The 284759-nt window shown below is 46.9% G+C and overlaps 7 protein-coding genes and 1 long non-coding RNA gene across 26 annotated transcripts; 5 read left to right on the top strand and 3 right to left on the bottom strand.

The window, feature by feature from the left end:
- Positions 1-24543: 24543 nt before the first annotated feature.
- Positions 24544-27564, bottom strand: LOC128825107 (uncharacterized). The gene is made up of 2 exons (XR_008442605.1): positions 27476-27564; positions 24544-25399 (listed from the first exon to the last, which is right to left on the bottom strand). It is a non-coding gene; the product is annotated as an uncharacterized LOC128825107 (long non-coding RNA).
- On the top strand, positions 25396-30855 carry RNF183 (ring finger protein 183). Its single transcript, XM_054007194.1, has 2 exons — positions 25396-26356; positions 27630-30855. Exon 2 carries the CDS (start codon positions 27698-27700, stop codon positions 28283-28285), a length of 588 nt encoding a protein of 195 aa, XP_053863169.1. The 5' UTR covers positions 25396-26356; positions 27630-27697; the 3' UTR covers positions 28286-30855.
- A 1863-nt stretch (positions 30856-32718) lies between these two features.
- Positions 32719-64952, bottom strand: PRPF4 (pre-mRNA processing factor 4). The gene is made up of 14 exons (XM_054007193.1): positions 64803-64952; positions 45933-46110; positions 43104-43290; positions 42777-42864; positions 41804-41883; positions 41416-41509; positions 39765-39859; positions 37893-37951; positions 37328-37451; positions 36176-36265; positions 33686-33808; positions 33444-33551; positions 33235-33353; positions 32719-32992 (listed from the first exon to the last, which is right to left on the bottom strand). The coding sequence occupies exons 1-14, from the start codon at positions 64884-64886 to the stop codon at positions 32799-32801; spliced, it is 1623 nt and encodes a 540-aa protein (XP_053863168.1). The 5' UTR covers positions 64887-64952; the 3' UTR covers positions 32719-32798.
- An 86-nt stretch (positions 64953-65038) lies between these two features.
- CDC26 (cell division cycle 26) lies at positions 65039-69291 on the top strand. The gene is made up of 3 exons (XM_054007195.1): positions 65039-65139; positions 66515-66623; positions 68833-69291. Exons 2-3 carry the CDS (start codon positions 66543-66545, stop codon positions 69007-69009), a joined length of 258 nt encoding a protein of 85 aa, XP_053863170.1. The 5' UTR covers positions 65039-65139; positions 66515-66542; the 3' UTR covers positions 69010-69291.
- A 4750-nt stretch (positions 69292-74041) lies between these two features.
- SLC31A1 (solute carrier family 31 member 1) lies at positions 74042-139505 on the bottom strand. 4 transcript variants are annotated; one of them, XM_054007190.1, is made up of 5 exons: positions 139412-139505; positions 84490-84659; positions 76573-76645; positions 76013-76181; positions 74042-74342 (listed from the first exon to the last, which is right to left on the bottom strand). In XM_054007190.1, exons 2-5 carry the CDS (start codon positions 84610-84612, stop codon positions 74141-74143), a joined length of 567 nt encoding a protein of 188 aa, XP_053863165.1. In that variant the 5' UTR covers positions 84613-84659; positions 139412-139505; the 3' UTR covers positions 74042-74140. The 4 variants fall into 4 exon arrangements, with proteins under 4 accessions (XP_053863165.1, XP_053863163.1, XP_053863166.1 ...); XM_054007188.1 differs by lacking the exon at positions 139412-139505 and adding an exon at positions 116930-117026; XM_054007191.1 differs by lacking the exon at positions 139412-139505 and adding an exon at positions 112933-113011.
- An 88-nt stretch (positions 139506-139593) lies between these two features.
- On the top strand, positions 139594-212053 carry LOC128825101 (FK506-binding protein 15-like). Of its 12 annotated transcripts, none has more exons than XM_054007180.1 (30): positions 139594-139797; positions 148358-148467; positions 160299-160386; positions 161048-161117; positions 163025-163099; positions 165679-165777; positions 166344-166493; positions 168164-168232; positions 170076-170219; positions 170665-170807; positions 171460-171508; positions 177970-178089; positions 178436-178538; positions 179590-179693; positions 186334-186424; positions 187739-187848; positions 188666-188776; positions 189518-189612; positions 192342-192444; positions 194993-195025; positions 197114-197285; positions 199837-199973; positions 200284-200439; positions 201260-201412; positions 204120-204212; positions 204800-204925; positions 205454-205561; positions 205891-206639; positions 207279-207372; positions 209507-212053. In XM_054007180.1, exons 1-30 carry the CDS (start codon positions 139745-139747, stop codon positions 209582-209584), a joined length of 3786 nt encoding a protein of 1261 aa, XP_053863155.1. In that variant the 5' UTR covers positions 139594-139744; the 3' UTR covers positions 209585-212053. The 12 variants fall into 12 exon arrangements, with proteins under 12 accessions (XP_053863155.1, XP_053863152.1, XP_053863153.1 ...); XM_054007177.1 differs by having other exon boundaries at positions 160296-160386; XM_054007178.1 differs by having other exon boundaries at positions 148355-148467.
- A 7263-nt stretch (positions 212054-219316) lies between these two features.
- LOC128825274 (FK506-binding protein 15-like) lies at positions 219317-245405 on the top strand. 3 transcript variants are annotated; one of them, XM_054007618.1, is made up of 16 exons: positions 219317-219776; positions 221091-221200; positions 222018-222128; positions 222870-222964; positions 225694-225796; positions 228345-228377; positions 230466-230637; positions 233189-233325; positions 233636-233791; positions 234615-234764; positions 237472-237564; positions 238152-238277; positions 238806-238913; positions 239243-239991; positions 240631-240724; positions 242859-245405. In XM_054007618.1, the coding sequence occupies exons 1-16, from the start codon at positions 219698-219700 to the stop codon at positions 242934-242936; spliced, it is 2394 nt and encodes a 797-aa protein (XP_053863593.1). In that variant the 5' UTR covers positions 219317-219697; the 3' UTR covers positions 242937-245405. The 3 variants fall into 3 exon arrangements, with proteins under 3 accessions (XP_053863593.1, XP_053863592.1, XP_053863594.1); XM_054007617.1 differs by having other exon boundaries at positions 234612-234764; XM_054007619.1 differs by lacking the exon at positions 228345-228377 and having other exon boundaries at positions 219318-219776; positions 234612-234764.
- Positions 245406-256601: 11196 nt separating this feature from the next.
- On the top strand, positions 256602-282691 carry LOC128825069 (FK506-binding protein 15-like). Of its 3 annotated transcripts, none has more exons than XM_054007108.1 (16): positions 256602-257062; positions 258377-258486; positions 259304-259414; positions 260156-260250; positions 262980-263082; positions 265631-265663; positions 267752-267923; positions 270475-270611; positions 270922-271077; positions 271901-272050; positions 274758-274850; positions 275438-275563; positions 276092-276199; positions 276529-277277; positions 277917-278010; positions 280145-282691. In XM_054007108.1, exons 1-16 carry the CDS (start codon positions 256984-256986, stop codon positions 280220-280222), a joined length of 2394 nt encoding a protein of 797 aa, XP_053863083.1. In that variant the 5' UTR covers positions 256602-256983; the 3' UTR covers positions 280223-282691. The 3 variants fall into 3 exon arrangements, with proteins under 3 accessions (XP_053863083.1, XP_053863082.1, XP_053863084.1); XM_054007107.1 differs by having other exon boundaries at positions 256603-257062; positions 271898-272050; XM_054007109.1 differs by lacking the exon at positions 265631-265663 and having other exon boundaries at positions 256604-257062; positions 271898-272050.
- The last annotated feature ends 2068 nt before the right edge of the window (positions 282692-284759 follow it).

Genomic DNA, 284759 nt, shown 5'->3' with positions numbered 1-284759 from the left:
TTGAGAATGCTTGGTGAAGATCTTGTAGGTGTTGGCCTCTGTCTGAGGGGTTGGAGCAGATGCGATTGTACCTCAGTGCTTGGCTATAGACGATGAATCGTGTGGTGTGACCGGGGTGGAAGCTAGAGGCATGAAGGTAGGCGTAGCGGTCAGTGGTTTTTTGGTATAGGGTGGTGTTAATGTGGATTACCAAGCAAACAGAACAAAGTGGATTGCCAAGCAAAATAAAATAAAACACGTAAGTCTAAGCCTAATACAGCAAGAAAACTGAATAGAGATAAATCTCACCCTCAGAGGGAGAGATTCCCACCACAGTGAGGGAATCTGCCACAGGCAGCTGCATGGGTTGGTTTACAGCAGTTCGTGCAGCTCCAGAGTCTATTAAAAAGTCTATGTCTGAATCTCCCACCCGCATTTTTACTCGGGGTTCCGGGGGCAGGATAGTCTGTCTCCCCTGACACCCCTATTCTTGATCCTCTGCTGCCATCATAGGGGTACCTTCCATTTCGGGACACTCATTTTTCCAATGTCCCTCCTTTCGGCACATGGCACACTGGTTGTGACCCAGATGCCTTTCCTGTGTGCCAGGGCGCCCACGTCCACGTCCTCTCATTCCCCGGCCCCTTCCGCCTTCCTGAAATCTTCCCCTGCCACCAGCCTGTACTGCTGCAGCCATCATTTTCACTTGCCTCTTTTCCTTCTCTCCCTCCCTAAGGCTGTAAGCCCTGTTTGCAGTTTCCAAAATCTGTGCCATTGTCATGCCCATCAAATCCTCCTTTTTCTGCAGTTTCCTTTTAATATCAGGGGCGGCACAGCTGGTAAAGATGCCCTTTATAATTGCCTCAGTAGCCTGATCATCAGGGTTTGCATTAGTAGTTTGCCTGATAGTATCCCGAATACGCTGCAGAAAAGCAACCGGACTCTCTTTTGGCTCCTGTACTAGCTCATACGGCTTAGCCCAATTGTTATGTCGGACAGCTGAGTGTCGGAGACCATGTAATAGGAGCTCCTTGTATACAGTGAGACAGGTGAGATCTGCCGGCACGTTGGGATTCCACCGGGGGTCTGCTGTAGGGACCTGAACTGCAGCAACAGGAACGTTTGCTGCGTTTGCCTCATGTCTAAGCTGTGCCTCCTCCCGTGCCTTAGACACAACCTGATTACGCTCCACCTCAGACAGCAGGGTCCGCATAAGGACATTACAGTCATCCCAGTCAGGCTTACGGCTAGCCAGACACCCTTCAAAGACCGAGATAAACTTGCTTGGATTCGTAGAGAATTCCCCTGCCTGTGCCTTAAAAGCTGCTAGGTCCACTGGGTTAAAAGGCACCTGGGTATAAACCTGCATTGTAGTGGCTGGGCGATTGTCTGTTCCAGGACGGGCTATCCGAGTCTCAGTAATCAATGGATAGAATCCCACCGAGGGGGCAATCTCTGGGACCTGAGGCACCCTATCTTTATACGGTGGGGGTGTTGGAGCCGAAGGGGACACCGACTCTGCCATTACAACCGGGGGGGGGGGGGTTCTGAGGACTAACAATAATTACTACCGAACCTGTCGGAGTCAAATTACACTTTTGCAAAAGATCTGATCTATCTCTTAACAACATAAACAACTGTGCATACATATGTTCATTCCATTTACCCGTACGCTGACAAAACAAAAGCAATTGAAGGATCGTATTATAATTAAGTGATCCCTCTGGTGGCCACCTTTCCTGGTCCTCTAGCTGATATTGAGGCCAGTCTACTGTACAGAATCTTTTTAATTTACTTTTAATCAACGGATCCGATCCAAACACTTTCCAGTTCACCAGAATGCATTCTAAGGGCGTACACCTTGCCCTGCCTGCAGTACTGTGTCCCTGCCCCATACTCTAGGGAGACACTGGGCGTCCCCAGGTCAAAACAGGTAAAGTCCCCACTGGACTGTTCCTACCTTATCCAAGGGTCCGGTTCTGCACCGTCGCCCACAGCTGTTTCTCCACTAATCAAGCGCGTTGCACCGTTGTGCCCTCTGGGGTCGACCAAATCACGTCTCCGCCGAGGCCCCCGATGAAGTCACCGGTGCGCGCTGGGCGTCGGTCGTCGCCGTAATCCGTTGGTCGCCAGGAGGGATCCGGGCAAGGCTAAATTTCAGCCTCGAGCCCACCCAGGGACGCCAAGACTGTTGCCCGCACAGGGGCCCGAGGACAGCAACAGTGGGGTTCGGTGCCCGGAGTGCTTCACGCCAATAAACATACCGGGGTGGAGAAACAATCAAAGTTTATTTGAGATCTCAAAGTGGTGCAAGGAGACAGGCAAGTCTCAAATCGAGCACACCAGCAAAAACAGTTTCTGTCTTCTTTATACATTTTACAACTAAGCCCCCCCTCTCCTCCTCTCTACCACCCCTCCTCTACTCCCCCTCCCCTCTCTACCGAAGGCATGTTTATACATTTAAGCAACTAAATCATTCTAGGGCTATAAATCTAGCTTGTTAGTAACTTCTCCCTAAACAGTTATTTGGTCCTGTTTACCCTTAGTTTATTACCCCTTCCCCAGCTAGAAACATGCAAACCTCATCATTATTGTTTGGTACCTAGTATGAGCAAGGTCGTAATTGCTAACTAGCTATTTACACATTCCAATTCCTGTCCTTGGTTGTTAAGGTCGATTAGAGTTAAACATGGAAGGACAAAGTTTAAACATGGAAGAACTCTGGCTCAGGCAGGCATAGTAACCCAAACACCACTGGCATGCCTGATTGCCACCCCGCCCATCCCGTCGCCACCTCCCTTTCACCCTGCGCTGGGAGCACAGGTGTCACAGATCCACAAAAAGAACAGGAGTACTTGTGGCACCTTAGAGACTAACGAATTTATTTAAGCATAAGCTTTCGTGGGCTAAAACCCACTTCATCGGATGCATAGAATGGAACATATAGTAGGATCCACAGAATCAGTGCAACGTCCACAGCACTGGGACAGCTCTAGGAGGAACCCCTTCGGTGTGCCAGACCCCCAGCCGGGCTCACTCTCCCTCCATGGCAGGCCACACAGACTCATCGCCTCCTGAGACTGAATCTCTGGGGCCCCAGCCCTCCTGCTTCACCCTGTGAGTTCTGCCCAGCGATTCCAGTGACTCCGAAATAGAGACATGTTCACTCTCCAGAGACTGATGCACTTCACCCAGCATTTGCAGTGACACTCAGACAGCGCTGTCCATAGGTGCCGACTCCGTGGATGCTCCGGGGCTGGAGCACCCACGGGAAAAAATTGGTGAGTGCTCTGTACCCACCGGCAGCTCCCCACCCCAGCTCACCTCCGCTCCGCCTCCTCCCCTGAGCGTGCTGCCGCCGCTCCGCTTCTCCCCCCTCCCAGGCTTGCCGCGAAATAGCTGTTTCACACAGCAAGCCTGGGAGGGAGGAGGGAGAAGCGGAGTGGCAGCCTGCTCAGGGGAGGAGGCGAAGGCGGAGCTGAGATGAGCTGGGGCGGGGAGCGGTTCCTCTGCACCCCACCTCCAGGTTACTTTCTGTGGCCCTCCCTGCACACTCCCTCTCTGCCCCAGCTCGCCTCCGCTTCGCCTCCTCCCCCGGGAAATGTGGCGCGCCTGGGGGAGGAGGCGGGGCTGGGGATTTGGGAAAGGGGTTGGAATGGGGCAGGGAAGGAGCGGGGCCGGGGGGCATGAGCACCCACTGGCACCGGGTAAAGTCAGCGCCTATGGCGGGTGGGTTTATTAGTCAGCTGGAACACAGAATGGGAAGTCCTTAGGTTGGCAGAGAGAACTGAAGGTTAAAGCACAGACCATTCTGGTCAGCCCAGAGTCCAGCCAAGTCGTAGTGAACTGTTCAAGCTCCCACTCTCTCTCTCCGTCTGACCTCCTGGGTTGGTTCCTGGGTGAGAGCCCTGACGCCTTCCAGCAGCCAACGCTTATCCCCCATCTCACACCTCCCCACCCCTTTGTTCTCCAGCTGGGGACTGTGCTCAGTTTCCCTGCTAAGAGGTGGGGAAATCCATCTCCCCCGGGCCTTGCTTGCTAGATGTCAATGTGCTGGTGATTGGCTTTGCTGTTGTCTTTCAGATTCTCCATTGAGATGGGGTTGGCCTCGTCCAGTCCTTTTTAATGATGATGCCTGGCTCAGGTCATCTAGGCACCATTCACACCCATGTCTCCCAGCCTGCACCGAAAGCAAACAGTCCTTTTCTACCCACTGGGTAACAATACAGCAGATAGGGGAAACTGAGGCACACATCAGGGTCATAAAAATATTACTGAAAATTCCCACTTTGTGAAGCAGCTTCACAATGTCCAGGGTAGTCCTGGTCTGTCTGTGTGGCCCGGCTGTGCCTGTGCAGGCTGCCCATGTACATGTGCTGGTTTGCATGGCTAACTTCCTGTAGCAAAGCATTCCCCTCTTATTTCCTGGCACACCTAGCTTGCTCTCAGTAAAGCTTGCTAGCTTTAGTCAGTTCAGAGAAGGTAGGGTTGATCCTTTGGGGAGGGCTGAACTTCTGCTGGCTCCCCAGCCTGAGGACGCTCTGCTTGGACACTGCAGCCTGCTTGGCACCCTATGGGTAAGAAGTTACTGAGTCTGTCATTGGTCTTCAGAACAAAATCCAGGGAAAGAAAAAAGCTGAAATAAGAAATCAGAAGCTGCCCAGGGTTGTTACTCACCTTGCTGATATCAAGGTGAAATACGCTGAAGTAGTGACTCTCTGGGAGAAGTTAGAGGGTTCCTAGCATGGTGCTTCACCTGCTTTCTCCCCTTACAGCTGTTTGCAAAGTTCATGTGACTGCGTTAGTGTATAGCAATCCAGGAGGAGTGTGCTCAGCATCCAAGCACACCCCTGCCATAATGCAGTGTGCAGTGCGCACCGGGCAGCCTTCCTGATCATTGGCTATTTAACAAACAGCATTTTCCAAAAGCCACTCCTGCATTGGTTTAGTTGTTGTTAGTGGTGTTACTGGAGCATCCAGGAGTCCCAGCCATTGAGCAACCTCCTCCCCCCCACAGCGTGCTAGGTGCTGGACAAACCCAAACCAGAAAGCTGGGCCCTGCCCCGAGGAGCTCTCAATCCGAATTAAAGCAGCTCTGTAAGTGTAACCCTTCCAGAGTACGATGGTCTGTTCCTGATTAACAGCTAGAACTCCCAGGCATAACGCCTTGCTATAGCCTAATTGTTCCTATACATATTCAGCACCAGAGCTGGTTGAATAAGGACCAAATAGACTCATGAAGAAATTATACGGTGGCAATGTCTGTTCTGTGCCAATGTTCCCCTAGCCAGGTACTCAAGTACCATGGTGATGGGCCCGGTGTAAGAACCAGATGGAAAGAGAATGAAATACTGAAAGGTTCATGCAGTAGTATCAAAGAACAAGCTGTTCCTGGGTCATCCTTTGCTGTTCACCCAGTGCTTTGTCCTCTTAAAAGGGCTGCTCGATTCAGAACTGGACCCTGGGGCTGATCACACATGTGAAGAGTCAGAGCGAATGGTTCAGCTAAGCACGTTGGTGGCGCCTAACAGAGAGCACAGACAGTGGCAGATGTAGGGGGGAGGGGTTTAAATTAGCCAGGTTTCAACTAGCCAATGGTGGGTCACTGACTCCTGGACAACTATGGGATGGATGGGCTGTAGCTAGTGCTGTGGGGTGGATGGGCTGTAGCCAGCGCTGTGGGGTAGATGGGCTGTAGCCAGCGCCGGGAGATAGATGGACTCTAGCCAGCACTATGGGGTAGATGGGCTGTAGCCAGTGCTGTGGGGTTGGATGGGCTGTAGCAAGCACTGTGGGGTTGGATAGGCTGTAGCCAGCGCTGTGGGGTAGATGGGCTGTAGCCAGCGCCGGGAGATAGATGGACTCTAGCCAGCACTATGGGGTAGATGGGCTGTAGCCAGTGCTGTGGGGTTGGATGGGCTGTAGCCAGCACTGTGGGGTGGAGGGCTGTAGCCAGCACCATGGGGTGGATGGGCTGTAGCCGGGGCAGTGGGGGGGATGGGTTGTAGCCTGTGCTGTGAGGCACATGGGCTGTAGCCAGCGCCATGGGGTGGATGACAGGGGGTAATTCCCAGAGTGACCTGCCCGTGCGCAGCACAGCATGCAGTAAGCAACCCTAGTGCAGCCACACAAGGAGGGAAGAGGCTGGGAGAGTCTGCACTGGGCCCCTCACTATGGGTTCCCGGGGCTGGGTGTCTCATGGGCCATGCTAATCTCACAGCTGTTCTTGGCAGGGGCTGCTTGGAGCCTGTGTTAATGCATCTTCTGGCTGCCTGTGCCGCAGGCAGGACCAGCTGCCATGGGCTCCTTGGAGGAGCCAGCCCCTGAGGCGGAATGTGCAGCCTGCTTTAATCATTACAACAATGCCTCACACCCCCCCAAGGTGCTGCCGTGCCGCCACACCTTCTGCCTGGAGTGCCTGGTCTGCCTTAGCTTCAAGTCCCAGCCTTAGGGAGGGAGAAAAGGAAAGGAGGCAAGCGAAAATGATGGTTGCAGCAGTACAGGCTGGTGGCAGGGGAAGATTTCAGGAAGGTGGAAGGGGCCGGGGAATGAGAGGACGTGGGCGTGGGTACCCTGGCTCACAGGAAAGGCATCTGGGTCGCAACCAGTGTGCCAGATGCCGAAAGGAGGGACATTGGAAAAATGAGTGCCCCGAAAGGGAAGGTACCCCTATGATGGCAGCGGAGGATCAAGAATAGGGGTGTCAGGGGAGACGGACTGTCCTGCCCCCGGAACCCCGAGTAAAAATGCGGGTGGGAGATTCAGACATAGACTTTTTAATAGACTCTGGAGCTGCACGAACCGCTGTAAACCAAGCCCTGCAGCTGCCTGTGGCAGATTCCCTCACTGTGGTGGGTGCCACAGGGAAAGGAACCAAGTGCCCAGTATATGCCCCAGCAGAATGTGCTTTGGAAACAGAACTCTATCTCACAAACGGGTTTATCTCCCCGATTGTCCAACACCTCTATTAGGACGGGACCTGCTTTGTCGCTTAGGTGCCACCCTGCATTTCACCCAATATGAAATAACCCCCCCTTACCCCCAGAGAATGCCTGGATAATGTCTCTTGCAACTGAGCCCTCAGCCATGCAAGCCCCAGAATGGAGCCAGTGGGAAAGGCGGGTTTTTCCTTTGGTATGGGCATCAGGGATCCCAGGGAAGGCAACCGTCAGACCCCTGTTCATATTCAGCTTCTCCCAGGAAAAAGCCCAGTGCGAATCAAACAGTATCCGATCAAGAGGGAAGCCAGAGAGGGACTGCAGGAGACTATAGACCAGTTCCTAAAGTGCGGGGTACTTCGAGAATGCCAGTCAGCCTGGAACACTCCCATCTTGCCTGTACGAAAGCCCAATGGCACATACCGGCTGGTCCAGGACCTGAGGGCGGTTAATGAGTGGGTTAAGACTCTGCACCCCCTCGTTCCAAACCCGTATACGCTGTTGGCCTCTATAGGGGGCAGTACACCCATTTTTCTGTCCTATATTTGAAGGATGCTTTCTTCACGATTCCGGTTGACACCCAGTCTCAGGAGATTTTCTCCTTCGAGTGGGAGGACAACAGAAGGGTTAAAAAGCAGCTTTGTTGGACAGTGCTGGCCCAGGGATTTAAAAATTCCCCCACTCTGTTCGGCCAGGCTTTGGCCAGAGACTTGGAGGAGTGGGACAATGAGGACAGGGTCCTCCTCCTGCAATATGTAAATGACTTGTTGATTGCTGCTATGGGTCTAATCCCTTGCCTTAAAGCCACTGTGAGCCTCCTGAACTTTGTTGGACTCAGAGGATACAGGGTAGCTAAAAGCAAGACTCAGATTGCTCTCTCAGAAGTACGGTATTTAGGATTTTACATCAGGCAGGGGGAACCTCAGCTTTCAAGTGAAAGAAAGGAAGCTATCTGTCAAATTCCTATTCCAAGCAATCATAAACAACTCAGGGCGTTTCTGGGGACGGCAGGCTTCTGCAGAATATGGATCCCAGAGTTTGGACTGTGGGAATGTGTGAATGTGTTAAGGGAGCGGATCATGACCCCTTTCACTGGTCCCCAGAAGCGGACAGGGCATTTAAAATCTTAAAAAGGAAACCGATGGAAGCCCCAGCTCTAGGACTGCCGGACCTAGCTAAGCCATTCCAACTGTATGTGCATGAACGGAGAGGGGTGGCTCTGGGAGTGCTTACTCAGTTACTAGGCTCCTGGAAACATCCCGTGGCATATTTCTCTAAACAACTGGATCAAGTTGCTAAGGGGTGGCCGGCATGCTTGTGGGCAGTCGCAGCAACTGCACTAGTGCTTGGGGAAGCTGAGAAACTGACACTGGGGGGAATTGTGCAAGTGTATACTCCCCATATGGTTCAAGCCCTGCTGGATACTAAGGGTGGTCTCTGGCTTACACAGGCTCGGGTTGCTCGGTATCAGGCAAAACTTGTAGAAAATCCTGAAGTTACCCTACAAACCTGTCCCTCCCTTAACCCAGCCACCCTGTTACCGGAGACAGAGGAGCAGGAACACGACTGTCTGGAAATCATAGATGTCCAATATTCCAGCCGCCCAGACTTAAAAGATCAACCCCTCCCTAATGCTGATTCTGAGTGGTATACTGACGGCAGTAGCACAGTTGTAAACGGACAAAGGAGGGCTGGCTATGCTATTGTATCGCTCCGTGAAACTGTGGAAGCAGAGGGTTTACCTGCTGGGACATCAGCCCAGCTGGCTGAATTGGTAGCCTTAACCCGTGCACTTGAACTGTCAAAAGGGAAAAGAGTTAACATTTTTACTGATTCCAGATATGCCTTTGGAGTACTACACGCTCATGCCGGTCTGTGGAAGCAAAGAGGAATGCTGACAGCCCAAGGTTCTCCAGTCAAACATGGGCTTCAAATTCTCCGGCTTTTAGAAGCGGTACAGATCCCCTCAGCGGTAGCAGTGATGCACTGCAAGGCTCATCAAAGAGAAGATCAAGATGTGGCTAAGGGTAATGCCAGGGTGGACAGAGAGGCCAAGCGAGCTGCTACCCTGGAACCACAGGAAGCTGAAGATGCCCATATGCATGCCCTCATCCCATCAGTGGGGGAGCTCCCGACCCCTCAGTACTCTCACGAAGAAAGGAACCTAGCCAACACACTTAGGCTACGGGAAAAGGAGGGATGGCTCCACTCCACGGAAGGAAAAATCCTCCTACCAAGGAATCTACTAGGACCAGTACTACAAAAACTACATCAGTCTACCCACGCAGGCAGGGAGGCTCTTTCCCAGCTTATGAATAAATATTTTCTAACCTCTGGACTTAGGCCTCTGGCCTCCCAGGTGCAGGCTGAATGCCTAGTCTGCCAAAAGAACAACCCTCGACCAGGAGTGTCAGTGCCACCAGCCACTCTGGAGCCTACCCCATGTAAGCGGGGGAATGGTCCCGCTATTGTGGGGAACTTTCCTGGCTTCTGCACTACCCCGGTGAAGTGGGCTAGCGAAAGGATCCGAGTCCTCGCTCCCACTTCCTTTACCCAGAGGCCTCCCTGCCCTTGAGGACGCCCCTTCCACTCTCCTGTCTGGCAGTGTCCTCGTAAACCCCGACAAGGCTGGGCCCAGGATTCCTGGGGGGCTCGACCCCCAACCCTGCTGTGGTCACCCAGGACAGGGGCTAGGGTGTCCCCACTCTGGGGTACTCTGTTTGCACTGGGCACCTCCCTGACCCACTGATCATTTCATACAATTTAAAGCAAATACAAGTTGTTTAATTAACAATTAATTTTAAAAAAGAATAAGGAAAAATGGGAAAGGTTAAAGGAAAACATCACCCCACTCTGTGGCAGGGAACATCACAAACAGTGTCTCTGGAACGTCAGGGCAGTTCAGTCTGTTCCTTGTAGGTCCCAGGCTCGTTCTCAGGCCCTGTCTGTGCTGCAGGGACGCTGTGGGTTGGACACTTGCTCTGGCGGTGGCCACACGCTCTCAGGCTCTAGGTGGCAGGACCCTTCTTCCCAGCGTCGCCCCTGCCCGGTCGGGGTTATGATCCCCCTGCAAGTCTGGCCTGCAGAGCCTCTTGGCTGAGGCGTCTCCTTGTGCTGGGCCCACTGCCCAGGGTCCCCCTCGCACTCCCCAGCTGCTCACCACACTCGGACTGCACACGGCTCCGGACTGCTCCAGCCCCAGCTCCGGACTGCTCCAGCCCCGGCTCCAGCTCCACTCAGCCTCAGCACGGCTGCTGCTGCTGCTCTGCCTTCAGCTCCCTGGGCTGCTTGTCTGGCCTCTCTGGCTCTGGTTGCTGCAGCTCTGCTCCCAGTACAAGTCGGCTCTGCAGGCTGCTTCTGTGACTCTGCTCCCAGCTCTGACCTGCTTCCTGGCTGCTTGTCTGGCCCCCCTGGCTCTGGTGGCTGCAGCTCTGCTCCCAGGGCAGCTCTGCTCTCTCTGGGCCGTGCTCTGGCTTTGGGGCTGCAGCTCTGCTCCCAGCAGCTCAGCTCGGACCCCTGCTCTCTCCTTAGCTCGGCCCCACTCTGTCTGACTCAGGCCATTCCAGTTCACACGGAGGATGGGACCCCCCCGGCCTCCTGACTCTCTGATTAGCTGCCCGCCCTGTCAATCAGGCTGATCTGGAGCATTGGCCTCTCCCCATTGTTCCTGGGGACTGTCAGTTCCTGGGGACGGTGGCTCTTAAGTTTGTTAAGGAGATCATTCCTCGCTTCGGACTCCCCCAGTGGATGGAATCTGACAATGGAACACACTTCACATCCCAAGTTGTTCAGAAGATATTGGATGCCCTGCAAATCCCCTGGAAGCTCCACACTCCATGGCGACCGCAGGCCAGTGGGGTAGTGGAGCGCACAAATCAGACACTTCAGCGGCACCTCTCAAAGGTCTGCCAAGAGGCTTCCCTTAAGTGGCCTGATGCTCTACCCCTTGTTTTGCTCCGCATTCGTGCTCTCCCAAAGGGCAGGTTAGGGCTCAGTCCCTTCAAGATTATGTTTGGAAGGGCATGGCCTATGAACGGTACACCGGTTCTGGCAGGGGAGTGGGAGGTAGGCTGTGGTTTCTTATCTCAGTACATGTGCTCTCTGTCTGCTGTTCTTTGTTCTCTCCACAGGTATACCAAAGATTTGCAGCCTCTCCCGCTGGATGCCCTGATCCACTCCTTGCAGCCAGGTGACTCCGTACTCATTCGGACCTGGAAGGACGAGCCTCTCCAAGAGAAGTGGAAGGGACCCCACACCGTCCTGCTGGTCTCCCATTCAGCAGCAAAGGTTGAGGGACACAAGAACTGGATCCATCACTCTTGTCTAAAAGCAGTGCCCGCTCCTGAACGGTGGACCGTCCAGCCTGCAGAGAAGACTGCCAGTGACGATCTGGGACTAAAACTGTTGTTCAAAAGACAATAAGGCCTGCTAGGGATGCCCTGTGATCTCTTTGGACAGTCACAGCGCTCTCCCCACGAGACTCTGAGTGTTGGCTGTATTTATTTTCACAGGGCCGGCCTAACCTGGTGGCCTGGTCCCTTTTGCTTTCAGTTTGTCTGCTATTGGTAATTGTTATTTTGTGGGTATTTGGGGAATTGTAATTGTTAGGCCCTAGGGTCACCTGCCCAGCATGGAAACAGGTCCAGGGTCTGCCACAGTGGTACTCTTTGCCATAGGGACACTCCTCTCGTTACCTCCCGTTTCCCCCCAACCACATGCGGGATGGAAAGGGATCCCTACTAACTTGGAAACAAACACGTATGAATCCTTGAAGGTTTGCTTTGCCCAAGAGTTCAACCTCTCTAACTGCTGGGTATGCTCCCAAGTCCCGCACCACGCAGCAGGGTTACCCTGGAGGGCAGTTCCCCAGAATTGGTCAGATATCTGTTGGGGATGGTTCAGTAGGGGAAGAAACACCTCGGGTACCCGCTTGTCGCAGAACTGTACCATTGAATCCCAGTATGCATTAAGGGACGACCCTTGGGAGCCGCGGGCCAACTCAACGCAGATCCCTTCCCATATTAGGCTGCGGTCAGTGGCCCCCGGGTTGGTGTGCTATAGACAGTTCAAGTCCAGCAATCACACCTTGTCCGCTGGGAATAGCACCTGTCAGTATTATTTATCCCCTGACAGTGATGCTTCTGTCCCTGTCTATGTTAATGGCAAATCCAACTCTGCAGTCCGGTTCGCAACGTTTAGTGACAAAGAAACAAACAGGTGGCACAGCGGTTATAATGGCTTGGTAGGGAATGGCCACTCCTTTTACATTTGCAGAATTTCTGCCTATAAGTGGCTACCGCATCGGTGGTATGGGAGCTGCTATCTAGGATATCTTGCCCCTCCCCTTCGTGTTCTCCCTAGTCTACCCCCTGGCCGCCCCAGACAGCGTAGATCTTTGTATGCCACCCCAGAGCCCATTACAGAAGGAGACAGGTTGGGTATGATCCTCCTCCCATCCTATGGGGTAGGACGACTAACCCAATTTTATCGCAGGCTCTCTGTGTTTCTCACCAAGTTCGCCAATAAAACCTTGGCCATAGAGAAAAGCCTTAACTCAGAGCTTTACCAGCTCCGGCTGCTGTCCCTGCAAAACAGACAGGCCTTAGATTATGTTTTAGCCTCCCAGGGCCGGGTGTGTGCCCTTATTGGGAGTGAATGTTGTACTTATGTCCCAGAAAACTCACAGGACATTAACAAACACATCCTGTCAGCCGAACAGGCTTTTGAGCAGTGGAAGGCCCAGGAAAGGTAACCCACAGGTTTCGATTCCCTTTGGAGTTGGTTGCCCAACCTAGGAGGACTGGGAAATGGTCTTGTGCGTCTCCTCCTCACAGGTGTGGTACTGTGCTTGGTCACCCTCCTCCTGATTGCTTGTTTTAAGATGCTCCTCCGTAAGCTTTGTGCCCCCCGTTCCCCAGAAATCCCAGCATACTCTCTCATTGAAAACCCCAGCTTCATAGCACTTAATCATATCTTGTCCACAGAATATGAAAAAACTCAGCCAAAAGCTTGTTGAGTATTCTCAAAGGAGGGAGTTGTTGACGTCACCAGGCATTACCATCACCCTAGGTGACTCAGGAAGGTGGAAAATCACAAGTGTCAATGAAGCCTTCCTGCACTAGGCCTGAACCAAACTCCTTCCATGTTTAAACTCTAATCAACCTCAAAAGCCAGGTGCAAGTGGAATGTGTAAGCAGCCTGCTATCAGTGGTAACCCCCCTTACCAGTACCAAGCGGTAATAATGAGGCCTGCATACCACTGGCTGAAGGAAAGATAGTAAATCAAAGGAAAGGGACAAGATAGTAATTCAAGGAGACTTACTAACGAGCTGAATTTATAGCTGCCAACCTAATCTAACTGCTTAAATGTAATGCTATTTGCCTAGTAATTGTTACCAGGGATGGGAGGGGTAGAGAGAGAGGGGAATGGGTGGGGGGGGAGAAGGGGAGGGGTAGTGGGGGGGGTATGAGGCATGACTGCAAAATGTATAAAAGAAGAAAAGCTGTTTCTGTTAATGTGCTTGATTTGAGACGTGCCAGTCTCCTTGCACCGCTTTGAGATCTCAAATAAACTTTGCTTGCTTCACCACCTGGTGTGTTCATTGACACGAAGCACACCGGGCAACGAACCCACTGTTGCTGTCCTCGAGCACACCTGTGCTGGCAACACATGGCTCAGAAGCGGAAATCCTCCTACATTCCTGGTACTGTATCTAAAGCTGCCCAGGTCCTCTAGTAGAGCCTCCCCTCCCTTACTTTTCATTTTAAATTCTAGTGGGATTCATGTACCTCCTTTGCTAGGCTTCAGAGAGAGAGGTGCACTGTCCATTTAGTCCACCCAATTCTTTTTTGAGGGGCTGCAAGGTGAGGTCACACCAGTATCCCTAATCCAGTCTGGGGATGTCTTCTGAAGGGGATATCTGGGCCAAAGCCTTCTACTCCTTGGACATACTTGTTCCCTGTTCTACGGTTACCTACCATAGATCTGTATTTTCACAGACATGTCTGGCTTTTTGGGTTTTAAATAGCCGCCGGGGAGGAATTTGTAAAACTCTCAAAAGGTCTGGGATTTCCCTCCCAATGCAGAGCGCGGCGCGGCTGACATGGCAGCCCGGACGGATTGAGCTGCTTGCATTGGGGCCTCCAGCAACCAGGCCTCCTCCTCTGCTCCCCCCTCCCCTGCAGCCTCAGTGCGCCACGCCGGCAGCACTCTGGGGGGACGGGGCTGTGTGGTCCACGTGGGAGCGCAGCAGCGTGTCTGGCTCCACGTGGAGCCAGACACGCTGGTCTGAGTGGCACGGAAAGGAGGCCAAGGGGTTGGAGAAGGGGCAAGGGATCCCGGGATCAACATGTCAAGGGACAGGGAGCAGGGGGGGTTGGATGGGTCGGGGGGTTGGCGGGGGTGTGGAGAGGGGTCGGGGCAGTCAGGGGACAGGGAGCAGGAGGGGTTGGATGGGGTGGAGGTTCGGGGGGGGCAGTCAGGGGCAGGGAGCTGGGGGGTTAGATGGGTCAGGGGTTCTGGGGGGGGCAGTCAGGGATCCCGGGGGGCAGTTAGGGGCAGGAGTCCTGGGAGGGGGCGATGAGGGGACAAGGAGCAGGGGGGGAGGGGGGTTGGATGGGTTGGAGGTTCTGTGGGAGGTGGGAAGTGGGAGGGAGTAGATAGGGGGCAGAGGGTGGAGTGTCCTCTTTTTTGAATGTTAAAATATGGTAACTCTACCATTCACAGTGCCACCCCTTTCTAGCAGTGATCTCTCCATTCACAGCAAGCTGCAGCATGAGGTCTCAGCTACCTCACTCCCTCCTCTCCCTTTCCTGTTGATAGCTGCCAAGGGAATGCTGGGAAATGTAGTTCTTTCCCTGCTCCAGGGCTGGCTCTATAGGCAGGGAGCTAACCAAGGAACTACAGCTCCCAGGGCCCCCTGTTGGTTCTCAGCTCCCATGGTGGATCCCTGCTGCCCCTGCAAATGTACCACCCCAAGCAGCTGCATGCTTTGCTGGTGCCTAGAGCCGGCCCTGGGTTGCAGGGCCGGCTTTAGCAAGAGCGGGGCCTGATTCCTGGGGGCGGGGCTTGCAGCAAGCCCCGCCCCCAGGACCCGAGCCGCGCCGCGGGGGGGAGGGGGGTCGGGACAGGGGGACCCGAGCCGCGCCGCAGGGGGGGGTGACGGGGGGACCCGAGCCGCGCCGCGGGGGGGGGGGAACCCGAGCCGCGCCGCGGGGGGGGGGAACCCGAGCCGCGGGGGGGACGGAGGGACCCACCCGCCACGCCGTGGGGGGGACGGGGACGGGGGGACCCCCGCCGCGCCGCGGGGGGGGACGGGGACGGGGGGACCCCCGCGCCGCCGCGCCGCAGGGGGGAACGGGGGGACCCGCGCCGCGCCGCGGGGGGGACCCGCGCCATGGGGGCTGCACGGGGGGTGGGGGGGGATCCAAGCCGCACCGCGGAAGCCACGCCGGGGGGGCGGGGGGGGGGACCCGAGCTGCGGGGACCAGGCCGGGCCAGAGCCGGGCTGCGGGGGTCGGGCCAGCGCCGCTGGGGCCTGCAGGAACGGGCCGCGCCTCCCCGGAGCCCTTCTCCCGCCCCCACCCCAGCTTACCTCGTGCTGCTGGCCCGCCCCTGCTTCGTCTCAGACTTCCTGCGAATCTCTGATTCGCGGGAAGCAGGGGAGGGGGCGGAGCGTTCAGGGGAGGGGAGGAGGGGCCGGGGAAGTGAGCTGGGGGCGGGGCGGACAGCTGCAGCGCGGGGCCCTCTTGGCGCGGGGCCCAATTCAGCCGAATCGGCTGAATCGGCCTAAAGCCGGCCCTGCTGGGTTGATCCCTGCCTGCAAGTCAGCAAAGCGAGATTGTGTCTCTTTCCCTTTCACCTGATCTCTTCCCAGACTGCCTCTCTCGCTTTCCTTCCCTCCACGCTCCCCACCCTCCGGCCACTCCCTCTCTGGACTGTCATTTGTCTTTTGGCCGCTCTCCGCCAGTGCTTCATGTTTGGGGGTAGCTCCTGAAGCCCAGGGCTCTTCCAGCCAGATGGTTTCTCCCTGCAGCCAAGCTATTCCCAAAGTCATGGTCTCTTTAGTGGTCTCTTTCACAGTCTTTGGCCAAAGCGTCCCCCGGGGTTTCCTGACAGGCAGGCCAAGATCAGGAAGATGTTGCTCAGACTAACCCACCAGTCCCCTCCCCTGTAGCTGATGGAGCACACACACGCTGCCCCGTAGCTCTTGGGGTGCCCTATGGGAAAGGAACGAGGTATCTCAGGGTGGTTCCCAGGACTCATGAATATATCACAGACCAGCCATCCCCCCTAAGTGGTACTAATGGCCGACAGTGTTGCCCATGGAGCCTGCCCTCTCCCTCACTCCTGGGAGTGCTGCCTTCAGCTCAGCCTGAGGGACACTGGCAGGGCAGTGCTGGGAAGCTCGTGGTACCAGGGCAGGTCCTGTACTGTGCCTAAACCAAGGCTGTTCATCTCCAGAGATGCCAGGCTGGCACCTTCTCCATGCTTAAGGCATACAAGAAACCAAACAAGCCTCACATCTGTTGAAATGACAAGTTTGGCCGATAAAGGCAGTAGTGGTGACATATGAGACAGACTTCTGTCAGGCGTTTGACTTGGTGCTGCACAACATTGCGATTAAAAAAACTAGAAAGATATCAAATCAACATGGCACATGTTACATGGATTAAAAGCTGGCTAACTGATAGATCTCCACATGTCATTTGCAAGGTGGGGAATCATCATCAAGAGGAGGTGTTTCTAGTGGGGTCGTGCCGTGATCAGTTCTTGGCCTTACCCTATTTAACGTTTTATCAATGACCTGTAAGAAAACATAAAATCATTACTGATAAAGTTTGCCGATGACACCAAAATTGGGGGGTGGTATATAATGAAGAGGACAGGTCAGTGATACAGAGCGATCAGGATCACTCGGTAAGTTCGGCACAAGCAAACAACATGTGTTTTAATGTGACTAAATGTAAAGTCACACATCTAGGAACCAACATAGGCCACACTGACAGGATGTGGGGGCTCCATCCTGGGAAACAGTGACTCTAAGAAGGAGTTGGGGGTCATGGCGGAAAATCAGCTGCATATGTGATGCTGTGGGCAAAAGGGCTAATGCCATCCTAGGATGCATAAACAGGAATAATCTCAATTAGGAGTAAAGAGGTTATTTTACTTCTGTATTTGGGGCACTGGTGCGTGCGACCAGTGGTGAGCTGGAGCTGGTTCGCACTGGTTCGCGGGAACTGGTTGTTAAATTTAGAAGCCCTTTTAGAACTGGTTGTCCCGCTGGGCAACTGGTTCTAAAAGGGCTTTTAAATTTAACAACAGGTAAAGCTCTGGCAGCTCCCCGCCCCCAGCCCCAGCTCACCTTTGCTCCGCCTCCTCCCCTGAACGCTCTGCCCTGCTTCTCCTCCCCACCCTGCTTCCTGTGAATCAGCTGTTCATGCGGGAAGCCTGGGAGGGCTGAGAAGCAAGCACTGCCCGGCTCCAGGCGCTGCGCCGCCCGGCTCGGCTCCAGCCGCGCGGCCTGGGCCCGGCCCTGCCCCGGCTCCAGCCGCACCAGCCACCTCCAGGCAGCGCAGTAAGGGGACAGGGAGCGGGTGTTGGATAGAGGGTAGGGGAGTTCAGGGTGGTGGGGGAGGTTAGATAGGGGTCGGGGCAGTCAGAGGGCAGGGAACAGGGGGATTGAATGGGGGCAAGGGTCCCGGGGGGGCAGTCAGGAAGGAGCAGGGGTTGGATGGGGTGGTGGGAGGCAGTCAGGGGCAGGGGTTCCTGGAACAGTCAGGGGACAGAGAGAAGGGGTGGTTGGATGGGACAGGGGTCCCGGGGGAGGGAGGGGCATCAAGGAACGTGGGAGGATGGATGAGGCAGGAGTCCCTGGGGGTGGGCCACACGACCCCCTCGTGGGGTGAGGAGGGAACCGGTTGTTAAATTTTTGGCAGCTTATCACTGCGTGCGACCCGGAGCGAGTGAAGGACCCACTGCCGACGTGCCGATGAAGACCCGGACTGCCACCAGGTGAGTAAAAAAGTTTAAAAGACGCTTAGGTTAGGCACTCTTCTTTAGGGCACGAGGCCCTCTTAGGCGCGGGGCCCGATTTGGGGGAATAGGGGGAATCGGCCTAAATGCGGCCCTGCTCAGGCTTGTGCAGCTGTTGGTTTATTACGGCACCACTGACCCTGCATGGCAAAAGAGTCATGCTGACGGGCCTTATCCCAGCTCTGCAATGAGCAGTGAGCGCTTGCAAGGCTGGGGCTGACGCTGGCTGTCTGGAATCACCTCCAGGTCCGTGCTTTCATGGGGGTACAGATCTGGGCTACAGTCTGCACCCACCTTTCCTTCCTTTCAGACTGAGCTCCCCTCTGCTGAGGGCGGCAGCGCACAAGGTGCCACCCGAGGCACCGGCAGCCTGGGGTGTTGGGTCCGGCTGTGGCAGTGAATTACTGAGTAAGCTGTTCGCTTTGCCTCTGCTTCTCCAGGTATAACATGATCCAGCCTATGAATGGTGCAGTGGGGATGTTCTCAGTGAGGTGCCATCATGAGTTCAGCCCCCAGCACAATTCACCAGCTGGTGTGTTTGCATCAGATCAGTATTTTTGCCTGCTAAGGGCACTCTGACATTGAGCTGCACCTGCACCGCCCCCTCCAGACAGATGATCTCACATTGGCCTCTCTTTGGGTGTAATTGCCGTGGTTACTGTTGCTTTGTCACAGGCCTTGGCTACACTCAGGACTTCCCAGCGCTGCCACGGCAGCGCTGTGAAGCGCGAGTGTAGTCACGCTGCCAGCGCTGCAAGAGCTCTCGCAGCGCTGTATGTACTCCACCTCTCCGAGGGGAATAGCTCGCAGCGCTGTACGTACTCCACCTCTCCGAGGGGAATAGCTCGCAGCACTGTATGTACTCCACCTCTCCGAGGGGAATAGCTCGCAGCGCTGTAATACTCCACCTCTCCGAGGGGAATAGCTCGCAGCGCTGTAATACTCCACCTCTCCGAGGGGAATAGCTCGCAGCGCTGTATGTACTCCACCTCTCCGAGGGGAATAGCTCGCAGCGCTGTATGTACTCCACCTCTCCGAGGGGAATAGCTCGCAGCGCTGTATGTACTCCACCTCTCCGAGGGGAATAGCTCGCAGCGCTGTATGTACTCCACCTCTCCGAGGGGAATAGCTCGCAGCGCTGTACGTACTCCACCTCTCCGAGGGGAATAGCTCGCAGCGCTGTACGTACTCCGCCTCTCCGAGGGGAATAGCTCGCAGCGCTGTATGTACTCCGCCTCTCCGAGGGGAATAGCTCGCAGCGCTGTATGTACTCCGCCTCTCCGAGGGGAATAGCTCGCAGCGCTGTATGTACTCCGCCTCTCCGAGGGGAATAGCTCGCAGCGCTGTATGTACTCCGCCTCTCCGAGGGGAATAGCTCGCAGCGCTGTATGTACTCCGCCTCTCCGAGGGGAATAGCTCGCAGCGCTGTATGTACTCCGCCTCTCCGAGGGGAATAGCTCGCAGCGCTGTATGTACTCCGCCTCTCCGAGGGGAATAGCTCGCAGCGCTGTATGTACTCCGCCTCTCCGAGGGGAATAGCTCGCAGCGCTGTATGTACTCCGCCTCTCCGAGGGGAATAGCTCGCAGCGCTGTATGTACTCCGCCTCTCCGAGGGGAATAGCTCGCAGCGCTGTATGTACTCCGCCTCTCCGAGGGGAATAGCTCGCAGCGCTGTATGTACTCCGCCTCTCCGAGGGGAATAGCTCGCAGCGCTGTATGTACTCCGCCTCTCCGAGGGGAATAGCTCGCAGCGCTGTATGTACTCCGCCTCTCCGAGGGGAATAGCTCGCAGCGCTGTATGTACTCCGCCTCTCCGAGGGGAATAGCTCGCAGCGCTGTATGTACTCCGCCTCTCCGAGGGGAATAGCTCGCAGCGCTGTATGTACTCCGCCTCTCCGAGGGGAATAGCTCGCAGCGCTGTATGTACTCCGCCTCTCCGAGGGGAATAGCTCGCAGCGCTGTATGTACTCCGCCTCTCCGAGGGGAATAGCTCGCAGCGCTGTATGTACTCCGCCTCTCCGAGGGGAATAGCTCGCAGCGCTGTATGTACTCCGCCTCTCCGAGGGGAATAGCTCGCAGCGCTGTATGTACTCCGCCTCTCCGAGGGGAATAGCTCGCAGCGCTGTATGTACTCCGCCTCTCCGAGGGGAATAGCTCGCAGCGCTGTATGTACTCCGCCTCTCCGAGGGGAATAGCTCGCAGCGCTGTATGTACTCCGCCTCTCCGAGGGGAATAGCTCGCAGCGCTGTATGTACTCCGCCTCTCCGAGGGGAATAGCTCGCAGCGCTGTATGTACTCCGCCTCTCCGAGGGGAATAGCTCGCAGCGCTGTATGTACTCCGCCTCTCCGAGGGGAATAGCTCGCAGCGCTGTATGTACTCCGCCTCTCCGAGGGGAATAGCTCGCAGCGCTGTATGTACTCCGCCTCTCCGAGGGGAATAGCTCGCAGCGCTGTATGTACTCCGCCTCTCCGAGGGGAATAGCTCGCAGCGCTGTATGTACTCCGCCTCTCCGAGGGGAATAGCTCGCAGCGCTGTATGTACTCCGCCTCTCCGAGGGGAATAGCTCGCAGCGCTGTATGTACTCCGCCTCTCCGAGGGGAATAGCTCGCAGCGCTGTATGTACTCCGCCTCTCCGAGGGGAATAGCTCGCAGCGCTGTATGTACTCCGCCTCTCCGAGGGGAATAGCTCGCAGCGCTGTATGTACTCCGCCTCTCCGAGGGGAATAGCTCGCAGCGCTGTATGTACTCCGCCTCTCCGAGGGGAATAGCTCGCAGCGCTGTATGTACTCCGCCTCTCCGAGGGGAATAGCTCGCAGCGCTGTATGTACTCCACCTCTCCGAGGGGAATAGCTCGCAGCGCTGTATGTACTCCACCTCTCCGAGGGGAATAGCTCGCAGCGCTGCAGGCTCTGATTACACTGGAGCTTTACGGAGCTGCACTCGCTGCGCTCGGGGGGGGGGGGGGGGGGGCGTTTTCACACCCCTGAGCGCAGCAAGTTGCAGCGCTGTACTGCGCCAGTGTAGCCAAGGCCACAGTGACAGGGGCACAGCTTTAGCTGGGACAGGTGAGCAGTGAAGGGCAAGTGACCTTAGGAGCCAGAAATGTAAAAAACTGGCATGAGAGCCAGCCAGGCCTGACCCAAACCACAGGCTCTGTGCCCTGGGAAACTCTGGAGCCAGCACCGAGGCATGCAGCTCGCCTCAGGCCCAACCGAGTGGGGCCAGGGGCTGCCACACAGCTCCAGTAAGTGTCCAGAAGTGCGTTTCCTGCAGAGGTATTGCTGAAAGAAGCCAGCAGGAAGGAGGGGACCTGAGGTTTGATTCTAGCCACCAGCTGGAAGCAGGAGGACGGTGGTGTTGGCTCACTGCCGAGGGCAAGTGAAAGCCAGCACAGGCCTGGAGACTGCTGCCCTCAGCCACAGCCCTGCAGCTCCCTGGGAATTGTGCTTACACCCCAGAGGGTCATCCATGGGCTTGTCCTAACTGGCCACTAGGTGTCACCATGATGCCACAGAAATCAGCCTGCAGGGAGCACTCTGCGGTGTGAGCATTGCTTTGGGCAGCAGCAGGAACTCCCCACATGTTGCACCATCCACAAGGCACTGACCCCCAGGAGAGCCGCTGGGAGCTGTTGGCAATACGGGAACACGGGACCCCACGCATGGTGACGAGAGAGAGAGCAGAGGGGTGCTGCCTGTCACTTGGGAAGGGAGGAGGGAAGGGGTGACACTTGTCACTGAGGGGGAGGAAGATGAGGGTGCAGCTGGCTGAGAGGAAGATGCTCAAGGTGTGGGTGGCTTGGAGGCTGAGTCCAGGTGGTTGCTGCTGACAGTTCTGGGACCCTGAAATGTGCGCCTGGTTTAGCCTGCCCATGCAGGCCTGGCAGGTGCCCCAAACCCCCAAGCCTGACACCCAGTGACACTTGAAGGCCATTTTCCCCACCAACAGCACCATTGTCCCTTCCTCCCCCATCACAGCTGCACTTCAGCAGCACGAAACCCCTCACCACCTGCTCACAGCCCTGCCAGCTGACAATAGGGAGACAAGGCTCCCACCTGGGCCCAGAGGACACTAAGCACTGGGCTGTGGAGCTCCGTACCTGGAAGATGTTCCAGCTGGACTCGCCAGGAGCTGGGTACACCTTCGGGAGGGGTATCTGCTGCAGCTGGCACTTCTAAATTTTGGAACAGGGGGGCTGGCACTCCTGACAAACAGGCCCTGGGGACTGGGCACCCAAAAGCAGAAGGACCCAAACGTAGTGGCCATGTTTGTACATTTAGGCCTAAGTGACTCAGGCCCAATCTGCAGGGGAACATTGTTCCAGTTTAGCTAAAGGAGCTACTGGGCCATTTCTGATTACTGTTGAACCTGGGCTTAGTCTGGTTTAGCATAAGTCACTAGGAACTGTTGATGCTAAACTGAAATAAGCTGCTCTAAACCAAAAACTGAGCAGCCCCACGGGTTTGCAGCCATTAAACTAAAGGGTTTAAAAACCCCTTTATGTTAAACCCAGGACCATCTCTAGGCACCAGCAAAGCAAGCATGTGCTTGGGGTGGCACATTTCTTAGGGCGGCAAAAAAACCTAGAGCCGGCCCTGGCAGCAAAGATGGCTGCAACTGAATGCAGCAACGCTGTGGATTTGCTCTCCTCATGTCACGTCTTTCAAGGTGTTTTGCAAGGCAGCTGTGGGGTTAGGTTGCTGCTGCGGGAGGGAGGTAGACGCGGACCTCGCTGCGTAACCTGGGGCGGGTGTGCCATGAAGTGCACAGGGGTGGCTGTTTCTGGGGATGGTGGGAAGTGACTACCCGGAGAGGAGTATGTATAAAACCCCCAGAGCGCCGCCTCGAGGAACTCCTCTGCCCTGGAAGTGCCACTGCCCCTGCGAACCCTCTGTGTTTTCAGCTGAGATCAACTGTACTTCATGAGGCTGTCAATGTTTTAATCTCTGTCACTGGGTAGAAAATCCCACCTGTCCCCCAAGGGACCTGGGCTAGCTACCCAGGGGGAGCCAGGGCGCAAGGGGGAAGCCTTGGCCTTTCCCCTTGACCAGCTCTTAGAGGAGACCCCTCTGCTTCCCGGCCCAGGAGCTATTGGGGCAGCCCCAGGCCGGAGTCCCAGGAGGGGGAGGGGGCGCTCCCCGAGCCCCCAGGCCAGGCAGCAGTGCTGCCCGCCGTGCACCAAGCCGAGCCCTGCCCCCAGAGTACCCCGCCATCCATGTCTCCTCCGCCCTGGGACAGGCCCCCTACTGGAGAGGGGGGCCTGTCCCTCGGCCCCCTCATTAGGAAAATTCCGGTTGCGCCCCTGCGGGGGTGGGGGGGAGCAAACAGTGGAACTTACTGTACCTAGGCAATGTCAAAATGCACCAAGGAAAAACTGGGGTAATGGGAGGGTGCGGAGGACACAAGTTGCTTTGATTCTATAGAAATGTCAGCCAGTATTTCAACCACAGACGTGATGCCGGGGAGAGGGTGGGGGTGTCTTTCTCTAAATAGCTGTAGGAAGACTTTTGCCATGGAGTTAAAAGAACTGCATTGTTACCATGTGTTCAGAGGCTCTTCCTGTAGCCAGGAGGTGAGGGAAGGGAAGGGCAGGGCTGCTGTTGAACTACCATTCAGTGGGATGGGGGGGGTCTTTAATTCAATATTAAAACCCCGCTCCCTACATTGCAGCAGTCTTCCCTCGAGCCAGGCTGGGGTGTGGGAGTGGGGCGCAGGGGTGGAAAGGCGCATTGCCCAGTGCTCTTGCATTTCCTGATGGATGCTTAACCCATGCAGCGCTGCGGCAGGGGGTGTCTCACCCTTCAGAACAGGGGGTCAGCAAAGCCCCTGCTGGCTGGTGGGCGTGCCCCGGGTAGCACAGAGCAAAACAAAACAAACAAAAAAACATTGCAAAGTACAAATGTGTAAAAGCCAAAAAGGGGACGGGGGTGTTGCCGAGGGTTACCATACATTCGGTTTTTCCCGGACATGTCCAGCTTTTCGGCAATCAAATCCCCATCCAGGGGGAATTGCCAAAAAGCCGAACATGTCCGGGAAAATCTGGCTGGGCACTTCCCCTCCCGCAGAGGCTCTGCTCCTCCCCTGACTCTTCGGCTCTGTTTAAGAGCCGAGCTGCCCGAGCGCTACGGGCTTTGGGCAGCCCCCATGCTTCCGGACCCTGCGCTGCCGGAGCCTGGGAGGGGAAGTGCCCGGCCGGGGGCGCAGGATCTGGAGGCATAGGGGCTGCCCGAAGCCCAAGCGCTACCGGCTTCACGGTTTGCCGGGCAGCCTCCGGACCCTGCGCCCCCGGCTGGGAGCTTACACTCCCGGGCTCCAGCTGCGCTGCGGAAGCGCCAGCCGGGGGCGCAGGGTCTGGGGGCTGCCCTTTTCGCATGGCTGGGAGTGGGAGGGAGGAGGGGGCGGAGTTAGGGCGGGGTTGGGGTTGGGAAGGGGCGGAGTTGGGGTGGGGCTGGGGTGGGAAATGGGCAGGGCCAGGCCCCGTGGAGGGTCCTCTTTTTTTATTTGCTAAATATGGTAACCCTAGTTTGCCGGCCTAGAGAAGGCCCAAGGGGGCAACAGGGTCCGTTTGCACCAATGAAGACACCAAGGTGGAGAAACAAAGCAAATTTATTCGAGATCTCTGAATAGGCACCAGGAGACCAGCATGTCTCAAATCAAGCCCAGCACATGCAAATTTCCTTTTTTATATTCCAAGCTGTTTCTGTGTAAGCCTTTGTCTATTTCACCCCTACCCCTCCCTTCCAAACAACATTTACAGCAGGTACACATTGTGCATGTTAGAAACTTTCCCTTCGCCTGCTTATCTTTTGGCCTTGTAGATTCATGCGCACGCAGTCGTTCCCCCTCCTACTTTCCCCCCTTACACTTATCACTACAGCATTTGTGAGCGAGCAAAACAGCAGCTGTCTGCTAGAAAAGTTGACCATTACATATTCTGCTTTTTAGGCTGTCAGCACTCTAGGCTGGGTATTGTTCACAAGATGGAGTTACTGTGGCTCACCTAGACCCAGAGCAGAAGAGCTTCATCGGTACTTCTGGCCTTCCACTCTCCCGAGTTACCTGGTAGCTATGTCTAGTGACACCAACAGGGGGGGCGGGGGCAGCCAAAATTTTTTTTGCTTGGGGCGGCAAAAAACCTAGAGCCGGCCCTGGTTAAACCAGCACAACTCTCTCAAGCAGCCCAGGCCTAGGCAGGTCTGGTGCTCACAGGGGGAGGACGCAGACCTCTAGCTTCAGCTGCCCTCTCGTAGGACCCTGCTCGAGGGCTTTGAGGCCATTGTCAGGAACACATTTTTTGTTTGTTTGTTTGTTGCTCTGTCTGTTGGCCGAGTACCCACCCCAGCGCTTTGGCTCTGGGGGAGCCCACAGCAAACGAAGCGCAGTAGTAGTTAGCAGGCAGTTCCCTTTCTGCAATCAGGGTGCACTCCAGTGGGGCGAATACTGGGGCTGGGGCAAGAAGAGAGAGGCAGGTTAAATCAGATAGGCACAACAGAGCCTGGAAGGGATGGGGATGGGGGCAGGTAGTGGTGCCCTGTTGCCCCAAGAAATCCAGTGTGTTTATGTTGCTCTGTTAGGTGGTTTTGCCTCTTTTGAATGGGAAGGTGCTGGAGCAGAGGCAGAGCCTGGGGTGAAAGGAGGCTGAGGTTGGCGTATTGGAGGAGAGGCCGGAGTGGGGGACAAGGGCGATGGGGATCAGTGCAGTTCAGTGAGCTGGGGTAAGGGAGACGGACTAGGATGGTTACTGACACAAAGGGGAGGCAGGATGGCACAGTGCTTAGGGCTCTAGCTTAGGATTCAGGAAGAGCCATGTTCAGTGTCCTGGTCTGCCACTGGCATCCCCTGTGACCTGTGTGATCCCAGGCTGCCACATCCCGTGTCATCCTGGTCTGCTGCATAGAAGCTGATGCACATGACCTAATTCCCTCCTGTTGGTATTTTTATTCCCTCCCCTGCCTGCGCCTCTCTCCGGTGCCAGGTGCATGCTGTAAACAACAGTCACTAACAGCCCTTTGGAGCTCAGTGCCTTGTGTGCTGCTCCATGGAAATCAGTTGCAGCTTGCACAGTGAGAAGGCACCAACCCCCAACTGGCCAGCACAGCTTCTCTGGAGCAGCTAGCTCATGGCCATCTATCTTTCCCTCCCTCTTCTCTCCAATAGAAACCTGTTTGTCAAGGCCACCGCTAGTCCTGCCCGCTGCTAAGCCATGGTGTGTGGCTGCAAGTGAGGAGCAGGCAAATACAGACTGCAAAGGAGGATGAAGGGCGAGGATCATTGCACAGGATGTGTTCGCTAGCCTCTCTGAGGAGCAGGAGGACAGCTCCGCCACCCTGTGCCCCCTGCCAGGGGCTCCTGCTTAGCAATGTTGCCGGCGCTCAGCTGTGATACCGGGCCCCCTTTGTGAAAGTAAGTGTCCCCTGCAGCCCTTGGTTCCCCAAGGGCAGCTGGGAGGGAGCTTTCTGTAACACAGCCAGGCATGTTTCCTTGCTGTGCAGTTGCTGTTTGTCTGTCCAGGGGCAGGGGGTGGGGGGTAGCATCTTGGCAATCAGTCAGGAGCCCTCCTGAGTGGTGCTTTTGTGCTAGTGCCAGGCTCTGCTCTCTGGGCTCCCCTCTGCACTGTCACCATTCAGCAGACCATGCCCAGACTGCCCTGGCTGGGGCGTCTCTCCAACACCCAGGTTGAGAACAACACACTGACTCCCAACAGACCCTCAATTTGGGTGCTGCATGCATTGGACAGATGTGGCTAGCTGGATCCAAGTGTTTGTCAAGCAGAACTAGTAGCCTGGTGCCCCATTGTGCTCTTGATCTGAGCCCCTCCCCCAGCAGGAAGGGCCCAGGGCATTATGCTGAGCCTGCATTGGTGGTAGGGTTGGTAACCAGAGCATGCTTCTACTTCTCCAACAAGAGGCTGAGACCTCTATGCAATGAAAAAGATTTGGCTTTGCTTTGAAATGTGTTTGTTGCTCTGGCTTGAAGGCACAAGCTCTTTGGGGGAAGGCCAGACCTGCTTCTGGGTATATTTGCACAGGTCCCAATCCCGACAGGAGCCTCTGCTGCTATTGGGGTAGAGCTTGGGCATGCTCCTGCCTGGCCTTTGCCCGTGTTCTCCGGTTTCCTGGGCTAATTGAACACATTAAGGGGTCCCCAGCACATTCTGTATCAGAGTCAGCTGCATTCCCCACTGCTAAGGCCCATGATGGCTGTGAGCCATCTGCACCAGAGACAGCTTTAACGCCACCTGGACGGGCCAGACCTCCGAGTTCACAATTACCCGAGGATTTGTCTGAGTTCCAAGCTGAAGTCGCTGGGAGGAAGGGCCTGGCCTAACAGCTTCATGGCTTCTCCTGTTTGAAAGCCCATCAGATCACATTGGAGCTAGCGCAACAGCTCTCATGCTGTCACTTTTATCAGGCCATTGAGAGCATGTTTTTTATGTCCAGTTCCCTGTAGCACCCACCCAGCTCCCTGCCTAGGGTCAGGTTCCTCACTCCCTCAAGGGACTTTGCTGCTGGTTGGACTGACCTGTTACCTGCACCGATTCTCCCCTTCCTGGGGTCCTTGCAGTGTGTGGCTGGATCAGCCCCCGTCCTGAGCAGGGTATATGTGCCTGGGGAGATTAGCAGCTCACTGGGGTGCAGACGGATGCATTGTTACTGGGCCTTTTGTGTTGCTCCAGGCAGCTGGTGGGATCATCTTTCCTGCAGCCCTCACAGCAAATGGGCTTCATAGGCGCAGCAGCTGGGGATGGCGCCTTGCCCCACTGAGACCATGTCAGAAGGGCTGCGCAGGGAGCCAGAGCCAGACTGTCCTGTTTGCTGGAACCCCTACAACAACACCTTCCGTACCCCAAAGCTCCTGGAGTGCCAGCACTCTTTTTGCATCGAGTGCCTGGCACACCTGAGCCTGGTGTCCCCTGCCCGCAACCGGCTGCAATGCCCACTCTGCCGCCACCCCACAGTGCTCCCCTTCAACCAGCCCATCACTGAGCTGCCCACCAACTCAGATGTCCTGCGGCTGCTCAAACTGGAGCCCAACCATATCATCCTGGAGGGCCGGCAGCTGTGCCTAAAGGACGAGCGGAAATCACGGTACTTCCTGCGCCAGCCCAGGGTTTATACCCTCAACCTGGGAACAGATCCAGGGCCCAGGCTAGGTAGCTCCCAAGCTTCCCCTAGGCCGACCTCCAGCCCCAGCCGCTCTTCCCTTCGGCAGTGCATCCGCCACCCCCAGTTCCGCATCTTCGCCTACCTGATGGCCATCATCCTCAGCGTGACACTGCTGCTCATCTTCTCCATCTTCTGGACCAAGCAGTTCCTGTGGGGCATAGGCTGAGGGCTTGGCAAACCCCACAACTGGAGCTCAGAGTTCAACATCTTCTCAGACAGCAAAAGGTGCCAGGTGACATCAGCTACTTGGCATCTGCTCTGGGCAGGGGAGCCCTCTCTGCACCCTCCAGGACCATCTCTGCAGGCTCTGGCTAATGAGCTCTGTTCCTGATCTCTTCTCAGTGATACACCCAGCCATACTAGTGGTCTGGCTGCATCCCAAGAGCTGGGAGCTCCCCGGCAGCACTGAGCATTGTGCACCAACAGCAGCAGAACCTGTATGATGTTCTAGAACTGCCCCATCAGCTGAAGCTCTTTGCTGCCTGTCATGGGGTCTGGGGCCCCAACATGAGCTCCAGGGCACTATGGGAATACAGATGCTCATAGTAGTGGGCAACAGGGCCATTATACTGAATGGCCATGACTCAAGAGGAGGGGATGCTGCAAACCCCAGCCCAGGAGGAATGAGCCAGAACCTTATGGAAAGTGAAGATTTCTACAGCCTCGCCTGTGACTCATCTTCTTGTCTCTCCTGGGATAATACCACGGATCTGGGTGCCACCAAGGACAACATGCAGGCCAGGACATTCATGTCCACAGACTGACACCATCTGTTGTGCCAAAGGTCTTCATGGGGGGCTGCCCTTTTTCCATCTGCTGGATAAGCAGACCCCTGGCCCACAGCAAAGACCTGCAAGAAATTTAATCTTTTGTCTTTTTGAGCTAATTGTTGCACTTTTTGTTGTGTTGTTTACAATCAAACACATTCAGCTCCTGTGCCAGGGTCCCAGCTCCTCTGCTCTCACCCCTCAACCCCACTTTCTTTTCCAGAGGCAAGAAAATAAATGTGAACGGTTTCCATTTCCATGGGGCAGACACGGATTGCCTGAACAGAGAAAGCACCAGTGTCTGTCCTATTTCCTTGTCCTGCCTCTGGATTAAGGCCAGTGGGTTCAGATTGCAGCAGCTCTGTTTGAAGGGCAGCATGGGGAAGGCTGTTCCAACTCCTCAGGTTTGCACGGACATGTGATTCCTTGGCTGTGCCTGTTCTACACCAAGATGGGCTCAGTAGCAGTGACAGTGTTCCCCATTGTGTACCTGGCTGACAGCTGGCAGGAACTGCATGGTACTCTCACTGTGGGTAACTACTTTAGTCCCCAGGAGTGCTCAGTATCTACACAGCCTGAGCAGCTTTGTTTCTTTAACATTTACTCCATCAGCCCATCATAAGTTGTGCTTTAGTCATACTGAGCAACCCTGGGCCTCGCTAATGTGGATGGGAGACCTTTAAGGAAGCAATAGCCATGAGCCAGTCAGGGGTCTCTTCCCTTTGCCTCAGCACTCAACCAGTGGTCTGGAGGTGCTGTCTTTACCAGGTGAGACCTCAGGTCCCAGGCAGTCAATAAAGAGCAGGTGTGGCAGCCACTGGCCATATGCCAGGTGGGATAATTACATTCTGTTTCCTGCAGTAAGAGTTATGGAAGTTTGGCCTCATGTCCTTCCCCAGACTGTTGGGGAAGTTTACTGTGTGCTGTCATGCAGTAGGTGTGTTTCACCTCAGAATTGGCTGCATTTCAGGGGTGGGAGCTGCAATCCAAGAGGTAGGAACATAGTTGCAGCAATGCTGGAATTCAACTGCCACAACTGGGGAAGGAAAGGGCCCCACTTTTAACAGTTTGTTCGGCCATCAGAAAAGGCCTTGGCCTGCAGACAGTGTCATGGGGAAGAGGGTGGAGCTTCCTTCTTGCTGCAGGCTGTACCCCACCACCCCATTGGTGGCTCAAGTCTCCATCATAGCAGGCAATTCCTGTTGATGTGAGAAAGGGGGCAGGTAACATGAAGATGGAACCCATCGCTCCTCTTGGCATATTAACCCATCCCTTCTGCTGCAGAGACTGACAAGTCTGGACTCCCATGTGGGGAACGACAGCCTGATGGATGGGGTGAGGCCAGGAGGAGAAGAGAAAATAGAAGCTGGAGTCACTAAGGAAACTATAAGGGACTGGATGGCTTCGGAGTGGAGGCTGCTGGTTTGGATCCAGTTGTTACTATCTGAGAGCTGGCATGGGCCTCTCTACAATGAATTCCATGATCAGCAGGCAGGTGGCTACATTTATTTAATAAAGCAAGTCCTGCTAGGTCAGAGTCCAGCTAGACCTCAGCCTGTTCCAGCAGCAGCTCCTTCTGCTAGCACCTCTGTCTAAGGTCACTGTAGCTGATGCAACCCAGAGGAGGGACAGGGCGGGGTAGCTGAAGGGAACTCAAATGATGTATTGCTGCTCAATCAAGTGATTTCTATTTGCCTGTAAACTACAGTGTAACCTTGTTTAAGGTACTGTCCAGAAGACCAAACATCGGTTGCTTAGTAAAGATGGATCTTAAAAGAGCAAATAAATTGCACTGGATAGCTCAGGGGATATTTTAAGTGGTGTCTCCAGGCCAGGGCTGACTAGAAGTGGTAGGACTTGTTTTAGGTTTATATGCAATGTCTGTGCTGCACTTTGGCCGTATGTTGCCACTACAACCCCTGGGCCCGAAAGATGGCCACTCCTAGCAGAGTACGCACCAGGCAGAGAACATGAAAAGGTGGTAGTAGCTAGACCAACTGTAAGAGGCCAATCAATTGAGATGAGCTATCATCAGCAGGAGAGTCGAGAGACTGCTGAACTTGAATTAATATGCAAATTAGATACAATTAACTTAGGTTTCAACAGAGACTGGGAATGATTGGGTCATTACACTAATTGAATCTGTTTCCCCATGTTAAGTATCCTCACACCTTCTATCTGTCACCTCGATTATCACTTCAAAAGTTTTTTCTCTCCTGCTGATGATAGCTCATCTCAATTGATTGGCCTCTTACAGCTGGTATGGCTACTACCACTTTTTCATGTTCTCTGTATGTATAAATATCTTCTTGCTGGGTGTTCCATTCTATGCATCCGATGAAGTGGGCTGTAGTCCACGAAAGCTTATGCTGAAATAAATTTGTTAGTCTCTAAGGTGCCACAAGTACTCCTGTTCCTCTCAATAATGAATCAGAGGTGATGGGGCAAAGAGCAGGTGAGACCAGATGCTTCATGTAGTCAGCTAGAGAGGCAAGGAGTAACCCCACTTCCTCAGCCAAAAGGGGCCCATTTCATTCCTTTTCACTAACCACAGTACTTAGGGAATTGGTGGTGGAGAAGAACTACGCTGCGGTGGGCATGCACTGCTACTCTCAAGAGGAATGGGAGAAGATGAAGCTACTTCTCCCTTGCTGGGGGCACTTTTCAGAGAGCCCCACAAAGAGATCAGCTTTTCCACACTCCATGGCTATCTCCCTCACTCTGTTTAATGCACTGGTTAGTGCATACAAACAAAACACAGGGAAGCGTGCAACTGAGAACGAGCAATCCTGTATCACCCATCCGCTCTCACAAGTACACACGCTGCTGCATGCAAGGTTCTTATATTGCTGATTGAAGTGTAGGGAGAGAAGAGAGACAACAGCTGGCCTGATGCCTCCCCCTGTAATGGGACTGCTTCCTGGGTACACAGCTGTGGCTGGTAACAGATGCTGCAGGCCCCTCCCCCACACAGCTCCAGCACAACCAAAGTGCACAGACACTGAGGTCACAACAGGTTTCTTAGAAACAGGCACCTGCAAAACTTCACTGGGAAGATTTGAGAAAGTGAATGTTCTCTACAGTGGGTGGCTAGAGCAAGAACCTTAAAGTGAAACAAACTAGCAACAAAGCTGTAACCGACACCTCTGTATGCACCTCCCGGCAGAGACTTGCAGACAGCTTAAGCTGGAGAAGTCCATGTGATTTGAAAGTGTTTGTGTTTTAATACTCTGAAGTATCACAGAAGCAGAAGGGGATCTAGGGCAGTGGGCAGTTCAAGCTTGATTTTGCATGAAGAGAAACTCCCTCCTCTCCCGCCGCTTAAAATTCACCCACAGCAGATGCCTAACGGGGCATGGGCTTCCACGTTCTGCAGAAATCCAATCTCTGTGCTGGGAGAACCAATGTGCCATATTTAAATAACTGAAGGAGCTGGCTCTTTGCCAAAAGCAAGATCATTCAGGCTCCATGGCTGGGGAAAGTCTCCTACACAACTGATCTTGAGGGTGATGCCAACCGATGGGTTTTATGGCACAGTGCATCTGAAGGGAGGAGGGGGGGTATTTACAAACATGTATAAAAAGAGAGTAAAGCCCATGATGAAGGGGAGGTAGAGCAGATGGCTCACACCAGAATTTCTCCCCAGAGGCAGGGGGTAGAGATTATATAAAGCAAATCATACAAGGTGAGGTTACTGCATCACTCCAGGAGCTCAGATCAACTCTGACTTTGGCCAACTCCCAGCACAGGGGATGCACCAGCACCATGGGGAAGCCGACACCAACCAGTAACTCCAGCCACCATCGTAATTAATGCAACAGTTGATTTTTTTTTTTTTTTTTTTTTAATATAAAAATGCAGGGACAGCCCAGTCTGTGATATTCCCCATCCTGAGTCACTGGCAGCTCAGAGCTACTCTGCCATCCACAACTTGAAGGTCCTGTCATATGAGCATGTTGCTATTAGCTGCCCATCTGAGGAGATATCCAATCCCATTACTTTTCCCTCGTGGCCAGCCAGCGTTTTCAGAGGGGACCAGCCTGGGTGAGTCCAGATCTTGGCTGTGTTATCATAAGCACCGGTGAGCAGGAAGTTACCATGCGTAGCTGCAGTGAAGGAGAGGGGAAGAGGTGAGGTTCGCATGTAGAAACAGCAGACAACAATAGAATACCAACACCAGATTGCAGATTCTGGAGAGGAGTCTGCTGAGTTCTGGGATTTCTGGCTATTACCAGCACAGATTGTTCTGCAGTTTTGTTGCACATACAGCTATCCCAGCCACATCAGCCCAGGGAATTAGGAGAAAGTGTTGCTAAGCAAACCAAAGTGTGGGAAGGGAAATACTTACGTTCAAACTTCACTCCCGTCACCAGGTTCTGGTGGGCAGGTATGGTGTAGACACACTTCCTCTGGCGGAGGTCCCACACTTTGCATGTGTTGTCCCCGCTCCCAGTTGCTATGTGATATCTGCCATGAGGAGAAAGAAGAGCACACTGGTCTCAGCTGGAGTTCATGCTCTCAGAACCCCTAGCTGCACTATTCCAGCTCCCTCCTTACCCATTTGGGGAGAAGTTAATCCCATAGATTTCCTTCAGGTGGCCCTCCAGGAACATGATACAGCGCCCAGTACGTAGATCCCACACCCGACCAAAGGCATCCATGCCACTGGGGAAAGAAAACTCAGCACTGACACTTCTTAAACACACAAGAGCGGTCACTAGCTCAAACAAACACACCAGCCCAGCAAAGGGCATCTGATCCTGAGCGACAACCTTGCTAAGGTTCAATGTAAATCTTACCCAGTCCCAGCAAGAGAGCCATCAATGTGGAAGGCGATGTCATAGACCCCCTTGCTGTGCCCCTCCTGATGGAGAATCTCCTCTTGAGCTTGCAGGTCCCAGAGGCGCCAGGAGTGATCATAGCTGGAAAAACAAAGCCATGTGTCCAACTCAATGTATTTTTCAGAATTCTAACCTTGGCTCAGACTAGAAGGTATGTGGGTGCTCAGACACCGTTAGAAACACAAACAGATAATAACTGCTTCATCAGCACATCACTGCTGGTCAACCCAGAACTTCATCTGCTGCACAGCATGGGATGACTAGGAACAAGCCTTGTCGCCCTGATGACACTGAGAAGACGTTAGTGTTCTGCAGTATCCTTGCAATGTGCTGGGGAAAAGGACGCTTCTCCAGTGCCACATGACAATGGCAGCCAGTTGGCCAGCCACCAAAGGGAGCACAGATCCTGCCAATAAAATGAACATTTCACCCACTGAGTGCCCTGCATGGTATAAACGCAATAGCACATGCACGCCTGTGGTAGTGCTGCTGGGATAAGTCAGCCCTGTGGTCAGCTGTTTGGCTGCATGTGTATTCTTTCTGTGTGCTGTACTGATTCTGGCCAGAAAGCCCGTACAGGAGGTTCAAATCAAACTGCCCAATAAATCCACAGACTTGGTTCATAGTGAAGGCACTTGGTCAGGTTTATTGTCAACGAAACACAGTCCCAGTGCCCTGGCTCAATGGTTATAGGTACACTAACACATGGATGACTGTTGCAATGGACTAGCTCAGTTAATGGCGGGACTTTCCATTATCCCCAGGCCAGCCAAACACACACTCTCAGAGATATCTTTTATACATCAATACAAACATCCTGTTACACACTGCCCCTCTGACATAGTCAGTTACCACCCATCACCTTGCACATCTCTATGCATCACACTGTCATACTGACCTTATCTTTAGGATGGGTCAGTGTGTTCCTGTTATCTTTAGGGAATATGTTGGTATCAAGGTGTTCTGGTACCACCCTTCTGGAATATGTTCGTGGGAATGCTCTGTTCCTAGCCTCACACTCTTAGGAGTGTGTGTTTTTGCAACATCAGCCCTGTTCTTGCCAGATTCTGTGAGCAAGGCCTGCCCCTAGTTCACAGCCCGATTTTGCTTTATATCAGCAAAGTTTTGACTGCTAATTTAGCCCAGGCCTCAGGCTTCATACCAGGCCTCTGACATAAAAGACTTATGTTTCAGGCCCTCTTCCTACTACAAGCCTCAAAGAGCAGAGCAAAGATGTGTATTCACTGGCCACACATGGAGAATTGCATTTGCCCCACACTGTCAGATGCTCTCCTACAGCTCACTATGCCCAGCTTTCACTCCGCAGGCATGTTTCCTAGCAGGGGGCTGAAAGATGCAAGTGACGGCACCTGAGTGAGAATTTGTTTCTCCAGGTAAGTCAGTCAGTCATAGTGACAAGTTGCCAGTTTGCATCATTTTGGTTCCAAAGGGAACTGACTGGCAGATTTCCGAACAGCATGTGAGCTTTGGCACCCAATACTCTGGGAAGATTGGCAGATATTTACTTAAGGGGCGGTTGAGAGAGAGGCATTATTTTTAATACCTGTGCATAGTTGGAGGGGAGGGGAGGGTGAGTCCCCATTTAAACAAAGAGTCAAGTGATGGTTTAAAGACCCAGGAAAAGTACATTATAACCTGCCATTTACAGATGAAAGACACAGCAGGGAATAGAGTCTGGAGATCCCCTGGAACTGGAATGGAGGGAAGAGAAGCAAAGAGTGGGGTCACTGACTCATAAGGGTTATTACTGTTCTCCGTGGGACCATTTCAAAGAGATTCTACTAAGCAGCAGGGTCTGTGGCTCCTTCTGGAGCCAGCATTTCAGATATATTCAGGCTATGTGTACGGCTGGGTTTCAGGATAGATCAGACCCTCTGCCCTCAGGGTATCTGGGTCTTAACAATGACTCAATAGGATCTGCTCCACTCTTTGCCCAAGCCCATTCGCAGGAGAACCTCCATTCCCAGACTTATTTGCTCATGCTTTCTACTGATCAAAATCAGTGTTAACCACGGGCAGTGAGCTGATGGTATGGCTCGACAACAGGGCTTTGATAGTTGGCACATCCCAAAAGGCAGGAAATGGTTATTCCACTAGTCAGTGTTTCCACAGGGATAAATATTATTCTGACCGCTTGTACTTTATACCCACTTGGAGACCAACAGGGTCTCACTTGAAGGGAAGAGAATGGAGGTCTGTACAGGGTCCTGCCCTTTTAAGGCCCCAGCCTGCGGTAACTTGTGGCTTATTGCCAAAAAAATGGCTGGGTGTGACCCCTGTTGGACGATTTGAGATGAGATGTGCCCCCTTACTTTGGCAATCAGTTTGCCAACCCCGCTCTGCAGACATACACCAGCTCCTATTTGTTTGTTATAATTTAAGAGCTAAAGCTTAGTACCCTCAGTACGGTAAATCAACGCCACATACCAAGTGGTGCCCAGGAACCTCCCAGAAGGATGCCACATCACTCGTGCCACTCTCATTGTATGGCCCTCGATATCTGCCACCGGTTCATCACTGAAAGAAACAAACCAACTCTGTTACACATTCTCTCCAGGGAGGACAGGCCTACTGCACTACTGCAGCCACTAGGGTCACACAGCAACATGACTGACAAAAACTTGTATGCACATGGATGTGTGTCCAGAGCTAGAAACACCCAAGAGAAGGGTCGCCCCAAGAGAGAATTAATTAGAATGTTAGAAGCTCCTATTGTTTTCAGGTGCTTTGTAATTAAAATAGCAGCAGCAGCAACAAACAATAACACTATTAAATGCCTGAGCACCCTAGGGCAGGGCCTATCTTGTCTGTGGCTGTATAGCACCTCCTAGATGCTACAGTAATACAGAGAATAATAAACAGTGGACACGAAATCTGAACATGACCGAGGGGAGCAGCAGTTATCACCATCCCAGTTGCCCAGAACAAGTACAGTGATGGGAAGACACGACACCAGCCATGCGGAAGGAGTCACATGGTGGTCACGAATGGGCTGATATCCGTTCTGCCAAAATTACATGCATCAGCCCAGCAGCCACTAAGAGGTTTGAAAGAGTATCAGAAAGAAAAACATTCATCCAAACAGGCCAATTAAAGAGATAACCGTCTCCATGTCCACATGGGACAAATAACTAAATCCCCTGGTGCAAATTTACTGCTGCCATGCCAAAGACAATTAAAAACCATCCCTCAAAGCTACCTGTGTCTCATGCAGAGAGACACTGCAGGGCTTTGCTTTTAAAACAAGCCAGATGTCAATATCCTGCACCCCTCGTTGTTTTATTCTTGCCAGACTAAGGGCTGGACATGGCTTTTGATGACAGCCACTTCTGCTCCTGATCCCAACAAATGACTCTTCGGTAGCAAGGTGTTACATTTGGTCCATCCCTCTTTGGATACTGGTGTTAACTGAGAGCCCAGACAATGTAAAAAGTTAACTCCTTAGCTCCCGTGGCTGGGAATTTTCTCCTGGCAGAAGACTATGGTGAAACACTGAACTCCTAATGCAGGGTTTTAAGACCTCAGCAGCACTTAGTCCATCACCCAGAACTTGGCTCCACTGTCCAGTGTCATTCTGACCTTTCAAGGTTCCAGAGTTTGACAGAGCCATCAGCTGCACAAGAGGCCAGGTTGATGTCCTTCTTGTCCAGGGAGACAGTAGCCTGGGGATGGAACACTATTGCTCCTACGTTGGTGTTGTGCCCTTGGCGAGGGTGAGAATGAGAGAGAGAAAGTCAAAAGACTGCATGCTCTGCTGGGTGATCTCTGCTTCCCCCCCCACCAGCTCTTCTGACAACAGGTTTTATCAGGTCAGAATTGTGCAACCAAGTTCTGGCTTATTGGACATGGAACCACAGGATTCTTCCTCACTGTGGACTAACCAGGGACTTGGACATCTGGCTAAAGTATGTCAGCACAAACTAGGAAAAACCCCCACCAATTTCAAATGACCAGTGACAAACAATGAGCTCATGGCCCCCTCTCCTCCCCTCTCCAGCACTGGTGAAAGTTGCAGAGAGTCACCCACAAAGAATCCAGTTCCCAAAGCATCTTTAGCCAAATAGCAATGGTTTACATTATAACCAGACTCTGAGGGGAATAAGGGTACTTAGCAAAGAGCTTGCATCAGCAAAAGCACCTCTACCTCGTAAAGTATGAACAAGATTGCAGTCAGGCACAGACCAGAGTTTGCACAGGCCACTCCTGTTGAACACAAGAAACATGGTTGGAGTCACAGTCACAACACAGGAGGGATTGCGAACCCCAAAAGCACAGCTCAAAAAACAACTAAGAAAACAGAGTGTGGGGTTACTGCAGTGACTAAAATACTGGTAAACACTGACCTAACTCCCACAAGACTGATCCCTGAAGGGTTAGAGGGGGCGTTGGCAGGTAGTCCACTGAACAGATGAGAAGTCTCCTCCCTTGAGGAGTGATTATGGGTGAAGGGCTCAACCAGTAGGAGAAGGGACAGTTCTCACTGCTCTTAGTCAATTCAAGAAGAGCCACCTCCAATGCAGAGGTGGAATGTGCCACTCGTGTGTGTGTGTGTGTGTGTGTGTGTGTGTGTACGCGCTAGCTGCAGGCTCAGATCCTCTTTGTGGTGCAGACACTAGAGCATGACATGATCCCACAAACCACACACTGAAGGGCTGGGCACAGGGCTTGAGGTACAGAAGTGAAAAGTGAGGGCATGAAATGCCGGGAATGCTTTGTGACCTTGCTATAAGGGGAACAGATGCTTCAAACCCTTGCTAGGAAGTAAAATGGAGTGAAGGCATGGTTTAGAAAAGCAGGCATAACCCTTACTTGAGATCCCAAAACTCTACTCCTAGAGGAATTTTGAACCACTGTGCAAAGGCAGAATTAATGTCCTCCGCAGTCTTTTCCCCCCTGCAGAATAAAGTATTCTGACGAGGTGTCCAAGGGAAGCCGTGAGAGGGGTCACACTGCAATTACACCTTTCACCCACTAGAGGCTGATGTGGTGCCAGAAGACAGGGCCCCTGACTCAACGGCCATGGAGAGGGAGGGGCCAGAGGCTGCCTTCCTCATAGTGCCCTGTCGGTCCAGGTGAGAAGGCACGGGATATATTGGGGAGGGGGTGGGGGGAGAGATGGACAGAGCAGCAGGGCACATGGGGATGCTAGGGGCAGTCTCACACAATGGGGTTCAGAAGAGCTAGTGGGGGAGGCAGACTGGGGCAGGGGCACAGGAGCTAGTGGGGTGACATTGAGCCAGGGGCTGAATAGGCCTGGGGGTGAAGGAATACATGGAGACAGGGGCAGCTATGGCTGGCTGAGTGAAGGTGCAGGGCCACACAGGGACAAGGGGGTACAGGACCACAAGGGGACATGTGCAGACATACCTGGCTGATTGGAACGTTGGGGTGCAGGGACACATGGGAACAGGGCAGATGTACTTGACTAAATGGGAGAGGCTAGGGGTCAGCCAGGGTCTGCATGGGGGATGCTCCCCAACTCCCTAACAATCCCTGCCTCCTCAGTCCCCCCCCCCCCCCCCCCCCCCCCAATCCTATTCCACAGTTCTCCCACCAACACCCAACAACCCTCTGGGTTCACTCCCAGGCTGCTTCCCAGCAATTACTTCCCTCTCCCTAAGTTCCTCCATTACCCCTGACTCCCCCCAAGCCTTCTCACTGCTTCTGAGGGCTGCAGAAAATACACACCTGTATTGTAGTTTAAATGAATCATTACTCAAAGTTCTGTATTAATATGCATAGTAAGGGATCTATTTGTCAAAAAACATTTCCTGAATCTTTTCTGGTCTATATTGTTACAGACACTTGTTAATGGGTATTTTGAAATAAATTACCAAAATAATTGAAACGGGTGTGATTATATTTGACAAAAAATATGCAGAATATTGCAGAATTTTAAAATATTGTGCACAATCTTTAAAAAAATTTGGCACAGAATTCCCCCAAGAATAAATCTCCCAGGACTCTGCCACATCCTTCTCACCCCTCCCAAAAGGTACTGTAAAAGGAAACTGACCAGCAGGCTGTAGCAAGGAGTTTGGAATTGGGACTGAAATGGCAGTAAGATATCGGGCGGTCATCTCCAATCTGACTGCAGAAATTATTCAAGGACTGCAAAGACATAGAGACAACTCTGACTCAAAACAGCACAAACCAGCAAGAGCATCCCCTTTTTAAGGAGGCCATTGAAGTGACACACCCAAGCAAAGAGAACGGAGACCTTCACCAAGTCACTCTGCAAAGAGGTGAACTGCCCCAGCACCATGCCAATTCCATGGAGCAGACACATTGTACTGTAGGGCAGGTCTTACACGACAAAATTAAGTTGACTTAAATCAATGTACAGCCACTGCAGTAATTAAAGCAGTGGTTCCCATCCACACTATGTTCCTTCTGTCTGCGCTGTGCTTCCTCACCAGGAGCACTTCCACCAAGACATTGTGGGGCACTGACAGCTGTGAGTCCTACACAGGATAGGGCTGACAGCTGAAAGGTGATGTAAGTAATGCAGTGTCTATATGAACACCTTGTCACCCTAACTACATTGATCTAAGTGCTACGCCTCTCACAGAGGTGGAGTTATTAAATCAATGTAGTAGGTGACTTACATCGGTGGGATTTTTAGTGTAGACGCTTAGAGTTAGATCAGCATAAGCTCTCAGCTTGCTGGGCCCTGCACTACTGGATATGTTTGAAGGTGCACTTCCAAGTGTTGGTTCTGATCCAGAGAGCCCTATGTGGTCTGGGTCCCTCTTTTCCTACATACCAGGTGCAATCACCATTGATTTTGCCAGGGCTAGAGGCAGGGTGTTCTCAGGAAAGAGTCCACCCATCTAAAGCTGCCCCCCTCTGGAGGTATTAGGTAGAATATTACTGGCTTTAGAGCACAGTGTGAGAACGCTCTGTTAATTGGCTTCTAGTTCCATTTTTACAGAAAGGGGAGGGGGGGGATTCATTGACTCATTCTGAAACAATTGTTACTATGTTGGTTTTTTCCATTGGTTTAAGGCTCCCAGGTGCCAAGGAAGCAGGTGAGAGAACAATCTTTAAAAAAAAAACCATGATCCCTCTTCCCTGCTGAAAAAAGCCAGTGACCAGCCCAGGCAGTTTCTTTATCACCATAGGCTACTTGTGCAAAAGTGCACAGATGTGTCTCCATCCCTTTGCCCTGCAGGGAGAGGATTAATAGAGCTGCGCGGATACCAATTTATATCCATGTATGCGGATATCTGCAGGTATAAATCGGCATCGGTGGAACTGGAGGGCTCTCCCGGGAACTGCGGTGGGGAAAGGAGCAGAATGTGGGGCCGCTGCTCCCAGGAGCCAATGCCCCATGCTGGCAGGTCCTCTGGCACGGCTATAATGCCTCCGCCCTGCCCCCGTCCCTTCCATGCAGTTGACTGTGTCTCCTGTTTGGGATATAAATTTGTATCCGTGCGGGGCTATAAGGATTAAACCCAAACCCTGTCCTCTGAATCACTGACGGGACAGGACCATTTTAGGTTCAAGGCCCAGCCTGGTCACACAATCAGAGAAGGGGCAGAGCATGCTAGGCAGGGCTTGGAGAATAACATGCAGCTGGAAAGTCACTCTAGGCCTGGGAGCTTTGCTCTGGTAGAGCCATCTCTTGCTGATCACTTATGCTTAGAGATAAAACCACCCCTTACCCTCAAGGATTTGTGCAGTTCTTGCTTCTGGGATGTCCTGGTCGCCTCTGGAATCTCTTTGTACAGACGGGCTTCTTCCAGCCGCTTTGTTGCCCTGTGGCATGAGCAAAATTAGAGTGATTATACCTCACATCCCCCTGCCCTAGGGCTGGCATAGGTCCTGTCCTCTCCTTCCTGGCCTCAAAGCTGGGCTATTGCCAGCGCTAGTCATGTGTACAACCCCATAGTCCTTTATGCTTGGCTCCAACCACAGCTATGAGTCCCCTGTTCTCAAGTTCCCAGCTTTGCCCACCAAGGGCAATCATTAGCTTGGTTTAACAAGTCTGCTGCTCCTTATAACAGCTCATGTCTTCTCCCACTGTTTTCAATTGGTAACCTGGTTCCTTACCTGGGGAGCGAGTAGTTGGCGATCCACAGCCTAGCTATTTTCAGGCTGTTGGGCCCTTCATGGTACCAAGTTTGCTGATACTAAAAAACAAAAAAACCCCAGAAAAAGTCTGAGTGATGCCACTGCAGCATCTGCTGTTAAATCTGTGCTGAGAGTGGGAAGCAGCTATTTTCGGGGGTTTATAAAGTGTGTGGATTAGTGTGGCTCTACTATCCCTAGAGAAGGGTTTAAGGCAGATGTGTCACACATATGGTCTCATGGACCAGATTTGGCTTGTCTGAGATGTTTACATAGCTCACATGCCATGCTCAGATTGCGCAGTCTCAGCTTTTCATTTAATCACTGCATAGTTAATTATTTTAGCAGATGGAAGGGAGAAGGAAGTCCAGGGAGTGGGAAATGAGAGTTGCTGCAAGGAAGAAAACGTAGAGAGAAGAATAAAGGAAAAACAAAATGAAGAGGGAGAGAAAGGAGGGTAGAGAAGGGCAGAAAAAGTGGTGTAGTAGCTCAAAGTGGGTGGCAAAGACAATGAATGTGGCAATAAAGTACTTAATAATAGTAATTAAAAGGTTAATTACTCTAAAAGGACACATTCTGGCCTTGCTCTTCATGCAGTCCTCTCATTGCCAGCAGCAAGTTTTCTGCTGTGGAAGGAGAGGGGCATGGAGCCCTACATCTACACTTCTGGCTCATGGACAATAACTAAATGTGGAATGCAGCCCTTTCTACACAATACATTTGACACCCCCGATTCAATAGGTTATAAAAGTGGAAGCAACAGGCTTTTTCAAATGGGTAGCAGTGGCAGGAAGGGATGATGTGTGGAGTGAATTCATACTATCAGACCCTCTGTTGAAACAAGAATCCACCAGGACAGAGGCCTGGAAATAATACAGGCTGCCAAACAGGCTGTCAAGCAGCCTCCTCCTCTCTGCATTAACAGCCAGCAGACACTAAGAATGGGAGATTTTACCTCTTCTTTGGATTTCTTAGATTTTTCATCATCTTTCTTGGTCTTTTTTAAGGCATCTGTGCCAACCACCGAGAGGATATTTCTCAATCTGTAATGAGATGCATCAAAAGTTAACCCTATTCACTCAGTGAGTTCTAGATAATCTTGGCCAGGAGAGATGGTCAGTTTCTTTCACTGTCGCCTCCCCTCAACTCCTTCTACATCACCATGAAGACTCACTGGTCAACAATACTCACTGCACTCAACATCTCAAGGAATTTGACAGGAGATTTGAATGGGGTGGGGGTGGTTACCACTATCAGCCACACAGAGGACTAGCTACAGCACCTTTCTCTCCGTTCTGCAGGCCCCTCTCCAAAGAGCGTGATGGGCTCCCCAAGTGCTCGTAGGCACGCCTTGACTTCAGAGTCATCTGTGGAAACGTTGATCTGCCTGGCACGCTTCCTGCGCTCAAACTCAGCCAACACTTCTGCCTGACGCTCACTTATGTGGTCTTCAAGATCAAAGACCTCACCTACGCCAGAAACAGAGCCATCAGATTAAAACAACAAATGAAATTAAAGCAGCAAAGGTTTGGACAATTCTAACCACTAAAAGATATATATAATTTAAAAATGATTCTCACAATCATTTAAAGCAGGGATATTTGGTACCAGCAATGGCATGTTCCTCCAGACACCCTGCTCAAATCAAGATGGTGCACTGGATATTAGGACTTGTAGTCTCAGCAGCCCCAACCTCTGTATTGAAGTTCAGCAGCTGATTAAGTACAGCCCTCAGGCTTCTGGCAAGCTGCCAGCATGCCTAGGGTCCTATGAAATCCATTTTATTTTTGTGGATTTTTAGATTTATTTTTTAAAAATGAATTCACTCTTCTCCAGCCCTGGAGCCACAGCAGGAGCGAGAAAAGGAATTCCGTGTTATTGTTTTGCTTCCATGATTCCATCTGTGTTCTTGTTAACGTAGATTTCAGAGGCCCTACATGCCTTTCAGCTGGGCGAAGTTTGTGCATCTACAATTTTGGCCAATAGTCAAACCTAATCAAAGACTCATTTTCCTTATAAACGTCTCTAAGTCAGTTAAAAATTAATTCCATTTTTTGGGTTGGGTGGGTGTTTAAATCAAGACTGTTTGATACACGGACAATAATTAAGTAGCCTTACTATAAATGCAAAAAAATGTTCATAACTGAATTGCAATGGGAAAAGCTGATTTTAAAAAAATGCCTACAATTTAAACAAAAGATCCTGCAAATATACAGTATATGGTAAAAGTGACACATTTTAAATCACCTTTTAAAGTAGCACTCAGTAATATGACTGTCATAACTATAAAGGGAAGGGTAACAGCTGTCCTGTGTACAGTACTATAAAATCCCTCCTGGCCAGAGACTCCAAAATCCTTTTCCCTGTAAAGGGTTAAGAAGCTCAGATAACCTGGCTGGCATCTGACCTAAAGGAACAATAAGGGGACAAGATACTTTCAAATCTTGGGGGGGGAGGGGAGAAGAGAGAAGGCTTTTGTTTGTGTTCTTTGTTTGGGAGTGTGTTCGCTCTCGGGACTGAGAGGGACCAGACATCAATCCAGGTTCTCCACATCTTTCTAAACAAGTCTCTCCTATTTCAAACTTGTAAGTAAATAGCCAGGCAAGGCGTCTTAGTTTTCCTTTGTTTTCTCAACTTGTAAATGTATCTTTTACTAGAGTGTTTATCTTTGTTTGCTGTACTTTGAACCTAAGACTAGAGGGGAGTCCTCTGAGCTCTTTTAGTTTGATTACCCTGTAAGGTTAATTTCCATACTGATTTTACAGAGATGATTTTTACTTTTGTCTTTAATTAAAAGCCTTCTTTTGAAGAACCTGATTGATTTTTTCCTTGTTTTAAGATCCCAGGGGTTTGGATCTTGATTCACCAGGAGTTGGTGAGAGGAAGGAGGGGAATGGTTAATTTCTCCTTGTTTTAGATCCAAGGGGGTTGGATCTGTATTCACCAGGAGTTGGTGGGAGGAAGGAGGGGAATGGTTAATGTCGGAGAAAAACAGTGTTCTCACTATTTGTTTAGGTATAGCAAGTCAGATGCTTTATTAACTCTCACAATTGCACAGAGGGAGAGAGCTAAGCAGGTCTCTTAACAGGTAAACAATTACAGCAAGCATTTATACCTTTTGTTACAGACAATAATGAGCAACAGTTGCATTTTGTTTATACATAGGTCATTCTGATATCTTGTTTTGCTCACTCATGTAGACTCTTAGTCTACATTCCATATTATTTACACAAGGTCGCAACAACTTCTCACACAGTTTTTTCTCACTCGCCTCACACATTCCTCGCTTCTACAAATCTCGCGTTATTAGGGTTACAGTTAGCCTAACTCTTGCTAACGAACTGTCATGCATTGCATCCCCTTCCTGTCAGTTCTGCTTCCACATTAATTTCTCCTTGTTTTAAGATCCAAGGGGTTTGGATCTGTATTCACCAGGGAATTGGTGAAAGGTTTCTCAAGGCTACCCAGGGAAGGAAATTAGCCTTGGGATGGTGGCAGCGGAACCAGAGCTAAGCTGGTAGTAAGCTTAGAAGTTTTCATGCAGGCCCCTACATTTGTACCCTAAAGTTCAAAGTGGGGATCCAGCCTTGACAATGACCAATGACCAATCTGACATTGCTGAACAGTAACACAAGAAGTCCACAGTAGTAAGTGTGTGTGTGTGTGTGTTAGGGGAGTTAGTGAGACAGCGTGTGTGTTAGGGGAGTATATCTGCATGCTGTCTCTTTAAGCAGTGCACTCACCAGTCTGAACACTTGTTCAGACAGCAGCCAGGCTGAGCCAGAAGCTGGTGCAGACAGGTGCCCCTTTGTCCCCCCACCCAAGCTGAGACTGGGTATACCAGCAGGGGGAGGGGGACAACCTGACATCTGTGCCCCTCTCCCACCCCACAAACCACAGCAGATCGGGGGCTCCCAATCGAGAGCAGCTTGACTAAGTGCGGCTGTACTTAGCTCAGCCATGCAGCCCTCCCTGACAGTGGCAGCAGCTCTAGAGGCGGGAGAGCAGGATTCCACGTTAATGTTTTGATTCTGTGATTCCGCCTGTGTTCTCATTAATGCAGATTTCACAGGGCCCAAACAAGAGGGTGGTACACAGAGTGCACTCTTACCGCTGGTTATGTTAATATTGCCTGCTTCAATTGCAGCTTTCACTCTCTCTCTTCCCAGCAGCCCTGATTCTCCTTTGGCAAGACGTTCCCTTTCCTTCTCCTCCAAACTGCCGTAGAAGATATGGGATCTCTTGGGTGGGGGAGCATCACTGTCCTCTGAGAGCTTGTTTTTTGTTGCCTGGAGAATAAAGGCAGGATTTCAAGAGACTTGTTAGATATTTATCTGGCTACAAAGCAGCAATTCAGCAATCTCTTCAGCTGTGTGAGACAGCATCCCCCAGGGAGAAAGAGTTAATGAGGTCATCCAGGTGAGAAGCCCTGAAATTATATAGAAAAGTTCATTTGAACATCGAGACTATTCCCCAGCAAAACTATGTTAAAGAAGAGTTAGCAGCAAAGGAGTTTTTAAAAAACTGGACATGTGATCTTTTCTGTTTCTTTATGATGTTAACAAAAATCCTCTCAGGCTCTCCTTAACTTTTTTTTCCCTGCTAGTTTCTTCCTTTGGGGCTACACTTGAAAGTTAATTTTGATTAAGGTAGGTACAAATTTAAACGGCATCAGCTATTTCTGATTAACTCCCTGCGAGGACGCTCTTATTCTGAAATAAGAGTGCCGCCTTGCTTCTCTCGATTCAGCTAAACCAGAACACCACACTCATGCTCCAGAATATGAGCATGCACACAGAGATATTCCTGAATAACTCCACGTAGAGACAAGCCCTTAAAATGTAGAATCTGCTCTTCCCTAGCTTTTCTGGAGGACGTCTGGGTGATATAAGGCATGTCTTAACACTCTAACCGAAAGGAGGAAGGATCTGAATCTTTCACAAGGAATTTCATTATTCAAAACATTACTTAGGCCTTGGCTACACTTGCAGATGTACAGCGCTGTGAGTTAAACCTGACTTCGTGCTGCAGTCTGTCCACACTGACAGCTGCCCAGCGCACTGTCGTGGCCACATTTGCGGCAATTGCAGCGCTATTGGGAGCGGTGCATTATGGGAAGCTATCCCACAGAGCACCTTTTCCCATTCTGGTGCCGTGGGTTGTGGGAAGGGGGTGTGGGTGCGGGGGATTCTGGGTCCTGTCCCAATGCCCCGTGATGCATCGCTTCACATCCCAGAAAACTCTTTTGTTTCCGTCCACCTTTGGCGCCATCTTTCAACGGTTTCTTTGCAGCGTGATCTGTCTGCAGGAAATGGAGTCCGAACTGCTGAGGCGTATGCTGACGAGTCTCACCAGCACGTCACATTTGGCTGTCAAACTATTCCTTAAGATCCAAAGTGACAGTGAGAGTGAGGGTGTGGAGTCCGACGATGCTATCGAGCCGCGTAACGCGTACGACACGAAATTGCTTGTGGCATTCACGGACATGCTCAGCAGCGTGGAACGCCACTTTTGGGCTCGAGAAACAAGCACCGAGTGGTGGGATCACATCATCATGGAAGTCTGGGATGACGAGCAGTGGCTGCAGAACTTTCGGATGAGAAAAGCCACTTTCATGGGACTGTGTGAGGAGCTTGCCCCCACCCTGCGGTGCAAGGACACGAGATTGAGTGCTGCCCGGCCAGTGGAGAAGCGGGTGGCTATTGCAAACTGGCAACTCCAGACAGCTACTGGTCGGTCGCAAACCAGTTTGGAGTGGGAAAGTCGACCGTTGGAATCGTGTTGATGCAAGTTTGCAAGGCCATTAATTGCATCCTACTCAGAAGAACCGTCACTCTGGGTAACGTGCAGGAAATAGTGGATGGCTTTGCACAAATGGGGTTCCCTAACTGTGGAGGGGCCATAGATGGGACGCACATTCCTATTCTGGCACCACCCCACCTAGGATACCGAGGGGTATTTCTCTATGGTTCTCCAGGCGCTTGTGGATCACCGTGGGCGTTTTATTGACACTAACACAGGCTGGCCTGGAAAGGTGCATGACGCACGCATCTTTCGGAACACTTGGCTGTTCAGGAAGATGCAGGCCGGGACTTTTTTCCCAGAGCGGAAGATCACGGTAGGGGAAGCTTAAATGCCCATTGTGATCCTTGGAGATCCTGCTTACCCGTTAATGGCATGGCTCATGAAACGCTACACAGGGAGCCTTGACAGCAGCAAGAAACGGTTCAACTACAGGCTGAGCCAATGCCGAATGACTGTGGAGCGTGCCTTTGGCTGTTTAAGGGGCCGCTGGCGATCTCTGTATGGGAAGCTGGACTTGGCCGAAAACAGCATCCCCGCAGTTATATCCGCGTGCTGTGCCCTCCATAATATTTGTGAAGGGAAGGGTGAAAGCTTCCCTCAGGCATGGACCTCCGAGGTTGAACACCTGGAGGCTGAATTTGCACAGCCAGAGAGCAGGGCTATTACAGGGGCCCAGCGCGGGGCTGCAAGGATTAGGGATGCCTTAAGGGAGCAATTTGAGGCTGAAAACCAGCAGTGATATCTGGTGCCCTGCATGGGAGTGAAGTGCAGTAGTTCCAATCTTTAGGAATCAGTGTTTGCTAAGCAGACTTGCAGTGCCTGTTTCTTTCCTGGGCGAAGGAGTCTTCTACTTTATGCAATAATAAAGAATGTTTTCAAAGCCAAAGAATCCATTTATTGAAAAGAAACAAGGGGGTGGAGTGGGGAACAGTACAATCACAGATTCGCGTATGTCTTGTCTGGTGTGCTGGGCAGGGAATGCTGCACTTCAGGACAGCTATACTACATAGTGATGGGGGTTGAGTGCAGAGGATAAGGGTTGTGGTTTTCAGGGCTGGGTGGTGAAGGTACTGGTGTTGGAGGCAGCGGGTGGCGTGAAGAACACGGAAGTTGGGTAAAGTGGGTTGGAGGTGACAGTGGGGCACAATGGAAAGAGTTTTGGGACAAGGGCTGTAGGGGGGGTGGCGTTTGTGGTACTGCTCCTCTTTCTGCATGGCTACCAGCTCCTGGATAGCGTCTGCTTGGCGCTCCAGGATGCTTATGAGCCTATCAGTGCTTTGCTGCCAATGCGCGGTGCTTTGCTGCCAGTGCGCTGCGTTTTCCTGGCGGATCCTGCTTTCTCTCTCCTTCCAGTCCTGTGCTTTCTCATTCTCTTTAATAGATTGCCGCATCACTTCTTGCAGTATGTCTTCTTTGCTTTTTCGCGGTCTCTTCCTGAGTCTTTGCAGTCTCTGAGCAGGCGATAAGAGGGATGGCTGAGGTCTCAAGGTTGATGCAGCTGTATAGGCAAAAAATGCAACATTTAACAGAGGCAGCATTGTTTATATCAGACAGAGTAATGATTCCCCCCGCACTTAAGGAGTAGAAAACACACAGGGTCTACACAATAACATAATTTTCCCGTCCGAAACAATGCACACATATCCCACGGGAGCCTCAAAATGGTGAGTAAGGGGGACGGATTGTTTCAGGGTTGCACTGTCCTCTGGGTTTCTGTGCCTTGGGGAGAGCCAACAGCTTCAGGGGGCACCTACACTGAACACTGTCCCAACATTTTCCACAGGAGTTCGTCCTGGACGATATCTTGCTGCTGAGAGTGACCTGGGAAGCAAGGGATGGTCTTCTACTGCAATGCGGCTTCTGCCCAGGCCCATATGCAGCTTGCCTGCGTGCAGCAATGGTACTCCCACCCCTCGCGGCACAGTGGCGCGGACACGTTAGCCTGGCTGGGACAAGGACCACGGTGGCTCTCCCGATAAACCTGCGCAAGCACATTGCACACGTTTTGAATGAGACATTTGAGATTACCGAGGCCGATTACCGCGATGTGATAAACCACATCAATGCACTATTCTGCATCTAGGCATGCATGCCTAACCCTCCTCTCCCAAAGAGCCCGCACCGAAAAAATTTCTTCCCGAAAAAAAAAAACCACACTTACCGGGAACCTGCTCTTCTCTTTGTCCTCCACAGAGTACCGGCCGCTGCGACTGGTTACCATCCTCCTGGCTCGAGAAGAGCTCCTGGCTGCATGGCTCCAGGGATTCCGGGGTGTCTCCATCTGGGCCACCACCATCACTCCCGTTTTCCTCCTCCCCCCCGGCTATGAAGTGTCCATGGTGGTGCTAGGAATGGAGGTGGGGTTAACCCCAAGTATCGCAGCCAGCTCTTTGTAGAATCGGCAGATCGCGGGGGGGAGTACCCGAGCGGCCATTTGCGTTGCGGGCTTTGCGGTAGGCACTCCGCAGCTCCTTCACTTTAATCCTGCACTGCAGGGTGTCCCGGTCATGGCCCCTTTCCATCATGTCCTTTGATACCTTCCCAAAGGTATCGTAATTCCTACGGCTGGAGTGCAGCTGGGACTGGACAGCTTCCTCCCCCCAAACACTGATGAGGTCCAGCAACTCGCCATTGCTCCATGCTGGGGCTCGCTTGGCGCGTGGAGGCATGGTCACCTGGAAAGATTCGCTGATAGCACTCCACACCACGCCGGGCTGAGCAAACAGGAAGGGGATTTTTAAGATTCCCGGGGAATGTAAAGGGTCGGTCACATGGTTGGTACCTGAGGCCAGGGCAGTAGAGTTTGAACTGATGACCAGAGTGGCTAGAACAGGCATTGTGGGATAATGCCGAATAATTCTGGAGGCCATTCACAGCGCATTGGGCGGCCACACTGGTGCTGCAGCACTGCAGCAGCAGCGCTGCACTCGCTATTCCTCTTGGAGAGGTGGAGTACATGCAGCGCTGCAACCAAGGAGATACAGCGCTGCAAATGCCTTGCCAGTGTGGATGGGGAGTGAGTTACAGCGCTGGGGGCAGCTTTACAGTGCTGTAACTCGCAAGTGTAGCCACGCCCTTAGCCTTAGAAGCTAAACAGGTTTTAAAAGTAAACAGAAAAATGTTAACCAGTAATCCCTTCTCCACTTTAAACCTCAACCTTCTCTGATCTTCAGATAAGAACATAATAATGGCCATATTGGGTCAGACCAAACATCCATCCAGCCCAGTATCCAGTCTGCCGACAGTGGCCAATGCCAGGTGCCCCAGAGGGAGTGAACCTAACAGGTAATGATCAAGTGATCTCTCTCCTGCCATCCATCTCCACCCTCTGACAAACAGAGGCTAGGGACACCATTCCTTACCCATCCTCGCTAATAGCCATTAATGGACTTAACCGCCATGAATTTATCTACTTCTCTTTTAAACCCTGTCATAGTCCTAGACTTCACAACCTGCTCAGGCAAGAAATTCCACAGGTTGACTGTGCGCTGTGTGAAGAACAACTTCCTTTTATTTGTTTTAAACCTGCTGCTCATTAATTTCATTTGGTGGCCCCTAGTTCTTGTATTATGGGAAGAAGTAAATAACTTTTCCCTATTCACTTTCTCCTCACCACTCATGATTTTATAGACCTTTATCATATCCTCCCTTAGTCTTCTCTTTTCCAAGCTGAAAAGTCCTAGCCTCTTTAGTCTCTCCTCATATGGGACCTGTTCCAAACCGCTAATCATTTTGGTTGCCCTTCTCTGAACCTTTTCTAATGCCAGTACATCTTTTTTGAGATGAAGAGACCACATCTGTACATAGTATTCAAGATGTGGGCGTACCATGGCTTTATATAAGGTCTGGTCTATACTACCCGCCTGAATCGGCGGGTAGAAATCGACCTCTCGGGGATCGATTTATCGCGTCCCGTTGGGACGCGACAATCAATCCCCAAATCGGCGCTCTAACTCCACCAGCGGAGGTGGTAGTAAGCGCCGCCGACAAAAAGCGGCAGAAGTCGATTTTGCCGCCGTCCTCACAACGGGGTAAGTCGGCTGCAATACGTCGAATTCAGCTACGCTATTCACGTAGCTGAATTTGCGTATCTTAAATCGACTCCCCGCTGTAGTGTAGATGTACCCTTAGTGCAATATAAAGAGATAGAGCGAAAGCTGTCTTACTCTCAATCCCTTTTTAAACGATTCCTAACATCCTGTTTGCTTTTTTGACTGCCGCTGCACACTGCGTGGACGTCTTCAGAGAACTATCCACAATGACTCCAAGAACGAGCGGCGAACAGCAGAGGCTAACAGCGGGAGTTTGCCTGGGAGCTGTCCAAGAGGAGGTACGCTAAGTGCTGCATTAGGGGGGCTGTGTTGGTGAGTATCTGAGTGTCTGCTGCTGGGACAGTTGGTCAGTTTGACCGTGTGCTTGATTGCTTGTTTGTTTGTTTGAAAAGTGTGAATTGGGAGTGCTTTGTTCCAGGTGGGCCTTGAGTGGGCCTGACTGGTATATAAGGGCAGTCAGCAGCGAACCAGCTGAGCGGTGAACAGCAGAGGCTAACAGCGGGAGTTCGCCTGGGGAGAGCTCACTGAGGCTTTCATCTGCAAGTTTCTCTGAGTAGTTCCTGCAACAGTTGAGGAAGCTCTTAAGAGGACGGTGATGTGGAAGGTGAGCGATCAGCTGTTGTAACCTGCACAGGTTGTGCCATGTTTGTCTTTCTTCCACAGGACAGAAGCGACTTTGTCTGTACAAAGTGCAAGCTGGTCTCCATATTGGAAGAGAAGGTTCGAGGGCTGGAGAAATGAGTGTCGACTCTGCGTTGCATAAGGGAAAATGAAGATTTCCTGGACAGACGTCAGGAGATGCTTCTACGGCCACAATGTTCTGAAAATTCAGAGCAGGCGCAGCAGGAACAGAAGGATTGTGAAGAGGTTTGGCAGCATGTGACCTCCAGAAGGAGAAAGAGGAGCGTCCATGCACCAGCAATGGAGATACAGGTGAGCAATCGTTTCCATGTTCTCTCTACAGGTACTAATGCGGAGAGTGGACTAGATGACCCATCTGAGGGAAGGGAGCAGAAGGAGACTCCACCGATTGGAAGGCAAAAGATGCACTGTCCTAGGGATGGGGGTTCCACGACCACCACTCCCAAGAGGAGGAGGAGGGTGGTGGTGGTTGGGGACTCCCTTCTCAGGGGGACTGAGTCATCTATCTGCCGCTCCGACCGGGAAAACCGAGAGGTCTGCTGCTTGCCAGGAGCTAGGATACACGATGTGACGGAGAGACTGCCGAGACTCATCAAGCCCTCGGATCGCTACCCCTTCCTGCTTCTCCACGTGGGCACCAATGATACTGCTAAGAATGACCTTGAGCAGATCACTGCAGACTACGTGGCTCTGGGAAGAAGGGTAAAGGAGTTTGAAGCGCAAGTGGTGTTCTCGTCCATCCTCCCTGTGCAAGGAAAAGGCCAGGGTAGAGACCGTCGAATCGTGGAAGTCAACGAATGGCTACACAGGTGGTGTCTGAGAGAAGGATTAGGCTTCTTCGACCATGGGATGTTGTTCCAAGAAGGAGGACGGGCTCCACCTAACGAAGAGAGGGAAGAGCATCTTCGCCAGCAGGCTGGCTAACCTAGTGAGGAGGGCTTTAAACTAGGTTCAACGGGGGAAGGGGACCAAAGCCCTGAGGTAAGTGGGAAAATGGGATCCTGGGAGGAAGCACAAGCAGGAGAGCGCAAGGGGGGAGGACTCCTGTCTCATGCTGAGAAAGAGGGACGATCGAGGAGTTATCTTAAGTGCCTATACACAAATGCAAGAAGCCTGGGAAACAAGCAGGGGGAACTGGAAGTCCTGGCACAGTCAGGGAACTATGATGCGATTGGAATAACAGAGACTTGGTGGGATAACTCACATGACTGGAGTACTGTCATGGATGGATATAAACTGTTCAGGAAGGACAGGCAGGGCAGAAAAGGTGGGGGAGTTGCGTTGTATGTAAGAGAGGAGTATGACTGCTCAGAGCTCCGGTATGAAACTGCAGAAAAACCTGAGAGTCTCTGGATAAAGTTGAGAAGTGTGAGCAACAAGGGTGATGTCGTGGTTGGAGTCTGCTATAGACCACCAGAGCAGAGGGATGAGGTGGACGAGGCTTTCTTCTGGCAACTAGCAGAAGTTGCCTGCATCCGAAGAAGTGAGGTTTTAACTCACGAAAGCTTATGCCCAAATAAATCTGTTAGTCTTTAAGGTGCCACCAGACTCCTTGTTGTTTTAATCACACTGATATCTGCTGGGAGAGCAATACAGCGGTGCACAGGCAATCAAGGAAATTTTTGGAAAGTGTAGGGGACAATTTCCTGGTGCAAGTGCTGGAGGAACCAACTAGGGGCAGAGCTTTTCTTGACCTGCTACTCACAAACAGGGAAGAACTAGTAGGGGAAGCAAAAGTGGATGGGAACCTGGGAGGCAGTGACCATGAGATGGTCGAGTTCAGGATCCTGACACAAGGAAGAAAGGAGAGCAGCAGAATATGGACCCTGGACTTCAGAAAAGCAGACTGACTCCCTCAGGGAACAGATGGGCAGGATCCCCTGGGAGAATAACATGAAGGGCAAAGGGGTCCAGGAGAGCTGGCTGTATTTTAAAGAATCCTTATTGAGGTTGCAGGAACAAACCATCCCGATGTGTAGAAAGAATAGTAAATATGGCAGGCGACCAGCTTGGCTAAACAGTGAAATCCTTGCTGATCTTAAACACAAAAAAGAAGCTTACAAGAAGTGGAAGATTGGACAAATGACCAGGGAGGAGTATAAAAATATTGCTCAGGCGTGCAGGAGTGAAATCAGGAAGGCCAAATCACACTTGGAGTTGCAGTTAGCAAGAGATGTTAAGAGTAACAAGAAGGGTTTCTTCAGGTATGTTAGCAACAAGAAGAAAATCAAGGAAAGTGTGGGCCCCTTACTGAATGAGGGAGGCAACCTAGTGACAGAGGATGTGGAAAAAGCTAATGTACTCAATGATTTTTTGCCTCTGTCTTCACGCACAAGGTCAGCTCCCAGATTGCTGCACTGGGCAGTACAGCATGGGGAGAAGGTGACCAGCCCTCTGTGGAGAAAGAAGTGGTTCGGGACTATTTAGAAAAACTGGACGTGCACAAGTCCATGGGGCCGGATGCGCTGCATCCGAGGGTGCTAAAGGAGTTGGCGGGTGAGATTGCAGAGCCATTAGCCATTATTTTTGAAAACTCATGGCGATCGGGGGAGGTCCCAGATGACTGGAAAAAGGCTAATGTAGTGCCCATCTTTAAAAAAGGGAAGAAGGAGGATCCGGGGAACTACAGGCCAGTCAGCCTCACCTCAGTCCCTGGAAAAATCATGGAGCAGGTCCTCAAGGAATCAATTATGAAACATTTAGAGGAGAGGAAAGTGATCAGGAACAGTTAGCATGGATTCACCAAGGGGAAGTCGTGCCTGACTAACCTAATTGCCTTCTATGATGAGATAACTGGCTCTGTGGATGAGGGGAAAGCAGTGGATACCCTGTTTCCCCGAAAATAAGACATCCTCCGAAAATAAGGCCTACTTACAGTTTTGCCTCTCGTTGTAATATAAGGCATCCCCCCGATAATAAGACCTCCCCGATAATAAGGCATCCACCGATAATAAGGCATTTTTCATTTCTGAAAAATAAAACATCCCCTGAAAATAAGACCTAGCGCATCTTTGGGAGCAAAAATTAATATAAGACACTGTCTTATTTTCGGGGAAACAGGGTATGTTATTCCTTGACTTTAGCAAAGCTTTTGATACGGTCTCCCACAGTATTCTTGCTGCCAAGTTAAAGAAGTATGGGCTGGATGGACTGCAAGGTGGATAGAAAGCTGGCTAGATCGTCGGGCTCAACGGGTAGTGATCAATGGCTCCATGTCTAGTTGGCAGCCGGTTTCAAGCGGAGTGCCCCAAGGGTCGGTCCTGGGGCCGGTTTTGTTTAATATCTTTATTAATGATCTGGAGGATGGTGTGGACTGCACTCTCAGCAAGTTTGCGGATGACACTAAACTAGGAGGCATGGTAGATACACTAGAGGGTAGGGATCGGATACAGAGGGACCTAGACAAATTAGAGGATTGGGCCGAAAAAAACCTGATGAGGTTCAACAAGGACAAGTGCAGAGTCCTGCACTTAGGACGGAAGAATCCCATGCACTGCTACAGACTAGGGACCGAATGGCTAGGTAGCAGTTCTGCAGAAAAGGACCTAGGGGTCACAGTGGACGAGAAGCTGGATATGAGTCAACAGTGTGCTCTTGTTGGCAAGAAGGCTAACGGCATTTTGGGCTGTATAAGTAGGGGCATTGCCAGCAGATCGAGGAACGTGATCGTTCCCCTTTATTCGACATTGGTGAGGCCTCATCTGGAATACTGTGTCCAGTTTTGGGCCCCACACTACAAGAAGGATGTGGAAAAATTGGAAAGAGTCCAGCGGAGGGCAACAAAAATGATTAGGGGTCTGGAGCACATGACTTATGAGGAGAGGTTGAGGGAACTGGGATTGTTTAGTCTCCAGAAGAGAAGAATGAGGGGGGATTTGATAGCAGCCTTCAACTACCTGAAGGGGGGTTCCAAAGAGGATGGATCTCGGCTGTTCTCAGTGGTGGCAGATGACAGAACAAGGAGCAATGGTCTCAAGTTGCAGTGGGGGAGGTCCAGGTTGGATATCAGGAAAAACTATTTCACTAGGAGGGTGGTGAAACACTGGAATGCGTTACCTAGAGAGGTGGTGGAGTCTCCTCCCTTGGAGGTTTTTAAGGCCCGGCTTGACAAAGCCCTGGCTGGGATGATTTAGCTGGGAATTGGTCCTGCTTTGAGCAGGGGGTTGGACTAGATGACCTCTTGAGGTCTCTTCCAACTCTGATATTCTATGATTCTATGAACTCTTTCCTGATTAGTTGTAGCTAAATTAGCCCCATTATATTCTATGTATAGTTGGTGTTATTTTTCCAATGTGCATTACTTTACATTTATCCACAGTAAATTTCATTTGCCATTTTGTTGCCCAATCATTTAGTTTTGTGAGATCTTTTTGAAGTTCTTCACAGTCTGCTTCGGTCTTAACTATCTTGAGCAGTTTAGTATCATATGCAAACTTTGCCACCTCACTGTTTACCCCTTTCTCCAGATCATTTATGAATAAGTTGAATAGGATTCGTCCTAGGACTGACTCTTGGGGAACACCACTAGTTACCCCTCTTCATTCTGAAAATTTACCATTTATTCCTACCCTTTGTTCCCTGTCTTTTAACCAGTTCTCTTATCCCCTGACAACTTAATTTACGCAAGAGCCTTTGGTGAGGGACCTTGTCAAAGGCTTTCTGGAAATGTAAGCACACTACGTCCACTGGATCCCCCTTGTCCACATGTTCGTTGACCCCTTCAAAGAACACTAATAGATTAGTAAGACATGATTTCCCTTTACAGAAACCATGTTGACTTTTGCCCAACAATTTATGTTCTTCTAGGTGTCTGAATTTTATTCTTTACTATTGTTTCAACTAATTTGCCCAGTACTGATGTTAGATTTACCGGTCTGTAATTGCTGGGATCACCTCTAGAGCCCTTTTTAAATACTGGTGTTACATTAGCTATCTTCCAGTCATTGGGTACAGAAGCTCATTTAAAGGATAGGTTTTACCATAGTTAATAATTCCGCAATTTCACGAGTTGAGTTCTTTCAGAACTCTTGGGTGAATGCCATCTGGTCCTGGTGACTTGTTACTGTTAAGTTTATCAATTAATTCCAAAACCCTCCTCTAATGACACTTCAATCTGTGACAATTCCTCAGATTTGTCACCTACAAAGGATGGCTCAGGTTTGGGAATCTCCCTAACATCCTCAACCGTGAAGACTGAAGCAAAGAATTCATTCAGTTTCTCTGCAATGACTTTATCGTCTTTAAGTGCTCATTTTGTATCTCAATCGTCCAGGGGCCCCACTGGTTGTTTAGCAGGCTTCCTGCTTCTGATACACTTAAAAAACATTTTGTTATTACCTTTTAAGTTTTTGGCTAGCTGTTCTTCAAACTCCTTTTTGGCTTATTACATGTTTACACTTAATTTGGCAGTGTTTATGCTCCTTTCTATTTACCTCACTAGGAACTGACTTCTGCTTTTAAAAAGATGCCTTTTTATCTCTCACTGCTTCTTTTACATGGTTGTTAAGCCACGGTGGCTCTTTTTTAGTTCTTTTACTGTGTTTTTTAATTTGGGGTATACGTTTAAGTTGGGCCTCTATTATGGTGTCTTTGAAAAGCGTCCATGCAGCTTGCAGGGATTTCACTCTAGTCACTGTACCTTTTAATTTCTGTTTACCTAACCTCCTCATTTTTGCATAGTTCCCCTTTCTGAAATTAAATGCCACAGTTGGGCTGCTGAGGTGTTCTTCCCACCACAGGATTGTTAAATGTTATATTATGGTCACTATTTCCTGTTATAGTTACCTCTTGGACCAGATCCTGTGCTCCACTCAGGACTAAATCGAGAATTGCCTCTCCCCTTGTGGGTTCCTATACAGCTGCTCCAAGAAGCTGTCATTTAAAGTATCAAGAAATTTTGTATCTGTATTTTGTCCTAAGGTGACATGTACCCAGTCAATCTGGGGATAATTGAAATCCCCCACTATTATTGAGTTCTTTATTTTGATAGCCTCTCTAATCTCCCTCAGCATTTCATAGTCACTATCACTGTCCTGGTGAGGTGGTTGCTAATAGATCCCCACTGTTATATTCTTATTAGAGCATGGAATTACTATCCATAGAGATTCTATGGAACATGTGGATTCATTTAAGATTTTTACTTCATTTGATTCTACATTCTTTCACATATAGTGCCACTCCCCGGCCCTGCACGACCTGTTCTGTCTTTCTGATATATTTTGTACCCCAGAATGATTGTGTCCCATTGATCGTCCTCACTCCACCAGGTTTCTGTGATGCCTTTATATCAATATCCTCCTTTAACACAAGACACTAGTTCACACATCTTATTATTTAGACTTCCAGCATTTGTGTACAATCACTTAAAAAAGAATCTGATACATCAGAAAAGGGCAGACAAATAGAGTGACAAGTTTTTTATGTGAATGTTTCTCGTCTGATCTGACCCATTCTTTATACTCTTCCATCCTCTCCTCCTGACTAAAACCTAGAGAATCTCCATCAATAGACTCTCCTCCAAGAGAAGTCTCTGTCCGATGTACTTGCTCCTCCGCAGCAATCAGCTTCCCCCCCATCTCTTAGTTTAAAAGCTGCTCTGCAACCTTTTTAATGTTAAGTGCCAGCAGTTTGGAGCCACTTTGGTTTAGGTGGAGCCCATCCTTCCTGAATACGTTCCCCCATGCCAAAAGTTTCCCAGTTCCTAATAAATCTAAACCCCTCCTCCCTACACCATCATCTCATCCATGCATGGAGACTCTGAAGCTCTGCCTGCCTACCTGGCCCTGCGCATGGAACTGGAAGCATTTCTGAGAATGCCACCATAGAGGTCCTGGATTTCAGTCTCTTTCCTAGCAGCCTAAATTTGGCCTCCAGAATGTCACTCCTATCCTTCCCTATGTCATTGGTACCTAGATGTACCACAACCACAGGCTCCTCCCCAGCACTACACAAGTCTATCTAGATGCCTCGAGAGATCCGCAACCTTCGCACCAGGCAGGCAAGTCACCATACGGTTCTCCCGGTCATCACAAACCCTGCTATCTATGTTTCTAATGATTGAATCTCCCTTTACTAGCACCTGCCTTTTCCTAACCCCTGGAGTTCCCTCCCCCGGAGAGGTAACCTCAGTGCAAGAGGATACCCCAACATCATCTGAAAGGAGGGTCCCAACTATGGGAAGGTTTCCCTCTGCTCCTTCCTTCTGATCACAATTGTCACCATTTCACAAGTTCTCCATCACAGAATCTTTTAATATAGACATTTCCTTAATTTCTCCTGTAGAAAACAAGTGGGAAAAACAAACTTTAAAAACCCACACTTTCTTCCCTTCTTTATCCATCAGATAGAAGCAAAAAGGGTACAAGACTATTTGCAGGTCACCTTTAAGACTGACAATGTTTTTCAGTCCAGCTAATATGCACAACAAAATTACACTCCCTACAAATTATTAAGACCTCCAAAAGCAAAAAGACCCCAAACTGTTGGAAAACGTAGCTGTGAAGCTGAGGGATTCAGTGAGTTCCTTCCCGTTTATAACACATTTCACTGACACCCTACCCCCCTACACTCTCCCATTTTTCCAAAATAAAAACAAAGGTCAAACCAACCTGTTACTAGATTATAGAATCATAGAATATCAGGGATGGAAGGTCATCTAGTCCAACCCCCTGCTCAAAGCAGGACCAATTCCCAACTAAATCATCCCAGCCAGGGCTTTGTCAAGCCAGACCTTAAAAACCCTCTAAGAAAGGAGATTCCACCACCTCCCTAGGTAACCCATTCCAGTGCTTCACCACCCTCCTAGTGAAAAAGTTTTTCCTAATATATAACCTAAGCCTCCCCCAATGCAACTTAGACCATTACTCCTTGTTCTGTCATCTGGTACCACTGAGAACAGTCTAGATCCATCCTCTTTGGAACCCCCTTTCAGGTAGTTGAAAGCAGCTATCAAATCCCCCCTCATTCTTCTCTTCTGCAGACTAAACAATCCCAGTTCCCTCAGCCGCTCCTCATAAGTCATGTGCTCCAGCCCCCTAATCATTTTTGTTGCCCTCCGCTGGACTCTCTTCAATTTTTCCACATCCTTCTTGTAATGTGGGGCCCAAAACTGGACACAGTACTCCAGATGAGGCTTCACCAATGCAGAATAGAGGGGAATGATCACGTCCCTCGATCTGTTGGCAATGCCCCTACTTATACAGCCCAAAATGCTGTTAGCCTTCTTGGCAACAAGGGCACACTGTTGACTCATCTCCAGCTTCTCATCCACTGTAACCCCTTTACTGCAGAACTGCTGCCTAGCCATTCGGTCCCTAGTCTGTAACAGTGAATGGGATTCTTCTGTCCTAAGTGCAGGACTCTGCACTTGTCCTTGTTGAACCTCATCAGGTTTCTTTTGGCCCAATCCTCTAATTTGTCTAGGTCCCTCTGTATCCTATCCCTACCCTCCTCCCAGTTTAGTGTCATCTGCAAACTTGCTGAGAGTGCAGTCCACACCATCCTCCAGATCATTAATGAAGATATTGAACAAAACCGGTCCCAGGACCGACCCTTGGGGCATTCCGCTTGAAACTGGCTGCCAACTAGACATGGAGCCATTGATCACTACCCGTTGAGCCCGACGATCTAGCCAGCTTTCTATCCATCTTATAGTCCATTCATCCAGCCCATACTTCTTTTACTTGCTGACAAGAATACTGTGGGAGACCGTATCAAAAGCTTTGCTAAAGTCAAGGAATTAACACATCCACTGCTTTTCCCTCATGCACAGAGCCAGTTATCTCATCATAGAAGGCAATTAGGTTAGTCAGCCATGACTTGCCCTTGGTGAATCCATGCTGACTGTTCCTGATCACTTTCCTCTGCTCTAAGTGCTTCAGAATTGATTCCTTGAGGACCTGCTCCATGATTTTTCCAGGGACTGAGGTGAGGCTGACTGGCCTGTAGTTCCCCGATCCTCCTTCTTCCCTTCTTTTAAAGATGGGCACTACAGTATCCTTTTTCCAGTCATCTGGGACCTCCCCCGATCGCCATGAGTTTTCAAAAATAATGGCTAATGGCTCTGCAATCTCACCCACCAACTCCTTTAGCACCCTCGGATGCAGCGCATCTGGCCCCATGGACTTGTGCTTGTCCAGTTTTTCTAAATGGTCCCGAACTTCTTTCTCCACAGAGGGCTGGTCACCTCCTCCTCATACTGTGCTGCCCAGTGCAGCAGTCTGGGAGCTGACCTTGTTTGTGGAGACAGGGGCAAAAAAAGCATTGAGTACATTAGCTTTTTCCACATCCTCTGTCACTAGGTTGTGTCCCTCATTCAGTAAGGGGCCCACACTTTCCTTGACTTTCTTCTTGTTGCCAACATACCTGAAGAAACCCTTCTTGTTACTCTTAACATCTCTTGCTAACTGCAACTCCAAGTGTGATTTGGCCTTCCTGATTTCACTCCTGCACGCCTGAGCAATATTTTTATACTCCTCCCTGGTCATTTATCCAATCTTCCACTTCTTGTAAGCTTCTTTTTTGCGTTTAAGATCAGCAAGGATTTCACTGTTAAACCAAGCTGGTTGCCTGCCATATTTACTATTCTTTCTACACATCGGGATATAATATTCTATTCCCTATGTAAAAGATCCATTTCCAATGATTTCATAACATCTTTGGGTACAACTCCATGTTTAGATGCTCTTATTCTGGACTAAGAGTGTCCTAAATGGTCCCAGTTACTTGACATTTTCCCTAGTTAGTGGATTTTTCACACCCTTGAGCAACGTAGTTATGACTTAATGCCCTAGTGTAGACCAGGCTTCAGATGAAGAGCAGTTACACATCTCAGAGCTATTGTTTCAGGCTCTATACATCTCCATGGGGCATTCCTCTTCACAGGAATACATCACAGTGAGCTCAACTGGCCTCTCCATACACCTCTCTGAACCTCCTATGCTGAAGATGGATATGTAGAACCCCTTCCAAGGGCTTGTCTACACCACGCAGCTTTTAGCAACAAGGCTTGTTTGTCGCTAAAAGTCAGTGTGTGTAAATGCTGTTTTTTGGTACTTTGTCGGCACTTTTGCTGACAAAATACTTCCAGCCCTGCAAGCGGCATTAGCTTTGTCAACAAAGCCACGCTCACACTGCCACTTGCATCGACAAAACTTTTGTCTTTCGGGGGGGTGGGGGGAAGCTTTTTTAAGTACTTGTGAAAGACAGAAGTTTTGTCGACAACTTCACGGTGTAGACAAGCCCCAAGTCACTACAACTCTTTATCCTTCCGTTTCCCCATCTGTACAATGAGGATAAAGTGTTTTGAGATCTACTGATGAAAAGCATTACAAAATATCTAGGTATTATCATAGTTACCTAGCCACAGTAGTGTCCCAACTACCAACCTACTACTTCCAAAATGATCACTAAGGCTGTGTCTACACTGCCACTTTCAGTGCTAAAACTTCTGTCGTTCATTTTTTTTTGTTGTGGAAAAAAACAACACCCCTCTGAGTGACAAAAGTTTTAGTGCTTAAAAGCACCAGTATAGACAGTGCTTTATCGCTGGGAGCATAAAGCGACCACTGCTTGTTTGGTTTTTTTTTTTTTTTTTTTAATCACTGGAAGAGTTCTCCCCTGGCAATAAAGCATGACTACACTGCGCATGTCACAGTTCTGCCGCAGTCATGCTGTAATGTGGGCAGTGTAGACATACCCTTACTCGAACACCAACATTTCTCTTTATGTTCAAAAAAGTTAGGGTTACCATATGTCCAGGTTTTCCCGGACATGTCCGGCTTTTAGGTCTTTAAATAGCGTCCAGGGGGAATTTGTAAAAAGCTAAAAATGTCTGGGATTTCCCCCCGGACGGCTATTTAAAGATCCAAAAGCAGCTGACAGGGCAGCCGTGCCAGATTGAGCCGCTCACTTGGGGCCTCTCCAGCAGCAAAAGCTCCTCCCCCACTTCCCCCCCTCCCTGCAGTTTCAGCACGCCAGCAGCGCTGCGTGGGGCATAGGCACCGACTTTAGCCAGCGCCGGTGGGTGCTCGGGCCCCCCCTCCCGCTCCTTCCCCGCCCCCATTCCAACCCCTTCCCCAAATCCCAGGCCCTGCCTCCTCCCCCGGGTGCGTCGCTTTTCCCCTCCACCCCCCTCCCTCCCAGACTTTTGCGCGGAAAGCCTGGGAGGGAGGGAGGAAGAAGGGGAGGGCTGCCCGCAGCAGGTAACGGGGGGCGCAGGGGAACTGCTCCCCGCCCCAGCTCATTTCCGTTTCGCCTTTGCCTGCTGCCTTGAGCGCACAGCCACGCTGCTCCGCTTCTCGCCCCCTCCCTCCCAGGCTTGCTGCGCAGACAGCTGATTCGAGGCAAGTCTGGGGGTGAGGGGGGCTGAGAAGCGGAGTGGCTGCGCGCTCAGGGGAGCAGGCACAGCCAGAACAGGGGGGTTGGATGGGGCAGGGATTCTGGGGGGGGCCTGTCAGGGGGCGGGGGTGTGGAGAGGGATCGGGGCAGTCAGGGGACAGGGAGAGGGTTGGATAGGTCAGGGGGTTCTGGGGGGGGGGGGGCGGCCTGGCAGGGGTGTGGAGAGGGATTAGGGAAGTCAGGGGACAGGGAGGATTAGATGGGTTGGGGGGGCACTCAGGGGACAGGCAGCGGTTACATAGGCACGGGAGTCCCAGGGATCTGGCGAGGGCGGGGGTGTGGATAGGAGTCAGAACAGTCAGGGACAGGTAGGAAGTGGGGTCCTAGGTGGGCAGTTAGGGTGGGAGGGTCTCAGGAGGGGGCAGTCGGGAACAAAGATAAGGGAGGCTTAGATAGGGGGTGGGGTCCCAGGGGGTGGTTAGGGGCAGGGGTCCCAGGAGGGGGCAATCAGGGGACAAGGAACGGGGGGGTGGGTTGGAGGTTCTGGGGGGGCAGTCAGGGGGCAGGAGGTGGGAGGGAGTGGCTAGGCAGCGGGGCTACCCCGCCCCTTGAGCATCCTCTTTCTTGACACTTCAAATATGGTAACCCTAAAAAAAGTAATACATTCACTGCCAAAGAACTTCGTTCACACAGAGTTACGGTTGCCCAGTTGAATCTCATGTTTGGTAGGAAAGCAGATTGATCAAAACTCAGACTTTTGAAAACCAGGAAAAGCAGTTAATTACCTTAACTTTGCCCCAAGGCGCCCAGCACACACCCTTGCTCTCTGCCTTGGCCCTGTGGTGCACCGGAGCTCCCTGCTCCTGCCTAGCCCAGACACCCTCTCAGCCTCCCCGTCAAAAGCTACATTATAGCCCCTTCCCCGGCATCAGACGCGCCCATCTCCCCCACGTTATGGGCGGCCCCTGCGGCTCTCCCAGAGCCTGGCCTCCGACTCGGGAGGGGCTTCTCCCCACAACACCGCACACCAGGCACGGCCCGCTCGGGGGGCGGGCACCTCAGCGCTGCGGCCTCCGGAGCGACACAGGCGGGAAGGTGCGCAACGGCCCCCCGACGCCCTCGGAGCGCCCCGAGCAAGACCCTACCCGCGGGGATGGAGCCGGGCCCGGCTGAGGAAGCGGTGCCCGCCCCGGGGCGACACGCATCGCGGAGGCCCGCGAGGAAGCCATGCTGCTCAAGAAGGGAGGGAGACCTGTGCGTCGGGCCGGGCCGGGCCTCACATCCACTTCCGGGTCACAGGGTGGAGGGGAGTGTGCGTGTGCTTCCGGGTTACATGGGCATGGAGGGAGGGGCTGGCCGGCCCGGAACGTGGCGCGGGGCATGCCGGGAGGTGTGGTCCCACGGGGCGGCAGGGCCGGTCGGATTAGGGGCCCGTTTGCTTTTGGCGGGGCCGGGGCCGGGCCAGGGCGGGTGCGGCCGGCGGTGAGTGCTGGGGGCCGGGGCGTTTGGGGTGGCAGGGGTCTGGGGGTCTCCTGGGGCCGGGGAGGAGTGAGGGAGTGTAGGACCCGTTGGGGTCCTCTGTAGACAAAGGGCTGGGGATCCCTATGCCCAGGGCTGCAAGCCCCTCCCCGCCCTCACCCACTGGTGCCATTGTAAACTGTCCGGGCAGGGGCCATTCTGTGCGCAATACCCAGCACGTGGGCCTGGCCTGAGGGCAACTTCTAGTTACTAGGGGATTGCAAATGATAACTGGTCAATTGCAGCAGGAGGTAGTTAATCTACTTGCCCAATCCACACACCATTCCATCAGAGGCGGCCAGGCCCTGTTCTGAGACCTCCCCTTACTTGCAGCAGTAGCCAGCAGGCCCTTGTTGTCACGCTGTGGAGCATTCTAGCTAATTAAAACTAAACTGCAGTTTTCAGAGTCACAAGCCAAGTAGTCTGTGCTACAGTATACTTAGTCACTGGCTAATTTACAACGTTCAGACATTTGTCTGGTTCTCCCTTGTACTAGTGCAGGGTTGGGCAAACTACGGCCCGTGAGCCGCATCTGGTCTGCCAGTCCTTTTAATCCGGCCCTTGAGCTCCCACTGTGGAACGAGGTCTGGGGCTTGCCCCACTCCAGCTGGGGCACAGGGTCGGGAGCTGCTCTGCATGGCTCCCAAAAGCAGCGGCATGTTCCCCCTCTGGCTTCTACGCGTAGGGGCAGCTAGGAGGCTCTGCTCTGCATGCTGCCCCCAGCCCAAATGCTGCCCCTGCAGCTCATATTGGCTATGAACCATAGCCAATGAGAGTTGCAGGGGCGGCACCTGTGGACAAGGCAGCACACAGCAGAGCCACCTGGCCAGGCTTCTGTGTAGGAGCTGGAGGGGGGACATGCCGCTGCTTCCGGGAGCCACTTAAGGTAAGTGCTGCCCCAAGCCTGCATGCCAGAGCCACCCTCTCCTGCCCCAGCCCTGATCCCCCTCCTGCTCTCCAAACCCCTTGGTCCCACCCCAGAGTACCTATCTACACCCAAAGCCCTCATCCACAGCCCCACCCCAGAGCCCGCACCCCCAGCTAGAGCCCTCACCCCCTTGTACACCCCAACCCCAATGTTGTGAGCATTCATGGCCCGCCATACAATTTCTATACCCAGATTAGGGTGACCAGATACCAAGTGTGAAAAATCGGGACGGGGTGGGGAGTAATAGGAGCCTATATAAGAAAAAGATCCACAAATCGGGACTGTCCCTATAAAATCGGGACATCTGGTCACCCTAACCCAGATGTGGTCCTCGGGTCAAAAAGTTTGCCCACCATTGTACTAGTGCAAGATAGCCAGGTTCTGCTGACCCTCTATTAAAAATTCAAACAGGAACCAGTTTGTCTGAGAAGCATTCGAAATGCTGCGTCGGAAACCAACCCGCCTGGAGCTGAAACTAGATGATATAGAAGAGTTTGAGAGCATTAGAAAGGATCTTGAGGTGAGAGTAAACCTTCTGGAGACACTCCTGTATGGAAACCAGGTGATTGAACCCTGGTAATTCGGACTTGTGCATAACGGGGCTTGTCTGAGAATAGAACCTCACTCTGCAGCAGTGTACGAGCATGTACAAAAACCAATAGAAAATTTCAGCTAGTGCAGAGCAGCAGCCTTTTCATTTAGTGATGGTTCATGTACCGAGCATCTTACTTCTCTGCTCTACAGTCTCTGCAGCCTCTGCCATGCACCTGTGTGACTGTAGCATCACCCCTATTAATTGATAGCCATTTGTATACATGCGGGGTGTGAGATGTCTTAATTCTGTGACTCGTGTATTAACACTTATGGGACAACATATTTTCATTAGGGCTGTCAATCACAGTTAACTCACGCGATTAACTCAAATTAATTGCGATTAAAAATTAATCAGTTTTAATTGCATTGTTAAACAATAGAATACCAATTTAAATATATTCAATATTTTTGATTTTCTACATTTTCATATATATTGTGTTGTAATTGAAATCAAAGTGTATATTTTTATTACAAATATTTGCACTGTAAAAATCATAAATAGTATTTTTCAATTCACCTCATACAAAAATACTGTAGTGCAATCTCTTTGTTTTGAAAGTGCAACTTACAAATGTACATATTTTTTTGTTACATAACTGCACTCAAAAACAAAACTGTAAAACTTCAGAGCCTACAGGTCCTACTTCTTGTTCAGCCAATCACTAAGACAAACAAGTGTGTTTACATCTACAGGAGATAATGCTGCCCTCTTCTTATTTACAATGTTACTAGAAAGTGAGAACAGGCATTTGCATTGCACTTTTGTAGCTGGCATTGCAAGATATTTGCGTACGAGATATGCTAAACATCCGTATGTCCCTTCATGCTTCGGCCACCACTCCAGAGGACATGCTTCCATGCTGATGACGCTTGTTAAAAAAAATGTGTTAATTAAATTTGTGACTGAACTCCTTGGGGGAGAATTACAATTGTCGTCGGCTCTGTTTTATCCGCATTCTGCCATATATTTCATGTTATAGGAGTCTTGGATGATGATCCAGCACATGTTCATTTTAAGAACACTTTCACAGCAGATTTGACAAAAAGCAAAGAAGGTACCAATGTGAGATTTCTAAAGATAGCTACAGCACTCAACCCAAAGTTTAAGAATCTGAAGTGCCTTCCAAAATCTGAGAGGGACGAGAGGTGTGGCACTTGTTTTCAGAAGTCTTAAAAGAGCAACTCTCCGATGTGGCGCCTACACAACCCGAATAACCAAAAAAGAAAATCAACTTTCTGCTAGTGGCATCTTTCTCAGATTATGAAAATGAACAAGTGTCGGTCCACACTGCTTTGGATTGTTATCAAGCAGAACCCATTATCAGCATGGACGCATGTCCCCTTGAATGGTAGTTAAAGCATGAAGAGACCTATGAATCTTTAGCGCATCTGGCACATAAATATCTTGTGATATCGGCTACAACAGTGTCATGAGAACGCTTGTTCTCACTTTCAGATAACATTGTAAACAAGACGTGGGCAGCGTTATTTCCTGCAAATGTAAAAAAACTTGTTTGAGCAATTAGCTGAACAAAAAGGACTGAGTGGACTGGCAGGCTCCAAAATTTTACATAGTTTTACTTTTGAATGCAGATTTTTTTTGTACATAATTGTACATTTTCAACATTGATAAAGAGATTGCACTACAGTACTTGTATTAGGTGAACTGAAAAATACTATTTCTCTTACAGTGAAAATACTTGTAATCAAAAATAAATATAAAGTGAGCACTATACTTTGTATTCTGTGTTGTAATTGAAATCAATATATGAAAATGTAAAAAACATCCAAAAATATTTAAATAAATGCTATTCTATTATTAACACATAATATATGTGTTAATATAATTAATCACAATTAATTTTTTTAATTGCTTGACAGCCCTAATTTTCATCGTTACGGCTATCCAAAAACATCCAATGAACTTGTTCAGTCTGTAAGCAGTTTCTCTGTAATGAAATCAGCTTACCTAACATTTTTCATACCTTCACAGTTTGAAGGCTCTCCCTGTGGTCAGTTGTCAGAGCTGAAATGGACATCTCCTTGACAGTGCTAACATTCCATCCATTGAAGAGTTTCTCTAGTTTTCCATTGTCCTTATTTTTAGTTGATCACTTTTCCTCCCCACCCCCCAGAGTTGTAAGAAGCAGCGTGAAGATGTGGATGAAGTGGGAGCCGGTGATGGAGAAGGAGCTATTGGTCTGAGCAATGACCACAAGAGTCGAGAACAAATGATAAATGACCGAATTGGTTACAAACCTCAGCCCAAACCCAACAACCGTTCCTCCCAGTTTGGAAGTTTTGAATTCTAGAGATTTGATGGCCTGCCACCTTCCACGGGCAATTGAGTATTGGACCATGATGGGGTGTTCATCCCAGACAGTGCTGGCAGAGATGTTCAAAGGCCATTTGGGTAGTTCTAGAGTTGGCTGGGACTGGCCTGTGTCTGCCAATGAGTCTTGGGCTTCAATAGGAGAAAGTGTTTGCCTTTTCCAAGGCTGGTGGGATGTGTTTTTAACTTGACTTGTTACTGTACCTCCAGAAACCCCTCTGCCCAGCCACTTTGTTTTAAATAAATATTTTTTTTTAAATGAGAGGCTCTTAACGTATCAGAAAACACACACAGGGGCAGGTAAAGATTAATGGAAAATGTTAACAGCAGAGTTGGCCTCCTGTGGGGTAGAAAAACAGGAATCAACCGAGGCCACTGCCCCCATAGGTGTTTGCACAGAGGCAAAGCTCTGCCTCCCTGGAGCAATCTTTTTGATGTTCTTAAAAACCCAGCTCCAAGTGGTGCAGGTGTTTGAGCCCAGGGGAGTAATTCAGAGGTGTCACTCACATTTTTATGGATTGGGTAGCTGAGTGAAAGCCTCAGTTTCTCTGCACACCAGGGGGAGGCAGGGCAAACTTCCCTAGATACTGCGCTCGCACAACTGCCTTCCTGTTTACTCCCAAGTTGTCAAATCCTTGGCCTCCCCTGAGCGTGCCACGAAGGAAGCCAAGTACGATGGCTGCTATGTGGATTGCTGGTTTACCAGGAAATGGACCAGGCTTCAACTCATTTCACAGAAGTCATTTCATAGCTGCATTCGGACAGCTACTGCCAAGCTGAGGTGGATTTGAGCTGGTGCCTCACAGATGAAAGGCTCAAATCCTTTTCACAATCCAATCTCCCTCTCTAAATACATCCAAGAGTGCAAGTGTATAAATGGGAGGCGACTCACTTTGTGGGTTTTCTGATAAATAAGTTTGACTGGGACAATGGAAGTAGTAAATAATTAAAAGTCGGTCCGTGTGACTAGGCTGTAGCTATTTGGAGAGGATTTTTAGAGTGCTGAGGGGCATTGGCTATAAAGAGCAAAGGCCACTAATCATAGCTGTATAGCTTAATGTCACAGACAAAAAATACGCCTAAATAGATTGTTTTCTGGCAGAGGCTGATCAGCAAAATACACAGATCTGAGATGAAAGTTAGCAGTGCTAGGGTTAACTGGCTGCATGGCCAGCACCTGTACCTGAGTGAGGTCATGGTCAGCTAAAGAGATGGAGTTCAGGCCACACAAGTAAATGACTGAGAGAAAGCTAGGTTACAAAAACTGAGGGAACTGAGTCTTGGTGTACAAGACTGACACTCCACTCCCTACTGGCTGAGCCTGGGGACAGAAGGCAGGACATGGACCCTCAGAGTGGATGACTAAGTTAACATCTCTTTATCACCTTCTGTCCAAGGTTGTTTTCCACCAGTTTTTGATGCATTGGCCATTCTTGTTCCAAGTAGCCCAAGTGATGGAGTAACCACCATTTTTTGAGGGAGACCAGTACTACACAGGGGCAGATTTTCCTTGTCTTAGTTTTGTCCTGCTACTCCTAGTTATAAACTCATCTATCATACTAAATTCCTCTCCAGCATTGCTATTCACCCACTTGAAACAACTGTAGGTTTATGGCCCCTCTGCGCAGGATGTATATAGAAAACACAACCTCTTCCAAAATCTGCTCACTACTGTTCCTCTCCTTGATTTTTCCTATCCCTTGTAAGCTTACATGAGCAGAAAAGTTACCCTTGCTGGTCATGCATCAGTGAGCTCCAGCACTACTATCCCAAGAGCTTTGAAGGCTGTTTTTCATGGGCTGGTATTGGTACTCAAGTGCCCCAGCAGATGCTGTTTCTTTTCTCCATTCTTAAACACAGCAAGCCTGGTACTCAAAGCCTCTGCAGTGTACTTGTCCTGTGAAGGTGGGTCGGCTGGAAAGGAACTCGGGATAAGGCCATGTTGAGCAGTCTAGGTGCTGACTGCATCAGCCACTTACAGCTGGGTAGTTACTCTTCGTGGAGGCTGGTGGTGTCTGCTCTGGCTCAGTGCCCAGCTTTACCTTTTCCATGTTGGAGGTAGCTTCCAAGACACTTCCACCCCAATAAAATGCAGTCTACTTTATTAACTAATTATATACAGGAAGAGCTCTATTTTCATTTCAAACACGTTGTTTCCAGAACAATGGATTTAAAAACAAAGTCATGGTCCCCTGTAACCAACCCTGTGATACAGCTGGAACCAGCTATAGCTCAACTAAAAGGCACTACCCCCAATTGTTTCCTAAAGGCACTTAGATAAAAAAAAGCAACAAAAGACAGTTTATTTGCAACAGAATTCAGAGCCTAGGAGTTGAGTGAACACTAATTCATCCAAGGTCACAATCAGGAGGCACAGTCTGAAAACAACATACTTGCATACAGCTCATCATACATTATCTTTAAGCTTGTTAAATAAATGTATTGTTTAAGAACAATTATTAGTCATTGGAGGGAGGCTTTCCTCCAATAGAAGTCTAGTGTCAGCATCAGGTCTGCCTCAAACACTCCTGCAAAAGATTCCAGGCAGGAAAAGGGGTGTTACTAGAAGGTGCTCTAGAGAGGTTGGCAAATCAACCAGCCTGGGCCAGGAACACAGGGATGTTAGGACTGATGTACCATGTGGAGACTGTAACCCAGTGAGGGATGTGGCTCTGTCAGTTTATTTTATAAACGCATCACTAGATTGTCAATTTACATTTAACCACAAAGGGTAAAACCTGGCCATGGACTGAAGGCTCATGAGAAGCCCACAGAGATAATAGGGGCACACTCATTAAGTGAGCCTCAAGGCTAAGACATGGCCCTGGCCACTCTTAGCAAACTTATGAAATACAATGATTCAGGCTAGTAAAGTCTATGGACATTGTGAGACAGCAGGGTCTCATCAAGCAGAGAAAGCATGCTGCAACCAGGGTCGAGTAGAGAGGCACAATTCATGTATGGGGGATGGGGAAGAGTAGTTTTAAATTGTACTTGTTACCGATGTGCCCCTCTCTTCCTCTCCCAGCCTTGGGCTGACTAGCATCAGAATATACTTCATGCACTTGAACCAGTGCCAACCCCTCTAGTGAAGTTACTTAAACTTCAGGGCATGGAGCCATTAACAGCTAGGAGGCAGAAAGGGAGTGTGGGGGGGGGGGGGCGCTAAGTGCTATGACAGGAGAAAATTGTTTGAAGTACATTAGGAGGCTTTTTCCTTCCATGATGCAGCTGGTACAGGCCACTGCTGGAGAGAGGACATCAGTCCGGCTGGAACTTTGCTACACTATTGTACCCTACCTAGTTTTCACTGTACATTAGTTACTCCTCAGGAAGCCACTCCTTCCACATCACCTTAGATATTTATTTGGGTCTGGAAAACACCAGGATTGTAAAGGGAAGAACCTGCACTGCCAGGCATGGAAGAATGGAGCCAGGAGTCTTCCTTATCAACAATATACAGAGATCACATCAAGAACCCGAGCAGTCATTTCACACCACACAGCTGCTTAGGACAGGAGATGTGGTGTAAAATAACCAGTTAAGCTGCAAGGGGATTTAAGGAGGCAGAACAGCATTTCTCCCATCAGAATCAGGCCAGCACACTCAGCTAACAGCCCACCTCCTACCCAGAAAACCAAGAAATCTTTAAAAAAAGTGGTCAGGAACTCAGCTTTACATCTCATCTCTAGCACCTTAGCAACACAGAATTCCCTAGTTCCACAGTTCAGCTGTGACTCAGAGGGAAGACCACCAACTATTGAATCAACCCTGCTGCCCACAGGGATCTCACAGAAGGACCTGAACCCTGCCTTGTTCGTGAGATCTATTGGGCTCCTAGCACGAGGGGCCTGGCTGGAGGGTGGGAAGCTCTCCAGTGGCTGCTGCCCAGCTCTGACATTGGAAGTGGTTGCTCCAGCACAGCCATTTTGAGAAGTTCCAGTTTGGTGATTACGATAAAGAAGAGTCCTCAGGGTTGGAACTCCTTTTACTGACCCTACAGTCTCTTATCCCCCAACCCTCATCTAAGAGGAGCAAGTTTTAAGGCTGCTATATCCTCCCTACACAAGTTTGGTTCTTTACCTGCCAGCCCAGCCAAGGAATATCCTCTACAGAAATGTCACTCTTTAATAGCTTTCTTCGTGTCACTTGGTTTAACCGGAAAGAAAAAAGAAAAATCACAATATTGTAAACAGTCAGAACAATAGAGCCAGCTGCTGACAATTTGCATTGAATGACAAATCTGAGTCTAACAGTACATGGCTGCAAAATCGAGATGAAATCAACAGGGATTCAATGGTTTATTTAAAGTCTCTTTCTGCTACTTAAAAATGCAATTGCATGATCAGTAAGCCAAAGTGGCCAGTTTGAAATGTTCCTGCTGTTCAGAGCTGAGCAGAACAAGAATACAGCAGAAAACCAGCAACATTAAACAGACTTGAAAGCGGCCCCAAGTCTGGCCCAGATACAATATGCCCACTGGAGTTAATAAGAATGGTGCACGCTTCTCGGAGCAGACCTGAGCCCACTAGGCCTCTGGTGATTTACCAGCAGCACTCTAATTTTGTGGACAGAAGTTTCTACAAACTGTCCCAGAGGGTTTTGCTGGCCCAGAGATCAGTCACATCCCCGCCTCCCTCCCCCAGGCATTAAGTACAGAATTTTTTAGAAAATTAAAATAGCCATTGTCTCATACTGGCTCCTTTATCAACCATTCATAAAACCCCCAGATCTGAGCATTTATTCTTTAAAAATAAAATGCTTTAAAAGGACAGTTCAATAATCTTGTAAATATCTACTTGCTACGTAATTTCAATCAGGGAAAATCTACAAATACAACATAAATCGTGGTCAAGGGTGGCTCTGGTGTGACCTCAAGAGCTGGTCCATCTAGCATGGGTGCCAGGCTGCTTGGTGGGAAATCTCCAACACCAGGAATCCCTGTGAGCTGCCCAGGCATTGTCCTGACTAGGACATTGGTGGTAAAACATACACCATGAAAATCAGTGTATCTTGCGTCTCAGTCAGCCGGGGAATGATCCTCATCCTCTTGGTGACTGCAGTTAGAGCGAGTGAAGGGGCAGAGAGAGGCTCTCGCTCTGTGTCCAGCATTAATGGCAGTGCTCCGTGATATCCACAACAACTGCCTTTTTCCAGCTGAAGAGGAAGTAGCCAGTGCCTGCGCCTGCTGCCACAGCTATGCAGAGGTATGCATTGTAGGTCATGAAGATCAGCATGAGGAAGTAACTGACCACCACTTGTATGATGTGCAGCACTGTCTGCAGGAGATGAGGGAAGCTCAGCATCTGTTGTCTGAGGAATCAGAAAAATATGACCAGTCAGTGAACAAGAGTCACAGGATGGGAAATGCAGGGTCCCCGCAGACAGAAAATAACCCATGGGCTGGGAATGCCAAATTACATAACATAAGCCTGGCCGTACTGTGTCAGACCATAGGTCCAACCACCCCAGTATCCTGCCTACCGACAGTGACCAATGCCAGGTGCCCCAGAGGGAGTGAACCTAACAGGTAATGATCAAGTGATCTCTCTCCTGCCATCCATCTCCACCCTCTGACAAACAGAGACTAGAGACACCATTCCTCACCCATCCTGGCTAATAGCCATTAATGGACTTAACCTCCATGAATTTATCCAGTTCTCTTTTAAACCCGGTTATAGTCCTAGCCTTCACAACCTCCTCCGGCAAGGAGTTCCACAGGTTGTCTGTGTGCTGTGTGAAGAACTTCTTTTTATTTGTTTTAAACCTGCTGCCCATTAATTTCATTTGGTGGCCCCTAGTTCTTATATTATGGGAGCAAGTAAATAACTTTTTTCTTATCCACTTTCTCCACACCACTCATGATTTTATATACCTTTATCATAGCCCCCCTTAGTCTCCTCTTTTCCAAGCTGAAAAGTCCTAGCCTCTTTAATCTCTCCTCATACGGGACCCGTTCCAAACCCCTAATCATTTTAGTTGCCTTTCTCTGAACCTTTTCTAATGCCAGTATATCTTTTTTGAGATGAGATCACATCTGTACGCAGTATTCAAGATGTGGGTGCACCATGGATTTATGTAAGGGCAATAAAATATTCTCCGCCTTATTCTCTATTCTTTTTTTAATAATTCCTAACATCCTGTTGACTTTTTGACTGCCACTGCACACTGTGTGGATGTCTTCAGAGAACTATCCACGATGACTCCAAGATCTTTTTCCTGATTAGCTGTAGCTAAATTAGCCCCCCATCATATTGTATGTATATTTGGGATTACTTTACATTTAACCACATTAAATTTCATTTGCCATTTTGTTGCCCAATCACTTAGGTTTTTTGAGATCTTTTTGAAGGTGGCCATCAAACACCAAGAGAGATGGGATAGTAAAGGGCAGAGATCTCCTGTCATGTGTATTTGTCACAGATGACTAGAATGTCCTCCATGAAGCTGGGTGCTTTGTAATAAAACCAGTTATTCCTGGATAAGGAATAATGAGGTTCACAGAGTGATCACAGCTGCTAAGGTTTGAGGGTCAAAATCATTCCAGCTCATTTTACTACCTGGCCCTCATTGCCAGCCACACAGGGCAGCTTGTCTGCAAACAGAGGCCTTGACCACTCGTGGGCACAGAAAGATCCTTTGGTGCCTTATGTAAGAATAGGCAGAGTCTAGTGTCCTGGCCAAATTAAAATGTGGAAACAGCACACCTCCCTACGAGCTTCCCCTGCTTTTATTTCGTAAAAAGGGCCTCATGTGGCTGATGCAGAGTAGCTGTTGCATTCCCTTCCCTCCAAAAAAGGGAGCTGCAGGTTCCTGTATTTATAGTTCATTCTTTAGGCTCCTTCAGGATGAAGCGTGTACAAGCATGAAGTTAGTCTTCTGCAGTAAAACTATTTGAGCTGCCTAGAATATGCTATGTTTCAGTCTTTGTGTTTTCTGCTGAGATGAGCAGGGTTTGTGTTAGAAGGAAAGTGAATTCTTACCCAACTGTTTTGTGCGTCTCCATCAAAGTGGTGCCGTTTGGTCCCGGGACAGGCATGGAGTTGTAGCGAATGCTGACCTGTGATTTACGGAGCAGACTCTCCCGGGCTATTTTGAGGCCCTCATAAAACATGGCTAGGAAGAATACTGCGACAAAAGCACCAGCCATTTCTGATAGACAGGAAAGGACAGAACAAGGTTACGGTCTCTGCACAGGATGAGCCATCTGCTTCAAGCACACAGAGAAAAGCACCTAACAATCCAACAAACAGCTCCCACCGCACCGGCCACAGGGAGTGCGATGTCCAACCCCATAAAGCGAAACTCTCAACCACATTTGCTAAGGCTTGTGCAACACTCAAATAGTGACACGGAAGTCATCCCATCACCTTCAGCCTCTGTGCCCCAATTTCCAACCTGTTAACCATCTTGCCCTGGACACTCTAGGAACCTATGACCTCATGGGGTGGGGTCATTCAGACAAGACTGACCAGTAGCAAGCCTTTGGTTTGGCCTGGGGTGAGCAACAAGTCAGCCGCTTTGCTAAAATAGCTTTACTAACCTCCAGGTGTATTGATCACCAGTCCAGAAAACAGCAGCGGCACGTTCTTGTAGCTGAAGTGGAAAGTCATGTCCTGGCCAAGACAGAAAAATCATTTAAAACCTCAGCAAGATGTGTAAGCGCCAAGGGAGGGAGATAGAGCTTCACAGAGCACACAGATGAGTCCTAAGGAAGTTAAATGGAAGGACTGTGTTACAATATAACTAGAGTTAACCTTGGAGGCAGTTCATTCTGGTCAGTAACTAAGTACATAGTTGAAGTAACATTCTACCACAAACCTAGTGTAGCACTGCGGTCTGTGTTTCTGCTAGGTATTGCTGTGCACACTCCAGTTACAGCTGTAACTAGTTGCTTGTCCATTTGTAACTAACTATTTTAATTGGAAAGTCACTGGATTTTACTCTAAAAATTTCTCCAGCAGCATTTTTATTACTTTGCCTATATGTAAATTTCCATCAATGGATTTTTTTTTGTCAGTTTGTGTGTGCACGGTGATTAACATTTATCCATAAAAATCTAACCCTTCCTATAAAACTTAAATAAAGGGCTTATTGTTTTGTTAATTTCTTTTTAAAAAGTGATCCCACGTACATTGTTAAGGTGTGCCCAGTGTGTTGTCTGAAGATGCACAGTTCTGTGGCGATGCACCTTCCTCCCCCCCCAGTGTTAAAAAGATCTGTGAATCTTACTGGCAGATGTCTTCAGGTTATAAAAAGATGACAATGTAAATTAAAGACAGAACAGAGAGAAGATGCTTCTTCTTCAGGCAACTAACAGAAGTTACTAGATCACAGGCCCTGGTTTTCATGGGGGACTTCAATCACCCCGATATCTGCTGGGAGAGCAATACAGCAATGCACAGACAATCCAGGAAGTTTTTGGAAATTGTAGGGGACAATTTTCTGGTGCAAGTGCTGGAGGAAACAACTAGGGGCAGAGCTCTTCTTGACCAGCTGCTCACAAACGGAAAAATTAGTAGGGGAAGTGAAAGTGGATGGGAACCTGGGAGGCAGTGACCATGAGATGGTCAAGTTCAGGATCCTGACACAAGGAAGAAAGGAGAGCAGCAGAATATGGACTCTGGACTTCAGAAAAGGAGACTTTTCTGCTGATGGGCAGGATCCCCTGGGAGAACAACATGACAGGGAAAGGAGTCCAGGAGAGCTGGCTGTATTTTAAAGAATCTTTATTGAGGTTGCAGGAACAAAACCATCCTAATGTGCAGAAAGAATAGTATATATGGCAGGCGACCAGCCTGGCTTAACAGTGAAATCCTTGCACACAACACAAACACAAAAAAGAAGCTTACAAGAAGTGGAAGATTGGACAAATGACTAGGTAGGAGTATAGAAATATTGCTCAGGCGTGCAGGACTGAAATCAGGAAGGCCAAATCACACTGGAGTTGCAGCTAGCAAGGGGATATGATAGAAGAGTATATAAAATCATGAGTGATGTGGAGAAAGTGGATAAGGAAAAGTTATTTACTTATTCCCATAATACAAGAACTAGTGGTCATCAAATGAAATTAATAGGCAGCAGGTTTAAAACAAATAAAAGGAAGTTCTTCTTCACGCAGCACACAGTCAACTTGTGGAACTCCTTACCTGAGGAGGTTGTGAAGGCTAGGACTATAACAGAGTTTAAAAGAGAACTGGATAAATTCATGGTGGTTAAGTCCATTAATGGCTATTAGCCAGGACGGGTAAGGAACGGTATCCCTAGCCTCTGTCTGACAGAGGATGGAGATGGATGGCAGGAGAGAGATCACTTGATCATTGCCTGTTAGGTTCACTCCCTCTGGGGCACCCTGGCATTGGCCACTGTCGGCCGACAGGATACTGGGCTAGATGGACCTTTGGTCTGACCCGGTACGGCCTTTCTTATGTTCTTATGTTAAGAGTAACAAAAAGGGTTTCTACAGGTATGTTAGCAACAAGAAAGTGGTCAAGGAAAGTATGGGCCCCTTATTGAATGGGGGAGGAAACCTGGTGACAAAGAATGGAAAAGCTAATGTATTCAATGCTTTTTTTGCCTCCATCTTCACAAACAAGGCCAGTTCCGAGACTACTGCACTGTGCAGTACAGTATGGGGAGGAGGTGACCAGGCCTCTGTGGATAAAGAAATGGTTCAGGACTATTTAGAAAAGCTGGATGAGCACAAGTCCATGGGGCTGGATGCACTGCATCTGAGGGTGCTAAAGGAGGTGGTGGATGTGATTGCAGAGCCACTGGCCATTATCTTTGAAAACTTATGGTAATCGGGGGAGGTTCAGGGTGACTGGAAAAAGGCTAATGTAGTGCCCATCTTTAAAAAAGGGAAGGACGACAACCAAGGGAACTACAGTCCCTTTAGCCTCACCTCAGTCCCTAGAAAAATCATGGAGCAGGAATCAATTTTGAAGCACTGAGAGGAGAGGAAGGTGATCAGGAATAGTCAACATGGATTCACCAAGGGAAAGTCATGCCTAACCAACCTGCTTGCCTTCTATGATGAGATAACTGGCTGTGTGGAATGGGGAAAGCGGTGGACGTGTTATTCCTTGACTTTAGCAAAGCTTTTGATACAGTCTCCCACAGTATTCTTGCCAGCAAGTTAAAGAAGTACGGGCTGGACTATATGGTGGATAGAAAGCTGGCTAGATCATCAGGCTCAACAGGTAGTGATCAATGGCTCCATGTCTAGTTGGCAGCTGGTATGAAGAGGAGTGCCCCAAAGGTCGGTCCTGGGGCCGGTTTTGTTCAATATCTTCGTTAATGATCTGGAGAATGGCGTGGATTACACCCTGAGCAAGTTTGCAGATGACACTAAACTGGGAGGAGTGTTAGATACCCTGGAGGATAGAGATAGGATACAGAGGGACCTAGACAAATTGGAGGATTGGGCCAAAAGAAATCTGATGGCATTCAATGGACAAATGCTGAGTCCTGCACTTAGGGCAGAAGAATCCCATGCATTGCTACAGACTAGGGACCGAGTGGCTAGGCAGCAATTCTGCAGAAAAGGGCCTAGAAGCTGGATATGAGTCAACAGTGGCCCCCTGTTGCCAAGAAAGTTAACAGCATTTTGGGTTGTATAAGTAGAGGCATTGCCAGCAGATAGAGGGATGTGATCATTCCCCTCTATTCTGCATTGGTGAAGCCTCATCTGGAGTACTGTGTCCAGTTTTGGGCCCTGCACTACAAGAAGCATGTGGAAAAATTGGAAAGAGTCCAGCAGAGGACAACAAAAATGATTAGGAGGCTGGAGCACTTGACTTATGAGGAGAGGCTGAGGGAACTGGGATTATTTAGTCTGCAGAAGAGAAGAATGAGGGGGAATTTGATAGCTGCTTTCAACTACCTGAAAGGGGGTTCCAAAGAGGATGGATCTAGACTGTTCTCAGTGGTAGCAGATGACAGAACAAGGATTAATGGTCTCAGGTTGCAGTGGGGGAGGTTTAGATTGGATATCAGGAAAAACATTTTCACTAGGAGGGTGGTGAAGCACTGGAATAGATTACCTAGGGAGGTGGTAGAATCTCCTTCCTTAGAGGTTTTTAAGGTCAGGCTTGACAAAGCCCTGACTGGGATGATTTAGTTGGGAATTGGTCCTTGTAAAGGTGCATGACTCACCCCTGTGGCACCTCCTGCTGGTTGCTTCTGGGAATTAGCTTGTCCAGCCTCCGGAGCACCCTGTGCAGGCCGGTGTCCTGCTTGTAGCTGGCCCCCGTGTCCCTCCCAGACCTGGGTGCCTCTTTACCCTGGGGCTGCCCCCTGGCAATACCCCCACCACTCTCTATGGGTCTCCCTTCTCTGGGAAACCTCCAACCCTCTAATCCCCACCTTGCCTCAGTCTGGGCTACTGCCAGTCATCACCAAGCCTCCGCTCCCTTGGGCAGACTGCAGTGTAAAAGCCAGTCATCATAGGCAAGAGGGTTCAGACCTGCTGCCTTCCTCTGCCTCCCAGTACCTCTATGGGCCTTGGACCAGGCCCTGCACCCTTGGGAGTTGCCAGCCTGGAGCTACCCTGCTCCTGTGGCTCTCCCCAGCCCTGCTTCACTTCCAGTACCCTTACTACAGGCAGCCTGGAGAAAGACTCCTTCTGGGAGTCTGGCTCACAGCCTTTTATACAGGCCAGCTGTGGCCTGATTGGGGCGTGGCCCAACTGCAGCTGCTCTGCCAATCAGCCCAGCTTTTCTCCTGCCCCAGCCCTCTGCCAGGGCTATTTTAAGCCCTTCCGGGCAGGAGCGGGGGACCACCCCACTACAGTCCTGCTTTGAGCAGGGGCATGGACTAGATGACCTCCTGAGGTCCCTTCACACACTCTATAAGTATTGATGAGAGAGCTTCGCAGAAGAGAGTCCTGACTCCACCAGTATAACAGAAATGCAGGGTGGGTGTCTGGGCTGGTACCAGCAGGATTCAGGAAGCTGTAATAGCAAGGAGGGAAGTCACCCATCTCACTTCACATGGCAAACCAGACAGCAGCAAATGCTAAGTGAGTGGAATGGCCCCTCTCTCCAGTGGGCCACAGTATGCAGGGTCCATTTAATCATAGAATATCAGGATTGGATGGGACCTCAGGAGGTCATCTAGTCCAACCCCCTGCTCAAAGCAGGACTAATCCCCAGACAGATTTTTACCCCAGTTCCCTAAATGGTCCTCTCAAGGATTGAACTCACAACCCTGGGTTTAAGGAGGCTAATGCTCAAACCACTGAGCTATCCCTTCCCCCTTATAGGAGCAGCATCTGCAGTGGCTGCCACATAACATTTAGTATGAAAATGGGTGCAAAGACACCAACTCTCAGTCCTAGGGGGAGGAACTGAAAGAGAAAAAGCAGCACAAATACCAGAAAGCTAGTGGAGCCAGTCAGTAAGGTATTTCCACCTGTAGTGAGAGGAGAACAATGGAGACAGCCAGCCAGGGGGATTAGAGGGAAAGTTTCTGTCTACCTCTGCTGGCAAGAGGGCACTGTGACAGTGCCACCCATAAGGCTTTATGGAAATATGCTTATATAACATAACTAGAATGTGTTTTCTGCTACATATGCCATGTAACATATCTCTGTAAAGGTCATGATCTACTGAATCTATTAATCCTATTTGTATGCACGTGTCATTTTTGTACTCAAAGTTATGAATATTGGCTGCATACTTTTTTGATTCTAAGTAGTCTGTAGTGAAGCAGTTGGTCGGCTTCCTGAGAAAAGACTATTCTCAGTAAGTGCCTCATGAAGAAACACTTAAGCCAACAATGAACTTGGAAATACCAGTCCACATCTGGACTTTCCCAGGAATGTGGCTTGGCTGGTAAGGAACTCAGTCATGCACGGACATGTGACTTGCCCAGGTGACTCCAATACTCCATTTTGTAGCTGGACTTTGCATAGGAGAGAGGAGGGGGTCTCCACCCACAAGAGAAAGTCTATTTAAGCCCGGGGAGGCCCCTCCATTTTGTCTTCAGCTGGCTAAAGAGAGAGCCTCTCCACCCCCAAAGATACCTGAAAGAAAATTGGAACAAAGGACAGTGACTGCAAGGGGTGTGAGTGATTACTGGACCCAGACTAAAAGGAGATTAGTCTGTAAAAGGAAGGTTTCAGAGTAGCAGCCGTGTTAGTCTGTATCCGCAAAAAGAACAGGAGTACTTGTGGCACCTTAGAGACTAACAAATTTATTAGAGCATAAGCTTTCGAAGAAGTGGGCTGTAGCCCACGAAAGCTTATGCTCTAATAAATTTGTTAGTCTCTAAGGTGCCACAAGTACTCCTGTTCTTTTTGTAAAAGGAAGCTTACTGGTGAGATTATCTGTATTCAGTTTGATTAGACATAATTTGCATGTTTTATTTTATTTTGCTTGGTGACTTACTTTGTTCTGTCTGTTACTACTTGGAACCACTTAAATCCTACTTTCTGTATTTAATAAAATCACTTTTTACTTATTAATCAACTCAGAGTATGTGTTAATACCTGGGTGGGCAAACAACTGTGCATATCTCTCTATCGGTGTTATAGAGAGTGAACAATTTGAGTTTACCCTGCGTAAGCTTTATACAGGGTAAAATGGATTTATTTGGGTTTAGACCCCATTGGGAATTGGGCATCTGAGTGTTAAAGACAAGAACACCTCTGTTAGCTGCTTCCAGGAAAGCCTACAGCTGTTAGGGGACATGATTCAGACCTGGGTCTGGGTTTGCAGCAGGCTAGTGAGTCTGGTTCAAACCAGGCAGGGCACTGAAGTCCTAGCTGACAGGGCAGGAAAGCAGGGGCAGAAGTAGTCTTGGCACATCAGGTGGCATCTCCCAAGAGGGTTTCTGTGATCCAACCCGTCACAGGCTCCTATGCCCTCTCCCAATCAGTAGAGCAGGGGTGGGCAAACCACAGCCTGTGGAACCATCCTGCCCGGCCCCTGAGCTCTCGGCTGGGGAGGCTCCCCCCAGCCCCTCCTCCACCTTCCCCCCTCCCCCAGAGTCACGCTGCTATGCGGGCAGCACTCTGTGGGGTGGGGCAGTGTGTCAAGGGGGTGGGGGGCGGGGCCGTGGTGTTGGATAAGGGGCAGGGAGTTGGGGGGGGCAGTCAGCGGACAGGGAGTGGGGGGGTTGGATGGCAGTGGGGTCCGGGGGGGGGGTGTGATTACGGTTGGGGGTGCTTCGGGAGGGGGTGGTCAGGGGACCAGGAGTGAGGGGGGTTGGATGGTTTGGGAGTTCTGAGGGGGGCAGTCAGGGGGCGGGAAGTGGGAGGAGGTCTGATAGGGGGCAGAGCCAGGCTGTTTGGGGAGGCACAGCCTTCACTACCCGGCCCTCCATACAATTTTGCAACCCCAATGTGGGCCTCGGGCCAAAAAGTTTGCCCACCCCTACAGTAGAGGAAACAACATGGTGATTGACACACAAACTGGCACCCACCAAGATACTGTACATTCAGCCTGGCACTGTCCTGCACTCAGGGCATGGGGATGAGTTAAGGAATGGGGTTGGGCTTGGTTACTTTGATTCAGTCATAACTTAGATCCTTCTCTCATTTATTACAGTGAATGTTCTTCACAGAGCTGGTTAATGTTTTTGCTAAGAGCTCAGGTGAAGAGTTCTATTCCAGGAGTTCTCAAATGGGGGTCAGGACCCCTCAGGGGGTCACGAGGTTATTACATGGCGGGGTCGCGAGCTGTCAGCCCCCAATCCCAACTTTGCATTCAGCATTTATAATGGTGTTAAATATATAAAAGTGTTTTTAATTCATAAAGGGGGTCACACTCAGAGGCTTGCTATATGAAAGGGGTCACCAATATAAAAGTTTGAGAACCACTGTTCTATTAATTTCCTTTTGTCTATAGGAGAATCCCAGTAAGGAAAGATCACATGTTCTTTGGTCCAAATGACTCTGAGCAGCTATCCCAGCAAATGCCTAGAGAGGCCCTTCCAGAAACACTCAGGCTTTCATGCATGTCTTCTGCTCACAAAAGGTGGGGTGCCAAGCATGCAGGCTACCTGGCTTTCTGCAAGGGAAGCACAGTTTGCAATAAAATGAGCCCAACTCTTGAACACATTTCATATGACCGAATATCCTCTGGGGAAACTGCCCTTCTTGCCTCTCCCAGCTCAGACACACAAACCAAGGCAGGACAGATTTTCATTTATGTTAGCAGCTGCCACTGAAGACAGAACAGCACATTTGGGGCAAGCAGCAATATTAGAGGATTTAAAGAATCCTTGTAGAGAAACACCCCTCAGGAAGTGAGCTCAGTAACTGGGTGGATGGATTTAGTACTACTAAGTCATGTCCTCCCTGCAGCTAAACATTAATAAATAAGCATTTTAGAAAACTGATTCTGACTCCTTGCTACAAAGAGCCACCTGTTCAGGGAGGCAAAAGTCTTTGGACTTTGGAAACTGAGCCCAGCTTAAGCTCTGGATGATGTGTACTTTTCTGGACTTCACTTACCATCATCATCATCCCTTCTCCATGATTGTGCCCCGGTGATGTTGTAGGGTGATGATGTTCCGAGGTCGGATGATAATGCTCAGAGGTGGATGCCATGGAGCTGTTTGCATGGTGGCTGGACATCTTTACTGCAGAGTTGTCAATGATGGCACACACAGGACAGTGGGAGCCTTGAAGAAAGATGGAATAATGGACATTAGGGCAAGAGTCACAGGAAACCCTTCCACAAACAGAAGGCAGTTTCTTTGTCCACAAAGAAGAAGTCAGGCCTCCAACAAGCCACACCATGAAAACTGCTGTCCTAGAGATGTGGCTTATGGCTTGGGACATACCATCATCCCTCAAGCTCCGTACACAGAACTCAAAGCAAATGTTGCATTTCCAATGAGGTGTGTGTCCATTAGGTTAATTTCTTTAATATCTTTGCAACTCTCTAGTGGGTGGTAGGCACACAAGGTCACTACCCTGAAGAACCTACAATCCAATTGAGAAAACATGCAGTAGGGAAGAAAGGATCCTTGTGAAAAAGTCTCCTCTAAACTCCAGACATTGAACATGCAAAAGCTGACTTTTGTTGCTTCAGAATCTAATTGCTCCCAAGCCCCATTTTAATTCAATCTATCAAAAGATCAGATTCACAATAATTCTCCTAATTGGCAGCCATGCATTTGATTGGGAACAGGTCTATCCAAAAATTGAATTAGTTTGGGACAAGAGTTATTGCTCACAAAAAGGTCTGGAATAGCCCCAGGCAAGCCAGTCGCATTTTGAGGAACTTTTGTTCTTTACCTCTCCCTCTAATTACTTTAGACATAATGAGAGAGAGAGAAAAACATATAGAAGGCTGCAAATCCAAACCCATTAAATCTGTTTACTGCAAATCCAGTGGGTCTGGACAGGCACTTTAGAACAAGGAGAGAGCGAATAAATGGTTAATAGTGGTCATGGTTTCTCCCCCTCCCTGGGGTGAGGCGCCTGTCACAGGAGCTGATCTCAAAATGCTCTGCAGAGTAAAAGAGCAAAGGCAGAAAGGGATTAAGGGTTCAGAGGAGATTTACAAAGGAGCTGGAGAGTCGGTGAGGCATAGGGATACAGAGAAGGGGACAACTTATACCTCATATTAAACATTGAAGTGAATGATATAGCTAATATAATCTACTGGGCAGAGGGGGAAGAAAGAATCCCTCTTTCCATATTTGCTGCCCAAACTCAAGGGTTTGGCATGAGGAGTACAGAGGCCACACAGGCATGATCAGACTGTGAGTAAATTAAGGGAATATTAAGGGCTAGTGCAAATAGCAGAAGAAAGTCACTACTGTATCCTCAGTGCTCTCACCTGGGAGCAAGCAATACAGGTGGGCTCAGTGTTTATTTGTTCAATGCATCTGAAGGGCCTATTGCCTCATCTACATGCACATACAACTGTTAAATTTCAAAGCCAAAGAGCCAGAGTGGAGGACACACACACACACCTCAAATCTCTCCTGCCCAAGCAAAGGGGCAAACAACTGTACAGCTCTGTATATTAGGTCATGCAAGAGACATGCTGCATGGGCACTGCAGAGCAACCAGGGCCTTGAGCAGAAGCACGGTGCCTCAAATAGACAGAGACTCAGGAGACCTGGGCTCTCTTCCCAGCTCTACCAGCAATTTGCCGTGTGGTCTTAGTTAAGTCATTTAGCACCAGTCCTGAAGGCTCTCCCAGTGCTTGACAAAACTGAAAAGCATTGCTCTGCTCCCCTTGGAGAGATGTGCTAGGTAGCCCTATTGACTACAACAGACTGTGCTCTGGGTCCTTTATGGTCTAGGATTCTATTCACAACAAAATGATCCAATTTAAAAAAAAAACAATGAAATGAAAACCCACCTCAACCATCCTAAAGCCACAAGCTACAGGAGACAGTGGGAAGGGGAGTGTTGTGTGCAGAAGAGATGGAGAAAGGTCTTCAATATGGGAGCAATGGTGATCAGGAAACAGCCCAGCTATTGCAGAAGTTTTTAGGTGGTTGGGAAGTGGAAGGGGAGAGGCTGAGATAAGCACACCAGAAACTGATGCAGGCTGGAGTGAGCTCTGAGTTTACCAGTGCTCTCAAACTTTTTTACTGGTGACCCCTTTCACATAGCAAGCCTCTGACTGTGACCCCCCTTATAAATTAAAAACACTTTTTTATATAATAAACACCATTATAAATGCTGGAGCAAAGCAGGGTTTGGGGCGGAGGTTAACAGCTCGCGACCCCCCATGTAATAACCTTGTGACCCCCTGAGTGGTCCTGACCCCCAGTTTGAGAACCCCTTTAAGCTAAATAATTAAGTGATGTTTCCAGAGTTTGAGGATTTTGTGCATTCTGCCACCCCTCCCTTCCCACAGTAGGATAATATGAAATCCCCCGTGCCCCCCACAGGAAACCGCCTTCATTCCCCCACTGATGTCTTTAATTAGGGTTACCATACATCCGGATTTTCCCGGACATGTCTGGTTTTTTGGGCTCCAAATCCCCGTCCGGGGGGAAATCCCAAAAAGCCGGACATGTTTGGGAAAATTGGGACATGGGGGCCGGCGGTGCCGGGCCGGGGGCTCGGGGGCCGGCCAGGCCGGGGGCTTGGGGCTGGCCGGGCCGGGCCGGGGGCTCGGAAGCCGGCAGTCAGCCGGGCCGGGGGCTCGGAAGCCGGCAGTCGGCCGGGCTGGGGGCTCGGGGGTCGGCGGTCGGCGGGGCCAGGCCGGGGGCCGGCGGTCGGCCGGGCCGGGCCGGGCCGGGGGCTCGGGGGCCGGCGGTGCCGGGAGCCTGCGGGGCCGGGCCGGGGGCTCGGGAGCCGGTGGTTGGCGGGGCCGGGGGCTCGGAAGCCGGCGGTCGGCGGGGCCTGGCCGGGGGTGCTGGGCGGGCCGGGGGTGCACGGCCGGGGACCGGCAGTGCTGGGCGGGCTGACCCAGGCTGGAGACGCCGGGGGGGGGGGCCAGACTGGGCCGTGTCTCCTCCCCCCACACCCCACTTACCTGCTTCAGGCTTCCTGCAAATCAAATATTCGCGGGAAGCAGGGGAGGGGGCGGAGTTGGGGTGGGGACTTTGGAGAAGGGGCAGAGTTGGGGGGCGGGGCGGGGCCGGGGCCCTGTGGAGTGTCCTCCTTTTGGAGGCTTAAAATATGGTAACCCTACTTTAATGGCTTTTCCCTGGATGCACCAGTGTCCAAATTAAACAACTATCCCTCTGTCTTAGAGTTTTAAACTGCCACCCTTCTCCCTAACATACGGAGACCTGTAAAATCAACAGCAATAGCCAAGTCCCTAGCAGACTCCAGGAAGTCTTGGCTCTTCTTCCTTTTCAGGTAAAAAACTGTGTGGGAGGTAGGGATTATTTTTTAGATTTTAATGATTTACTCTTTGTCTTGGGATGCAGGGGATGTCAGCAGTGGGAGGAGCATTCAGAAAAAGCTAACTACCTTAACGAAATGACAGTGAAGTATTTGAGTGAGAAAGTGGGGTTTGGTTCTATTGTGCTGTTTGGGGGGGGGGAGGGAAAGGGATTGGTTTTGTTTTTTCAAGTCTGAGTTGGTTAATACTGCCCTTGGTGTTCACACAAAGCCCCGCACACCTTTCTCCCTAAGGAACGAGGACCACCGCTCTCCCCGCCACCCCTCCCACCCCCAAGATCTCTACAGCTATTTGACAAATGTAGTAAGATATTTCGTGAGCCCTTAAAGTAAGGTAATGATGGAAAGACAGCTCAAGCCATTGTGCAAAGGGAATCAATACATGGAAAAATCATTTAAAAATAAGAGTCGCCCCCCTGGAGAGCAAGGAAAAAGTCAGCCTGGCTGCATGGTGAGTGCTGGGCACTAATCGACTGAAGTTACAATCAAGGATGTTCACTCTCCCCAGCTCATGGTGGGAACAGATGGCTTGGAGCAGCAGCTCTAGTAAATTAGTGGGTTTGTGGGTCTGCAACAAGTCTTAAGGCAGCAAGAGCAATCCAGAGTAACAAGTTGGCTGCCAGGCGAAGAGCTGCATATCCTGCAAGGGACACCACTTTTACAAAGCCAGAGTCTAACTAGGGCCAGACACTAACTCCTATTATGGCAAAAGCTTTAAATAGGTTCAGTCCAGAGCACACACCCAGCTATCAGTGGCAGGTATTTTTATGCGAAGGGGAGGTTTGCTCTCCAGACTGCACTGCTGCCTGCTCTAGCATTTGTTAATGCACTCAGGGAAAGAGATAAAATTGCATAGTGACTACTGAGACCTGGACAGGTTCACCTGCTACACAGCACTTCTAGCACATGCAACGGGTTCACCTGCATCCTCAACAGTATCCTACTGGGTGAGGAAGAAAAGTAGGGAAGGGAAAAATAGGTTAAGGGATAAATTTCTTCAGCATCTCGTTTTGCTGACGCTTTCACATCACAGTTTAGTTCTGGGGCCAGCTCTCTATACAGGGGCAGTGAGTTCCGTTTGGAAGCTCATCAAGACATTAAGAGAAGCAGACCAGGACTTACACACAGGATTAGGAGTGCAGAACCAGATCCTGAGTTCTAATCCCAACTCCGGACACCAATTCCCTTCATCGCTTTGGGCCAGATGTAGGTGGGGTCACTCCTCTGTGGAGCCCTGGGACTGACGTAGCAGAGTATTACTGGGATTATAGAGAGCGACTGAAGGAAGATTGGCAACCTCTTGGCTTACTCTCAGAAGATGCAAGACAAGCACTGGTTGTACCATAGGGATCCCGATGCTCCCTGTTTCCCAGGGTATCTGCAAGGGCCAGTTAAGAAGAACGAGGTGCTTTGAGGAGGCAACACACTATATAAACACGAATCCCATGCACTGTTACAGACTAGGGACCGAATGGCTAGGTAGCAGTTCTGCAGAAAAGGACCTAGGGGTCACAGTGGATGAGAAGCTGGATATGAGTCAACAGTGTGCTCTTGTTGCCAAGAAGGCTAACGGCATTTTGGGCTGTATAAGTAGCGGCATTGCCAGCAGATTGAGGAACGTGATCGTTCCCCTTTATTCGACATTGGTGAGGCCTCATCTGGAATACTGTGTCCAGTTTTGGGCCCCACACTACAAGAAGGATGTGGAAAAATTAGAAAGAGTCCAGCGGAGGGCAACAAAAATGATTAGGGGTCTGGAGCACATGACTTATGAGGAGAGGCTGAGGGAACTGGGATTGTTTAGTCTCCAGAAGAGAAGAATGAGGGGGGATTTGATAGCAGCCTTCAACTACCTGAAGGGGGGTTCCAAAGAGGATGGATCTCGGCTGTTCTCAGTGGTGGCAGATGACAGAACAAGGAGCAATGGTCTCAAGTTGCAGTGGGGGAGGTCCAGGTTGGATATCAGGAAAAACTATTTCACTAGGAGGGTGGTGAAACACTCAAATGCGTTACCTAGGGAGGTGGTGGAGTCTCCTTCCTTGGAGGTTTTTAAGGCCCGGCTTGACAAAGCCCTGGCTGGGATGATTTAGCTGGGAATTGGTCCTGCTTTGAGCAGGGGGTTGGACTAGATGACCTCTTGAGGTCCCTTCCAACTCTGATATTCTATGATTCTATGATTCTATAAAGGATAGTTCACTGTGGCTCTTCCCTGGAGACAGCCAGGTCTGTTGCTCAGACCTCTCTGGGGTAAGCTCTCCAGTGGCAGCCAGTCCTTCACACATCCCAGAGAGACACTACAGGTCATGAAAGGTCTAGACTGTGGGAGGGATCCAGACAAATGCTGAAGAGGAAGCACTCAACCTGGTCTAAGGATCTGTTTACACTTAACTAGAGGTGTGACTGCAGCCCATGCAGACGCACCCCAGCTTGCTTAGACCTAACTAGTGCGAATACCAATAGCAGTGAAGCCCTAACAGCACAGGCTTCAACCCAGGCCAGCCACTCAAGTCGATATCTAGGATCCCTGGCAGACTTGTAAAGCCCATACTAAAGACTGTGCTGCTGCGGCTTCACTACTATTGGTACCAGAGCTAGATCGGGTACATCTACACATGCTGCAGCCACAACTCCAACTGCAGCACAGACAAACCCTAAGACTCCTAGTGAGCAAATGGAGCCCTTCTTGCCAAGCCAGACAGCTACGTGGATTCCAGTACACTGAGCCCGCTTTGAAATTAATACCTGTCACAGACATAACCACAGGGCATAACCAAAAAATAATCAACTCCCACAGCACTTAAACATGCTCCACACAATAGAGTTGTTTAGCTTTTCACACACCAGCTATTCAAAGGAATAAAAGCCATCCATTTCCATGGCTACTGCCCAGAAGTATGGAACCCTTGCAAAACACCTATCAGGTTCTCTTGTATGAGGGTTATTTTCTCTATTCCTGGAATAGTGTTTGTCAGAGGTCCTAGTGACAGTACATGAATCAGCCATGTTGGGAGGGAGACATCAGTCCCCAAATGGTTCCATCTTGCAACACAGGTGGGACAGCATTCCTGATTGGGGGACAACTATGTGGCGAATGGGTCTCGTGACAGGGTTGATTTAGTAGCAAGGACAGCATTTAGAGGTTCACAAACTAAAGCCAGCTAATCTCTACATTCCCCAGAGCAGGTAGTGAAAGTTTCAGGATTTAAAGCTGATGCCAAACTGTAATGAAAGCCCTGAAAGCAAACCTAGAGAAGAAGAGAAACTGAACTGTTCACAAGTCATAAGCACAAAAGACACAGTTTCTGTGCCATTCCCAAGCCATGAATCTGCCAGTCCTGCCTGATGCTAAGAAGCGATACATACAAGAAATACATGGCTGTTATTAGCAGCCTACTTACAGCAGTCCAGCTGGCAGCCAGCGATTTCCAACCTTCCTGACTTGCTCTGAGCAGCCACCCTCGAGCTCAGAGCTTTTCAAAGGAAGAACCCCAGCCAGATGTGGGAGGGGGAGGAGAGTCCATAGACACACTGCAGTACTATTCACTCATTCAACCTGTGGTCTGCAGTGAATGGTCTGAGCTAGTCATCATAAGACCAGAGTGCTGCCTCCGGTTTATTCCATTTCCTGACACCCTTGCCAGCTTCAACTGCTTCCTCTCCAAAATAAAAGCCTGCCTCCTGGGCATCACTAAACCCAAGGAGATAGTTGATGGGACACTCAAAAGCACCCAGCATATTCTACCTGTTGTATGTCATGAGTTGGGGTTCTAAAGCTGTATTTCTTGGTTTCCCAGCTCAGCAAGGTGTGGACTCTGTACAGCAAGTCTCAACCCAGGATCACAGTGGCCGTACACAGTGAAGTATGTAGGATGCAACAGGTTGATACCCCTAATCCACCTCAGAAGGCACGGGGGAAGTGAGTCTTTGAGGGTTCAAAGGAGGAGAGGGCAGATCCTGTGACTGTTTAGCTGGGAGATGCCAGAGATGCCTAGGCGGGAGTGAAAGAGGCGGGGCAGGAGGCAAGGAGAGCAGGGATGTGGCCATGGTACAGCTGTGTTGAGCTATGAAGGGGAGGACGAGTGTCTTGGATGTGATCTGAAAAGGAGTGTGAAAGCCAGCAATGGGACTGGAGAAAGGGAGATGAGGACAGACTGGCGTGTGAGGGAGATGGGCATTTGGGCAGCTGCATATAGCACGCACCAGAATTGGGGGCTTCTCTTATCTAAAGAACAAAACTCGAAAGAATTCACAGCCTTGTTACCATTTAAGACAGATTTCCAGTGGCCTCTGAAAACCTCAGCCTAGGAGTATTACTGTACAGACCCGGCACCTCTCGCTATGGACCCAAGGGATCTGCCTTGTCTCCTCACTGCATAGGGCCATAGTGGCCTGTAACAGCCCAGGCTGACCTGTGCCAGTCCCAGGCATTGCTCGTTAGCCCATGTGCTAAAGAGACCATCCTAGCTAGTCCAGACAAACCTAGAGATTATAGGAACCGGTCTCCTGAGAAAGATGGAGCAGATCCCCGCCTATGCATGTCAGGAGGGTTTGGAGGGACTGTTAGGACAGGTTCTAGTAAAGCAGGGGTGGGCAAACTTTTTGGCCCGAGGGCCACATTGGAGTTGCAAAATTCTATGGAGGGCCAGGTAGGAAAGGCTGTGCCTCCCCAAACAGCCTGTCCCTGTCCCCCTCCCCCTCCAGCCCCCTCCCACTTCCTACCCCCAGACTGCCCCCCTCAGAATCCCCAACCCATCCAACCCCCCTGCTTCTTGTCCCCTGACTGCCCCCTCCAGAGACCCCCCCGCCCCTAACCACTCCCCCCGGACCCCACCCCCTATCTAAGCCCCCCTGCTCCTTGTCCCCTGACTGCCCCGACCCCTATCCACACCCCCACCCCCTATCCAACCCCCCCATTCCCCGTCCCGTGACTGCCCCCCCCCAGAACCTCTGCCCTATCCAACCATCCCCTGCTGCCTGTCCCCTGACTGCCTCCTGGGACCCCCTTCCCCTTATCCAACCCCCCAGCTCTGGTCCCCTTACCATGCCGCTCAGAGCAGCGTGTCTGGCAGTGGCGCGGAGCCAGACACGCTGCCCTGCAGGAGCGTGCAGCCCCGCACCGCAGAGTGCTGCTGGCATGGTGAGGTGAGGCTCCGGGGGAGGGGAGTCGGCGGGAGAGGGGCCGGGGGTAGCCTCCCTGGCTGGGAGCTCAGGGACCGGGCAGGATGGTCCCACAGGCAGGATGTAGTTTGCCCACCCCTGCAGTAAAGAAATATCCAACTCATGGACCCATTTCCACTTTTAAATACAGTCCGTGGGCTGGAGTTTAGGACTCCAGCTTCCTTCAGTGCCTGTCGGATCTCCCTGCCAGCGGTCACTGGGAGGGTCTGGGTCCCCGCAGGGGTCATCAGGCAGCCTCACAGATATCTGGGGAGAATCTGGCCATATGCAGTAAGTAACAGGGGTGGTTTATTTTCTGTTATTTTTTACATTTGATACCACTCAGTGGGAATCTCCCCCTCTTAGGGCCACTGCTGCTGCTGCCCTTCGGCCTCTTTCCTCCCCTCCCCAATTTTTGTTTCTTTCCCTCCTCCCCATCTCCTGCTTCCTTCTCTCTTTACCCACATTCATGCTTCCCAACAGACAGGGCTGTGCCCTCCTCACACAACTGTGTGTAGGATCCATGGCAGGAGGCCACCAGCTTTCACACTCTGCTTCTGCACACATAAAACAATGGCCTGATTAGAGCAGGGGCTTGGTTCAAATGCTGGCTTGTGTATATTTCCCGGAGCTGCACAATTTTGATAGGGAAACCAGAGAACAAAGCAGCACTAGTTAAGCTTATCAAAGAAAGGCCAGGGAGGACTAAGTAGCATGATAGCCTACATCTGACCCAACCACATTCTCTCTCTTTGCCCCAGAGACAGAGCTGCAGACGGGCTTTTAGGAGATACTCGCTGGAGCTAACTTAGCGCACGCACATGCACACCCCCACCCCCACCCACCAGAGGAGAGGCCAGTGCTCTTCCCCTTAACAGGATTAGGATCACGTTCCTTCATGGAGTTTATTTTCATAATGTACAAAAAAACTCGTCCAGTCAGTAGAGCTCAATTGATCTACTCCCCACATAAATGGAGAGTCCTAATGTTCCAGCCTGTTCAGATTTCCCAGGGACAATTCTGAACTTTCAACAAAATAGGAGACGAAATAGGGAATTAAAGACAATACCTTCCTACAAGGACAATGCCACAGAACTCTACGAAACAAGGTTTTATTCAAGCGGAGTTTACTAAAGCAGTTTCTACTATACTGCAAGACAGCAGAGTGCAATATTGGATGGCAGACAAAAGCATTCAGCCATAAAAACAACGAGGAAGGGATATTGAGAGGCACAGGAAAGGGTATAGATACAGTTTAACAAGGACAGAAATACAGGGGGGTTGAGATATAGAATCATAGAACCACAAGTGTCATCTAGTCTAACCCCCTGCCAAGATGCAGGATTTGTTGTGGCTAAACAGATGGCTATCTAGCCTCCTTTTGAAAACCTCCAGTGAAGGCACTTCCATGACTTTCCTAAGCAGTTTGTTCCATTGTCCTACTATTCTTACAGTTCAAGTTTTTCCTGAGATTTCATCTATATCTGCTGTGCTGTAGTTTGAACCTATTGCCTCTTGTCCTGCCCTCTGTGGCAAGAGAGAACAATTTTTCTCCATCTTTTTGTAGCGGCCTTTCAAATATTTTAAAACTGCTATTGTGTCCCCCCTTAATCTCCATTTTTCCAAACTAAACATTGCCAGTTCTTTCAGCCTTTGCTCATATGGCTTGGATTCCATCCCTTTGGTCATCTTTGTCGCTCGCATCTGGATTCTTTCTAATTTCTCTCCTTTCTATACAGCGGTGACCAAAATTGGACACAGTCCTCCAGCTGAGGCCTAACCAGTGCTAAGCAGAGCGGTACTTGCATGCTCTGTTAATGCAACCTAAAATTGCATTTGCTTTTGTTGCAACAGCATTGCATTGCTGACTCATGTTGAAGTTGTGATCCAGCACACCTCCCAGATCCTTCTCAGCAGTGCTGCTGCCAAGCCATTCTGTATTTGTGCATTTGGCTTTTCTTTCCTAAATGTAGCACCTTACATTTGTCTGTGGAATTTCATTTTGTTGTTGATAGCCCAGTTCTCCAATTTATCAAAATCCTTTTGAATTTTAGCTCTATCCTCCAACGTGTTGGCAATCTCCCCTACCTTTGTGTCGTCTGATTTGATCAGTATGCTCGCTATACCTACATCCAGGTCATCAATAAAGATTTTAAACAACACGGGATCCAGAAGAGATCCCTGTGGAACCCCACTTGAGACCTCCCTCCAATCCGACATAATTCCATTAATAGTTATTCATTCACATTTCTCCAGATTACTAATGAGAATGTCATGTGGGACTGTGTCAAAAGCCTTTGCTAAAGTACAGATATATTATATCCACCGCATTCCCCCATCCACCAAATCAGTTACCCTGTCAAAGAAGGAAATCAAGCTGGTTTGGCATGATTTGTTCTTGGTAAATCCATGCTGGGAGTTGAGCATCAAAGACAGGAGTGTCAAAGACAGGAACACTTCCTAAGCTGTTTCCAGGAAAGCCTACAGCTGTTAGGGGACATGGTTCAGACCTGGGTCTGGGTTTGGAGCAGGCTAGCAGGTCTGGCTCAAACCAAGCTGGAAAGGGCAGGAAAGCAGGGGCAATAGTAGTATAGAGGGTGAACAATCTATGAGTAAAAGAGATTTATTTAATGGTAGTCTTGGCACATCAGTTGCCAGTTCCCATGGGGGTTTCTGTGAGCCAACCCGTTACAGCGGGGACCCCAGGGACAAGACAGGAGCCACAGGACATGCTGTGTGACCCCTTGAAACATTCTGGTGACCCAATTTTGGATCTCTACCCACAGGTTGAGAAACCCTGCTCTAGACCAGAACTAACATATTTAACTTGCCACATCAGGAAGCTTCTGAAACTAAGGATTTGGAGACACTCTTATCTAGATTCCTGGACTTTGAGAAGAATGTATCCCAAAAGATGCAGTGGGCACATAGCAGCCCTCCAGTGGGTACTGATCAGCAGCAAGGCTGGTGTTAATAATTTGTTATAGCAAGGGCCATATTACTCAACTCTTGCGCTTCATGGTGCTTTGTCTTGGCAGGGTGAGGCACAGGGACAGACTGATAAGATCTATTTACGCAGGAGTCTACCACTTCCCAGCGGGATCTTAAGCCTGGTATGGAGTTATAATTAGGAACAGGTTGCTTATCAAAGTTGTCTGCTCAATAGCAGAGACGTTATTAATGCAATGAGCAGCCTGGTCATGATCAGATTGAAGTATAGTCCCCCCATCTGGCCTGGGCACTCATGGAAAGGTCAGAAAAACAGTTGTGACAAGACAGCAGGTTTGAACTTCCTTCCAACTAGGGGCAGTTTGCCTACAACAGTATTACCTTCCCAGGTAAAATACATCCTAAACAAGCTATTTAAAGATACCTTCAGCAATAACATGCAATTAAAAGCAGATGTTAATGTGCTCCCAAATAGGACTGATCCCAGGCACCAGGAGGCAACTTCAGAAGATCCTTCTGGATAGCCCCTGCGTGTGCAAAGGACACTTGTGAGAATCTCATCAGGACCATACTGTTACAACTGCACCTCTGCTGTGTTCTGCCACATGCTATAAATGCACAGAAAGCAGTACAGAGGGATGCAGTGAGCTCTGCTCCCACAGTATTGGTAACGCAGAGATGGGTGAGCCTAGCTAGAACAGCAAACATTGAGTACTCCGGAGAAAGGGCATCTGCATGATTCTGTGAAGGGCTAACAAAGGGCAAAAGAGGACACACGCAGGCTGACTGGCTCACTCTATATTTTTTCATCTTCTGCTTCTGCTCACTGGCACTGCAGAGCACATTGACTTTTAGTAGGCATCAGACTGGCTCTCTGGCTTCTCATGCTCCCATGTCAATGGTCTTCAAGATTCTGCTTTCCTGTGACATGAAGAGGAGATGCTCTTCAGAGTAGGGAGAGTCTTCATTGTGTCCTGGACAGCCCAGATGGTTATTTAAGCACTGACAGTCAATCTAACCCTTGTGCCAAGTAAGTCTCTTCTGGGGATCTGACCACTTCATGGGATGCTTTTCACCCTACCCTTGCTTTGGCACGAGGAGCTCTGCTAAGCTTTGTGTTTGCCATGCCCATGATTTCTGTGGCAAAACCCAGGAATATTTCATGGTCTTTTCCCTCCAGCTGCATGCTACTGAGTAAGCCTGTTCTCACACACTTCACTCTTGTGCTTTTTTGATAACTGTCCCTAATAGTCTGAAAGCTTATAAAGATATTTTCCATTAGAAAAGGATTAAGCTAAAAGTCACTAAAACAGCATGGGCCTGGACTTTTTGTAAACTAAAATTATGACCTTTGTACCGTTGTCATGATTTTCCATTTGTTGTCACTTCAATCAGCCCAAGCATGGCTTGTTAGGGGAGCTGGAGTTTGCAGCAGGGTCTTACATAAGAACTTAAGCCCTACCTCATCTCCAAGCCTCGTGCAGCCTGTACAAAAAGCTACCCCTCTGCTTTTAGGACACATTTTTAGATGTTTAGTTGTACAAACTGCTGAATGAATTATTACTTGTACTTTACACTTCCACAGGGCCTCCCGCCCAAGTGTTTCAGAAGTGGCTCAGCATCATCCTCCCTATTTGACAGAGGGAAAGAGGGAAACTAGACAGAGAGGTCAAGCAGAGGAATCCAGATCCCATTCCTCCTACCCTCCTGGGGTTTTCACAAAGCAAAAAAATGTCAGTAGAAAGATATTGCAAAAAAGGGCCATTCTGAACCATGTGAAATGGAAACTAGCAATTTTCACAAAGTAATTACCTGATTTTAGCCAGCTTTATCTAAGAGTCTAGGTAGAGAGTTTACTATTCAAAAAAAGGGCCAGGATTTACCACATCCAGGTATTTGTTTTTACCTTGGGACTGGCAGCTATTCCCAAGTTCATAACAGAACAGATTAAATACCACAGCAATATCCAATAGTATGTTTTAGCAGCAGCCACTATACTAACAAGAAACAGAGGGTCCTGTGGCACGTTTAAGACTAACAGAAGTATTGGGAGCATAAGCTTTCGTGGGTAAGAACCTCACTTCTTCAGATGCAAGTAATGGACACCTGAAGAAGTGAGGTTCTTACCCACGAAAGCTTATGCTCCCAATACTTCTGTTAGTCTTAAACGTGCCACAGGACCCTCTGTTGCTTTTTACAGATTCAGACTAACACGGCTACCCCTCTGATACTATGCTAACAAGACATTGCTGCTACTTTTATTACATTTAGACAATATCCTCTAGCAACACTTAGAACAATTCATCTCAGTAACACACAGAAAGCACTACTGGAGATCTTAAAAGGACAGTCTACTTTAAAAAATATTTCAGATTTTTTTTTTTTTTACCAATTACTGTTACAATACTCAAGATGCCTATAACTGAAGGAGTATAAAGAAAAAAGTTATTTATTTTTCCAGTTCATTTATTTTTTATATTTAGCACTGCTGTGAGTTGCTGGCTGAGTGTGTGTTCACTCTCTGTGTTGCACTGGTTCTGGCCAGGTAGCCAGCACAGCAGACCTCGATCCCACAGACTCAGTTCAGTGGCGAAGGCACTCAGCCAGGTTTATTGTCAATGAAGCACAGTGATAGCACTCCATAGATCAGGGGTGGGCAAATTATGGCCCGCAGGCCCTTGTGCATGGCCCCTGAGCTCCCGGCCAGGAAGCTACCCCCAGACCCTTCCTGCTATTCCCCCTCCCCCGCTGGGCGGCAGGCTGATCTCCCAGGGCAGCATAGCTGCAGAGCTGCAGCCTGACCCGGTGCTCTGTGCTGCGCAGCTGCCTGTCCTGGTGTAGCCATGCCACCAGCCACACGTGCTCTAGACAGCGCAGTAAGGGAGCAGGGAGCAGGGGGGTGGGTAGGATAGAGGGCAGGGGTGTGGATAGGGGTCAGGGCAATCAGAGGGTGGGGAACAGGGGGGTTGAATGGGGGCAGGGATCCCCGGGGGGCAGTCAGGAATGAGAGGAGGGTTGGATGGGGCGGCAGGGAGCAGTCAGGGGTGGGGGTGCTGGGGGCGGTCAGGGGACAGGGAGAAGAGGTGGTTGGATGGGGCAGGGGTCCCGGGGAGGGACGGGGGGGCATCAGGAAGGAGAGGATGGGGCAGTGGGGGGTAGTTAGGAGCGGGGGGGGGTCCAGGGGCAGTCAGGGGACAGAGAGCGGGGGGGGTGGATGGGGCAGGGGTCCTGGGGGGCTGTCAGGAAGGAGAGGGGGGTTTGGATGGGGCGGCGGGGAGCAGTTAGGGGCGGGGGGTCCAGGGACGGTCAGGGACAGAGACCAGGGGGGTGGATGGGGCAGTCAGGGGGCAAGAAGCGGGGTGGTGGTCAGAAAGGGGGTGGGGACCATGCCACGCCTGGCTATTTGGGGAGGCACAGCCTCCCGTAACTGGCCCTCCATACAATTTTGGAAACTCAATGCGGCCCTCAGGCCAAAAAAGTTTGCCCACCCCTGCCATAGATTCTACAGGGATACTAAGACAGTTATGCCCGTTACAATGGACCAGCAATCAGTGAGCAGCAGGACCTTCAGCCAGATAAAGACACCCCCTGGTGACAACTCTTTTATTCCCTGATACAAACCAGTTACGTATTCCTCTGATGTGGTTAGTAACCAACCTTTACTTTGTACCTCTTGGTTTGATCAAAATATCTCTATCCCTGTCATCCTGATCTTATCTTTAGGAGGAGTCAGTGTGTCCCTGTGTCATCTTCGGGGTGTGTGCTGGTATCGGGGTGTTCTGACATGATCCTTCTGGAATGTGTTTATGCAAGTATCCAGTGTGTAGCACTTCCTAGGAGTGTTTGTGGTTTTGCAGCACGAGCCATGTTCATGTACCAGACAATGAACCTGTAAGCAGGCATATTTTGTAACAGGGCCTGACTTTTGCTCACAGTCTGACTCTTGCTAACTTTGCTTTATATTACCAGACCCCATGATTCAGGCTCTCTCCTTCTAGTACAAGCACCAATGATATGTGATCAGTTTCAGTTTTCCACTATACAGTAAAGTTTTTCCATCAGTTTCTTCTGCTGTTTTTGTGGGTTTTCACACAGCAATGAGTACACGGGGGCCAGGGGAGAAATGTAACAAAGTCCATAAAAATTGACTGGGGGAGTCCCACCATTGCAAGTTGTGACATTACCCAGGGTACAGTCTGGACTGTTGATCAGCTGTGTCCACTCAATTCTCCAGTTTGAGGTACCAGCCTCTAGCGGGCAAAATCACTCCCAGTTGAATTGCATGAATGCTCTGGCTAGCCACTCATGAATTACATACAGGGTGACACCAGCAAACTCCCAGTCCCAGCTCTATCCCAGGGAGGAGGGATAGCTCAGTGGTTTGAGCATTGGCCAGTTAAACCCAGGGTTGTGAGCTCAATCCTTGAGGGGGCCATTTAGGGATCTGAGGCAAAATCAGTACTTGGTCCTGCTAGTGAAGGCAGGAGGCTGGACTTGATGACCTTTCGTGGTCCCTTCCAGCTCTATGAGATAGGTATATCTCCATATTTTTTATATATTTTCCCCCAGAAATGTGCATCTTGTACTGCTCAGCTCTCCATTGGACAATGTAAGATCATAGAAGGTCCATCATTTCATCAATGGAAAATGATATGCACAAACCTTGTTATCTCAAGTGGAGGTTCCTAACACTTCAATCCAAACACACACTGGCTTAGATAAAACAATAAAACAAGCTTATTAACTACAGAAAGATAGATGTTAACTAATTACAACTAAAGAGGCTTAAAAGTAAGAATTGGTTACAAAGAAAATAAAAGATAAAATGCAGACGGATATCTAACTTAGCAAGTTAAATGGATTCAAAGAAAAGGTTTTTCTCACCACATGCTTTACAGTCTTTATTGTCTGGAAGCCTCCAGACCAGGACCTCTCCCCCAGTTCAGTGTTTCTTCAGTTGTTGCTGCCGTGAACAGAGTGGAGTACAGAGGTAATTTACGTTGTATGTGTTCTCTATTCCTATAACACTCTCCTCTCTTTGAGGATTATCTCCAGCTGGGTTTCAGCTGACAGCCACTCTGTTTACACAGGAATCCCCAGCTGTTCTATTGTCTATATGTAAAGTTCCTGCTTATACCCTTCTTTCTGCTGAAGAATGGCTGATTACCTAGGTGAGAGTTTATGATAGTCCATTTGATTATGCTGATACCTGGCCGAGACGTCAGTGTGTCTTTTGTCTCTGAAGAACTGGTTTGGGCCTTCTTTTCTAACTTTGGGACATGTCAGCACAGTGTTATCCAGCAGAATCTTATAACTTTACATACAATCTTGCCACACATATTTTATCAGGAAAATAACATTCAGCAGATTATGAGTTTTTAAATGATAGCTCACAAGCAATGTTCCCTCTAAATTTTTACATGTGCAAATGAATTTTGTTATGTGAACAAATATGGAGGTGATGTGTGGCAGGGGTGGGGCCGAGGGATTCAGAGTGTCGGAATGGGCTCAGGGCTAGGACAGAGGGTTGGGATGCGGGACGGGCGAGGGGTGAGAGTTCTGGAGTGGGGCCAGGGATGAGGGGTTTGGGGTGTAGGAGGGGGCTCAGGGCTGGGACAGAGGGTTGGGGTGTGGGGGTGGGTGAGGGCTCCGGCTGGGGGTGCGGGCTCTGGGGTGGGGCCAGGATAAGGGGTTTGGGGTGCAGGCTGCCCCGGGGATGTGGAAGGGAAAGAGGACTCCCCCCAGCCCTCTCTCGCCGCAGTAGCCAGAGCTGGGGCGCCTCTCTCTTGCCTCAGCAGCTCCAAGGCTGAGGCCGGGGGAGAGGCACCTCTCCCCGCCTGCATGATCCTTAACAGCCTGCTGGGCAGTCATGCAGCTTAGAGGGAATTTAGCTCATGACATAATTTGTACAAATGTATCATAGTTTTGTAAAAAGGATGAATTTAGGGGTACAGTTGTGACGTTGTGCAGTCTATATGGTTTTATAAAAATATGATAATTAGTGAATATAATGTAACTGGGATATGCTTCATGCAAAAGGTCTCTTGTAAGGTATCATTACAAAGCTTATAATCTACTGAGTGTGATCATCCTATTTGTATAAATGTACCACTCTTATATCTGAAACTGGGAATATGAAATATAACTCTGAGGGCCTATTGTAATTATGGAACGTGTGGGCCATTAATGGTGGTTTGGAATCTTGATGACTCCCATTAACCAGGACCATTGTTTGCAGATGGCTGTGTTTTACCTGTGAGTCTTCCTGTATACGTGTGTGCTGGCAAGTGGGTAATGAAGTCTTGCAGTGACATGTGATCATGTCACCTGAACTGGAATCCATCTTTAACCTGGTGCTTTTCCAGTGGGGGGGCGGGGGGGTAGAAACCAGAGGGACAAAGGGTTCCCGCCTTATGCAAAAGATATATAAAGGGGTGGAACAGAACAAAGGAGAGAGAGGAGCCATCATGAAGAATCCCCTAGCTACCACCTGAGCTGGAACAAGAGCTGTACCAGGGGAAAGAATTGTGCCCAGGCCTGGAAGGTGTCCACTCTGAGAAAAAAACTTACTGAAGCATCTCTGAGGGTGAGATTATCTGTATTCAGTTTGATTAGATATAGATTTGCGCATTTTATTTTATTTTGCTTGGTGACTTACTTTGTTCTCTCTGTTACTACTTGGAACCACTTAAATCCTACTTATTTAATAAAATCACTTTTCACGTATTAATTAGCTCAGAGTATGTATTAATATCTGGGGGAGCAAACAATTGTGCATATCTCTCTATCAGTGTTATAGAGGGCGAACAATTTATGAGTTTACCCTGCATAAGCTTTATACAGAGTAAAATGGATTTATTTGGGTTTAGACCCCATTGGGCATCTGAGTGTTAAAGACAGGAACACTTCTGTGAGCTGCTTTCAGGTAAAGCTGCAGCTTTGGGGCAAGTAATTCAGACCTTGAGTCAGCGTTGGAGCAGACGGGAGTGTCTGCTCAGCAAGACAGGGTGTTGGAGTCCTGAGCTGGCAGGGAAAACAGGAGCAGAGGTAGTCTTGGCACATTAGGTGGCAGCTCCCAAGGAGGTTTCTGTGGTCCAACCCGTCACAACAGTCTGTCACACAAATATAGTATTTGAAAGGCCTTTCTGGACCCCAACTAGATTTTGAGTTGACTGTGTCCCTTTGACCCCCACAAACAAGCTCCAAATTATGATGGGTTCTCTGTTATACAGATCTTGTGAAGAGATTGTGCCATCAATCCTGAGGCTACTTTATAGCATGAAGTCTACAGTGTGTCCACATTCATCGTTCACTAACGTCAGGAGGACCCATTAGAAAATCGTGGCAGAGTCTGGCCACTGTAGTTACTAGAAGCCCAGATGTATGTTCAATATCAATTTCAAGATTTTGGGCTAGCCATCTACCTAGAGCAATGCTACTCAGAACCAAGCTATAAGTGGATCCAACTCCACTACAGTTCAACCTGCTTAGCATGGGTAAAAAGTGGGCCTATGATGTCTTAGCCTCAGTCTACACTAGGAGCATTTCACCAGTATAGGAATACCAGTCTATTATACCAAAGGCAAAGCACTTCTAGTGTGGCAGCTGTTATATCAGCAAAGCAGCACTTTGTACTGCTGCAGTAAAACCACCGTGCATGAGTGAAACAAGCTATACCAGTAAAAGTACAGTTCTGCAGCTGTGTCTACACTAGGGTCTTCTGTGGGTTAGGGCTCAGCCCTCTTCAGACAAGACAGGAGACAGCTATGTCAGCAGAAGCCTCTAACATAGAGCAGCCCGGAAGTCAGGTCAGATTCATGGAAAGCCACTTTGGCCCTAACAATGCTCATACTTCCTGGAACACGACTCAACATGCACATAAGCAACCCACGGCAGCAATGGTTCTTGGACTGCAGATCATCCTTTGGACTTTCACTCCCACTCTACCGGCTTGGTCTTGGGTCCAAGCTCATTAACGCTAGTTTTGTTATTGGGCAAGAGTGCCCAAAGCTTCTAGTCAGAGGGATTCTCTGCACATAATTCAGTTCAGAGCCACAGAGCACTCACTGGTCAAGTGGGGAGAGTTGGCCAATCAAACATTACTGGCTCCCCTCCTGTCACCAGTGGAGAAGGACAGAACAGCCAGGAATGGAAGAGGCAACAATCTCCACTTCCTCATGTAATTAACTCTTCTCAAATAGACAAACCGCATTCAGTAACAGCACTTTTCTAACATTACTCAACCACAGCCACAACTGCTGCAGTTGCCACAGAAGTGTTGTGTAATTGAAAGTGAGAATGTGACCATGAGATGGTTGAGTTCAGGATCCTCACAAAAGGAAGAAATGAGAGTAACAAAATACAGACGTGAACTTCTGAAAAGTCTCCCTTAGGGAACTGATGGGCACGATCCCCTGGGAGGCTAATATGAGGTGGGGAAAGGAGTCCAGGAAAGCTGGCTGTATTTTAAATAAACCTTATTGAGGGTGCAGAAACAAACCATCCCAATGTGCAGAAAGAATAGTAAATATGGCAGGCGACCAGCTTGGCTTTACAGTGAAATCTTCGGTGAGCTTAAACACAAAAAAGGAAGCTTATAAGAAGTGGAAACTTGGACAGATGACCAGGGAGGAGTATAAAAATATTGCTTGAGCATGCAGGGGTGTAATCAGGAAGGTCAAAACACAACTGGAGTTGCAGCTAGCAAGGGATGTGAACGGTAACAAGAAGGGTTTCTACAGATATGTTAGCAACAAGAAAAAGGTCAGGGAAAGTGTGGGACCCTTAATGAATGGGGGAGGCAATCTAGTGACAGATGATGTGGAAAAAGCTGAAGTACTCAATGCTTTTTTTGCCTCGCTCTTCACAGACAGGGTCAGCTCCCACACTGCTGATCTGGGCAATACAATATGGGGAGGAGGTGAGCTGGACATGCACAAGTCCATGGGTCTAGATCTAATGCATCTGAGGGTGCTGAGGGAATTGGCTGATGTGACTACAGAGCCATTGGCCATTATCTTTGAAAACTTGTGGCGATCGGGGGATGTCCCAGACGATTGGAAAAAGGCAAATATAGTGCCCTTCTTTAAAAAAGGGAAGGAGAACCCGGTGAACTACAGACTGGTCAGCCTCACCTCAGTTCCTGGAAAAATCATGGAGCAGGTCCTCAAGGAAACCATTTTGAAGCACTCAGAGGAGAGGAAAGTGATCATGAACAGTCAACATTGATTCACCAAGGGCAGGTCGTGCCTGACCAACCTGATTGCCTTCTATGATGAGATAACTGTGTCTGTGGATATGGGGAAAACAGTGGACATGATATATCTTAATTTTAGTAAAGCTTTTGATACTATCTCCCACAGTATTCTTGGCAACAAATTAAAAAAATATGGATTGGATGAATGGACTATAAGGTGGATAGAAAGCTGGCTAGATTGTCGGGCTCAACGGGTAGTGATCAACAGCTCGATGTCTAATTGGCAGCCAGTATCAAACGGAGTGAGCCAGGGGTTGATCTTGGGGCTGGTTTTGATCAACATCTTTATTAATGATCTGGATGATGGGATAGATTGCACCCTCAGCAAGTTTTTGCAGATTACACTAAACTTGGGAGAGAGGTAGATATGCTGGAGGATAGGGTCCACAGTGACCTAGAGAAATTGGAGGATTGGGCCAAAAGAAATCTGATGAGGTTCAGCAAGGACAAGTTCAGACTCTTGCACTTAGGATGGAAGAATCCCATGCACTGCTACTGGCAGGGGACTGACTGGCTAAGCAGCAGTTTTGCAGAAAAGGACCTGGGGATTACAGTGGATGAAAAGCTGGATATGAGTCAGCAGTGTGCCCTTGTTGCCAAGAAGGCTAACGACATATTGGGCTGCATTGCTAGCATATCGAGGGAAGTGATTATTCCCCTCTATTTGGCACTGGTGAGGCCACATTTGTAGTATTGCATCCAGTTTTGGGCCCTTCACTGCAGAAAAGATGTGGGCAAATTGGAGAGAATCCAGCAGAAGGCAATGAAAATGATCAGGGGGCTTGGGCACATGACTTATGAGGAGAAGTTCAGGGAACTGGGCTTGTTTAGTCTGCAAAAGAGAAGAGTAAGGGGGGATTTGATAGCAGCCTTCAACTACCTGAAGGGGGGTTCCAAGGAGGATGGAGCTAGGCTGTTCTCAATAGTGACAGATGACAGAACAAGGAGCAGTGGTTTTAAGTTGCAGTGGTGGAGGTCTACATTGGATATTAGGAAACACTATTTCACTAGGAGGGTGATGAAGAACTGGAATGGGTTACCTAGGGAGGTGGTGCAATCTCCATCCTTGGAGGTTTTTAAGGCCCGGCTTGACAAAGCCCTGGCTGAGATGATTTAGTTGGTGTTGGTCCTGCTTTGAGCACAAGGTTGGACTAGATGACCTACTGAGGTCTCTTCCAACCCTAATCTCCTTTTTGTATGATTCTATGAATGTGAATGCTCACAAGACACATTCTATTATGGAGGATAGGTCCATCCCTGGCTATTAGCCAGGATGATCAGGAATGCAACCCCATGCTCTGGCTGTCCCTAAACCTCTGACTGCCAGAACCAGGGAGTGGATGACATGGGATGGATCACTCAATAATTGCCCTGTTCCCTCTGAAGCCTCTGGCAGCACTTGCTGTCAGACAGGATACTGAGTTAGATGGTCTGACCCAGTATGGCCATTCTTATGTTATCAGATGCAAGCCACACTGCGAGAGTTTGAGAATCCCTGCTTAAGCTTTTACACTGGAACCAGTGTGTGTGTGTGTGTGTGTGTGTGTGTGTGTGGGGGGGGGGGGGGGGGGGGGGGGGAGGTGGAAGGGTTCCACTTTCAGCACTGCTACTCATTTAGGCCCTGGAATACTCTTCAATTGCTATTCAAGCCAAACCCAGCATTAAAAGCCCTATCCAGCACGTTACACTAGGTGCCCTCAATCCCTCAGAGGACAGGTTCCTTAGAAAATTAATGTTTACCTCATTCTCTATAGAGATACTGTACTTTGCATGTACTTCAGGGCAGTTTCCACTAACATTTTTGTCCTGCCTACAATCATTTTACATTATTTCAGGATTTTTGACTAACTGACAATAAATCAGAAATGTGACCCCGTAATAAATACTTCATCAGGGAATATTTTCATCACACTTTGAGAAACAATCTTAAGTGGCACCCAAATGAAGTTAAAATTCAGCCAATGCATCCTCAAGATACCAATGAGGAAAAAACTTCCTCCACTTGCAGAAAACTTAAGGTGACTCATCACACCCCACGGCATACACTAGCGGGCCTGAAATAGCTTGCTCCCTAGCAAGATAACAATATAACCTAGCTCTTATACAGATGAGCAAGTCTTACATAGAGACCATAAAATAAGACAGAGGACACTACATGTGATGACAACATTAGTTTATCAGGGACCACACTGAGCAGGAAACAAAGGCTGACAAACACAGAACCTCTCCACAAACTGACTCTTGGGGAGTAGATGCAGGAATGGTTCTCTCCTAAGCGGTACATAAGAGAAGCAGGGGTTAGAGATCAATGGGAGCTGTTGAGTGCTCAGCACCTTTGAGAATCAGGCCACTTGGTTAGAAACCAAAATATAGATTTAGAAGCCTAAATTTAGGCTCTTACTTTTTAAAATCTCAGCCTGGGGTTTCTTGCCATAGAAATCCTCCTCACAGAAACTCAGCGTTACTTACTTAGAGAGTTAGCACGGAAAGATGCACCACCTATGCTGCAGGAAGCATGTGAAGGTCAATTCAAAACATTTTCAGAATCTACACAACACAAACAGCATCCTACAGGAGTCAATACTCCTTCTGAATTAAGTATTAGAAAACCACTCAATTCCTTGTTTACACATATTGGTCTAGATGGTTCATATAAAATTCTATCTATCCCTGTGATTTCATATTCAACCGTTTCAAACTATATTTCAAACATAAGCTCCCAAGCTGCTTTTTAGCATAGTATCCAAGGACTAAATAAATAATTAAATATATCCTATCTCCTAGAACTGGAAGGGACCTTGAGGTTACTGAGTCTAGCCCTCTGCCTTCACTAGCAGGACCAAGTACTGATTTTGCCCCAGATCCCTAAGTGGCCCCTTCAAGGATTGAACTCACAACCCTGGGTTTAGCAGGCCAATGCTCAAACCACTGTGCTATCCCTGTACCCCAACTAACTGGCTCACAGTCTCCTTTCCTTGTTATATGTCCCTTAATCCAAAATAAACAAAAGAAAATAATAAGCCATTTGATTGTACTTTGCTCCTTCACTTTTTTATCTCTTAATGTCTATTTATCAAATGTTTCACAGGTGAGCCTCAGTTCACTGAGATGAGGTGCAGCTGCTGTACTGACTACACCACTGTGACTTTTGGGGATTACCCATGCAAGTAAGGGGTTCTGTCACCACCCACCCTCTAAACTTGGGGTGCCTTAATACTACGCTGCTGTGGTTCAGACCTCTGACACCAGTAGCATGCCCATAAGCACAAGGTCTCCCACTAGCTTTCATCAGCCTTGTTACTCCTTGAAGAGTTACAACCAACAGTTCTTCCAGTCCCACATCTCCCCAAATCTACCTACCCAGATTCTTAATTACCAGACAACTCTGACTGTTCCCCTCAGGTTAGTCACCCTGGAAGGTGTGAAATCAGCCTCTCCATCCCACCCCCTCAGTTATCAGTTCACTTTGGGGCACACACTCCACACAGTTTACACACCAGAGACCCGCTTGGGGTAAACACAAAGAAGACGTTTATTTAATAGAAAAACCACGTATTAAAAGATTAAATAGTAAGGGAGGGCAAACATATACAAGTTACACAGAAAATAAACAAAGACCCAATCCCAGGCTTGACACTTCTATCTTAGATAAATTCTAGAGCTATCAAGCAATTAAAAAAATTAATCAAGCGATTAAAAAAATTAATCGCGATTTAATCGTGGTGTTAAACAATAATAAAATACCATTTAAATATTTTTGGATGTTTTCTACATTTTCAAATCTATTGATTTCAATTACAACACAAAATAAAAGTGTACAGTGCTCACTTTAAATTTATTTTTGATTACAAGTATTTGCACTGTAAAAAAACAAAAGAAATAATATTTTTCAATTTACCTCATACAAGTACTGTAGTGCAATCTCTTTATCATGAAAGTTGAACTTACAAATGTAGAATTATCTACAAAAAGAACTGCATTCAAAAATAAAACACTGTAAAATTTTAGAGCCTGCAAGTCCACTCAGTCCTACTTCTTATTCAGCCAATCGCTAAGACAAACAAATTGTTTAAATATGCAGGAGATAATGCTGCCCGCTTCTTGTTTACAATGTCACCTGAAAGTGAGAACAGGTGTTCGCATGGCACTGTTATAGCCGGCAGTCGCAAGATATTTACGTGCTAGATGCACTAAAGATTCATATGTCCCTTCATGCTTCAACCACTATTCCAGCGGACATGCGTCCATGCTGATGACTGGTTCTGCTCAACAACAATCCAAAGAAGTGCAGACTGAGACATGTTCATTTTCATCATCTAAGTCAGATCCCACCAGCAGAAGGCTGATTTTCTTTTTTGGTGGTTCGGATTCTGTAGTTTCTGCATCGGAGTTTTGCTCTTTTAAGACTTCTGAAAACATGCTCCACACCTTGTCCCTCTCAGATTTTGGAAGACACTTCAGATTCTTAAATGTTGAGACGGTGAGAAATCTCACATTGATACCTTTTCTGCGTTTTGTGAAATCTACAGTGAAAGTGTTAAAACGAACACGTGCTGGGTCATCATCTGGAACTGCTATAACATGAAATATATGGCAGAATGCGGGTAAAACAGAGCAGGGGACATACAATTCTTCTCCAAAGAGTTCAGTCACAATTTTAATTAACACATTTTTTTAACAAGCATCATCAGCATGGCAGCATGTCCTCTGGAGTGGTGGCCTAAGTATGAAGGGCAATACGATTGTTTAGCACAGGGGTCGGCAATGTTCGGCTCGCCGCCCCCATTGGCCCGGGATAGCGAACCGCGGCCAGTGGGGGCCGCGATCGGCCGAACCTGCCGCGTCAGCAGGTAAATAAAACTGGCCCGGCCCGCCAGGGTGCTTACCCTGGCGAGCCGCATGCCGAACGTTGCCGACCCCTGGTTTAGCATATCTGGCACGTAAAGTAAATACCTTGCAATGTCAGCTACAAAAGTGCAATGCAAATGCCTGGTCTCACTTTCTAGTGACATTGTAAATAAGAAGAGGGCAGCGTTATCTCCCAGGGGAAGGAATAGCTAGTGGTTTGAGCATTGGCCTGCTAAACCCAGGGTTGTGAGTTCAATCCTTGAGGGGGCCACTTAGGGATCTGGGGCAAAAATCAGAACTTGGTCCTGCTAGTGAAGGCAGGGGGCTGGACTCAATGACCTTTTGGGGTCCCTTCCAGTTCTATGAGATAGGTATATCTCCATATATTATTATTATTTTTATCTGTAAATGTAAACAAACTTGTTTGTCTTAGCAATTGGCTGAACAAGAAGTAGGACTTAGTGGACTTGTATGGTCTGAAGTTTTACACAGTTTTGTTTTTGAATGCAGTTATGTAACAAAAAAAAATCTACATTTGTAAGTTGCACTTTCACAACAAAGAGATTGCACTACAGTTCTTGTATGAGGTTAATTGAAAAATACCATTACTTTTGTTTATCATTTTTATAGTGCAAATATTTGTAATCAAAAATAATATACACTTTGATTTCAATTACGAAACAGAATACAATGTATATGAAACTGTAGAAAAGACATCCAAAATATTTAATAAATTTCAATTGGTATTCTATTGTTTAACAGTGCAATTAAAACTGTGATTAATCGCAATTAATATTTTGAGTTAATTGTGAGAGTTAACTGAGATTAATCGACAGCCCTAAAAGATTCCTTTTTCTAATCCAAGTTACCTATTGCTTTTGAACAGTTCCCCAGCATACCCCCCTCAAATTCCCCCCCGCACACCTAAATTTAGCAGGGATGCAGCATTTCACAGGGCTTTCTGCCAAAAGGTGTCCCTCAGTTTCCAGATTTCTTTCACTTCAAACCCCTTCCACTTTAACAGGGTTTGAAGTTTATTTGTTTCTTCAGTAACTATAGATATTCAGAGTGGGGAAATCCCCAGTTGTCTCACTGTCTTTCCATTAACGTTAATGGCCCATCCTTGTGTCTTTCTGGGTTCTGTAATGGATTGTTACTTGGGAGGTGCCTCTCCCTGTCTGATCGCTCTGTCCTGCTGCAAGGTAGAGCCAAAGTTTTATGAACATCCCTCTCTATATATACAAGTACATACTGGTAATCCAGAACAATAATCTGTACATCTCACAATGATTATTAAGTTTAGAACATTATGAGTTTTCAAAAAAGTCCTTACTTGACATGTTTTTATAGTACAATATCACTGTATATAGTCAATGGGATTCTTTGGGGTTCAAACACACTGTTGTCCCCTTGGGATATCTGGTCCCTGATTGTCAGAATCCCCAGTGTGTGTCGTGCAGCCGCCATCAAGTATTGTTGGGTAACATTTTCAAAGCGCCCAAGTGACAGGCTCCTGAGGGTAAGACTTCAAAAAGTGCTCATGTGCCTAACAACCTTAAACAATAGTCCCAGGAGCTCATTTTACTACTCTCTCTTCTCCCCCCACTCCCAAATGTCATTTGGAAGAGACTGTTTGGGCATCCAGGGTTAATCTACAGATGTGGGAGCCATTCAACCCTTGGCCTCTCTATTGACAATGCCATGATTATCTGGCATTAATTGGAACTTGGGAGTTTCTATGCCAAGGACACAGAGTCGTAAGGAACTAGATTGAGATCTTCAATCCACTCCATGCCTTTAGTACAACAGCTACTTTTGTTCACAACCTGGGTCACATTTAAACTTCTAAACAACATCCCCTCCCTCCCCCCATGACTAATCACCACCTACAGGAGATTTTTAGAAAAAGATTTAGTTTTCCTAGTTTGCAGGAGAGTTAAAAATGCAGCCCTCTCCTTCCACTTGAGATCACTAGCTAGCTACAGATCTCTGGCAAAACCAAAATTTGTCCCACTCCACCCATGGAAAAATGGAGCAGTTCCTTGGTGCATCCATTGCCAGAAATGTCTGTGGCACTGGGAAGTTTGAATTTAGTCCCTTCTCTGCAGAAATCACTCTAGTGTGTGCACGCCTGTCAGCCAAGTGCATGCCACAAAGTCTACTTTTAATTAAACCCAGATTGCATGACCCTAGTTTCAGGAGAGGACTAAGGTCAGACTAGCAAAGGCCCCAATCTCCAGAGGCACTCTCCTGCTCTCACCAGCTGACCTATAAAGCTCCCAGATCAGGAATGGATTCACTGATCTGTCCTTATTAAATGACATGGAAAAGGTCATGGAAAAAGACGGATGGAGAAAAAAAAGACAAAGTACAACAAGCAAATTGTTTCCATCCATTCATCTAGGAATGGGTGAGAGCCAGGATGACACTCTGGGAGCACTTCCCCATCATCCAGTGCATTTGACAGTATCAAAACCATTAAGATATTTTTGCCTTTATGGAGTCAAAAACCCATCCCTCAAAAAACTACCATCTTTATCAACTCACCAAGACAGCAGTTTTCTCCTTTGTGGGGATTGGGAGGGTGGGAAGGGAGACAAGAAAGATGACAAACAAAATCCTCTGGAGGTGATAATTCCTTTAAAGAGTATTTTAGGTGAACAAGACAGCTTGATCATTCTTACAGGTCACTTTTAGGGCTTGGCAAACACAGCACTGGATAGGAAACAATCAGGGACCAACAGAGTAGTTTGCTCCATGGTCTAAATGAAGATTATCCAACACATAAAACACACCCTAACACCCCCACACAGCCTCCAAAGGAAGCCAGAGTCACAGCCAGAGAAGCTGTGCTGGGTACTTACTTTCCCAGAGCCAGTTTTCCCATCCACTGTCTCCAGGATACCCGTCTCCCCCAATACAGCAATCCTTAGATGGATCAAAGTTTTTAAAAGGGCAATTTCACATAATGCTGACAAGCAGAACCCAGATCCATTATCTCTACCCTGTGACTAATTATTAACTAGTGCTCAGATTTAACTAATACCTTTTCCTACCCTCAGCGCTTTTACTGCTGTCTTAGTCCTTTTGTTGCCAAACCCCCAGCCTATTCCAACTCAGGTCCATTTAGTCCCAGTAACCTCAGAGAGAGTGAGTCACTCTTGGCATATTTTGGGGGTGCGTGGATCATGGTAGGGGCTGGAGGCAGGAAGGATTCAGCACCATTCCATCCTGAGTCAAATAATCTCTCCCCCAAAACACTGATGTTTTCAATTAACAAAGCCAAAGACTTTTGTACTCTGTAAGACACGTAGTTATAACTGGCCCGGAAACAGTTCCAGGGAGGCAGCCTCCTGCAAGTCTAGCTAGCCGCATGAGAGCAGAATGTACATGGACAATGAGGTGGGCTGGGTCACTGGAGTGAGGCTTCCCTTTCCCCATGAGGTGTCTATCACCTCTCTTACAGGTGCATACTATGTTTCCAGGAGCAGCACAGTTCATACTTTCTTCCTAGCTGGCAGAACAAGGACATAGAATCATAGAATATCAGGGTTGGAAGGGACCTCAGGAGGTCATCTAGTCCAACCCCCTGCTCAAAGCAGGACCAATTCCCAACTAAATCATCATTATACTGACATTATAGTTCAAGCTTTTAAAATACAATAGGGGGCCGAGGCAAAGCAGGGGTCTGACCTGTGGGGTGACCGGAAAGGAATGGTCACAACCTAGGGACTCCATTTTCCCCTCCATTTGTAGATGTGGTTGGCACTGAGGCAGGGAGCACAGAAGAGAGGGAGTAGGCAGCACATATGAAGCATGCTCCCATGCCCAAGTGCCCCTTTGTGCAGCATGGTCTCCCAGCAGGTTTCCAACTGGAAACCTTGTGGGACATAATGATGCTTCTTGCACTGTGAACTCCCCACCTGTGGGGAGTAGTGCTAGCACACAGCTGCAGAGGGACCCTGGCTGATGTGGGGGGACTCTTAGAAAGCAGAGTGGAGGGGAAGACTATTCCTAGCTACTGTTGGGGATCCATGCAGTTGGATTCTGCTTTCCACAACATCTGTGGAGTTCACATTCTGCAGCTCCTTCCTGCTGCCACAACCCCCTCTCCTTGGAAGGGAAGCTCCAGATTCTACTTGATGACAAGTTTTTGGCGTGGGATTTCCCACACCATGGGTTTCTTCCACAAGAAGGAGCATTGAGGCAAGATCTGGTTTTCACACACATGATACACTCATACACGATCCTCTCCTACCCCATCTATATTACAAGCCCTGGAATACAGTAGATTTCCAGCCATTATAAGAATTCACTTTAAGCTTTTGAAGATCAACAAGCTCCAGCTAGGCCAATGACAAAACTGATTCAATACTAACCTCTAGACTTGCAAGGGGAAAAACTGCCCCCAAAGTAAATATAAGATGCACAAACAAGATGGAAGGTGGGCTGAGAGATCTTTTAGTATCAAGTATCAGAGGGGTAGCCGTGTTAGTCTGAATCTGTAAAAAGCAACAGAGGGTCCTGTGGCACCTTTGAGACTAACAGAAGTACTGGGAGCATAAGCTTTCGTGGGTAAGAACCTCACTTCTTCAGATGCAAGGAAGAAGTGAGGTTCTTACCCACGAAAGCTTATGCTCCCAGTACTTCTGTTAGTCTCAAAGGTGCCACAGGACCCTCTGTTGCTTTTAGTATCACTAGCTTGGGAAGCTCTGCATAACTCACTTATCAGTGCTGTGGGCACCTGAACACATGACAGAGACAGTAAGCCACACCCATATGATCACGTGTTTTTATAACGCTTTTATTGCCATGAGTTTAGGATAACAGCATAACTCACTCATGGCTCTCCCACTTGTGAGTACTGATGGCTTTTGCAAACAGCAGCTACAGACTTTATAGCTCCCTCACTTCCCCTTGTGTGGAATAAATGTGGAACAGAGGTGGCTCTGAACACTCGTTACAAACATGTCAAAGGGAATTTGAAAGGTATTTGCTTTGGATGTTTCACAAAGTCAGTCAAATCTCATTGGGTATGGAAAAAGGTGTGTTAACAGACTTCATTTGCAAACTTCTTGAAATTCTTCAGCTATTCTTGTCCATGCATCTGAAGAAGTGGGTTTTTTACCCATGAAAGCTTATGCCCAAATAAATCTGTTAGCCTTTAAGGTGCCACCGGACTCCTCGTTGTTTTTGTGGGTACAGAATAACACAGCTACCCCTCTGATACTCAGCTAGGCTGGTCTCTGTAAAGATGCCAAGGTCCAAGCAGCAATGCAGCTTCTGCCAGCTTGAGAACAGAGCACTTAGAGCAATTCCCTGCACACTGATACCCTATGGAGACATGGTGCTCCACTCCAAATCCCTTCAGAGCACGCTGCTCTCTGACCTTCCTAGGCAGAGACTAATGTAGGCTGGCAGCTGCAAGGGAGGTAAGGAGGGGTACTTGGAGGCGAAAAGTACTATGCTCTGGAACATAAATGCTCTTGTCCTGGGGACTGAGGTTCCAGCCCTGATCAATGGCAAGGGTGAGGTCTGCAGATGGAGCAGCTGACCTTCCAAAAGGGATCAAGCGTTAAGCTCACTATGCAATTACCATGATTAAAGCACACACCTAGAGATGCTTTATTGTCTGTACTATAACTACAGAACAGTTCAAGCTTCCGCTGCAGTCTCCTCACATAAAACATACAGTCTCCTTGGAAACAAAACAGAACTCTGATCCCAAGTTCTGAATCATAGAAGATTAGGGTTGGAATAGACCTCAGGAAGTCACCTAGTTCAACCCTCTGCTCAAAGCAGGACCAACACCAACTAAATCATCTCAGCCAGGGCTCCGTCAAGCCGGGCCTTAAAAATCTCTAAGGATGGAGATTCCACCACCTCCCTAGGAAACCCATTCCAGTGCTTCACCACCCTCCTAGTGAAATAGTGTTTCCTAATATCCAACCTAGACCTACCCCACTGCAACTTGAGACTATTGCATCTTGTTCTGTCATCTGCCACCACTGAGAACAGCCTAGCTCCACCCTCTTGGAACCCCCCTTCAGGTAGTTGAAGGCTGCTATCAAATCCCCCATCACTCGTCTCTTCTGCAGACTAAACAAGTTCCCTCAGTCTTTCCTAATAAATCATGTGCCCCAGCCCCCTAGTCATTTTCACTGCCCTCTGCTGGACTCTCTTCAATTTGTCCTCATCCTTTCTGTAGTGGGGGCCCCCAAAACTGGATGCAGTACTCCAGATGTGGCCTCACCAGTGCAGAATAGAGGGGAATAATCACTTCCCTCGATCTGTGGCAATGCTCCTACTAATAAAGCACAATAGGCCGTTAGCCTTCTTGGCAACAAGGGCACACTGCTGACTCATATCCAGCTTCTCATCCACTGTAATCCCCAGGTCCTTTTCTGCAGAACTGCTGCTTAGCCAGTCAGTCCCCCGCCTGTAGAGGTGCATGGGATTCTTCCATCCTAAGTGCACGACTCTGCGCTTGTCCTTGGTGAACCTCATCAGATTTCTTTTGGCCCAATCCTCCAGTTTGTCTAGGTCCTATCCTATCCCTATCCCTTCCAGCGAATCTACCTCTCCCACCAGTTTAGTATAATTTGCGAAGTTGCTGAGGGTGCATTAATAAGATATTGAACACACAATCCCAGCTGAGACATCAGGAGACAACTGACAAGATTTCCCCAGAATGCACTGATACAAGACAAAAAGAACAAGAGTACTTGTGGCACCTTAGAGACTAACAAATTTATTTCAGCATAAGCTTTCGTGGGCTACAGTTCACTTCTTCAGATGCATAGAGTGAAACACACAGACAGAAGATTGTAGATTGTATGTAGATTGTAATGGATTTTTTACCTTTAGTCCTTTTGGTATGATGTCCATTTGTTTGCATTTGGAAAGGAAGATGATGTCTGTCTGTATCGATACGAGTTTTTTCATGAAGTTGATGGATTTCCACTCCATACGGCTAAATGCAGTGCCTTGCATAATGACAGATTTCAAAGTAACAGCCGTGTTAGTCTGTATCCGCAAAAAGAACAGGAGTACTGGATGTCTCAGCTGGGGATTGTGTGTGTGTCCTCTATTAACTGAGCCACCCCAGCTGCACAGTTAGTAGCCACAACTACTAGCAAAGTTTAAATGTTGTGTGGACAGAAACAGTGCTTAAAGCCAGCCAGGTGACTAGCTGATTGCAAACTCAGTTAAAAATTGCAGAGTAGAGAGGGCTAAAGAGGAATTGTACTAAGGAAGCTTCACAGTATTGTATAAAGCTGACTGCATGTTTGTGTTTGGGATAACTATCTGTCCTTTACTGAAAGATATTAGCAAATATAGAGGAAACTCAGAGCCAGTGTTCCCATCAGGTAAATAGTCTCACTCCTACTTTGTTGGCAGTGAGCAGATGGCTGTTTGTCAGGAGTTCAAGCCAATGTGTAGTGATGATAAGGACTGTTGGTAGTGCTCTGTTCCGGTGACAGGGTGAGATGCCACTTTTTTATATTTGGTGAGCCCTCCCCTACTGCATATCAGAATAAGGGTGGGAATAGGGTAGCGAGCTGCTGCACAGTACTTCCAGGGCTGGAGCAGCAAATCAGGGAGTTAATTGCACTTTATTATGCCAGTCTGATTTTCTTATTCTTTAATTCCTACTGAGCTTGCGATTACTGGGTCAGAAAGATTTTACGGTGAGACTTGTCTACAATAGCAGTATATTGATCTTCTTAAACCAGTAGTAAATTGTAACTTTTCTTTAGAGCGTGGTCTATGGGTATGTTTACGTTGCAATTAGGCATTCCTGGCTAGCCCATGCTGGCTGATTCAGGGCTCGGTTTAATGGGCTGTTTAATTTAATCCTAGGGTAATTCTGTATCACTGTGCACATGCAGAATTCATGTTCCCTGCAGAATTCCCCTTCCCCTCCCCCCACCCCAAATAGATTCTACCAGCAAGCTAGATTACACCTTTTGCCCACCAGGGGCTGCTGTGGTACCAGAACAGAGGGTTGACAGCCATGGATAGGGAGGGGGCAGTGATTGCATTCTTCACAGCACCCTGCCTGCATGGGATATGGGGGGATAGCGTGGAGCACATGGGGCTGTTGGGGAATCACACAGACTGGAGTTCAGAAGGGCTAGTGGAGGGTGGGACAGACTGGGGTGGGGGCACAGGAGCTAGTGGGGTGATAGTATTGAGCCAGGGACTGAATGGGAATGGTGGTGCAGGGTCGCATAGGGACAGGGGAAGGGGAGTGCAGGGATATACAGGGACAGGGGCAGATGTGTCTGACTGAATGGGAGAGGTTATAGATCAGCCAGGCTCTGCATGGGGGATGCTCTCCAACTCCCTAATAATCCCTTCTCTCCCCTCCAAAAAAACCTGTTCCATACTTCTCCCAGCCACACCCAACAATCCTCCAGGTTCACTCTCAGGCTGCTTCCGAGCAATTACTTCGCTCTCCCTCTGCTCCTCCATTACCCCTGACTCCCCCAAGCCTTCTCACTGCTTATGAGGAGGGGTGGGAAATACATTTATGTATTGTAGTTTAAATGAATTATTATTCAAAGTTCTGTATTAATATGTGTAGGAAGGAATCTATTAAAAACATTTATTGGATCTTATTTTTTGTCTGTTTTATTACAGACTTACTTGCTGACAGGTATTTTGAAATAAATTACCATAATAATTGAAATTGGTGTGATTATATTGTGTTGTTTTGATTAACAAAATATGCATAATTTTAAAATATCGTGCAAAATTTTACATTTTTTGGTGCAGAACTGCCCCAGGAGTATTACTGTGTAGACATTCGGGCTCAGGCTGCAGCTTGAGCTCTGGGATCCTCCCTCCTCACTGTATCCTAGAGCCTGGGTTCCAGCCTGAGCCAGAATGTTTACATTGCAATCAAACAGCCCCATAGCCCGAGCCCCCAAGTCAGCTGGCACAGGCCAACTGTGGATATAGATACAGTGTAGCTATATCCTTACAGTGTAGATATACTCTGTACCAAGGGACTGTTTATGGTGACTTCTGGGTTCTGTACCTATCTTGGCAATATCTCCTAAAAGCTGGATTTTATGCAGTTTTTGTAGGAATATTCTTAATAAAAATTTGGTAAGAACCTACAACGTGTTTTGTGTTCCTGCAGTGGAGTCTAGAAGACTGTTCTCTTGCAGTGTGAGCTAAAGTGACATCATTCTCCCACTACAAGAAAGGGACCAAGTGACCTTCTCTGTTGGATTATATGAACTGAAAGCATAAACTCACTAAACATTAAATCTCACCAAATGAAGGTCAATCCATCCTCATCATCATATCCACTCATTATACTCCACTCCCGAACATAGCCACTTTATGAACTTCATACCTTCATATCTCAATGTCTGTACTTTGACCCATCAAGCTTTTACCCCCAATCGGGGATATTGCAGATTATGTATTCCTTATGACACCTGATCTTAAACCAAACTTTGCACCCTTGATAATCTGTATGTTATTCCCTGATAACCAGAAACTTCTATGCTCAAACTCTGTTTACTATTTTTTTTTTAACATCATCTTAATAAAATTTTTAAATACTCGGAACCAAGGGACTGTTTATGGTGATTTCTGGGTTCTGTACCTATCTTGGCAATATCTCCTAAAAGCTGGATTTTATGCAGTTTTTGTAGGAATATTCTTAACAAAAATTTGGTAAGAACCTACAACATGTTTTGTGTTCCTGCAGTGGAGTCTAGAAGACTGTTCTCTCGCAGTGTGAAAAGTCTATTAATATAACTTTGAGTTCCAGATTTAGTTTGTTCTCATTGCAAGAAAAATTAGTGCAGTCTGCAAATTAGGCTAGGACACAGTGAATTCAGATGTGAGAGGAGGAATGCCAGAAATTGGAGGGGATGATTTAGATGCTTTTAAGGTGAGAAGAAGGAATCCAAAGATAGCATAAGGAAAGGTGGGAACAAATGTCTAGACAGTAACATTTAAAATATAAGCATTAGAGAAACTGAGAAATGTTTCTCGAACTTTAAGTTCTTGCAGGAATGTGAAGGGTAACAAGAAAGGTTTCTAGAGGTGTGTTAGTAACAAGAAGGTCAGGGAAAGTGTGGGACCCTTACTGAATGCGGGAGGCAACCTAGTGACAGATGATGTGGAAAAAGCTGAAGTACTCAGTGCTTTTTTTGCCTTGGTCTTCACAGACTGCTGCACTGGGCAGCACAGAATGGGGAGGGGGTGAGGAGCCCTCAATGGTGAAAGAACAGGTTAAGGACTATTTAGAAAAGCTGGACATGCACAAGTCTAAGGGTCCAGATCTAATGCCTCTGAGGCTGCTGAGGGAATTGGTTGATGTGATCGCAGAGCTATTAGCCATTATCTTTGAAAACTCGTGGTGACTGGACGATTGGAAAAAGGCAAATATGGTGCCCATCATTAAAAAAGGGAAGAAGGAGAACCTGGGGAACTACGGACCGGTCAGCCTCACCTCAGTCCCTGGCAAAATCATGGAGCAGGTCCTCAAGGAATCCATTTTGAAGCGCTTGGAGGAGAGGAAGGTGATCAGGAATAGTCAACATGGATTCACCAAGGGCAAGTCATGCCTGACCAACCTGCTTGCCTTCTATGATGAGATAACTAGCTCTGTGGATATGGGGAAAGTGGTGGACGTGTTATTCCTTGACTTTAGCAAAGCTTTTGTTACGGTCTTCCACAGTATTCTTGCAGCAAGTTAAAGAAGTATGGATTGGATGAATGGACTATAAGGTGGATAGAAAGCTGGCTAGATTGTCAGGCTCAATGGGTAGTGATCAACAGCTCAATGTCTAGTTGGCAGCCGGTATCAAGCGGAGTGCCCCAGGGGTTGGTCATGGGGCCGGTTTTGTTCAATATCTTATTAATGCACCCTCAGCAACTTCGCAAATTATACTAAACTGGTGGGAGAGGTAGATTCGCTGGAGGGATAGGGATAGGATAGGACCTAGACAAACTGGAGGATTGGGCCAAAAGAAATCTGATGAGGTTCACCAAGGACAAGCGCAGAGTCGTGCACTTAGGATGGAAAAATCCCATGCACCGCTACAGGCGGGGGACTGACTGGCTAAGCAGCAGTTCTGCAGAAAAGGACCCGGGGATTACAGTGGATGAGAAGCTGGATATGAGTCAGCAGTGTGCCCTTGTTGCCAAGAAGGCTAACAGCCTATTGTGCTTTATTAGTAGGAGCATTGCCACAGATCGAGGGAAGTGATTATTCCCCTCTATTCAGCACTGGTGAGGCCACATCTGGAGTATTGCATCCAGTTTTGGGGGCCCCCACTACAGAAAGGATGAGGACAAATTGAAGAGAGTCCAGCAGAGGGCAGTGAAAATGACTAGGGGGCTGGGGCACATGATTTATTAGGAGAGACTGAGGGAACTGGGTTTGTTTAGTCTGCAGAAGAGACGAGTGATGGGGGATTTGATAGCAGCCTTCAACTACCTGAAGGAGGGTTCCAAGAGGATGGAGCTAGATTGCTCTCAGTGGTGGCAGATGACAGAACAAGAAGCAATAGTCTCAAGTTGCAGTGGGGTAGGTCTAGGTTGGATATTAGGAAGCACTATTTCACTAGGAGGGTGGTGAAGCACTGGAATGGGTTTCCTAGGGAGGTGGTGGAATCTCCATCCTTAGAGGTTTTTAAGGCCCGGCTTGACAGAGCCCTGGTTGAGATGATTTAGTTGGTGTTGGTCCTGCTTTGAGCAGAGGGTTGAACTAGGTGACTTCCTGAGGTCTATTCCAACCCTAATCTTCTATGATTCAGAACTTGGGATCAGAGTTCTGTTTTGTTTCCAAGGAGACTGTATGTTTTATGTGAGGAGACTGCAGCGGAAGCTTGAACTGTTCTGTAGTTATAGTACAGACAATAAAGCATCTCTAGGTGTGTGCTTTAATCATGGTAATTGCATAGTGAGCTTAACGCTTGATCCCTTTTGGAAGGTCAGCTGCTCCATCTGCAGACCTCATCCTTGCCATTGATCAGGGCTGGAACCTCAGTCCCCAGGACAAGAGCCTTTATGTTCCAGAGCATAGTACTTCTGGGTTTTCTGCCTCCTGTTTGGCTTTTCCCCTCCAAGTACCCCTCCTTACCTCCCTTGCAGCTGCCAGCCTACACCAGTCTCTGCCTAGGAAGGTCAGAGAGCAGCGTGCTCTGAAGGGATTTGGAGTGGAGCACCATGTCTCCATAGGGTATCAGTGTGCAAGACAGACCACATGGTAGGTAGTGAGGTGCAGGCAGGGTTGAAATAACAGAAAAGCTGCTATGTGGACACAAATTGAGTCACACAACTTTTAACTGATTAATGTGGCCATGCCTATAACTAACTAGGAAAGTCACAGTTGTAACTTTAGTGTGAACAGGCCTTTCATGTCAAGGGATAATGCTCTTAACTATGATTCAGAGCAAGCTCTGTTCCAGCTTTCCGTCTCCAGAAGAACAGCTGTCTGAGTTATGGAGGTAGACATCTCCCTTCAAAGAACGGAGGAGGACACTGCAGCTGGGAAGTCCTGACCTTTAAGTTATTTCTTTGACTCCTAACCTCCCTTGGCCTAATCCTATGAAGTGCTGAGTACCCTCAACTCCCACCAATGGGAGTCGAAGGCCCTCTGCACTTTACAGAATTGGGCCCCTAATCTATAAGTCCCATGCTCTGTTGCCATTACATTAGAGGACTATCACAATGAACAGATAAGGATTTCAAGAAAGTGCATTTTATGGGAAGCACAGGCACACCTATGGTATCACATAAATAACAGTGACTAAAGTTCTCCAACTAACACCTTTAAGATGTTAAGAAGTCCTGCAGAGAGGTCTCCTTTGTTTCCAGCTCCTAAAACCATCATGAAAACAAACTACAAAAACATTAAATTATTTCCTAATATTTTTCCATATAAGCAAGTGCTGTAGTTGGGGCACAGAGAAATTATTCAACTGCCAGTGAGAGCAGAGGGAAGCCAAGCAATTATGAATGGAAGAGGTGGACACAGAAAAGACTCCAGCATTTCTGGAGTGATGGCCATATCCCTGTTCTCAGAGAAAGACATCGAAAATGATACTCACAGGGAGGCACAGAGAAAAGGTGGTAGATTATGGAGTTTTTTTCCCTGACTCAAGTGCACTTATATCCTCAATTCCACACACACTTCCAAGTGGGGCAGCTTGGTTCCAAGGACCAATGAGTTAAAGGCTTTTACAATTAATCTGCAGTGTAAAAAAAATAGAGCTTTATCCCTTTAGAATAACTAGTTCCATTATCCTCTGCATAGGCAGATTCTGGCTTTCAGCCAAGCAAGAGGGTAATGAAGCATCAGTGGATTAAAGGAGAGAAATTGGGAAAGTTCCCAGAAATGGAGATCAAGGCAAGAAATGGTGGAGTAGGTTTGATTTTTCACAGAGAAGCAGCATAAACTGGCTCTGTTTACCAGTCCCTGAAAAACCAGCTGAGGTGGCTTCTGGGAGCTTCTCCCTAGCAGATGATCAAGTCATCCGCACGGAGCAGCTTGCTGGGCAGCATCACCTGGGCAGCTCGACTCCAGGTCTGTAAGCAGGTTCCTGTCAAGCTTTGAATTGACCAGGGAGGTGTAAAGGTGTGTGATACTTCTCTTTTTGGGGTGGGGTCTTTATGCAGAATAAGAAAAGCCTGAAACGGGGAAGATTTTGTTTGATTTTACTTTCAGAATATCAAGTCTTGTCTTCCTTCTCCTCTTTTGCTGAAGATCTGCTTGGAAGAAAAGCTAACCGGCCTGGGGGTTCTCTTGGCCTCAGTCCTGAAGGTGCCTCTGCATGGACACAGGTATGGTATACTGCAGAAGGGATCTACCCACTCACAGAATTGGACCCTTCACCCTTAATTGAAGATGCTGAGAAGAGGGGTTAAAGATCTTTAACAGAGATCTGCATTAGATAGATGTTAAAGAACAAGTTTACAAGTTTCTTCCCCTCTCAAGTGTTCCGGTTTCACTTGTTTGGTAACTAGTGAAGCTATATGTCAGTTTTCCAAGTGTCCATAGAGTCTACTAGTAAGAACAGGCTTAAGTCAGCGCTAAGGAAGGATTCTAAGGGAATTCCTTTCAATAATCAGAACTGTCTTGCAGATACCTTTTATTATTGTAAGTCTGCGCACTGGCCTGGGGAAACATTTCTATTTTCTAGCCCACTTAACAAGTTTCTCTAGCCACAAACCTGACAGGAGAAACATTTCATGAGCTTCCAATAAGCAGCAAAACCATGTGGCCCTCACAAATAGCTGAACTCCAAAGGAGACTAAAATATAATCAGGAGGCTACAATAGTCAGTGGTTTTATTGTCCTTAATCTTCCTATTTTACTCCTGGGGGGATTCTGCGCCTCTGTCCCCTGCAGAATTTATTTTTCACCACAGAAAATACTTTCTGCCAGAGAGGTGCTGCAGTTATTCATTTCACCCACCAGGGGTGCTGTGGCCCCAGAACAGAGAGCAGCCACACCCAGGCGGGAGCAGATAGGGAGAAGAAGCTGCATTCCTCACAGCACCCTGCCAATGAGTGCAGGTGAGGAGGCATAGAATATGGGAGAGGGGGGGAGATGGACAGCATGTGGCACATGGGGTGGCTGGGGAGGGTCACAGACTGGGGTTCAGAAAAGCTAGTGGAGGGGGACAGACTGGGACAGGGACTGAATGGGAGTGGGCGTGCAGGGCCAGATGGGGATGGAAGGTGCAGGGACACATGGGGAGGGCTGCCTGATTGAGGGTGCAGGGACACATGGGGATGGGGGGCAGGGCAGTAGCAGAGTGGGAGTGCAGGGACACTTGGGGACAGGACCAGACGTGCCTGACTGAATGGCAGGGTCTGCATGGGGGATGCTTCCAAATAATCCCCTCCTCCCCGCCCCTCCCCAGAAGTTCCATGCTTCTCCCACCCACACCCAACAACCCTCCAGTTTCACTTCCAGGTTTTTTCCCAGCAATTACTTCCCTCTCCCTCAGCTCCTCTGTTAGCCCTGACTCCCCCAAGTCTTTGCACTGCTTCTAAAGGGGGTAGAAAATACATTTCTGTGTTGTAGTTTAAACTCAAAGTTCTGTGTTAATATACCTAGGAAGGAACCTATTTGTCAATAAACATTTCCTGAATCTTTTTTGTTGTCTGTATTGTTACAGACATTCTTGCTGACAGGTATTTTGAAATAAATTTCCAAAATAACTGAAACTAGCATGCTTATATTGTGGTATTTTGATTAATAAAATATGCAGAATTTTAAAAATATTGTGCACAGAATTCTTAATTTTTTGGCACAGAATTCCCCCAGGAGTACTATTTGTTGGAGCAAGGGGAAGAGAGATATCTGCTTGTTCCGAACATCTGTGTGTTCATCACATGAAATATCATTTTATCCTATGTTTGCGCAGAAAGGTGGTAACAGCCAGCTATGTGAAATACACAGATATGGAGGCAGTGAACATTTAGAGGTAGAGTTTGCACATCAACTCCAGTGTCCCCTTAGTATTTTTCTATTAAATTAATTTTTAAAGTCTAATTTAAACCTCAGCAAAATGCGGTGGGCAGGACATGTTGCCCAACTCAGTGTCAACAGATGGACTGCAGCTATATCTGAGTGGTATCCGCGAGAACTGAAACGGCCACGACAAACGTGGCGAAGGATGGCAAGAACGAGAGAAGATTGGAAGACGTATTGTGATCGGCTCAGTCTTAACTGATGAAGGACCGACAGTCTACGCAGTCTACGCAATTTAAACCTCATAAAGAGTTTCAGAAGATAATTCACCACAAACAGGATTACAGGCATGCTAATATGGTTTTAAAGATACATACACAGTTTTGAATGAAAAAATAATTATAATGTCTTGCTCACTTGCCTCTGGGGCCCAAAGTAAATTAAAATCAAATTGTTTCAAAGTGAATGTAACGAATGCTTCTGAATAGACTTTAATCCATCTCAAGCTGCCAAGTTATAGTGCTCCCATAAAGTTCACTGTTTGGGGATTATTCATGTTAGAGAAAGCATGGTTATACCATGGGACTGCAGCACGAACCTGAATGTGTCGCTTATCCCCTTTTTACAGATAGGCTAATACTTGTGTGTGCTGACTTTCAAAGTTTATGAAGTGTTTTAATCCTCAAATGAAAGGTGTCCTAGGAGGACACGCTTTATTAGTAGTACTAAAGATGCTGTGCTTTATCTCCCTACATCGCTTTGTAAATTTCTCACATACAGGAACTCCTCACTTAAAGTCGTCCCAGTTAACATTGTTTTATCCGTTGTTACGTTGCTGATCTATTAGGGAGCATGCTCGTTTAAAGTTGTGCAATGCTCCCTTCTAACGTTTTGGCAGCTGCCTGCCTTGTCCACTACTTGCAGGAAGAGCAGCCCGTTGCAGCTAGCTGGTGGGTGGTTGGAACCAGGGTGGACCTGCAGCCCCCCTATCAGCTCCCCGCTCCCCTAAGTTCCCTGTGCAGCAGCTGCCCAGCAGGCTATCAATTGCCGGCAGTTCAGCTGTCCCTACCCCACTGCCATGTGCTGCTCCTGCCCTCTGCCTTTGAGCTGCTCCCAGAGACTCCTGTTTGCTGGGGGGGGGAGAAGGAGGGGGGTTAATGTCAGGGTGTTCCCCTCGTCCCTGCTCCTGCACCCCGCTTATCCCATCTTCCATAGAGCAGGGACACAGGAGGGAGGGAGCTTCCAGGCAGCAGCTGCGGCTCAGCTTGCTGATCTAATTAACAAGGCAGTGTACTTAAAGGGGAAATGCACACCTGCCCTCCCTCCTTTCCTGCTGCCTTGTAGAGTGTGAGAGTTAACCCTTGAGGGCTCAGCCAATTGCTAGTTCATCATTTAGCAGTAAGGCATTCCCTGGGAAATATCCCACCCTCTGACTCCTCCACCTCAACCAAGCTTTACAATCATCATCACTGTGTTCCAGTATTAAATTGTTTGTTTAAAACTTATACTGTGTGTGTGTGTGTGTGTATATATATATATAGTATTTTGTCTGGTGAAAAAAATTTCCCTGGAAACTAACCCCCTCATTTACATTAATTCTTATGGGGAAATTGGATTCGCTTAACATCGTTTCGCTTAAAGTAGCATTTTTCAGGAACATAACTACAATGTTAAGTGAGGAGTTCCTGTACAAATGAAATTGGATTGAGAGGGTAAAATTTCCAAAAGCATCTAAGTGACTTAGGAGCCTAAATCCTATTTTCAAAAGTGATTAAGTCGGAGCCTAAGGAGTTAGGCTTGTGAAGAGGTGTGATTTCTAGACACAAAAACCCCTAGCGTAGACACACTTATACTGGCAAAACTGTGTCTTTGTTGATATAGCTTATTTTGCTTGAAAGGGAGACTGGGGTGAGGGGGTGAGCCATTGGAATAAACTATACTGGCAAAAGCACAATTTTGCCAGTATAAGCTGCATTCACACTAGCAGCCACCGGCACCGACTTTTGTCAGCGCTGGTGGGTGCTCGCACCCCCCCACCCCAACTCGACTCCACCCCGCCCCAAAGTCCCCGCCCAAACTCCACTCCTCCCTGCCCCTATTGGACCCCTCCCCAAATCCCCACCCTAGCCCCGCCTCCTCCCCCGAGTGCGCCGCGTTCCCCCTCCTCCCCCCTCCCTCCCAGGCAAGCTTGGGAGGGAGGGGGGAGAAGCAGGATGTGTCGGCGCGCTCAGGGGAGGAGGTGGAGGCAGAACAGAGGTGAGCTGGGACGGTCGGGGGCGCGGCAGGGAGCTGCCGGTGGGTGCTCTGCACCCACCAATTTTTCCCCATGGGTGCTCCCGCCCCGGAGCACCCACAGAGTCGGTGCCTATGCTAGCAGCACTTTGCCAGTATAGTACACCAGTACAGGGATACCAGAAGCATGCTTCTAGTGTAGACATGGTCTCAGTTTCACTGAAAGTCAATGGAACTTAGTTTAAGAGGCTTCACTGCAAAAGAGGTGTGTTTTTACTAACTCTATATAGAATCCTAGCAGAGGCAAGACTGTAGTTTTTACCTCAATGTAGCTGAGTGGGGGGTACAGTGTTGACCTTCAAAATAAAATCTGCCTGTTGCCTTGTCTCCACTAGGATTTTTCACTGAGATAGGGGTTGTGGTATGTGTTTTGTTTGCAGTGAAGACAGAGCTTTTATTTGTCTGTAAAAGATTCAAATACAATATTCTCCAGGGAAACCAGATTACCACTCAGCATTTCTCCCTGTCCCTATTCTCATAGGAACCTACAATTACACTGGCCTACAGTTTGGATCTTTTTCATCTCTAGTTCTGGATCACTAAAAAAAGAAACTCTAATCCAATGTCAGTTCAGGCCCACACGTTTGATGATTAAAAAGGATGAATATAAAGAAACAACTCAGGTATGTAGGGACAAAATTAGAAAAGCCAATGCACAAAACGAGATCAAACTAGCTAGGGCCATAAAAGGAAACAAGAAAACATTCTACAAATACATTAGAAACAAAAGGAAGACCAAGAGCAGAGTAGGTCCGTTACTCAATGAGGAAGGAAAGACAATAACAGAAAATGTGGAAATGGCAGAGATGCTTAATGACTTCTTTGTTTCGGTTTTCACCAAGGAGACTGGTGGCGATTGGATGTCTAACATAGTATATACCAGTGAAAATGAGGTAGGATCAAAGTCTAAAATAGGGAAAGAACAAGTCAAAAATTACTTAGACAAGTTAGATGTCTGCAAATCACCAGGGTCTGATGAAATGCATCCTAGAACACTCAAGGAGGTGACTGAGGAGATATCTGAGCCATTAGCGATTATCTTTGAAAAGTCATGAAAGACAGGAGACATTCCAGAAGACTGGAAAAGGGCAAATACAGTGCCCATCTATAAATAGGGAAATAAGGAAAACCTGGGGAATTACAGACCAGTTTGCTTAACTTCTGTACCTGGAAAGATAATAGAGCAAATAATTAAGCAATCATTTTGCAAACACCTAGAAGATAATAAGGTGATAAATAACAGTCAGCATGGATTTGTCAAGAACAAATGGTGTCAAACCAACCTGATAGCTTCCTTTGACAGGGTAACAAGCCTTGTGGATGGGGGGAAGCGGTAGATATGGTATATCTTGACTTTAGTAAGGCTTTTGATACAGTCTCGCATGACCTTTTCATAAACAAACTAGGGAAATACAACCTAGATGGAACTACTATAAGGTGAGTGCATAACTGGTTGGAAAATTGTTCCCAGAAAGCAGTTATCAATGATTCACAGTCATGCTCAAAGGGCATAACAAGTGGAGTCCCTCAGGGATTGGTTCTGGGTCCGGTTCTGTTCAATATCTTCGTCAATGATTTAGATAATGGCATAGAGAGTACACTTATAAAGTTTGTGGTTGATACCAAGCTGGGAGGGGTTGAAAGTGCTTTGGAGGATAGAAATTCAAAATGATCTGGACAAACTGGAGAAGTGGTCTGAAGTAAATAGGATGAAATTCAATAAGGACAAATGCAAAGTACTCCATTTAGGAAGGAACAATCAGTTGCACACATACAAAATGGGAAATGACTGCCTAGGAAGGAGTACTGCAGAAAGGGATCTGGAGGTCATAGTGGATCACAAGCTAAATATGAGTCAAAAGTGTAAGGCTGTTGCAAAAAAAGTAAACATCATTTTGGAATGTATTAGCAGGAGTGTTGTAGGCAAGACATAAGAAGTAATTCTTCCGCTCTACTCCATGCTGATTAGACTACTCGACTGGAGTATTGTGTCAAGTTCTGGGCGCCACATCTCAGGAAAGACGTGGACAAATTGGAGAAAGTCCAGAGAAGAGCAACAAAAATGACTGAAGGTTTAGAAAACATGACCAATGAGGGAAGACTGAAAAAATTGGGTTTGTTTAGTTTGGAGAAGAGAAGACTGAGGGGGGACATGATAACACTTTTCAAGTACATAAAAGGTTGTTACAAGGAGGAGGGAGAAAAATTGTTCTTCTTAACCTCTGAGGATAGGACAAGAAGCAATGGGCTTAAATTGCAGCAAGGGCGGTTTAGGTTGGACATTAGGAAAAACTTCCTAACTGTCAGAGTGGTTAAGCACTGGAATAAATTGCTTAGGAAGGTGGTGGAATCTCCATCATTGGGAATTTTTAAGAGCAGGTTGGACAAACACCTGTCAGGGATGGTCTAGATAATACTTAGTCCTGCCCTGAGTGCAGGGGACTGGATTAGATGACCTCTCAAGTTCCCTTCCAGTTCTATGATTCTATGATCTGATCGATCATAAACTACAAAGAGTAAAAACTAGAACAGGGGTGGGCAAACTTTTTGGCCCAAGGACCACATCAGCGCTGCAAAACTATGGAGGGCTCGGTAGGGAAGGCTGTGCCTCCCGAAACAGCCTGGCCCCCAGCCCCTATATGCCCCCTCCCACTTCCCACCACCTCACTGCCCCCCTCAGAACCCCCGACCCATCCAACCCCCCCCCGCTCTTTGTCCCCTGACCGCCCTGTTCTGGGACCCCCCCTCGCACCCTGTCCCCTATCCACACCCCCGCCCCCAGACAGTCCCCCCGGGACTCCCACACCTATTCAACACCCCCATGTTCCCCATCACGGACTGCCCCCCCAGAATCTCCGCCCCATCCAACCGCCCCCTGCTCCCTGGGATCCCCTGCCCCTTATCCACCCCACTCCCCACCATGCTGTTCAGAGCAGCAGGCGCTCGCAGCCCTGCCGCCAGTGCTGCCCAGCAGGAGCGGCAGCCCAGAGTGCTGGTGGCATGACCCACTGAGGCTGCGCGGGATGGGGAACAGCAGAGGAGAGGCCGGGGTCTAGCCTCCCTGGCTGGGAGCTCAGGGGCTGGGTAGAATGGTTCCCCGGGCTGGATGTGGCCCACTGGCCATAGTTTGCCCACTTCTGAACTAGAACTACTAGTATAAAGCATCTGATGCTAAGTCCAGCAACTTACAAGTTATCAGACCTTAGACTCACACTATTCTAATTTTTCTTATTATTTTTCTTTCCCTCATACTTCAGTTCCATTGCAGTTTCAATGTCACCTAAGCTCTGGTCTGCTACAGCTAAGAGCCAAGACTACAGCCACTTAAAGCAGACAAGAATCTCTACTTTCCAAGGGTAAAAAAGCATTCTTTTCAGAGGCGGCATCTGCTAATATCATCACGAAAAGTCTTGCAACAACTTCCTTGCTGGCAGGGTATCATAACTATAAAGGGAAGGGTAACAGCCCTCCTGTGTACAATACTATAAAATTCCTCCTGGCCAGAGACCCCAAAATCCTTTTACCTGTAAAGGCTTAAGAAGCTCAGGTAACCTGGCTGACACCTGACCCCAAGGACCAATAAGGAGACAAGATACTTTCAAATCTTGGTGGGGGGAAGGCTTTTGTTTGTGCTCTTTGTTTTGGGGGTTGTTCGCTCTTGGGATTGAGAGGGACCGGACATCAATCCATGCTCTCCAAATCTTTCTGAACAAGACTCTCATATTTCAAACTTGTAAGTAACAGCCTGTACGGGGAGACTTTGGCAAACCAGTAAAGTGCTTAAAACCACAATGGCTTATTGTTAAAAAGCAACCTAGTCAGCAAGCTGTAAATTGGCCATTCAGCAAACTCAGCTTGACCAAGGCAGGAGGGGAGGGGGTTTTGGGGTGCCACAGAAAAGGCAGCTTGACCCCGCGTCCTTTCTGATAAGAATTGTGTTGAAGTTGCTGATACATGCATTTTAAAAGAGCAGGAATGTCTATTGGGGTCTCAGAGCTGCAGACTCTGGAAAAACCCACACCTCGTTAATCAATAATCAGAAGGAACCTCTTGCTTGAAACTGCTTACTTAACAAGGTTTCTTTAAGGGACATGTCATTCTATTACTAATGTATAAATAAGGGGACTCCTTTGGGGGACTCTTCGGGACTGGTCTCTCCCTCTGGATGCATCTTGTGTTCCCCAGCAGCAGATGGACTGCCACTGTGCCACTCGAGAGCCACACTCAGCATTGGTAATTATCAAGGGTTGGAGGTGTTTTACTAATCTTGTTGCAGACGTGTGTAAGTGCTTGAGTCTAAGTAAAGTTTACCTTTAAGTGAAAGCACTCTTGTGTTGTCCTGTTTGTGTCAGACATCTATCACTCGGACGGCCATGTCTCTCCTGATATATTTCCTGACACCTCCTCGCAAAGAGTAAAAGTTACCAAGAGCTTTGGGTTGAAAGAACCCCGGGTAACAAGCCACGCAAGGCGTGTTAGGTTTATCTTTGTCTTCTCAACTTGTAAATATTCCTTTTGCTAGAGGGTTTACCTCTGTTTGCTGTAACTTTGAACCTAAGGCTAGAGGGGGTTCCTCTGGGCTCTTTGAATCTGATTACCCTGTAAAGTTATTTTCCATCCTGATTTTAATTAGATGATTTTTACCTCTCTTTCTTTAATTAAAAGCCTTCTTTTTAAGAACCTGATTGATTTTTCCTAGATTTAAGATCCAAGGGGGTTGGATCTGAACTGACCAGGAATTGGTGGGGGGAAAGAAGGGGGAATGGTTAATTTCTCCTTGTTTTAAGATCGGTGTTCACCAGCAAATTGGTGGAGAAGTCTCTCAAGGCTACCCAGGGAAGGGGTATAGTACTTGGGAGGGAGATATTCGAGGGGGAGGGGAGGTAGACAGAGTTTCCCAAATAACTCATAAATAATTTGGGTAGTGGCAGCAAAAGCAGATCTAAGCTGGTTGCTAAGCTTAGAGATTTTCATACAGGTCCCCACATCTGTACCCTAGAGTTCAAAGTGAGGAAGGAACCTTGACACAGGGCCAATACAAATCTTTTCAGGATCAGTAGACTTTTTCAGTATTGGTCATGAACAGGGTGGGAAAAATAGCAATTTTGTGTTCCATTTTCCTTGAAATATTTACTTTTGCAAAACTTCATCACAGAGTTGTGTATTGTACAACACTTCCTGCACTCCAGGCCACTTCTCAGAAGCCAAACCAAGTCCGGAGCATGGAGGACTGTCTACATCTTTTATTATCCCTCCAACAACACAGCAAATTGAAGATTTACATGGTCACTGCTCAGATCCATAAGCAAAGCTGTAATGCCCCATGCTTGGCAAAAAGCAGTATTGTGCTCCTGTAAACAGTAAAGTCTTGACACACTGTTGGTGCCTGACCCTCCTGCTGCACTTGCACCTCTATCACAGAAATAGTGAGGGTATGTTAAAAATGGTATGTGGAGATTTTTCTCATGGGTAGTTCTAGCTCTCCCCTTCTAAATCAATGCTCTTGTGTTAGTAGAGTAAACAGAACAGATCTGCTTAACCTTCCCATCCACACCAGACTAACTCCATAGACTTACCAACCAGCATCCTCCTCCTCTTACCCACTCACCTCACCACAACTTAATGAGTTCAGGGATGTGCCCCTGGGTCAGGACCTGGTGCATCACTGCTACCAAACTCCTATTCGTTTGTGCACAGTGTAAGCCACATATGAACCTGGAGCACCTCAAGTCTCAGAATCATACCAGATTCCTTCAGTTTGGGGTTCTGATCAGGCATCGTTCCAGAGGGTTAAAGGATAGACAACTCAGCAGGAAGTGGAAGGTAATGGAACACATAGACCAGAATAGAAGCCAGACCGGAGTTAGAATTTTGTTTTAAATTATTTTAATGACTTTCTCCCCTCAACATACCGTCCCTACAGCTTTGTTCACAGAGGGGTTGCATTGAGAAATGCTAATCAAGTATCAGTGGCAAAGCTTGAAATGCAAATACTATTACATCTCCCAGTAGTCAGGTTCAAATCAGCAACAGTTTAAGTGTTAAGTATCAAGTATCAGTAACAGAACACCACTGGCCATCACATACAGCCCCCAGCTAAAACCTCTCCAGCACATTATCCACAATCTACAACGAATCCTGGAAAATGATCCTTCACTCTCACAGACCTTGGGAGGCAGGCCAGTCCTCGCTTACAGACAACCCCCCAACCTGAAGCAAATACTCACCAGCAACTACACACCACACCACAGAAACACCAACCCAGGAACCAATCCCAGGAGCAAACCTCGTTGCCTACTCTGTCCCCATATCTACTCTGGCGACACCATCAGAGGACCCAAATACATCAGCCACACCATCAAGGGCTCATTCACCTGCCATCTACTAATGTTATATATGCCATCATGTGCCAGCAATGCCCCTCTGCCATGTACATTGGCCAAACCGGACAGTCCCTCCGCAAAAAAATAAATGGACACAAATCGGACATCAGGAATGGTAACATACAAAAGCCAGTAAGTGAACACTTCAATCTCCCTGGTCATTCTATTACAGATTTAAAAGTCACTATCATTGAACAAAAAAACTTCAGAAACAGACTTCAAAGAGAAACAGCAGAACTAAAATTCATTTGCAAATTTAACACCATTAATCTGGGCTTGAATAGTGACTGGGAGTGGCTGGCTCATTACAGAAGCAGTTTTTCCTCTCCTGGAATTGACACCTCCTCATCTATTATTGGGAGTGGACTACATCCACCCTGATTGAATTGGCCCTGTCAACACTGGTTCTCCACTTGTGAAGTAACTCCCTGCTCTCCATGGGTATGTCTACACTACGGGATTAATCCGAATTTATATAATTCGAATTTTGGAAACAGATTGTATAAAGTCGAATGTATGCGGCCACACTAAGCACATTAATTCGGCGGTGTGCGTCCATGTACCAGGGCTAGCGTCCATTTCCGGAGCGTTGCACTGTGGGTAGCTATCCCATAGCTATCCCATAGTTCCTGCAGTCTCCCCCGCCCATTGAAATTCTGGGTTGAGATCCCAGTGCCTGATGGGGCAAAAAACATTGTCGCAGGTGGTTCTGGGTACAGCCTCACCCCTCCCTCCATGAAAGCAACGGCAGACAACCATTTCGTGCCTTTTTTCCTGGGTGAACACTGCAGACTCCATACCACGGCAAGCATGGAGCCCGCTCAGCTCAAGACAGCAGTCATGAACATTGTAAACACCTCGCGCGTTCTCGTGCAGTTTATGCTGAGCCAGGACCAGAAAAACGAGGCGAGGAGGCGGCGGCGATGGCAGCGCAGCGACAAGCATGATGAGGACATGGACACGGACACAGAATTCTCTCAAAGCGCGGGCCCCGGTGCTTTGGAGATCATGTTGTTAATGGGGCAGGTTCTATCCATGGAACGCCGATTCTGGGCCCGGGAAACAAGCACAGACTGGTGGGACCGCATAGTGTTGCAGGTGTGGGATGATTCCCAGTGGCTGCGGAACTTCCGCATGCGTAAGGGCACTTTCATGGAACTTTGTGACTTGCTGTCCCCTGCCCTGAAACGCCAGAATACCAAGATGAGAGCAGCCCTCACAGTTGAGAAGCGAGTGGCGATAGCCCTGTGGAAGCTTGCAACGCCAGACAGCTACCGGTCAGTCAGGAATCAATTTGGAGTGGGCAAATCTACTGTGGGGGCTGCTGTGATGCAAGTAGCCAAAGCAATCAGTGAGATGCTGCTACGAAAGGTAGTGACTCTGGGAAATGTGCAGGTCATAGTGGATGGCTTTGCTGCAATGGGATTCCCTAACTGTGGTGGGGCGATAGATGGAATCCATATCCCTATCTTGGCACCGGAGCACCAGGGTACCCAGTACATAAACCACAAGGGGTACTTTTCAATGGTGCTGCAAGCACTTGTGGATCACCAGGGACGTTTCACCAACATCAACGTGGGCTGGCCAGGAAGGGTTCATGATGCTCGCGTCTTCAGGAACACTACTCTGTTTAAACGGCTGCAGCAAGGGACTTACTTCCCGGACCAGAAAATAACCGTTGGGGATGTTGAAATGCCAATAGTTATTCTTGGGGACCCAGCCTACCCCTTAATGCCATGGTTCATGAAGCCATACACAGGCAGCCTGGACAGGAGTCAGGAGCTGTTCAACTACAGGCTGAGCAAGTGCAGAATGGTGGTAGAATGTGCATTTGACCGTTTAAAAGGTTGCTGGCGATCGTTACTGACTCACTCAGACCTCAGCCAAACCAATCTCCCCATTGTTATTTCTGCTTGCTGTGTGCTCCACAATCTCTGTGAAAGTAAGGGGGAGACCTTTATGACGGGGTGGGAGGCTGAGGCAAATCGCCTGGCTGCTGATTATGCGCAGCCAGACACCAGGGCAATTAGAAGAGCACACCAGGAAGCGCTGTGCATCAGAGAAGCTTTGACAACCAGTTTCATGACTGGCCAGGCTACAGTGTGAAATTTCTGTTTGTTTCTCCTTCATGAAAACCCGCCCCCTTTATTGACTCATTCTTTATAAGGAAGCCACCCTCCCCCTTCCCCCAGCTTGCTTTCAAAGGAAATAAAGTCACTATCGTTTAAAAATCATTTATTCTTTATTAATTGATTATAAAAAGAAGGAGAGAACCCAGGTGGGGTTTGGAAGGAGGATCGGCGGAAGGAAAAGGCCACTAAAAAAAGGTTAAAAAAATGACAGCCTTTTGCGAGGGCTGTCCCCTGGGGTGGAATGGGAAGGTGTACGGAGCCTCCCCGCCCCGCGTTCTTACACGTCTGGGTGAGGAGGCTATGGAACACGGTGAGGGGGAAGGGGGGTTATACAGGGGCTGTAGCGGCACTCTGTTATCCTGCTGCAGTTCCAGAAGCTCCACCAGACGCCGGAGCATATCTGTTTGCTCACGCAGCAGCCCCAGCGTTGCATCCTGCCTCCTCTGATCTTCCTGCCACCACCTCTCATCTCGAGCGTCTCTCCTCTCCCCACCTTGGTCCCTCATGTCCCCACGTTGGTCCCTCCTGTCCCCACGTTCACTGGCTTCTTTCCTATACTTTGAAACCGTGTCCTTCCACTCATTCAGATGAGCTCTTTCCCTGCAGGTGGATTCCATGATTTCTGCGAACATCTCGTCTCGCGTCTTCTTTTTCCGACGCCTTATCTGAGATAGCCTTCGGGACGGAGGAGGGAGGCTTGAAGAATTTGCAGCTGCTGGAGGGAGGGAAAAAAGGAGAGAATTTTTTAAAAAGATACATTTTGCAGAACAATGCTTATACTCTTTCACGGTGACCAACACTATTCACATTACATAGCACATGTGATTTCTGTGCAAGGTCGCATTTTGCCTCTTAATATTGCATACCTGTGGCTTTGCTGCTAGATATCACAGACACAGGTCCGGGCAACAGAATTCGGCTTGCATGCGGCCATGGTAAGCCATTGTCTTTCAGCTTCTGCGCCCTCCTTTCCCACATACCAAGCAAAGCCCGTTGAGTGCTGTGGTTTTCCTGTTAACCTCCAGCAGCAGAAAACAAACTAACCCCCCCCCATCCAATTCTCTGGATGATCGCTTTATCCCTCCCCCACCGCGTGGCTGGTATCAGGGAAGATCCCTGCTAGCCAAACACGAAAAGCTCTGGGCCAATTCCCCCCCCGTGCAAGCATGGCACGGTCAAGTGTCCTACCATGGAGAACGGAATAAGGCTGCACTGCCCAGAAACCTTGTGGCAAGGCTTTTGGAGTACCTCCAGGAGAGCTTCATGGAGATGTCCCTGGAGGATTTCCGCTCCATCCCCAGACACGTTAACAGACTTTTCCAGTAGCTGTACTGGCCGCGAATGCATCCCAAGTCCTCAGGGCAAAGTAATCATTAAAAAACGCTTGCTTTTAAAACAAGTTTTATATTTTAAAAGGTAAACTCACCTGAGGTCCCTTCCATGGGGTCGTGGTCTTGGATACTGGCTGTGGCCTCTCTCCATCATGCCCTTGGAGATTTTTTCAAAAGTTTTGGCATTTCATCTTTTCGAATGAAGTTCTGCTAGCACTGAATCCTCTCCCCATATAGCGATCAGATCCAGTACCTCCCGTACGGTCCATGCTGGTGCTCTTTTTCAATTATCGGCCTGCATGGTTACCTGTGCTGATGAGCTATCTGTGGTCACCTGTGCTCTCCACGCTGGGCAAACAGGAAATAAAATTCAAATGTTCGCGGGGCTTTTCCTGTCTACCTGGCCAGTGCATCCGAGTTCAGATTGCTGTCCAGAGCGGTCACAATGGTGCACTGTGGGATAGCTCCCAGAGACCAACACCATCGAATTGCGGCCACACTAACCCTAATTTGAAATGACAATATCAATTTTGGCGCTACTCTGCTCATCGGGGTGGAGTACAGAAATCGATTTTAAGAGCCCTTTATTTCAAAATAAATGGCTTCGTTGTGTGGACCGGGTGGAGGGTTAATTCCATTTAACGCTGCTAAATCCGAATTAAAGTCATAGTGTAGACCAGGCCCATGTGTCAGTATATAATGCCTGCATCTGTAACTTTCAGTCTATGCATCTGAAGAAGTGAGGTTTTTACCCACGAAAGCTTATGCCCAAATAAATGTTAGTCTTTAAGGTGCCACCAGACTCCTTGTTGTTTTTGTAGTTTAAGTGTTTGTATACTCAGAATTCAAGTGCAAGGCACTTTACGCAAAAACCCTATAGCCATGCTACATCTTGTGTTGTGATCATGCGAAAATTCATAAGCTAAGGAGGACTGGGACAGTCAACACGCAGAAACAAAATCCTCAATGAAAGCGTACAGTGCTGCAGAAAATGGTGCTGGTGGCGAACTGGGGTACCTCTCCCTCTGAATCTATAATGACAATGCCCATGTAGGTCCAGTGAGCACTGGATTATAAGAGGGGTCATTTTGGCTGGGATGCAAGACCCAGGGCTTAATCACCTGTGACATTTCTCATAAGAATATGGAGCAATCTCTAGGTTACTGGCCAAACTCCAATTGAGTATGTACAATCTGCCTCCCAAACGCCCTCTACGGTGTCATTCTCTTCGGTTACTCTGCACTTTTACTTCCTGTCCTAAACTGCTGCCCAGGGCTGGCATGCAAAGTTAAGCAGCTGCTGTGCTACACATCTGCCCCCAGGGGAAGCGAAGGCCCGGGGCTCCCAGCGGAAACGTGCTATCGGGGGGCATCGTGCAACCGCGAGCTTCCGCTCCCCCCGGAGACAACGAGGGGTTAAACCCTCTGCCTCCAGCGCTGCACAGACGTCAGTGACCCAGCCCTCGCCCGGCGGGCACGTGTCCCAGCCCCAGCCCCCAGGATCTGAGCCATCCCCCGCTAACGGGCTCAGTCGCATCCCCCGGCCGGCCGGGTCCCCGCCGCACGGAGGGGGAGCGGCGGAGAGAAAGGGCCCGGGCGAGCCGGCGGCAGCGTTAGGAACGGAACCCAGGCGTCCGGGCTCCGCCGCCGGCTCAGGCTGCCGGGCCCAAGGCACGTGGGCTGGGGCCCGAGCCGGCTAAGAGGCGCGAGCAGGGCGACCCCTTCCAGGGACCGCCCCATGGCACTCACCGCTCCGGACCGGACACCGGCACAAGACTCATCCACCGCCGTCCCGGGCCCACTCAAGGGCTGCAGACCCCGCCCCCTCGGACGTGGCCTCGGAGCCTGGACCTGCCCCTGGAAGGCGGGATGTCTCTCCATTGGGCAACGCGATCCGCTCCCGGGGCGGGATGGGCGCTATTGGTCAGTGTGGCAAAGGCCCGCCCCCAGGCCCCGCTGGAAAGCAAACGAGTCCTGAGGTGCTGCCGGGCGACTGTTTTGCGACACACGCTGGAGCTGCCTTGGCTGTTGTCCGGCTTCCGAGTGCAACCGGGCTGCTGAGACCGCCCGTCCTGAATCAGCATGTTCGGGGCCGCGGAGGAGGATGACGCGGATTTTTTGTCCCCTACAGGAGGGTGAGCGCCCCTGGGTGGGTCTGACAACCCCCGCCCCCCCCCCACCCCGCGGGGGGCCAGCAACTCTCCCTGCCCGCTCGCGCTGGCTCCCTGGCCTGGGCCCCCGACGGGCCTGTCTGAGGTGACCCGCGAGCCACAGGCCTAGGGGCTCCTGCTGCCCGCGCCCGGTATTCGCCGCACGGGGTCATTGTAGTCACCCCTGTTGCCCTGCTTCGCTTCCTGTCCCAAATCGCCGGCCGGACACGGGCTCTGCCGGGTCGTGGGGCTGGCCCTTTCCCCCGACGAGTGACTGACAGCGGGGGCCGGGCCGGGCCGCCTCCTCCTCCCTTCGTGCATGGCCCTTGGCTGGCCGCTCCGGGACAGCTCAGTGGCACAGTCGGCTCCGGCGTGGGGCTGTCGGCCGGGCCTCTAACAGCGGAGTTGTACCGAGGTCGTCCTGGCGCCAGCCGTAGTGTCGCAGCATCGCCGCAGCGCTAGTAATCCTTCGCGAGGGGCTGCCGCGTTAGCATTGTCCTTTCGCTGCTGCTTGTAAAACCAGCCCGTTAGCAACTTGAAACTGGAATCTTAACGCTCTTTGCCTTCATTTTGGCTGACTTGCTTTTCTGCTCTCCGATCTTAGTTGTTGGTGTAAGCCTGGTGAGTGGCTAGAAGGACCCATATAATGTGTTTGTGGATTCCTGAAGTTCGGGCAAAGGAAGGAGTGAATTTGGCAGCCAGTTACTTTGACAACATGCTTTGAAGGGAGATCCTTTTTATAATGAAGTAACTTCTCTCAAAGCTTCACTCTCTAGTCCAGTGTCTATTACAAATACAGTATTTATCTGGAGATGGCAACAGTCCATTTGAAATGACTAGTCTAGGCAGGCCATAAGTGTAAGCTTGCTATAAATGGAATTGCAAAATGCACACTGCTTCAGTGCATTGAAATGGTAGGACACTTTCATTCAGCTTCACTGTAAATGTTTGATATCCGAGTAAAGTCTAGTCTTGTTCCACTGTGTTTCCAAGGGCTGCATTAGATACTGTAATCAGAGGAGTATTTTGAACAGTTGTCTTTCAACATTCCTGACTCTGGGGAAGAAAATGACAGGTCATTAGAAGTGAAACTACAGCTACAGATGACTTGGAAGAATTCTTGTTTAAATGGCTAAGAAGTCCATAATGTTGACTCTTTCCTTAAGTGATAAAGGAATGTATTTCAGCCTCCTGTTTTAAGGCTGCTTTTGTTTAGAAATCTCTTAAAATATGCTAAGGAAAAACATTCATGAGTGGCAGGATCCTGTTTTTAGAAACTATACAAATCTAAGATTATATAGGCTTTTTCATATGATGCAGCTTAATAGTTCTAGCAGTTGCTCTGGGATCATTGATCTTTACTTGAAAAAGTCCATGACTTTCACTATTGCTTCATGCTGTATATGCATTATATCCATTCAGAACTAACTAAAAGTGGTAGCGAAGCCCTGCTCTTTAAACTCTGCAGGGAGATTTAGGGCCCTATGTCTTTGAGTTCAGACTATTGTGAATTGCTGGTGCAAGGTTGTCGCAAAATAAGAAACTACAGGTCAAATTTTGCAAGTGGAAAAGTGCTCTTCAGAGAGAGAGTGTGTTAATAAATAAAAACTGCATTCTCAACCTGGCTCATTATTAAATGTGGCCTTTCAGTAAGTTGGGCTACAAAGGAAGCAAAGAGCTCATGCTGCCAGTCCTCATACAGCAGCAGGACTTCTGTCTAACCACTAACCAGGAGAAGGCAGCTCTGGTGCAGTCAGAGCAGTATCATTTAAGTACTCCTCCAGGGCAGACAGAACTATTTGAGAATACAATGTTGTGAAATACCCTCCTCATTTTAAATCCCATACTAGGGAAATCTTGTTGGTACCTACAGTGACCCTTTGTGTTAGAGATGGGCAATGATCCAGAATAATTGTCAACTGAAAGGTAGAGAGATAAGGTAGTTGGTTTGGCAGTGCCAGTGCTGGTCACTGGCTCCCAATGGAAAACAATTGTCTTCCCCCTGAGGAGAAAATTCTTAGAGGACCCCCTTGTTGTATGAGGAAATATGGTCCAAGGGCCTGTGACTTGGGAGATCTAAGAATGCCTGTGTGTGTGCCCCCAACCCAGGTAGTCAGACTTCCACTAGCTCTCCTCCTGCTAGCTCACTAAAAATAGCAGTGTGGCGGTGGAGCACAGGTGGCGGCTTGGGATAGCTACCTGAGCTCAGTTGGTGGGGTGGGGTGTGTGCACTTGGACTTAGGTGGCTAGCCTGAGCCATTGCCCATGCCGTAATATCCACTGCACTATTTTTAGCACACTAGCTCAAGAGGAGCTAGCGCAAATCTGTCTACCTGGTCTGGAGGCATGCTCCCAACTACGGTGTAGTCATACCCTCAGTTTCTCTGTGCCTCCATTCCTAATCTGCCCAATGGGGATAATAGCACTCTCTCTCCTAACTCACAGGTGTGGTTGCGTGTAAGGATAATGCACTAAAAGAGTGAGGTGCTCAGTTACTACACACAAGTACGATAGATACATGGTAGATTGAGAAAGGAAAGTTCCATCTATCATGACATCTGGTTTTTGGGTTGGCAGTTCCAATGCTGCTCACTGGCTCCCAATGGAAAAAGGAGTAGTACTAGATCCCTCTAAACCAAATCCAGTATGGTTGATGCCCTTATTTTCCAAAGTGTATCTACTCACAAATGTCTCTTTATTCTAAAGGTCATTTGAGTTTATTTTATAATTCACTTTTATTTAGGGTATCTATCTTCTCCCTGTGTCCTGTAGCCACCCTTACATGCAGAGTTGGCTCTGTGGTGCTCGTAGTTTTCTCACAGAAAAACATTATTGGGTTAAGTCGACCTAAGTTAAGCAACACCAGCTACGTGAATAATGTAACTGGACTTGCTAAGACGCACTAAATTGATCCCCAGTGGATCAATCGCTGTAGTGTACAGTAAGTGTAGACAAGCCCGTATATTAGAAGTCCTGTTGCTGCTTCCTTATTTTCAAAAGGAAGTGGAGTCAGGAGGGTGTGATGGTCTTGTGATGAGGTTAATTGTGAGTTTGCAAACGAAGTTAACTTGTGACCCATCTAAGTTTCTCTTCCATTTTTAGTTTTTGTAGATTTAAAAAAAAAAAAAAAAAGCTGAACACTAATCCCCTCTTCCCACAAACTTCTCAAGTACAAATGGCAATCAGTTGTTTGTAATATTCTACTTAGAAGATCACATGTGCTTTCAGAAAATCACTGCTGTGGAAAAAAAATGCTGTTTAAAATCAGTTTCTACTACTGCTTTTCCTGCGGGGAAATATGCTGAGGTACTACATTCCACAGAGAGCCGCAATAAAGCTTGGGCTCACCCCAGAATTTGTAATAGTGTTAGAAAAACAGTGTACAGAAAATGACCTTTCAGGGCATGCTGTCGGAAACATGGAGCCTGGAATATCTTTGTCAGGAAATCTGTGAGTTTGTTTTCGTAGGGGTAGTTTGATTTTATAGACATTCTCTTGGCTACACTTGCGAGCTACAGCGCTGTAAAGCCTCCCACAGTGCTGTAACTCACTCCCCGTCCACACTGGCAGGGCACTTGCAGCGCTGTATCTCCCTGGGTACACCGCTGCAGGTACTCCACCTCCCTGAGAAGCATAAGACATACAGCGGTGTGGCTATGACTCTCCCCTGTGAGTGTGTACCAGGAATCAACCTGCAGCGCTGTACTGATCACCTTGTGAAGTGGCCAATCCTCTCCATTGTTGTGACCGGCTGCAGGAATGTGGAAGTGCCGGTTTCAAAGCTCATACCACAGAAAAAAAGCAAACCGTTTGCTGTTTGCGTTGAGTGAGTGAATGAATGAGCAGGGGGCCAGGAGTTCGGAACTTGCAAAATAGAGTGCTGACACACTCCAAAAAGCACTCTCTCTCTCCCCCTCCACACTCCCTGTCACACTCCACCCCCTCGCCCCCCCCCCGTTTTGAAAAGCACATAGCAACCACATGAATGCTGGGATAGCTGCCCATAATGCACTGCTCCCAACACTACTGCAAATGTTGCAAGTGTGGCCACACCACGGCGCTGTCAGCTGTCAGTGTGGACAGACGGCAGCGCTTTCCCTACTCAGCTGTACGAGCACAGCGTTGTACAGCTACAAGTGTAGCCAAGGCCTTGGTGGTAGCTGAAACCTCACAATCTGTACTTAAAACTGAACCTCAGCCATAATACCACACTCTCAGTTGCAATTCAGAACAAGCCTTTTGAGTTTCTGATCTCATAATGGACTAATAGCTCTTTTTTTTCTATTATCCATTTAATATGGAAGTTCACTAAAATGAAGGAAGTCTAGCAATGTTTTCTCTCTAAAATGCAGTATGAAATAAAGTTACAGTATAAGCCAAATCTTCTTGACCTTAGTAATAGACTCAAGTTCTCAATCTGTTCAGCTTAATAATAGAAGGTTGGTTGCAGTCTATAAGTCTCTGTGTGGGGAACAAATATTTGATAATGAGCTCTTTAATACAGCAGACAACGTTCTAAAGAGCCAGTGGCTGGAAGTAGAAACTAGACAAATTCAAACAGGAAATAAGGTGGCGGTTTTTAAATCAAGATTGGGTGCTTTTCTAGAAGATCTGCTCTGGTTCAAAATTATTTTGGGGGAACTTCTCTGGCCTATGCTATGCAGGTCAGATTAGATTATCACAATGGTTCCTTCTGCCCTTAGAATCAAAGAATATGAATGTGATAAAAAGAAAAAGAAAAGAATTGAACTTTTAGGGCAGGAGTGGTGTCAAAGAATTCATTACAATTCTAATTTTATTGCTGGATGTTACTTGGGCAGGAAAAAATATCTTTTTTGCCTTTTCTCTGATGTAAAAAGTTATCAAGGCTGTACATTTTATAGTTTGCTGGACTGTGCTCCTAAACACCCTTTGTTCCTATGTTTCTTAAACTGTGCATTACAATACCAAAGTACACATTAAAATACATTAAATCATGAAGTTTCCTTGCTTTGATAGATTTCGCTGTCCCCCCCCCCCCCACACACACACACACCTCCCCCCCCCCCCCCCCCCCCCCCCCCCCAAGGAGCAGGAAACAGACTTAAAGTGTGTAAGGCTTTCATTCATACAATTGAGATGTCAGATGTAAACTCTAAATCAGGGGTCGGCAATCTTTCAGAAGTAGTGTGCCGAGTCTTCATTTATTCACTCTAATTTAAGGTTTCGCCTGCCAGTAATACATTTTAACATTTTTAGAAGATCTCTTTCTATAAGTCTATAATGTATAACTAAACTATTGTTGTATGTAAAGTAAATAAGGCTTTTAAAATGTTTAAGAAGCTTCATTTAAAATTAAATTAAAATGCAGAGCCCCCCAGACTGGTGGCCAGGACCTGGGCAGTGTGAGTGCCACTGAAAATCAGCTCGCATGCCGCCTTCGGCACCCGTGCCATAGGTTGCCTACCCCTTCTCTAAATGAAATGTGCTGGAGGAGGGAAGCATTGCAAGCCTAGACCACAGCAGCATTGTGGAAGAGAAGTAGTAATGAAACTGACTAGAGTAGTTCAATTGTGAAACTTCAAAGTAAACCTGTAGTATGAAAGATGCAAAGTAAATTAGATCAACACTCTTCCACCCTTAGTTCCCTAAGGTGGTAGTGGTAATGCAGTCAAGAAAAAACAAGATTTTTAATATTAATTACATCTAATTTTTAAAGAGGTATTTCTTGCACACCAGTTTTGTTTGGTAATAGGTGTACATTAACATCTGAAAATGAGGCTGTCTTCAAAGACTGAAAGCAGCTATGCGTTAAATCCTTGATACAGTAATAAGTATGCTCTTACAGTTTTTTAGGGATGAACACTACGAATAATAGGGGTTGCTCACATTACATCGTACTAATATTTACTTAACCATAAAAATAAAATCATATCCATTCGATAGTAAGCAGTCTTTAGCCATTAGCCAGTGAACTCATAGAATCATGGGATGCAGAGTCCTGCACTTAGGAAGGAAGAAACCGACTGGCTAAGCAGCAGTTTTGCTGAAAAGAAACTGGAGGTTACAGTGGATGAGAAGCTGGATATGAGTCAGCAGTGTGCCCTTGTTGCCAAGAAGGCCAACGGCATATTGAGCTGTATTAGTAGGAGCATTGCCAGCAGATCGAGGGAAGTGATTATTCCCCTCTATTCGACACTGGTGAGGCCACACCTGGAGTGTAGCATCCAGTTTTGTTCCCCCCCACTACAGAAGGGATGTGAACAAATTGGAGAGATTCCAGCGGAGGGCAACGAAAATAAGGGGTCTGGGGCATATGACTTATGAGGAGAGACTGAGGGAACTGGGGTTATTTAATCTGCAGAGAAAAAGAGTGAGGGGCAATTTGATAGCCTTCAACTACCTGAAGCGAGGTTCCAAAGAGGATGGAGCTAGGCCGTTCTCAGTGGTGGCAGATGACAGAACAAGGAGCAATGGTTTCAAGTTGCAGTGGGGGAGGTCTAGAAAAAAGGGAAGGAGGAGGATCCGGGGAACTACAGGCCAGTCAGCCTCACCTCAGTCCCTGGAAAAATCATGGAGCAGGTCCTCAAGGAATCAATTATGAAACACTTAGAGGAGAGGAAAGTGATCAGGAACAGTCAGCATGGATTCACCAAGGGGAAGTTGTGCCTGACTAACCTAATTGCCTTCTATGATGAGATAACTGGCTCTGTGGATGAGGGGAAAGCAGTGGATGTGTTATTCCTTGACTTTAGCAAAGCTTTTGATACTGTCTCCCACAGTATTCTTGCCGCCAAGTTAAAGAAGTATGGGCTCGATGAATGGATTGTAAGGTGGATAGAAAGTTGGCTAGATCGTCGGGCTCAATGGGTAGTGATCAATGGCTCCTTGTCTAGTTGACAGCCGGTTTCAGGCGGAGTGCCCCAAGGGTCGGTCCTGGAGCCGGTTTTGTTTAATATCTTTATTAATGATCTGGAGGATGGTGTGGACTGCACTCTCAGCAAGTTTGCAGATGACACTAAACTAGGAGGCGTGGTAGATACACTAGAGGGTAGGGATCGGATACAGAGGGACCTAGACAAAATAGAGGATTGGGCCAAAAAAAAACCTGATGAGGTTCAACAAAGATAAGTGCAGCGTCCTGCACTTAGGATGGAAGAATCCCATGCACTGCTACAGACTAGGGACCGAATGGCTAGGTAGCAGTTCTGCAGAAAAGGACCTAGGGATCACAGTGGACGAGAAGCTGGATATGAGTCAACAGTGAATAAGTAGTGGCATTGCCAGCAGATCGAGGAACGTGATCGTTGCCCTGTATTCGACATTGGTGAAGCCTCATCTGGAATGCTGTGTCCAGTTTGGGGCCCCACACTACAAGAAGGATGTGGAAAACACTGGAAACAGTCCAGCAGAGGGCAACAAAAATGATTAGGGGTCTGGAGCACATGACTTATGAGGAGAGGCTGAAGGAACTGGGATTGTTTAGTCTCCAGAAGAGAAGAATGAGGGGGGATTTGATAGCAGCCTTCAACTACCTGAAGGGGGGTTCCAAAGAGGATGGCGCTCGGCTGTTCTCAGTGGTGGCAGATGACCGAACAATGAGCAATGGTCTCAAGTTGCAGTGGGGGAGGTCCAGGTTGGATATTAGGAAACACTATTTCACTAGGAGGGTGGTGAAGCACTGGAATGGGTTCCCTAGAGAAGTGGTGGAATCTCCATCCTTAAAGGTTTTTGAGGCCCGGCTTGACAAAGCCCTGGCTGGGATGATTTAGTTGGGAATCGGTCCTGCTTTGAGCAGGTGATTGGACTAGATGACCTCCTGAGGTCTCATCCAACCCTAATATTCTATGATTCATTCTGATTCTCTTTATCTAGATTGCTGCTGTTTGGTTTCTAGCACTCAAAGGGAATGCTCTTAATCTCTTCTCTGCTTTCTTAAAAAAACTTGTGTTTAAAAAATGCTTTACATCCTTAACTCCTGTATCTCCATTGTCTATAAATGTCTGCAGTTGAGGGCCCTGGGGTATATCAGTGTGCATCTTTATATGGAGCAATTCAGTTTTGTTGTTCTCTTAGTCTTGAGTACTCGTGGCACCTTAGAGACTAACAAATTATATATATAATCTTCCTACTGTATGTTCCACTCTATACATCTGATTAAGTGGGTTTTAGCCCACGAAAGCTTATGCCCAAATAAATTTGTTAGTCTCTAAAGTGCCACAAGTACTCCTTGTTCTTTTTGCGGATACAGACTAACATGGCTACCACTCTGAAATCAATCTTGAGTGTGTATTAGGTTTGGGGAAGCATAACAAAATGGTTGTTCTCTATAATCCCCACTACAAATAGTTAAAATGATTTGTGCATCTAAAACTCCAGTTTTTTCCAAATTTAGTGATCAGTTAGTCAGTACTAAGCTATTTTATTTCAATTCAACTACGGGTCTCTAAAACAGCAAATGACACTTTTATCTTGGTATAATTTAAAGTTAGCAACTTCCCTGTTCTTTAAAAAATCAAGAAAACTGTCCCATAAACAAAATGAATGATTTATTTTCTCCTAGCAGCGCCAGATTGGCCTCTCTCTTTGGATTGGATCAGACAGTATCAGTCCATGGAAATGAATTCTTCCAATATACAGCACCAAAACAGCCTAAAAAAGGCCAAGCAGCAGCGAGTAAGTAACTGGTGTGATGAATGTGTGAATTCTAGCAATTTTTATTATTCTTATCCATGCCTCAGTTTCCCTCTGGGCTTTGCGGCACTATGCACTGAGTGTGAAGAGAAGGGATGGGACAAAGTGTTAACAAACTGAACAAAGTCTACACATGTGACGGGAAAATCTAGAATATACAATGGAAACCCCAGTGCTCGGAACATTCACGCTTCGCAACCAACACCTCAGAGGAAGGAAATTCACCATCTTACTCTGCTCTCAGGGAAGCAGAGCAAAGCCCCTGAGCTGGAGACAGTGCTGTTAGGTGGCTGTGGTAAGAGCTAAACTCACAGACACGTGGCTCTCATGTGGGGCTAAGACAAAGGAATAGAGACAGAAAGGAAGCAAAGATGCTTGCTACAGCAGCATGTCTCAAGAGTGCCCTAGAATTTGCTGTCTTAACCTTTGCTTCTCTATGTAGATCTAAGGACTTTCAGATTCCTTATCCCAGGTGACTAACAAATTATTACATTGTTTTGAAAAAGCTAAAAAAATAAATTAATGGAGATATCCTATCTCCTAGAACTGGAAGGGACCTTGAAAGGTCATCAAGTCCAGCCCCCGCCTTCACTAGCAGGACCAAGTACTGATTTTTGCCCCAGATCCCTAAGTGGCCCCTTCAAGGATTGAACTCACAACCCTGGGTTTAGCAGGCGAATGCTCAAACCACTGAGCTTTCCCTCCCCCCGTATTTGCAGCTGCCTGATGTTGCTGCAAATACATACTGAGAGGCATTGCTCTGAGAAAAGGTACAGAACAAGTCTCATACAGTTGTCTGTCTTGGCTTCCGGGAGCCCCTAAGAGGGATTGCAAGCACCCAACGGCCCAGTTTTGGAGCTGTGGAGGCCATGGGCCTGCCCCTCTGGAACTGTGTGGAACCTTGGAGTCTGTCACACTAAAGGGGTCCCTCCCAAGGGATTGGTTACAGGCAAGGGCATAGATCAGACCCTGTGAACCCATGACAACTGGGTTACACGTGTGAATAGCAAACCTTCTAGACATGTGTGTTGCTGGCTAGAAAAGAGAACTAAGGTCAAGACTAACAGCAAACTAACTTAGTCTTTTAGTGAATAACCTACAGCAGTAGACAGGGCCTTTTGTATTTTAAGATACCTTGGAATTTACCACAGTCTCTTGCAATAAAATAGTGCTCAGGAGTATAAGCTCTCGCTTAAAGTTTCCAGTCTTCAAGGTGCTAAAGAGAGCATTGAAAATATTAACTAAATGTAAATAAATTAAAAAATCCAAGGTTGTCTCATAGTTTCAAGCTGTCTGCAGACTCAATCTGACAACTCTGAAGTGCCCCAATTGTCTCAACGGCCTGGGAACTATGAAACTTAGAGCATGTCTACTCTTACCTCGAGCGATCAATCCAGTGGGGGTTGATTTATCGCGTCTAGTGAAGACTCAATAAATTGACCACCGAGCGCTCTCCCGTCAACTCCTGTGCTCCACCGGAGCGAGAAGCGTAGGTGGAGTCGACGGGGGAGCGTCGGCAGACGACCTACCGCAGTGAAGACACAGCGATAAATAGATCTAAGTACATAGACTTCAGCTGTTATTCACGTAGCTGAAGTTGCGTAACTTAGTTCGTTTTTTTTTTCCCCCTCCACCCTCCTTCCCCCCCCCCCCCCCACCAGGCCTAAGACAGCAATTTAAATTTCAATGTTAACTCTTTCATTGCTGAGTAGTTCACCAGAAACATCCGGCTAAGGCTTGAATCTTGAAATGCCAGACTATTTTCTGTTTTCTCAGTTACCAACTGCCAAAACTTTAACACCTTCTCCTGACAACTTTGCATGGTTCTGAACTGTCAATACATAAATCTGCTTGCTGCAGATTGAGGCCTAGGCCAGAGAACAGTGTCTTCATGCTGCCTAATACCAATAATTGCTGCTGTCAGCTGATACATAATGAGCTGCTTGAAGATGGCCCAGGTCTGTGTTTCAATGGCTCTTTGCAGCCCTCTAACTTTGTGTCGCGTTCTCCATTATAAACTCTTAAGGCATCTATAATTCTGCTTAGCTTGCTGTTGGGAAATCCTCTTCTTGGACCAGATAGCAAATGTGGATAGCTTTGTTTCCGTTAGTTTATCTGTATTGGTTGTCTAGCTGCTAGTAAAAACATAAGGTGTTTTGAGGCGTTAAAAGTGCCTGAAGTAGGCGAATTATTAAAGGTGCACGCATTTTACTATGCATGTGCCTTTGCACTGAGCATGCTGAAGGTCATGTTTGTTCTTCTGACTAGGCTGGGTATTAAAAGTGAGCTCTGCTCTTTGAGGTCCAGAAAACCCTGTCTTGTTATATTTCAATATTCTGCCTGATCAGTTGAATCATGTAGAGCATCAAGGTGTGCATGCACATCAAGTTAGTGTCCTGCCCACCAGAAATATAAGGTTCTAATTTCCTCATCAGAGAGCAGCGGGCTTATTTATTTATTTATTTATTTATTTATTTTTAAAGGTGCATGTTCTTGTTTTAAATCACTTCAATTTTTGATGGGACCAAAATGTGTATACTAAGGGCCAGATATTTAAATGTGTCTAATGCCTATTGACTTTAAGTTAAGCACTGATAGTTGGGCCTACAAATTTATTCTAATTGTGAATTTATTTGTAAAAAGTAGTTCCTAAGATGTCACAATAACCTACAAGAACAAATACTGATGGGAAAAGTTGCGAAAGGGAGACTCATAGATTCTAAGGTCAGAAGGGACCATTATGATCGTCTAGACTGATCTCCTGCACAACACAGGCCACAGAATCTCACCCACCGACTCCTGTAATAAACCCCAAACCTATGCCTGAACTTTTGAAGTCCTCAAATCATGGCTTAAAGACTTCAAGGTGCAGAGAATTCTCCAGCAAGTGATCCATGCCACATGCTGTAGAGGAAGGTGAAAAGCTTCCAGGGCCTCTGCCAATCTGCCCTGGAGGAAAATTCCTTCCTGACCCCAAATATGGTGATCAGCTAAACCCAGAGCATGTGGGCAAGACTTACCAGCCAGACATCCAGGAAAGAATTCTCTGTAGAACTCAGATCCCACCCCATCTAACATCCCATCACAGGCCATTGGGCATATTTGCTGCTAATAGTCAAAGATCAATTAATTGCCAAAATTAGGTTATCCCATCATACCATCCCCTCCATAAACTTATCAAGCTTAATCTTGAATATGTCTTTTGCACCCCATGTTTCCCTTGGAAGGCTGTTCCAGAACTTCACTCCTCTGATGGTTAGAAACTTTCGTCTAATTTCAAGTATAAACTTTCTGATGGCCAGTTTATATCCATTTGTTCTTGTGTCCAGATTGGTACTGAGTTTAAGTAATTCCTCTCCCTCCCTGGTATTTATCCCTCTGATATATTTATAAGAGCAATCATATCTCCCCTTAGCCTTCTTTTGGTTAGGCTAAACAAGCCAAGCTCTTTGAGTCTCCTTTCATAAAACATGTTTTCCATTCCTCGGGTCACCCTAGTAACCCTTCTCTATACCTGTTCCAGTTTGAATTAATCTTCTTAAACATGGGAGACCAGAATTGCACACAGTATTCCAGATGAGGGCTCACCAGTGCCTTGTATAATGGTACTAACACCTCTTTATCTCTACTGAAAATACCTCGCCTGATACATCCCAAGACCCATTAGCTTTTTTCACAGCCATATCACATTGGTGACTCATAGGCCTGGTCTACACTACGACTTTAATTCGGATTTATCAGTCATCCTTTGATCAATACTTGGAGGTCCTTCTCCTCCTCTGTTACTTCCAACTGATGTGTCCCCAGTTTATAACAAAAATTCTTGTTGTTAATCCCTAAATGCATAACCTTGCACTTTTCATTATTAAATTTCATCCTATTACTATTACTCCAGTTTACAAGGTCATCCAGGTCTTCCTGTACGATATCCCGGTCCTTCTCTGTATTGGCAATACCTCCCAGCTTTGTGTCATCTGCAAACTTTATTAGCACACACCCACGTTTCGTGCCGAGGTTAGTAATAAAAAGATTAAATAAGATTGGTCTCAAAACCGATCCCTGAGGAACTCCACTAGTAACCTCCCTCCAGCCTGACAGTTTACCTTTCAGTCTGAGCCGTTGTAGTCTCCCCTTTAACCAGTTCCTTATTCACCTTTCAATTTTCATATTGATCCCCATCTTTTCCAATTTAACTAATAATTCCCCATGTGGAACTGTATCAAATGCCTTACTGAAATCCAGGTAAATTAGGTCCACTGTGTTTCCTTTGTCTAAAAAATCTGTTACCTACCTTCTCAAAGAAGGAGATCAGGTTGGTTTGGCACGACCTACCTTTTGTAAAACATGTTGTATTTTGTCCCAATTACCATTGACCTCAGTGTCCTTAACTACTTTCCCTTCAGAATTTTTTTCCAAGACCTTGCATACTATAGATGTCAAAGTAACTGGCCTGTAGTTAGCCGGATAACTTTTTTTTTTTTTTTTTTTTTTTTCCCCTTTCTTAAAAATAGGAACTACACCTCTACCCTGATATAACACTGTCCTCGGGAGCTAAAAAATCTTACCGCGTTATAAGTGAAACCGCGTTATATCGAACTTGTTTTGATCTGCTGGAGCGCGCAGCCCTGCCCCTCCCCGGAGCGCTGCTTTACCGCATTGTATCCGAATTAGTGTTATATCGGGTCGCATTTTATTGGGGTAGAGGTGTACGTTAGCAATTTTCCAGTCATATGGTACAACCCCTGAGTTTACAGATTCATTAAAAATTCTTGCTAATGGGCTTGCAATTTCATATGCCAGTTCCTTTAATATTCTTGGATGAAGATAATCTGGACCCCCCCGATTTAGTGCCATTAAGCTGTTCGAGTTTGGCTTCTACCTCGATTTGTGGTAATATCTACCTCCATAGTCTCATTCCCATTTGTCATCCTGTCATTATTCCTAAACTCCTCATTAGCCTCATTAAAGACTGAGGCAAAATATTTGTTTAGATATTGGGCCATGTCTAGATTATCCTTAACCTCCACTCCATCCTCAGTGTTTAGCAGTCCCACTTTTTCTTTCTTTGTTTTCTTCTTATTTATATGTCTATAGAACCTTTTACTACACCTCTACCTCAATATAACGCTGTCTTCGGGAGCCAAAAAATCTTAACGTGTTATAGGTGAAACCGCGTACTATCGAAATTGCTTTGATCCACCGGAGTGAGCAGCCCCGCCCCGCGGAGCACTGCTTTACCACTTTATATCCGAATTTATGTTCTATCGGGTCGCGTTATATTGGGGTAGAGGTGTATTTGTTTTAATTTCCTTTGCAAGGTCCAACTCTACCTGGCTTTTAGCCTTTCCCACTTTATCTTACATGTTCTGACCTCAATAAGGTAGCTTTCCTTGCTGATCCCTCCTATCTTCCACTCCTTGTAGGCTTTCTGCTTTTCCTTAATCACCTCTTTGAGATGCCTCCTCATCCAGCTTGGTCTACAACTCCTGCCTATGAATTTTTCCCCTTTCTTGGGATGCAGGCTTCTGATAGTTTCTGCAACGTTGACTTGAAGTAATTCCAGGCCTCCTCTGCCTTTAGATCCCCAAGTTCTTCAGTCCAGTCCACTTCCCTAACTAATTTTCTTAATTTTTTTAAAGTTAGTCCTTTTGAAATCAAAAACCTTAGTCACAGATCTATTTTTGTTTATCCTTCCATTCAGTTTGAACTGAAGTAGCTCATGATTGCTTGAACCAAGGTTGTCCCCTACAACCATTTCTTCTAATGGTCCTCACTACTCACCAAAACCAAATCTAAAATGGCATCCCCTCTTGTTGGTTCAGCAACTACTTGGTGAAGGAATCCATCAGCTATCGCATCTAGGAAAATCTGAGCCCTATTATTATTACTAGCACTGGTCCTCCAGTCTATATCTGGGAAGTTAAAGTCTCCCATGATCACACAATTCCCATTAGTATTTACTTCATTAAAAACATTAAAGAGGTCTCTATCCATATCCAAATCGGTCTATACACACCCCAAGCACTATCCCAGGGGAGGCTCTAGTAGCTTTCTTCCCCAATATCATTTTTGCCCAGACAGACTCTTATCCATTCCATCACTTCTTATTTCTTTACAGTCTACTGCATCATTGCTATACAATGCTACTCCACCACCTTTACCTTTATTTCTGTCTTTCCTAAACAGCACATACCCTTCAATACCTGTACTTTAGTCATGACTACTATTCCACCATGTTTCTGTTATCCCTACAATATCTGGTTTCACTTCCTGCACTAGTAGCTCTAGTTACTCCATTTCGTTACCTAGGTTCCTCGCATTGGAGTACAAACATCTTAATTTTTGCTGTTTAGCCTCGCTCACATTCTTTACCTGATTAGGCACGGACATTCTACCGCCAGTATTACCTATTAGACTAGAATCTACAGTACCCTTCCTCCTTTTGTCCATTCTCCTACCCATGACTGTATCCTTTCTTACTTCGTTTTCTTCCCTCTCAGTGTTAAAATCCGGCATGGCGATTACCTGGTCATCTCCCAACCATCTCCCCCAAATTCCTAGTTTAAAGATCTCTTAATCAGTTGTGCCAGCCTCCATCCTAGAAGTCTATTTCCCTCCTTACTCAGGTTAAGTCCATCCCAAGAGAACAATCCTCTGTCCATGAATGCCTCCTAGCGGCCATGCATTCCAAAGCCCTCCTTATAACACCGCTGCCTGAGCCATCTGTTGATCATCATAATCTTGTCACACCTTTGTTGCCTTTCTCTAGGAACAGATAGAATCCCACTGAAGATCACCTGAGCCTTGATTTCCATAAACGTCTTCTCCAGCCTGATACGTTCCAGTGAGAATCTAGCTGTATCATTTGTTCCCACATGAAGGACTGTCCGGGGATTCTTTCCCACTCCCGTTAGGATCCTCTTCAGCCTCAGGTCCACATCCTATATCTTAGCACCTGGCAGATAGCACACTCTTCTGTTCTCTGGATCTGCTGTGGTTACAAGGCCTGTCTATTTTTCCCCAGTAAGGAGTCCCCAATCATGTCGACCTGCCTTTTCCTGGTGATGGTGTGATTCTCCGGTCTATCCCCTGTTCCCTCTGGCTGCAAGTCCTCTCGGTTCCTATTCTCCCTTGCAATCCTCTGCAACCCATCCTGTATCCTCCTGGGGCTCATATTTGGCGTTATCTCCATTGACTCTTCCCTTTTCCTATAGGACTAGCTGCTCTTCTCTTCTTCCTTGCCCTCTCCCCTTCAGTGACCACCTGTTGTACCCCTTCTTCATTTTCCAACTCTGCAAACCTGTTCCTGAGCTCTATTTCTCCGTCACTGGCCCGACTTTTGCTCTGCCTGGTTCTCTTAGTCACATGCTTCCACTGTCCATTTTCTTCACCCAACAGTCTCCTCTCAGAGTTCTTTGGTCCTGCTTCCATCTGCAAGTCTGAGCTTTTCCCTTCAGACTACTCATGTCTTTGCTCCATCATCTGCTTGAGCTCCCTTCTAAACTCAACCAGAGTTTCCACCTGCATCTCCAATCCTCGGATCTTTTCTTCCATCAGCTCTATCAGGTGGCAGTTCTTGCACACGAAAGTCTTTTCAGGTACCCCCTTCAAGATCATGTACATACCGCAGCTTCCACATCCGGTCATCTTCATTGTGTCCTCCACTGCTTGGGTCACTACCACTGCTGCCTCTGTATCGGTCATAGCCTTCCCACCTAGGTCCTGTTAGTCCAGGAAACACAAACCAAACCAAAACACTACCACCCACAGCAAAACAAACCCGCAACGAGCACCACAACACTGCCAAAACACCACACACTTCCTTCACTAGCCTATCTGTTCCTCTGCCTGGTTCTCCTAGTCTTCCCCCAAAAAACTCCCCTTGCAAACTCCCTCTCAAACTCCCCTGTTTACAGCTCTGTTTGCTGGCTCCTGTGCCACTGCAACTGTCTGAATTAGTCCAAACAAAAAGTTCTACTGTGTTAAGATTATGCTAGGTAGGTAGACAAGAAAAGTGTGGAACCATAAATTAGTGAACTGAAATTGGTGTATTGGAAACTAGGCCCAGTTGGTGGATAAAATAAAAGGATGGGCTATTCCACCCATCACTCCCTTTCTGGTTCCATAAAGAGACTTTGGGAAGAAAAATTAGCTATTGCAGCAAGCTTCACCCTCATGACTGCCAACTGATCCTGAAAGTTGTCCTGACTAGACTGTCCCAAAAGAGAGAGGGAGCCAGATGGCATTGCGACCTCCACGGGCTGGAATCCAAAAAAACCCTGGGATGTGAGAGACTCCCCCGCTCCCCCCCCCCCCCTTATTTCTTGTCTTTCCTATCCCTCTACTTTTTTCTTCTGTCTAATGAGTCTGGTTTAGCCAGTTAAGACTGAATATTTTGTGACACTGCTGTTAGCTTGTGACCAAAGAGGGAATGAAAGGCAGTGCTCTAAACACCCCAATGCTGGTACAAGTTTATCAAGTCTTTGAGTAGCTCATCAGACCATGTGATTGACCTGAACAGTAACTCCTCACTTAAAGTCATCCCAGTTAATGTTGTTTTGTTGTTATGTTGCTGACCTATTAAAGAACATGCTCGTTTAAAGTTGTGCAATGCTCCCTTGTAACATCCTTTGGCAGCCACTGGCTTTGTACACTGCTTGCAGGAAGAGCAGCCCGTTGGAGCGAGCTGGTGGGGGCTTGGAAGGACTGGCAGCCCCCCTATCAGCTCCCCGTTCCTCTAAGTTCTCTTTGCGGCAGCCACCCAACAAGCTATCAATTGCTGCCAGCAGTTCAGCTGTCCTTCCCTTCTCCCCCCCGCCCCTTCCCCCCTCACTGCCATGTGCTACTCCTGCCCTCTGCCTTGGAGCTGCTCCCCCGAGTCTCCTGCTTGCTGTGCAGGTGGGGAGGGGACGAGGGGAGCTAATGTCAGGTTGTCCCCCTCCCCCCGGCTCCTGCACCCCACTTACCCCATCTTCATAGAGCGGGAGGGACAGACACAACAGGGATCAGGACAGAGGGAGCATCCTGGCAGCAGCTTCTGTCTCAACTTGCTGATCTACTTAAAAAAGCAGTGTACTTAGAGTAGGGTCAGCGTTCTTAAAGGGGCAATGCGCGCACACACACACACGGTGTGTGTGTCTGTCTGTCATGCTGTCTCCCCTCCCTCCATTCGTGCTGCCTTGTAGATTGTGAGGCTACATTAACAACCAGTTGACCCTTGAGGGCTCAGCTGATTGCTTGTTCATCATTTAGCAGTAAGGCATTCCCTGGGAAATATCACACCCTCTGACTTCACCATCTCAACCAAGGTTCGCAATCATTGCTGTGTACCAGTATTAAATTATTTGTTTAAAACTTTGTGTGTGTGAGATATATAATAGTCTTTTGTCCTGGAACCTAACCCCACCTATTTACATTAATTCTTATGGGGAAATTGGATTCGCTTAATATCATTTCGCTTAAAGTCGCATTTTTTAGGAACATAACTGCAACATCCAGCTTTGAGGCTGCAAGTGAGAGTCCTCACCAGAGATAGAAGCTGCATTTTCTCTTTTCTTTCCCCTCCTGGTGTGTTCCATTTCCTAAAAAGAAAAAAAAATCCACCTTAAGTACAACAGCTCCAGTCCATCTCAACTAACTTCTCTTTTCCTCCAAAGGACAGTTATTCCATCTTTAATACCAACTAACAGACTGTCAAACAAGTGTGTTTTCCTTTAGCTGGAGAGAGATTTTAGAAGGAAAAGGGAACAAGGGATGTTGTTAAAATGAAAGCCTTACTTAGTACTTTTCAAATGCTTCAACTTTTTCCTTTTCTGTATCTTTAATAAAAGGATTTTAATTGTTTGCCTACTAAGCAGGCTGAGGTCTCTGTAAACCAAACCTTGAACCTTGTTTAATGTTGGCCTGTGATTGCCTTATGATAACACCTTTAGCCCACATGTATTCCATCTTAATTAATACAGCAGCACCTAAATAACTTCAGGAATGTTTTGTGTTAAGTCCCTTCAAGTAACAAAACAAAACTTGCCTGACCTGATGTACTGTATCTGGCATCCATAATTTCTTCAATCTATTGTTCCTTCTACAGTACATGTAAGATGGCAGGGAGGTATTTGCCATCAATATTCATTTTATGATGCACAATGCTTGTATGATTTTCTCTGTGTGTGTGTGTGTGTGTGTGTTGGCAAGCAGTTTTTCAAATTATACAGTACGTTACAGTCTGTACTTCACTGTACAGTATGAATAGTAAAACAACTGCTCAGGGTGTGTAAAAATGCAAAGTAAAGGATTCAGTTGCTGCTGTTGGGAACTATCACTGTTGTGATTGGAACAGACCACAGATCTCTTGAGATGTCAGTAGGCATGTTTTCCCTTTTTATCAGTACATAGCATTTCTCTAGTATTTCACCCAAAGCTCTTCACAAAACGTGAACAAATTTTACCTTCATCTTACTGCTGAGTAAGTGAGAGTTCAGCATGGAACAGGGTCCCTTGTCTTAGGGCTTGTCTGTATGGAGACTTAGTGCATGGTAGGTTGCAGCATGTATCTAGAGCACCTCAGCCTGCTGCACATAAAGTGATTATGTGGACTCTGCTATTGTGCACTAGAATTTCCCTTTTTCACTTTGACCTATTACACTGTTAAACAGCAGTAGGTCAACGTGCACTAGAAACTCCTAGTGTACAGTAGTAGGGTCCACATGGACACTTAGTGCACAGAAGGCTGGTGCACTGTAGATTTACACCCTGGCTTGCTGCACACAGTCTGCTTACAGACAAGCCCCAAGCAAGGGACTCTGTTCTATTCTAAACTCTAAGGATTGAACTTCAGCCTTGGTAGTTTCCTTGGCTTGTTTGGGAAATGGAATACTGTTGAACAGTGACCTTTTGGTTGGATTATCTATTACCTGGGTAAAACCATAATGATGGCTATCCCAATGATCCTGTCAGTTGCTGTCCCCTTTCACCCTCCATTTGAGATTTGCTGCAATGACAGCTTTGCAACAACTCTAGGGTTACCATACGTCCGGATTTTCCCGGACATGTCTGGCTTTTTGGGCCTCAAATCCCCGTCCAGGGGAAAATCCCAAAAAGCTGAACATGTTCGGGAAAATAGGGAGGGGCCGGCGCCGCTGGGTGCTGGGCCGGGGGTGCTCGGCCGGGGGCTGGCCCGGGGCCGGCACCCCAGGGCCCAAGTTGAGCCGAGCCAGGCTGGAGACGCTGGGGCCAGGGCCGGCCGCCGGAGGGAGCCGCTCGGTTGGGGGGGCCAGACTGGGCCGCGCCTCCCCCCCACACCTTCCTTCCCCCCCCCCCCCCCCCAGCTTACCTGCTGCCTGCTTCAGGCTTCCCGCGAATCAAATGTTCGCGGGAAGCAGGGGAGGGGGCAGAGTTGGGGCGGGTACTTTGGGGAAGGGGTGGAGTTGGGGCGGGGGCATGGGCGGGGCTGGGGGCAGGGCCGGGGCCCTGTGGAGTGTCCTCTTTTTGGACACTCAAAATATGGTAACCCTAAACAACTCTAGTTGCACTGGTAGCAGCTGTTGGGCAAAGAACAGCTCTCACAGACTCCTGTTTCTCTTCTGGATTTTGGTTCTTTGCGTTGGTAGGGACTAGTTCTAGGTAAATACAAAAATGGATTCACCATCTGGGTCAGTCTACATCCACCTTGCTGTTCTTTTGATAAACTGTCTACAGCAGACAAATTAATGCAATCTTAAATTAAACCCTACTGTATTTTTAAGCATGCTGGTCAATTCCAATTGTGAAAAAAGTTCCACTGCTGTCATTTCTCACTCCGGTTTATTTTTCAGCAGGTCAGCCAGCCCAGAAGATGCCTACAACCACAGCGGCTTCAGCAGCCCCATCGGTATTTGTCGCCGCAGCAGTTCATGCCTTTCGATAGTAAGTACCATAGTAGGCAGAGCTGAGAGTTCCTGCACTGGCCTTTCATTGCTAGAGACCTGGACTCCAATTTTAAAATTTTATCACAAGCGGAAAATATTTTTGGGCGGGGAAAGGGATTTTTATGTCTGTATCCCCGTTACACAAATGCCACATGACTTGGTACAATTCTTGGGTCAAAAAAGCCTATGAATGGAACATCTGTGTTCTGCAGGTTAGGAATACATGGTCCATTGCCTGATGTCTGGGAAGCCCAGGACTTAAATAGTGAGGGGTGTTGCATGTTTTGATTGAGGAGCAGTAGGGGGATTCTTGCACTGTTTGTGACCAATTCAGTCAGATCCTCTTTATCAATGCTAAATTCACCCCCTGGAAAACCGAAGGGGGGAACCTAGTACCAAAACTATACACATTGTCTGTCTGTCTGTTCTGCTGTGGAAAGATCACTCAAGTTTAAAAAAAACACCAGAATTTAAGTTCCCTATGACTTTTTTGGGCAAGCTAAAAAGATTTAGCTCTACTAAGTTAAGGAGACGTCAGTCTGACATAGAAGCCTATAGGAAGTGGCCCTTGGATTTCAAAGTGAAAAGCTCCTCATAAACACCAAAGAAATGTGAAGAAGGAATGGATTTGCAGCTGACTATCTTACTTTGCCCTTTAGCACAAATGGGCAGTATGTGAAGCAAGGCAAGTATGGAGCAGCTGTGGTGGGGAGCCATGCTACCAAAGAGGTGAGAGAAGCTGCATTTCTCTTTAACATACTCCTATACTAAAAGCACATCTTGTTCAAAGCTGAATTGCTTCTCATTTTTAATGTTATAATTTTTAGTGCCATTCCTGTTTGGTGATTTCCAGCCCTGTTTCTTGTAGCTCAGGTGCTGAGCCACCAACTACTTTTGTAGCTGCACCTGTTCTCTGAGCATTCAGCAAGGCTATTGTAAAGATATTTTCCCACCTGAGACTGAAACACATTAGAGAAGGTGGAATGTCTGTTCCATTGCAGTCTTTTTATGCAAAAGCTATTTTGGTATTCGTTCGGATGCTTTCAAACTGTGAACCTGATCTCAGATCCATTAGCAAATACCTATGCATATTCCTTATAATTGAGTTCATGTAAACAAATTGATATGCATTATGCTCTACTTGACCTTTTTATACTTTCTCCCCCCAAAAATTCTCGGGTGAACAGGGAAGTGGAGGGCTGGCCAAGCATGAAAGGGAGGTGCTTATACTACCTTTAAGGCTCTCTCAAATTGTGCTTTCATAAAGGAATTTATGTGCACAGCTATGCAACTGCGTGCTTTGCATGCACTACTAATACTTGTTAACCTTTAAAAAGAACAGGAGTACTTGTGGCACCTTAGAGACTAACAAATTTATTAGAGCATAAGCTTTCGTGGGCTACAACCCACTTCTTCGGATGCATCTGAAGAAGTGGGTTGTAGCCCACGAAAGCTTATGCTCTAATAAATTTGTTAGTCTCTAAGGTGCCACAAGTACTCCTGTTCTTTTTGAGGATACAGACTAACACAGCTGCTACTCTGAAACTTGTTAACCTTTGTTTAACTATTGTTCAGTAAACCAGTGATGAGTGTACTTAATATTGCTACATAGCTGCTGGCCTTTGCTACCTGATCCATTAGAGAATTGAGGAGATCTTTTCATCTTTTAGTGAACAAAAACCTGGGAAATTAATGTCAGACTTTTAATGCAAAACTATGGCTGCATGGTTAATCTCTCAAAAATCAAGAAATATAAAAGTTATAGTTGAACACCCATCCTTTACCATATCCCTTGCATATAAGTAGTCTTATCAGCTGAATGGTTCATATGTTCTAAGGTCAGATGGAACTATTGTGATCATCCTTGTCCAGGGGTAGATAATGGGCAGACCACGGGCCAAATCCGGACTGCCATAAGCTTTTGAATGGACCCAAAAATCTTTTTATTTTGTTGTTTGTTTTCTCTGGAGTCTGGATCTTGACTATACCTTGGCCAAAAAATTTGGACCTTGACAAAAAAATAATTGATTACCCCAATCTAGTCTGACTTCTGAAGGTGAAATTACTTGCCTATGGTCACCCTGCAGGTCAATGATAGGGAATAGAACCCAGGTCTCCTGAATTCCAGTCTAGTGCTCTGTCTACTAGGCCACACAACATCTAGAGTAGACTGTGACCTGACCACAGGTCCTCTAGACAGCTTGCCACCCTTATAGCTGTGCTGTTAGACTGCAGACTAGGAGGAAGCAGAATACAAAACAAGAATCAAAGCTGATTTGGTGTAATCAAAGCAAGGTGCTTCAGCAAATGAATATTTAAGAGTTGTGAGGTGACTCTCCAGGCCAAGTACGTGTGTATGGAAAAGTGTTGAAAGTATACGCACATACTGCGCATGCTCTAATACAGAAGCGCATAGATTCATGCGGAGTACAGTACAACCTGCTATTTACATTTCAGCAGTTAAACTTCATTGCTTTGAATTCACCTACTGCTGGTGCATTTGGCAGACAAACTATGGCCCGAATGCTACTGTATCTCTCATAGTGCACACCAGAATTTCACAGATGTGTGGGGGTTAATTTTGTTTGGTTTTTTTGTTTCCTACTCCCTCCCTCCCTCCCTCCTGTGGAATCAAGTACAAGATTCTCCTTTATATCAATCAGCAGCAGCAGGTCACGGTTGCCAGGATCCATCCAGGGTTTGTGCTCACGGTAAGACTCTGCATTAGAAAATCTCTTTTTCGGTAGTCATATGTGTTTGTCTTCACTTAGACCTGGTCTACACTACAAATTTACATTGGTATAACTATGTAGTTCAGGGGTGGGGTGGGGGGAAAGCCCAGTGTAGGCAGCACTATGTCAACAGGCAGGCTTCTCCCATCAGCCTAGCTACCACCTCTCGGGGAGGTGGATTAACTATGCCAACAGAAGAAGCTCTCTCACTGACATAGTAGCATCTTCACTGAATCACTAGAGCAGTGCCGCTGCAATGTTTTAAGTGTAGACCTGCCCTTAAGCTTCTGGTACACTGTACTCTGTATAGCAGCTAGGAATTGTCACCTTCCCTCTCCTGAAATTTTGTCCTCTTAGCTATAGATTGTAAAGTCTTTGAGACAAGGCATGTGACTCAGGCCCTGTCTACACTAAAGGGAAAAGTCGATCTAAGCTACACAATTTGAGTTATGTGAATAGTGTAACTCAAATCGACATAGCTTAGATCTGCTTACCGCGGGCTCCACGCTCCCATCGACTTCCCTTACTCTTCTCGATCAGGTAGAGTACAGGAGTCAACGGGAGATCGATTGTAGACAAGCCCTCATTCATGTTTTGTAAAATACAACATTCTGAATTCATGGTGCACAACTATTCTTTCTCCTCCTATCATAAAAAATCAAGGAAGTTTTTCAACAGTAGATCTCACAGCACTGTACGTGGAGATAATCCTCATTTTACAGAGCAAATTACATTGCTTTGCTTTTCTTGTACACTTGCAATGGGATCAGAGAAACCCAAATTCACGTATGTCCTAGACTTTTCTTAAATGATTATGGGAATGGGGAAAAAAAATGCCGTGTCTGATGGAGAGAGGGCAAGAAAATGCCTGAGCTCTGTGTGAAATCTGACAGCATGTTTCTCTTTAGGTAAGAATTTGCTAGGTTTTTGCAAACCTTTCTGAAAGTTTCCTTTTAACTTTTCCTCCAATTTCAGAGAGAACCAGTGTCCTGAATAGGTTAAAAATAGCTATCAGTAACAAGTAGCAGGAAAGATGTCAAGCCACCTCCATCCCTTTATTTGATTTAAGAATAATTCCTCTCGCCCTTTAGCTCCATAATCCATTTTCAGCAAGTTTGTTTTACTACCCATGGACTGAAAGTGATTTATATCAGGTGTTTATAAACAAACATGGAGCCAAAGCAGTGATCTTACTAAAATGTTTTGCCAGTGCTGACGGCATGGGATCTCGGTAAGAAATTCTAAACTAGATTCTGTCCTGTTTTAATATTGACTTAACAACTATTGCCAAAACTTTCAAACCTGGTATCACAGATCCACAGGCCCTGGTCTATGCCCCAGCCTGTAACCAGTCTCTTGGGAGTGACTCCTTTAATGTATCAGGCCCCAAGGACCAGACAGTTTCTCCAAGACTGGGCCTACAGCAGCAGAGATCCTTGTCTCTCTCTTCATAGCTCCCTGCAGCCAAGTCCGACCCCTGCAGGAGGCTTGTAGTGTACCCCTTTGGGATGCAGTGCTCTCAGTGAAGATGTACAGTGACACAGGCAACCTTTTCAAAACAAGGTAACTATTTTAGTTGCCTGGCACACACACACAATCTGAAAATCCTTAGATTAGCTGGAAGAGGCAGAAGTTACATTGTAGTCCATCCTGGCCAAGCTGTGATGGACTCTATCCCTTGCTCTGGCTCTCTGTACCCATTTTTTGCCCAGGTCAGAGCTGCTATGTCCCTCCAAAGGGTAGCCCTTATTCCAACCACCTGACACCTCTTCCCCTTTGTTCTCCAGTTCAGTTCACATGTCCTGCCTGCTGGGGTTTCCTGGTGTTAAGTGTTGATTGTTCAGTTGCTGTGGGGGGAGGGTGTCTTCCACGGGGAGAGGGGTGTATCTCTGTCATCTTGGGTCCACTTTGTTGGTTTGGGTCAGTTTCAGCCGCTTCTTTTAATTACCTATTCAATCCATTCTGCCAGCTAGACTGCGTGCACACACATACCTGTGTCTTAGTCTGTCCTCAGAGCAAACTTAATCCTTTTCCTCCTACTGGGTAGCAATGTAAAGTATGGAGGGAAACAGAAATACACATAAGATTCATTTTTTAAAAAATGAAATTCATTTTTTAACTGTCACACTTGGGTGCCTAAAGTTAGACTCCTAAATTCATGGTTATGGACCCAAATTGAGATGGGCTGATTTTTTCAGAAGTGCTGAGCACCTATTGGCTTCCACTGATTGTGGGAACCACGTATGTTTTGCATCTCTGAAGATCAGGCTGCTCATACTCAACGGCCCAAATATAGATTTCCTAGTCTAACTTTAGGCATCGATTTTTAGGAAACTGTGGCTTATATGAAGAACTTTGTAAATCGTATATTTAGCAAGTTTTGACGCATTTTTCTTCAGGGTACAGATGCTCCCCGAGTTACGTAAACTCGATTTACACAAAGCCAAGCTTATGGAAAAAGTTCCGCAAGCTAGAAATAGGTGTGTTTTTAAAATCCAAGTGCTTGAACTGAACACATATTTATAATTTTGATATGGGTCTGATTTCTTTTTCCATAGGTTCAGCCCAACAACTACAGTACATTTTATGATGATCAGAGACACAACTGGTCGATCATGTTCGAGTCAGAAAAGGCAGCCATGGATTTCAGTAAACAGGTAATCTTCTTAAGCCAGCAGACTGCCCTCTTGCACTAACTCTATCTATGCTGTTGGTGCTGTATCATGTTCAGAACAGCAAACAAAAATCATGGTTGCTCACAATTTGCTAAGCCGCATTCTTAATCAAAGCCCAGTTCAGTCTCATTTCCCCACTAAAGTAAAACTGAAATGCATATTGTAGCTATGTGAATGTGCTGCGCTTTGATTAGTTGGCATTCTGTTTGGTTCACTTGAATACAGGATAGCATGTCTCAAATTGTGATACTCCTACTTCTCTAGCGCTTTCATCCAAAGAAGTTAGTGTTTTAAAATGTTAATTAAACCCATCAACACGCTGTTGTGAGCGAAGTGGTTTTCTCATTGTATATATGAGCAAAGTGCTGCGTAAGGAGATGAAGCATCAGTAATGTTCATGTGTGTAAAGTATATCAGTAACTCTCAGCTTCTTACTGATACAGTGAGAAATAAATCTGATATTACCTGTCTTCAGTCTAAGTGGAATTTATTGTGCTGCTGCAGCTGGCCACAGACAAAGGGTGCTAATGTTCGGACTTCCTTTGTAGTTATGCATTGCCAAATGCAACAGCAGCCCTTCACTGGACTCGGTACTGTACCAGGATCTCATTGTTGGAGAGGGGCAGGGATTGGAAGTAGGAGACTCTCTGGAGGTTGCCTATACCGGTTGGCTGTTCCAGAACAATGGGCTTGGACAGGTAAAGGGGCTTTTACTACTAGAAATGGGTTAATATTAACCCTTCTCAAATTAAGTCATTGGAAGAGACTTGTAATCTCAACACCATTGGATGGCAAAGTATTCTCTCCATCACAACTTTCTCTGAGGCATGCATGTCTCTTAGTTTGCCCTGAGAGCAAACTTATTCCTTTCCCTCCCTCCTTTCCCCCCCCCCCCACTGGACAGTAATGCTAAATATAGAGGGAATTGAGCTACACATAGGATTTGTAAAAAAATTACAGAAAATTCCCTTCATAAATTCCTTTGAGTATTGAACAGTGAGGAAAGTAACTGGTTCCATATGTGTTCAGGAAAAGATGATTGAAATTCTTGTGACTTATTTTTAATATCAAACATGGATATTTAACAAAAGAGCCATGAAAACAGAACTAATCATTCTGGCTTTGAAAATGTCTTGACCGGGCATCAAGTGTAACTTTTACATCTGCCATCAGAGCCTCCCTTCTCTAGAAACTTAGGAACGTTTGAAGATGTTACTCTTAAACCACAAGTTCTGCTTTGTTTAGTAATGAATTGGTTAGGAAAGTGCTTTGAGGGAGGTTGGGAGCTTCTTGTTCCTGCAAAGTCAGCTTCTCATGCTATGTGAGAAGAATGCTTTTCCTCCAATCCAGGCATCCAGATACATAGTCAATAAGGTTACTTCATTTCTTCTTTGGGAAGCAAGTCACTAGGATGTCAGCATAATGCGACACTCCCATAGTCCTGTGGCTCATGATCTCTGCCACTGTATAGAACAGAGATCGGCAACCTTTGGCACGCGGCCCATCAGGGTAAGTCCTTTGCGGGCTGGGCCGGTTTGTTTACCTGCTGCGTCCGCAGGTTCGGCCAATCACATCTCCCACTGGCTGCGGTTCGCTGTCCCAGGCCAATGGGGGCTATGGGAAGGGCGGCCAGCACATCCCTCGGCCCGCGCCTCTTCCCGTAGCCCCCATTGGCCTGGGACGGCGAACCACAGCCAGTGGGAGCTGCGATTGGCCGAACCTGCCCGGTCCGCCAGGTGCTTACCCTGACGGGTCGTGTGCCACAGGTTGCTGATCCCTGGTTTACAAGATCCAGGTCTAATTTCCTTTCCTTGCTGTAGGACACTATCATCTGTCCACTTAAACTGATGGTACTAAGAGTACTAAGATTATACAGTGGTATAACACTTTACAGAAGTTAAAATCTAGTTGTGTCTAGTAAACTCCCAGAGGTCACAAAGCTAGCAACAGGTGGCTGGGCCCATTGTACTATTGCTACGGCAATCTGTCTGTGTAGCATTTAATTTGATTCACTCTTCCCCAAGCTGTAGGACTTAAAGTTGCTTTTCAAGCCTGAGTCTCCAGTTACTGCACGCCTACAAAACTGTCAATGTGCAGTTGGTTAGAAATTTGGGGCATGCTGCATTTTTGGTTGTTTTTTTTTTTTTTCCCACTCCCCCTTGATTAGCATTCATTTTTGAAGTTACCACATTAAGAGACACAAGTGGTGGTAGGTATTTATGAAATAAAGGACATTGTGCTTTTTTGTGTGTTTTTTCTTTTTTACACATTATTTCCTAGTTTGAATACTGCGTTACAACTGCAAACTTCATCAGCCCCATGGTAGGAAATCCTAGTGATTGTACCCTGTTAACCTTCAATTCCATAGGTGTTTGATTCAAACGTCAACAAGGACAAGCTGTTGCGTCTGAAGCTGGGTTCTGGAAAAGTCATTAAGGTAGAACTTCTGGCATTTTACCTTAATCTTCTGTGTACTAAAGTCTCATAGATCTTGGAGGACTTCTGAAAGTTCTGTCTGGAGTCACACAAACCATAATAACTTCTATTGTATTTATGATAGTATGATAAAACTTGTGCTTGCTTGAAAGAAATTACTGACTTATTTTTTTAAATCTCTTCTTTCCTTGTTTTGCACAACATCTTGCATCTATACTTATTGCCTTCCCTTCCAATAACCAAGCCTCTTGTTCTCTCGGTAATAGAGAGCGAAGTCCATAGAACTTTCCTGTGCGGTAGAAAGGAAGCTGCCTGTTTGAAAATAAATCTTTATATCAGGAGGTTCCTTGATACTTTTCTGGTGGCAGCACTTCTGCCCTGCAAGGCTTCCAGAAAAGTAGCTTCCTTGTGAGGAAACTCGGTTCAAGAAGAATGTATTCTGTTATGTTCATTCATGTGTACAGATCACTTGAAGCTGTGCGGGGATTTTATGAAACTCCTCTGAAGACAACCTCAGCATCATGGCACCCCCTCTGGTCCATCAAACTGGTGCAGATCTGAGATTCTTTCATAGTCTGGGAGGAGGAGAGGGTTTTTTGGTCTGCTAGGGACTTGTCTGTGCAAACACTTAGTTTGTGCAAGCTGGGGCATAAATCTACCCACACTAGCCTGCTGTGCCCGAAGTGTAAGTATCTGCATGGACCCTGCTGCTATTGACTACAGAACTGTTAATGCATGGCAGCAAGATCCACACATAGTGTATAGCAGGTTAGTGTGGGGTAGATTTACACCCCAGCTTGCCCATGAACTAAGTGTTTGTGTAGACAAGCCTCAAGATTTCAAAACCAGTTTTTCCCAATTTAAACTTTAATTACTGCATTAATAGTAATTTGTACTGGTCCTGTGGCAAGCTGGCACTAATTGAAGATGAATTCTGTCATCTGTCTGTTTAAATGCATATCTGCATGTTAATCCAGTAGCTGATATTGCTATAAGCAGACTTTTTAATTTGCTCCATTAACTTCTACATTTTTCTACCCATAATCAGTTTCCTTAAATGCTATGTCTAAACCTAAGGATAGCACTTAGTTGGCCAGATTACTAACATACAGCAGAAGTTACCAGAGGTTACTCTTTAAAGTATCCAAGTGTTGACCCATGAAAACTATGGCTATGTCTACACTCAAACCACTCCAGTAATACAGCTGCAGCTGTGCCGCTGTAGTGCTTAGTGTGTCCACTACCTATGCCAATGGGAAGGGTTCTCCTGTTTGTGTAGGTAATTAACCTCCCAGAGAGGCAGTACTAGGCTGATGGAAGAATTCTTCCATCAATCTAACACTGTCTTCCACTTGGGCGGGGGAGAGAGGGAGTTGGCATAGCTACGTCTCTCAGGGCTGGGTTTTTCACATCCCTGCAAGACGTAGCTATGCCAGTATAAATTCCCAGTGTAGACCAGCCTTGAGTTACTAGACAAGGCTTCATCCAAGCTTCTGGAAACCAAATAGAGGTCCTGGAGGCTGGCTGCATCTCCATATTAAAGATGGCAGAAGTTGCAATCTGTTCCGCTGTTTGTATGTTAGGTGTTGTCTTCTGATGCCTAGAAATTAATATTGATACTCTTAATTGGATATCATGGGTCCTCTACTCTAAGGGTTTTTTATCCTAAATGGAGCAATGCTGTATCCCCAGGGCTTCACAAGAAACTTTTCAATATGCATACTGGAACCTTTATAACCTGGCCTAGAACAGCCTCACCAGAATGATTGCAGATATTTTTGTGTCAGTGAGTCAGACTGCTGCTTACAAATCAACTTTCTCTTTTGTATTTCTGAAACATAAAGGGTTGGGAAGAAGGGATGATGGGGATGAAGAAAGGGGGGAGACGACTTCTCATTATTCCTCCAGCATGGGCTTATGGGTCCCAAGGAGTAGCCAGTCGTATTCCTCCTGATTCCACCCTGGTTTTTGAGGTGGAAATTAAGCGGGTGAGTGTCTCCTTCCAAATATATTTTTGTACATCTGGTTTGGGCTGTTGGTTGGCAACACTTCTGTCATTTCTACCTGTAAAGTAACAACGCCCCTGTACATGAGAATTACAACATAGTTAGAAGCTTCTATATACCCAGTAAAATATCAGGATAAGTACAAAAATATATCTGCATTACTAAGACCCATCTGATTTGAAGTATCTTTCTTCCACTTGCATTTAAGATGTCCAGGAAAAAATTAAGAACTTGATGAAGGCTAGATTTTGAGTGAGATGGAGAGGGAAACTTCAAACCTATAGTTCTTAAATAGATGTAAATTTTTACTCTGTAGCAAATGTGTGATGAACAAAACATTGGCCAGAATGAAGCAGAATACTAGAGAGTTGTTTCAGGACCCAGAAAAACAGGTCTGTGTGTAATACCTTCATCATGGTTTTCTTAGGTGAAGCTGGTAAAGGAGTCTGGCTCTGATGGGCAGAGTATTGGTTCTAGGGATTCTTCTGTATCTTCCCCAGTACCCAATTCAGACAGCTTCTCCACGGACCCTGTCGGATTGCCTCCTTTGACAATACCTCTGAAGCCTGGGTAAGAAAATTAAGGAAGCAGAATGAGTTCAGAGTTCCTAGAACTTAGTATTTGTGAAAATATCTGTAAGACCCAAACTGATGGCAACCCCTCTCTTGGTATTGACATCTCCTCATCAACTATTGGGAGTGGAGCACATCCACCCTGACTGAATTGGCCTTGACAACACTGATTCTCTACTTGTAAGGTAACTCCCTTCTCTTCACGTGCCAGTATATTTATGTCTGTATCTGTAATTTTCACTCCATTCATCTGAAGAAGTGGGGTTTTTTACCCATGAAAACTTATGCCCAAATAAATCTGTTAGTCTTTAAGGTGCCACCGAACTCCTCATTATTTTTGTGGCTACAGACTAACATGGCTACCCCTCTGATATTTATCATCAATGACTTGTGTATTTTGCAATTCCACAGTCATGGAATTTGCTACACAATAGTGGTACAGAATCTAAGCTGTCATATATGGTTACAAATAGCTTTCCAAACATGAAGTGTTGAAATATTTTATGATGGAAAAGTGAAGTTTTGCTTGTGGGGACTACAGTTGACGGGTATGTTCAACAATTTAGAGATGTAGCGTACTCTTCATCAGTTCTTCAGAGATTTTTTTTTTCTAACTTTAATCCCACCATATACTTGTTTCCTCTCTGCAGAGAGCCAGCTGTTCGGGCCAAGTCTAACTCTATAAGTGAACAACTAGCAGTAAGTATTGCTTTAGTTAATGTGAAACATACACAGGAATGTCCAAATATTTAAGTCATGCCCAAATTATTAAAATGCATGTATGCAAAGCATTATCTCTTTAACACTTATATTGTGTTATTACCCAGAAGCCTCACTTGGGATCAAAGCCTAGTTTTGCTTTGTGCTGTACAAACATGGGAAGACTTAGTCCTTGTCCATTCAGAATTAAGATTGAAACTTTGTCCTTAAATGAACAGCAAGAGTCTTATACTGAAAACTAAGCTCCCTGGATCACCAGTGGAATGTTTTAGGGTTTATGCAGCCTGAAAAGATAGATGGATAACTTTTGTCTGTGTGTAATATACAAGCACCCTGGGGTTCATGATTTCCTTAGAATAGCCAATAACCTCTGCTCTTGAGGGAATTCTGCACCAAAAAATTAAGTTATGCGCACAATATTTTAAAATTCTGCACATTTTATTTGTCAATAAATGAATGTGGCTCCAACATGGCAGTGGGGAGCACAGGCCACTGGCTGCATTGAGGTGATAGATCACCCCAAAACCCCCACCTCACCTGCTATAGAGGCTAAGCCCAGCAGGATCCAAATGTAGAGGGACTTTGTGGGGGGGGATCCAGGTGTGGGGGTGAGAGGTTTTGGTGTGGGGCAATCTGGGTACAGGTGGCTTAGTGATGAAAGTGATTGGGGGTAGGGGGGGTCTGGCTGGGTGGAACTTGGTGGAGGGGGAGTGGTGCTTGATGGAGTGGGGGTGTAGGTGGTTGGGATCGGTGGAGTGGGGGTCGGCGTTCAGCTGCAGAGTCAACGGAGCCAAGACAAATAGTCTCCTTCAGCTGGGCAGCTCTGCGCTTGCAGAATGAGGGGGGCAGTGGCATGTAACCTTGTGTGCCCCCCATGCCTTGCCTCTGTTTGGAGGGGGACAGTTCCCCCAAAACTGTACCCATGGTCACGCCCTCCCCCCCAGCTTCTCTGCTGTTTTCTGCAGGGAAACATGGGAAATCTGCAGGGGGGAGGAGGGAGATTTTCTGCAGGCATGCAGTCCTGTAGAATCCCCCCTGCAGTAAACCTCATGGGAGCCTGAAACAACTCTGTCCCCTGGGTTCAGGGGCTTTGTCATCACTGACATTTTCAAAGAGAAACACCAGTCTTAACTCCTCCTTCGCGTCTCTGTGGCCTCTCATTTGGTAAATTCTTTTAAGATGTTGCATCTCTCATCCTGTTAATGGTTAGGGGCATCTTCAGTAGCTCCATTCTTTAGAAAAGCTTTTCATTTCACCTTGTCCAGTAGCCTGAAGGTTATCACTTGAGGGTCTGGTTCCCTCCCACTTCCCTGGATGAGGCCATGTCTATTGGAGTTAAGGCAACAGTTTCAGCCTTGTATCTGACTTGCTTGATCCTCTACAGGCATTTTAGGAGAGCTTGAGGATTTCCCTGTCATTTTTAGTTGTGATGTGGGGAACTCAAGGACATATGGGTCTATATGCTTTTTTAAAAACATTATTTGTACAAGGGCCCTTAAAGGATAATTTCGTACAGTATTTAAGGGCTTAATTTCTTTGGCTCTGTGGGTGCTAATAGAATTATAACGGTCTTCTCATATGTAGTGATCAGATACCATGGTGATAGTCAACTTAATATACTCCTTGCTATCCATTTTATTTTTAGGCCCTCAGAAGTAAAGTTTGTTAGCTGCAATAGTGTGCAGTGGTCTCCTATGTGCTACAGAATAGAATGGGCTACTGTCAAGAAATCTGGGCTCCTTTGTATCCCTTATGCAGATGGAGCACAGCCATAGAATGAAGGAGCTGGTTAACTTTCAAAATCAGTTTTAGGAGTTCAGGCATGAAACTCTCCATCTTTTGCAGTGTTGTTGTAGCCATGTTTGTCCCAAGCTATGAGAGAGACAATGTGGAATATTATCTCATCTCTTATTGGACCAACTTCTGTTAATGAAAGAGACGAGCTTTTGAGTTTCACAGAGCTCCTCCTCAGATCTGGAGAAGGAAACCACAGCGTCCAAGCTAAATACAAGGTGAGACAGATTAAGCATAAGGGATTTACACCTGTTGTAGAAGACAACTTAAAATTAATACCGCTGCTGTTGTAGGACAATTGAGAATTCGTAGGCAGCAAAGTGTTACAAGTTGTTGTAATGGGCCATAAAACCAGTCTCTCTGTCAAGTCCATGTTCTTGAGTGTCCAGCAGAATTATGAATTTAAGGTCCCAAGCTCGTGTGGTGAAGGTGTCTTGCAGGTTTCCTTTAAGGATGAGGACTGAAGTCAGATATGGAGTGATTGCTTTGTGAAAAATATTTGCCAGTTGGTGATAAGGTGTTTTGTGTCTTATCATTTTTCTGCATGAGTTCTTCTGAGAGCGTGATGACTGTCTAGTTTCACCTATGTAGCTGCTGTTGGGGCATTTGATGCACTGGATGAGATACACACATCTATCACAACATGTGGTGTGAGCCCTATGAATCTAGAAAGATGTGTTGTGTGGGATATTGATTATTGTAGTGGAGATATGGCTGCAGGTTTTGCATCTATTATTTTGGCAGGGTCTGGTGCAGCTTTGAGTTGGTGTGTCCTGGTCTGTGGACAGCTTTCTTCTGATGATTTTAGAGAGGTTGTGTGGGGTAGTCTGAAGGCCAGAAGAGGGCATTCTGAAAGAAATATTTCCTGAATGTGGTCCCCATCAGGTATGGGTTGTAATTGTTTGATACCCCATATAGGGTCTAGTGTGGGGTGGTAGATGACAAGTAGGGATGTGCATTGGTGGGTTTTTTCTGTATTGAAGCAGGTTCTCTTGTTGTATGTGGGTGGACTGTTCCATGTTGCAATCTACTTCTCTGGTGAAGTGTCCTTGTTTTATGAAGGCGGTTTTAAGTGTGTTAAGATGTGTATCTCAGACTTCCTCCTAAGAGCATATTCTGTGATATCGGAGTGTCTGTAGATAACAGATTTCTTGATGGGTCTTGGGTGGTTACTGGATTTTTGAAGGTAGGTGTGGTGATCCTTGGATTTCCTGTGTATAGTTGTCTATAGGGTTCCATTGCTGAAGCTTATCATGGTGTCCAGGAAGCTGATGTTGGTGTGGAAGAGCGAGTTTAATAGATGGGGGATGTGGTCACGGTGGTTGAAGCTGTAATGGAAACTATGAAGGAGTTTAAGTTGTCTGTTAATTTTAGAGGATGAAAATATCATTGATGTATCTCAAGTATAGTACTGATTTTGTGGTGCGTCTTTCTGAAAGCTTTTCCTCAGTACCCCATAAAGAGATTGGCATAGTGGGGAGCCATCCTAGTACCCATGGCAGTTCCCATGGTATAGACTAAGTGTTTGTTAAATGTAAAGTTATTATCAGTGAAGATAAAGTGGATGAGTTTGGCTATGTTTGGGTTGGATTTCTGTGTATGGTGCATTGTCTTGTAGATGCAGTAACTCCTCACTTAATGTTCCAGTTAACGTTGTTCCATCGCTGATCAATTAGAGAACATGTTTGTTTAAAGTTGCACAATGCTCCCTTATAACGTTGTTTGGCAGCGGCCTGCTTTGTCCACTGCTTGCAGAAAGAGCAGCCCGTTGGAGCTAGCTGATGGGGAGCCTGGAACCAGGGTGGACCAGCAGCCCCCCATCAGTTACCCTAAGTTTTCTGTGTGGCAGCCATCCAACAGGCTATCAATTGGTGGGCAGTTCAGGTATCCCTTCCCCCACTGTCATGTGCTGCTCCTGCCCTCTGCTTTGGAGCTGCTCCCGGGAGCCTCCTGCTTGCTGTGCAGTGAGGTGGGGAAAGAGGGGTGCTGATGTTAGAGTACCCCTTCCCCCGTTCCTGTACCCCATCTCTACAGAGCAGGGATGGGGCAGGACAGGGCTCAGGATGGAGGGAGCTTGCTGGCAGCAGCTGCTGTCTCAACTTGCTGATCTACAGTAACTCCTCGCTTAAAGTTGTAGTTATGTTCCTGAAAAAATGCGACTTTAAGGCAAACAATGTTCAGCAAATCCCATTTCCCCATAAGAATTAATATAAATAGGTGGGGTTAGGTTCCTGGGGAAAAAATGTTTTTCACCAGACAAAGACTAGTGTACACACACACACTCTCTCTCTCTCTCTCTCTATACGTTTTAAACAATTCATCGCTGTGTACCAGTATTAATGATTGTGAAGCTTGGTTGAGGTGGTGAAGTCAGAGGGTGGGGTATTTCCCAGGGAGTGCCTTACTGCTAAATGATGAACTAGCAATTGGCTGAGCCCTCAAGGGTTAACTCATTGTTAATGTAGCCTTACACTCTACAAGGCAGCACGAATGGAGGAAGGGGAGACAGCATGGCAGACAGACACACACCCTGTCTGTGTGAGAGCGAGAGAGATGCACATTACTCCTTTAAGTATGCTGACCCCACTCTGAGTACACTGCCTTTTTAAGTTAATCAGCAAGCTGAGATGGCAGCTGCTGCCAGGAAGCTCCCTCCATCCTGAGCCCTGTCATGTCCCCCCTGCCCTCCCCATATGGAAGATGGGGACACCTTGACATTAGCACCCCTCTTCCCCTCTCCCCACCCCCCGCACAGCAAGCAGGAGGCTCCAGGGAGCAGCTCCAAGGCAGAGGGCAGGAGCAGCACATGGCAGTGGGGAGAAGGGACCTCTGAACTGCTGGCAATTGATGGCAATTGATAGCCTGCTGGGCGGCTGCCACATGGGGAACAGGGGGCTGCTGGTCCACCCTGGTTTCAAGCCCCCACCAGCTAGCTGCAACAGGCTGCTCTTCCTGCAAGAAGTGGACAAAGCAGGCAGCTGCCAAACGACATTATAAGGGAGTATTGCACAACTTTAAACAAGCATGTTCCCTAATTGATCAGTAATGAACCAACATTAAACGGGATGACTTTAAGTGAGGAGTTACTGTACTTAAAAAAGCAGTGTACTTAGAGTGAGGTCAGCGTACTTAAAGGGACAATGCAGGTGTCTCTCTCTCTTACACACATGGGGTGTGTGTGTGTTTCTCTCTCTCACACACATGCTCCCCCACCCCCCGGCACTTTGGAAAGTTGAGGGAGTGCTGTTCTTCAGTGGGATAACATGGGTTCTTCATCACGTTCCGTTTCCACAGGGAATGTTTGCAGCCACTGCCATTCTGTGTCTCCTCCCTCCATTCGTGCTGTCTTCATGAGGCTACATTACATTAACAACACTGTGTTAACTTTTGAGGGCTCAGACGAGTGCTAGTTCACCATTTAGCAGTAAGGCATTCCCTGGGAAATATCCCACCTTCTGACTCCACCACCTCAACCAAGCTTCACAGTCATCATTACTGTGTACAGTATTAAATTGTTTGTTTAAAACGTACACGCATACATACACAGTATAGGGGTGTGTGTGTGTGTGTGTAGTCTTCTGTCTGGTGAAAAACATTTCCCTGGAGCCTAAACCCCCCCTCCCCCCATCTCCTCCCATTTACATTAATTTCTATGGGGAAATTGAATTTGCTTAACATCGTTTCACTTAAAGTAGCATTTTTCAGGAAAATAACTACAGCGTTAAGCAAGGAGTTACTATCTTTGAGGCAGGCAGCAATTCTATCATGATGATGGTTTTGGTGTATAGGGAGATTGACATCCGTGGTGGCAAGGATGGTGTTCTAAGGGAGGTTGTTAATGTCGTGGAGTTTCTGGAGGAAATCAGTTGTGTTCTGAAGGAAACTGCCCCTTGTGTGGTGAGTGTTTTGAAGGTGGCTTCTGTGAGTCCTGATATTCCTTTGGCTAGATATGATTGGCTTGCCTGGGTTCCCTTGTTTGTGTATCTTGGGAAGCATGTAGGAGGTCCCTAGAGTGGGGTCCCTGGAGTATGAGGTGGTAGAGTTGTTTCAGGAAAGATCTGATTCCCTTCAATTCCTGTGTGAATTTTCATAATGTGAACACTCGGTATCTGATCTCTGTCATGTTCTCAAAGAAAATCTGCACACCTTCAAAAGCTATGCTGCAACATGTGTGAACCCCTTATGCTTAACAATCTGTCCCACCTTGTATTTAGCTCGAAAACTTTGGTTTCCTTGTTCAGACCTGAGGAAGAGCTCTGAAGTTCGTCCCATCCACCAACCGAAGTTGGTCCAATGAAAGATATTACCTCATCCAGCTCGTCTCTTTCTATCTTGTTAATGTGTTTGTACAATAGATAGCCATACAGTACTCATGACTGTAAAATCAGTTGTAAAAACAGTATATTAACTCCTATTCTCTCTTTAGTTAAAGTATTATCTAAAGGACGAAAAGATCTCAGGAATTCTCTAAATACAGAGACTTTCTTCATTTGATAGATGGAAAAGACTGAACAAAGCTCCTGCAACTGAGTCAGTATATAATTCTGTGCTCTATAGAACCATAGTAATCCGGGTTAGTGTCAAGAGGGCACTGAAAAACGGGTTAAAACATATGGAGGCAATGTAATTGCAAATGTTTCTTCCAGAATCCTGATGTAGCAAAAGCAAAGCTGATTTCTCGGATGGCTAAAATGGGACAGCCTATGCTACCTTTCCTTGCAGGAACAGCAGGCACCCAGCTTGACTCCAGTGACTCAGAAATAGAGGTGCGTCACCAGGCACTAATGTTCCTTAAAATGTAGGAGTTGATATACATTCTAGGCAGTACAAGAACTACTGCTGAGTGCACAGTGGCTGCTCTGCCTGCCTGCAGGGTGACTGCTGTCAGTGTCTCGCTTGTGCCTTTTTGAAGCTCATGGGGACAGCTTGTATGATTGGAACTGTTGACATTCAGTTCCACATGAGGCTAGCATTCCTGTCAAGCTTAAATTCCCTGTCTATACATGGGTGCATTGCTGTTAATTATGTCTTGTCTTAGGAATGGCTTTGCATCCAAACTTTTGACTAAGTTGTTAGCTCACTAATACTGATTGAAATTTGGGAATGTTTTAGGACCCAAATACATTGAGAGGAACAGCACAGCCTGTCTCTTCATCCCCCAAGAGACCTTTCTTGCAGCCAGCTCATGCAGTACTGCCTCAGTTGACGACGCAAGGTAATGAATTGGTCTGCTTGGGTTTGAGAAACTGCAGTCATGGACTGGCATGTTTAACCATTTTCTGCTGCATGAATTGTGTGTTCCTTTAAGGAACTGAAAAGAGGATGTGACTTGTGAGTGACCCTCCCATCACTCAGCTCTCCAGGTGGACTATTTCTTGTACCCAAAGGCTGAGTTATTGAGTGTATGTGTTCACTGCAGTGTTGGTTCTAGTTATCTGCACTGAAGTTACTTCTCATGAGTTAGTCTAGCTTGAGTGGAAGAGGACCGCAAAGCAAAGTAACATTTGAGCTGCTTATGTCCACAGTGGCACTGCACTTGTTTGTGTCACTAAGACTTCGGGGGGGGCACATCCCATCACTCGCTGAGCTGCTGTAGGAATTTTCCCAGTAGATTGTGGGAGAATGTCTGTCCTTTCTGTGTACATGAGGGTGAGAAGGGGAATTATGGGAAGGCATTGGAGGACTTGTAGCACTCAAGTGGAGCTAGCTGGCTTCCACATTGCAGAGTTGTCATGTTAGCAGCTGAGTTGTGTTCACCTTTACCTCCTGGCAGGCCAGATAACTTGAGTTAAAAGCACTACCACACTTGAGTTCAGCATTTCTGTGTGTGGAGGGAACTCAGGTTAGGGGCACACTCTTGCTTACTTGGAAGTAAAGATGGCCCCTTAATCTCCATCATACAGATTTGCTTAGGCAGGATTGTGGGCAGTCTCATAGAATATCAGGGTTGGAAGGGACCTCAGAAGGTCATCTAGTCCAACCCCCTGCTCAAAGGGGGACCAATCCCCAATTTTTTGCCCCAGATTCCCTAAATGGCCCCCTCAAGGATTGAACTCACAACCCTGGGTTTAGCAGGCCAATGCTCAAACCACTGAGCTATCCCTGCCCCCCTCTCACATTAGCCTTGGTCTGTTCAGTGACTGTAGTTACATGAATCATGTAGGGGTCCCATACACTTATGTCAAGTAACTTAAACAACTGAAACTGACTGTCAGCAACAAAGGATAGACTTACTGTGCTAAATATCTTCTCTTGTTCCTTTTCAGTACCTCAGCCATCTGTTTCTGGGCTCCAAGTGCCCTCTGCTGCCTTAATGCCTGCAACCCTCCAGCCCCATTCAGCTCTCTCTGGAAGTGCACAGAGCTTTCAGGTATTGAAATCAAACTAGTGGAGACCTCTGATGCTTCTGATGGCAGCGCTCCCTTAGATGTATGCTCTTCTCCATTGTTGGGAAGAGGGGATCCACAACTGGAATAGAGGAGCCACATAAATAAGGAGCCGTCTCACCGAACTGAAGGATGTTGAAAAATCAGAGGGTTCAGGGAGAGAGCCACAAGGATAATTAAAGAACATAAGAACAGCTATACTGAGTCATACCAAAGGTCCATCCAGCCCAGTATCCTGTCTGCTGACAGTGGCCAATACCAGGTGAACAGAACAGTCAATCAGTGACTGATCCGTCCCCTGCCATCCAGTCCCAGCTTCTGGCATTCAGAGGTTGAGGGGGACACACAGCATGGGGTTGTATCCCTGACCATGGTGGCTAATAACCATAGAATCGTAGGAGTGGAAGGGACCTCGAGAGCTCATCTAGTCTAGTCCCCTGCACTCGTGGCAAGACGAAGTATTATCTAGACCATCCCTAACAGGTATTTGTCTAACCTGCTCTTAAAAATATCTAGTGATGGAGATTTTGACAACCTCCCTAGGCCATCAATGGACCTATTCTCCTTGAACTTATCGAACTCTTTTTGAACCCAGTTATACTTTTGGCCTTTACAGCAACCCTTGGCAATGAGTTCCACATGTTGATAGTCCATTGTGTGAAGAAGTACTTCCTGCCCATTAATTTCATTGGGTGACTCCTGGTTCTTGAGTTATATGAAGGGGTAAACAACATTTCACAAATGGTGTGGTGAAAATGAATAAGGATTTTATATACCTCTGTCATATTTCCCCACCCACCCCCACCCAGTCTCTCTTTCCTAAGATGAAAAGTCCCAGTCTTCTTAATCTCTCCTCATACGGGCGCTGTTCCATACCTCTAATAATTTTTGTTACCTTCTCTGTGCTTTTACCAATTGTAATATCTTTTTTGAGATCAGGTGACCAGAAGTGCATACAGTATTCAAGGTGTGGGCATACCATGGATTTATATAGTGGGTATTATGGTATTTTCTGTCTTACTATCTATGCCTTTCCTAATGGTTCTTAACATTGTTAGCTTTTTTGACTGCTACTGCACATTGAGCAGAACTTTTCAGAGAACTGTCCAACATCTCTTTCCTGAGTGGTAACAGCTAATTTAGACTCCATCATTTTGTGTGTATAACTGGGATAATATTTTCCAATGTGCATTACTTTGTATTGAATTTCATCTGCCATTTTGTCATCCTTTGTAACTCTTTGCAGTCAGCTTTGGACTTAAGTATTTTGAGTAATTTACTATTGTCTGCAAACTTTGCTACCTCACTGTTTACCCCTTTTTTCAGATCATTTATTATTATGTTAAACCGCACTGGTCCCAGTACAGATCTTTGGCAGACCATGCTATTTTACCCCTCTCCACTGAAAACTGACCATTTATTCCTATCTGTTGTTTTCTTTCAACCAGTTATTGATCAATGAGAGGACCTTCCCTCTTGTCCCATGACTGCTTACTTTGCTTATGAGTCTTGAGCAAGGGATCTTATCAAAGGGTTTCTGAAAGTCCAGGTACACTATATCCACTGATTCACCCTTGTTGACACCCTCCAAGAATTGTAATAGATTGGTAAGGCATGATTTCCCTTTACAGAAGTCATGTTGATTCTTCCCCAATATATTGTGTTCATCTGTGTGTTCAAGAATTCCATTCTTTACTATAGTTTCAACTAATTTACTGGGTATTGAAGTTAGACTTGCTGACCTGTAATGGCCCGAGTCACCTCTGGAACCTGTCAACTGATGCAGAAACTGATTTAAGTGATAAGTTACATACCGCTACCACTCTGAAACCTGATACCACATTTAGTAGTTTTGCAGTTACATATTTGAACTCCTTCAGGACCCGATGGTATTCATCCAAGAGATCTGGTGACTTATTACTCTTTCATTTACCAGTTTGTTCCAAAACCTCCTCTATTGACACCTCAATTTGGAACAGTTCCTCAGACTTGACATCTAAAAAGAATGGCTCAAGTGTGGAAATATCCCTCACATCTTCTGCAGTGAAGACCAATGCAGAGAATTCATTTAACTTCTCTGCAATGGCCTTGTCTTCCTTGAGTGCTTCTTTAGCACTTCGATCATCCAGTGGCCCCGCTGATTGATTGTTAGGCTTCCTGCTGATGATGTACTTACAAAAACTAACAGCAATTTTTTTTGTGGGTTTATTTTTATTTTAATTTTATTTTTCTCATTGCTCTTCAGATTTGTTTTTGGCTTACCTAATTATACTTCCACACTTGATTTGCTAGAGTTTTTTTCCTTTTTATTTTCCTCATTAGGTTTTGATTTCCAATTTTTAAAAGTTGTCTTTTTGTCCCTAACTACATCTTTTACTCTCTTTAGCCATGGCAGCTTTTTTTTTATCTTCTTATAGTTGGAACCTCTACTGTAGTGTTTTTTAAAAGTTTTACATGCAGCTTGCAGGTATTTCACTCTTATGACTGTTCTTTTTAATTTCCATTTTACTAGCCTCATTTTATGCAGTTCCGCTTTTTTGAAGTTAAACTATGGTGGGTTTCTTTGGTATTTTTCCCCTTACAAGGATGTTAACTTTATTACATTATGGTCTCTGTTACGTAGTGGTTTAGCTATACTCACCTCTTGGACCAGATCCTGTGTTCCACCTATCTGTTTCCACCACCCCTCAGTTTAAAAATGCCTCTAGAGATTTTTTAATTTTACATGCTGTTATTCTGGTTCTGTTTTAGTTTAGGTGGAATCCATCCTTCCTGCATTGGCTCCTCCTTTCCCAAAAATGTCCCCAACTCCCAATAAACCTAAATTCCTCCTCTGAACTCCGTCTCATCCACTCATTGAGACCCGGCAGTATTTCCTGTCTAACTGGCCCTGTGTGTGGAGCTGGAAGCATTTCAGATATGCTACCATGGATGTCCTGATCTTCAGTCTCTTACCTAGCAGCCTAAATTTGGCTTCCAGGATATCTCTCCTACCTTTCCCTATGTGATTGGTACCGACTTGTACCATGACCACTGGCTCATCCCCAATACTGCACATAGGCCTGTCTAGATGTCTTGAGAGGTCCTTGACCTTCACACTGATCAGGCAACTTACCATGTGGTTTCCTCCGTCATCAAAACCCAACCATCTATATTTCTAATACTCCAGTCCCCCAGTCAGGCTCTCTGAAGTAACTCATGACGACTGAGAGTGCCAACCTCAGGGCAGATTGGGGTTTGTGCCCGGGTTTATAACGATCAGTAGTGTGTTCTTCTATTAGATTTCACCAACCAGGTGTCAAGTGTGAACTTTTCAAGCACTATAACAGCCTTAATGTGGAGTCACAGACTGTCTCGTTGGGTATTCTGGTTTATCTTGCCTTTGTAATAGATGGCACCTTACACCAAAAAGCAACAGAGGGTCCTGTGGCACCTTTGAGACTCCCAGAAGTATTGGGAGCATAAGCTTTGTGGGTAAGAACCTCACTTCTTCAGATGCAAGTAATGGAAATCTCCAGAGGCAGATATAAATCAGTGTGGAGATAACGAGGTTAGTTCATTCAGGGAGGGTGAGGTGCTCTGCTAGCAGTTGAGGTGTGAACACCAGGGAGGAGAAACTGCTTCTGTAGTTGGATAGCCATTCACAGTCTTTGTTTAATCCTGGTCTGATGGTGTCAAATTTGCAAATGAACTGGAGCACAGCAGTTTCTCTTTGGAGTCTGGTCCTGAAGTTTTTTTGCTGTAAGATGGCTACCTGCTATTGTGTGGCCAGGGAGGTTGAAGTGCTCTCCTACAGGTTTTTGTATATTGCCATTCCTGATATCTGACTTGTGTCCATTTATCCTCTTGCATAGTGACTGTCCAGTTTGGCCAATGTACATAGCAGAGGGGCATTGCTGGCATATGATGGCATATATAACATTGGTGGACGTGCAGATGAATGAGCGGGTGATGTTGTAGCTTATCTGGTTAGGTCCTGTGATGGTGTTGCTGGTGTAGATATGTGTGCAGAGTTGGCATCGAGGTTTGTTGCATGGGTTGGTTCCTGAGTTAGAGTTGTTATGGTGCGGTGCGTGGTTGCTGGTGAGAATATGCTTAAGGTTGGCAGGTTGTCTGTGGGCGAGGACTGGCCTGCCTCCCAAGGTCTGTGAAAGTGAGGGATCATTGTCCAGGATGGATTGTAGATCACTGATGATGCGTTGGAGAGGTTTAAGCTGAGGACTGTAGGTGATGGCCAGTGGAGTTCTGTTGGTTTCTCTTCTGGGCCTGTCTTGTAGCAGAAGGCTTCTGGGTACACGTCTGGCTCTATTGATTTGTTTCTTTATTTCCTTGTGTGGGTATCGTAGTTTTGAGAATGCTTGGTGAAGATCTTGTAGGTGTTGGTGTTGGTCTCTGTCTGAGGGGTTGGAGCAGATGCGATTGTACCTCAGTACTTGGCTGTAGACGATGGATCGTGTGGTGTGACCGGAGTGGAAGCTGGAGGCATGAAGGTAGGCTTAGCGGTTGGTGGGTTTTCGGTATAGGGTGGTGTTAATGTGGCCATCGCTTATTTGTACGGTGGTGTCTAGGAAGTGGACCTCCCGTGTAGATTGGTCCAGGCTGAGGTTGATGGTGGGGTGGTAGCTGTTGAAATCATGGTGGAATTCTTCCAGGGTCTCCTTCCCATGGGTCCAGATGATGATGTCATCAATATAGCATAGGTAGAGAAGGGGCATGAGTGGACGAGAGCTGAGGAAGCGTTGTTCCAGGTCAGCCATAAAAATGTTGGCATATTGTGGGGCCATGCGGGTGCCCATAGCGGTGCCACTGGTCTGGAGGTATATATTGTCACCAAATTTGAAATAATTGTGCGTGAAGATAAAACCTTGGCCAAACTGGACAGTCACTACGCAAGAGGATAAATGGATACAAGTCAGATATCAGGAATGGCAATATACAAAAACCTGTAGGAGAACACTTCAACCTCCCTGGCCACACAATAGCAGATGTAAAGGTAGCCATCTTACAGCAAAAAAACTTCAGGACCAGACTCCAAAGAGAAACTGCTGAGCTCCAGTTCATTTGCAAATTTGACACCATCAGATCAAGTTTAAACAAAGACTGTGAATGGCTATCCAACTACAGAAGCAGTTTCTCCTCCTTGGTGTTCACACCTCAACTGCTAGCAGAGCACCTCACCCTCCCTGATTGAACTAACCTCATTATCTCCACACTGATTTATACCTGCCTCTGGAGATTTCCATTACTTGCATCTGAAGAAGTGAGGTTCTTACCCACGAAAGCTTATGCTCCCAATACTTCTGTTAGTCTCAAAGGTGCTACAGGACCCTCTGTTGCTTTTTACAGATTCAGACTAACACGGGCTACCCCTCTGATACTTAACAATATTCAGGTTATTCGCAGTGCTAAAGGACCAGTCACTTACCTCAGGGCAATTGTACCTCAGATTTGAAACCAAAGACAATGCTTGTAGCCAATCCTAGAATGCTGACTAAAGATTTATTAATTAAGGGGGAAAAAAAAGAGAATTATTTACAAGGTTAAAGCAGGTAAGCATATGCACACAAATGAGATATAGTGTTAGATTCCAAAAGGTAAAAGTAGTTGCTATAATATAGAGCTTGCATATGTCCTTTAGGGCTAATCCAAGCCAAGCAGATGGGGATCCCTTGCTTATGCTAGAAATATTGCCCTCTCTGAATTCCAGGGAGCATAGTGATAACAATTTTCTTCTTTTCAGGCATTTTGATCCCTTTACCCCAGAGTACAAGCTGTGATGGGATGAGGGCTTGTGTATGTCCCCTTTTGATGGGGAACAAATATTTAACAATGAGCTCTTCAATCTGATAGAATGGTGTAACTGTCCAATGGCTGGCAGGTGAAGTGAGATAAATTCAAGACTTTCATCCTCCTCAACAGCACAGAGGCTGTCCTCTGGGGAGTGGAACTTCTCTACTGTGTCCTGAGAGTCTCCTCTATGTGCCTCTCTGTCTCCTTTAGCTCTTCCAGTTCAGCCACTTTAGTCTCAAGAGCCTGCACTTGCTCTGAGGGCTATCTGCCACTTTCCCACAAGGCAGGTAATAATAATACATGCCGTATTCAGTGCAATAAACTAGATAGCCCCTACTCTGCTGCTGGACTTGTGCCTGTATTATTTGTACTCTTGGCGGGGGGGGGGGGGGGGGTTGTTGATGTTTTTTGTGGGTGGAATGTTAATTGGCCTAAATTTAGAGAACGTTTACTAGGTGTATCCGGCTCTCACACTCCCTTGCAAAACTCCTGTTTTGGACTAAATGGAAAGCCTTTGCGTTAATAGCATTTGTGACTCCCAAATGCTTCAGTTCACTTACGTTGAGTGAGGAACGCTTGTCAGGAGAAAATTTATTTGGGTTTTGTGGTGGTCATCTCTAGGTAGGACAGAAGTGAATGGGTTTTATTCTTGTTCTTCTTTAAAAATGGCTTCATTGGCATTTGCTGTTTTAGCATCCGTTTTGAGACTATTTAATCTACAGATGCTCCACTCAGACCTTCTTTCTCAAACTTCATCCATAACAGAAATTATAGTGAGTAGCGTGTAACTGAAACTGTTAGAACAAAACAAAATGAAGTGTCTTCTTCCCTTAGCCGTATGCAGAAATGGCATATGCCTATTCACAAACTGCAGCTGCTTCCCAGCTCCAGCCTGTAGGACAGATGTATCCATCACCTTTCCAAGGTATGTCAGGAAAATGTGCACCATATGAAATCTCTCAGCTGCACTGATGCAGTGTAAATATTTTTTTGTAATAAATATCCACACAGGACTGGAAGCAGACATACACCCGTCCCATTCAGAACCCTTACATCTGCTGGCTCAGTTTTATGTTGTGCCATGTTATTTTTTTAATGTCAGATAAGGACAAATGATTCTTAATAATTCAAATTTCGACCCTGCCCCGCAAGGTGCACTCAGGGGAGGGACTAATATGGGCAAAAAAATTCCTAAGATCTATTCCCGAGTGTGCACGTGGCTAGTGACTCTTTAACATAGTCACTTGTTAAATTTCATTATAAATTATTAATTGTTTATCCTATTCCATGTGGTTGTCATTGTGGCTGCCAAATGTTTAATCTATAAATTCCTACATGGGAACAAATATTTAACAATGAGCTCTTCAATCTGATAGAATAGTGTAACAGTCCAATGGCTGGCAGGTGAAGCGAGATAAATTCAAACTGGAAAAATATGCCATACATTTTTAACAGTGAGGATAATTAACCATTGGAACAATTTCTCAGGGGTCGTGGTAGGTTCTCTATCACTAGCAGTCTTTAAATCAAAATTGGATGTTTTTCTGAGAAATGCTCTAGGGCCAGTGGTTCTCAACCAGGATTCCAGGGCCCACTGGGAGGCTGCAAGCAGCTTTCAGGAGGGCTGCCAAGCAGGGCTTGTATTAAACTTGCTGAGGCCCAAGGCAGAAAGCCGAAGCCCCACCGCAGAGGGCTGAAGCCTGGGGTCTGAGCACCACCACCCAGGGCTGAAGATGAAGCCTGAAAAAGTTAGCTTTGTGGGGGGCCCTGTGGTGTGTGGCCTCAGGCAATTGCCTTGCTTGCTACCCCCTAACGTTGGCTCTGGCTTTTGTATGCAGAAAAACAGTTGTGACACAGGTGGGCTGTGGACTTTTTATAGCAGGGGGGAGATGGGGGGAGTAAAAGGTTGAGAATCCCTACTCTAGGGATTATTTTGGGGAAGTTCTCTGGTCTTTGTTACACAGGAGGTCAGACTAGATGATCACAATGATCCTTCTGACCTTGGAATGTATGAATTGCTGTAAACAAGTCCCATTGATTTCCTGCCATTATAGACCTGGTTTCTTATAGTTAAAGCAATAACATGTCTTGTTTTCTAGATCTTCTTAATCACTGACCTTTAGGAAGATGGCAGTCCCTGTAGCTGCCAGGCTTTGAACGCAGACCAATGCAAATACTTCTGCTTCTGTGGTGGTCTTTTTGCCACGCTAACTGGTCACCTCTCTCCTTCCCTTTCTAGCACCTAGTGATGTTACTTCATTCTTGATGACAGAAGCTCGACAACATAACACTGAAATCCGAATGGCTGTTAGCAAAGTAGCTGATAAAATGGATTATCTAGCTGCCAAGGTAATGATATAGTCCTGGCAGTAAAGGAGAGAGACCTGATGTGGAGGGGGCTTGTTCACAAGGGGATAAAGCCACTTGCCCTTCTCAGCCATAGAGTGCCTCAGAAGTAGGTGTTCTGTTGAAGAGTTCAAGCTGCTGTGTTTAGCTTGTACATTATGCAGTAACTTAACCATATAAAGGTGGAGTTTTCACTAATTATACTTCACATGCAATTTTGACTACTATAAAAAAAGCCCAGTTGCAGTAAGATGATCCTCATGAAGGAGCTGTCTATTATGATCGTACACTCAGGGCTGGTCCCCACTTAGTCCGGACTTCGGACTAAGGTACGCAAATTCAGCTACGTTAATAACGTAGCTGAATTCGAAGTACCTTAGTCCAGACGCGGCTGGAAGTCTTCCCCCCGTCGACGCCGCGTACTCCTCTCGGCGAGCTGGAGTACCGGCGCCGACTGTGAGCACTTCCGGGATCGATTTATCGCGTCTTAACCAGACGCGATAAATCGATCCCAGAACATCGATGGCGTGCCGCCGGACCAGCCGGTAAGTGAAGACTAGGCCTTAGTGCCTCGCATCCGAGGAACCCACAGCCCTGCACAAGGTGGCATGGCTGTAGTTTACATGCATATTCTACAACTGCTGTGTGAGTGATCAGCTGAAGCTAGAAAGCTTGTATCATCCACCAACAGAAGTTGGTCCAATAAAAGATACTACTTCACCTACTTTGTGTGTCTCAGGTGAAGTTGTGACAAGTTGTGATGTTAATGCTCACATTAACATCCTGCTTAAGTTTGGCTTCCATGGTTTATTCTTTACAGGTGGAGGAGTTACAGAAACAAAACACTAGCAATAACTTGCTGCTACCTGGCATCTCTTCAGTTACCATGGAAACTGCCATGATCATGAGCAACATCCAGCGCATTATTCAGGTGAGGGTGGCTGAGTGCTAGGGTAACCTTGTTGGTTCCTCAGTAAGGAAACTGATATTGTATTCTGTAGCTGCCTAGGCGGTAGCAGCATTACTATTACATTTCTTCAAAAAGAAGAACAGGAGTACTTGTGGCACCTTAGAGACTAACAAATTTATTAGCGCATAAGCTTTCGTGGACTACAGCCCACTTCTTCGGATGCATATAGAATGGAACATATATTGAGGAGAGATATATATACACACATACAGAGAGCATAAACAGGCGGGAGTTGTCTTACCAACTCTGAGAGGCCAATTAATTAAGAGAAAAAAAAAAACTTTTGAAGTGATAATCAAGATAGCCCAGTATGCTCACACTTCTTATCAAACTGTCTATACTGGGCTTTTTTTTTTTAAAGTTTTTTTTTTTCTCTTAATTAATTGGCCTCTCAGAGTTGGTAAGACAACTCCCACCTGTTTATGCTCTCTGTATGTGTGTATATATATCTCCTCAATATATGTTCCATTCTATATGCATCCGAAGAAGTGGGCTGTAGTCCACGAAAGCTTATGCTCTAATAAATTTGTTAGTCTCTAAGGTGCCACAAGTACTCCTGTTCTTCTTTTTGCGGATACAGACTAACACGGCTGCTACTCTGAAACATTACATTTCTTCTGATAATGAAGTCAGCTGTAGGTGGCATCCCCTTGGTCACCCCAAATAAGATGACTATGCTCATACTCTGTGGTTACACCTTAGGAGAACGAGAGGTTGAAGCAGGAGATATTTGAGAAGAGCAGCCGTATTGAAGAACAGAATGAGAAGATTGGCGAATTGATTGAGCGAAATCAACGGTGAGGAATGGGCGGGTGCAGCCTACTCATGGCTACAGATGTGTGGCTACTAACTGCACTTTCTCTTTTGCCTGTAGAGAAGGTCTTCATTTCACTGCTGAATGGAACAAAGAGTATTGAATTCAGGGGACAGGGGGTCCTAGATTCTTTGGGTTCTAGCACAAGGATATGCCTTTCTTGTAGGTACTTTAGGTGTGCATATCTCTGAAACTGGAGTTTGGCATAAACTTGGAGCACAGCAGGCAGGTAAAGACCTGCTGCTGCTTTTCCTGACCACATCACAACAACAATCCTTATGGCTAAAGGGAGAGGAGTGTGCTCTCTCTGGTTATTCTTATTGCTTCTCCTTCAGGTCAAATGGAGAAGGGTGCTGGTGCATGGGATGTATTCCCAATGTATCCCCATTCTCAGATATATGCTATACAATGTCTCTAGAATGGAATAGTCTCCCAAAGGAAGTGGTGAAAGCCTCATCACTTGGGATATTAAACATTTCATTGTACTGCAGCAACACTGCTCTCTTGGCAGGAGGATGGAGCAAAGTTACTAACCAATTTCCTCTATCTCTAGATTCACCAATGTTTCTGTAACTTGCAGCATACTCTCTCTCTCATCTGGAATACTGTGTATGATCCTGGTCACCCATGTTCCAGTCTTTAAATTCATCTTGAACTAGTGCAATGAAGATGATTAAGGGAATGGAGGGCCTATCATATGAGAGGAAACTGGAAGAGATTGGCTTGTTTAGTCTAGCAAAAAGGCAGCTGAGATGGGAATATGATTGCCCTGCCTAAATACATTAGGGAGGTAAATACCAGGGAGATGGAGAGCTATTTAAACTAAAGGACAGTATTGGTACAAAAACATGGACGTGAACTGGCCATGAACAAATTCAGCTGGAAATGAGGAGATTTCTAACTATTGGAGGGAGAGGTTCTGGAACAGCCTTTCCAATAGGAGCTGTGGGAGCAAACAACTTACAGCACAGACCTTTTTACGCTTGGATGCCGGGAGTCAAACCATCACGACTGCGTGTTAATGGACCATGGGTTAAGAGGGCCATGCTGAAATATCTATATATACAGTACATGTATAATTATCTAGGATTATATACGTATTCACAGCGTCTCAAATACTGCAGGTCTATCTGTTAACGGCTCTTTGCAAGAATATAAATTCAAATGTGTAATCTAATAACATTAAATACGCAGCAAATCACTAAAACTTTAAAAGAGTACTGTACCAGTTTAGCGGCATTCCTTTCAGCCTTTCCTGAGGAAACCACGTGCGCATGGCTTTGTCGATTATGGGTTTTGCTGAATAGTGCACACGTTTTTGCTTAAGCCCTGCAGCAGAATCAATATTTTGTACACAGCTATTCAGTTTAGATTCGATTTTTAGCCATCCTTGAAGAGTAGATTCAGCAATCCCAATATCTTTTGAAACTTTGGCCAGGGTTTCTCCATTATTTACTCGATCTATTGCAGCTAGCTTTTCTTCTACAGTGTAGGAGCATTGACACTTGCCCTCTGCCATTATATTAGGCCTACAGTTAAAATTTTCTAATGTAGTATATTATTATATATTGTATATCTCTCTAGCGTGACAATGACTAAGCATGTGTGATATGTCTTTACCAATATCGGCGATCAAAGGAAGAGGAAACGCCAGTAGGCCTACAACACATTTCTGCTCCGCACTTCCTGTCGATTTCTATGTCAGTGAGTTAATGAGCAAATCTGTAGCGCTACATAGCAAGTTCCTGTACCGCATGTTAACAAGTCTCGCGTGTTAAATAGGTAGCACTGGGAGGCATGGCGCTGCTGCGTGTTAAGCAGATTCGCACGTAAACAGGTCTATACCGTAATTAATTCTAACAGAGCAGGACAGATTTGAGTGCAATTGTGTGATGGTGTTTGGCAGAGCTCAGCAGCCATGAAGCTCACTTCCAGTTTATCTCTTATGTTCCTAAAGCTTATGCTGCAGGGTTTCAGCCAGCCAGGAAGATAATTTTTTCTCCCAATGTATTCTGGGAGGGTTTTTTTCCCTACCTCTGAAGCATCAGGGATGTTTATGGCTAGAGATGGGACATTGGGCAGGATGGGCCAGGGCTCTGAGATGGCACTAAGCATTCTCTCTCTCTCAGGTGCTTGGCTGGCTGGTTCTTGCTCACATGCTCAGAGTCTAACTCATTATATATGTTGCATCAGGAAGGTATTTCCCCCCCAGGTCAGATTGGCAGTGACGTTGGGAGGGTTTTGCCTTCCTCTGCAGCATGTGGGTGCATCTCATTTGCCAAGTTTATCTGGGTGTATATCATTTAATTTCCCTGGCATTCAGGAGAGCCTCAAATACTGGTATACCTCAGTCCTACCTGTGGCACAGAATAATCTAGTCTCCTGTGGTCTATAGTACTTTGATTTTTGTTTTGGTGGTTGGGTTTAGCGTACAAGTGCTGGGTGGTGTTGGTGGCCTGTGGAGTACAGCAGGTCAGACTAGATGTCCTAATGGTCCCTTCTGGCCTTAAACTGACAGATCTTAAATAGCCACATATCCTTAGTTTCATCTGTGTGCAAGACATCACACAGAGTTGTTTTAAAACTTATTCTGTTAACGAGGCTTTGTCACAAACACTGTTTTCTTTCCTCCATAATAGGCTTTCACTTCAAGTCCCCTTTTGTGTTTGTGCTCAAGTCGCTTTCTATGATTTTTTTCCCCCCCTTTCCTAGGTATGTTGAACAGAGCAACCTGCTGATGGAGCAGAGAAACAACTCATTGCAAACAACAAATGAACACACTCAGGCAAGGGTGTTGCATGCAGAGCAGGAGAAGGTAAAACTAGCTAAGCAATAAGTACAAGCACAGAGCTCTGACTGAGGCTAGAGAGGGGTTTGCAGTTCTGTCTAACAGACACTGGGAATTCTGATCTAAAACTCTCCTAAAAAGAGAACCCAGTGGTTCTTAATCACGACTTCTAAAGCCGTTACCTTAGTGTTCATTATGATCTGTCTAAGTGTTTGCATGGCCCCAGCGCTGTAGCTTCTATTGCATAAGGCTTAAAGATGTTTTAGCTTGGATAGTCTTTCAATTGCTAAATTGATATGGAAGGTACAAAAGTTACTCTTAGCTACCATTTGGTATGAAAACAGAAAGTTAAGCTGCCATGTATATTAGCAGGGCCTCATAACTATTTCAAAATGCACATTGCCTATTTTACTACATTGTCAGATTCCCAGATAAGCTCCTTTCCTACTACTAAATGGCTGGTAGAACTTGGGCACAGCTAAATATTCATATAACAATCCTCTTACCTGATAGATTTGATTCTCTGGTAAGATGTCTTGATTTCAAAAATCAGTGAAACCTCAGGCTTCAGATATGGTAATATAGTGTTATTTGTCAAACTCACTTCTAATAGCCATTTGTAGTGTAACTGTGTTGGTCCCAGGAAATTAGGGAGACATGGTGGCTGAGGCAATTTCTTATTGGACTTACTTCCTCACCCATCTTCTCTCTCAAGTAGCCATGTTAGTTTAACGTGGAACCAGATGTTTCTTTCCATCCTGCTGCCTTCAGTTCTGTACCATGTGTAGGAACCCAGTAAGTACAGCCATGTGTTGCTTGTTAGGCCTGTGCAGATGTATTTGGAAGACTGTAGCCCATTCTAATATACTAGCGTGAGGGGGGCTTTGAGTATATTGCTGGCCCCTTTTGTACTTTGCCAAAATAACGTATGAACCTTGCCCTGCTGTGCCCTACTTTGTGGTGTGCACTCCATATGTATTGATATATTTCCTGTTTGGCGTTAATCATAAGTGCTTGTGTTACCTCTGCTTCCTTGTATGAGACCCACTGGTCTTATTGGTGGACTTTAAAGAAGTGGAGACCCTAGTTCCTTCTAAAGTATAGTAGCTGCCTCTCTTGTTGGTTAGGGAACACACAGGATCCACAGCAATGAGTGATTGAATTTATGCTGGGTGCAACTAGACCATGAAGCAAGAAGTACTTTGTTGGGTATGTTCTCCAGCAACAGCCCTTGGCAAACTACAGAAACAATAACTATTGCAAGTCCGCTCCAGCCATGTGGCATCATGGACTGAGGCTACTGATAAACCTCCATTCTTGTTTGAGCACACATCACCACTGTGGCAACCACAGGGATTGCTTATGTAGGAAAGTACCATTCATTCAAAGTATTTTCTTTAGAGAGATTGCATCCATCCTTAGGCCCTGTCTGCTGAGACTTGAGCCAATTCCAGGAGTCAATTTCAGTGGCTCATTTGACTCTCCTGTAGGTTAGAAAAGCCATGATTTGCACTGGAGATGCTTACCCTGGCTTCAAACGCAAGTAGGGTGACTAGACATCCCGATAAAATTGGGACTGTCCCGATTTTGAGGAGTTTGTCCCGTGTCCCGAAGTATGGTCGGGACGCCATTTGTCCCGATATTTTGTTTCGGGCTTTTTTTTACACACTCGCCCATCCAGGTCTTCGGCGGCGGGTGCCTCTGTCTTTGGTGGCAAGATTTATTACCCACCGCTGAAATGCCGCCGAAGACCGTCAGTGACTGAAGGACCTGCCGCCAAAGACCGAGATGGGTGAGTGTAACAATTAAAGAGTCCGTCCACACCTCCTCTCTCCTCCTCCCCCCCCCCCCCTTCCCCCCCCAGGCAGTCCCATTATTTTCAACTTAGCATCTGGTCACCCTAAACGCGAGTCAGCTGTATCACTGCAAACTCTGGCTTTTCTTGTCTATCCTTGGGGTTTGCTCTGATGTAGCTATGTCAGTTGTTGCAATGGAGACAAATTCCTGATGTAGTTTTAGTAATAGATCAGGGGAGAGGACCTTGGAAGATCTGAGAGGATTCTCTGCTCCCGTGTATGCAAACTGGGGGATAGCCCTCTATCCCGGCATGGCCCAGGTCTCAGTGAGGAGCAATGAATCTGTAACTTGCTGCCCTTGGGGTAATACATTTCTGCTTAGCACTTTCAGAGTGTTTGATATCAACGTTTTTGCCATGTTCTTATAAGGTTGGTGGTATCACCGCTCTCCAGAATGGTGAAATGACTTGCTGTCACTGGCAGTACAGACATTAGAATGCAGAAGCTCCTGGCTCCCAGCTGAATGCATAGTCCATTTGACTATCCATGTTCCATACAGTCATGCACATTTAGAGAGATTTAGCCCCTTGCTTTTTAAAAATGGCTTCACTGCTGTTCTTTCTGCCTTTGAACTTTTGCAGCTGTCAAACAAGAAATAGGTTGAATGCTTCTCTTGTCACATTTCAGGCCCCTGTAATGCCACATTTAGCTGTTCTAAGAAATTAATGCTTTTGCCTTTCTAACTCTTCCTGTTTCCTGTTACTGCTTTCTCTTCCCAGCACATGCTGCCAGTGGATCGGGGCTGGGACCAGGTGAGGCAGTGTGTCCCTGACTGTCTAGAGCCTTGAGGGTTTCTCTCCCATAACCTACAGTTTACACATGCCTCTAACTTTGATAAAGTCTTTCTGAGCTGAAGATTCTCCTGCATCTTTACAGTCCACAGCCAACACTTTTCTTGGCAGGAGGCTGGGTAGGAAGAATTATGAGCAAAATCCTTTCAACTGTTTGAACTGAGTGGATGGAAACTTACCAACCTGAGGAGTTCAGATACTGTTGCACAGAATACAGAAGTTAATAGGGGAAAAACCAAACCAAAAAAAACCCTCTTTTTGACCTCTGCTGATTTCAGCACAGAAACTGTTTGTTTGTTTTTTCCTTTGAGTTTATGAAAACTGCTGGAGGCAGCTTATCTGGAGATGGGGAAAAAAAACAAACAAAACAAAAAAAACCCACAATTTATAAGCTACATTGGTAATGATCTTTTTTCACCCTTCCAAAAGAGAACAAAAGGGAATGCTGTTCTAGGAACTATGTCAGCACTGATCACTTCACATAGCTTATCCACAGGTGCTTAATCCACAGGTACTGGTACTTTGTTGTTTAATTAAGTGATCACACACTTTTTCCCACTGGGGAAGTGTGATTGGCAGCCCAGTAACTAAGATACTTTTGAGAGAGGTCTCTAAGTAAGATTGATTAATAGCCACAGTGTCAGTCTCTGGTGTACAGATCCATTTTCCAAGTTTGAGACCAGCAGTAATTCAAGACCTGAGGTAGTTCTCTGAATGCCAGCAAGTAGCTAGCCCAAGAGGAAATTGGGCTGGAACTATGTGGGGCACAAAAGAGAACCTGTTGGGAATCTGAATGCAACTTTTAACTACAATAGGAACTGTTTAAGTTCACACTATTATAATGCAGCCTGTCTTTACAGCATATTCTTCATGAATTTTGTCCCTATCCCAAAAGACTTGGAGCTGGATCTAGTTTGTATCCTTTTCTTTGAGATGCTTTGAGCCTTTTCAGTGTTTTGTTTTGTTTTAACAAGAAGTTTTAATTAACAAGTTGTCTGTGAGAACCCCTATTAGCTCTGGTTTCCTGTGAATCACTGGCTTAAATAAAATCCAAATGTAAAAGTTTAATAGAACAGTGATCACTGTTAAAGTATATAATACTCGCACTTTACAGCGCATAACTTGGCAAGCCAGAAAAATACCTTGGCAAATAAGCGTGTACCTAACCATCTAGAGAATGCAGAGTACATATCCTGCTCTGAAATTCCCTCTCCACAACTAGTCCTTCATAAACTGATTCCTATACTCACTTGAAAATAGTCTGCAAGTCCACTCCCATCTGACTATTACCCATCTCAAACATAGCTTTATTCCCAGGAGCACATCATCCAGTCCATTTTAATTGTTTGACAAATCTAGAAGGACAGGGACAGAATTGTAACATCAGACTTGCTACCCTGGCACTCAGCCTGTTTGCAACCTCCAGGGAGCTGTGTGTGTTTGGGAGTGGCAGACTCCTGCTAGGCTTTTTGTGGGCAATTAGGCTTCGATGTCTGGCCAGCTGGTAGTCCCAAAGGGCTGAACAGAGCAGCCAACCAGTGAAACACATGTCTCATTTAAAGCTTTTTCAGAAAATACTTCCTGAAGTGACCTGCTTTAATCTGTCTTGGAGATGAGGTTGTTGCCAGCCACTAGAATAAATCAGGGTGGAGGGTGTGGTCAAATAGGGCCCACAGTGCTTTACTATGTATCCCAGAGCCACCCTATTTTTAGTAGGGCAATGATCCTGTCCCTGCTGCCACTCAGCTCAATGTACAGTGCTTCATCTTTGGCCTGCAACTTCCACCAAGGTGTATCTCTAATGCAGGAGGGCATCTGCCATCTAGTTAGGCAAACCAAGCGTGGAATCTGGGCTCCTAGCACTGACTGTGAGTCAACTTTTGGAAACCCCACTTTATAGAATATCAGGGTTGGAAGGGACCTCAGGAGGTATCTAGTCCAACCCCCTGCTCAAAGCAGGACCAATCCCCAATTTTTTGCCCTAGATACCTAAATGGCCCTCCTTAAGTACTTAGGAGTTCTGATATTTCCCCCTGTTCTGTGCTGCAGGTCAAAGTTGCAGAGGAGCTGGCAGCTGCTACAGCACAGGTCTCCCGTCTGCAGTTGGAGCTGACTGCTCACCAGAAGAAGGAGATGGACTTGCACACGCAGCTGACCACAGCCCTGCAGGAGGCAGAGATGAATGAGGCACAGCTCAACAAACTGCAAGCACAACTAGCCGGTAAGGGGTCGGTCAGGGGGTGGGTTCTATTGCCTAGATCATGGTCTAGTTCTCTGTTAACTTGAGGTCAGCTGTATTGGTGATCTTAACTCTATACTTCAGTGGCAGCTGTCTGAATTGCCAAAAAAAGATCTATTTAGCATAATGTGCCTTAGCTTTCAGCTAGAGGGGCCAACTAGGGGAGAGAAGGAAGCTCTGCCTCTATGTGCAAATCAGTGCTTAGCCTCCCTGCTGAGATGGCCAACAAAGGAGCCTGTTAGGACAGCCTCTCATGTGGACACCTTCCTGTTAGGCTGGTGGGTTTCGTCCTGTACCTATCACTTCTGTCTCTACCGAGCTAGACTAGATTTAAACTGATGAACTAGTGGTTCCCTTTCACCCACTGAGGGTGCCCTGCCAGAGAGTATGGAAGTCCTTAGTGAGTCGTGCAACTAAGCCCCTTTTGCAGTTGGGTCAACTAGTCCATGTTCCTATAGCACCATTATCCCAAAGATTACTGAATCTAGTTCTCGTGTGGAACACAGCCAAGGCTTAAGAGAGGAAGTCAATAATTAACATAAATGCAGGGATTAGTTAGGCATAATGGAACTACCTGAGTTTGGACTGCATGTGAGATACACCTTCTTTCTGACATTGGCACCTCTTGGGTGAGCAGCCTTCTTGAAATACCATGGTACAGAATATATGCACTAACTGTGAAGCCTCCTGCTTCCTGCCATAAGAAGCTATGGAGATAAATAACTCGGTGAGATAGATAAAAGGATATGACTTTTAGATGAATAGTAGCCCATAAAATGACAAGGGTTTCAACAGGCCTCATACTCTGACAGCATAAGCTGATTACCAGATGGGTTCAAAAAGAAAGCTTCTCCTCCCCATACTTAATATTGCACAGCCAAATACAAAACCAAAAAATTGACTGAACACTTCAAAGCTTTTGCTGCTTTTTTTTCTCACTACTTACTGATCTATTAGAGTTCTTTGAAGGGGTCAACAAACACATGGACAAGGGGGATCCAGTGAGCATAGTGTACTTAGATTTCCAGAAAGCCTTTGACAAGGTCCCTCATCAAAGGCTTTTACGTAACTTAAGTTGTCATGGGATAAGAGGGAAGATCCTTTCACAGATTGAGAACTGGTTAAAAGACAGGGAACAAAGGGTAGGAATACATGGTAAATTTTCAGAATGGAAAGGGGTAACTAGTGGTGTTCCTCCAGGGTCAGTCCTAGGACCAATCTTATTCAACTTATTCATAAATGATTTGGAGAAAGGGGTAAACAGTGAGGTGGCAAAGTTTGCAGATGATCCTAAACTGCTCAAGATAGTTAAGACCAAAGCAGTCTGTGAAGAACTTCACAAAGATCTCACAAAACTGAATGTCATTTGCCATTTTGTTGCCCAATCACTTAATGTGGATAAATGTAAAGTTTCTGCTTCATCCAATTGAGCTAAAAAGGGGACTCTACTTTTCAGTTCACTATTAAGCTCTTCTTGGCTATATATAGGCACTTGCCTTCAGGAGACTGTGTACTATGAACCTGAAGAGGAGTTATTAGTTTTTTTTTTCCATTATACTGACCAATTCCTCCTGCCCCCAGGCTGAATCCTGGCTGCTCTGTCTTCTGTTGACAGTTTGCTCAAGCTGGTAGTAGAGAAGCGGACTGGATGCAAGCAGAAGTTCAGTTTTGTTTTGTATTTTTCCTGGCAGCAAAATATCAGATTAGGAGTAGCTTTGGTCAAGAATCCTGACCCATCTTGTCCTTCCTTGGGCCAGAAACCTTTCCACCTCTTTCTGAAAACAGCTAGTTTCCCAGGTGTTTTCCATGTAAGAGCCAGACAAACTCTGAAGGGTTAGTTCAGTCAATATGTAATGTACCAGTATTTCTTTAGGGTAATAAAATCAACACAAGTAGTCACTTCATTGGATATCTTTGAAGTTTAATAAGAGGTCAGTGCGCAATGCGAGAGCCGAAGACTCTTAGAAATGTGATGCAGTTGCGAAAAAGGCTAATATCATTGTGGGGTGTATTAACAGGAGTGTTGTATGTAAGACTTGGGAAGTAATTGTCCCACCTAGCACTGGTGAGGCCTGAGCTGGAGTACTCTCCAGTTCTGGGCACCACATTTGAGGAAAGAAGAGAACAAATTAGAGTCCAGAGGAGAGCAACAAAAAAAAATGATTTAGAAATCCTGACCTATGAGGAAAGGCTAAAATGTTTAGCTGCTAAAAGAACTCTTGAGGGGAAAAAAGACGGGGGGGGGGGGGGGGGGGAAGAATCTGATAAGTCTTCAGATATGTTAATGGCTGTTACGAGGACTGAAGGTAGGACAAGAAGTAATAGGTTTGAATCTATTATTTACCTAAGTCTCCCTTGCAGCAGATTTAAACCTATTACTACTTGTCCTACCTTCAGTCCGCATAACAACAGCCATTAACATGTTCTGTGACCCTTCTCTGTTCTACTCTTGCTATGGGCTGTAAGCTTTCTTCCATTCAGATTAATCTGAAATAGGAAGTGTGGAAACCCACAGTGAGCTGTGTTCTTGCAGAGCTCCAAGAATCCTCAGAAGACACACAAGCTAAATTCAGAGCTGAGAAGCAGAGCCGCAGGCAACTGGACCTGAAGGTTACGGCGATGGAAGAAGAGCTAGCAGACCTGAAAGTAGAGAAAGAGAACCTGGAAAAGGTAGGCCCAAGCATCTACATTTCAGGGGAGATGCAGAGTTCCAGTCGGATGCTAAACTTAACCTAGTGTTTCTGCAGACCCACACAAGGCAAGCCAAATTCTGGATTGGCAACTCTTTTTTCCCTACAAACAACACAGTTTTGGCACATCAGTTCAGGAGTGCACTTACATAGATTTTAAAGTTCTTTGTATGTTAATGACCATATATAATAGTAATGACAATGAGATTGCCCACAGTGCCCCAGGGGATGAGACGCTATCTGGATGCAGTCCAGACCTGTGCTCAGACATACCACTATCTGTGCCCCAGAACCTTGTTGAGAGGAAGAAGAAATCCCTCTTGGAGAGAAGCCAGGCTGAGGAAGAGATGGATGAGATTCGCAGGTCCTACCAGGAAGAACTGGGCAAGCTTCGACAGCTCCTGAAAAAGGCACGGACTTCAACTGATCAAGCAGCAGCAGAGCAGGTGAGGGGATCTCCTCCAACTGGATTGGTTTGTGTGAGTTCCAGCTGGAAAGCCAGTTGATTATAGATAGCAAATACATATTGGATAAAGCTGCATCAGTTGCTCTGTGAAGAAATAGCACCCTGCTTCACTAAGGGGATTAGTCTTCAGTGCTTCTCCTCTGCTTTGCTGGCCTGTGTTGGCTTTGCCTTTACCTCCTGCTCCAGGATTCTTACCGATGACTTCAAAGAATTAAGTAACCCAGGCAGACAGGAAACTACACTAGTTGGGGAGTAAGGAAGGCTCCTAACTTCAAAACAATGGGCTGTGATTCTGAGTTTGGTCTCCAGCCAGCTGTTGTGTGGCTTTGGGGCAACAGGAGCAGCCTGAATTCTGATGGGTGCAAATCTTGCCTGCTTGATCTTCCAGAGCAAGTGATGCAGTGATCAGAAGATGGCACAAGGGTGGATGCCTCTTGGCTAACAGAGCAGGAAAAGAGCGGAGCTCCTTTTTAACTAGTCAGAGTGGAGTTGGGGAAGAGTAGAGTTGTTGGTAGAGGGAAGGGTGAATGGGGCTCCATCACTGTTGGGCTTCCTTCACCAATTGCTGTTGCTATTTGAAGCAAGGGGCTGCAATCTGAGCCAGCATTAGAGAATTGCTCTACCATGGAGGATAGAATTGTGCTTTGTGTGGGGAGGAAATGCTGCAGGGATAGAACACTAACTCCAAGATGGCAGAACCTTGCCCCAGCCCAACCCCAGAATTCTCTGCTCATAAGAGTGGATGTAACTGTCACGTATTGGTAGCTCCCTGCTAATAACTTCTGATACTTCATGGGCAGCAGTCACTCATCCAGGCAGAGCTGGAATCCCAGTGGGAAGCAAAATGTGAGCGCATGCTGGTCTCTGCCAAGGAGCAGCACTTACGGCAGTATCAGGAGGTGTGTGAGCAGAGAGACTCTCAACAGCAGCATATCACCCAGCTGGAAGAGAAGGTACACTCTCCCTTGCTAACTACTTGTCTATACACTCACTTCTCTACCTCTTTCCCGCATGCTGTTGTCCTTCGGAAGCAAATGAGAAGGGTGTAGTCGGGAATCACATACCCAGTAGTGTTCTGCCACCTTGGTGTGGCTAGTGTTTTCCGTTTCCTGGCTTCTCAGAGGAGATGACAGTGTCCCTCTTGACTGGAGGATGTGTTTGGATGTTGCCCCCATTAACTCTGAGTGGTTGGGATTAACACGGAGGCTGGCTGTTGATGTATAGGGGTTCTGTACAGGGCAGAGAAGAGGCATGCTGACCTCAGAACAGAATTAGCTAGCAGGAAATGCTGTAGCTGATGTCTACTGAGCATGACCATTTTTCTGAGGGGAAAGGTTTGATAGGTCTGGTGGAAAGGGAATAGTAAAAATGCATCTCTGCTGCTGATTAAATTTAAAAAACGTAGAGAATCAAAAAAGTGCCACCGTGGCTAAACAACAAAGTAAAAGAAGCAGTGAGAGGCAAAAAGGCATCCTTTAAAGTGGAAGTTAAATCTTAATGAAAAAAATAGAAAGGAGCACAAACTCTGACAAATGAAGTGTAAAAGTATAATTAGAAAGGCCAGTAAAGAATTTAAAGGACAGCTAACCAAGACTCAGAAAGTAATAATTTTTTTTTTTTTTGCTAAGTACATCAGAAGCAGGAAGCCTGCTAAATAACCAGTGGGGCCATTGGATAATTGAGATGCTAAAGGAGTACTCAGTGACAATAAGGCCATTGCAGAGAAACTAAGTGAATTCTTTGCATCGGTTTTCACAGCTGAGGGTGTGAGGGAGATTCCCAAACCTGAGCCATTCTTTTTAGATCATAAATCAGAGGAGATTGAGGTGTCATTAGAGGAGGGTTTGGAACAAATTGATAAATTAAACCGTAATAAGTCACCAGGACCAGATGGTATTCACCCAAGAGTTCTGAAGAAACTCAAATGTGAAATTGCAGAACTAACAACTTCAGTATGTAACCTATCATTTAAATCAGCTTTTGTACCAGATAACTGGAGGCTAGCTAATGTGATGCCAAGTTTTTAAAAAGGCTCCAGAGGCAATCCTGGCAACTACAGCCCAGTAAGCCTGACTTCAGTACCAGGCAAGCCGGTTGAAACTATCATAAAGAACAGAATTGTCAGACACAGATGAACATCATTTGTTGGGGAAGAGTCAATGTGGTTTTTGTAAAGGGAAATCGTGCCTCACTAATGTACTAGAATTATTTGAGGGAGTCGTCAAGCATGTGGACAGGGGTGATCCAGTGGATATAGTGTATTTAGATTTTCAGAAAGCCTTTGACAAGTTTCCTCACTAAAGGCTCTTACGCAAAGTAAGCTGTCATGGGATAAGAGGGAAGATCCTCTCATGGATTGGTAACTGGTTAAAAGATAGGAAACAACGGATAGGAATAAATGGTCAGTTTTCAGACTGGAGAGAAGTAAATAGTGGTGTTCCCCCGGGGTCTGTACTGGGACCAGTCCTATTCAACATTATTCATAAATGATCTGGAAAAAGGGGTAAACAGTGAGGTGGCAAAACTTGCAGATGAAACAAAAAAATCAAGATCGTTAAGTCCAAAGCAGACTGTGAAGAGTTACAAAAGGATCTCACAAAACTGGGTGACTGAGCAACAAAATGGCAGATGAAATTCAGTGTGGATAAATGCAAAGTAATGTACATTGAAAACATAATCCCAACTGTACATATAAAATGATTGGGTCTAAATTAGCTGTAACCACTCAAGAAAGAGATCTTGGAGTCATCATGGATAATTCTCTGAAAACATCCATTCAATGTATAGCAGCAGTCAAAAAAAGCGAACAAAATTTTGGGATCATTAAGAAAGGGATAGATAATAAGACAGAAAATATCATATTGCCTCTATATAAATCCATGGTATGCCCGCATCTTGAATACTGTGTGCAGATGTGGTCACCCCATCTCAAAAAGATATATTGGAATTGGAAAAGGTTCAGAAAAGGGCAACAAAAATGATTAGGGGTATGGAACTGCTACTATATGAGGAGAGATTAATAAAACTGGGACTTTTCAGCTTGGAAAAGAGATGACTAAGGGGGGGGTATGATAGAGGTCTATAAAATCATGACAGGTGTGGAGAAAGTAAATAAGGAAGTGTTATTTATTCCTTCATGTAACACAAGAACTAGGGGTCACCAAATGAAATTAGTAGGCAGCTGGTTTAAAACAAACAAAAGGAAGTATTTCTTAGAATCATAAACTATCAGGGTTGTAGAAGACCTCAGGAGGTCACCTAGTCCAACCCCCTGCTCAAAGCAGGACCAATCCCCAACTAAATCAGGACCAATCCCCAGCTAAATCACACAACACACAGTCAAACCTGTGGAACTCTTTGCCAGAAGATGTTATGAAGGCCAAGACAATAACAGGTTCAAAAAAGAACTAGATAAATTGATGGAGGATAGGTCCAACAATGGCTTAGGATGGGCATGGATGGTGTCCCTAGCCTGTGTTTGCCAGAAGCTGGGAATGGGTGAGGGGGTGGATCACTTGATGATTACCTGTTCTGTTCATTGCCTCTGAAGCACCTGGCATTGGCCACTGTCGGAAGACAGGATACTGGCCTAGGTGGGCTTTTGGTCTGACTCAGTATGGCCGTTCTTATGTATGTTATAATTCTGTTTCTTTTTTTCAGCTTTCTGCTCTGAAACACTCTAGAAATGCGGAGGAGCAGAAACTCTCTGTGTTTCAGGGGAAGCTGGAGCAATTGGGGCTGATCAACGAGAAGGTAAAGGGTGAACACTGAGGCCAACCCTCACTGATGTTGTATCTTGACTGAGGTCACCGATGTTGTCCCTTTGGATGAAAGAGAGAGCTTCCAGTGGCTGATATGGGCCCAGTGATAGGGTCCAGCCCTTCTGCCAGAGAATGCTGCTGCATAGCATACCAGTGCAGTCCTACCCCCTCCTTGATATCCCAAGGTTGGGGGAATCCACAGGCTCTTCCTTCCCAGCATGACTATTGTCTTCACAGGGGTAGGGGCGATGGTGGTTGTTCCTAGGACAATTCTGAGGGAGTTCTGTAAATACTTCAGATAGTGAAATCCTGCATAAAGCTCCTTTATCAGGAACAGGAGAAAATTGCAGCTTGTGTGTGTTCTGCCTCTTAGGAGCTCTCTGCAAATGTTAGGCTTTTGTTGTTGGTTTTTTGTTGTTTTTTTTTTTTTTAAATCTCTTGCAAAGACAATCATGGCATTGTGAACAAATGTGCTGCTGTCCCTAGCCTGTCCTGCTGCAAACTGGGCACAACATTAGCAAGATGTGAATGTCATTGAGGACCTATTGAGCTGCTCTGACTACCTCTTTACCTTCACAGTATTCAGCCTTACAGTCCCATGTTGCTGCCCTGAAGGCTCGCTATGAAGAGCGTATCAGGGAGCTGGAGAAGGGCTCTGTACTGGAAAATCAGGAGAGCTCTCCGCCTGCAGACTCTACAGAAGAGGTGAGCTGGCCCAACCAGGGTGGTCTGGTTTACCCTCATCTCTACTCCATATCTACCCTGAACTATTTCCCTAGGTAGGGGGAGAGTTATTTATTAAACACGCTGGACGTGTTTTATTCTTTGGGGGAAGCATGCCCAGAGGATGAGCTTGTTCCTGTGTAGAGTACTACTTCTATCAAGGGCCTTGGAGGGAAAGATGCAGTGTGACTCCTGGTGTGAAGTCCTGACCCCTCAATACAGATTACAACTTCTTAAAGAATGAAAATCCTGGTAGCCGTACCTGGTAAACATACCATTTGCACATGCTCAAGCTGTCACTAATTATATTTTGTGCAACTCTGGCAGTCTTCAGCCCTGCCATGCCTAATGTGAAAGGTGCATTCTCGTAAAACAGAACTGTGGTCCCTCTTGGACTGACTGTTCTGCTGTATGGAGAAGCCTACGATGTTGGTTTGGTGGCCCATTCTTTCTTACATGTTACAAATTACGCAGATATCGAATTTATATGCTCCTCTTCATTGTTCTCAGGTGAAGAAGATCATGAATGGGGTATTTCAGACTTTGAGGGGTGAATTTGAGCTGGAGGAGTCGTACAGTGGCAGAACAGTTCTTGGTGTTATCATGAACACCATCAAGGTACAGTACTGATGGGATACAAGCCAACAAAGGTGAGAATGAGTCCTGGGCCAAAAGAACGCATATACCTCTAGCCTGGATCTGGAATAGTGTGAAGCTGTGGTTAGTAACCGCGATGAAAAGAGTACTGTAAAATAATGGGAGGAGATGCAACAGTGAGGGACAGTAAAATACATGGACCACTCAAGTGCACCTGGCTGGATGATCCTCTTTCATATTAAAGCATCAGGAAACTTTCCTTCCTTCAGTGGAGCAGCAGCTGTTGCATGGTGGTTTGAATCTCTAGTGAGTAACACTTCCTTGCCTTTTCCTTTTCCTTTGTTTTCCAGACTGTAACTCTGCAGCTGCTCAGTAGACAACAGGAGAGACGAGAGAGCAACAGTGACGAGGAGGAGGCGGAGCCTAGAACTGGAAAGGGGAAACAGGAAAGCCCACCAAAAGCAAAGGAGGACCATGAAGGTGCTGTCCAATATGAGCCAGCACCAAGCACTGTGTGCCCAACTAAACCAGCAGATGAGTCTGCTAGTATTGCCACACCTCCCAGATCTCCTGAAGAAGGGCAGAGGACCCAGAACACTACAGCATCGAAAGTGAAGATGATCCAGGAGATGCATGAAGCGCATACCTTCTCTGAATCAGTTCAGCCGGTAAAGCCCAACCAAGGACTGGTGGATCCTGAGGAGGATGTAGACTCTGTACTGGCTGAGCAAAGGCAGGCAAGTGCTCCCAGTGGGCTAGATCAGCATGAAGGCAGCTCCCAAAAAATAGCATCTGTTCAGGCAGAAACACCAGAGCCCTCTATTCTAGACACAAAGTTGGGAGCAATGGAAGAGGCTTTGACTTCGGAAGCGCCAGCTACAGAGCACAAGGCAGAGGAGCCTGCAGGAGGACTGGAACCCCTGCCTCTGAAAAGTGCAGAGGGGGGGACTTGTCTGGGAATTCCAGATGCACCCAGGTTTGAAATGGGTACAAGCATTTCTGACTTAACATCTGAGATGGCAGAGAAGGAGCCAGCCACCAACCGTGAAACTACAGAACCCCAAGGACTGGCATCTAGCCCCAAGCAGAAGGATTCCAGGTTAGTGGTGATTGGAGAGTTCTATGGCTACAGTAGCTCCTTTCTCAATTTCCCATTATTGTGCAGTTGCCCTGCCACTGGTGGTGGGCTAGTCGGGCCTAACCATCTGGCAGCTGGTGCTGCTATCCCATTGGTACAGGGCAGTGTGCTAGGTTGGGCTGGCCAGCCAGCTAGGTACTTGTTCAGAGCAAATCCGAACAATGATGGCTAAAATATTAGTAGCTGCAGGTGTCCAGTCTAAATTAGTGCTATCTCCAGGGGAGAAACTGAAAAGTGCTAGTATGGCTGAGACCTACAGGATAGGTGATTGCAGAGCTGCACTACAAACTGGGCAGTCAGTATGGTCCTTGCCCCTTGTTTCTAGCTGAATCAGTAGATTCCATTGCAAAGCTGTTATCAACAGCTAGCTATTGTGAAGTTCCATTCCAATGTGTGATCTTGTCCTGGCTGCCTAGAGGGGAATCCTGTTACTTTACTGTATAATCCCCAACTAGCTTCATACATCCGTGAGTAGCCTGTTACTGCCATACAAACCTGAGTGGTGGGACTAGAGCTTATTCCTAAAGTGCAGGCAAATTGCTCTTGGCTTCCTTTCCCACATTGAGAATTAGCTTCTTTTAATTCTCTGTCCTTTTCTAGTCTCACTGAGAATGATGATGACTTGTTTAAAGTTGCAACCCATAAACCACTAAAGCCTGGAGTTCCACCCGAAGAGGAGGATGAGGAAGAAGTGGTAAGAACTTGGGGTGTGATCCACAAAGTAACTTAGAAACCTGAACTCCAGAGTTAGGCACCTAAGTCTCTATGCACAGCACCACTGCAGTCCACAAAACTAGATCATCTTCGCCACCTTATTGCGCTGTGTGCACTGCCGTACGAAGTGTGCCAAAGAGTGGCAGCGTACTCTGCAGCAGGACGCAGCAGATGGAAGGATCAAGGCATACAGCTGCTGCCATGCCAACCCTAGGGGCAGGAGGCACTGCAGCAGCAAAAACAGTTTAGGTTTGAGGGGAAGTGTCGGGATTGGGTTGAAAACAGCTTGACCCTTGGGGGCTCCAGTCAGGTTGGGCCTAAAAGTTAAGGGAAACTCCTGCTTGGCTGTCACCTAACATTATAGGTGCCTAACCTTCACTGGAAATGTTCCCTAGACACCTAAGTTCTAGATCCTGGAGTATGTGCACTGCTGCCTCCATCTAGGCATTCAGGCGCCTGTCTCCCACCTAAGCCCGAGGGTGCTTTGCAAACTGGGGAAGACAGGCGTTCATCCACCTAAGTCGAGGACCGTTTCGGTAGGCATGCTCAGAGGCTGCCTGCTGGATTAAGTCTCATACAAAATCCAGGAGGAGATGGTGCTAGTGCTCTGTCATTCCCACTCTCTCTGGCCCAGTGACTATTTAGATATTTGTTCCACTGGCTGGGGATAATCAACGGGGGCGGAAGGAGTGTGGTCCGGTGATTAGGGCACCAGCCTGGGAGGTAGGAGGCCCTGGATCCAGTCCCCGGGCGCCGATCACTTTTTTTCATTAGTTATCCACAGTGGAACAGCTTCAGCAGGAGAGAGAGGGAGCCTCACATTAGAATATCCCAGAGCCCAGTGGTTACAGCACTGTCCCGGGATGTGGAAGATACAGGTTCAATTTTCATCCCCTGCCTGCAGGGGCGAAGGAGAGGTTCCTGTTCAGATCTCTTCTCCCCTTGGGCAGGGAGAAGAGGTTTGAACCTGGTTCTCCTACATCCTAGATCAGAGCTCTAGCCACTGGGCTAAAAGTTTTAAAGTGGATGGTACCACCGCATGTAGAGCAGCACCTAACTCATTATTGCAAGAAGCACTTAAGCAACTCAGCCTCCTGAGTCCAGGCAGGGGTATCCCATTCGCAGAGCGGGTGGGGCTCAGTGCACACCCCTCTGCTTAGCATCTCCCATTGGTTAGCTTAAGTCGCTCTGCACCTAGTGTGTTGGCTTTTGTGGTGCCTGTCTCTCCCCATTTATTGTATAGGGCACTTAGGGGCCTGACTTGGCTTTATGGATCAGTGTTTCTGTGATTTTCTACATGCCTAAAGGTTATGTGCTGAGCCACTCAGCATTGTAACATCTAAGTCCCTTCATGGATACCACCCCAGTCTTTCTGTTATCTCTGAATGACTGAGGCATTAAGCCACAGCTTGCTCTGGAAGAACTTTCGAGACATGGGGGAACTTCATGTCTGACATCCAGTAGCTTCAGGTTATCACTACTTATGCACCCTGCATTTACTTTGGTTCTGATTACTTAGGTTTTTGGGAGCCCCAAATTTGGGGCTGAACTGGAGATTATCCAGTGAATCTGAGACCTTACATAAGGGATGAGCTGCATACATAAAGGCAGTGACCAGCAACAACACCTGTCTGGTGACAGGTCAGCAGGAATACAGATCACCAGGTTCAGAGCTAAGGTACTGTAATGATGGGACAAGAGAGACCCTCCTGCAAGGGACATCTAGGGGATGTTAAGGCTCCATGGCCATATTCTGCGACTGCAGACCTTCCTACCTGATGTAAAAGGCTTGAGCCACCATGCTAGGTAGAGGAAGACAGTCCGCTGGGAGGTTTCCTGGTACTGTCTCTCTCAAGACTGTACAAAAACAACAAGGAGTCTGGTGGCACCTTAAAGACTAACAGATTTATTTGGGCATAAGCTTTCAGATGCATCTGAAGAAGTGAGGTTTTTACCCACGAAAGCTTATGCCCAAATAAATCTGTTAATCTTAAGGTGCCACCAGACTCCTTGTTGTTTTTGTAGATACAGACTAACACGGCTACCCCGATACTCAAGACTGTACAGAGACTGAACTCTAATAATCTCACCCTGCTTTCCAATTGGGCTTTCAGAGCATGAAAGGGCACCCTCCCCCAGCCCCACTCTTTGGGGATGATGACGATGATGATGACCTGGACTGGCTGGGATGAAGAGTTGGAAGATGGTTTGGATGTGGCTGGCAAGCAAGTCTGTGAGCTTCCCCTTTGGGCACATGGCCTCTTCTCAAGTGTATTTTGCACTTACCAGCTGCATTTCCTTTGGGATGGAAATGGAACAGATTTGGGACTCTCCAAGCTCCCCAGGTTACAAGTTAACTGGGGCTATAAGCAAATGACAGCACTGCTGGGCAGTTGGACCCAGTCTCGTTGGCCTGATCAGCTAGCCCAGTTTAAGCAGCCAGCCACTCGTCCTGCATGTTCCTGTTGCTGTCTTTTTGTGTGAGCCATCAATTTGTTAATCTGAAACTCTGATGTAAGTATGAACTTTGTAACCAGTTCTGGAATAAGCAAGTCTGGCAGTATTCTGCAGCTGACACAGTGACAAAAACAGGGCAGAGAAAATTGCTCCTCTCCCAGTACAATTGATACTAAAACAACAAATATAGAATTCCAAAAATCTGTGGGATGTCAGATTAACCCTTCACTAGAGAGACTTCAGGATCCACCTGTAGGGCTTAACAAACATGCTCACCAAACAGTTAGAGGCCAATTGAAAGTACATGAAGTAGGTTACCATGGAGACTTCTAATCCGAGTATTTCCTGCCCACGCACATGCCTTGTGGAAACTGAAGGAGTTGAGGTAACATAGGCTTTGAGTGTTGAACGCTGAGCTGTAGAAAACAATAAATGGTGCTACCCGAGCCAAGGGCTACTCTGCAAAGGCTGTGAGTTCATCACAGCTCCATGGAGCTCTGACAGGCTGAGACCAGAGTGCCAAGAGAATGAATACTCTGTTAAGTATAGACCTGCAGCTTCTAGTAAGTGCTTTAAAGATTCCTCTAGTGTTTCCCATTGTGGGAAGTTAAATCCCTTTACCCTCCTTCACTAAAATGAGTGACACAGAAGGGTTCTAGTATGTTCATGTGTATCCAGTATGGTCTTAATGTGTGTGCCAGGACATCCTGTAAAACTAATTCAATGGAGGCAGCACGCTGGCTGAATATAGGACCAAGAGTGAGACTGAGATTGCCTTTCTTCTAGCCCTTTTGCCTATTGTGAACCTTCATCCCTTTAGGGCTGAGCTATCCCACTAGCCTCTCCAAACCATAAGCCGAAAAGCCGGCAGAAGAGGCAGTCTGTTGCTTACCAAGTGTACAGGTCCAGTGAAACAGTAAGAAAAATTTGCAGCTACTATTGACTATTTAACTGTGTATGGCACTTACCAGCAGTGCAGTTCTGATACGATAAATATCTGCACAACAAAAATTTTTGCCTCCTACTCACTGCAGTCTGACACCGTGAAACCATCGTGTCCCACAACCCCTGGCTTTTAGTGCTCCCCCACCAGTCCCACCAAAGGCATCTTTGTCACCGCACAGTCTGCTCACACCCCTGTCCTTACTTCATTCACATCATGTATGTCTGTCTGTGATGCAGGTTAGATCATCTCAGGCTGCACTTTGCCATTGGCAATAGAAACCCCACAACAACAGCATTACAGACAACAAGATGTTAATGGGATCCCTGTCCAGACAGAGGAGGAGGGAGTTACTTCAGGCAGTCATTTGCCAATCTGCTGTGCCTTTTTTCTCTGCTGCTAAAGGTGGCAGGATTATAGTATAAAGTAGAACTCTTTAGATTAAAGGGGCACTGTTAAATTATAGATGAGGGTGTATATATCTTAACCGGCTTATTCAGGACACCATAGGTTATTGGAACAGAATTTGTAAATCCAATTTTCATTCTTTGTGCTCTATCTACTTTTGCTTTTCACTCAGCTGGGAAGTTTCAATCTTATTTATGTTCATTTTCTAGTCATTTTACTTCACGTACACAACCCTGCAGCATTTTGAGTTGCAAATATTGCACATGAGGGGAGGGAACAAATTGTCTTTAAAAATAAACATTTCCACTTAAATTATAATAGCGTAATGGAAATTGTTTAGATCTGTCCTAGGTTCTGTGAACACTTTTACAAAAATACCTGAGCAAAATCTGCAAGTGTTCTGTTAAATATAGAATAACTTGTTTTAATTCAGGCAGTGCAGAGTACAAACCTGATTGACAACAGTGACTCACATACCCAAGGACTGCTTTGTTTTAATGAATAAAAATGGGATAAGTAGCCAAATTTAACTAAAAATATGAAAGACTGAGTCCTGTGAACCAGCCAATATACTGAAATGTAAACACTTGTTTCACATAACTCCTCTAGCTTGGGGTAGAGCACCTTGCTCTCAAGTAGAAACTATAAAGTCAAAGTATGGAATAAATGTGTAAGAGCAAAGGGATTAACACATGCACACCAGGTTTTCCAGAAGTCCCCTTCATTGTGATAGTCTCTATGTATCTGTCCTTTAACTGTGGTCTTTGGAATCAACATGTCTGTAAAAGCCATGTCTGTCTCCTTCACAGATTTGATAAAACCTAAAAAATAAAAGTGCAATTAAACAAATCTATTTCTGGATCACACGGTCTTTAATTCCTGCTTTTAATGTACATGTTTGGTGAGCTTTGCAAGCTTAATCGTAAATCTAAACAACTCATTTTATTCATTCAATTTCCCTGAAATTCCTGTCCAAAAAGAGAAATGGAGGCCTGTCGAGGTGATCCAGGGTTTTTAGGAGGTCTCTCCAGAAGGGTGAGTAGAGCCTGTGCAGTTAGCCTCAGAATTGGGAAGTGACTGAGCTGCTACCCCTCTCCCTCCCAGTGCCTCTTGCATGCTACAGAACAGCTGATCCTGGCGGGTGTGAGGTACTGGGAGGGAGGTGGGAGCTTGGCTGCTGGTGGGTGCTAAGCACCCACAAAGTTTTGTTTTGTTTTTTTTTTTTTTTTTTTTCTATCAATCCTCCAGACCTGGATGGAGTCGGCACCTATGACAGTAACATGGCTGCAGCGCCATAGCTGTGCCTCTGTGGTGCAAACATCACCTCAGGCTTATCGATCACAAGACCAGAAGGGACCATTGTGATCATCTAGTCCAGAGGCAGGCAAACTACAGCCCGTGGGCCCGTCCTGCCCAGCCCTTGAGCTACCCCCAGCCCCTCCCCCACTACCCCCCCTCCCGCGCAGGCAGCACGGCTGGCTCCATGGGGCGATGCAGCTTCCAGTCCTGCCACTCTGAGCGGCATAGTAAGTGTGTGTGTGTGTGTCGGGGGAGGGGGGAGGGATATTGGCGTTTCCGGGGGGCAGTCAGGGAGCAGGGGGCGGTTGGATGGGGTGGAGGTTCTGGGGGATGCGGTCAGGGAATGGGGGGGTTGGATAGGCGTGGGAGTCCCAGGGACCTGTCGGGGCTGGGATGTGGATAGGGGTCGGGGAAGTGGACATGGGGGTTCAAGGCCATTTCTGACTGCCCTCTATTGCTTCTTCCTTTTTACCAATTTGTATAAAAAGTCATCACAATATTGTCCCCCTTTAACACAGACCCGTCCCCCAGAAACACCATCATACTCGGGATAACCTCTCTCCCCAGAAACTGCTGATTTGCCAAGGCCCCTGTGAGATTTGAATTCATGACTGCTGCTTTGTAAGGTTAATGCACCAACCTCCTAAGCTACAAAGTCAGGCCTGGTGCTGGGCCCCCATATAAAGTAAAGTAATGGAGATATCCTATCTCCTAGAACTGGAAGGGACCTTGAAAGGTCATCGAGTCCAGCCCCCTGCCTTCACTAGCAGGACCAATTACTGATTTTTTGCCCCAACTCCCTAAGTGGTCCCCTCAAGGATTGAACTCACAACCCTGGGTTTAGCAGGCCAATGCTCAAACCACTGAGCTATCCCTCCCCCATATAGTACCTGCAATGGTCACTTGGGGATGGGCACAAATAGAGCTGGGTTAGAGACATCCCAAGAAGTTACTTTTTAGGGTTAGGGTCAGGGTCAGGTTTGGGGTTAGGGTTTCGGGTAGGGGTTAGGGTTTAGGATTTAGGGGCTAGGGTCAGGGTCAGGTTTAGGGTTAGGCTTAGGGTTAGGGGTCAGGATCAGGTTAGGGTTAGGGTAGGGTTAGGGTTTAGAGTTAGGGTTAAGGGGTTAGGGGTGAGGGTTAGTGTTAAGGGGTTAGGGTGAGGGTTAGGGTTTAGGGTTGGTTAGGTGAGGGTGAGGTTTAAGGGTTAGGGTTAGGGTCAGGTCCAGGGGTTAGGGTTAAGGGTTAGGGTTTAGGGTGAGGGTGGGTTAGGGTTAGGGTCAGGGTTAAGGGTCAGGGTAGGGGTTAGGGTTAGGCTTTTAGGGGTTAGGGTTGGGTTGGGGTTTAGGGTGAGGGTGAGGGGTCGGGTGGGTGAGGGGTTGAGGGGAGGGTGAGGGTTTAGGGTTGGGGGTTAGGGGTTAGGGTGAGGGGTAGGGTTATGTTTAGGGTTAAGGGGGAGGGTGAAGGGTAGGAGTAGGGTTAGGGTTTAGGGGGAGGGTTGGGTTAGAGTTTAGGATTGGGTTAGGGGTAGGGTTTAGGGTTAGGGGGTTAGGGTTAAGGTTTACGGGTTAGGGTTAGGGTAGGTTAGGGGTTAGGGTTAGATCAGGGTTAGGTTAGGGTGGGGGTGAGGGTTAGGGTCAGGGATCAGGGTTTAGGGTTAGGGGTAGGTTGAGGGTAGGGGGAAAGGTAGGGTTAGGGTTTAGGGGTAGGTTTAGGGTTACGGTCACTTGGGGATGGGCACAAATAGAGCTGGGTTAGAGACATCCCAAGAAGTTACTTTTTAGGGTTAGGGTCAGGTTAGGTTAGGGGTTAGGGTTCGGGGTAGGGGTTAGGATTTAGGGGCTAGGGTTAGGGGTCAAGGTCAGATTTAGGGTTAGGCTTAGGGTTAGGGGTCAGGATCAGGTTAGGGGTTAGGGTTGAGGGGTTAGGGTTGTGTAAGGGTGAAGGGTTAGGGTGAGGGTTAGAGTTTAGGGTTGGTTAAGTGAGGGTGAGGTTTAAGGGTTAGGGTTAGGGTCAGGTCCAGGGGTTAGGGATTAGGGTTAGGGTTAAGGGTTAGGTTAGGGTTAGGGGGTTAGAGTTAGGGTGAGGGGTTAGGGTTTAGGGTCAGGGTTAAGGGTCAGGGTTAAGGGTGAGGGTAGGGGTTAGGGTTAGGCTTTTAGGGGTTAGGGTTGGGTTGGGGTTTAGGGTGAGGGTGAGGGGTCGGGTGGGTTAGGGGTAGGGTGAGGGGTTGGGGGGAGGGTGAGGGTTTAGGGTTAGAGTTAGGGTTGGGTTAGGGGTGAGGGGTTGGGTTAGGGTTTAGGTTAGGGTTAGGATTTGGGTTAAGGTTTGGGTTTAGGGGTTAGGGTTTGGGTCAGGGTGAGGGTGGTTAGGGTGAGGGCGAGGGTGAGGGTTGGTGTTAGGGGTCGGGTGAGGGGTAGGGTGAGGGTTTAGGGTTGGGGGTTAGGGTTTAGGGTGGGGTTAGGGGTTAGGGTGAGGGGGAGGGTGAAGGGTAGGAGTAGGGTTAGGGTTTAGGGGGAGGGTTGGGTTAGGGTTTAGGGGGAGGGTTAGGGTTAGGGTTTAGGGTTAAGGTTTACGGGTTAGGGTTAGGGTAGGTTAGGGGTTAGGGTGGGGGTTAGGGTTGGGTTAGGGTCAGGGATCAGGGTTTAGGGTTAGGGGTAGGTTGAGGGTAGGGGGAAAGGTAGGGTTAGGGTTTAGGGGTAGGGTTAGGGTTTAGGGTTACGGTCACTTGGGGATGGGCACAAATAGAGCTGGGTTAGAGACATCCCAAGAAGTTACTTTTTAGGGTTAGGGTCAGGTTAGGTTAGGGGTTAGGGTTCGGGGTAGGGGTTAGGATTTAGGGGCTAGGGTTAGGGGTTAGGGTTTAGGGTTAAGGGGTTAGGGTGAGGGGTTAGGGGATAGGGTTAGGGTTGTGTAAGGGTGAAGGGTTAGGGTGAGGGTTAGAGTTTAGGGTTGGTTAAGTGAGGGTGAGGTTTAAGGGTTAGGGTTAGGGTCAGGTCCAGGGGTTAGGGATTAGGGTTAGGGTTAAGGGTTAAGTTAGGGTTAGGGGGTTAGAGTTAGGGTGAGGGTTTAGGGTGAGGGTGGGTTAGGGTTAAGGGTCAGGGTTTAGGGTCAGGGTTAAGGGTGAGGGTAGGGGTTAGGGTTAGGCTTTTAGGGGTTAGGGTTGTGTTAGGGGTTGGGGTTTAGGGTGAGGGTGAGGGGTCGGGTGGGTTAGGGGTAGGGTGAGGGGTTGGGGGGAGGGTTAGGGTTTAGGGGGAGGGTTGGGTTAGGGTTAGGGGTGAGGGGTTAGGGTGAGGGTTTAGGGTTGGGGGTTAGGGTTTAGGGATAGGGTGAGGGTTACGGTAGTTTAGGGTTAGGGGGAGGGGGAGGGTTAGGGTAGTTTAGGGTCAGGTTACGGTTAGGGGTGAGGGGTAGGGGTAGTGTTAGGGTTAGGGGTGAGGGTTAAGGGTTAGGGGTTAGAGGGTCAGCGGTCGGGGTTAGGGTTTAGGGTTAGGGTTGGGTTAGGGTTAGGGGGTTAAGGGTTAAGGATTAGGGGTTAGACGTCAGGGGTTAGGGGTAGGGTTAGGGGGTTAGGGTTAAGGTTTACGGGTTAGGGTGAGGGTTAGGGGTTAGGGTTAGATCAGGGTTAGATCAGGGTTAGGTTAGGGTGAGGGGTAGGGCTAGGGTCAGGGTTTAGGGGTAGGGTGAGGGTAGGGGTAGGGTCAAGGTGAGGGTTTAGGGGTAGGGTTAGGGTTTAGGGTTACGGTTAGGGGGTAGGGTTGGAGGGGTAGGGTTGGGGTTGGAGGTTAAGGTAGGGTTAGGGATTTGGGGTCAGGGTGAGGGTTTAGGGTTACGGGTTAGGGTAGGGGTTGGGGGTTAGGGTGAGGGAGGGTTAGGGTTAGGGGTCGGGGTTAGGGTTTAGGGGTCGGGGTTAGGTTAGGAGTAGGGTTAGGGTTTAGGTTGAGAGTGAGGGTTAGGGGTTAGGGTAGGGTTAGGGTTTTTGAAGCATTAGTCCTTGAGAAATTTGGCCCTAGCAGAGCTCAGAAATGAAATTCTCATCTCTCCTTTTTCTCATGAACCGAGCTCTTCCAAATCAGTAGCACAACATGACTCCTTGTGAAATTTGTCAGTAGCACAGCTCAGGAATGAATTAATAATTTTTCGTCTTTCTCATAAACCGGTCTTCCAAAAAATGCAATTTGCAGAATGATGCTTTGAAACATTTATCTCTAGCACAAATCAGGAATGAAATTCTCATTTTTTTTGGCCTTTTTCATGAACCGAGTTCACTAAACCATTAAAAGTACATCCTCCTGTCTTCCAGGCGAGGTTTCCTTGAGACATTTGTCCCTAGCACGGATCAATAATTAGCTGTTTTGTTTGTCTTTCTCCCCTTACACGTCTCTTTCTAAACACTAGCAGTGCATTCTAATGGTTTTTAGATGAAGACTCCTAGAGAACTGTGCCCCAAGCACATCACAGGACTCAATAGTTCTTGTTCTTCTTCACAGGGACGAGAAGCATCACCTGGTCCCCGGTAGCATAGGGGTGGGCACATGCTGAGCGGTCGTACCAGACCTTCTGCTTCCTTTGTGCCCATGCTAGGTTTCCTCTAACCCAAGACCATGAGCTCCATGAGCTTTTCCCAGTAAATCAGTACATACTCCACCATAGATTATCCCCCTTGCGAGGCCTACTCCTCACACTCATCCCTCATGAAGTCGAGGGGTCCCCTCACTCTCCTCCCATACAGCAATTCGAACGGGGAAAAGCCTGTGCATTCCTGGGGCACTCCTCTCTTTGCGAACAGCAGGTGAGGTAAATAACTTGTCCCAGTCCTGCGGGTACTGGACCATAATGGTTTTCAGCAGCATCTTTAGGGCCCCTTTGAACCTCTTCACCTGTTTCGCATGAACCGATCTCTCCACAACTTTTAGCAGTGCATCTTAATGGCTTTTACACACAGATTCCTTGAGAACGTTGTCAATAGCACACCTCAGGAATTAAAAATCTCATTTTAAGTGTTTCTCTCCAGCCAGTCTTCCAAACCCCTAGACTAGACTGATTCTCAGCAGGAGGCATCGCCCTGCCTAGTCCCTGAGGACCTTCCAGCCTCCCCAGGGCAGGAGGTGGAGGATCCCTGTCGCAGCACCAGCAGCTCGGCCCACTCCTCAGGGGACAGCAGCAGCACCTGGGACTCAGGCAGCAATGAGGCTGATGGGCGCTGCTGCTTTGTTCCAGGTGAGGCACCAGGCTGGGCTCAGGGAGGGGTGAGGAGGGGGCTGTTAACACCCTGGGCCACGCACTCGACCAGTACTATGGAGGCGGGTCCCCAGCCCAGGTGTCTGGTCTGAGCCACGTGAACCCCACTGACACTAGATGCTGCGATCCTGTGGGTTAGCATTAGTGTCTGGGATGACTTGGGGCAAGATCTCAACCTCCCCGCAACCCACTTCACTGCTGCCAGAATCCCTCCTGACCCCCCTGCTAGAGCCGCCTCCCTGCCCAACCTGGGTGGGGATGGAGAAGAGGGTTCTGAGAACTTGAGCTATGGTTTGGAGGTGGATCAGCTGTCAAGGGCACTGAGGGGGAGGTGGCAGGAGCTCACCCTACAAGGAGGGGGTGTTACCAGATGTGCCCATTACTTTGGGGTATGCTCATTTATTCGGGTTACTCTTCTGGGGAAGGGGGTTCTGTAATTCTATCAATGTACTGCTTGTGTCACTTGTGTTTTCATATGAAGCTCTACTTCTCCCTTCTGCAAGTCCCCTCCCAGTGGAGCTATCCTCATTATCTCCACACTGATTTATACCTGCCTCTGGAGATTTCCATTACTTGCATCTGAAGAAGTGAGGTTCTTACCCACGAAAGCTTATGCTCCCAATACTTCTGTTAGTCTCAAAGGTGCTACAGGACCCTCTGTTGCTTTTTACAGATTCAGACTAACACGGGCTACCCCTCTGATACTTAACAATATTCAGGTTATTCGCAGTGCTAAAGGACCAGTCACTTACCTCAGGGCAATTGTACCTCAGATTTGAAACCAAAGACAATGCTTGTAGCCAATCCTAGAATGCTGACTAAAGATTTATTAATTAAGGGGGAAAAAAAAGAGAATTATTTACAAGGTTAAAGCAGGTAAGCATATGCACACAAATGAGATATAGTGTTAGATTCCAAAAGGTAAAAGTAGTTGCTATAATATAGAGCTTGCATATGTCCTTTAGGGCTAATCCAAGCCAAGCAGATGGGGATCCCTTGCTTATGCTAGAAATATTGCCCTCTCTGAATTCCAGGGAGCATAGTGATAACAATTTTCTTCTTTTCAGGCATTTTGATCCCTTTACCCCAGAGTACAAGCTGTGATGGGATGAGGGCTTGTGTATGTCCCCTTTTGATGGGGAACAAATATTTAACAATGAGCTCTTCAATCTGATAGAATGGTGTAACTGTCCAATGGCTGGCAGGTGAAGTGAGATAAATTCAAGACTTTCATCCTCCTCAACAGCACAGAGGCTGTCCTCTGGGGAGTGGAACTTCTCTACTGTGTCCTGAGAGTCTCCTCTATGTGCCTCTCTGTCTCCTTTAGCTCTTCCAGTTCAGCCACTTTAGTCTCAAGAGCCTGCACTTGCTCTGAGGGCTATCTGCCACTTTCCCACAAGGCAGGTAATAATAATACATGCCGTATTCAGTGCAATAAACTAGATAGCCCCTACTCTGCTGCTGGACTTGTGCCTGTATTATTTGTACTCTTGGCGGGGGGGGGGGGGGGGGTTGTTGATGTTTTTTGTGGGTGGAATGTTAATTGGCCTAAATTTAGAGAACGTTTACTAGGTGTATCCGGCTCTCACACTCCCTTGCAAAACTCCTGTTTTGGACTAAATGGAAAGCCTTTGCGTTAATAGCATTTGTGACTCCCAAATGCTTCAGTTCACTTACGTTGAGTGAGGAACGCTTGTCAGGAGAAAATTTATTTGGGTTTTGTGGTGGTCATCTCTAGGTAGGACAGAAGTGAATGGGTTTTATTCTTGTTCTTCTTTAAAAATGGCTTCATTGGCATTTGCTGTTTTAGCATCCGTTTTGAGACTATTTAATCTACAGATGCTCCACTCAGACCTTCTTTCTCAAACTTCATCCATAACAGAAATTATAGTGAGTAGCGTGTAACTGAAACTGTTAGAACAAAACAAAATGAAGTGTCTTCTTCCCTTAGCCGTATGCAGAAATGGCATATGCCTATTCACAAACTGCAGCTGCTTCCCAGCTCCAGCCTGTAGGACAGATGTATCCATCACCTTTCCAAGGTATGTCAGGAAAATGTGCACCATATGAAATCTCTCAGCTGCACTGATGCAGTGTAAATATTTTTTTGTAATAAATATCCACACAGGACTGGAAGCAGACATACACCCGTCCCATTCAGAACCCTTACATCTGCTGGCTCAGTTTTATGTTGTGCCATGTTATTTTTTTAATGTCAGATAAGGACAAATGATTCTTAATAATTCAAATTTCGACCCTGCCCCGCAAGGTGCACTCAGGGGAGGGACTAATATGGGCAAAAAAATTCCTAAGATCTATTCCCGAGTGTGCACGTGGCTAGTGACTCTTTAACATAGTCACTTGTTAAATTTCATTATAAATTATTAATTGTTTATCCTATTCCATGTGGTTGTCATTGTGGCTGCCAAATGTTTAATCTATAAATTCCTACATGGGAACAAATATTTAACAATGAGCTCTTCAATCTGATAGAATAGTGTAACAGTCCAATGGCTGGCAGGTGAAGCGAGATAAATTCAAACTGGAAAAATATGCCATACATTTTTAACAGTGAGGATAATTAACCATTGGAACAATTTCTCAGGGGTCGTGGTAGGTTCTCTATCACTAGCAGTCTTTAAATCAAAATTGGATGTTTTTCTGAGAAATGCTCTAGGGCCAGTGGTTCTCAACCAGGATTCCAGGGCCCACTGGGAGGCTGCAAGCAGCTTTCAGGAGGGCTGCCAAGCAGGGCTTGTATTAAACTTGCTGAGGCCCAAGGCAGAAAGCCGAAGCCCCACCGCAGAGGGCTGAAGCCTGGGGTCTGAGCACCACCACCCAGGGCTGAAGATGAAGCCTGAAAAAGTTAGCTTTGTGGGGGGCCCTGTGGTGTGTGGCCTCAGGCAATTGCCTTGCTTGCTACCCCCTAACGTTGGCTCTGGCTTTTGTATGCAGAAAAACAGTTGTGACACAGGTGGGCTGTGGACTTTTTATAGCAGGGGGGAGATGGGGGGAGTAAAAGGTTGAGAATCCCTACTCTAGGGATTATTTTGGGGAAGTTCTCTGGTCTTTGTTACACAGGAGGTCAGACTAGATGATCACAATGATCCTTCTGACCTTGGAATGTATGAATTGCTGTAAACAAGTCCCATTGATTTCCTGCCATTATAGACCTGGTTTCTTATAGTTAAAGCAATAACATGTCTTGTTTTCTAGATCTTCTTAATCACTGACCTTTAGGAAGATGGCAGTCCCTGTAGCTGCCAGGCTTTGAACGCAGACCAATGCAAATACTTCTGCTTCTGTGGTGGTCTTTTTGCCACGCTAACTGGTCACCTCTCTCCTTCCCTTTCTAGCACCTAGTGATGTTACTTCATTCTTGATGACAGAAGCTCGACAACATAACACTGAAATCCGAATGGCTGTTAGCAAAGTAGCTGATAAAATGGATTATCTAGCTGCCAAGGTAATGATATAGTCCTGGCAGTAAAGGAGAGAGACCTGATGTGGAGGGGGCTTGTTCACAAGGGGATAAAGCCACTTGCCCTTCTCAGCCATAGAGTGCCTCAGAAGTAGGTGTTCTGTTGAAGAGTTCAAGCTGCTGTGTTTAGCTTGTACATTATGCAGTAACTTAACCATATAAAGGTGGAGTTTTCACTAATTATACTTCACATGCAATTTTGACTACTATAAAAAAAGCCCAGTTGCAGTAAGATGATCCTCATGAAGGAGCTGTCTATTATGATCGTACACTCAGGGCTGGTCCCCACTTAGTCCGGACTTCGGACTAAGGTACGCAAATTCAGCTACGTTAATAACGTAGCTGAATTCGAAGTACCTTAGTCCAGACGCGGCTGGAAGTCTTCCCCCCGTCGACGCCGCGTACTCCTCTCGGCGAGCTGGAGTACCGGCGCCGACTGTGAGCACTTCCGGGATCGATTTATCGCGTCTTAACCAGACGCGATAAATCGATCCCAGAACATCGATGGCGTGCCGCCGGACCAGCCGGTAAGTGAAGACTAGGCCTTAGTGCCTCGCATCCGAGGAACCCACAGCCCTGCACAAGGTGGCATGGCTGTAGTTTACATGCATATTCTACAACTGCTGTGTGAGTGATCAGCTGAAGCTAGAAAGCTTGTATCATCCACCAACAGAAGTTGGTCCAATAAAAGATACTACTTCACCTACTTTGTGTGTCTCAGGTGAAGTTGTGACAAGTTGTGATGTTAATGCTCACATTAACATCCTGCTTAAGTTTGGCTTCCATGGTTTATTCTTTACAGGTGGAGGAGTTACAGAAACAAAACACTAGCAATAACTTGCTGCTACCTGGCATCTCTTCAGTTACCATGGAAACTGCCATGATCATGAGCAACATCCAGCGCATTATTCAGGTGAGGGTGGCTGAGTGCTAGGGTAACCTTGTTGGTTCCTCAGTAAGGAAACTGATATTGTATTCTGTAGCTGCCTAGGCGGTAGCAGCATTACTATTACATTTCTTCAAAAAGAAGAACAGGAGTACTTGTGGCACCTTAGAGACTAACAAATTTATTAGCGCATAAGCTTTCGTGGACTACAGCCCACTTCTTCGGATGCATATAGAATGGAACATATATTGAGGAGAGATATATATACACACATACAGAGAGCATAAACAGGCGGGAGTTGTCTTACCAACTCTGAGAGGCCAATTAATTAAGAGAAAAAAAAAAACTTTTGAAGTGATAATCAAGATAGCCCAGTATGCTCACACTTCTTATCAAACTGTCTATACTGGGCTTTTTTTTTTTAAAGTTTTTTTTTTTCTCTTAATTAATTGGCCTCTCAGAGTTGGTAAGACAACTCCCACCTGTTTATGCTCTCTGTATGTGTGTATATATATCTCCTCAATATATGTTCCATTCTATATGCATCCGAAGAAGTGGGCTGTAGTCCACGAAAGCTTATGCTCTAATAAATTTGTTAGTCTCTAAGGTGCCACAAGTACTCCTGTTCTTCTTTTTGCGGATACAGACTAACACGGCTGCTACTCTGAAACATTACATTTCTTCTGATAATGAAGTCAGCTGTAGGTGGCATCCCCTTGGTCACCCCAAATAAGATGACTATGCTCATACTCTGTGGTTACACCTTAGGAGAACGAGAGGTTGAAGCAGGAGATATTTGAGAAGAGCAGCCGTATTGAAGAACAGAATGAGAAGATTGGCGAATTGATTGAGCGAAATCAACGGTGAGGAATGGGCGGGTGCAGCCTACTCATGGCTACAGATGTGTGGCTACTAACTGCACTTTCTCTTTTGCCTGTAGAGAAGGTCTTCATTTCACTGCTGAATGGAACAAAGAGTATTGAATTCAGGGGACAGGGGGTCCTAGATTCTTTGGGTTCTAGCACAAGGATATGCCTTTCTTGTAGGTACTTTAGGTGTGCATATCTCTGAAACTGGAGTTTGGCATAAACTTGGAGCACAGCAGGCAGGTAAAGACCTGCTGCTGCTTTTCCTGACCACATCACAACAACAATCCTTATGGCTAAAGGGAGAGGAGTGTGCTCTCTCTGGTTATTCTTATTGCTTCTCCTTCAGGTCAAATGGAGAAGGGTGCTGGTGCATGGGATGTATTCCCAATGTATCCCCATTCTCAGATATATGCTATACAATGTCTCTAGAATGGAATAGTCTCCCAAAGGAAGTGGTGAAAGCCTCATCACTTGGGATATTAAACATTTCATTGTACTGCAGCAACACTGCTCTCTTGGCAGGAGGATGGAGCAAAGTTACTAACCAATTTCCTCTATCTCTAGATTCACCAATGTTTCTGTAACTTGCAGCATACTCTCTCTCTCATCTGGAATACTGTGTATGATCCTGGTCACCCATGTTCCAGTCTTTAAATTCATCTTGAACTAGTGCAATGAAGATGATTAAGGGAATGGAGGGCCTATCATATGAGAGGAAACTGGAAGAGATTGGCTTGTTTAGTCTAGCAAAAAGGCAGCTGAGATGGGAATATGATTGCCCTGCCTAAATACATTAGGGAGGTAAATACCAGGGAGATGGAGAGCTATTTAAACTAAAGGACAGTATTGGTACAAAAACATGGACGTGAACTGGCCATGAACAAATTCAGCTGGAAATGAGGAGATTTCTAACTATTGGAGGGAGAGGTTCTGGAACAGCCTTTCCAATAGGAGCTGTGGGAGCAAACAACTTACAGCACAGACCTTTTTACGCTTGGATGCCGGGAGTCAAACCATCACGACTGCGTGTTAATGGACCATGGGTTAAGAGGGCCATGCTGAAATATCTATATATACAGTACATGTATAATTATCTAGGATTATATACGTATTCACAGCGTCTCAAATACTGCAGGTCTATCTGTTAACGGCTCTTTGCAAGAATATAAATTCAAATGTGTAATCTAATAACATTAAATACGCAGCAAATCACTAAAACTTTAAAAGAGTACTGTACCAGTTTAGCGGCATTCCTTTCAGCCTTTCCTGAGGAAACCACGTGCGCATGGCTTTGTCGATTATGGGTTTTGCTGAATAGTGCACACGTTTTTGCTTAAGCCCTGCAGCAGAATCAATATTTTGTACACAGCTATTCAGTTTAGATTCGATTTTTAGCCATCCTTGAAGAGTAGATTCAGCAATCCCAATATCTTTTGAAACTTTGGCCAGGGTTTCTCCATTATTTACTCGATCTATTGCAGCTAGCTTTTCTTCTACAGTGTAGGAGCATTGACACTTGCCCTCTGCCATTATATTAGGCCTACAGTTAAAATTTTCTAATGTAGTATATTATTATATATTGTATATCTCTCTAGCGTGACAATGACTAAGCATGTGTGATATGTCTTTACCAATATCGGCGATCAAAGGAAGAGGAAACGCCAGTAGGCCTACAACACATTTCTGCTCCGCACTTCCTGTCGATTTCTATGTCAGTGAGTTAATGAGCAAATCTGTAGCGCTACATAGCAAGTTCCTGTACCGCATGTTAACAAGTCTCGCGTGTTAAATAGGTAGCACTGGGAGGCATGGCGCTGCTGCGTGTTAAGCAGATTCGCACGTAAACAGGTCTATACCGTAATTAATTCTAACAGAGCAGGACAGATTTGAGTGCAATTGTGTGATGGTGTTTGGCAGAGCTCAGCAGCCATGAAGCTCACTTCCAGTTTATCTCTTATGTTCCTAAAGCTTATGCTGCAGGGTTTCAGCCAGCCAGGAAGATAATTTTTTCTCCCAATGTATTCTGGGAGGGTTTTTTTCCCTACCTCTGAAGCATCAGGGATGTTTATGGCTAGAGATGGGACATTGGGCAGGATGGGCCAGGGCTCTGAGATGGCACTAAGCATTCTCTCTCTCTCAGGTGCTTGGCTGGCTGGTTCTTGCTCACATGCTCAGAGTCTAACTCATTATATATGTTGCATCAGGAAGGTATTTCCCCCCCAGGTCAGATTGGCAGTGACGTTGGGAGGGTTTTGCCTTCCTCTGCAGCATGTGGGTGCATCTCATTTGCCAAGTTTATCTGGGTGTATATCATTTAATTTCCCTGGCATTCAGGAGAGCCTCAAATACTGGTATACCTCAGTCCTACCTGTGGCACAGAATAATCTAGTCTCCTGTGGTCTATAGTACTTTGATTTTTGTTTTGGTGGTTGGGTTTAGCGTACAAGTGCTGGGTGGTGTTGGTGGCCTGTGGAGTACAGCAGGTCAGACTAGATGTCCTAATGGTCCCTTCTGGCCTTAAACTGACAGATCTTAAATAGCCACATATCCTTAGTTTCATCTGTGTGCAAGACATCACACAGAGTTGTTTTAAAACTTATTCTGTTAACGAGGCTTTGTCACAAACACTGTTTTCTTTCCTCCATAATAGGCTTTCACTTCAAGTCCCCTTTTGTGTTTGTGCTCAAGTCGCTTTCTATGATTTTTTTCCCCCCCTTTCCTAGGTATGTTGAACAGAGCAACCTGCTGATGGAGCAGAGAAACAACTCATTGCAAACAACAAATGAACACACTCAGGCAAGGGTGTTGCATGCAGAGCAGGAGAAGGTAAAACTAGCTAAGCAATAAGTACAAGCACAGAGCTCTGACTGAGGCTAGAGAGGGGTTTGCAGTTCTGTCTAACAGACACTGGGAATTCTGATCTAAAACTCTCCTAAAAAGAGAACCCAGTGGTTCTTAATCACGACTTCTAAAGCCGTTACCTTAGTGTTCATTATGATCTGTCTAAGTGTTTGCATGGCCCCAGCGCTGTAGCTTCTATTGCATAAGGCTTAAAGATGTTTTAGCTTGGATAGTCTTTCAATTGCTAAATTGATATGGAAGGTACAAAAGTTACTCTTAGCTACCATTTGGTATGAAAACAGAAAGTTAAGCTGCCATGTATATTAGCAGGGCCTCATAACTATTTCAAAATGCACATTGCCTATTTTACTACATTGTCAGATTCCCAGATAAGCTCCTTTCCTACTACTAAATGGCTGGTAGAACTTGGGCACAGCTAAATATTCATATAACAATCCTCTTACCTGATAGATTTGATTCTCTGGTAAGATGTCTTGATTTCAAAAATCAGTGAAACCTCAGGCTTCAGATATGGTAATATAGTGTTATTTGTCAAACTCACTTCTAATAGCCATTTGTAGTGTAACTGTGTTGGTCCCAGGAAATTAGGGAGACATGGTGGCTGAGGCAATTTCTTATTGGACTTACTTCCTCACCCATCTTCTCTCTCAAGTAGCCATGTTAGTTTAACGTGGAACCAGATGTTTCTTTCCATCCTGCTGCCTTCAGTTCTGTACCATGTGTAGGAACCCAGTAAGTACAGCCATGTGTTGCTTGTTAGGCCTGTGCAGATGTATTTGGAAGACTGTAGCCCATTCTAATATACTAGCGTGAGGGGGGCTTTGAGTATATTGCTGGCCCCTTTTGTACTTTGCCAAAATAACGTATGAACCTTGCCCTGCTGTGCCCTACTTTGTGGTGTGCACTCCATATGTATTGATATATTTCCTGTTTGGCGTTAATCATAAGTGCTTGTGTTACCTCTGCTTCCTTGTATGAGACCCACTGGTCTTATTGGTGGACTTTAAAGAAGTGGAGACCCTAGTTCCTTCTAAAGTATAGTAGCTGCCTCTCTTGTTGGTTAGGGAACACACAGGATCCACAGCAATGAGTGATTGAATTTATGCTGGGTGCAACTAGACCATGAAGCAAGAAGTACTTTGTTGGGTATGTTCTCCAGCAACAGCCCTTGGCAAACTACAGAAACAATAACTATTGCAAGTCCGCTCCAGCCATGTGGCATCATGGACTGAGGCTACTGATAAACCTCCATTCTTGTTTGAGCACACATCACCACTGTGGCAACCACAGGGATTGCTTATGTAGGAAAGTACCATTCATTCAAAGTATTTTCTTTAGAGAGATTGCATCCATCCTTAGGCCCTGTCTGCTGAGACTTGAGCCAATTCCAGGAGTCAATTTCAGTGGCTCATTTGACTCTCCTGTAGGTTAGAAAAGCCATGATTTGCACTGGAGATGCTTACCCTGGCTTCAAACGCAAGTAGGGTGACTAGACATCCCGATAAAATTGGGACTGTCCCGATTTTGAGGAGTTTGTCCCGTGTCCCGAAGTATGGTCGGGACGCCATTTGTCCCGATATTTTGTTTCGGGCTTTTTTTTACACACTCGCCCATCCAGGTCTTCGGCGGCGGGTGCCTCTGTCTTTGGTGGCAAGATTTATTACCCACCGCTGAAATGCCGCCGAAGACCGTCAGTGACTGAAGGACCTGCCGCCAAAGACCGAGATGGGTGAGTGTAACAATTAAAGAGTCCGTCCACACCTCCTCTCTCCTCCTCCCCCCCCCCCCCTTCCCCCCCCAGGCAGTCCCATTATTTTCAACTTAGCATCTGGTCACCCTAAACGCGAGTCAGCTGTATCACTGCAAACTCTGGCTTTTCTTGTCTATCCTTGGGGTTTGCTCTGATGTAGCTATGTCAGTTGTTGCAATGGAGACAAATTCCTGATGTAGTTTTAGTAATAGATCAGGGGAGAGGACCTTGGAAGATCTGAGAGGATTCTCTGCTCCCGTGTATGCAAACTGGGGGATAGCCCTCTATCCCGGCATGGCCCAGGTCTCAGTGAGGAGCAATGAATCTGTAACTTGCTGCCCTTGGGGTAATACATTTCTGCTTAGCACTTTCAGAGTGTTTGATATCAACGTTTTTGCCATGTTCTTATAAGGTTGGTGGTATCACCGCTCTCCAGAATGGTGAAATGACTTGCTGTCACTGGCAGTACAGACATTAGAATGCAGAAGCTCCTGGCTCCCAGCTGAATGCATAGTCCATTTGACTATCCATGTTCCATACAGTCATGCACATTTAGAGAGATTTAGCCCCTTGCTTTTTAAAAATGGCTTCACTGCTGTTCTTTCTGCCTTTGAACTTTTGCAGCTGTCAAACAAGAAATAGGTTGAATGCTTCTCTTGTCACATTTCAGGCCCCTGTAATGCCACATTTAGCTGTTCTAAGAAATTAATGCTTTTGCCTTTCTAACTCTTCCTGTTTCCTGTTACTGCTTTCTCTTCCCAGCACATGCTGCCAGTGGATCGGGGCTGGGACCAGGTGAGGCAGTGTGTCCCTGACTGTCTAGAGCCTTGAGGGTTTCTCTCCCATAACCTACAGTTTACACATGCCTCTAACTTTGATAAAGTCTTTCTGAGCTGAAGATTCTCCTGCATCTTTACAGTCCACAGCCAACACTTTTCTTGGCAGGAGGCTGGGTAGGAAGAATTATGAGCAAAATCCTTTCAACTGTTTGAACTGAGTGGATGGAAACTTACCAACCTGAGGAGTTCAGATACTGTTGCACAGAATACAGAAGTTAATAGGGGAAAAACCAAACCAAAAAAAACCCTCTTTTTGACCTCTGCTGATTTCAGCACAGAAACTGTTTGTTTGTTTTTTCCTTTGAGTTTATGAAAACTGCTGGAGGCAGCTTATCTGGAGATGGGGAAAAAAAACAAACAAAACAAAAAAAACCCACAATTTATAAGCTACATTGGTAATGATCTTTTTTCACCCTTCCAAAAGAGAACAAAAGGGAATGCTGTTCTAGGAACTATGTCAGCACTGATCACTTCACATAGCTTATCCACAGGTGCTTAATCCACAGGTACTGGTACTTTGTTGTTTAATTAAGTGATCACACACTTTTTCCCACTGGGGAAGTGTGATTGGCAGCCCAGTAACTAAGATACTTTTGAGAGAGGTCTCTAAGTAAGATTGATTAATAGCCACAGTGTCAGTCTCTGGTGTACAGATCCATTTTCCAAGTTTGAGACCAGCAGTAATTCAAGACCTGAGGTAGTTCTCTGAATGCCAGCAAGTAGCTAGCCCAAGAGGAAATTGGGCTGGAACTATGTGGGGCACAAAAGAGAACCTGTTGGGAATCTGAATGCAACTTTTAACTACAATAGGAACTGTTTAAGTTCACACTATTATAATGCAGCCTGTCTTTACAGCATATTCTTCATGAATTTTGTCCCTATCCCAAAAGACTTGGAGCTGGATCTAGTTTGTATCCTTTTCTTTGAGATGCTTTGAGCCTTTTCAGTGTTTTGTTTTGTTTTAACAAGAAGTTTTAATTAACAAGTTGTCTGTGAGAACCCCTATTAGCTCTGGTTTCCTGTGAATCACTGGCTTAAATAAAATCCAAATGTAAAAGTTTAATAGAACAGTGATCACTGTTAAAGTATATAATACTCGCACTTTACAGCGCATAACTTGGCAAGCCAGAAAAATACCTTGGCAAATAAGCGTGTACCTAACCATCTAGAGAATGCAGAGTACATATCCTGCTCTGAAATTCCCTCTCCACAACTAGTCCTTCATAAACTGATTCCTATACTCACTTGAAAATAGTCTGCAAGTCCACTCCCATCTGACTATTACCCATCTCAAACATAGCTTTATTCCCAGGAGCACATCATCCAGTCCATTTTAATTGTTTGACAAATCTAGAAGGACAGGGACAGAATTGTAACATCAGACTTGCTACCCTGGCACTCAGCCTGTTTGCAACCTCCAGGGAGCTGTGTGTGTTTGGGAGTGGCAGACTCCTGCTAGGCTTTTTGTGGGCAATTAGGCTTCGATGTCTGGCCAGCTGGTAGTCCCAAAGGGCTGAACAGAGCAGCCAACCAGTGAAACACATGTCTCATTTAAAGCTTTTTCAGAAAATACTTCCTGAAGTGACCTGCTTTAATCTGTCTTGGAGATGAGGTTGTTGCCAGCCACTAGAATAAATCAGGGTGGAGGGTGTGGTCAAATAGGGCCCACAGTGCTTTACTATGTATCCCAGAGCCACCCTATTTTTAGTAGGGCAATGATCCTGTCCCTGCTGCCACTCAGCTCAATGTACAGTGCTTCATCTTTGGCCTGCAACTTCCACCAAGGTGTATCTCTAATGCAGGAGGGCATCTGCCATCTAGTTAGGCAAACCAAGCGTGGAATCTGGGCTCCTAGCACTGACTGTGAGTCAACTTTTGGAAACCCCACTTTATAGAATATCAGGGTTGGAAGGGACCTCAGGAGGTATCTAGTCCAACCCCCTGCTCAAAGCAGGACCAATCCCCAATTTTTTGCCCTAGATACCTAAATGGCCCTCCTTAAGTACTTAGGAGTTCTGATATTTCCCCCTGTTCTGTGCTGCAGGTCAAAGTTGCAGAGGAGCTGGCAGCTGCTACAGCACAGGTCTCCCGTCTGCAGTTGGAGCTGACTGCTCACCAGAAGAAGGAGATGGACTTGCACACGCAGCTGACCACAGCCCTGCAGGAGGCAGAGATGAATGAGGCACAGCTCAACAAACTGCAAGCACAACTAGCCGGTAAGGGGTCGGTCAGGGGGTGGGTTCTATTGCCTAGATCATGGTCTAGTTCTCTGTTAACTTGAGGTCAGCTGTATTGGTGATCTTAACTCTATACTTCAGTGGCAGCTGTCTGAATTGCCAAAAAAAGATCTATTTAGCATAATGTGCCTTAGCTTTCAGCTAGAGGGGCCAACTAGGGGAGAGAAGGAAGCTCTGCCTCTATGTGCAAATCAGTGCTTAGCCTCCCTGCTGAGATGGCCAACAAAGGAGCCTGTTAGGACAGCCTCTCATGTGGACACCTTCCTGTTAGGCTGGTGGGTTTCGTCCTGTACCTATCACTTCTGTCTCTACCGAGCTAGACTAGATTTAAACTGATGAACTAGTGGTTCCCTTTCACCCACTGAGGGTGCCCTGCCAGAGAGTATGGAAGTCCTTAGTGAGTCGTGCAACTAAGCCCCTTTTGCAGTTGGGTCAACTAGTCCATGTTCCTATAGCACCATTATCCCAAAGATTACTGAATCTAGTTCTCGTGTGGAACACAGCCAAGGCTTAAGAGAGGAAGTCAATAATTAACATAAATGCAGGGATTAGTTAGGCATAATGGAACTACCTGAGTTTGGACTGCATGTGAGATACACCTTCTTTCTGACATTGGCACCTCTTGGGTGAGCAGCCTTCTTGAAATACCATGGTACAGAATATATGCACTAACTGTGAAGCCTCCTGCTTCCTGCCATAAGAAGCTATGGAGATAAATAACTCGGTGAGATAGATAAAAGGATATGACTTTTAGATGAATAGTAGCCCATAAAATGACAAGGGTTTCAACAGGCCTCATACTCTGACAGCATAAGCTGATTACCAGATGGGTTCAAAAAGAAAGCTTCTCCTCCCCATACTTAATATTGCACAGCCAAATACAAAACCAAAAAATTGACTGAACACTTCAAAGCTTTTGCTGCTTTTTTTTCTCACTACTTACTGATCTATTAGAGTTCTTTGAAGGGGTCAACAAACACATGGACAAGGGGGATCCAGTGAGCATAGTGTACTTAGATTTCCAGAAAGCCTTTGACAAGGTCCCTCATCAAAGGCTTTTACGTAACTTAAGTTGTCATGGGATAAGAGGGAAGATCCTTTCACAGATTGAGAACTGGTTAAAAGACAGGGAACAAAGGGTAGGAATACATGGTAAATTTTCAGAATGGAAAGGGGTAACTAGTGGTGTTCCTCCAGGGTCAGTCCTAGGACCAATCTTATTCAACTTATTCATAAATGATTTGGAGAAAGGGGTAAACAGTGAGGTGGCAAAGTTTGCAGATGATCCTAAACTGCTCAAGATAGTTAAGACCAAAGCAGTCTGTGAAGAACTTCACAAAGATCTCACAAAACTGAATGTCATTTGCCATTTTGTTGCCCAATCACTTAATGTGGATAAATGTAAAGTTTCTGCTTCATCCAATTGAGCTAAAAAGGGGACTCTACTTTTCAGTTCACTATTAAGCTCTTCTTGGCTATATATAGGCACTTGCCTTCAGGAGACTGTGTACTATGAACCTGAAGAGGAGTTATTAGTTTTTTTTTTCCATTATACTGACCAATTCCTCCTGCCCCCAGGCTGAATCCTGGCTGCTCTGTCTTCTGTTGACAGTTTGCTCAAGCTGGTAGTAGAGAAGCGGACTGGATGCAAGCAGAAGTTCAGTTTTGTTTTGTATTTTTCCTGGCAGCAAAATATCAGATTAGGAGTAGCTTTGGTCAAGAATCCTGACCCATCTTGTCCTTCCTTGGGCCAGAAACCTTTCCACCTCTTTCTGAAAACAGCTAGTTTCCCAGGTGTTTTCCATGTAAGAGCCAGACAAACTCTGAAGGGTTAGTTCAGTCAATATGTAATGTACCAGTATTTCTTTAGGGTAATAAAATCAACACAAGTAGTCACTTCATTGGATATCTTTGAAGTTTAATAAGAGGTCAGTGCGCAATGCGAGAGCCGAAGACTCTTAGAAATGTGATGCAGTTGCGAAAAAGGCTAATATCATTGTGGGGTGTATTAACAGGAGTGTTGTATGTAAGACTTGGGAAGTAATTGTCCCACCTAGCACTGGTGAGGCCTGAGCTGGAGTACTCTCCAGTTCTGGGCACCACATTTGAGGAAAGAAGAGAACAAATTAGAGTCCAGAGGAGAGCAACAAAAAAAAATGATTTAGAAATCCTGACCTATGAGGAAAGGCTAAAATGTTTAGCTGCTAAAAGAACTCTTGAGGGGAAAAAAGACGGGGGGGGGGGGGGGGGGGAAGAATCTGATAAGTCTTCAGATATGTTAATGGCTGTTACGAGGACTGAAGGTAGGACAAGAAGTAATAGGTTTGAATCTATTATTTACCTAAGTCTCCCTTGCAGCAGATTTAAACCTATTACTACTTGTCCTACCTTCAGTCCGCATAACAACAGCCATTAACATGTTCTGTGACCCTTCTCTGTTCTACTCTTGCTATGGGCTGTAAGCTTTCTTCCATTCAGATTAATCTGAAATAGGAAGTGTGGAAACCCACAGTGAGCTGTGTTCTTGCAGAGCTCCAAGAATCCTCAGAAGACACACAAGCTAAATTCAGAGCTGAGAAGCAGAGCCGCAGGCAACTGGACCTGAAGGTTACGGCGATGGAAGAAGAGCTAGCAGACCTGAAAGTAGAGAAAGAGAACCTGGAAAAGGTAGGCCCAAGCATCTACATTTCAGGGGAGATGCAGAGTTCCAGTCGGATGCTAAACTTAACCTAGTGTTTCTGCAGACCCACACAAGGCAAGCCAAATTCTGGATTGGCAACTCTTTTTTCCCTACAAACAACACAGTTTTGGCACATCAGTTCAGGAGTGCACTTACATAGATTTTAAAGTTCTTTGTATGTTAATGACCATATATAATAGTAATGACAATGAGATTGCCCACAGTGCCCCAGGGGATGAGACGCTATCTGGATGCAGTCCAGACCTGTGCTCAGACATACCACTATCTGTGCCCCAGAACCTTGTTGAGAGGAAGAAGAAATCCCTCTTGGAGAGAAGCCAGGCTGAGGAAGAGATGGATGAGATTCGCAGGTCCTACCAGGAAGAACTGGGCAAGCTTCGACAGCTCCTGAAAAAGGCACGGACTTCAACTGATCAAGCAGCAGCAGAGCAGGTGAGGGGATCTCCTCCAACTGGATTGGTTTGTGTGAGTTCCAGCTGGAAAGCCAGTTGATTATAGATAGCAAATACATATTGGATAAAGCTGCATCAGTTGCTCTGTGAAGAAATAGCACCCTGCTTCACTAAGGGGATTAGTCTTCAGTGCTTCTCCTCTGCTTTGCTGGCCTGTGTTGGCTTTGCCTTTACCTCCTGCTCCAGGATTCTTACCGATGACTTCAAAGAATTAAGTAACCCAGGCAGACAGGAAACTACACTAGTTGGGGAGTAAGGAAGGCTCCTAACTTCAAAACAATGGGCTGTGATTCTGAGTTTGGTCTCCAGCCAGCTGTTGTGTGGCTTTGGGGCAACAGGAGCAGCCTGAATTCTGATGGGTGCAAATCTTGCCTGCTTGATCTTCCAGAGCAAGTGATGCAGTGATCAGAAGATGGCACAAGGGTGGATGCCTCTTGGCTAACAGAGCAGGAAAAGAGCGGAGCTCCTTTTTAACTAGTCAGAGTGGAGTTGGGGAAGAGTAGAGTTGTTGGTAGAGGGAAGGGTGAATGGGGCTCCATCACTGTTGGGCTTCCTTCACCAATTGCTGTTGCTATTTGAAGCAAGGGGCTGCAATCTGAGCCAGCATTAGAGAATTGCTCTACCATGGAGGATAGAATTGTGCTTTGTGTGGGGAGGAAATGCTGCAGGGATAGAACACTAACTCCAAGATGGCAGAACCTTGCCCCAGCCCAACCCCAGAATTCTCTGCTCATAAGAGTGGATGTAACTGTCACGTATTGGTAGCTCCCTGCTAATAACTTCTGATACTTCATGGGCAGCAGTCACTCATCCAGGCAGAGCTGGAATCCCAGTGGGAAGCAAAATGTGAGCGCATGCTGGTCTCTGCCAAGGAGCAGCACTTACGGCAGTATCAGGAGGTGTGTGAGCAGAGAGACTCTCAACAGCAGCATATCACCCAGCTGGAAGAGAAGGTACACTCTCCCTTGCTAACTACTTGTCTATACACTCACTTCTCTACCTCTTTCCCGCATGCTGTTGTCCTTCGGAAGCAAATGAGAAGGGTGTAGTCGGGAATCACATACCCAGTAGTGTTCTGCCACCTTGGTGTGGCTAGTGTTTTCCGTTTCCTGGCTTCTCAGAGGAGATGACAGTGTCCCTCTTGACTGGAGGATGTGTTTGGATGTTGCCCCCATTAACTCTGAGTGGTTGGGATTAACACGGAGGCTGGCTGTTGATGTATAGGGGTTCTGTACAGGGCAGAGAAGAGGCATGCTGACCTCAGAACAGAATTAGCTAGCAGGAAATGCTGTAGCTGATGTCTACTGAGCATGACCATTTTTCTGAGGGGAAAGGTTTGATAGGTCTGGTGGAAAGGGAATAGTAAAAATGCATCTCTGCTGCTGATTAAATTTAAAAAACGTAGAGAATCAAAAAAGTGCCACCGTGGCTAAACAACAAAGTAAAAGAAGCAGTGAGAGGCAAAAAGGCATCCTTTAAAGTGGAAGTTAAATCTTAATGAAAAAAATAGAAAGGAGCACAAACTCTGACAAATGAAGTGTAAAAGTATAATTAGAAAGGCCAGTAAAGAATTTAAAGGACAGCTAACCAAGACTCAGAAAGTAATAATTTTTTTTTTTTTTGCTAAGTACATCAGAAGCAGGAAGCCTGCTAAATAACCAGTGGGGCCATTGGATAATTGAGATGCTAAAGGAGTACTCAGTGACAATAAGGCCATTGCAGAGAAACTAAGTGAATTCTTTGCATCGGTTTTCACAGCTGAGGGTGTGAGGGAGATTCCCAAACCTGAGCCATTCTTTTTAGATCATAAATCAGAGGAGATTGAGGTGTCATTAGAGGAGGGTTTGGAACAAATTGATAAATTAAACCGTAATAAGTCACCAGGACCAGATGGTATTCACCCAAGAGTTCTGAAGAAACTCAAATGTGAAATTGCAGAACTAACAACTTCAGTATGTAACCTATCATTTAAATCAGCTTTTGTACCAGATAACTGGAGGCTAGCTAATGTGATGCCAAGTTTTTAAAAAGGCTCCAGAGGCAATCCTGGCAACTACAGCCCAGTAAGCCTGACTTCAGTACCAGGCAAGCCGGTTGAAACTATCATAAAGAACAGAATTGTCAGACACAGATGAACATCATTTGTTGGGGAAGAGTCAATGTGGTTTTTGTAAAGGGAAATCGTGCCTCACTAATGTACTAGAATTATTTGAGGGAGTCGTCAAGCATGTGGACAGGGGTGATCCAGTGGATATAGTGTATTTAGATTTTCAGAAAGCCTTTGACAAGTTTCCTCACTAAAGGCTCTTACGCAAAGTAAGCTGTCATGGGATAAGAGGGAAGATCCTCTCATGGATTGGTAACTGGTTAAAAGATAGGAAACAACGGATAGGAATAAATGGTCAGTTTTCAGACTGGAGAGAAGTAAATAGTGGTGTTCCCCCGGGGTCTGTACTGGGACCAGTCCTATTCAACATTATTCATAAATGATCTGGAAAAAGGGGTAAACAGTGAGGTGGCAAAACTTGCAGATGAAACAAAAAAATCAAGATCGTTAAGTCCAAAGCAGACTGTGAAGAGTTACAAAAGGATCTCACAAAACTGGGTGACTGAGCAACAAAATGGCAGATGAAATTCAGTGTGGATAAATGCAAAGTAATGTACATTGAAAACATAATCCCAACTGTACATATAAAATGATTGGGTCTAAATTAGCTGTAACCACTCAAGAAAGAGATCTTGGAGTCATCATGGATAATTCTCTGAAAACATCCATTCAATGTATAGCAGCAGTCAAAAAAAGCGAACAAAATTTTGGGATCATTAAGAAAGGGATAGATAATAAGACAGAAAATATCATATTGCCTCTATATAAATCCATGGTATGCCCGCATCTTGAATACTGTGTGCAGATGTGGTCACCCCATCTCAAAAAGATATATTGGAATTGGAAAAGGTTCAGAAAAGGGCAACAAAAATGATTAGGGGTATGGAACTGCTACTATATGAGGAGAGATTAATAAAACTGGGACTTTTCAGCTTGGAAAAGAGATGACTAAGGGGGGGGTATGATAGAGGTCTATAAAATCATGACAGGTGTGGAGAAAGTAAATAAGGAAGTGTTATTTATTCCTTCATGTAACACAAGAACTAGGGGTCACCAAATGAAATTAGTAGGCAGCTGGTTTAAAACAAACAAAAGGAAGTATTTCTTAGAATCATAAACTATCAGGGTTGTAGAAGACCTCAGGAGGTCACCTAGTCCAACCCCCTGCTCAAAGCAGGACCAATCCCCAACTAAATCAGGACCAATCCCCAGCTAAATCACACAACACACAGTCAAACCTGTGGAACTCTTTGCCAGAAGATGTTATGAAGGCCAAGACAATAACAGGTTCAAAAAAGAACTAGATAAATTGATGGAGGATAGGTCCAACAATGGCTTAGGATGGGCATGGATGGTGTCCCTAGCCTGTGTTTGCCAGAAGCTGGGAATGGGTGAGGGGGTGGATCACTTGATGATTACCTGTTCTGTTCATTGCCTCTGAAGCACCTGGCATTGGCCACTGTCGGAAGACAGGATACTGGCCTAGGTGGGCTTTTGGTCTGACTCAGTATGGCCGTTCTTATGTATGTTATAATTCTGTTTCTTTTTTTCAGCTTTCTGCTCTGAAACACTCTAGAAATGCGGAGGAGCAGAAACTCTCTGTGTTTCAGGGGAAGCTGGAGCAATTGGGGCTGATCAACGAGAAGGTAAAGGGTGAACACTGAGGCCAACCCTCACTGATGTTGTATCTTGACTGAGGTCACCGATGTTGTCCCTTTGGATGAAAGAGAGAGCTTCCAGTGGCTGATATGGGCCCAGTGATAGGGTCCAGCCCTTCTGCCAGAGAATGCTGCTGCATAGCATACCAGTGCAGTCCTACCCCCTCCTTGATATCCCAAGGTTGGGGGAATCCACAGGCTCTTCCTTCCCAGCATGACTATTGTCTTCACAGGGGTAGGGGCGATGGTGGTTGTTCCTAGGACAATTCTGAGGGAGTTCTGTAAATACTTCAGATAGTGAAATCCTGCATAAAGCTCCTTTATCAGGAACAGGAGAAAATTGCAGCTTGTGTGTGTTCTGCCTCTTAGGAGCTCTCTGCAAATGTTAGGCTTTTGTTGTTGGTTTTTTGTTGTTTTTTTTTTTTTTAAATCTCTTGCAAAGACAATCATGGCATTGTGAACAAATGTGCTGCTGTCCCTAGCCTGTCCTGCTGCAAACTGGGCACAACATTAGCAAGATGTGAATGTCATTGAGGACCTATTGAGCTGCTCTGACTACCTCTTTACCTTCACAGTATTCAGCCTTACAGTCCCATGTTGCTGCCCTGAAGGCTCGCTATGAAGAGCGTATCAGGGAGCTGGAGAAGGGCTCTGTACTGGAAAATCAGGAGAGCTCTCCGCCTGCAGACTCTACAGAAGAGGTGAGCTGGCCCAACCAGGGTGGTCTGGTTTACCCTCATCTCTACTCCATATCTACCCTGAACTATTTCCCTAGGTAGGGGGAGAGTTATTTATTAAACACGCTGGACGTGTTTTATTCTTTGGGGGAAGCATGCCCAGAGGATGAGCTTGTTCCTGTGTAGAGTACTACTTCTATCAAGGGCCTTGGAGGGAAAGATGCAGTGTGACTCCTGGTGTGAAGTCCTGACCCCTCAATACAGATTACAACTTCTTAAAGAATGAAAATCCTGGTAGCCGTACCTGGTAAACATACCATTTGCACATGCTCAAGCTGTCACTAATTATATTTTGTGCAACTCTGGCAGTCTTCAGCCCTGCCATGCCTAATGTGAAAGGTGCATTCTCGTAAAACAGAACTGTGGTCCCTCTTGGACTGACTGTTCTGCTGTATGGAGAAGCCTACGATGTTGGTTTGGTGGCCCATTCTTTCTTACATGTTACAAATTACGCAGATATCGAATTTATATGCTCCTCTTCATTGTTCTCAGGTGAAGAAGATCATGAATGGGGTATTTCAGACTTTGAGGGGTGAATTTGAGCTGGAGGAGTCGTACAGTGGCAGAACAGTTCTTGGTGTTATCATGAACACCATCAAGGTACAGTACTGATGGGATACAAGCCAACAAAGGTGAGAATGAGTCCTGGGCCAAAAGAACGCATATACCTCTAGCCTGGATCTGGAATAGTGTGAAGCTGTGGTTAGTAACCGCGATGAAAAGAGTACTGTAAAATAATGGGAGGAGATGCAACAGTGAGGGACAGTAAAATACATGGACCACTCAAGTGCACCTGGCTGGATGATCCTCTTTCATATTAAAGCATCAGGAAACTTTCCTTCCTTCAGTGGAGCAGCAGCTGTTGCATGGTGGTTTGAATCTCTAGTGAGTAACACTTCCTTGCCTTTTCCTTTTCCTTTGTTTTCCAGACTGTAACTCTGCAGCTGCTCAGTAGACAACAGGAGAGACGAGAGAGCAACAGTGACGAGGAGGAGGCGGAGCCTAGAACTGGAAAGGGGAAACAGGAAAGCCCACCAAAAGCAAAGGAGGACCATGAAGGTGCTGTCCAATATGAGCCAGCACCAAGCACTGTGTGCCCAACTAAACCAGCAGATGAGTCTGCTAGTATTGCCACACCTCCCAGATCTCCTGAAGAAGGGCAGAGGACCCAGAACACTACAGCATCGAAAGTGAAGATGATCCAGGAGATGCATGAAGCGCATACCTTCTCTGAATCAGTTCAGCCGGTAAAGCCCAACCAAGGACTGGTGGATCCTGAGGAGGATGTAGACTCTGTACTGGCTGAGCAAAGGCAGGCAAGTGCTCCCAGTGGGCTAGATCAGCATGAAGGCAGCTCCCAAAAAATAGCATCTGTTCAGGCAGAAACACCAGAGCCCTCTATTCTAGACACAAAGTTGGGAGCAATGGAAGAGGCTTTGACTTCGGAAGCGCCAGCTACAGAGCACAAGGCAGAGGAGCCTGCAGGAGGACTGGAACCCCTGCCTCTGAAAAGTGCAGAGGGGGGGACTTGTCTGGGAATTCCAGATGCACCCAGGTTTGAAATGGGTACAAGCATTTCTGACTTAACATCTGAGATGGCAGAGAAGGAGCCAGCCACCAACCGTGAAACTACAGAACCCCAAGGACTGGCATCTAGCCCCAAGCAGAAGGATTCCAGGTTAGTGGTGATTGGAGAGTTCTATGGCTACAGTAGCTCCTTTCTCAATTTCCCATTATTGTGCAGTTGCCCTGCCACTGGTGGTGGGCTAGTCGGGCCTAACCATCTGGCAGCTGGTGCTGCTATCCCATTGGTACAGGGCAGTGTGCTAGGTTGGGCTGGCCAGCCAGCTAGGTACTTGTTCAGAGCAAATCCGAACAATGATGGCTAAAATATTAGTAGCTGCAGGTGTCCAGTCTAAATTAGTGCTATCTCCAGGGGAGAAACTGAAAAGTGCTAGTATGGCTGAGACCTACAGGATAGGTGATTGCAGAGCTGCACTACAAACTGGGCAGTCAGTATGGTCCTTGCCCCTTGTTTCTAGCTGAATCAGTAGATTCCATTGCAAAGCTGTTATCAACAGCTAGCTATTGTGAAGTTCCATTCCAATGTGTGATCTTGTCCTGGCTGCCTAGAGGGGAATCCTGTTACTTTACTGTATAATCCCCAACTAGCTTCATACATCCGTGAGTAGCCTGTTACTGCCATACAAACCTGAGTGGTGGGACTAGAGCTTATTCCTAAAGTGCAGGCAAATTGCTCTTGGCTTCCTTTCCCACATTGAGAATTAGCTTCTTTTAATTCTCTGTCCTTTTCTAGTCTCACTGAGAATGATGATGACTTGTTTAAAGTTGCAACCCATAAACCACTAAAGCCTGGAGTTCCACCCGAAGAGGAGGATGAGGAAGAAGTGGTAAGAACTTGGGGTGTGATCCACAAAGTAACTTAGAAACCTGAACTCCAGAGTTAGGCACCTAAGTCTCTATGCACAGCACCACTGCAGTCCACAAAACTAGATCATCTTCGCCACCTTATTGCGCTGTGTGCACTGCCGTACGAAGTGTGCCAAAGAGTGGCAGCGTACTCTGCAGCAGGACGCAGCAGATGGAAGGATCAAGGCATACAGCTGCTGCCATGCCAACCCTAGGGGCAGGAGGCACTGCAGCAGCAAAAACAGTTTAGGTTTGAGGGGAAGTGTCGGGATTGGGTTGAAAACAGCTTGACCCTTGGGGGCTCCAGTCAGGTTGGGCCTAAAAGTTAAGGGAAACTCCTGCTTGGCTGTCACCTAACATTATAGGTGCCTAACCTTCACTGGAAATGTTCCCTAGACACCTAAGTTCTAGATCCTGGAGTATGTGCACTGCTGCCTCCATCTAGGCATTCAGGCGCCTGTCTCCCACCTAAGCCCGAGGGTGCTTTGCAAACTGGGGAAGACAGGCGTTCATCCACCTAAGTCGAGGACCGTTTCGGTAGGCATGCTCAGAGGCTGCCTGCTGGATTAAGTCTCATACAAAATCCAGGAGGAGATGGTGCTAGTGCTCTGTCATTCCCACTCTCTCTGGCCCAGTGACTATTTAGATATTTGTTCCACTGGCTGGGGATAATCAACGGGGGCGGAAGGAGTGTGGTCCGGTGATTAGGGCACCAGCCTGGGAGGTAGGAGGCCCTGGATCCAGTCCCCGGGCGCCGATCACTTTTTTTCATTAGTTATCCACAGTGGAACAGCTTCAGCAGGAGAGAGAGGGAGCCTCACATTAGAATATCCCAGAGCCCAGTGGTTACAGCACTGTCCCGGGATGTGGAAGATACAGGTTCAATTTTCATCCCCTGCCTGCAGGGGCGAAGGAGAGGTTCCTGTTCAGATCTCTTCTCCCCTTGGGCAGGGAGAAGAGGTTTGAACCTGGTTCTCCTACATCCTAGATCAGAGCTCTAGCCACTGGGCTAAAAGTTTTAAAGTGGATGGTACCACCGCATGTAGAGCAGCACCTAACTCATTATTGCAAGAAGCACTTAAGCAACTCAGCCTCCTGAGTCCAGGCAGGGGTATCCCATTCGCAGAGCGGGTGGGGCTCAGTGCACACCCCTCTGCTTAGCATCTCCCATTGGTTAGCTTAAGTCGCTCTGCACCTAGTGTGTTGGCTTTTGTGGTGCCTGTCTCTCCCCATTTATTGTATAGGGCACTTAGGGGCCTGACTTGGCTTTATGGATCAGTGTTTCTGTGATTTTCTACATGCCTAAAGGTTATGTGCTGAGCCACTCAGCATTGTAACATCTAAGTCCCTTCATGGATACCACCCCAGTCTTTCTGTTATCTCTGAATGACTGAGGCATTAAGCCACAGCTTGCTCTGGAAGAACTTTCGAGACATGGGGGAACTTCATGTCTGACATCCAGTAGCTTCAGGTTATCACTACTTATGCACCCTGCATTTACTTTGGTTCTGATTACTTAGGTTTTTGGGAGCCCCAAATTTGGGGCTGAACTGGAGATTATCCAGTGAATCTGAGACCTTACATAAGGGATGAGCTGCATACATAAAGGCAGTGACCAGCAACAACACCTGTCTGGTGACAGGTCAGCAGGAATACAGATCACCAGGTTCAGAGCTAAGGTACTGTAATGATGGGACAAGAGAGACCCTCCTGCAAGGGACATCTAGGGGATGTTAAGGCTCCATGGCCATATTCTGCGACTGCAGACCTTCCTACCTGATGTAAAAGGCTTGAGCCACCATGCTAGGTAGAGGAAGACAGTCCGCTGGGAGGTTTCCTGGTACTGTCTCTCTCAAGACTGTACAAAAACAACAAGGAGTCTGGTGGCACCTTAAAGACTAACAGATTTATTTGGGCATAAGCTTTCAGATGCATCTGAAGAAGTGAGGTTTTTACCCACGAAAGCTTATGCCCAAATAAATCTGTTAATCTTAAGGTGCCACCAGACTCCTTGTTGTTTTTGTAGATACAGACTAACACGGCTACCCCGATACTCAAGACTGTACAGAGACTGAACTCTAATAATCTCACCCTGCTTTCCAATTGGGCTTTCAGAGCATGAAAGGGCACCCTCCCCCAGCCCCACTCTTTGGGGATGATGACGATGATGATGACCTGGACTGGCTGGGATGAAGAGTTGGAAGATGGTTTGGATGTGGCTGGCAAGCAAGTCTGTGAGCTTCCCCTTTGGGCACATGGCCTCTTCTCAAGTGTATTTTGCACTTACCAGCTGCATTTCCTTTGGGATGGAAATGGAACAGATTTGGGACTCTCCAAGCTCCCCAGGTTACAAGTTAACTGGGGCTATAAGCAAATGACAGCACTGCTGGGCAGTTGGACCCAGTCTCGTTGGCCTGATCAGCTAGCCCAGTTTAAGCAGCCAGCCACTCGTCCTGCATGTTCCTGTTGCTGTCTTTTTGTGTGAGCCATCAATTTGTTAATCTGAAACTCTGATGTAAGTATGAACTTTGTAACCAGTTCTGGAATAAGCAAGTCTGGCAGTATTCTGCAGCTGACACAGTGACAAAAACAGGGCAGAGAAAATTGCTCCTCTCCCAGTACAATTGATACTAAAACAACAAATATAGAATTCCAAAAATCTGTGGGATGTCAGATTAACCCTTCACTAGAGAGACTTCAGGATCCACCTGTAGGGCTTAACAAACATGCTCACCAAACAGTTAGAGGCCAATTGAAAGTACATGAAGTAGGTTACCATGGAGACTTCTAATCCGAGTATTTCCTGCCCACGCACATGCCTTGTGGAAACTGAAGGAGTTGAGGTAACATAGGCTTTGAGTGTTGAACGCTGAGCTGTAGAAAACAATAAATGGTGCTACCCGAGCCAAGGGCTACTCTGCAAAGGCTGTGAGTTCATCACAGCTCCATGGAGCTCTGACAGGCTGAGACCAGAGTGCCAAGAGAATGAATACTCTGTTAAGTATAGACCTGCAGCTTCTAGTAAGTGCTTTAAAGATTCCTCTAGTGTTTCCCATTGTGGGAAGTTAAATCCCTTTACCCTCCTTCACTAAAATGAGTGACACAGAAGGGTTCTAGTATGTTCATGTGTATCCAGTATGGTCTTAATGTGTGTGCCAGGACATCCTGTAAAACTAATTCAATGGAGGCAGCACGCTGGCTGAATATAGGACCAAGAGTGAGACTGAGATTGCCTTTCTTCTAGCCCTTTTGCCTATTGTGAACCTTCATCCCTTTAGGGCTGAGCTATCCCACTAGCCTCTCCAAACCATAAGCCGAAAAGCCGGCAGAAGAGGCAGTCTGTTGCTTACCAAGTGTACAGGTCCAGTGAAACAGTAAGAAAAATTTGCAGCTACTATTGACTATTTAACTGTGTATGGCACTTACCAGCAGTGCAGTTCTGATACGATAAATATCTGCACAACAAAAATTTTTGCCTCCTACTCACTGCAGTCTGACACCGTGAAACCATCGTGTCCCACAACCCCTGGCTTTTAGTGCTCCCCCACCAGTCCCACCAAAGGCATCTTTGTCACCGCACAGTCTGCTCACACCCCTGTCCTTACTTCATTCACATCATGTATGTCTGTCTGTGATGCAGGTTAGATCATCTCAGGCTGCACTTTGCCATTGGCAATAGAAACCCCACAACAACAGCATTACAGACAACAAGATGTTAATGGGATCCCTGTCCAGACAGAGGAGGAGGGAGTTACTTCAGGCAGTCATTTGCCAATCTGCTGTGCCTTTTTTCTCTGCTGCTAAAGGTGGCAGGATTATAGTATAAAGTAGAACTCTTTAGATTAAAGGGGCACTGTTAAATTATAGATGAGGGTGTATATATCTTAACCGGCTTATTCAGGACACCATAGGTTATTGGAACAGAATTTGTAAATCCAATTTTCATTCTTTGTGCTCTATCTACTTTTGCTTTTCACTCAGCTGGGAAGTTTCAATCTTATTTATGTTCATTTTCTAGTCATTTTACTTCACGTACACAACCCTGCAGCATTTTGAGTTGCAAATATTGCACATGAGGGGAGGGAACAAATTGTCTTTAAAAATAAACATTTCCACTTAAATTATAATAGCGTAATGGAAATTGTTTAGATCTGTCCTAGGTTCTGTGAACACTTTTACAAAAATACCTGAGCAAAATCTGCAAGTGTTCTGTTAAATATAGAATAACTTGTTTTAATTCAGGCAGTGCAGAGTACAAACCTGATTGACAACAGTGACTCACATACCCAAGGACTGCTTTGTTTTAATGAATAAAAATGGGATAAGTAGCCAAATTTAACTAAAAATATGAAAGACTGAGTCCTGTGAACCAGCCAATATACTGAAATGTAAACACTTGTTTCACATAACTCCTCTAGCTTGGGGTAGAGCACCTTGCTCTCAAGTAGAAACTATAAAGTCAAAGTATGGAATAAATGTGTAAGAGCAAAGGGATTAACACATGCACACCAGGTTTTCCAGAAGTCCCCTTCATTGTGATAGTCTCTATGTATCTGTCCTTTAACTGTGGTCTTTGGAATCAACATGTCTGTAAAAGCCATGTCTGTCTCCTTCACAGATTTGATAAAACCTAAAAAATAAAAGTGCAATTAAACAAATCTATTTCTGGATCACACGGTCTTTAATTCCTGCTTTTAATGTACATGTTTGGTGAGCTTTGCAAGCTTAATCGTAAATCTAAACAACTCATTTTATTCATTCAATTTCCCTGAAATTCCTGTCCAAAAAGAGAAATGGAGGCCTGTCGAGGTGATCCAGGGTTTTTAGGAGGTCTCTCCAGAAGGGTGAGTAGAGCCTGTGCAGTTAGCCTCAGAATTGGGAAGTGACTGAGCTGCTACCCCTCTCCCTCCCAGTGCCTCTTGCATGCTACAGAACAGCTGATCCTGGCGGGTGTGAGGTACTGGGAGGGAGGTGGGAGCTTGGCTGCTGGTGGGTGCTAAGCACCCACAAAGTTTTGTTTTGTTTTTTTTTTTTTTTTTTTTCTATCAATCCTCCAGACCTGGATGGAGTCGGCACCTATGACAGTAACATGGCTGCAGCGCCATAGCTGTGCCTCTGTGGTGCAAACATCACCTCAGGCTTATCGATCACAAGACCAGAAGGGACCATTGTGATCATCTAGTCCAGAGGCAGGCAAACTACAGCCCGTGGGCCCGTCCTGCCCAGCCCTTGAGCTACCCCCAGCCCCTCCCCCACTACCCCCCCTCCCGCGCAGGCAGCACGGCTGGCTCCATGGGGCGATGCAGCTTCCAGTCCTGCCACTCTGAGCGGCATAGTAAGTGTGTGTGTGTGTGTCGGGGGAGGGGGGAGGGATATTGGCGTTTCCGGGGGGCAGTCAGGGAGCAGGGGGCGGTTGGATGGGGTGGAGGTTCTGGGGGATGCGGTCAGGGAATGGGGGGGTTGGATAGGCGTGGGAGTCCCAGGGACCTGTCGGGGCTGGGATGTGGATAGGGGTCGGGGAAGTGGACATGGGGGTTCAAGGCCATTTCTGACTGCCCTCTATTGCTTCTTCCTTTTTACCAATTTGTATAAAAAGTCATCACAATATTGTCCCCCTTTAACACAGACCCGTCCCCCAGAAACACCATCATACTCGGGATAACCTCTCTCCCCAGAAACTGCTGATTTGCCAAGGCCCCTGTGAGATTTGAATTCATGACTGCTGCTTTGTAAGGTTAATGCACCAACCTCCTAAGCTACAAAGTCAGGCCTGGTGCTGGGCCCCCATATAAAGTAAAGTAATGGAGATATCCTATCTCCTAGAACTGGAAGGGACCTTGAAAGGTCATCGAGTCCAGCCCCCTGCCTTCACTAGCAGGACCAATTACTGATTTTTTGCCCCAACTCCCTAAGTGGTCCCCTCAAGGATTGAACTCACAACCCTGGGTTTAGCAGGCCAATGCTCAAACCACTGAGCTATCCCTCCCCCATATAGTACCTGCAATGGTCACTTGGGGATGGGCACAAATAGAGCTGGGTTAGAGACATCCCAAGAAGTTACTTTTTAGGGTTAGGGTCAGGGTCAGGTTTGGGGTTAGGGTTTCGGGTAGGGGTTAGGGTTTAGGATTTAGGGGCTAGGGTCAGGGTCAGGTTTAGGGTTAGGCTTAGGGTTAGGGGTCAGGATCAGGTTAGGGTTAGGGTAGGGTTAGGGTTTAGAGTTAGGGTTAAGGGGTTAGGGGTGAGGGTTAGTGTTAAGGGGTTAGGGTGAGGGTTAGGGTTTAGGGTTGGTTAGGTGAGGGTGAGGTTTAAGGGTTAGGGTTAGGGTCAGGTCCAGGGGTTAGGGTTAAGGGTTAGGGTTTAGGGTGAGGGTGGGTTAGGGTTAGGGTCAGGGTTAAGGGTCAGGGTAGGGGTTAGGGTTAGGCTTTTAGGGGTTAGGGTTGGGTTGGGGTTTAGGGTGAGGGTGAGGGGTCGGGTGGGTGAGGGGTTGAGGGGAGGGTGAGGGTTTAGGGTTGGGGGTTAGGGGTTAGGGTGAGGGGTAGGGTTATGTTTAGGGTTAAGGGGGAGGGTGAAGGGTAGGAGTAGGGTTAGGGTTTAGGGGGAGGGTTGGGTTAGAGTTTAGGATTGGGTTAGGGGTAGGGTTTAGGGTTAGGGGGTTAGGGTTAAGGTTTACGGGTTAGGGTTAGGGTAGGTTAGGGGTTAGGGTTAGATCAGGGTTAGGTTAGGGTGGGGGTGAGGGTTAGGGTCAGGGATCAGGGTTTAGGGTTAGGGGTAGGTTGAGGGTAGGGGGAAAGGTAGGGTTAGGGTTTAGGGGTAGGTTTAGGGTTACGGTCACTTGGGGATGGGCACAAATAGAGCTGGGTTAGAGACATCCCAAGAAGTTACTTTTTAGGGTTAGGGTCAGGTTAGGTTAGGGGTTAGGGTTCGGGGTAGGGGTTAGGATTTAGGGGCTAGGGTTAGGGGTCAAGGTCAGATTTAGGGTTAGGCTTAGGGTTAGGGGTCAGGATCAGGTTAGGGGTTAGGGTTGAGGGGTTAGGGTTGTGTAAGGGTGAAGGGTTAGGGTGAGGGTTAGAGTTTAGGGTTGGTTAAGTGAGGGTGAGGTTTAAGGGTTAGGGTTAGGGTCAGGTCCAGGGGTTAGGGATTAGGGTTAGGGTTAAGGGTTAGGTTAGGGTTAGGGGGTTAGAGTTAGGGTGAGGGGTTAGGGTTTAGGGTCAGGGTTAAGGGTCAGGGTTAAGGGTGAGGGTAGGGGTTAGGGTTAGGCTTTTAGGGGTTAGGGTTGGGTTGGGGTTTAGGGTGAGGGTGAGGGGTCGGGTGGGTTAGGGGTAGGGTGAGGGGTTGGGGGGAGGGTGAGGGTTTAGGGTTAGAGTTAGGGTTGGGTTAGGGGTGAGGGGTTGGGTTAGGGTTTAGGTTAGGGTTAGGATTTGGGTTAAGGTTTGGGTTTAGGGGTTAGGGTTTGGGTCAGGGTGAGGGTGGTTAGGGTGAGGGCGAGGGTGAGGGTTGGTGTTAGGGGTCGGGTGAGGGGTAGGGTGAGGGTTTAGGGTTGGGGGTTAGGGTTTAGGGTGGGGTTAGGGGTTAGGGTGAGGGGGAGGGTGAAGGGTAGGAGTAGGGTTAGGGTTTAGGGGGAGGGTTGGGTTAGGGTTTAGGGGGAGGGTTAGGGTTAGGGTTTAGGGTTAAGGTTTACGGGTTAGGGTTAGGGTAGGTTAGGGGTTAGGGTGGGGGTTAGGGTTGGGTTAGGGTCAGGGATCAGGGTTTAGGGTTAGGGGTAGGTTGAGGGTAGGGGGAAAGGTAGGGTTAGGGTTTAGGGGTAGGGTTAGGGTTTAGGGTTACGGTCACTTGGGGATGGGCACAAATAGAGCTGGGTTAGAGACATCCCAAGAAGTTACTTTTTAGGGTTAGGGTCAGGTTAGGTTAGGGGTTAGGGTTCGGGGTAGGGGTTAGGATTTAGGGGCTAGGGTTAGGGGTTAGGGTTTAGGGTTAAGGGGTTAGGGTGAGGGGTTAGGGGATAGGGTTAGGGTTGTGTAAGGGTGAAGGGTTAGGGTGAGGGTTAGAGTTTAGGGTTGGTTAAGTGAGGGTGAGGTTTAAGGGTTAGGGTTAGGGTCAGGTCCAGGGGTTAGGGATTAGGGTTAGGGTTAAGGGTTAAGTTAGGGTTAGGGGGTTAGAGTTAGGGTGAGGGTTTAGGGTGAGGGTGGGTTAGGGTTAAGGGTCAGGGTTTAGGGTCAGGGTTAAGGGTGAGGGTAGGGGTTAGGGTTAGGCTTTTAGGGGTTAGGGTTGTGTTAGGGGTTGGGGTTTAGGGTGAGGGTGAGGGGTCGGGTGGGTTAGGGGTAGGGTGAGGGGTTGGGGGGAGGGTTAGGGTTTAGGGGGAGGGTTGGGTTAGGGTTAGGGGTGAGGGGTTAGGGTGAGGGTTTAGGGTTGGGGGTTAGGGTTTAGGGATAGGGTGAGAGCTATCCTGCAGGACCTAGGCTCCCTAGGGCTGGGTTACTCCAGCCCCAGAACTGGATGAACACCCACACACCCACACATACATTAACAGAGCAAGTATGAGCAGACCGGGTCAATCAGCACTGCCAAGCTGACCCCTTCTATGTCTCTGGACTCACTGGGCTGGATGAAGCAGCACTTTCAAGCTACCTCTCCTTATATGCCCCTGGGCTCCATGGACTGGGTCAAGCAGCACTTTCAAGCTGTTACGCTTATGCGTCCCAGATTCAGCACGTCTCTAACCCCACTCCCCCAACACAATTGTACTGGCAGTAACCTACTTGATGAGCAAACCCCACAGTATTTTGGGCGCTGCAGGGATCTTTAGTTTAGGTAAAAGAAGCGTTGCTGTAGAGTGAATGGGGGAAGCTAAAAACACAAAAGAGTAAAGTTCAGCAACAGAGAGAGAAGCAACCAAGTTAACCATAAAAGTTATTTATTGAATAATAGTGATAACTACACAAGGAGAGCTAAACCAACATAACATACATTATTAAAGGTTAATACCTAAGGTAGAAAGGAAAACACAGAGAGAGAAAGAGGGGGGATCTCACCCACTCCATGAGGCTTGAACTGGTCGGGGTTCCCAGGTGATGGTGGTCGCAGGGGATCCTGAACGTAGGAGACAGGCAGAGCCACCAGCACGATCAGTCAGGAGAAGATGGAGTTCCAGTGGAACTGATGCATAGTTTGGATCTAAGCATCAGAACCCTGACTACAGAGTGAGTAGGGTTTTTTGTAGAGAAATTGCAATTGTTCAAGGGAGAACACTAGATTTGTTTATAGGTAAACTGATGACTCAAGGGGTTTCTTTAGACTAGACAATAGGAACTGATCACTCTTGGCTATGGGTGGTGTTTTCTTCCAGGGAGCTCACAATGCAAATAGGCTACTTCCGTATTTGGATATCAATTAAGGATTCATTAATAGAATTGGTCTGATAATTGCTGTGCCGGGTGTGTGCAGCTATAGGTTCATTAGCATCTGGAGCAGAGATTCCCATGATGCAGTGCTTCCCTGCTTTTTCTGGTCCCAGAGTTCACTGTGGTTCTCTGTTCTCCATTCTGTATGTAAATTGAGATGTCTTCCTGTCTCATCTTTCATGCAGATGAGGCTAGGGGAGTTGTCTCTGCTCTCCATTCTGTATGCTAATGGAGATGTCTTAATCTTGTCACCCTTGTCAGGAGGGGTCTAGGTGTGTCACCCAATGCCCTTCACTGCTCTCTGCGAGTTTTTTCCTCTGATGGGTTTTAGTTTAAGCAGAGGTGTGTGTGGGGGGTGTCTTTCATGAATCAGGGGGTTGGCACTGGAGGTTACTAGAAATGACAAGAAGACTCCATTCTGGGGTTCAGGAGGTGAATCCATCCCTCAGTGGTGGGCAGGTGCTCGGTGGAAATGCTGCTGGTTCCAGGTGCCCTTAATTCCCCCTGATTCCTCGGGGCGTTTGAGTCTCTGACAGGTTCTCATTCCCTTGCAGCAGGACGACGTCACGGCCAAAGTGATGCACCAGCTCCGCATCATCCGATCCGGCACTTGCGCCAGGTGCCTGAGGTACTGTGGGGGCTGTGCCTCTGAGGCCACCAGCAACTCCCGCTCCCTGCTGCAGGTACTGCTCTGGCTCACTGTAAATGGGGAGCTAGTGGAAGGGGAAATGGAGCCCCCTGGCACTCACTAAAAGGGAAAGTGGTGGATTCTCCATCTCTTGATGTCATTGCATGAAGACTAGATGCCTTTCTGGAATGTGTGTGCCCAAAAAGTAACTATTGTACTATAGAGGAAGCCTATAATATGCGGGGGTTAGATTAGATGCTCTAAAGGTCTCTTCTGGCCATAAAGTTTACTAATTTTGGAAACACTGAGTGTAGCATTGGGAGCAGCCTCTGATGTTTTACTGTCTAGCCGGCTTGCTTCCTAGAATGAAGACGCATTGAGTGGGGTGATCCACAGAGAGGATGTGTCCAGGATCCTGGATAAAGTTTTCTGCAGGAGGTTTGTTGAACGGGGAGAGATCACTCACTGTCAGGACCCAGAGGTCTTCAACCCGGGGCTGTAAGGTTCATGGAAGCAGCCACACTCCAACCCTCCACCTGGAAGCCTGCTGAAAATTGCTTACCTAGGACCCATGACGTTCAGCCCCAGTTTGAGGCTCCACTCCTGAGGTCCTATTGGAGGAGTCCCAGAGAAGCTAATTGGCCCCTGGCCCTGCTTAAGGCAGCAGCAGGAACAGGAAGCTGACTGAACACCAGGGCTGCTCCCTGTTCTGGACCGTGTGCTGCCTGTTTCTGCTGCTGCTCCCCTGGCTTGATTTCGTGGCATCTGATTTGTGGTTGTGATTGCAAGTTTCTCTTGTGCTTCTGATCTTCCAGAATCCTGACCCAGCTTTGGACTTAAGTATTTTGAGTAATTTACTATTGTCTGCAAACTTTGCTACCTCACTGTTTACCCCTTTTTTCAGATCATTTATTATTATGTTAAACCGCACTGGTCCCAGTACAGATCTTTGGCAGACCATGCTATTTTACCCCTCTCCACTGAAAACTGACCATTTATTCCTATCTGTTGTTTTCTTTCAACCAGTTATTGATCAATGAGAGGACCTTCCCTCTTGTCCCATGACTGCTTACTTTGCTTATGAGTCTTGAGCAAGGGATCTTATCAAAGGGTTTCTGAAAGTCCAGGTACACTATATCCACTGATTCACCCTTGTTGACACCCTCCAAGAATTGTAATAGATTGGTAAGGCATGATTTCCCTTTACAGAAGTCATGTTGATTCTTCCCCAATATATTGTGTTCATCTGTGTGTTCAAGAATTCCATTCTTTACTATAGTTTCAACTAATTTACTGGGTATTGAAGTTAGACTTGCTGACCTGTAATGGCCCGAGTCACCTCTGGAACCTGTCAACTGATGCAGAAACTGATTTAAGTGATAAGTTACATACCGCTACCACTCTGAAACCTGATACCACATTTAGTAGTTTTGCAGTTACATATTTGAACTCCTTCAGGACCCGATGGTATTCATCCAAGAGATCTGGTGACTTATTACTCTTTCATTTACCAGTTTGTTCCAAAACCTCCTCTATTGACACCTCAATTTGGAACAGTTCCTCAGACTTGACATCTAAAAAGAATGGCTCAAGTGTGGAAATATCCCTCACATCTTCTGCAGTGAAGACCAATGCAGAGAATTCATTTAACTTCTCTGCAATGGCCTTGTCTTCCTTGAGTGCTTCTTTAGCACTTCGATCATCCAGTGGCCCCGCTGATTGATTGTTAGGCTTCCTGCTGATGATGTACTTACAAAAACTAACAGCAATTTTTTTTGTGGGTTTATTTTTATTTTAATTTTATTTTTCTCATTGCTCTTCAGATTTGTTTTTGGCTTACCTAATTATACTTCCACACTTGATTTGCTAGAGTTTTTTTCCTTTTTATTTTCCTCATTAGGTTTTGATTTCCAATTTTTAAAAGTTGTCTTTTTGTCCCTAACTACATCTTTTACTCTCTTTAGCCATGGCAGCTTTTTTTTTATCTTCTTATAGTTGGAACCTCTACTGTAGTGTTTTTTAAAAGTTTTACATGCAGCTTGCAGGTATTTCACTCTTATGACTGTTCTTTTTAATTTCCATTTTACTAGCCTCATTTTATGCAGTTCCGCTTTTTTGAAGTTAAACTATGGTGGGTTTCTTTGGTATTTTTCCCCTTACAAGGATGTTAACTTTATTACATTATGGTCTCTGTTACGTAGTGGTTTAGCTATACTCACCTCTTGGACCAGATCCTGTGTTCCACCTATCTGTTTCCACCACCCCTCAGTTTAAAAATGCCTCTAGAGATTTTTTAATTTTACATGCTGTTATTCTGGTTCTGTTTTAGTTTAGGTGGAATCCATCCTTCCTGCATTGGCTCCTCCTTTCCCAAAAATGTCCCCAACTCCCAATAAACCTAAATTCCTCCTCTGAACTCCGTCTCATCCACTCATTGAGACCCGGCAGTATTTCCTGTCTAACTGGCCCTGTGTGTGGAGCTGGAAGCATTTCAGATATGCTACCATGGATGTCCTGATCTTCAGTCTCTTACCTAGCAGCCTAAATTTGGCTTCCAGGATATCTCTCCTACCTTTCCCTATGTGATTGGTACCGACTTGTACCATGACCACTGGCTCATCCCCAATACTGCACATAGGCCTGTCTAGATGTCTTGAGAGGTCCTTGACCTTCACACTGATCAGGCAACTTACCATGTGGTTTCCTCCGTCATCAAAACCCAACCATCTATATTTCTAATACTCCAGTCCCCCAGTCAGGCTCTCTGAAGTAACTCATGACGACTGAGAGTGCCAACCTCAGGGCAGATTGGGGTTTGTGCCCGGGTTTATAACGATCAGTAGTGTGTTCTTCTATTAGATTTCACCAACCAGGTGTCAAGTGTGAACTTTTCAAGCACTATAACAGCCTTAATGTGGAGTCACAGACTGTCTCGTTGGGTATTCTGGTTTATCTTGCCTTTGTAATAGATGGCACCTTACACCAAAAAGCAACAGAGGGTCCTGTGGCACCTTTGAGACTCCCAGAAGTATTGGGAGCATAAGCTTTGTGGGTAAGAACCTCACTTCTTCAGATGCAAGTAATGGAAATCTCCAGAGGCAGATATAAATCAGTGTGGAGATAACGAGGTTAGTTCATTCAGGGAGGGTGAGGTGCTCTGCTAGCAGTTGAGGTGTGAACACCAGGGAGGAGAAACTGCTTCTGTAGTTGGATAGCCATTCACAGTCTTTGTTTAATCCTGGTCTGATGGTGTCAAATTTGCAAATGAACTGGAGCACAGCAGTTTCTCTTTGGAGTCTGGTCCTGAAGTTTTTTTGCTGTAAGATGGCTACCTGCTATTGTGTGGCCAGGGAGGTTGAAGTGCTCTCCTACAGGTTTTTGTATATTGCCATTCCTGATATCTGACTTGTGTCCATTTATCCTCTTGCATAGTGACTGTCCAGTTTGGCCAATGTACATAGCAGAGGGGCATTGCTGGCATATGATGGCATATATAACATTGGTGGACGTGCAGATGAATGAGCGGGTGATGTTGTAGCTTATCTGGTTAGGTCCTGTGATGGTGTTGCTGGTGTAGATATGTGTGCAGAGTTGGCATCGAGGTTTGTTGCATGGGTTGGTTCCTGAGTTAGAGTTGTTATGGTGCGGTGCGTGGTTGCTGGTGAGAATATGCTTAAGGTTGGCAGGTTGTCTGTGGGCGAGGACTGGCCTGCCTCCCAAGGTCTGTGAAAGTGAGGGATCATTGTCCAGGATGGATTGTAGATCACTGATGATGCGTTGGAGAGGTTTAAGCTGAGGACTGTAGGTGATGGCCAGTGGAGTTCTGTTGGTTTCTCTTCTGGGCCTGTCTTGTAGCAGAAGGCTTCTGGGTACACGTCTGGCTCTATTGATTTGTTTCTTTATTTCCTTGTGTGGGTATCGTAGTTTTGAGAATGCTTGGTGAAGATCTTGTAGGTGTTGGTGTTGGTCTCTGTCTGAGGGGTTGGAGCAGATGCGATTGTACCTCAGTACTTGGCTGTAGACGATGGATCGTGTGGTGTGACCGGAGTGGAAGCTGGAGGCATGAAGGTAGGCTTAGCGGTTGGTGGGTTTTCGGTATAGGGTGGTGTTAATGTGGCCATCGCTTATTTGTACGGTGGTGTCTAGGAAGTGGACCTCCCGTGTAGATTGGTCCAGGCTGAGGTTGATGGTGGGGTGGTAGCTGTTGAAATCATGGTGGAATTCTTCCAGGGTCTCCTTCCCATGGGTCCAGATGATGATGTCATCAATATAGCATAGGTAGAGAAGGGGCATGAGTGGACGAGAGCTGAGGAAGCGTTGTTCCAGGTCAGCCATAAAAATGTTGGCATATTGTGGGGCCATGCGGGTGCCCATAGCGGTGCCACTGGTCTGGAGGTATATATTGTCACCAAATTTGAAATAATTGTGCGTGAAGATAAAACCTTGGCCAAACTGGACAGTCACTACGCAAGAGGATAAATGGATACAAGTCAGATATCAGGAATGGCAATATACAAAAACCTGTAGGAGAACACTTCAACCTCCCTGGCCACACAATAGCAGATGTAAAGGTAGCCATCTTACAGCAAAAAAACTTCAGGACCAGACTCCAAAGAGAAACTGCTGAGCTCCAGTTCATTTGCAAATTTGACACCATCAGATCAAGTTTAAACAAAGACTGTGAATGGCTATCCAACTACAGAAGCAGTTTCTCCTCCTTGGTGTTCACACCTCAACTGCTAGCAGAGCACCTCACCCTCCCTGATTGAACTAACCTCATTATCTCCACACTGATTTATACCTGCCTCTGGAGATTTCCATTACTTGCATCTGAAGAAGTGAGGTTCTTACCCACGAAAGCTTATGCTCCCAATACTTCTGTTAGTCTCAAAGGTGCTACAGGACCCTCTGTTGCTTTTTACAGATTCAGACTAACACGGGCTACCCCTCTGATACTTAACAATATTCAGGTTATTCGCAGTGCTAAAGGACCAGTCACTTACCTCAGGGCAATTGTACCTCAGATTTGAAACCAAAGACAATGCTTGTAGCCAATCCTAGAATGCTGACTAAAGATTTATTAATTAAGGGGGAAAAAAAAGAGAATTATTTACAAGGTTAAAGCAGGTAAGCATATGCACACAAATGAGATATAGTGTTAGATTCCAAAAGGTAAAAGTAGTTGCTATAATATAGAGCTTGCATATGTCCTTTAGGGCTAATCCAAGCCAAGCAGATGGGGATCCCTTGCTTATGCTAGAAATATTGCCCTCTCTGAATTCCAGGGAGCATAGTGATAACAATTTTCTTCTTTTCAGGCATTTTGATCCCTTTACCCCAGAGTACAAGCTGTGATGGGATGAGGGCTTGTGTATGTCCCCTTTTGATGGGGAACAAATATTTAACAATGAGCTCTTCAATCTGATAGAATGGTGTAACTGTCCAATGGCTGGCAGGTGAAGTGAGATAAATTCAAGACTTTCATCCTCCTCAACAGCACAGAGGCTGTCCTCTGGGGAGTGGAACTTCTCTACTGTGTCCTGAGAGTCTCCTCTATGTGCCTCTCTGTCTCCTTTAGCTCTTCCAGTTCAGCCACTTTAGTCTCAAGAGCCTGCACTTGCTCTGAGGGCTATCTGCCACTTTCCCACAAGGCAGGTAATAATAATACATGCCGTATTCAGTGCAATAAACTAGATAGCCCCTACTCTGCTGCTGGACTTGTGCCTGTATTATTTGTACTCTTGGCGGGGGGGGGGGGGGGGGTTGTTGATGTTTTTTGTGGGTGGAATGTTAATTGGCCTAAATTTAGAGAACGTTTACTAGGTGTATCCGGCTCTCACACTCCCTTGCAAAACTCCTGTTTTGGACTAAATGGAAAGCCTTTGCGTTAATAGCATTTGTGACTCCCAAATGCTTCAGTTCACTTACGTTGAGTGAGGAACGCTTGTCAGGAGAAAATTTATTTGGGTTTTGTGGTGGTCATCTCTAGGTAGGACAGAAGTGAATGGGTTTTATTCTTGTTCTTCTTTAAAAATGGCTTCATTGGCATTTGCTGTTTTAGCATCCGTTTTGAGACTATTTAATCTACAGATGCTCCACTCAGACCTTCTTTCTCAAACTTCATCCATAACAGAAATTATAGTGAGTAGCGTGTAACTGAAACTGTTAGAACAAAACAAAATGAAGTGTCTTCTTCCCTTAGCCGTATGCAGAAATGGCATATGCCTATTCACAAACTGCAGCTGCTTCCCAGCTCCAGCCTGTAGGACAGATGTATCCATCACCTTTCCAAGGTATGTCAGGAAAATGTGCACCATATGAAATCTCTCAGCTGCACTGATGCAGTGTAAATATTTTTTTGTAATAAATATCCACACAGGACTGGAAGCAGACATACACCCGTCCCATTCAGAACCCTTACATCTGCTGGCTCAGTTTTATGTTGTGCCATGTTATTTTTTTAATGTCAGATAAGGACAAATGATTCTTAATAATTCAAATTTCGACCCTGCCCCGCAAGGTGCACTCAGGGGAGGGACTAATATGGGCAAAAAAATTCCTAAGATCTATTCCCGAGTGTGCACGTGGCTAGTGACTCTTTAACATAGTCACTTGTTAAATTTCATTATAAATTATTAATTGTTTATCCTATTCCATGTGGTTGTCATTGTGGCTGCCAAATGTTTAATCTATAAATTCCTACATGGGAACAAATATTTAACAATGAGCTCTTCAATCTGATAGAATAGTGTAACAGTCCAATGGCTGGCAGGTGAAGCGAGATAAATTCAAACTGGAAAAATATGCCATACATTTTTAACAGTGAGGATAATTAACCATTGGAACAATTTCTCAGGGGTCGTGGTAGGTTCTCTATCACTAGCAGTCTTTAAATCAAAATTGGATGTTTTTCTGAGAAATGCTCTAGGGCCAGTGGTTCTCAACCAGGATTCCAGGGCCCACTGGGAGGCTGCAAGCAGCTTTCAGGAGGGCTGCCAAGCAGGGCTTGTATTAAACTTGCTGAGGCCCAAGGCAGAAAGCCGAAGCCCCACCGCAGAGGGCTGAAGCCTGGGGTCTGAGCACCACCACCCAGGGCTGAAGATGAAGCCTGAAAAAGTTAGCTTTGTGGGGGGCCCTGTGGTGTGTGGCCTCAGGCAATTGCCTTGCTTGCTACCCCCTAACGTTGGCTCTGGCTTTTGTATGCAGAAAAACAGTTGTGACACAGGTGGGCTGTGGACTTTTTATAGCAGGGGGGAGATGGGGGGAGTAAAAGGTTGAGAATCCCTACTCTAGGGATTATTTTGGGGAAGTTCTCTGGTCTTTGTTACACAGGAGGTCAGACTAGATGATCACAATGATCCTTCTGACCTTGGAATGTATGAATTGCTGTAAACAAGTCCCATTGATTTCCTGCCATTATAGACCTGGTTTCTTATAGTTAAAGCAATAACATGTCTTGTTTTCTAGATCTTCTTAATCACTGACCTTTAGGAAGATGGCAGTCCCTGTAGCTGCCAGGCTTTGAACGCAGACCAATGCAAATACTTCTGCTTCTGTGGTGGTCTTTTTGCCACGCTAACTGGTCACCTCTCTCCTTCCCTTTCTAGCACCTAGTGATGTTACTTCATTCTTGATGACAGAAGCTCGACAACATAACACTGAAATCCGAATGGCTGTTAGCAAAGTAGCTGATAAAATGGATTATCTAGCTGCCAAGGTAATGATATAGTCCTGGCAGTAAAGGAGAGAGACCTGATGTGGAGGGGGCTTGTTCACAAGGGGATAAAGCCACTTGCCCTTCTCAGCCATAGAGTGCCTCAGAAGTAGGTGTTCTGTTGAAGAGTTCAAGCTGCTGTGTTTAGCTTGTACATTATGCAGTAACTTAACCATATAAAGGTGGAGTTTTCACTAATTATACTTCACATGCAATTTTGACTACTATAAAAAAAGCCCAGTTGCAGTAAGATGATCCTCATGAAGGAGCTGTCTATTATGATCGTACACTCAGGGCTGGTCCCCACTTAGTCCGGACTTCGGACTAAGGTACGCAAATTCAGCTACGTTAATAACGTAGCTGAATTCGAAGTACCTTAGTCCAGACGCGGCTGGAAGTCTTCCCCCCGTCGACGCCGCGTACTCCTCTCGGCGAGCTGGAGTACCGGCGCCGACTGTGAGCACTTCCGGGATCGATTTATCGCGTCTTAACCAGACGCGATAAATCGATCCCAGAACATCGATGGCGTGCCGCCGGACCAGCCGGTAAGTGAAGACTAGGCCTTAGTGCCTCGCATCCGAGGAACCCACAGCCCTGCACAAGGTGGCATGGCTGTAGTTTACATGCATATTCTACAACTGCTGTGTGAGTGATCAGCTGAAGCTAGAAAGCTTGTATCATCCACCAACAGAAGTTGGTCCAATAAAAGATACTACTTCACCTACTTTGTGTGTCTCAGGTGAAGTTGTGACAAGTTGTGATGTTAATGCTCACATTAACATCCTGCTTAAGTTTGGCTTCCATGGTTTATTCTTTACAGGTGGAGGAGTTACAGAAACAAAACACTAGCAATAACTTGCTGCTACCTGGCATCTCTTCAGTTACCATGGAAACTGCCATGATCATGAGCAACATCCAGCGCATTATTCAGGTGAGGGTGGCTGAGTGCTAGGGTAACCTTGTTGGTTCCTCAGTAAGGAAACTGATATTGTATTCTGTAGCTGCCTAGGCGGTAGCAGCATTACTATTACATTTCTTCAAAAAGAAGAACAGGAGTACTTGTGGCACCTTAGAGACTAACAAATTTATTAGCGCATAAGCTTTCGTGGACTACAGCCCACTTCTTCGGATGCATATAGAATGGAACATATATTGAGGAGAGATATATATACACACATACAGAGAGCATAAACAGGCGGGAGTTGTCTTACCAACTCTGAGAGGCCAATTAATTAAGAGAAAAAAAAAAACTTTTGAAGTGATAATCAAGATAGCCCAGTATGCTCACACTTCTTATCAAACTGTCTATACTGGGCTTTTTTTTTTTAAAGTTTTTTTTTTTCTCTTAATTAATTGGCCTCTCAGAGTTGGTAAGACAACTCCCACCTGTTTATGCTCTCTGTATGTGTGTATATATATCTCCTCAATATATGTTCCATTCTATATGCATCCGAAGAAGTGGGCTGTAGTCCACGAAAGCTTATGCTCTAATAAATTTGTTAGTCTCTAAGGTGCCACAAGTACTCCTGTTCTTCTTTTTGCGGATACAGACTAACACGGCTGCTACTCTGAAACATTACATTTCTTCTGATAATGAAGTCAGCTGTAGGTGGCATCCCCTTGGTCACCCCAAATAAGATGACTATGCTCATACTCTGTGGTTACACCTTAGGAGAACGAGAGGTTGAAGCAGGAGATATTTGAGAAGAGCAGCCGTATTGAAGAACAGAATGAGAAGATTGGCGAATTGATTGAGCGAAATCAACGGTGAGGAATGGGCGGGTGCAGCCTACTCATGGCTACAGATGTGTGGCTACTAACTGCACTTTCTCTTTTGCCTGTAGAGAAGGTCTTCATTTCACTGCTGAATGGAACAAAGAGTATTGAATTCAGGGGACAGGGGGTCCTAGATTCTTTGGGTTCTAGCACAAGGATATGCCTTTCTTGTAGGTACTTTAGGTGTGCATATCTCTGAAACTGGAGTTTGGCATAAACTTGGAGCACAGCAGGCAGGTAAAGACCTGCTGCTGCTTTTCCTGACCACATCACAACAACAATCCTTATGGCTAAAGGGAGAGGAGTGTGCTCTCTCTGGTTATTCTTATTGCTTCTCCTTCAGGTCAAATGGAGAAGGGTGCTGGTGCATGGGATGTATTCCCAATGTATCCCCATTCTCAGATATATGCTATACAATGTCTCTAGAATGGAATAGTCTCCCAAAGGAAGTGGTGAAAGCCTCATCACTTGGGATATTAAACATTTCATTGTACTGCAGCAACACTGCTCTCTTGGCAGGAGGATGGAGCAAAGTTACTAACCAATTTCCTCTATCTCTAGATTCACCAATGTTTCTGTAACTTGCAGCATACTCTCTCTCTCATCTGGAATACTGTGTATGATCCTGGTCACCCATGTTCCAGTCTTTAAATTCATCTTGAACTAGTGCAATGAAGATGATTAAGGGAATGGAGGGCCTATCATATGAGAGGAAACTGGAAGAGATTGGCTTGTTTAGTCTAGCAAAAAGGCAGCTGAGATGGGAATATGATTGCCCTGCCTAAATACATTAGGGAGGTAAATACCAGGGAGATGGAGAGCTATTTAAACTAAAGGACAGTATTGGTACAAAAACATGGACGTGAACTGGCCATGAACAAATTCAGCTGGAAATGAGGAGATTTCTAACTATTGGAGGGAGAGGTTCTGGAACAGCCTTTCCAATAGGAGCTGTGGGAGCAAACAACTTACAGCACAGACCTTTTTACGCTTGGATGCCGGGAGTCAAACCATCACGACTGCGTGTTAATGGACCATGGGTTAAGAGGGCCATGCTGAAATATCTATATATACAGTACATGTATAATTATCTAGGATTATATACGTATTCACAGCGTCTCAAATACTGCAGGTCTATCTGTTAACGGCTCTTTGCAAGAATATAAATTCAAATGTGTAATCTAATAACATTAAATACGCAGCAAATCACTAAAACTTTAAAAGAGTACTGTACCAGTTTAGCGGCATTCCTTTCAGCCTTTCCTGAGGAAACCACGTGCGCATGGCTTTGTCGATTATGGGTTTTGCTGAATAGTGCACACGTTTTTGCTTAAGCCCTGCAGCAGAATCAATATTTTGTACACAGCTATTCAGTTTAGATTCGATTTTTAGCCATCCTTGAAGAGTAGATTCAGCAATCCCAATATCTTTTGAAACTTTGGCCAGGGTTTCTCCATTATTTACTCGATCTATTGCAGCTAGCTTTTCTTCTACAGTGTAGGAGCATTGACACTTGCCCTCTGCCATTATATTAGGCCTACAGTTAAAATTTTCTAATGTAGTATATTATTATATATTGTATATCTCTCTAGCGTGACAATGACTAAGCATGTGTGATATGTCTTTACCAATATCGGCGATCAAAGGAAGAGGAAACGCCAGTAGGCCTACAACACATTTCTGCTCCGCACTTCCTGTCGATTTCTATGTCAGTGAGTTAATGAGCAAATCTGTAGCGCTACATAGCAAGTTCCTGTACCGCATGTTAACAAGTCTCGCGTGTTAAATAGGTAGCACTGGGAGGCATGGCGCTGCTGCGTGTTAAGCAGATTCGCACGTAAACAGGTCTATACCGTAATTAATTCTAACAGAGCAGGACAGATTTGAGTGCAATTGTGTGATGGTGTTTGGCAGAGCTCAGCAGCCATGAAGCTCACTTCCAGTTTATCTCTTATGTTCCTAAAGCTTATGCTGCAGGGTTTCAGCCAGCCAGGAAGATAATTTTTTCTCCCAATGTATTCTGGGAGGGTTTTTTTCCCTACCTCTGAAGCATCAGGGATGTTTATGGCTAGAGATGGGACATTGGGCAGGATGGGCCAGGGCTCTGAGATGGCACTAAGCATTCTCTCTCTCTCAGGTGCTTGGCTGGCTGGTTCTTGCTCACATGCTCAGAGTCTAACTCATTATATATGTTGCATCAGGAAGGTATTTCCCCCCCAGGTCAGATTGGCAGTGACGTTGGGAGGGTTTTGCCTTCCTCTGCAGCATGTGGGTGCATCTCATTTGCCAAGTTTATCTGGGTGTATATCATTTAATTTCCCTGGCATTCAGGAGAGCCTCAAATACTGGTATACCTCAGTCCTACCTGTGGCACAGAATAATCTAGTCTCCTGTGGTCTATAGTACTTTGATTTTTGTTTTGGTGGTTGGGTTTAGCGTACAAGTGCTGGGTGGTGTTGGTGGCCTGTGGAGTACAGCAGGTCAGACTAGATGTCCTAATGGTCCCTTCTGGCCTTAAACTGACAGATCTTAAATAGCCACATATCCTTAGTTTCATCTGTGTGCAAGACATCACACAGAGTTGTTTTAAAACTTATTCTGTTAACGAGGCTTTGTCACAAACACTGTTTTCTTTCCTCCATAATAGGCTTTCACTTCAAGTCCCCTTTTGTGTTTGTGCTCAAGTCGCTTTCTATGATTTTTTTCCCCCCCTTTCCTAGGTATGTTGAACAGAGCAACCTGCTGATGGAGCAGAGAAACAACTCATTGCAAACAACAAATGAACACACTCAGGCAAGGGTGTTGCATGCAGAGCAGGAGAAGGTAAAACTAGCTAAGCAATAAGTACAAGCACAGAGCTCTGACTGAGGCTAGAGAGGGGTTTGCAGTTCTGTCTAACAGACACTGGGAATTCTGATCTAAAACTCTCCTAAAAAGAGAACCCAGTGGTTCTTAATCACGACTTCTAAAGCCGTTACCTTAGTGTTCATTATGATCTGTCTAAGTGTTTGCATGGCCCCAGCGCTGTAGCTTCTATTGCATAAGGCTTAAAGATGTTTTAGCTTGGATAGTCTTTCAATTGCTAAATTGATATGGAAGGTACAAAAGTTACTCTTAGCTACCATTTGGTATGAAAACAGAAAGTTAAGCTGCCATGTATATTAGCAGGGCCTCATAACTATTTCAAAATGCACATTGCCTATTTTACTACATTGTCAGATTCCCAGATAAGCTCCTTTCCTACTACTAAATGGCTGGTAGAACTTGGGCACAGCTAAATATTCATATAACAATCCTCTTACCTGATAGATTTGATTCTCTGGTAAGATGTCTTGATTTCAAAAATCAGTGAAACCTCAGGCTTCAGATATGGTAATATAGTGTTATTTGTCAAACTCACTTCTAATAGCCATTTGTAGTGTAACTGTGTTGGTCCCAGGAAATTAGGGAGACATGGTGGCTGAGGCAATTTCTTATTGGACTTACTTCCTCACCCATCTTCTCTCTCAAGTAGCCATGTTAGTTTAACGTGGAACCAGATGTTTCTTTCCATCCTGCTGCCTTCAGTTCTGTACCATGTGTAGGAACCCAGTAAGTACAGCCATGTGTTGCTTGTTAGGCCTGTGCAGATGTATTTGGAAGACTGTAGCCCATTCTAATATACTAGCGTGAGGGGGGCTTTGAGTATATTGCTGGCCCCTTTTGTACTTTGCCAAAATAACGTATGAACCTTGCCCTGCTGTGCCCTACTTTGTGGTGTGCACTCCATATGTATTGATATATTTCCTGTTTGGCGTTAATCATAAGTGCTTGTGTTACCTCTGCTTCCTTGTATGAGACCCACTGGTCTTATTGGTGGACTTTAAAGAAGTGGAGACCCTAGTTCCTTCTAAAGTATAGTAGCTGCCTCTCTTGTTGGTTAGGGAACACACAGGATCCACAGCAATGAGTGATTGAATTTATGCTGGGTGCAACTAGACCATGAAGCAAGAAGTACTTTGTTGGGTATGTTCTCCAGCAACAGCCCTTGGCAAACTACAGAAACAATAACTATTGCAAGTCCGCTCCAGCCATGTGGCATCATGGACTGAGGCTACTGATAAACCTCCATTCTTGTTTGAGCACACATCACCACTGTGGCAACCACAGGGATTGCTTATGTAGGAAAGTACCATTCATTCAAAGTATTTTCTTTAGAGAGATTGCATCCATCCTTAGGCCCTGTCTGCTGAGACTTGAGCCAATTCCAGGAGTCAATTTCAGTGGCTCATTTGACTCTCCTGTAGGTTAGAAAAGCCATGATTTGCACTGGAGATGCTTACCCTGGCTTCAAACGCAAGTAGGGTGACTAGACATCCCGATAAAATTGGGACTGTCCCGATTTTGAGGAGTTTGTCCCGTGTCCCGAAGTATGGTCGGGACGCCATTTGTCCCGATATTTTGTTTCGGGCTTTTTTTTACACACTCGCCCATCCAGGTCTTCGGCGGCGGGTGCCTCTGTCTTTGGTGGCAAGATTTATTACCCACCGCTGAAATGCCGCCGAAGACCGTCAGTGACTGAAGGACCTGCCGCCAAAGACCGAGATGGGTGAGTGTAACAATTAAAGAGTCCGTCCACACCTCCTCTCTCCTCCTCCCCCCCCCCCCCTTCCCCCCCCAGGCAGTCCCATTATTTTCAACTTAGCATCTGGTCACCCTAAACGCGAGTCAGCTGTATCACTGCAAACTCTGGCTTTTCTTGTCTATCCTTGGGGTTTGCTCTGATGTAGCTATGTCAGTTGTTGCAATGGAGACAAATTCCTGATGTAGTTTTAGTAATAGATCAGGGGAGAGGACCTTGGAAGATCTGAGAGGATTCTCTGCTCCCGTGTATGCAAACTGGGGGATAGCCCTCTATCCCGGCATGGCCCAGGTCTCAGTGAGGAGCAATGAATCTGTAACTTGCTGCCCTTGGGGTAATACATTTCTGCTTAGCACTTTCAGAGTGTTTGATATCAACGTTTTTGCCATGTTCTTATAAGGTTGGTGGTATCACCGCTCTCCAGAATGGTGAAATGACTTGCTGTCACTGGCAGTACAGACATTAGAATGCAGAAGCTCCTGGCTCCCAGCTGAATGCATAGTCCATTTGACTATCCATGTTCCATACAGTCATGCACATTTAGAGAGATTTAGCCCCTTGCTTTTTAAAAATGGCTTCACTGCTGTTCTTTCTGCCTTTGAACTTTTGCAGCTGTCAAACAAGAAATAGGTTGAATGCTTCTCTTGTCACATTTCAGGCCCCTGTAATGCCACATTTAGCTGTTCTAAGAAATTAATGCTTTTGCCTTTCTAACTCTTCCTGTTTCCTGTTACTGCTTTCTCTTCCCAGCACATGCTGCCAGTGGATCGGGGCTGGGACCAGGTGAGGCAGTGTGTCCCTGACTGTCTAGAGCCTTGAGGGTTTCTCTCCCATAACCTACAGTTTACACATGCCTCTAACTTTGATAAAGTCTTTCTGAGCTGAAGATTCTCCTGCATCTTTACAGTCCACAGCCAACACTTTTCTTGGCAGGAGGCTGGGTAGGAAGAATTATGAGCAAAATCCTTTCAACTGTTTGAACTGAGTGGATGGAAACTTACCAACCTGAGGAGTTCAGATACTGTTGCACAGAATACAGAAGTTAATAGGGGAAAAACCAAACCAAAAAAAACCCTCTTTTTGACCTCTGCTGATTTCAGCACAGAAACTGTTTGTTTGTTTTTTCCTTTGAGTTTATGAAAACTGCTGGAGGCAGCTTATCTGGAGATGGGGAAAAAAAACAAACAAAACAAAAAAAACCCACAATTTATAAGCTACATTGGTAATGATCTTTTTTCACCCTTCCAAAAGAGAACAAAAGGGAATGCTGTTCTAGGAACTATGTCAGCACTGATCACTTCACATAGCTTATCCACAGGTGCTTAATCCACAGGTACTGGTACTTTGTTGTTTAATTAAGTGATCACACACTTTTTCCCACTGGGGAAGTGTGATTGGCAGCCCAGTAACTAAGATACTTTTGAGAGAGGTCTCTAAGTAAGATTGATTAATAGCCACAGTGTCAGTCTCTGGTGTACAGATCCATTTTCCAAGTTTGAGACCAGCAGTAATTCAAGACCTGAGGTAGTTCTCTGAATGCCAGCAAGTAGCTAGCCCAAGAGGAAATTGGGCTGGAACTATGTGGGGCACAAAAGAGAACCTGTTGGGAATCTGAATGCAACTTTTAACTACAATAGGAACTGTTTAAGTTCACACTATTATAATGCAGCCTGTCTTTACAGCATATTCTTCATGAATTTTGTCCCTATCCCAAAAGACTTGGAGCTGGATCTAGTTTGTATCCTTTTCTTTGAGATGCTTTGAGCCTTTTCAGTGTTTTGTTTTGTTTTAACAAGAAGTTTTAATTAACAAGTTGTCTGTGAGAACCCCTATTAGCTCTGGTTTCCTGTGAATCACTGGCTTAAATAAAATCCAAATGTAAAAGTTTAATAGAACAGTGATCACTGTTAAAGTATATAATACTCGCACTTTACAGCGCATAACTTGGCAAGCCAGAAAAATACCTTGGCAAATAAGCGTGTACCTAACCATCTAGAGAATGCAGAGTACATATCCTGCTCTGAAATTCCCTCTCCACAACTAGTCCTTCATAAACTGATTCCTATACTCACTTGAAAATAGTCTGCAAGTCCACTCCCATCTGACTATTACCCATCTCAAACATAGCTTTATTCCCAGGAGCACATCATCCAGTCCATTTTAATTGTTTGACAAATCTAGAAGGACAGGGACAGAATTGTAACATCAGACTTGCTACCCTGGCACTCAGCCTGTTTGCAACCTCCAGGGAGCTGTGTGTGTTTGGGAGTGGCAGACTCCTGCTAGGCTTTTTGTGGGCAATTAGGCTTCGATGTCTGGCCAGCTGGTAGTCCCAAAGGGCTGAACAGAGCAGCCAACCAGTGAAACACATGTCTCATTTAAAGCTTTTTCAGAAAATACTTCCTGAAGTGACCTGCTTTAATCTGTCTTGGAGATGAGGTTGTTGCCAGCCACTAGAATAAATCAGGGTGGAGGGTGTGGTCAAATAGGGCCCACAGTGCTTTACTATGTATCCCAGAGCCACCCTATTTTTAGTAGGGCAATGATCCTGTCCCTGCTGCCACTCAGCTCAATGTACAGTGCTTCATCTTTGGCCTGCAACTTCCACCAAGGTGTATCTCTAATGCAGGAGGGCATCTGCCATCTAGTTAGGCAAACCAAGCGTGGAATCTGGGCTCCTAGCACTGACTGTGAGTCAACTTTTGGAAACCCCACTTTATAGAATATCAGGGTTGGAAGGGACCTCAGGAGGTATCTAGTCCAACCCCCTGCTCAAAGCAGGACCAATCCCCAATTTTTTGCCCTAGATACCTAAATGGCCCTCCTTAAGTACTTAGGAGTTCTGATATTTCCCCCTGTTCTGTGCTGCAGGTCAAAGTTGCAGAGGAGCTGGCAGCTGCTACAGCACAGGTCTCCCGTCTGCAGTTGGAGCTGACTGCTCACCAGAAGAAGGAGATGGACTTGCACACGCAGCTGACCACAGCCCTGCAGGAGGCAGAGATGAATGAGGCACAGCTCAACAAACTGCAAGCACAACTAGCCGGTAAGGGGTCGGTCAGGGGGTGGGTTCTATTGCCTAGATCATGGTCTAGTTCTCTGTTAACTTGAGGTCAGCTGTATTGGTGATCTTAACTCTATACTTCAGTGGCAGCTGTCTGAATTGCCAAAAAAAGATCTATTTAGCATAATGTGCCTTAGCTTTCAGCTAGAGGGGCCAACTAGGGGAGAGAAGGAAGCTCTGCCTCTATGTGCAAATCAGTGCTTAGCCTCCCTGCTGAGATGGCCAACAAAGGAGCCTGTTAGGACAGCCTCTCATGTGGACACCTTCCTGTTAGGCTGGTGGGTTTCGTCCTGTACCTATCACTTCTGTCTCTACCGAGCTAGACTAGATTTAAACTGATGAACTAGTGGTTCCCTTTCACCCACTGAGGGTGCCCTGCCAGAGAGTATGGAAGTCCTTAGTGAGTCGTGCAACTAAGCCCCTTTTGCAGTTGGGTCAACTAGTCCATGTTCCTATAGCACCATTATCCCAAAGATTACTGAATCTAGTTCTCGTGTGGAACACAGCCAAGGCTTAAGAGAGGAAGTCAATAATTAACATAAATGCAGGGATTAGTTAGGCATAATGGAACTACCTGAGTTTGGACTGCATGTGAGATACACCTTCTTTCTGACATTGGCACCTCTTGGGTGAGCAGCCTTCTTGAAATACCATGGTACAGAATATATGCACTAACTGTGAAGCCTCCTGCTTCCTGCCATAAGAAGCTATGGAGATAAATAACTCGGTGAGATAGATAAAAGGATATGACTTTTAGATGAATAGTAGCCCATAAAATGACAAGGGTTTCAACAGGCCTCATACTCTGACAGCATAAGCTGATTACCAGATGGGTTCAAAAAGAAAGCTTCTCCTCCCCATACTTAATATTGCACAGCCAAATACAAAACCAAAAAATTGACTGAACACTTCAAAGCTTTTGCTGCTTTTTTTTCTCACTACTTACTGATCTATTAGAGTTCTTTGAAGGGGTCAACAAACACATGGACAAGGGGGATCCAGTGAGCATAGTGTACTTAGATTTCCAGAAAGCCTTTGACAAGGTCCCTCATCAAAGGCTTTTACGTAACTTAAGTTGTCATGGGATAAGAGGGAAGATCCTTTCACAGATTGAGAACTGGTTAAAAGACAGGGAACAAAGGGTAGGAATACATGGTAAATTTTCAGAATGGAAAGGGGTAACTAGTGGTGTTCCTCCAGGGTCAGTCCTAGGACCAATCTTATTCAACTTATTCATAAATGATTTGGAGAAAGGGGTAAACAGTGAGGTGGCAAAGTTTGCAGATGATCCTAAACTGCTCAAGATAGTTAAGACCAAAGCAGTCTGTGAAGAACTTCACAAAGATCTCACAAAACTGAATGTCATTTGCCATTTTGTTGCCCAATCACTTAATGTGGATAAATGTAAAGTTTCTGCTTCATCCAATTGAGCTAAAAAGGGGACTCTACTTTTCAGTTCACTATTAAGCTCTTCTTGGCTATATATAGGCACTTGCCTTCAGGAGACTGTGTACTATGAACCTGAAGAGGAGTTATTAGTTTTTTTTTTCCATTATACTGACCAATTCCTCCTGCCCCCAGGCTGAATCCTGGCTGCTCTGTCTTCTGTTGACAGTTTGCTCAAGCTGGTAGTAGAGAAGCGGACTGGATGCAAGCAGAAGTTCAGTTTTGTTTTGTATTTTTCCTGGCAGCAAAATATCAGATTAGGAGTAGCTTTGGTCAAGAATCCTGACCCATCTTGTCCTTCCTTGGGCCAGAAACCTTTCCACCTCTTTCTGAAAACAGCTAGTTTCCCAGGTGTTTTCCATGTAAGAGCCAGACAAACTCTGAAGGGTTAGTTCAGTCAATATGTAATGTACCAGTATTTCTTTAGGGTAATAAAATCAACACAAGTAGTCACTTCATTGGATATCTTTGAAGTTTAATAAGAGGTCAGTGCGCAATGCGAGAGCCGAAGACTCTTAGAAATGTGATGCAGTTGCGAAAAAGGCTAATATCATTGTGGGGTGTATTAACAGGAGTGTTGTATGTAAGACTTGGGAAGTAATTGTCCCACCTAGCACTGGTGAGGCCTGAGCTGGAGTACTCTCCAGTTCTGGGCACCACATTTGAGGAAAGAAGAGAACAAATTAGAGTCCAGAGGAGAGCAACAAAAAAAAATGATTTAGAAATCCTGACCTATGAGGAAAGGCTAAAATGTTTAGCTGCTAAAAGAACTCTTGAGGGGAAAAAAGACGGGGGGGGGGGGGGGGGGGAAGAATCTGATAAGTCTTCAGATATGTTAATGGCTGTTACGAGGACTGAAGGTAGGACAAGAAGTAATAGGTTTGAATCTATTATTTACCTAAGTCTCCCTTGCAGCAGATTTAAACCTATTACTACTTGTCCTACCTTCAGTCCGCATAACAACAGCCATTAACATGTTCTGTGACCCTTCTCTGTTCTACTCTTGCTATGGGCTGTAAGCTTTCTTCCATTCAGATTAATCTGAAATAGGAAGTGTGGAAACCCACAGTGAGCTGTGTTCTTGCAGAGCTCCAAGAATCCTCAGAAGACACACAAGCTAAATTCAGAGCTGAGAAGCAGAGCCGCAGGCAACTGGACCTGAAGGTTACGGCGATGGAAGAAGAGCTAGCAGACCTGAAAGTAGAGAAAGAGAACCTGGAAAAGGTAGGCCCAAGCATCTACATTTCAGGGGAGATGCAGAGTTCCAGTCGGATGCTAAACTTAACCTAGTGTTTCTGCAGACCCACACAAGGCAAGCCAAATTCTGGATTGGCAACTCTTTTTTCCCTACAAACAACACAGTTTTGGCACATCAGTTCAGGAGTGCACTTACATAGATTTTAAAGTTCTTTGTATGTTAATGACCATATATAATAGTAATGACAATGAGATTGCCCACAGTGCCCCAGGGGATGAGACGCTATCTGGATGCAGTCCAGACCTGTGCTCAGACATACCACTATCTGTGCCCCAGAACCTTGTTGAGAGGAAGAAGAAATCCCTCTTGGAGAGAAGCCAGGCTGAGGAAGAGATGGATGAGATTCGCAGGTCCTACCAGGAAGAACTGGGCAAGCTTCGACAGCTCCTGAAAAAGGCACGGACTTCAACTGATCAAGCAGCAGCAGAGCAGGTGAGGGGATCTCCTCCAACTGGATTGGTTTGTGTGAGTTCCAGCTGGAAAGCCAGTTGATTATAGATAGCAAATACATATTGGATAAAGCTGCATCAGTTGCTCTGTGAAGAAATAGCACCCTGCTTCACTAAGGGGATTAGTCTTCAGTGCTTCTCCTCTGCTTTGCTGGCCTGTGTTGGCTTTGCCTTTACCTCCTGCTCCAGGATTCTTACCGATGACTTCAAAGAATTAAGTAACCCAGGCAGACAGGAAACTACACTAGTTGGGGAGTAAGGAAGGCTCCTAACTTCAAAACAATGGGCTGTGATTCTGAGTTTGGTCTCCAGCCAGCTGTTGTGTGGCTTTGGGGCAACAGGAGCAGCCTGAATTCTGATGGGTGCAAATCTTGCCTGCTTGATCTTCCAGAGCAAGTGATGCAGTGATCAGAAGATGGCACAAGGGTGGATGCCTCTTGGCTAACAGAGCAGGAAAAGAGCGGAGCTCCTTTTTAACTAGTCAGAGTGGAGTTGGGGAAGAGTAGAGTTGTTGGTAGAGGGAAGGGTGAATGGGGCTCCATCACTGTTGGGCTTCCTTCACCAATTGCTGTTGCTATTTGAAGCAAGGGGCTGCAATCTGAGCCAGCATTAGAGAATTGCTCTACCATGGAGGATAGAATTGTGCTTTGTGTGGGGAGGAAATGCTGCAGGGATAGAACACTAACTCCAAGATGGCAGAACCTTGCCCCAGCCCAACCCCAGAATTCTCTGCTCATAAGAGTGGATGTAACTGTCACGTATTGGTAGCTCCCTGCTAATAACTTCTGATACTTCATGGGCAGCAGTCACTCATCCAGGCAGAGCTGGAATCCCAGTGGGAAGCAAAATGTGAGCGCATGCTGGTCTCTGCCAAGGAGCAGCACTTACGGCAGTATCAGGAGGTGTGTGAGCAGAGAGACTCTCAACAGCAGCATATCACCCAGCTGGAAGAGAAGGTACACTCTCCCTTGCTAACTACTTGTCTATACACTCACTTCTCTACCTCTTTCCCGCATGCTGTTGTCCTTCGGAAGCAAATGAGAAGGGTGTAGTCGGGAATCACATACCCAGTAGTGTTCTGCCACCTTGGTGTGGCTAGTGTTTTCCGTTTCCTGGCTTCTCAGAGGAGATGACAGTGTCCCTCTTGACTGGAGGATGTGTTTGGATGTTGCCCCCATTAACTCTGAGTGGTTGGGATTAACACGGAGGCTGGCTGTTGATGTATAGGGGTTCTGTACAGGGCAGAGAAGAGGCATGCTGACCTCAGAACAGAATTAGCTAGCAGGAAATGCTGTAGCTGATGTCTACTGAGCATGACCATTTTTCTGAGGGGAAAGGTTTGATAGGTCTGGTGGAAAGGGAATAGTAAAAATGCATCTCTGCTGCTGATTAAATTTAAAAAACGTAGAGAATCAAAAAAGTGCCACCGTGGCTAAACAACAAAGTAAAAGAAGCAGTGAGAGGCAAAAAGGCATCCTTTAAAGTGGAAGTTAAATCTTAATGAAAAAAATAGAAAGGAGCACAAACTCTGACAAATGAAGTGTAAAAGTATAATTAGAAAGGCCAGTAAAGAATTTAAAGGACAGCTAACCAAGACTCAGAAAGTAATAATTTTTTTTTTTTTTGCTAAGTACATCAGAAGCAGGAAGCCTGCTAAATAACCAGTGGGGCCATTGGATAATTGAGATGCTAAAGGAGTACTCAGTGACAATAAGGCCATTGCAGAGAAACTAAGTGAATTCTTTGCATCGGTTTTCACAGCTGAGGGTGTGAGGGAGATTCCCAAACCTGAGCCATTCTTTTTAGATCATAAATCAGAGGAGATTGAGGTGTCATTAGAGGAGGGTTTGGAACAAATTGATAAATTAAACCGTAATAAGTCACCAGGACCAGATGGTATTCACCCAAGAGTTCTGAAGAAACTCAAATGTGAAATTGCAGAACTAACAACTTCAGTATGTAACCTATCATTTAAATCAGCTTTTGTACCAGATAACTGGAGGCTAGCTAATGTGATGCCAAGTTTTTAAAAAGGCTCCAGAGGCAATCCTGGCAACTACAGCCCAGTAAGCCTGACTTCAGTACCAGGCAAGCCGGTTGAAACTATCATAAAGAACAGAATTGTCAGACACAGATGAACATCATTTGTTGGGGAAGAGTCAATGTGGTTTTTGTAAAGGGAAATCGTGCCTCACTAATGTACTAGAATTATTTGAGGGAGTCGTCAAGCATGTGGACAGGGGTGATCCAGTGGATATAGTGTATTTAGATTTTCAGAAAGCCTTTGACAAGTTTCCTCACTAAAGGCTCTTACGCAAAGTAAGCTGTCATGGGATAAGAGGGAAGATCCTCTCATGGATTGGTAACTGGTTAAAAGATAGGAAACAACGGATAGGAATAAATGGTCAGTTTTCAGACTGGAGAGAAGTAAATAGTGGTGTTCCCCCGGGGTCTGTACTGGGACCAGTCCTATTCAACATTATTCATAAATGATCTGGAAAAAGGGGTAAACAGTGAGGTGGCAAAACTTGCAGATGAAACAAAAAAATCAAGATCGTTAAGTCCAAAGCAGACTGTGAAGAGTTACAAAAGGATCTCACAAAACTGGGTGACTGAGCAACAAAATGGCAGATGAAATTCAGTGTGGATAAATGCAAAGTAATGTACATTGAAAACATAATCCCAACTGTACATATAAAATGATTGGGTCTAAATTAGCTGTAACCACTCAAGAAAGAGATCTTGGAGTCATCATGGATAATTCTCTGAAAACATCCATTCAATGTATAGCAGCAGTCAAAAAAAGCGAACAAAATTTTGGGATCATTAAGAAAGGGATAGATAATAAGACAGAAAATATCATATTGCCTCTATATAAATCCATGGTATGCCCGCATCTTGAATACTGTGTGCAGATGTGGTCACCCCATCTCAAAAAGATATATTGGAATTGGAAAAGGTTCAGAAAAGGGCAACAAAAATGATTAGGGGTATGGAACTGCTACTATATGAGGAGAGATTAATAAAACTGGGACTTTTCAGCTTGGAAAAGAGATGACTAAGGGGGGGGTATGATAGAGGTCTATAAAATCATGACAGGTGTGGAGAAAGTAAATAAGGAAGTGTTATTTATTCCTTCATGTAACACAAGAACTAGGGGTCACCAAATGAAATTAGTAGGCAGCTGGTTTAAAACAAACAAAAGGAAGTATTTCTTAGAATCATAAACTATCAGGGTTGTAGAAGACCTCAGGAGGTCACCTAGTCCAACCCCCTGCTCAAAGCAGGACCAATCCCCAACTAAATCAGGACCAATCCCCAGCTAAATCACACAACACACAGTCAAACCTGTGGAACTCTTTGCCAGAAGATGTTATGAAGGCCAAGACAATAACAGGTTCAAAAAAGAACTAGATAAATTGATGGAGGATAGGTCCAACAATGGCTTAGGATGGGCATGGATGGTGTCCCTAGCCTGTGTTTGCCAGAAGCTGGGAATGGGTGAGGGGGTGGATCACTTGATGATTACCTGTTCTGTTCATTGCCTCTGAAGCACCTGGCATTGGCCACTGTCGGAAGACAGGATACTGGCCTAGGTGGGCTTTTGGTCTGACTCAGTATGGCCGTTCTTATGTATGTTATAATTCTGTTTCTTTTTTTCAGCTTTCTGCTCTGAAACACTCTAGAAATGCGGAGGAGCAGAAACTCTCTGTGTTTCAGGGGAAGCTGGAGCAATTGGGGCTGATCAACGAGAAGGTAAAGGGTGAACACTGAGGCCAACCCTCACTGATGTTGTATCTTGACTGAGGTCACCGATGTTGTCCCTTTGGATGAAAGAGAGAGCTTCCAGTGGCTGATATGGGCCCAGTGATAGGGTCCAGCCCTTCTGCCAGAGAATGCTGCTGCATAGCATACCAGTGCAGTCCTACCCCCTCCTTGATATCCCAAGGTTGGGGGAATCCACAGGCTCTTCCTTCCCAGCATGACTATTGTCTTCACAGGGGTAGGGGCGATGGTGGTTGTTCCTAGGACAATTCTGAGGGAGTTCTGTAAATACTTCAGATAGTGAAATCCTGCATAAAGCTCCTTTATCAGGAACAGGAGAAAATTGCAGCTTGTGTGTGTTCTGCCTCTTAGGAGCTCTCTGCAAATGTTAGGCTTTTGTTGTTGGTTTTTTGTTGTTTTTTTTTTTTTTAAATCTCTTGCAAAGACAATCATGGCATTGTGAACAAATGTGCTGCTGTCCCTAGCCTGTCCTGCTGCAAACTGGGCACAACATTAGCAAGATGTGAATGTCATTGAGGACCTATTGAGCTGCTCTGACTACCTCTTTACCTTCACAGTATTCAGCCTTACAGTCCCATGTTGCTGCCCTGAAGGCTCGCTATGAAGAGCGTATCAGGGAGCTGGAGAAGGGCTCTGTACTGGAAAATCAGGAGAGCTCTCCGCCTGCAGACTCTACAGAAGAGGTGAGCTGGCCCAACCAGGGTGGTCTGGTTTACCCTCATCTCTACTCCATATCTACCCTGAACTATTTCCCTAGGTAGGGGGAGAGTTATTTATTAAACACGCTGGACGTGTTTTATTCTTTGGGGGAAGCATGCCCAGAGGATGAGCTTGTTCCTGTGTAGAGTACTACTTCTATCAAGGGCCTTGGAGGGAAAGATGCAGTGTGACTCCTGGTGTGAAGTCCTGACCCCTCAATACAGATTACAACTTCTTAAAGAATGAAAATCCTGGTAGCCGTACCTGGTAAACATACCATTTGCACATGCTCAAGCTGTCACTAATTATATTTTGTGCAACTCTGGCAGTCTTCAGCCCTGCCATGCCTAATGTGAAAGGTGCATTCTCGTAAAACAGAACTGTGGTCCCTCTTGGACTGACTGTTCTGCTGTATGGAGAAGCCTACGATGTTGGTTTGGTGGCCCATTCTTTCTTACATGTTACAAATTACGCAGATATCGAATTTATATGCTCCTCTTCATTGTTCTCAGGTGAAGAAGATCATGAATGGGGTATTTCAGACTTTGAGGGGTGAATTTGAGCTGGAGGAGTCGTACAGTGGCAGAACAGTTCTTGGTGTTATCATGAACACCATCAAGGTACAGTACTGATGGGATACAAGCCAACAAAGGTGAGAATGAGTCCTGGGCCAAAAGAACGCATATACCTCTAGCCTGGATCTGGAATAGTGTGAAGCTGTGGTTAGTAACCGCGATGAAAAGAGTACTGTAAAATAATGGGAGGAGATGCAACAGTGAGGGACAGTAAAATACATGGACCACTCAAGTGCACCTGGCTGGATGATCCTCTTTCATATTAAAGCATCAGGAAACTTTCCTTCCTTCAGTGGAGCAGCAGCTGTTGCATGGTGGTTTGAATCTCTAGTGAGTAACACTTCCTTGCCTTTTCCTTTTCCTTTGTTTTCCAGACTGTAACTCTGCAGCTGCTCAGTAGACAACAGGAGAGACGAGAGAGCAACAGTGACGAGGAGGAGGCGGAGCCTAGAACTGGAAAGGGGAAACAGGAAAGCCCACCAAAAGCAAAGGAGGACCATGAAGGTGCTGTCCAATATGAGCCAGCACCAAGCACTGTGTGCCCAACTAAACCAGCAGATGAGTCTGCTAGTATTGCCACACCTCCCAGATCTCCTGAAGAAGGGCAGAGGACCCAGAACACTACAGCATCGAAAGTGAAGATGATCCAGGAGATGCATGAAGCGCATACCTTCTCTGAATCAGTTCAGCCGGTAAAGCCCAACCAAGGACTGGTGGATCCTGAGGAGGATGTAGACTCTGTACTGGCTGAGCAAAGGCAGGCAAGTGCTCCCAGTGGGCTAGATCAGCATGAAGGCAGCTCCCAAAAAATAGCATCTGTTCAGGCAGAAACACCAGAGCCCTCTATTCTAGACACAAAGTTGGGAGCAATGGAAGAGGCTTTGACTTCGGAAGCGCCAGCTACAGAGCACAAGGCAGAGGAGCCTGCAGGAGGACTGGAACCCCTGCCTCTGAAAAGTGCAGAGGGGGGGACTTGTCTGGGAATTCCAGATGCACCCAGGTTTGAAATGGGTACAAGCATTTCTGACTTAACATCTGAGATGGCAGAGAAGGAGCCAGCCACCAACCGTGAAACTACAGAACCCCAAGGACTGGCATCTAGCCCCAAGCAGAAGGATTCCAGGTTAGTGGTGATTGGAGAGTTCTATGGCTACAGTAGCTCCTTTCTCAATTTCCCATTATTGTGCAGTTGCCCTGCCACTGGTGGTGGGCTAGTCGGGCCTAACCATCTGGCAGCTGGTGCTGCTATCCCATTGGTACAGGGCAGTGTGCTAGGTTGGGCTGGCCAGCCAGCTAGGTACTTGTTCAGAGCAAATCCGAACAATGATGGCTAAAATATTAGTAGCTGCAGGTGTCCAGTCTAAATTAGTGCTATCTCCAGGGGAGAAACTGAAAAGTGCTAGTATGGCTGAGACCTACAGGATAGGTGATTGCAGAGCTGCACTACAAACTGGGCAGTCAGTATGGTCCTTGCCCCTTGTTTCTAGCTGAATCAGTAGATTCCATTGCAAAGCTGTTATCAACAGCTAGCTATTGTGAAGTTCCATTCCAATGTGTGATCTTGTCCTGGCTGCCTAGAGGGGAATCCTGTTACTTTACTGTATAATCCCCAACTAGCTTCATACATCCGTGAGTAGCCTGTTACTGCCATACAAACCTGAGTGGTGGGACTAGAGCTTATTCCTAAAGTGCAGGCAAATTGCTCTTGGCTTCCTTTCCCACATTGAGAATTAGCTTCTTTTAATTCTCTGTCCTTTTCTAGTCTCACTGAGAATGATGATGACTTGTTTAAAGTTGCAACCCATAAACCACTAAAGCCTGGAGTTCCACCCGAAGAGGAGGATGAGGAAGAAGTGGTAAGAACTTGGGGTGTGATCCACAAAGTAACTTAGAAACCTGAACTCCAGAGTTAGGCACCTAAGTCTCTATGCACAGCACCACTGCAGTCCACAAAACTAGATCATCTTCGCCACCTTATTGCGCTGTGTGCACTGCCGTACGAAGTGTGCCAAAGAGTGGCAGCGTACTCTGCAGCAGGACGCAGCAGATGGAAGGATCAAGGCATACAGCTGCTGCCATGCCAACCCTAGGGGCAGGAGGCACTGCAGCAGCAAAAACAGTTTAGGTTTGAGGGGAAGTGTCGGGATTGGGTTGAAAACAGCTTGACCCTTGGGGGCTCCAGTCAGGTTGGGCCTAAAAGTTAAGGGAAACTCCTGCTTGGCTGTCACCTAACATTATAGGTGCCTAACCTTCACTGGAAATGTTCCCTAGACACCTAAGTTCTAGATCCTGGAGTATGTGCACTGCTGCCTCCATCTAGGCATTCAGGCGCCTGTCTCCCACCTAAGCCCGAGGGTGCTTTGCAAACTGGGGAAGACAGGCGTTCATCCACCTAAGTCGAGGACCGTTTCGGTAGGCATGCTCAGAGGCTGCCTGCTGGATTAAGTCTCATACAAAATCCAGGAGGAGATGGTGCTAGTGCTCTGTCATTCCCACTCTCTCTGGCCCAGTGACTATTTAGATATTTGTTCCACTGGCTGGGGATAATCAACGGGGGCGGAAGGAGTGTGGTCCGGTGATTAGGGCACCAGCCTGGGAGGTAGGAGGCCCTGGATCCAGTCCCCGGGCGCCGATCACTTTTTTTCATTAGTTATCCACAGTGGAACAGCTTCAGCAGGAGAGAGAGGGAGCCTCACATTAGAATATCCCAGAGCCCAGTGGTTACAGCACTGTCCCGGGATGTGGAAGATACAGGTTCAATTTTCATCCCCTGCCTGCAGGGGCGAAGGAGAGGTTCCTGTTCAGATCTCTTCTCCCCTTGGGCAGGGAGAAGAGGTTTGAACCTGGTTCTCCTACATCCTAGATCAGAGCTCTAGCCACTGGGCTAAAAGTTTTAAAGTGGATGGTACCACCGCATGTAGAGCAGCACCTAACTCATTATTGCAAGAAGCACTTAAGCAACTCAGCCTCCTGAGTCCAGGCAGGGGTATCCCATTCGCAGAGCGGGTGGGGCTCAGTGCACACCCCTCTGCTTAGCATCTCCCATTGGTTAGCTTAAGTCGCTCTGCACCTAGTGTGTTGGCTTTTGTGGTGCCTGTCTCTCCCCATTTATTGTATAGGGCACTTAGGGGCCTGACTTGGCTTTATGGATCAGTGTTTCTGTGATTTTCTACATGCCTAAAGGTTATGTGCTGAGCCACTCAGCATTGTAACATCTAAGTCCCTTCATGGATACCACCCCAGTCTTTCTGTTATCTCTGAATGACTGAGGCATTAAGCCACAGCTTGCTCTGGAAGAACTTTCGAGACATGGGGGAACTTCATGTCTGACATCCAGTAGCTTCAGGTTATCACTACTTATGCACCCTGCATTTACTTTGGTTCTGATTACTTAGGTTTTTGGGAGCCCCAAATTTGGGGCTGAACTGGAGATTATCCAGTGAATCTGAGACCTTACATAAGGGATGAGCTGCATACATAAAGGCAGTGACCAGCAACAACACCTGTCTGGTGACAGGTCAGCAGGAATACAGATCACCAGGTTCAGAGCTAAGGTACTGTAATGATGGGACAAGAGAGACCCTCCTGCAAGGGACATCTAGGGGATGTTAAGGCTCCATGGCCATATTCTGCGACTGCAGACCTTCCTACCTGATGTAAAAGGCTTGAGCCACCATGCTAGGTAGAGGAAGACAGTCCGCTGGGAGGTTTCCTGGTACTGTCTCTCTCAAGACTGTACAAAAACAACAAGGAGTCTGGTGGCACCTTAAAGACTAACAGATTTATTTGGGCATAAGCTTTCAGATGCATCTGAAGAAGTGAGGTTTTTACCCACGAAAGCTTATGCCCAAATAAATCTGTTAATCTTAAGGTGCCACCAGACTCCTTGTTGTTTTTGTAGATACAGACTAACACGGCTACCCCGATACTCAAGACTGTACAGAGACTGAACTCTAATAATCTCACCCTGCTTTCCAATTGGGCTTTCAGAGCATGAAAGGGCACCCTCCCCCAGCCCCACTCTTTGGGGATGATGACGATGATGATGACCTGGACTGGCTGGGATGAAGAGTTGGAAGATGGTTTGGATGTGGCTGGCAAGCAAGTCTGTGAGCTTCCCCTTTGGGCACATGGCCTCTTCTCAAGTGTATTTTGCACTTACCAGCTGCATTTCCTTTGGGATGGAAATGGAACAGATTTGGGACTCTCCAAGCTCCCCAGGTTACAAGTTAACTGGGGCTATAAGCAAATGACAGCACTGCTGGGCAGTTGGACCCAGTCTCGTTGGCCTGATCAGCTAGCCCAGTTTAAGCAGCCAGCCACTCGTCCTGCATGTTCCTGTTGCTGTCTTTTTGTGTGAGCCATCAATTTGTTAATCTGAAACTCTGATGTAAGTATGAACTTTGTAACCAGTTCTGGAATAAGCAAGTCTGGCAGTATTCTGCAGCTGACACAGTGACAAAAACAGGGCAGAGAAAATTGCTCCTCTCCCAGTACAATTGATACTAAAACAACAAATATAGAATTCCAAAAATCTGTGGGATGTCAGATTAACCCTTCACTAGAGAGACTTCAGGATCCACCTGTAGGGCTTAACAAACATGCTCACCAAACAGTTAGAGGCCAATTGAAAGTACATGAAGTAGGTTACCATGGAGACTTCTAATCCGAGTATTTCCTGCCCACGCACATGCCTTGTGGAAACTGAAGGAGTTGAGGTAACATAGGCTTTGAGTGTTGAACGCTGAGCTGTAGAAAACAATAAATGGTGCTACCCGAGCCAAGGGCTACTCTGCAAAGGCTGTGAGTTCATCACAGCTCCATGGAGCTCTGACAGGCTGAGACCAGAGTGCCAAGAGAATGAATACTCTGTTAAGTATAGACCTGCAGCTTCTAGTAAGTGCTTTAAAGATTCCTCTAGTGTTTCCCATTGTGGGAAGTTAAATCCCTTTACCCTCCTTCACTAAAATGAGTGACACAGAAGGGTTCTAGTATGTTCATGTGTATCCAGTATGGTCTTAATGTGTGTGCCAGGACATCCTGTAAAACTAATTCAATGGAGGCAGCACGCTGGCTGAATATAGGACCAAGAGTGAGACTGAGATTGCCTTTCTTCTAGCCCTTTTGCCTATTGTGAACCTTCATCCCTTTAGGGCTGAGCTATCCCACTAGCCTCTCCAAACCATAAGCCGAAAAGCCGGCAGAAGAGGCAGTCTGTTGCTTACCAAGTGTACAGGTCCAGTGAAACAGTAAGAAAAATTTGCAGCTACTATTGACTATTTAACTGTGTATGGCACTTACCAGCAGTGCAGTTCTGATACGATAAATATCTGCACAACAAAAATTTTTGCCTCCTACTCACTGCAGTCTGACACCGTGAAACCATCGTGTCCCACAACCCCTGGCTTTTAGTGCTCCCCCACCAGTCCCACCAAAGGCATCTTTGTCACCGCACAGTCTGCTCACACCCCTGTCCTTACTTCATTCACATCATGTATGTCTGTCTGTGATGCAGGTTAGATCATCTCAGGCTGCACTTTGCCATTGGCAATAGAAACCCCACAACAACAGCATTACAGACAACAAGATGTTAATGGGATCCCTGTCCAGACAGAGGAGGAGGGAGTTACTTCAGGCAGTCATTTGCCAATCTGCTGTGCCTTTTTTCTCTGCTGCTAAAGGTGGCAGGATTATAGTATAAAGTAGAACTCTTTAGATTAAAGGGGCACTGTTAAATTATAGATGAGGGTGTATATATCTTAACCGGCTTATTCAGGACACCATAGGTTATTGGAACAGAATTTGTAAATCCAATTTTCATTCTTTGTGCTCTATCTACTTTTGCTTTTCACTCAGCTGGGAAGTTTCAATCTTATTTATGTTCATTTTCTAGTCATTTTACTTCACGTACACAACCCTGCAGCATTTTGAGTTGCAAATATTGCACATGAGGGGAGGGAACAAATTGTCTTTAAAAATAAACATTTCCACTTAAATTATAATAGCGTAATGGAAATTGTTTAGATCTGTCCTAGGTTCTGTGAACACTTTTACAAAAATACCTGAGCAAAATCTGCAAGTGTTCTGTTAAATATAGAATAACTTGTTTTAATTCAGGCAGTGCAGAGTACAAACCTGATTGACAACAGTGACTCACATACCCAAGGACTGCTTTGTTTTAATGAATAAAAATGGGATAAGTAGCCAAATTTAACTAAAAATATGAAAGACTGAGTCCTGTGAACCAGCCAATATACTGAAATGTAAACACTTGTTTCACATAACTCCTCTAGCTTGGGGTAGAGCACCTTGCTCTCAAGTAGAAACTATAAAGTCAAAGTATGGAATAAATGTGTAAGAGCAAAGGGATTAACACATGCACACCAGGTTTTCCAGAAGTCCCCTTCATTGTGATAGTCTCTATGTATCTGTCCTTTAACTGTGGTCTTTGGAATCAACATGTCTGTAAAAGCCATGTCTGTCTCCTTCACAGATTTGATAAAACCTAAAAAATAAAAGTGCAATTAAACAAATCTATTTCTGGATCACACGGTCTTTAATTCCTGCTTTTAATGTACATGTTTGGTGAGCTTTGCAAGCTTAATCGTAAATCTAAACAACTCATTTTATTCATTCAATTTCCCTGAAATTCCTGTCCAAAAAGAGAAATGGAGGCCTGTCGAGGTGATCCAGGGTTTTTAGGAGGTCTCTCCAGAAGGGTGAGTAGAGCCTGTGCAGTTAGCCTCAGAATTGGGAAGTGACTGAGCTGCTACCCCTCTCCCTCCCAGTGCCTCTTGCATGCTACAGAACAGCTGATCCTGGCGGGTGTGAGGTACTGGGAGGGAGGTGGGAGCTTGGCTGCTGGTGGGTGCTAAGCACCCACAAAGTTTTGTTTTGTTTTTTTTTTTTTTTTTTTTCTATCAATCCTCCAGACCTGGATGGAGTCGGCACCTATGACAGTAACATGGCTGCAGCGCCATAGCTGTGCCTCTGTGGTGCAAACATCACCTCAGGCTTATCGATCACAAGACCAGAAGGGACCATTGTGATCATCTAGTCCAGAGGCAGGCAAACTACAGCCCGTGGGCCCGTCCTGCCCAGCCCTTGAGCTACCCCCAGCCCCTCCCCCACTACCCCCCCTCCCGCGCAGGCAGCACGGCTGGCTCCATGGGGCGATGCAGCTTCCAGTCCTGCCACTCTGAGCGGCATAGTAAGTGTGTGTGTGTGTGTCGGGGGAGGGGGGAGGGATATTGGCGTTTCCGGGGGGCAGTCAGGGAGCAGGGGGCGGTTGGATGGGGTGGAGGTTCTGGGGGATGCGGTCAGGGAATGGGGGGGTTGGATAGGCGTGGGAGTCCCAGGGACCTGTCGGGGCTGGGATGTGGATAGGGGTCGGGGAAGTGGACATGGGGGTTCAAGGCCATTTCTGACTGCCCTCTATTGCTTCTTCCTTTTTACCAATTTGTATAAAAAGTCATCACAATATTGTCCCCCTTTAACACAGACCCGTCCCCCAGAAACACCATCATACTCGGGATAACCTCTCTCCCCAGAAACTGCTGATTTGCCAAGGCCCCTGTGAGATTTGAATTCATGACTGCTGCTTTGTAAGGTTAATGCACCAACCTCCTAAGCTACAAAGTCAGGCCTGGTGCTGGGCCCCCATATAAAGTAAAGTAATGGAGATATCCTATCTCCTAGAACTGGAAGGGACCTTGAAAGGTCATCGAGTCCAGCCCCCTGCCTTCACTAGCAGGACCAATTACTGATTTTTTGCCCCAACTCCCTAAGTGGTCCCCTCAAGGATTGAACTCACAACCCTGGGTTTAGCAGGCCAATGCTCAAACCACTGAGCTATCCCTCCCCCATATAGTACCTGCAATGGTCACTTGGGGATGGGCACAAATAGAGCTGGGTTAGAGACATCCCAAGAAGTTACTTTTTAGGGTTAGGGTCAGGGTCAGGTTTGGGGTTAGGGTTTCGGGTAGGGGTTAGGGTTTAGGATTTAGGGGCTAGGGTCAGGGTCAGGTTTAGGGTTAGGCTTAGGGTTAGGGGTCAGGATCAGGTTAGGGTTAGGGTAGGGTTAGGGTTTAGAGTTAGGGTTAAGGGGTTAGGGGTGAGGGTTAGTGTTAAGGGGTTAGGGTGAGGGTTAGGGTTTAGGGTTGGTTAGGTGAGGGTGAGGTTTAAGGGTTAGGGTTAGGGTCAGGTCCAGGGGTTAGGGTTAAGGGTTAGGGTTTAGGGTGAGGGTGGGTTAGGGTTAGGGTCAGGGTTAAGGGTCAGGGTAGGGGTTAGGGTTAGGCTTTTAGGGGTTAGGGTTGGGTTGGGGTTTAGGGTGAGGGTGAGGGGTCGGGTGGGTGAGGGGTTGAGGGGAGGGTGAGGGTTTAGGGTTGGGGGTTAGGGGTTAGGGTGAGGGGTAGGGTTATGTTTAGGGTTAAGGGGGAGGGTGAAGGGTAGGAGTAGGGTTAGGGTTTAGGGGGAGGGTTGGGTTAGAGTTTAGGATTGGGTTAGGGGTAGGGTTTAGGGTTAGGGGGTTAGGGTTAAGGTTTACGGGTTAGGGTTAGGGTAGGTTAGGGGTTAGGGTTAGATCAGGGTTAGGTTAGGGTGGGGG

Source organism: Malaclemys terrapin, chromosome 17 (genome assembly GCF_027887155.1).
Source record: "Malaclemys terrapin pileata isolate rMalTer1 chromosome 17, rMalTer1.hap1, whole genome shotgun sequence".
In the NCBI taxonomy this organism is placed as follows: domain Eukaryota; kingdom Metazoa; phylum Chordata; order Testudines; family Emydidae; genus Malaclemys; species Malaclemys terrapin.
Note: the sequence above shows the minus strand (reverse complement) of the source record. Positions and strands in the feature narration are given on the sequence as shown.

Excerpts from the sequence above, each read along its gene's own strand:
- LOC128825069 (XM_054007107.1), top strand. The coding sequence starts at position 256,984 with ATGGCATATGCCTATTCACAAACTGCAGCTGCTTCCCAGCTCCAGCCT. Across the intron at positions 265,664-267,751 it reads TGGATCGGGGCTGGGACCAG|GTCAAAGTTGCAGAGGAGCT; the intron begins GTGAGGCAGTGT and ends TCTGTGCTGCAG. Across the intron at positions 278,011-280,144 it reads AGGAGGATGAGGAAGAAGTG|AGCATGAAAGGGCACCCTCC; the intron begins GTAAGAACTTGG and ends TTGGGCTTTCAG.
- LOC128825101 (XM_054007176.1), top strand. The coding sequence starts at position 139,745 with ATGTTCGGGGCCGCGGAGGAGGATGACGCGGATTTTTTGTCCCCTACA. Across the intron at positions 201,413-204,119 it reads TCACCCAGCTGGAAGAGAAG|CTTTCTGCTCTGAAACACTC; the intron begins GTACACTCTCCC and ends TCTTTTTTTCAG. Across the intron at positions 204,926-205,453 it reads CTGCAGACTCTACAGAAGAG|GTGAAGAAGATCATGAATGG; the intron begins GTGAGCTGGCCC and ends CATTGTTCTCAG.
- CDC26 (XM_054007195.1), top strand. The coding sequence starts at position 66,543 with ATGCTGCGTCGGAAACCAACCCGCCTGGAGCTGAAACTAGATGATATA. Across the intron at positions 66,624-68,832 it reads GCATTAGAAAGGATCTTGAG|AGTTGTAAGAAGCAGCGTGA; the intron begins GTGAGAGTAAAC and ends CCCACCCCCCAG.
- SLC31A1 (XM_054007188.1), bottom strand. The coding sequence starts at position 116,966 with ATGCAAACAAATGGACATCATACCAAAAGGACTAAAG. Across the intron at positions 84,660-116,929 it reads TCATACCAAAAGGACTAAAG|GCTCCCACTGTCCTGTGTGT; the intron begins GTAAAAAATCCA and ends TCTTTCTTCAAG. Across the intron at positions 76,646-84,489 it reads GAGAAGGGATGATGATGATG|GACATGACTTTCCACTTCAG; the intron begins GTAAGTGAAGTC and ends TGTCTTGGCCAG.
- PRPF4 (XM_054007193.1), bottom strand. The coding sequence starts at position 64,886 with ATGGCTTCCTCGCGGGCCTCCGCGATGCGTGTCGCCCCGGGGCGGGCA. Across the intron at positions 37,952-39,764 it reads CTCCTTGCTACAGCCTGCTG|GAGTGGCCTGTGCAAACTCT; the intron begins GTCAGTTTCCTT and ends TGTGTTCAACAG. Across the intron at positions 36,266-37,327 it reads AAACTCTGGAACCTTGAAAG|TGATGAACCGGTGGCAGATA; the intron begins GTCAGAATGACA and ends TGTTTCTTTCAG.
- RNF183 (XM_054007194.1), top strand. The coding sequence starts at position 27,698 with ATGGCGCCTTGCCCCACTGAGACCATGTCAGAAGGGCTGCGCAGGGAG.
- LOC128825274 (XM_054007617.1), top strand. The coding sequence starts at position 219,698 with ATGGCATATGCCTATTCACAAACTGCAGCTGCTTCCCAGCTCCAGCCT. Across the intron at positions 222,129-222,869 it reads ACATCCAGCGCATTATTCAG|GAGAACGAGAGGTTGAAGCA; the intron begins GTGAGGGTGGCT and ends GTTACACCTTAG. Across the intron at positions 225,797-228,344 it reads TGCATGCAGAGCAGGAGAAG|CACATGCTGCCAGTGGATCG; the intron begins GTAAAACTAGCT and ends TTCTCTTCCCAG.